The sequence below is a fragment of the Peromyscus eremicus genome, chromosome 4, assembly GCF_949786415.1.
Source record: "Peromyscus eremicus chromosome 4, PerEre_H2_v1, whole genome shotgun sequence".
Lineage (NCBI taxonomy): Eukaryota > Metazoa > Chordata > Mammalia > Rodentia > Cricetidae > Peromyscus > Peromyscus eremicus.
Genome location: NC_081419.1, coordinates 59,929,031 through 60,217,388, shown reverse-complemented (window position 1 = coordinate 60,217,388; position 288,358 = coordinate 59,929,031). Strand labels below are relative to the sequence as shown.

Genomic DNA, 288,358 nt, shown 5'->3' with positions numbered 1-288,358 from the left:
TCATTAAAGTCTCTCTTAAGATGTTAAAATTTTTCTCTCTTCATATTTTGACTCCATTTTACTTATAATGAGTTTGCTGAATACTCTGGTCACTCCCATCTGTCTTTAGGAGATCATTGTTCTTAATATCTCTATGAAGTCTTAAACTGATATTTCATGTTTTTAGTCATTTGTGTTTGTTGTTGTTATTGTTTTAATCTTAGTATTTTTGTCAAGTAGGTTCATGAGACATTTCAATTCATGTAGTTAAACTAGTTATTTTAATATACAATTCATGTATAAAAAACAGAGTATTCATGTTGGGAACACAGAAAGTGTGCACAATGTTAATACAAGAACAAAAGGGGAAAAGCATTTTAATGCACAAATCAGCAACCCCAAATAGGGTCAATTTTTAACAAGACATTATTTGCACATACCCCTAACTTTACACGTAGGTGGAGAAAATAGACAAAAAATATCAGTGTAGTGTTTACACTAATTTTTCTATGAATAATTAATATACATGCTATGGAGAAAAATGTCAGAGAAAATACAGGAATATTAGGGACAATGTGTCATGGAAAGTCTATCCTTTGGTAAGAGATAAACAGGTGGGAGCATGAGGAGTAAATGAACAAAATCATATTTCAGACAGAAGACAAAAATAGCTTCTATGGTAGGGGGCAGGGACAAGACTTGTACTACTTAAGGTAACTATTAGACATCCAAATGAAGATGTTAAACATTGAGTTGAAATATTTTGCAGCAAGTGTAAATTGGGAAGATATGTATATGCTTTTAAATCCAAGAAATTGCTTAGATCAACAGGAAATTGATCCTTGGAGGGGAAAGGATGAACGTCTTCAAGGAGTTCATAGCTCAAAGTTCTGAGAGATAAAGACAGCAGAGAAGATTAAAGAGCAGTTACAAAGAAGAAAAATAAAAATAAAGGTTGACTTTTTTTCCTGGAGGCAGAGAAAAGAAAATATTTTAGAGACTGAAAAAAAAAAGCGATCAACTTTATGAAATTCGAACAGTAAGCTCTACTAACTAGAATAATGAGAATTATGTGCTGTAATAAGCTGGGGGTTTGGATATCATCAATAAGGTCATTTTTTTAGCAGAATTGAGGCAATGGCTATTTAATATGGAATTAGTAGAAAATACAAAAGTAATTGAATGGTCTAAATGTAGATAATTCTTTTAAAGATTTTTTTTTAAGAGAAATGTAATGACAGTTCTAGAGGACAACAGGAGTGAGTGAGCAAGTTTTCTTTTGTTGCTAGTACAAAGGAAGTTGTCTTAGTTAGCATTTCTATTGCTGTGCTAAAACACCATGATCAAAAGCAATTTAGAGAGGGATTATTTTGCTTACATTTTCCAGGTCACAATCCATTGAGTAAAGAAAAGGAAAGAACTCAAGGCAGGAGTCAGGAGTCAGCAACTGAAGCTAGGCCATGCAGGAATCCTTCTTACTAGCTTGTTCCTATTGCTTGCTCTGCCTGCATTTTCATACCACTCAGCACCATCTGCATGAGCCACTACCCTGAATGAACTGTGGACTCCTGTATCGATAGCTAATCAAGAAAATGCTCTACAGACTCGCCTACAGGCCAATCTCAAGGAGGCATTTTTTTTTTTTTCAATTAAGATCCTTCACTTATGCAGGAAAACTGGTAGGCTAACTGTGGATTTTCACCTCTCCCTCCATTCCTCCACGTCCAACGCCTCAGTCTCATGCCCAGCTCTGCAACAGAACACCTTTAGCAGCCTCCCCTCCCCTCACCTCGAGTGGATCCCATAGATCTTCCCCTCCTAACATTACTCCCACAACTCATTGCTTTATTCTAGCCCCCAACTCCAGCATGTCCTCCTTGGGAACCCTCAGGCCACTTTGACTAGGGAAGTAGGTAGGCTAACTACAGACGTCCGTACCCCTCCAAATCAAGTCCCCTAGTCTTATCCCCAGTTCTAAAGCAGAACACCTGCTGCAGCATCTCTTCCCCTCCTGCACCCATCTCCAGGGGAATCATACAGATCTTCCCTCCAAAATTCCTTCCCCCACTCCTTGCTTTGCAACAGCCTCCAACTCCAGCAGGTACTCCCCGGGGAACCCATCTGCCATAGTGACCAGGGGAAAAAGTAGGCTAACTGCAGATCTTTATCTTTCTGTTCTTCCAAGTCCCTAGTCTCATCCCCAGTTATTTAGCCAATGTTCTGCTATGTCCTCACCTCACTCTCTGCTCCCATACACAGGGGTCTAACTATGCAGATCCTGGTGGAAAACCCCTTTTCCTTCCCTCTTGTAAAGTTCCACCACCCTTGTCCTTCGTCCGTTCCTACATCTAGAGTCCCAATGACCAGAAACACATTTTACCTGGAATCCGCATAGCTCACCCAAAATACTTTCCTACAGGTAACACACAGCCACAACACTATCCTAAAACCCAAAGAAGAAACCCATATCAAGGAAGAAAACACCATCCCAACAAAGACAGGACTAGATATCAGCACCTACAATTATAATCTTCCCAATCCCAGATGCTTTGATGCCAGCACAAAAACAAAGTAACAGGCAAGACACTCTCTCCAGTAGAGCCCAGAAACTACCACAGCAAGCACTGAATATTTCAACACAGCTGAAGTACAAGTGAAAGACCTTAAAACAGCCTTTATGAATATGATAGAGGTCCTTAAAGATGAAATGAATAAAACCCTTAAAGAAATTTATAATAACAAATAAATAGTGAAAGAAAATGGATAAAACCATTCCAGACTTGAAAGCTGAAGTGGAATCAATAAAGAAAACCCAAGCTGAAGAAAATGTGGAAATAAAAAATTTAGGAACTCAAGCAGGACCCAAAGAGGCAAGCTTCACCAACAGACTGCGAGAGATGGAAGAGAGAATCTCAGGCATTTAAGACATGATGTAAGAAATGGATACATCAAAGAGAATGTTAAGTCTAAAAATCATCCAGGAATAAAAATTATCTGGGAAATCTGGAACACTAGGAAAAGAACAAATCAAAAATAATAGGAATAGAGGAAAGAGAAGAAGCACAGTTCAAAGGTACAGAAAAAATTTCAACAAAATAATAGAAAATTTCCCTAATCTGAAGGAGATGACCATTAACATATAAGAAGCATATGAACCCCACATAGCCTAGACCAAAAAAAAATTTCTCTCAGCACATAATAATCAGAACAATACTTGTACAGACTGAGAAGAAATATTAAGAGCTACAAGGGGAAAAGACCAAATAACCTATAATGGTAGACCTATAAAAATTATACTTGATTCTTAGTAGACTAAAAAATCAGAATAGCATGGCCAGGTAGATGTGCTACAGACTCTAAAAGACCACAATTGCCAGCCCAGACCACAATACCCAGAAAAACTCTCAATTACCATAGGTGAAGAAAATAAATAAGACATTTCATAATAAAACCAAATTTAAGCAACATCTATATACAAATACAGCCAGACATAAGGTGCTAGAAGGTAAACTCCAGCCAAAAAAGGTTAATTACATTCCAGAAAACACAAAGAATAAAAAATTCCAGACAAGCAAAATCAAATGAATGGAAGCACACCCACCACCATTGCTACCAATACCAACAATAACAAAATAACATGAATCAACAATCTTTGGTTGTTGATATCTCTCAACATCAAAGGTCTCAATTCCCAATAAAAAGACAGACTAACAGAATGGAATGGAAAACTGGATCCATCCTGCTACATCCAAGAAACATACCTTAACATGAGGATAGACATTATCTTAGGATAAAGGGTTAGAAAAAGATAATCTAAGCAAATGGATGGCAGAAGCAATATGTTGTAGCCATTTTACTATCTAACAAAATAGACTACAAACCCAAAATTAACCAGAAAAGATAGGCAACAATTCTTCTCCATTTTCAAGGAAAATTCCATCAAGAAAACATTTCGACATAATCTATGCTCCAAACAAAAGAGCACTCAAGTTCGTAAAAAACCAAACCAAACCAAACCAAACCAAAACACCAAAAATACTACTGCAGCTTAAATCACACATTGACCCTTATACACTGATAGTGGGAGATCTCAATACCCCACTCTCACCAATAGACAGGTCATCCAGACAAACCCTAAACAGAGAAATGCTGGACCTAATTGAGGTTATAAACCAAATGGACCTAATAGATATCTATAGATGAGTCACCCAAACACAAAAGAATAAACCTTCTCAGCACCTAATGGAACTTTCTTCAAAACTAATCATACAATCAGACACAAAGCAAGTCTCAACAGATGCAAGAAAATAAAAATTACTTCCTGCATCCTATCAGACCACCACTGATTGAAGCTGGATATAAACGACAGCAGAAGCAACAGAAAGCTTACATGGAAAAACACACTCCACTGAATGAAAATTGGGTCAAGGCAGAAATGAAAAGAAATGACTGTCTATAATTAAATGAAAATGAATGCACAGCAGACCCACACTTATGGGACACAATGAAGGCTGTACTAAGAGGCAAGTTATGCACACTAAGTGCTTACATAAAAAATGGGAAAGATCTCATGCTAGCAACTTAACAGCACAACTGAAAGCTCTAGAACAAAAAGAAGAAATTACACCCAAGAAAGTAGACAGAAATAATCAAACTCAGGACTGAAATCAACAACAAAACAAAACAAAAACAATACAAAGAATTAATTAAAGAAAGAGTTTGTTCTTTATGAAAAATCAGTAAAATTGACAAACCCCTATCCAAATTAACTAAAAGGTGAAAGGAGAAATTAACAAAATTAGAAATTAAAAACAAAGTAGAGTATTACAAGAGACACTGAGGAAATTCAGAAAATCACAAGGGCATACTTAAATATCTATACTCCACAAAACTGGAAAATCTGAAAGAAATGTACAATTTTCTTGATACATACTATGTACCAAAGTTAAATCATGATCAGATAAGCAATTTAAACAGACCTCTAACCCCTAGGGAAATAGAAGTGGCCCTTAAAATTTCACTACAACAAAACAGCCCAGATTTTCAAAGAAGAGTTATCTCTAATACTCCTCAAATGATTCCACAAAATAGAAAAAGAAGGAACATTGGCCAATTCATTTTACAAGGCCAGTTATCCTGACCCAACCTACACAAAGACCTAATAAAGAAAGAAAATTACAGACCAATTCTCCATATGAACATAGATGCAAAAGTACTCAATAAAATATTTCAAACTGAATCTAAGAAGATTATCCAACTTGATCACTCTAGGCTTCATCCCAGAGATTCAGGGGTGGTTCTGATAAACCAGCCTGCCTCAATCTTGGGCTTGAAAGCCATCTTATAATAAAGACAAACTAGGTTTATACTTGTCTATGATTAAATCCGTTTCTCAAATATTGGGCTATGCTGCACCTATAACCTTACCTATAAATGGTTCTATACTGCCTGTTCCAAGATATGGCAACTACACCTTTGCTTTAGAAGGTTATTGTTATGATCAACTTGTTATGCTTATGCTCTGCTTCTGTGACTCCTGTTTAATTACCTGCCGAATCCCCAATTTGGAATACCCCTACTCCCGAGCTATAAAAACTTTATTTCTTCACATCCAATGCTGATCTCTTGAACCCCACCTTAGAGAAAGACAGCACATGTACAGAAATAAGGCTTGCTTTAATTAATTTGGCCAGGATTTGGGTAGGTGGTTTTTCTCCTCACATCTATGAGATTAACAGTTCAACGTACATCAATTAATAAATGTCGTAAGAAATGACTGCATGTTGACAGAAAAGAACTCTGAATACAGATTGACAATTATGGTAATTTTAACAGGGAAAGAGTGGCATGCATTGGAGCACTTTTGATCAGCAAATAAGGAAAAGTAGGATAGCGTGTGTGGAAAAAAAAACAGAGAATTGAGCATAAAAGCATCAGTAAGTGACCCCCATCAGAAAGAGCAGGGCAACTTCTATGAAAATGTTGTATGTCAGGTCCTTAGGGAATGATGCAGTCATTATTCTGTTAGACATAAGAATTCTAAATGTAACTGCACTGAATGTTCAAAGACAGTTTCAACATTTTAGGCTTTAGAAAGATGATGAGGACAAATGTATTCTTCCCAAGTGCTGCCATTATCAACAGCATCAAGAAAATCTGACCAAAATAAACATTGCAAATGGTTATACTTACTCACCATGACTGTGAGCTCTAAATCTATGGCTCAACAGTGGTAGATCAAAAATATTAAACACAGTAAAAGAGTGCTCATAGTAAGTTATGTACTAGATATATACTTTTTTTATTAGATGTATACTTCTTTTCATTTCACTTAAAACTAAAGATATTATAAGCAATGTAGAAAATTCAAGCATGAAAAAGGAGGATGTATTAGTTACATGCAAATAACACTTTCACTTATGGGAAGCATTGAAGACCTTCTGACGAGTTTATCCTGTGGTGTCTGTTAGCAGTCCTTCGTGCACACCGAAAAAATTTGCAGCAGTTGCCTAAGATTCTCTTAGAAATATTCCTAGACGTAATCCCGATTCTTGCTCTTCCATGGGGTTGGTTTTGTTTTGCTTTCCTCCAGTGTGTTGCAGCACATTACATTTTCTCTGTTGTATTTTGTTTGTTTGCTTATTTTGTTGTTGTTTTATTTTTCCCATATGTTTTAAACTGGTGTGGCTGGATGCTTATTATTTTATTTTTGGAACTTATTTTCTTAGCTTCCCTGGTCTGTGGGTTTGGTGTCTTTCATTGCCTTGGAAAATGTTGGGCCTTTAATAATTTCAAAGATTTCCTTATTTTTGTGTCTTTTATTACTTCCTATACTCCAAATATACATTTATAATACTTCTTGAATATGCATCTTTGTCCCATATTGTTTTGTATATTTTTCATATTTCCTTTGTAAAAATTCTTACTGACTTAATTTCTACTTAACTCACTTCTTTTTCATTCATTTCTAGTGATCAGGCCATCAAAGACATTTTTATGTCAATTATCATGTTGGTTGTTTCTCAGAGTTCATTTTTATTCATTCTTTGAGACTTATCTCTAGTGTTATCCATTCATAATATATAGTTTCTCTCTTCTATGGAAGGCTTTTCATATATATCTATTGATTGATCAAGTTCCTATTGATAGTTATGAACTTTATTTGGTTCTGTTATTGGCTTTTGAAATGTTAAACATTATGTATTAGATATTAACTAAAATAAATGAGGTCTTTCTGTGGTGAATTTTTAGACTTATTCTTGTGTGTGTGTGTGTGTGTGTGTGTGTGTGTGTGTGTGTGCGCGCTCGCTGGGGGAGTGTACTTGTGGAGGCCAGAAGAGGGTGCTGAATAACCTGAAATAGAAGTTTCAGCTGGTTATGAACAACCTGACTTAGGTGCTGGGAAGTGACCAAACTTAGGTCCTCCAAAAGGGCAGCAAATGCTCTTAACTGTTGAGCAGTGTCTCCGGTTCTGTAGTATGAGGTTCTATGTTTATGTGGGTAGGAGTAAGAAAACAGTCCATGTTTTCTTAATTACATATTTTAAAGACTTCAAATTTCTTTCTTGTTCTTTTTTTCTGTTTTTTAAATTATTTATTATTATTATTATTATTATTATTATTATTATTATTAATCTTCAGTTTCTAGAACTCAAACTAGATTTTGAGTCTTGCATCATTTTCTGCTATTCTCTCCTGTTACATTAGGCCTATTTTTTGTGTGCTAAGTGTATGTGTGCTGAGAGAGAATCTATAATTTCATGATAATACACATTTAAAGAAAACTATGAGTTCCTTGCGTATGACTTTCACAACTGTACTTAGCTAATTTTTTGTGTGTCTCTCCTTTGGTAAAACTGGAAGAGGAGAAGTCAGAGAAATGTTTTTAACACCATTTGAAATAAACTCTCTAATGCCCTCTGCCCCACCCCCTGGAGAGTCAGCCTTCTTATGTAGAACTTTCTAGTTCATCAGCTGTTTGTCTCTTCTTCCCTAAGGGCCATGTGGACATCTTTTGGCTCTTCACCATGAGACCAGTATGGTTCTTGAACATCAACCCCATGAAATTAGCCACTCACCCCTCTTCTGTAAGGTGGCAAAAGGCCTGCATTTATTTTCTCCAGTGTGTGGCTATCACTGCTGTCAACCAGAGTCAGATACTCATGCATTCTGACTCTAAACGTCACTGCCGGAAAATCTGAGGATGCAGTTTTGTTTGTAACATCAATTCTAAGAGGCATCCAGGAAGGGATGGTGGTTTTCAATTTGTTGAAGATTTTCTTGGTCTAAAAAATAGTGACTTCAAGTTTCCACACTTTATAGCTCAATGTTATCCAAGTTCTTTCTGGCATCTGCAAATCCAGGCTTTTATTCTCAGGAAATAATTGTAGATAGATATAAAGATCCATAAAGATGTAAGTAAAATTATTAATTGGAACATTATGTAAAATAATGATGAGTTGAAAAAATAATCCAAACACAAAGAAAGAGAATATAATATCTGATAAGTATCATATCACATAATTTGTCTGAAATATATAATTAAAAATTAAAGAAAACTTAAATGCTTACCATTAAACAGATTTAGGAAGTTTTTGAATTTTATGAATTTCCATTTTGTTGGTTTGTTCTTTTGAGACTGGTTTCTTGAATGTGGAACTCCTTCCCTCCCATGCCAAACCCCAGAAGACATGCTGGAGAAGTAGAAAGAATGTAAGAACTAGAGGGTAAGTGGAGTCCTGTGAAATTCTGTGTTCTAGACATGACATTGCTATATTGTACTCATGAACTCCTTTTGCAAAACCAGCTAATGTCATGAAAGACAATATCCTACTTAAATAAATGCACACATGATTTCTAGGCACCACCTATTACTGAGTAGTTATTGGCAGGTGGTAGCTGCTGGAAAATGAGAATCTTTCTTCTTAGAGGCTATGGCCATTGGTAGATTTCCCATGTCCCTGGCTGGGATTGCCATACACTCTCACAGGTATGGGCAACACTAATTGGATTTTGTGGGCTATCTTAGTTAGGGTTTCTATTGCTGTCAAGAGACACAATGACCATGGCAACTCTTATAAAGAAAGTATTTCATTGAGGCAGGCTTACAATTTTAGCAGTTTAGTCCATTATCAAAGTGGTGTGCAGGCAGACATGGTGCTGGAGAAGGAGCTGTGAGTTCTATATCTTGATCTATAGGCAGAAGAAGGAATCTGTGTGACACTGGCAGGACTTGAGCTTATGAGACCTCAAAGCCTGCTTCTGCAGTGACACATTTCCTCCAACAAGGCCATATCTGCTCCAACAAGGCCATATTTCCTATAATTCTACTTCTTGTGGATCAAATATTCAAACACATTAGTCTATGGGAGCCATTTCTATTCAAACCAGCAAATGGGTGCTCAGAAAAATAACAGAAGAAAGAAAGAATAAAAGACACGAAGTTAAGAGGGACTGTTGGTGGTGGATACAAGATGGAGAGGGAAAAGGGGGGCAGTATATGATCATAATTGATTGTATGAAAATTCTTAAGGCATATGAAATCTGATTTCTTTCTGTAATTAGTAAAACAAGATGATTAAAATTTGTAGTATGAAATATTAGGATGTTTGAAATAGTTCATTTAAGTTATATATTTGTATTTATTTATTTACTGATTGATTGATTTTTGTTTTTGAGACAGGGGTTCTCTGTGTATTCCTGACTGTCCTAGAATTTACTCTGTAAACCAGACTGGCCTCAAACACAGAGATCTCCAGCCTCTGCCTCCCAAGTGGTGGAATTAAATGTGTGTGCCACCATCACCTGGCATATCTATCATTCTTATTTCCAAAATCACATTTACATACTAATCTATAGCTTTCACTATTTTGTATTCTTACATATAAGCCACAAGGCAAATGATTTGTTTTAGAATGGAGAGGATTTAAAATAAGCATGCATATTTTTTAAAATAGTCTCAGATATTTATTCTTTGTAAAAAATATTCAAAATAATTTCTTCTAGCCACAAAACTCATATATAAGCATACACATATACACAAATCTGTCTATCATCTATCTATTATCATCTATCTATCTATCTATCTATCATTTATCTATTATTTATTGATATGTTTTTGTGGGTATACATACATATAGTCCACATTTATACAGCAATACATGCATATATATTATTTAATCTAGACACATAATTATATACATATGTCTATATACATGTCCATTGTAAAGCCTGGCCACAAAAGCATGACTTACTCTCTTGAGATTTTTGCACCCATGGAATCAGTATATACTCCCCTTTTATTTTATTTTTGTTGGTGGTTGTTTTTATTCAAGTTGGAATGATTGAAATAAAAAAGAAATAATGAATTGTGGACTAATTGCTGTGGAGCCTCCACAGCACTGGACTAGGCCCTCTGCATAGGCGAGACAGTTGTGTAGCTTGACCTCCTTAAGGGACCTATGGCAATGGGATTAAGATCCATGCCTGGTGCATGTGTGGGCTTTTTTGAGCCCAGTGACTATAGTGGGACACCTTACACAGCCTTGGTTCAGGAGAAGGGGCTTGGACCTGCCTCAACTGAATGTACCATGGTCTGCTGACTCCCCACGGGAGACCTTGCCTTGGAGGGGATGGGAATAACAGAGTGAGTTAAGGGGGAAGGCTGGAGGGCAGGAGGAGGGAGGAGAGGCGGATCTGTGTTTGGTATGTAAAATTAATAGAAAATTTCTTAATCATATAAAAAGAAATGAAAAAAAGTAAATAAATATTAAAATAGATTGTTTTTAAAATCATGCCAATTAATTAAAATTATCAATAAATTATTTCTGACCATACTTTACAGCATTTAATTTAATATATAATAAATTTATCATTTATGCCTCACTGGAATTTCATGGTTGTGACAAATACATGAATACTCTTGTTTGATGGGAATAGTTAATTGCCTTGGTTATGATTACTGAAGTTACCATCGTTTCTAGAGGTATAAATAGTAATATCATGCATTCTAAAATAGAGAGATTTATAAAAGAACCATTCTACCTAAATAGTGTATTTACATGTATATCCATAATATTATACATATATTTTCTGTATGCAGTTAAAATCAACATATTAGTAATGTACAGATAACAATTGATATGGAGTTGTAAACCAGCTTTGTGCTTCTATTTACTCAGCAATCAACTTTCTGCTCATTTATTAACTCATTCAGTCACTTAATAATTCATCTGAATGCCTGACAAGCAAGAAGAGCATATCAAGAATTATTAAGTTGCCCATTGTGGAGGACAGCAAACCCATTCTCATCTAATAAGGCATTAAGGCTTACTTAGTTCATGAGCGTCGTGGTAGTTATTATGGAAGAGATCATTGGTTAACTCTGAGAAGGTGGTAATTCCTTAATTGCTAAAACTACTTAAGAAAACAGTAAGTTATTTTCAGTAATGATTTTTTTGCATAGTAAATTTAAGATAGTGTACAGTAATGGTCAGTCTCTTATTAGTAGGGAAGGTTTACTTCCCCTGACATTTCTAACAAATTTATTACTGCACTGTTATTTAGCATGTTGCTATGAATTTGCAAAGTAGATTATGTATTTACAAATACATTACCTTAGAAATTCTCAAGTTGAAACCCTAAGACAATGAATAAGTGATTTCAACATCCCAGGAGTGTCTGAATCTTCAGGAGGATAGAACTGATAGACCCAGGGAGAAAATAGCCTGTCATTCCATCTCTTTCTTAATAAAGGAAACTCTAGTGTTTCAGACGAAAACCAATTATAATCTTCAGTTATAAGGTTGCGAAAGTTTTTCTCATAATGAACAGAAAATGTTTTGCTAGAACTTATAACCACTGGACTAATTCTGCCCTTTGGAGTTAGGAAAACAATCTAATCCCCTTCCACATGTTCTAATAAAAGTATTTATTAAAAAGTGGGAAATTTTTATTTTCCTTGCACTGTAAGCGAATAGAAAGAATTGCCCAAGGGAATTCCTTTCTGTTTGCCTGCATGCCAATAAAAACTGCTTTAAAAATTCTGTGCTGGAACATGGTCAGGGATCAACCATAACGAATACCAGTGCCATAAAAATGACAAGTACACAAGTACACAGAAACACTAAAGAAAGGGGAGAAGAACGTGTCTGGGGAATTTGAACTAAAAGGAATTCTGTCTACAGAAAAACAGGTTTGGGGGAATTCATATAAAATTCCTCTTACCTTCTTCAGCGGTAGAAACTCTGAGAAAGTTTATGAAGAAAGTTGACAAGGGGCAAATTAAAAAAAAATACTGAAACAAAACAGCATCTCAATATAGTTACAGAAGTTTTATAGTTAGATGGACACAACTTTGTGTGTAAGAGTTTGTGCATATCATATGAAAAATATTATAAAAGTACAAAAAGTAAGGCAGTAACATATGGTTCCGAAATAGGCATCATAATATTGATATCCTGTCGTGGCTGCTGCCTATTGTATTACCTTTAAAGAATTAAAAACTAGTAATACCATTTTTTTATCAAGGTATACTACCCACATCATATTTCACTTCTTTCAAAATAAACTTTCTTACCTGGGTGTGGAAGCAGAAGGTTTTAATCACAGTGCATGTGAAGCTGAGGTAGGAAGATTATCTTCAAGGCATACCTTGTCTACAACAAAAGAACAAAACCAATCTAAAGTAATAACTATTTTCAAGCATCCTTTTCCTTATATATGTAATTTATGCATTTAAGGACTATTTTTAAGTCATTAAATGATATTAAAATTGCAAATTGCAAGTTTTTCTTTCTTGACATTGTTTGTGTGGCATTTATATGGATATGGTAGCCATGGTGCAATAATTTTCAATACAATAGATAACTATGATAAAGTTTAATATATTTTATTCTTGGTATTATATTAAATTTATCTACCACATATTCAAACAACAAGCAAAGTTCAATAAATACAGGAAAATTTAAGTATTTAAATATCCTGTATTGTGTCTGACTACATGGAATAAAGCTGGATATCAACAGTAATAGAAATTACAGAAAGTATACAAATATATGATAAATAAGCATGAGTAAATCATAACTGGCTCCAAGATCAATCAAAAAGGAAGTTTAAAAAAATTCCTAAGATTGAATGAAAATAAAAACACAATGTGCTAAAATATTTGGGAGACATTCAAAAAGCCCTTAGAGAAAAGTTTATAATACTAAGTGACATCAAAATTCATAGAGATCTTAAACTAATAAAGTAATGAGGCATCTGAAGGCCTAGGCAAAACAAGATAAAACAACACTCCAAATAGTAAATAGATAATCCAAGTCAAGGGTGAAATCAATAAAATAGAAAGAATCAATGAAATGCAGATTTGGTACTTTGAAAAAAAATTGACATGTCAAATTAACCAAACAGACACTGAGAAAACTCAGAGAATCATAAAGACATAGCTTAAAAATCTATATCCCCCCAAAGTGGAAAGTCTAAAAGAAATGGATGAACTTCTTGATATGTATGGGCTATAAAAGCTAAATCAAGATGAAATAAACAATTTAAGTAGACCCATAACATCGAAGGAGAATGAAACCTAGACCTAGATGGATTAAACAACAGTCTGTTAGATCTTCAAAGAAGAACTAACATCAATATTCCTAAACTTATTTCATAAACTAGGAAAAGAAAGAAGACTTTTATATATTTTTGTTTTGTTTTGTTTTGTTTTGTTTTGTTTTGTTTTGTTTTGTTTTGTTTTTTTGAGACAGGGTTTCTCTGTGTAGCTTTGCGCCTTTCCTGGAACTCACTTGGTAGCCCAGGCTGGCCTCGAACTCACAGAGATCCACCTGGCTCTGCCTCCCGAGTGCTGGGATTAAAGGCGTGCGCCACCAATGCCTGGCGACTTTTATATTTTTGATAAAGCAAATATCACCCTGTTACCCAAATTAGTTTCAAAAAATAAAATTATAAATCATTATCTCTGATGAACAGGAATGCAAAAATTCACAAACAGATACTTGATAATTAAATTCAAAAATATATCAGAAAGACTATCCACAATGACCAAGTTGGCTTCATCTCCCATGCAGGTCGGTTTCAACACATGTAAGTCAATGTCAATAATCCTCCACACAAAAAGACTCAATGACAGAAATCATGTGATCATCTCATTAGATACAGAAAGACCTTTGACAAAAATCCAACGTCCCACTAAAGTAAAAGTTCTAGAGAATCTAGGAATACAAGAATCATATTTGACAAAAAATATATATCATACCCTCAGCCAACATCTTGCTAAATAGAGGAAACTTCAAAGGATTTCCATTAAAACCAGCAACAAGACAAGAATACCCACTCTCTCCTATCTTGTTCAATATAGTACTGGAAGTCTTAGCTAGAGCAATAATAAAAGTGAATGAGATAAATAGACACAAATAGGAAAGAAGGAAGCCAAAGTATCCTTATTTGCATATAATATAATTCTATGAATTAAAGACTTCACCAGAAATCATATAACTGTTAAACATATTCAATATGTAGCAGGATACAAAATTAGCACATTACAATCAGTATTGTTCCTATAGACAGATGGAAAACATGCAGAGAAAGAAGTTAGTAAAATAATTAAATGCATAAAAGACCCAAAACAATAACATATCATAGACCTCATCTAGCCAATGATGTGAAAAGTGAAAGACTTGTACAATGACAACTTTAAAACACTGAATAAGAAAATTGAAAATGGACTAGAAGATGGAAAGACCTTTCATGCTCACGAACTAGTAAGATTAATATTGTGAAAATGGGCATCCTACAAAAAGCATTTTACAGATTTGATACAATTCTCACAAAAATTCCAATGTATTTCTTCACAGAAATTGAAAGAAACCCTTGAACTCATTGGCACAGGAAATGATGTTTTGAACAGGAACACAACAGTGTAGTCATTAAGACAAACAGTTGATAAATGAGAGCTCATTAAACTCAAACTCTTTCTGTACAGCAAATGGCACTATCATTTGAGTGCAGAAGAAGACTTCAGAACAGAAAAAAATATTTAGCATCAATGCATTCAAAGATGGTTAGTATCTAGACTATCCAAAGAATCAATCACCAAAACATCAAGGAAACAAACATCCCAATTAAATATTGGGTTATGGAATTGAGCAGTGTTCTCAAAAGATGAAATAGAAATACAAGCAGCTAATTAATACTTTTTAAAATGTTCAACACTGCTCAGTATCAGAAAATGAAAATTAAAATTACCTTGGGATTTCATTTTGCCCCAATAAAAATAACAAAGACCTCAAAAATAAATGACAAAAAAAAATGCTGGTATAGAAATCAGGAATGCAGATCACTTCTCACTGCTGGTAGGAGCATAGACTGGTGAAGCTACTATCAAAATCACTGCGGAGGTTCTGCAAAAAGTGAGAACTAGGTCTATGACATGATCCAGCTATACCACTCTTGGGCATATATACAAAAGACTCCACACCCTAACACAAAACCAGCTCATTAATGTTCTTTACTGTGTTATTCAAAGTATCTAGGACACAGTCACTGGAAAAGATAATACTTTTGAAGTACTATTCTGTCAGTCAGCCCAGGATTATACTAATTCATAATAGACTTCGAAAATTTTTTTCTGAGCATGTATACCTTCAATTTCTTCCTTTACTAAATGTATTAATAAGCTCTACTTTCAAGATAGCTTGACTTCCTTCAGAATTTATGTGTTTTTGTAAAAAAATGTTTATTTAAGTGTCATCTCCATTGTGGTTTTATAAACAGAATTCAAAACACAGCCTTTTGTGAAGACAAAAAACAACAAATTATTATACATTAAACATTGCTTCCCTGGGATTGAAAAGATGGCTCAGCTCTTAAGAGTGCTTGCTTTTTCTGGCAACTGTACACAATATATGTAATATATACTTATATACAATAATACATAATGATATAGACACATAAATAAATAAGTAAATAAACAACCATTAAAAAAATCCCTGTATTCTTATATAGCATATGTAAGAAAGTATAAAGTATATTTCTTAACACAATCATTTGTCTTTTATGAACAAATTATACCTATGAAAAAAGATTTTTATAATGAGTTGTGAAAATATTTTATTAAATGTGTGTTGGTAAAAACATGAGATAAATTACAAAATTTTTACATTACACATTTTATTATGAAGGACTTTGTTCATCTCTTCATTGTTCTTGATTTGATAAATTCATTTAACTAGGCATGGATACTCAAGAGATAAACTCAGAATTTTCAACCAAAAGTTTCATTTTTAGATATCCATACGTTATGGTATAGCTGTTAATTTGGACAACCCACATGAATGTCTTCTGTTAGGCTGATAACACAGTCAATAAAATGGTTATACATTCTTGCTGTCTCCATGGTATTAGAACAGCGTATTTGAAACAAGTTTTAAGAATTTTCAGTGGTTGGAGATAGTTTAACATTTTTTTTTAACTTGGTTGGATCTACAAATAGTGTTCAAAAGTACACACTACAGTGTTGAAAAGGGATGCATGACATCAAGAATGATTTGGTATGAAAACTCCGAAATATGCTCCCAATCACTTACATTTCATTAAGAGACAAATATTAGTAACACATGAAGTTAAAATGAATCTTGATCCTTGGAAGGTGCCTGGATATACTACATTTACTATAATACTAAAAACAAGGGGAAACATGACATTAATTTTTAAGTGGAATGTGAGCTTCCTTATCCCACCCCACCAGGTCTCACATTGCCAGACTTGTAAATTTTACCTCTCTTGGGAACTCTTTAGAAGTGCAAGTTCTTGGATTCTCAAAGTAGATCTTTTCTGTAAGAAATCCTGGTGGTGAATTCAATGATCTGAGGAGATCTTCTCCTTGTACACATTAAAGCTTGGGTATCATTGCCCTGTGAAACCAAAGCTTAAATATAACAGCATTTTAAAGTGTAAATATAGATTTAATATATATTAAGAGAGACCACATGATCATTACTGATACAACAGAAAATGGAGTTTTATTTTATATATTGACACTATTCAGGAATATCTGATAATGTCTTAGAAACTACTTGTTTCAGTTCCAGTCCTAACAGTGAACACATGCTACTTAGACACTAAGAAACTTTGGATGAAAATGCCAATTTCCATATTTTAAAGTTACTATTTAATGTGTGTGTGTGTGTGTGTGTGTGTGTGTGTGTGTGTGTGTGTGTTTACATCTGTGCACTTGTGCACACACACCCCAGCACACATGGGAAGTTAGAGGACACATTGTCAGTGCTGGTTCTCTCCTTCCACATATTGGTCCTGACGACTGAACTGAGGTCTTCAGGAGGCTTGGTGGCGAGGATCTATACCTGCTGAGCCACCTGGATATCCCATAAAAATTTTTTTTAAGTCTTTCACATCTACAGCAAAATGAGAATGTGTTCTAAAGTAGAATGTTTTTGAACTTGTTCTTTGTGCACCAGTTCATTCTGGAATATCTATAGCTTAGACACCAAGATGAACTTCCAGCCTCCACCCTGCATGTGCTTGTCAATGGTAACAATCTTCACTGGACAAAGAAGCATAAATGGAGGGGGCATATTAACTGTACTCTTATTCTAAGGGTACTTCTAGTCATACCTGTCAGAAATTTTTAATTTCATTAGTGCCATTTTTACAATTCGTGTTCTTTTTTACAGACATTTATCCAGCAACACATCTAACAACACAACAGGAATTAGTTACAACCTAGCACTCTCTAGCTTTTCTTCAATAATGAAAGGGCCTCTGTTTTCAAATATTTGTATGACAAATGAGTTCTAAGAAGAAAAATGTAATCGTAAAAAATGACATAAAATTATGAAGACAGACATACCTTAGAACATTTTGGCAAATATCAAGAATTTCAAAATGCATAAGTCATTTGTTTTTCACAGGGTACATCAGTTAACATATAAGACATAGTGATGTTTTAGTTACTGAAAACAGTATAACCACATAGACTAAAGCAGATCACTCACTGTGTGTATTGAAAAGGGCAATGTAATAGTTTCCTTGCCTATACTTGGTGTGGAAGTCTTCTGGTTATTTCAGAATAATGTATCAAATGTGTTGCTTATTTAGTGAGAAATTGCTTGACATATGGAAACAGCTCCCAGGTGGAAATCATTTCAGACACCTGAAGAGAACTATACACTTTAACAGAAAATCTGTTAATTAAAAATGTGAGACATCCGGCAAAGATATTCTCTTCTAAATTACTTAGTTTCTAGGTTTGAATGACATCGAGCTGTCACTGTGATTAGATGCTCTGCTTTGCTTTGAGTTCCAATAGTTTTTGAGCACAATAAATTTGACAAGTATCCCATGAGTACCCCACAGCAGATGCTTCCTGTCCTGTCTCTATTTATTGTCCAGGGCACCGAAAAAAAAAGAAGAGAAAACAATTTTACACTTGTCCTGAAGACTCTGAGACATAGTGTTCTATGGAATTATTTTCAAATGCAGGACGTTGTTTTCACAAATAAAATGTTATAATAAAAGTCCATCCACAAGTGAAAATTTGCATGGGACTCTGGGGGCTCTGCGGTTGCTTTAAAATTTCTTGACAAATCTACAATCATAGTTTATGCTGTATTTTCTCCAACTCTGTTACTTGTCTTTTATTCTAAACATAATATTATGAAGAATACTAATCTACTGAGCAAATTAAATTGCTTCTAGAAATAAGTTTCATTTTTAACTCTGAAACAATCCATTATACAACCCATAGTTTACTAAGGTAAATGCAAAGAAATTGCCATATTTTACTCCAAATACTTTAATAATCTTGAACATGCTCCATTTTAATATTCTAACCTGCACTCATATTGCCTTGGTGTTACTTTAGCTGTCAGTAATGAGAGTATAATTAAAAAGGTGTCTTGAATTTTTCTATAATCTTCAATTTACACATAGTAATAAATTACATTTTAACCAAAGCAGAAGATTGAGGGTGAGAGTAATTTTCTGGAAAGTTAAATTAGACTACAAGTTTAAAGAAATAAAATGTCTTCATAATGCAAGGAACTCTTGAGTCACTTTAGGATGATTTTTGTAAAAGTGTACTTAAGACTTTGACATTAAACCCATATTATAGGTTAAAATTGCATATTAAAAGATCAAATATAATATCAGTTACATCCAAGTTTTGGGGAGAAATTTCTTATTAATGGAAAGAATAAATTTCTAGGAGTTTGACAGTTCATATTAACCATCTCTGCACTCCTTCACATTCTATTCTCATCTCCAATTTAATACTTCACATGCTAGAATACACAAGGAGATATGACAGCATGTAATAAACTGAAATGACCATGAAATATGCAAATATGATGTGCCTGTGAAACCAAAGCCTCGTTTAGCTTTTAGGTTTTTCTTCTTCATATTATCTATCTTATCACTTATTCATTGTTGCTTGAGAAGTATTTGGGAGAAATCAGGAAACTGCCTCTTTCTAAGGCCAGGCAGAATGCTTCGTTTCCATCAGAGAATTGTATTACAGCATTTTGATGTTTCAAATTGACCAGACTACTATCTCCAGTAATTTGATCAAACATGGATATAAATTTATATAATTCTCTTAAGTATATTTTCAAGTAAAATTCAAAAGGTTTTCTTGATGTTAAGGAAAGATTATCCTGGATGATCTGGCTGAATTTGTGTCAATATGTTGGAGGTTTTTACATGTACACCAGGGGTGTCCCTGAAAGTGAAACCCTTGTGCCTGGAGACAAGAGACTCACCTCTGTTTGCATGTTCTATTCAGTTATTTTTTTTTTTAACTCGTATCTACGCTATTGAGTTTAGACTTACCTGCTTCATCATTAAAACTTTTACCCTGTCTCAATATTGGTACAATGGAGACAAGTTTAATTATGGACTCAGAACACAGTGTATCACAAGGCTCTTAAGCAAATAACTCACAGGCTCTGTAGATAAGTACGCCATATGTGTATGTGTAGAATGTTTGAACCCTGAGCAATATAATTGAGAAAAGTACAAAAAGGTAGTTCCTGGCAATTGGGGAATGAGCTGATAGACATGAATTGATGTGTCAGGTAGACAGAGATGGAGACGCAGTAGAATTCTCAGTGTTTAGACATGATCATGGCACAAAGGGAATTGACGTAGTGTTTTTTTCCTGATGTCATAGTTGGTGGCAGTGATGTTTCCTATACTGTCAACTTCAGTAGGTTTAGAATCAATATGAAAATAATATTTTTAGGGGTTTCCAGCAAAGATTCACTGAGGAGAAAAGACACATGTTGAGTGTGGGCCTCAGCATCCTATGGGCCAGAGACCAGAATGAATAAAAAGGCTACATCAAAGAGAACACTGACATTCATCCTCCCTGCTTCTTGATTGCAAATACGTGAGTAGCTGCCTTCTGTTAGTGCCACCTTGCTTTCTCTACCACAGTAGACTATGTCCTTGAAGAGTAAGCTAAAATAAGACCCCATCCTTCCTAAATTTGCTTCTTTTTGTGCATTAAGCAAAGCAAAAAGAAGAATAGCTAATGCAATAACATTCTCTCAAAGAAGGTTTCATGTTGGAGAATTCATAGAAAATGCAGACAAGGTCTCTCTCTCTCTCTCTCTCTCTCTCTCTCTCTCTCTCTCTCTCTCTCTCTCTCTCTCTCTCTCTCTCTCTCTCTCTCTCTCTTTCCTGGTTGTTTTTTTCTGTGTTAAAAAAAAAAGGCAAGGACTATGCGGTGTCAAGCACAGAGGACACAGGTCTGCAGGATAAAACACCAGCTCCTCTGTGGAGTCCCCTCTTGTCATACCTCTCTCAGAAGAGACTGTTCCTTAAACAACAAGTATTTGGTCAGCTGCTATTCCGTACTACACACTATGTGAAGGATTGGCGATACAGCTATACACAAGATGATAAACAGCCTTGCTCTTCTTTTTTTTTTTTTTTTTTTTTGAAACAGGGTTTCTCTGTGTAGTTTTGGTGCCTTTCCTGGATCTCGCTCTGTAGACCAGGCTGACCTCGAACTCAAAGAGATCCACCTGCCTCTGCCTCCCGAGTTACCGGATTAAAGGCATGCGCCACCACCGCCTGGCCTCTTTTTATCCTAAGAACACCACTAATCTTTAGCATCTACTTCCTTGGCCAGCTTTTTAGGCACACCTCATCTCAAGGTCTGTTGCCATCTTACATTGCTTACTGCATTGGGCAATGCAGATGTTCTTCCCCGAGGCGTCTGAGGTTCAGAACTCTCCATCGCATCTATTGTCCACTGATGTGCCTCTACTTCAGGTACCACTCTCTCCTTACCAGTAATGTTTTACTTTTACAGAGAGAAAATATGGAATGTGAATGTGGTTTATTTCTTCTTTCATTATTCTCATAGCCATATTTTAGGCCGTTTTTTTTTTTTTTTGCTCCTCAGCTACAGGGTCTGAGCCTTTCACTATAGAACTTATGAATAGTCTTACAGTACTTAGTTATTTATTGGGTATGTGACTGTGCATGTGTTTGTGTGTGTGTGTGTGTGTGTGTGTGTGTGTGTGCGTGTGTGTGCCTATGCATGTGCCTGTGTAAAAATTAGAGGAAAACATTCAAGAATCATCTCTTCTTTTCCCAGGTGGGTCTTGGGGATGAAATTCAGGGTCCAGTTTTGAGGCAAATGTCTTTATACACTGCTGTATTGCCAGTCCAATGTCCCTTTATTACTTTCATACTAGGTCCTGACTTCACCACCAGGTTATCATTGTACAAACTTAAAACAATATAAAATATACAGCAATAAAAATGATAATGAGCTTCCATCAGACACTGGATGAGATTTCTATCATGACAGTTAGGGTGTTCGGCCATCCAATCACCAGAGCATGTCAGCTCAGGCACTCCCTCAACCATTGCCAGTAGTCTAGAGTGGAGGTATCTTTGTGGATTTTTGGGGACCTCTCTAGCACTCTGCTTCTACCTACTCCCCTGGGGTCTTCATTCATCATGGTATCTCCCTCTCCATTCTCCTACTCTGCTCCTGATCCAGCTGGGACTACCAGGCTGGGCTGACTCCCCAGGGGAGACCTTGCCTTGGAGGAGGTGGGAATGCGGGGTGGATTGGGGGGGAAGGACTAGGGGGTGGGAAGAGGGAGGACAGGGGAATCCGTGGCTGATATGTGAAATTGAGTTAATTATAAAATAAAAATACTGTTAAAAATGATAATGAGAAATATTCATTGAAAGTATTTTCTTATAATCTAGTTCTTAGAAAATGAATTACTAATGGATTGTGTTTATACAAATTTTATGAGAATTGGAGGACATTATTCTGGATAGATACTTCCCAAAATGCTAGGTAAGAATGATTTTTACTATACTGTTTTCAAAATTTGTAACTACAGCTGAAGATATTTTATGTTAAAGAGAGCCAAGACAAGATAAAATGACAGAGTTTAAATATAAACTACCCTGTTCAACAGAGAACAATCTTCCTGGAAGAAAAATAAACAAAAACAAAAAAACAAAGAGGGAAGTAAAATTACCACAAATTTAGATCCTAGAAGTTTGCTAATAAGTGAATATATATGATTTTACTGCAGCTGTAACTCTGTAACTGTTTTGTTTGATGAAATGATTTTGGGGGCTGCTTTTACATTTGTAGTACTTACTAACATGATTTTTTCCCATCACAAATTACCTCTTCCTTGAGAAAATTCATAAAGCGATTTGAATCAGTCAGCAGGCTTCTTAATCCTCTCAAGATGTCAAACAACAGATGCTTACTGAATGATGAGCATTTTGAAAAGTATTAGAGCACGAGATGGGAGGACTTAGATTATTCAATTCCACGCTATTACTTAATATAGCTTTGTGAAAACAATGGTCCCAGAGTGCTGAATCATCTGAGTCATATGCAGAAACAGCTGCATAAGTCCATTGGAGTGACATTTCTAAAATGAATTTTAAAAGTACAGAAATTTACTGACATAGATTTTAATCACCTTCCCACAAAACAGCATATGAAAGTGACAATGAATTAAAATTTATGCCTACAGGTAGAACAAAATATTAATAGCCTATCCCTAGTTTAAACGGAATATCATTAGTTAATATTCTAAATGAAATAGCACATTAGTTTTATACATATCAAAAATAACTTGTAGATACATATTGCTTATAGACTTATTTTATATTATATACACTTATTTTGGTGGGGGGGCAAGGGTGAAAAATGAAAGATCAGAGGAATAGGACAAGCCACAGCCAACCTTACCTTACCAACTCCACAGCCTCTAGAGAGAGCTACTTCCTGTATACCCACACCTATATGCCTTTCTATTCCTGCTCTCTTACCTCCTCTTTTTGCCCAGCTCTATCAATTCCTGTCTGTCTGTACAGACCTCCAGACCTCTATGGTTAACTAGTGCTGGGAATTAAAGGTGTGTGCCACCATGCCTGGCTCTTTTCCCAGTGTGGATCCCAGAGATCCGGATGAATTTCTGCCTTCTGAATGTTAGGTTTAAGGATGTGTGCTACTACTGTCTGACCTCTATGTTTAATATAATGACTAGTTTTTTCCTCTGATCCTCAGATAAGCTTTATTGGGGTGCACAAATAAAATATAAAATATCACTTATTTTTAGATATTTGGGAATTTAGCACATGTTTTGAAGATATCTACTCTCCCTTCCCAATTCTTCCCAGATCTGCCCCTACTTTCTTAACTGTTCAACTTTGTAATTTTAATTTTTCCCCATCATGGACAGTTTGTACTGCCCAGATATTCTTGAATGCGGGATTTTACACTTGAGCATGATTTAAAAAAACAAACAAACAACAACAACAACAACAACAAAACTGGCCTTCTTCCCAGCAGCTAATAATTCCAATAGATACTAGGCTAGATGGGAACAAACTGAAGGAAGGCAATAAGGAAGAAACAGAATAGGAGGGAATGGGTATGGACTTGATCAAAACACATTACAGCATGTATGAAACAACAAAAAAGAATTCCTCAGTAAAAAATACTAGAGTCTAGTTGATTATTTATAACATTTCATTAATATCTCCACATATAAGTGCTGTAAATTATAGAACTCTATCATTTTATTGTATTTTGGCAATTAATTTTTAAGACCAAGCCTGCTTAATCCTGAAGTACAAGTTCAACAAGTTCAAATAAGAACTACCTTGCATGCAATCAAATAAATGGAAGGAAGGAGTTCAGGGATTAATCAAGGCCCTTCATTCATCTGTTTCTACTCCTCATAATTCGCCCCTGCTGTCATTGATTCAAAGTGAAAACCAATGCAAGCCTTTCCCATCTGCTGTAGTCAGAATATGAAATATCCTACCACAGGCCCATGTGTTTGAAACTGGTACCTAGCTGATGGTTCTGTAAGAAAAGGTTATGGAACCCTTAGAATGTGGGACATTTCTGGAGGAAGTACTTCATTGTGGGCAGGTTTGGAAGTGATATAGCACGGTCCCACTTTTTCTTCTTTCCTTGCGTCCTATGTGTGGATGAAATGTGGTCAGCCTGCTTCCTGCTCTTGCTGCCATGCCTCTCCTGTGTGGCATCGTACCTTCCTTGCCATCATGAGCACTATCCCTTTGGAACTTCATGCCAAACTGAACGATGTCTCCTCGAAATCTCTTTTCGTTGTCATGTTTTGTCATTTTAAAAGAAAAGAAACTAATATGCCATCCTAAAGTAGGAGTAGTGAAGTAGTCTTATCCTCAATTAAAATGATTTAAGTATAAGGACTTAGCCATATTTGAAAAGTGAGTTCATGAATTTCTTATGAGGACAGTTGTTGCATGAATCTTAAAAGTTCTTATTAATAAAATCAAACCTGAGGCCAGTTATTGGGGTGAACACTGGAAGATCAGAGAGACAGAACAAACCACAGCTAACCTCACCTGGCCAACTTCTCAGCTGATCCTGTTTTCTCAGACTGGAAGCCTCTGAGACCAGAGTGAATCTCACCTGAACTGCTGCTAGAAGCCTGAAAGCTTAACCAGCCAAAATGCTTCTAGTTTCTGGTCTTCACGCCTTATATATCTTTCTGCTTTCTACCCTCACTCCCTGGGATTAAAGGTTCACTTTCTGGGATTAAAGGCGTGAGTCACCATGCTTGGCTGTATCCTTGAACAGATGGATTTCTGCCTCTGGAATGATAGGGTTAAAGGCGTGTGCTACCACTGCCTATCCAAAGTATCTAGTGGTTTTTTTGTTCTCTGAACCCAGATGTTTATTAGGGTACACAATATTTTGGGGAACACAATACAACCACAGACAGTACGCATAAATGTGGTGTTTTCTTATTGTTCAACCTTCAGTGTATGCACAACGGCAAGAGTTTGGCTCTGGCTTCTCTGTTCTATGAAGCCACTGGGATACACTTCTTAAAACAAGATGGAGAGAGCTGACATATCCATTCAGTATGTGTAGACACAGACAAAAAGAACTGTCTTCAAACCTAATTGCAGACCCCTAAAAGATGCCAATTCCAGAGCTATAAGAATTAAATTAGTCTCTTTCCAAACCACTCAGTCTTACAGATTTGTAATAGAAGTTAAATGAAATAAGAGTAGGGAAATAGGAATGCTATTAATGTGAATCTCCTGGAACAGATTTTGGAAATGTCAGGCTAGGCCTTTTATGAAGCACATACTAGAAGTCTGTGTTCCTATGAGCTGGCTGAAAAAGGTAGTTCTGGTGAAGACTTTGTAGAAAGCATAGAAACAGGCTCATTTTTCTTAGAGAATACCTAAGTACCTCTGGAGAGATTGCTGGTAGAATTATGGGCTATAAAGGAAATGGTGATGAGGTTTTAGGCAAAAATGAAGAAATCTACCAGGTTTTTATTTTAGACTTTGTTGGACCCACTGTCCAACAATTGAAAAAAAAAGTTGTTGGTAAGTTATTTTGTGATTTCCATTTTCTTACAGTATTTTTTAAAGTCTCGGGTTTAGTATGCTGTACATTACATTGAAATAGATGCCTCAAGACTTATTTTAAATGCCTAATATATAAAGTAGGCAATTGTACCTCTTTTATTTTAGGCTACTCAAACAAAGTAAACTACCTAATATGATATGGGGTAATCTGGATCCCTTAGAATTGTACCTCTTTTATTTTAGGCTACTCAAACAAAGTAAACTACCTAATATGATATGGGGTAATCTGGATCCCTTAGAAGGTACGGCATTGATGAGGTTTCCAAAGTCCTAGAAATATCTCATGAACCTTGAGTGATCCCATTATAAAGTATTCTTTTGTTCTTCTGTATTTATAGAGATTATGGAGTAATACAAAATAATCTTTAAATGGGGTTTGGGTAATTACAAAATACTATTCAAGCAGTCTGATATGTAATTGAACAGTATTTTAGATTTTAGATGATCTGAACTATCATTTCATGCCAGTTTTCATGAGAAAGTAGGTTTGAAAATAAAAGTAAGTATCAATAATAATAAACAAGATGAGTTTAAACCAAGAAGATTTGACTGTCCCTCTTAGGTAATGGAGCCAGATGGGTGAATAAAAACTAACCAGCAAAAGAATCCGTTAGTAATACATCAGTTTCTCTAAGAAGCATTGATTCCACTCATATTTTTTTAAAGAAATCATGGTGTGTGTGGGGGAGAGAGGAATGGGGAGGGAGTGAAGGAGAGAGAGAAAAAAAAAGTGAGTGTAGGAAACAACTGTACATGTGGATACTGTTCAGTGTGAAAAGAGTTCAGGAAAGGCTAATGTAAAAGGCTGAGCAAGGACTGAATTCAGTAACGGACATAATTATGAGAGAGGATATGATAATTGTTTTATAGTTCTAATTCTGTCATTGTTTTTGTTTTCTGTTAAATACATAAAATATATTTCATAACGAAAGTATAAAATTTAAGGTGAAGGTCCATAGCTTCCATTTCAAATGCATATTCCAAATGCATAGAATTTCGTTGAGTTGTATAGACTTGTTTTCTGCTTAATTTTGGTGAGTGATGACTTTATATATTTACAAGGTTTTTAATAATGAAATTTACAAAAATTTAAAATACATGCATTTCAGAGACATAAATAATTTCCATAATTTTATAGTGTTATCCTTAAGTGATGGAAATGTGGACAGGGTATAGATGAAAGATTGCTCAGCAGTCTTAACCTGCAAGAATGATCAATTCCAGTAAGATACCACCAGTGTCTATCATTATTATAGCTCTCACATTAAACCGCCAATAATAATATCTCTCTGTCAAATTAATATGAGATTTCAAGAAAAAGGACAACCAGGTAAAGCCAAAGATACTCATGAAACAAGCATCCGTCAACAGTTTTTCATATTTCCTTTCCCTAGATTCATCCTAACGAGATTCTCTGACCAAAATTGCTTGCTACAAAGTTAAAAAATGCAGATGAATTTTTGTTAAGAAGATGTCAAACAGTGTTTGATTAAATATGAAACCCAGTTGTGATGGGTGAATACAAGAAGCTGATATTCAACAATAGTACAAGATTGTAATATTACTTTCCTTAAATACAAATAACTTCTTGTTATATATTTGAAATATGTCTCCATACAGGACATGTCATTTTTAGCCATTAAATATTAAACATTTAAAAATGTTATATTCGTAATAGTATGCCCAACTTTATAACTTGAAATTCATGCTGTTCATCTATTCAATTGTTCTTGCCAGAGTTGGCATATAATCTGCTTTTCATTTTTTGAGTCACATTTGAATATCAAAAGCAACCTATTTTCTGCTCATTGTTAAAGAACAAAATACCAAGAGAAAAATTAAAAATTAGCTTCAAAATTTTAAGTTGATATCATTTGAAGAATAAGGGTCAAAGTCTTCTAGTATAATGATTTAAGAAAATCAATTTACAAGGACAGGAAAGTTAATAAAAAATTTGAAAGTATAATAATTTGAAAAGAATAAAAAGAAGCATAAATGTTTGAGACACTAGTAAATGAAAATAAGTACTATAGAAAGGAGAGGAAAAGGACCACATGGTCCCCTTAATTGGAACAATAACCAGTAACAAGTTTATAGAACATAACAGACTTCCATTAGATTTAGATTTTTAACAACATAAAAACAAAATTAATAGAATTCTTGTCTTATTGTGAGTGAAATTTTGTAATTATTTTATTACATTCATTTTAGTGAATTAAATGTGACTTATAGGCTGAAGTGACTTTTTTATACATGTATTGTGTACTATTCAGTAAGGACTAACATATTATCTAAAGCATGTTCATTTAATGCACAGTTGAAATTGTTTCTTATGGTGTGTAATACATAGTTATCCATAATTACCTACCCTACCACAGCAGAGGAGAACTGCACATCCTATCTAATTATACCTTATAATGAATTGATAATTGTCCCTATCTCTCTTTCCTTTCTACCTTCCTCAGCCTCAGCTCACCACCATTTCACTCTTAAATAATATCAGACAACAATCCACATTTGAATGACGTCATCCAATACTTATATTTCTGAGTTTCACTGTATATATTGATCTCTACTTTTATCCATGCTGTAGTACATAAGATTCATTTATTACCCTGCCCCGGACTTCCCATCTGGACAAGAGGTGAGTGCCTGGGCTCAGCCTAGAGCCCATCCCTGGGCACCAGCCACTCCGGGGAAGACCTGCCCAACTTGGCCCCAGGTTCTGGCCACTGGGCAGGATCCCTTCTACCCCCACCCCCACTGGGAAGTCTCCCCTTCTCCAAGACCCCCGGCAGATGCTGCAATCTCCATGCCCTGACCCCACGCCTATCATTGCCCAAAACCCCAGCCACTTCCTGAGACTTAGAGACCAGCCCCCAGCTCCCATCTTGCCCTAGACTTCCCTTCTGGACAAGAGGTGAGTACCTGGGCTCAACCTAGATCCCATCCCTGGGCACCAGCCACTCCAGGGAAGACCTGCCCAACTTGGCCCCAGGTTCTGGCCACTGGGCAGGATCCCTTCTACCCCCACCCCCACTGAGAAGGCTCCCCTTCTCCAAGACCCCCGGCAGATCCTGCAATCTCCACGCCCTGCCCCCATGCCCATCATTGCCCAAAACCCCAGCCACTTCCTGAGACTTAGAGACCGGCCCCCAGCTCTCATCCTGCCCCTGACTTCCTATCTAGACAAGAGCTCCCATCCTGCCCCGGACTTCCCAACTGGACAAGAGAGCTCCCATCTGGACAAGAGAGAGAGACTTCCTGAATCTGTCAGCTCTGAACCAAGTGTGCTGATAAGACCAAGAACGAACCACAAGGAGATGGGCAGACATCAAGGCAGAAGTACATACAACAAAATGAAGAGCAATACAGCATCACCAGAACCTAGCCCTCCTCCAACATCTAGACCTAAACATCAAAAATTGGAAGAAGCAGAAGAAAACAGTCTTATGAATAACATCATGAAGAAGGTAGAGGCTTATATAGAGGAAAAGACAAACAAAAAATGGGAAGAATGCTATAAAAAACTAGAGGAAAGGACAAATAAAGTAGAAGAAAAAAATAAAGCCCTGGAAGAAAACAATAAAGCCCTGAAAGAAAATCATGAAAAAGCAATGAAACAGATGAAAGAAAAAGTCCAAGACCTGAAAAGGAAAATAGAAAAAATGAAGAAGACACAAACAGAGGGAATGCTGGAAATAGAAAATCTGAGTAAATGAACGGGAACTTCAGATGCAAGTAAAACCAAAGAATGCAAGAGATAGAAGAGAGGATCTCTGGCGTTGAAGATACGTAGAAGAAATAGATTCATCAGTCAAAGAAAACACCAAAGCCAACAAAGTCATGACCCAAAATGTCCAAGAAATTTGGGACACCATGAAAAGACCAAACCTACGAATAATAAGGATAGAAGAAGGAGAAGAATACCAACTCAAAGGCACAGAAAATATATTCAACAAGATCATAGAAGAAAACTTTCCCAACTTAAAGAAGGAAATGCCTATGAAGATACAAGAAGCCTATAGAACACCAAACAGACTAGACCCCACAAAAAGTCCCCTCACCACATAATAATTAAACAACTAAATGTACAGAAAAAGAAAGAATATTAAGAACAGCAAAAGAAAAGGCCAAGTGACTTATAAAGGCAACCCCATCAGAATAACACCCGATTTCTCAATGGAGACTTTGAAAGTCAGAAGGACCTGGACAGATGTAATGCAGACACTAAGAGACCATGGATGCCAGCCTAGACTAATACACCCAGCAAAACTTTCAATCATCATAGACAGAGTGAACAAGACATTCCAAAACAAAGCCAGATTTAAACAATACTTATCCACAAACCCAGCCCTACAGAAATCACTAGAAGGAAAATTCCAACCTAAGAAAGTCAGATACACCCTCGAAAACACAGGCAATAGATAAAGCCATAGCAGTAAACCCCAAAGAAGAGAAGTACACACACACTACCACCAAAAAATAACAGGAATGAACCATCACTGGTCATTAATATCCCTTAATATCAATGGACTTAATTCACCTATAAAAAGACACAAGCTTACAGAATGGAAGCATACAAGAAACACACCTCAAATTCAAAGATAGACACTACCTAAGAATAAAAGGCTAGGAAAAGACTTTCCAATCAAATGGTCTTAAGAAACAAGGGGGTGTAGGCATCCTGATATCCAGCAAAATAGACTTCAAACTAAAAATCAATCAAAAGAGATCAAGAAGGGCATTACATACTCATCACAGGAAAGATCCACCAAGATGAAGTTTCAATTCTGAACATTTATGCCCCAAACACAAGGGCACCAACATATGTAAAAGAAACATTACTAAAGCTTAAACCACATATAAAACCCCACACATTAATAGTGGGAGATTTCAACACCCCACTTTCACCACTGGACAGATCTCCTAAATTGAAACTTAACAGAGAAATAAAGGACTTAATTGATGTCATGACTCAAATGGACTTAATCAATATCTACAGAACATTCCATCCTAACAAAAAAAATATACCTTCTTCTCAGCACCCCATGGAACCTTCTCTAAAATCGACCACATACTTGGCCACAAAGCAAGTCTCAACAGATACAAAACAATTGGAATAAACTCCTGTGTTCTATCAGACCACCACGGTTTAAAGTTAGATTTCAACAACAACAAAAACTACAGAAAACCTACAATCATGTGTCGCGTCTGCCTCGACCAGCAAGGAAGACACAACACCAGGCTCTTCTCCAAGCAGTTTATTCAGGTACCTTGAAACAATCTTCTGACCCCAGGGAGAGCCAACCCACAACTTAAATAGCCTCTGGGTAGCCTACCCCAGTCTGCCACATGGGTACCACGGATAGGTCCAGGTACATGGAAGCAAGCCAGATCCCAGCCTTAGCCAAATAAGGAGTTGTTTTTCAGAGTTGTTTTTCAGAGAGCACTCACCGTCGGGAGGGTGGAAGGCAGAAGCCAGCACCATCTAGGAGGCGCAGCTGCACGCAGCTCTCTACACTCATGGAAACTGAATAATGTTCAACTGAATCACCAATGGGTTAAGGAAGAAATAAAGAAAGAAATTAAAGACTTCCTAGAGATCAACGAAAATGAAGACACCACATACCCAAACTTATGGGACACTATGAAAGCAATGCTAAGAGGGAAATTCATAGCACTAAATGCCCACATAAAGAAGTTGGAGAAATCTTGCACTAGTGACTTAACAGCACACCTGAAAGCTCTAGAACAAGAAGAAGCAAAGTCTCCCAGGAAGAATAGACGCCAGGAAATTATCAAAGTGAGAGCTGAAATCACTAAAATAGGAACAAAGAGAACAATACAAAAAATTAATGAAACAAAGAGTTGGTTCTTTGAGAAAATCAACAGGATAGACAAGCCCTTATCCAAACTAACAAAAAGACAGAGAGAGAGCATCCAAATTAAAAAAATCAGAAATGAAAAGGGGAACATAACAACAGACATTGAGGAAATTCAGAGAATCATCACGTCATACTTCAAAAACCTCTACTCCACAAAACTGGAAAATTTAAAAGAAATGAATAATTTTCTGGATAGGTACCACATACCTAGGTTAAATCAAGACTAGATAAACTATTTAAATAGTCCAATAACCCCTAAGGAAATAGAAACAGTCATTAAAAGTCTCCCAAGCAAAAAAAAAGCCCAGGACCAGATGGTTTCAGTGCAGAATTCTACCAGATCTTTAAAGAAGAGTTAATACCAATACTCTCTAAATTGTTTCACACAATAGAAACAGAAGGAACATTACCAAACTCCTTCTATGAGGCTACAATTACCTTGATTCCTAAACCAAACAAGGATACAACAAAGAAAGAGAACACAGACCGATCTCCCTCATGAACATTGATGCAAAATAAAATACTCAATAAAATACTGGCAAACAGACTCCAAGTACGCATCAAAACAATTATCCACCATGATCAAGTAGGCTTCATCCCAGGGATGCAAGGGTGGTTCAACATACAAAAGTCCGTCAATGTAATACACCATATAAACAAACTCAAAGAAAAAAACCACATGATCATTTCACTAGATGAGAAAAGGCATTTGACAAAATCCAACACCCCTTCATGATAAAGGTCTTGGAGGGATCAGAAATACAGGGAACATACCTAAACATAATAAAGGCAGTTTGCAGCAAGCCAACAGCCAACATTAAATTAAATGGAGAGAAACTCAAAGCAATTCCACTAAAATCAGGAACGAGGCAAGGCTGTCCGCTCTCCCCATACTTATTCAATATAGTACTTGAAGTTCCAGCCAGAGCAATAAGACAACATAAGGAGATTAAGGGGATACAAATTCGAAAGGAAGAAGTCAAGCTTTCCCTATTTGCAGATGACATGATAGTATACTTGAATGATCCGAAAGATTCCACCAAGGAACTGATACAGCTTATAAACACCTTCAGCAACATAGCAGGATACAAGATCAACTCAAAAAAAATCAGTAGCCCTCCCTATATACAATTGACAAAGAGGCTGAGAAGGAAATCAGAGATACATCACCCTTTACAATAGCCACAAATGATATAAAATACCTTGGGGTACTAACCAAGCAAGTAAAGAACCTATATGACAAGAACTTTAAGTCCCTGAAAAAAGAAATTGAAGAAGATGTCAGAAAATGGAAAGATCTCCCATGCTCATGGATAGGCAGGACTAACATAGTAAAAATAGCAATCTTACCAAAAGCAATCTACAGATTCAATGCAATCCCCATCAAAATACCAACACAATTCTTCACAGACCTGGAAAGAATAATACTCAACTTCATATGGAAAAACAAAAAACCCAGGATAGCCAAAAGAATCCTGTACAATAACACAACCTCTGGAGCCATCAGGATCCTTGATTTCAAGCTCTACTATAGAGCTACAGTAAAAAAAATAGCTTGGTACTGGCATAAAAACTGACATGTGGACCAATGGCATCGAATTGAAGACCCTGACATTAATCCGCACACCTATGAACATATAATTTTTGACAAAGAAGCCAAAATGTACAATGGAAAAAAAAAAGCATCTTCAACAAATGGTGCTGGCATAACTGGATATCAATGTGTAGAAGGCTGCAAATAGATCCATATCTATCACCGTGCACAAAACTTAAGTCCAAATGGATCAAAGACCTCAACATAAATCTAGCTACTCTGAACCTGCTAGAAGAGAAAGTAGGAAGTAGTCTTGAATGCATTGGCATAGGAGATCACTTCCTAAGTAGAACACCAGTAGCACAGACACTGAGGGAAACAATCAATCAATGGGATCTCTTGAAACTGAGAAGCTTTTGTAGAGCAAAGGATACAGTCAACAAGGCAAAGCAACAGCCTACAGATTGGGAAAAGGTCTTCACCAACCCCACATCTGACAGAGAACTGATATCCAGAATATATAAGGAACTCAAGAAATTAGACATCAAAATGCCCAGCAGTCCAATTAAGAAATGGGCTATAGAACTAAACAGAGAATTCTCAACAGAGGAAACTCAAATGGCTGAAAGACATTTAAGGAATTGCTCAACATCCCTAATCATCAGGGAAATGCAAATCAAAACACCTCTGAGATATCACCTTATGCCTGTCAGAATGGCTAAGATCAAAAACACTGAAGACACCTTATGCTGTAGAGGATGTGGAGCTAGGGGAACTCTCCTCCACTGCTGGTGGGAATGCAAGCTTGTACAACCACTTTGGAAATCAATATGGCGTTTTCTTAGAAAATTGGGAATCAATCTCCCCCAAGATCCATATACCCAAGGAATGCTCAATCATACCACAAGGGCACTTGCTCAGCTATGTTCATATCAGCATTGTTTGTAATAGCCAGAACATGGAAACAACCTAGATGCCCTTCAACTGAAGAATGGATAATAAAATGTGGTACATATACACAATGGAATACTACTCAGCAGAGAAAAACAATGATATCATGAGGTTTGCAGGCAAATGGATGGATCTAGAAAAAATCATCCTGAGTGAGGTAACCCAGATCAGAAAGACAAACATGGTATGTACTCACTCATAGGAGGATACTAGATATGGAGCAAGGATGACTGGACTGCTACTCACATCACCAGGGAGGCTACCTGAAAAACAGGACCCCAAGAAAGACACGGGGATTGCCCAATGATGGAGAAATGGATGAGATTACATGAACAGCCTGGACATGAGTGGGGGAAATGAAGGGCGAGGGTCGATGGAAAGAGAGCTTGGGGGAGCGGGAGATCCCAGCTGGATCAAGAACAGAGAGGGAGAACAAGGAATAGAAGACCATGGTAAATGAAGACCACATGAGAATAGGAAGAAGCAAAGTGCTAGAAAGCCCCACAGAAATCCACAAAGATACCCCTACAATAGACTGCTGGCAATGGTCAAGAAACAGCCCGAACTGACCTACTCTGGTGATGGGATGGCCAAACACCCTAATTGTTATGCTAGAAACCCCATCCAATGACTGAGGGATCTGGATGCAGAGATCCATGGCTAGGCCTTGGGTGGAGCTCCTGGAGTCCAATTAGTGAGAAAGAGGAGGGTTTATATGAGCGAGAATTGTTGAAACCAAGGTTGGATAAAGCACAGGGACAAATAGCCAAATGAATGAAAACACATGAACTATGAACCAATGGCTGAGGTGCCCCCAACTGGACCAGGCCCTCTGAATAGGTGAGACAGTGGGACCGGGTCCTATGCTCAATGCATGAGTTGGCTGTTTGAAACCTGGGGCCTATGCAGGGACACTTGGCTCAGCCTAGGAGGAGGGGACTGGACCTGCCTGGACTGCGTCTGCCAGGTTGATCTCAATCCTTGGGGGAGTCTTTGCCCTGGAGGAGATGGAAATGGGGGCTGGGCTGGGGGGAAGGGAAGGGGGGAGGGAGGGGGAAGAACAAGGGAATCCGTGGCTGATATGTAGAATTAAATTATATTGGAAAATAAAATTAAATTAAATTAAAAAAAAGATAGAAGAACTAGATAACAAGAAGTCTGCCATGGCCATACAATTTGTAAGCAAAAAAAAAAAAAAAAAGATTCATTTATTACAACTGAATAGTTTTCTGATATACATTGGAACACATTTATACATATATGTGTGTTCCTACATATATATGTATAAATATATGTATATATATATTCCAACAACATATGTGTGTATGTTATTCCAAAATTTTTATCCCTTAATCAATTAATGGAGACAGGTTGTTTTTATTCTTTGGTATTTTGAATAGTGGTTTAATAAACAAGATAGTAAAATGGTCTCAGCAAAATGTTGATGTCATGTTTTCTGGATTCACACCACACTGTGGGGACATAGTTCATTTTTCAGTTCTGTTTTTAACATGAGTTCTGTCTGGTGTGGCCCATAATGTCTGTACCACTTGCTATTCCTCCAGGGTTGTCTGATCTCCAACTCCTCATCAGCATATGTCATCTCTTCCTTCTGAAAACCACTCTCAGCGGGTAAGATGATATCTTGTGGTGGTTTAATTTTTAATTCCAAACTCTTATAAATGTAGTTTTTGGGAAAAAATTTCCTAGAGTGTGCATAATTATGAAACTTCATCAGTTGTGTTCTTAGGATAGTTTACTATGCATTCTATGTCTATTATATGGGAAAAACATTACTATAAATTCTGGAAATCACTTCTATGGAAAATTTTAATACATACCTTGCTATTGTTAGGAGATGTTCAGTCCTACTAAGATGATTTTGTTATTGCTTTAACTCCATGATCCAATTTTTTTTTTTTCTTTTTTGGTTTTTCGAGACAGGGTTTCTCTTTGTAGCTTTGCGCTTTTCCTGGAACTCACTTGGTAGCCCAGGCTGGCCTCGAACTCACAGAAATCCACCTGGCTCTGCCTCCCAAGTGCTGGGATTAAAGGCGTGCGCCACCACCGCCCGGCTCCATGATCCAATTTTTAAATAGAACATATCATACAGCCAGTATGGATTTTACTCTTATATTCAGGCATGTGACTGTTTTTCCCATAATTTTGCTGTGTCATATGTGTTTCTGTGGCTGTTCATTTTAAACCAGTAAGTTCTATGATTCTACCATAGAAACCTGCTGTGCCAGTGTTGAAGTTTAATGGAAAGGGGTGATTCTTGTTGAAAATAAGAAAAATCAAGTGATTTTAATTGGTATTTAAAATATATATTGACAATTATGCCTTTTATTTAAAAAAATATTTTCAGGGACAAAAGGAAAGGCTTATGAGTAAGAGTGTTTGTTAATTGAGAAAAAGGACATGAGCTCAGACCCTAGCATGCGTTTAAATGCTGGGAATGGACATACGCATCTGTAACTCAGTAACTGCGAGGCATAGAGACAGGAAGATATCTGGGGCTTGTTGGCCATCAGCCCAGATCTAGGCTCAGTGAGATACCATATCTCCAGGGAATTAGGCAGAAAGAAAGGCAGGGCAAGATAGAGCTGGGCACTCAATATCCTCCTCCATCCTGTATATCTACACAGACACACACACCTGCATACATATACATGCATGTACCACATATGTATACATACATACAAATGTACTGACATACCCAAACATAAAGCATAAACAATATTTCATTTGTTTCTGCTTCTCATGGCAGCTCAGAATAAAATTTTTGAGATAGTAATGATGATACATTTGGGAAATGAGAACACTGTGTGTGTGTGTGTGTATTTGTGTGACTGTGTTTCATGTCTCTATATATGTAAGCACGTGTGCATGTAGATATGCTAATTTTGCTAAAAGATAGCAACATGTTTTTGTAATTGAAAAGAACAAGCAGATATATTGAAAATGTGGTTAATAATTACAGAGCCAATTTAAGGAAATTGCTATCATTATCATATTTCAAATCTTTTTTATAATGTAAAAAGGCACTATCACTCATTCTCTATTATAGGTAATATCTGTTTACATGCTTTTGTAAGCATTTTCTTATCTGTCATTTCATAATTTAATAATGGCTTCTAGCCTTATTTCCAATAAACTATGGATTTTATCCATATAATCAATTTTCAATGCTCATAGTTGGAATAAGAGTTCTATCTTTTCATTTGAAACTAAATATGGATGCCATGTAGGAGTTAAATTTCCCATCACTGTTCTTGTGAGCTTATATCTGTTAATACTTTAGTGTTTCATTAGTGTAACAGTAAAGAGTATTAGAGTAATCATGTTGCCATACATCAACACACAATCATGATTCTGAAATGGTTTTATGTGTAAGCAGATTTGACTACTGTGTGGTCAAGATCCTACAACAATACTATTCACACATCACGTTAAATATTTTTGTCATTCATTTCTTTATCAAAGAGATCTATCAAATTGCCCCATTTGTTAGACAAATTTGTTAGTCTGTGGTTTTTGTTTTGTTTTGTTTTGTTTTTTGAGACAGGGTCTCTTTGTGTACCCTTGGCTATCCTGGAACTAACTCTGTAGACTAGATTGGTCTCAAACTCAGAGATTTGCTTGCCTCTGCCTCCTGAGTGCTGGGATTAAAGGTGTGCACCACCATCTCCTGGCATATCTGTGTATCCTTAATAGAAATAAACCTCATACTCCATTGATTACATGCTAGCCATCACTTATTTTTTTACACATTTATATAAGGTTTTATTTAGGAAAGAGCAAATTATCTGTGACTTTCAGTGAGGAAAACTACTTTTCATTATTTTTGACTAACATTCTAAATACTACAAACTTAATTCTTCCATAGTTCTAATGAAACATTTTGAAGATCTTGTAAGGGAAAACACGTGTATAATGCTAAATTGAGGAATAAAAATAAATAAACATTGTTGAAATTAGATTTTGAACATGGGTCATGGGTCTTTGACTTTGGTTAAAATTTAGTGGATCTACTTATTATTAATTGTTGTGGAAATAAGTATATTGATAATTAAGAATATGACGCCTATTTCAGGACAAATGTGTTATAAGGAATGTCTGTGCCTTATGATTATACTATATACTTAAAATTATTCTAAAAAAATGGTTTTAGCCTGGCCTCTTTAATAGTACCAAGGCCATTGAGAAACTCTATCAGATTAGGGAAGACTAAAGATAAATTGTAACTAAATGGAGACTGTGACCCAAGGTCAGGGGTTCTCAACCTTCCTAAAGCTACAACCCTTTAATACAGTTCCTTGTGCTGTGGTGACCCACAACCATAATTTCGTTTTGTTGCTACTTCATAAATCTGATTTTGCTACTGTTATAAATTGTAATGTAAATATCTGGTATGCAGGATATTTGATATGCAACCTTTGTGAAAAGGTCATTTAACCTCCCTATGGGTCTTGACCCATAGGTTGAGAACCACTGTCCTAGATTGTATCCAAGAACTTTAATGGGCACTATATAGATGATGGATACGTTTCAAACAGGGAGGGAGTAGATTATATTATTCCATCATGTTAATGCCTCAATTCTGTTTATTGTTTCCTTGCATTCATGAAATACAAAAGAGGTATTTAAGCATAATACGGTATCTTGTGTATAAGATGCTTATTGTACAATAATGAAGAAACAATTAGTGGGGAGTGTTTGGAGGCTCTTTGCACTGTTATGGAGCTTCTTGTAAATGCTTAATTATTTCCAGATGAGTTTAAAGGAAATATTGAGATAATTATGCCTCTAGAGTGAAATAGCTCTGGATAGTGCTTTAAAACTTCAGTAAAGTTGAATCATCTCACTAGGTTACATTACTTCTGATGTATCATAATATTTGGGCTTATGCTATTTGAATTAAGAATATATGTTATATGACACTAATACAGTCTATTGACATATCTTTTTAGTTTTTCCTTGTGATTATAATATAACTATTTTCATTGTTTCTTTGTATAATCTAATTATATAATCTATTTAAGTCTTAGCTTTATCATCTCTAAACTGGGAAAAATATTGGCCACCCAACAATTTATTCTCAAAATTACATGAAATTATGCAAAGAAACACCAAAATATGGACCAATACACAAATAGCTCTTCATAAGTACTTTATAAGTACTTGTAAATATGTCTATATATAAACAAATATATATGCATTATATAACTTACCTTTTTAATATTTTCTATTTTGTGTGTTCATACACACTACAGAATCATTAAGTTTCAATGATGTTTAATGATGTTTGACAGCCTTCATTAATCAATATGTCTTTCATGTTTTTCTGGTTTTGTCATAAGTTTTTTAAATAGAAACTTGAGGCAATTTAAGATACAATTGATTTATATGTTAGTATGTGCAAAAAGAACAATGTCTAACTTCCATATTTTCATAAAGTCACAATCACATTCAGAAGAAATATATAGTAAACAGTCATGGTTATCCATGGCAAGCCAACTAATATTAGAATCGTATAAATGACTTTCATGTCAGGCAAATCTGAAGGAATTACATTGAAAAACTGATTTAGTGTTACTCTTGTAATATGTGTTAATAATGACTTACTACTAGTAAGAACAAAGTTTTCTAACTCTGTTTTCACTCTGCCTGTTATCATTTGAAAAACTTCAGTGTACCCCTACTGCATGTCAAAGGAGTTTCCCCGGGTTGGGGGCAGGGAACACTCCTCAGCAGGAAGTGATCTACACACAAAGGACTAAGATAGAAGTTAAAGAAAAGGATGTTGTGAGGCTGGAGAATTTAATGGAAGCTGAGGCTGGAATTCATGTAGAGGTGTGAGGTGAGGAAGAGGAATTGTTTGCCAATTTTGTTGAGATGCTAAAGCAAACAGAAAGCTGTCATTGTAAGTGCACACTTAAAAAACTTACCAGCTACTCATCAGAGTACAGCTAAGCACAGCTGGAAAGGAGCTTAACGGATGTTTCGTTGGAATGCCAGCAGCCATCTGATACAAATATGGCTGCAAAAGCAAATGTGTAAAGATAAAATAACTACAAGCTTTACTATGAGTGAGAGAGATTCCCATAAATTTTTGTGAAGAGCTTGCCCTCATTGCTAGCCAATGGGAACAACTGAAAACAATCACATGCCCTGCAGAACCCAGAACAGATAAGGCGGACCCCAGGCCAGAGTCCACAGCACCTATGGTCTCCAGTATCACTGCTCTGTCTTCTATTCACAAAGCTGAAAGTCAGTCCACATAACACTGGAGAAGTAGTGATGGGGAACATCTCTATTTGCAACATTAATCTAATCTTTATCAATTAAAAAAATTGGGAGTCAAATATCGGGGTAAGAACCTAAAAGATCAGAGAAGCAAGGAGTTGCCTCCCACTCTTTCCCTTCTCTCTGCCTGCCTTACTACGTCCTATCTCTTCTTTATCTACTGTCCTTCAAACCTCTATGGTTAATTTAGGTCAGCTAGTAGCTAGCTCTGCCCTCTGACTCCAAGCAAGCTTTGTTTGTCAGAACCCAGTCAAAATATTACTCTATTAAATAAGATATGAAAAGAAGGGTAGATTTGCCACTGAGAGACTTCTCAGCAGATGGTGCTCAACAATAAAAATAATATTATAATAACAATAATATGAATAAAATTTTCTAACATTGTATGTTCATAATACCAGTAAGGACTGAAGTCCATTTATTTTACTTAGCATATGAGTAATTTTAATTGAATTTATATGCAATGTTAATTCAATAGTTTTACCCTTTTAGAGGGATCATGTCCACTTCATAAAATTATCTGTAAAATAACTTCTATTTTTGTATCTATAGCCTTTAAGGAACATGGGAAGAACTTTTAGCATACAATTCAATAGAATCTTTTATAATAAAAAGAGGGGGCATAGAAGGAGACAGTAAGAGGGGAGATTGCTGGAATTTGGGAAGCATTAAGGGGGAGGAATGAGAACCTAGTGCAGTGGAAACTTCTTGGAATCTATGAGGGTGACTGTAGTGAGGACTCCAAGTAATGGAGGTTATGGAGTCTGAACCGGCCATCTTTTGTAGTCAGGCAAGTCATCTAGTGGTGGAACTGGTTATATTCCATTGAGTTGTTGACTTAGGACTTCCCATGAAGATCCCTAAATAACCCGTGCTGATACTAGGACAGAAAGTCTCTCTATATACCTACACACACACACACACACACACACACACGCATACACGCAATCAATGAAATGATTCCTAATGATATTCTGCTATACTCTTAGGTGCCTTGTCCAGCAGTCATCAGAGAGGCATTATGCAGAGAGAGAGTCTAAATTGGAAGTCTCTATTTGGTCCCTCTTCTCAGAGATTTGGGAAACTGGAAGAAGAGGGGAAGAAAAAACTGTAGAAGTCAAAGAGGCTGGAGGATACCAGGAAAATATGGCCCACCAAGTCAACTAAGCAAGGCTCACAGAGACTGAAATGACAAGAATGGGTCCTGCGTGGGTCTGTACCAGGTCCTCTGTGTGTATGTTATGGCTGTTTACTTGGTGGGGTTTGTTTGTTTGTTTTGTTTTTTCAAGACAGGGTTTCACTGCGTAGTTTTTTTTTGGTGCCTGTCCTGGAACTCGCTCTGTAGACCAGGCTGGCCTCAGTCACAGAGATCCACCTAGCTCTGCCTCCTGAGTGCTGGGATTAAAGGCCTGTACCACCACCACCTGGTCTAACTTGGTGTTATTTGCAAGACTCTTAATAGTGGGAGCAGTTCTATCTCTGCCTGCTTTTGAGATCTTTTCCTTCTATTAGATTGCCTTGTCAGGCCTTGATAGGAGGGTTTGTCTGTCTTACAGTATCATGTTTTGTTTTGTCTGGCTGTTGTTTCTTGGAGACATGCATTTTTCTGAAGAAGAAATAGATGGAGAGAGGATCTGGGGGAAAGGGGAGGTAAGGAAGAGCTAGGAGGAGTGGAGTGAGGGAGGGGAAACTCTGGTTGGGTTGTACTGTAGGTGAGAAAAATCTATTTTCTATTTTAAAAGGCGAAACGAGCCAGGTAGTGGTGGTACACACCTTGAATCCCAGCACTTGGGAGGCAGAAGCAGGACAATCTCTGTGAGTTGGAGGCCAGCCTGATCTACAAAGTGAGTTCTAGAACAGCTGTTACACAGAGAAATCCCGTTTCAAAAAACGAGAGAGAGAGAGAGAGAGAGAGAGAGAGAGAGAGAGAGAGAGAGAGAGAGAGAAATAAAAAAAATGATACATTTCATGAAGACTCTTTTCCAACCAGGGAGAACAAGATTATATTCTGGGATGAAATGAATTGAATCTATCCCAAAATTTATATACTGAACCCCTGATTTCCAGCATACATGGAATTGGAGACAAACTGTATTTATCAATGCTTAAAAAATTTACATGGAGCTAGAAAGGAGGGTGCTGATGAATAGAACTATCAACCTATGAAAAGAAACACCAGAAAGATTGTTCCTCTCTTTGTTGACCTTTTTACCCAACATTTTCTCAAGAAAAGACTAGGCACAGATGCAGAGGAAGGGCAGTTATCTCTCTGTCAGGAATAGAGAATCCTTCAGAAACTCAAAGTACTAATATTACGAAAATAATTGTTCTGTTGCTTAAGCATGCCCAGGATCTTGTTTTGTCACTGCATCCAAAATAGTCTAATTGAGTTCAATTGCCTTCTCTCCAGGTACTCATATAATTAGTGTGTGATTAACACTACATTCTCTGTAAAGCATTGGTGGCACAGAGGAAATATGGCATCTTCATTTCTTTCGAGACATTCATGATTACATATTAAAAAAGAAATAACACAGAATGGTGAAATTTGTATGTTCCACATTTGCATTCCTTGAATTCAAATCTGCACTGCAATTGATGATATGATTATGAAAATAACATGGCTCTCTTAGTTTTAGAACAAGGAAAATAAAGAACCAAGTCTAAATTAAAGGTGTTTCTCATTGTTAGTGATTGTGGTAGTGATCCATCACACTACTCCTGCTATAGTAAAGTAAATCATTAACAAATAATTTCACAAGTATTATGCTTTCATTGATATATACCACTTAAATCAAATTGGGATATTTCAGTAAAGCACTAACTGATGTAGCTTGACACACTATGCAAAGCCTCCCAATAGTCATCACGGATTTCAAGCAAGGTAATGTTCAGAATCAGCAAGGGAGATTGTAGAACAAATGAATATATCATTGACAAATCTAAAGTTAATTTAATTAAGGAAATAAGGGTCTCTGTCTGTATTTTTCATATATTAAAGACATTCATCTCTACTAATGTGTCAATAATTTAACCACCATTTTAAAAATTGAACAGGACATCAAATGCTGTCAGACTAGAGGTCATGTGGACTCAGTAGAGAGGACTACAAAGCAACTCCAGAGATAGCAGGGAACAATTGAGAGAACAGTCTGTGAGAAAATGGAAATCACCATCTTAAATATGACATTAACCCTCTAGTACTAAATCAGGTTGAGAAATGTGTCAGTTGGCACTTCACTTCTGTGCCAAGTTACGTGATAAAGCAACTCAACCATCCAAAGGTTTGTCTCATCATACTTTCAGAGAATTGAGTCCATGGTTGTTTCAATGATGCCAATGGTGGTGAGACAACACCATCACGGCAACAAGAGCAGATAGCAAAGGAAGCCACTCATTTAATGATGCCCAGAAGTAAGGAGTTAGAAAAGCAGGACACAGGCAAGATAAGTCCTTCACTAAAATTTTCCCCGACACCTAGTTCTTCCTATCAGCCTCTAATGGCCTCCTAACAACCCTCTCTGTATAAATTTATTTTAATGATTTTATCTAACCATTGATAGTTAGAGACCTCATGATCAAGCACATTTCAATAACATCGGCTTGGTCAAAATTTCAACATTTCAACTTGTAGATAAAATTACATGTTTAAAACATGGTATGCTACCTTTTATCCCAAGGAACTGATACTCACCTCATAATCTAAAGTATTCATCCCATCTTCCAGATTCCCCACTGTTTCATCATTGCTGAAAGCTTTTGTTTAAAGTTTTCTGAGAATCAAAGCAAACCGTTAATGATGAGTGTTTATAAAATAAAAAATCTAATGACATATTTTCAATATATAATTGGGACACAGTTTATCTTCTCAGGGCACAATCTTTCAGATAATTTACATACTTACAAATGTGAGAATGTGATGATTAATCTGTTTCATTGTTCTTATTCCTTGTATTACATATTATTTTTGGAGAACTTCATACATCAACACTGCATCTACATCTCTCATTTCTATGTTTTCTCCCCTCCATTTACTCTTGTGTGTCCCATTCCTTCCCCAATTCACATTCTTTTTGTTAGTTATTTTTGTTATACACACACACACACACACACACACACACACACACACACACACATTTAGTTGCATTTAAGGGTGTTAAAACTCTTCCGCGACCACACTTTCTTGGCCCAAACTTGAAATATCATATTCTTTTCTGGCTATAATAAAAGTCTTTAAAAAGCCTTTTGCTCGATCTTTTAAGCCCATTTCTCTACAAACCTAGTTAAAATATCCAGCAGTTATCACATTACAGCCACTATTCAAATTTCTAAGTCTTCATTCCTGTTTATTGCAGATAGCACAGATTTGTCCACATTTGTCCTGGGGTTTTGATTAAATGAATTAATATCAAAAGTGCCCATTATGAGAAACAGGCATTATGACATACTCCTATGATTCTAGCACTCTGGAACCAGAGGCTGGCAGATCTCTAGGAGTTTTAGGCCATCTTTATATACATAATAATTTCCAATTTAGCCAGTGCTACATATGCACAGTCTATCTCAAAACAACAACAAAATAACAGTAAATAATAAATAAGTAAAAATAAAACTTACAGCATTCTGAAGTTTCTCTAAACTTCTAATTATTCAAAATTTCTACAAAAAGAGATTTGTGGTTTCTGAAATACATTTTTGTTACTCTGTGTCTTAGAAAGTAAACCAAGATTAATATTTCATATCATGAATTTTTAGAAGATAATATAAATGTTTTTCCTCAAGTGATTTGTTTAATAAAGACATTCTGTTAGAAAGTTGGTCCATAAGAAATTGTCAAAGTGTCTAATATTTTTAGGGGGTTTATTATTACTCCAGATAAGAAAAAAATGAGAACTAATTAATTTTTTTCCATTTTTAAAGTTGTAATGAAAACTAGCATTGTTCAATTATACAAACATTGAAAATGCATAAATATTAATTCAATATAAGTAGATTGCTGACTAAAATTACAAAAATAAGAACATTTTCTTGTAGTATAGATTTAATGTTGCTTACATAATGTATAGTGTGTGTGTATGTATACATGGTGAGAGGGAGAGACAGTGAGAACATCTACAAAGATTAGATACACATACACCTTTAAGTAGATTAAAATCATGTCTAAAGATGTTTGACGATGATCATCCTGGCAAACACTAAGGGAATTAATGTATCTTCAAAGAAAATCACCTTATAATTTTTATAAGTTATTTTTCTTATTTTAGACTTCATGCTTGTATATAATAGTAATATATAATTCTCACTTGCTAAAAAAAATATAAGATCCCTTAGGATTTTAAGAACTTCCATATTTTTATTCAACTAGAGTAGTTAAGAATATTTTGACCTGTTTATGAGATTTATGGAAAATTTATTCATTCCTCATTTTTCCTAGTTTTTTTAAACAATAGTTGGACCAGAATTTACTAGAAACTAAGGGAATTATTAAACTGCTAGACAGAATTAATTTTGCTACTCTTCTTCTTCCTATTTATACAGGAATAACAATAAAATAAAAAAACAAATAATACAAAAATACAATAGCTAAAAATTCAGGAAAAAAAATCTATATTTATGGGCTAAGTTGTGTGGACCAGAATGCTAGTGTCATAAAATGTGCAGAGGTACCAGCAGTAAAGGAAAGTAGACAAACTCGTAAATAATTGTTGGAAGTTGTATGTTTTTAGAAGGGAAAAATAGATTAGATACATACTCTGGCTTTGGAAAGAGAAAAGAAAAATGATTTTTCTGCAATAGAAAAGAAACCAAACATGTTCTGAGTATAAGTTGGTAGGAAAAATAATAGTTTTTTTTTTCATTTTCTTTACCATTTATTCATTGGTAATTATTTACTGTCGCGATCTTTCTCTGTTCTGTCAGAAAGCTCCCAAAGAAATGACACAGAGACTTCTTATTAATTATAAAAGCTCAGCAGATACTTTAAGCTTGTTTCTAACTAGCTCTTATAACAGATTAACCCATTTCTTTTAATTTACTTTCTGCCTTGTGGCTTTATTATCTTTATTCTGTACTCCCTATGTGGCCTTTCTGCTACCTCTGTGTCTAGATGGCAACTCTTTGTGACTCTACCCTTCTGCTTCCCCGTGTTTTCTCTGCTCCAAAAATCCTGCCCCGCTATTGGCTATTTAACTCTTTATTAAACCAATCATAGTGAAATATAAATATCTTCACACAGTTTATAGGAATATTCCACAATATCCCCCCCTTTTTTTTATCTAAACAGAAAAGAAAGGTTTTAATTCTAACATAAAAGTTATAAACAATAAGAATAATTATCAGGTAAGAATTACATTTATGATGTCCAGTCCATTTGTATTTGTATTTGGCATATTTGGAGAAATAGTCTATTATTTATTCTATGTTGGAGAGTCTTAAGCTCTGTACCTAATTTACTTTTTAATCATAAGTGAGGAAGACTATAACTATCTAGTTTTCAACTCCATCAAAGTCTCCAGAAGGATATAATATTACCTGAGTAAAAAGGAAGTGCATTGTAAACCATTTCCAAAACTAAAGAAATGACAGAGACATCTGGCTGCCTGGAATCATCAGTTTCCTCTGATGGGGCATCCATCTTCAGCTACAGGCCTAGAATATCTGACAGACTTTTCTGTGAAGCAGGAATTTGAGAGGACTGTCCTGTCTTTTCTTGGCAAAGTTTGACAGTCACTCTTTTTTAAAGTCCTGTTTGCCCAATATGGAGAGCATACTGTCAACAGTCAGGGAAAAGCAGTTGCTTACCCAGTGGCTAACTTTTACCACAAAGAAAGTAAACTTCATATGGAAGTTCTTTGATTCCCATCATCTTCTCTGAAGTAGATTGATGCTGTCAGGAGCAGTTGTGTCTCATTGTCATCAAAAGCCATATGTTATTAAAATGCCATATTCTGTAGGTCTTTGAAATGTTTGAAGATCACTTATCTATCTAAAATGTGTCTCTGTATGACCTTGAAAACATACCTAACATGAATATAGATTTGATAGTTGTAGATGACTATTAACCTGTATTATTATCCTAAAAAGCTTTCAAATACTAAAAGTTTTCATAACCTTTTCAAATGAGCTACATAGGTACAATACTTTAAACAAGAATATATATGTATATATATATAAACATATATATATATATATAAATATACAATATGTTCTAAAATAACCCTTATATTTGTATCAATGTATAAAAATCTATACTAATTTAAAATATTTGTGACTAGTGCTTGTTTAAAGTAGACTCAACAATCCATCCTTTTATCTCATCATTTCTATGCTATATCCCACCCTTTTTCCTTTGAAAAGAGATTCTTGAATCTACCTCCTTTGTTTGGCTTTTTTCCTGACCATGAACAATAACAACTTGTAACCACCACACCCTACACTATGATAAACATCTGTAACCCATCAAATGACCAAAAGCCATCCACTCTACCTCTTAGGAATGTGGGCATTGCATTTTCTAGACTGCTTCAACTCTCTGTGGCCACTAGCATCTTTAGAGACCCTGGGAAAATTGGGATAATGGTCAAGTCCTGGGAGAGTTAGCTGTATTATTTGTTGTCTCATCTCTGTCTAATGGGAAAGTACATGTCTTATCTGAAATCCTGATTGGAGTAGTCTGCGAGGCTGGACCACCCCAGCAAACAGCCTTGAAGCTGTTCTGGATGCAGAACTCTGAGGAAACTGAAACAGAGGCACTCTGAGAGGCTGGATCACCTAGGCCACCATTTTCATTGGTGTCTGGTCCCCTTTCTCTGAAAAAATACATAAACTTTCAAATGTAACATACACATCTGCATTAACACAAGTATGGAATGTGTGGTGTGCACGTGTCAGTTAAAGATGATTTTTTTTTTTGTTTTGTGTTTGAGCAGGTAAAAGGCATCTTTCAACTTTGTAAGTTCATTTGGACTGTAAAATCAAACTGCAATGTTAATCTCTGTCAGTGCCATATGAAAGGATGGCATGTAATAAGTTATTAGGACTCGGTAGCCAACAGAATTTATCATGTCTCATCTCATCTAAGAGCTGTTCCCTTGTCAAGGGATCAGCTTACACATCACCTAACCTGTAGTCTTTTTTGGCTTTTTCCCCCACTTCTGTAGCCAAGATACTCAGGGGATCTCCAACAGTCAAATCTGATCTCTATTAATCTAGAAGGAATCCACAGTCTTTTGTTTGCTGTGGAAATAAAAGCATAACCTCTTTTCCAATGCAACATATTTTTTTTTACTTCCATTTTGAAGATAAGTGCTGTGGGATGGTCTTTCTGTGTACACTGTGAATATGTGTTGCTACTATTGGTTAATGAAGAAGCTGTTTTGGCCTATGGCAACACAGAATATAGCCAGGCAGGAAATCCAAGAGAGATACAGGGAGAAGAAAGGCAGAGTCAAAGGAGATGTTGAGTACTGCTGAGGGAGCAAGATGTAATGGAACACAGGTAAAGCCACGAGACACGTGGTGATACATAGATTAATAGAAATGGGTTAATTTAAGATAAAAGAGCTAGTTAGCAGTAAGTCTGAGCCATAGACTAAACAGTTTGTAATGAATAAAAGCCTCTGTGTGTTTACTTGGGACCTAGTGACTTTGGGACACAGGAAAACTGCTGGCTACATTTGGGGCCAATGTAGGGTATTGATCCACATAGACCTGAGAAAGCTTAAAGATTCTGAACACATAGAAACAAAGCCACACTGGGCTTCCTAGTCTCATGGTCTCATGCCAGCAGCAGTGTAGAGACATGTCTCCCAACAGCTACCTGCGAGATGGAGCTGGCTACCAGCTACCATGAGCTAAGGAGCATGTCAGATTTCTACAGTCTCTACCACAGACTGTGGTACAAAGAGGCTTCTCCCAGCCACTGATCGCAAGATTGAGAACACAGTTTTTGCTTAAAAACACAGCTATAGGCTACTTAATACTGCTTTCCAGAATTGGGGAGGTAAGCGTGACTCATTAATACCTGTGTCATATTGAAAAGCCAAGTGGGGCAGAGCCAGCAGTCAACATTGAGCTTCATCCTAGCCATGCAGCTTAACAGTTTAAAACTTTTCCAGGTCAGAAAAGGATTAAAGATACACAACAAAACAGATTCAGATGGAAAAATCCTCTAAATGGGTTATACTGTGTTTAAAAATATACTAGGCTTGGGAGAAAAAAGAAAAAGGATAGAGAAAGTCCTTAAAAAAGAAACAGGATTTAAAAAAAAAAGCCATGTAAAGATGGTAAATACACAGAGTCTGGATATTATGTATTATTGTGATGTCTTTGGAATTTTTGACTGCATAGAGACATTTAATTTTAGGGGCTGCTAAATTAAATCTATCTATCTATCTATCTATCTATCTATCTATCTATCTTAATGTGGGTCTAAGAATATGTTGCTTTGGAAAAGAGGTTCTGCTTTTGTTTCCACAGAAGGTGACAAGCTGTGGTGGATTCCTTCCAGGTTAATATGGTTCCATCAAGGAAGATTCCCCTGAGAAGTATCCAGATGATCAAACAACCAAAAAAGCTTCAAGGTACCTGGCTGAGACGATGCAGCCTCACAGACTACTCCAGTCAGGGCTTGACTATAATCCTAAATTTTCTCAGGATCCTCAAAGATTGCCAGTGCCTCTAATCAGCAGGAAGTAGTATAAAAAACACTATGCCCAAATTCCCAGAATATTGTTTATGAATATTTATTTTTATTTAAAGGGGGTTGATTATAAGTGCAATCTGTTTCTAAAGAAAAAAGGGAGCTATAATATAGAAATGATAGAAAGGATAGATTATTGAATCTTCTTTGATCCAAAAGACAATTGTTAATCTCGAAATACTTTACATTGATATGCATTTGGTTTATTGATTGTGGTGATATTTTATTTGTGCTTTAATAAATAAAGCTTGCTTGGAGATCAGAGGAAAAAGGTCAGCTATTATAAGTAATCAAATACGTTAGGCAGTAGTAGCACATGCCCTTAATCCTATCACTTGGCAGGCAGGATCTCTGTGTGTTCAAGGCCACACTGGAAACAGAACCAGATGTGGTGGCACATGCCTTAAATTCCAAAACTAGTTAACCATGGAGGTCTGGAGGTCTGTATAGACAGACAGGAAGTGATAGAGCTGAGTAGGAAGAGGAAGTAAAAAAGCTGAACAAAGAGAGCAAATCAGCTGGCAGAACAGCAAGGCATATAGACGTGGATAGACAGGAAGTAACTAGCATTTGGAACCTGGAGGTAAGATTGACTGGTGGCTTTTCCTATTTCCCTGATCTGTCTATGGCTTTCACCCCTCTATCTGGCTCCGTGGTTTATTTTTTATTTAATAAGACCATTTAGAAATTAAATTTGTCTACAATTGATACAAATTTAAGGTAAATTTTGTTATCTGTATATATATTTTGACTCTTGTTTAAGGTATTATGTTTATGCAACTCATTTAAAATTGTAAGGTATATTTAAGAAATACAGATTAATAATTAGTCTTTGATGGTAATCAAACTTATAGTCATGTTAGTTAAATTTTCTAGGTATACAAAGATATATTTTAGTTAGGTAGGTAATCTTCCAACACTTCGAAGACCTACAGAATATGGCATTTAAAATGTTTTAAGAATGTAGATTTTTCTGGACAATGAGACACATCTGCTCCTGGCAGCACCAATTACTTCAAAGAGGATGATGGGCATTGAAAAAACTCATTATGGAGTTTGCTTATAATGTGGAAAAGGCTAGCCATTTGATTAAGAAACTGCTCTTGCCTGGACTTCTTGACAGTATGTTGTATAAACTGGACATGTAGAACCTATAGGAAAATGACCACTGAACTTTCCCAAAACATGGTGGGACAATCCTTTAGGTTCCTGCTTCACAGAAGAAACTATCAGACATTCTGCAGGACACAGAAAAAAAGTGACTGATGAACTTTGCCAATAGGTAAAACAGTTGTTCAAATTTCCTGCTTCACTGAAAAGTACACCAGAGACTCTAGGCCTGTAGGCTAAAGACAGATGCCAAAATGTTACAGAAGAAATTTGGGTGACTGTCCAAGCAGACAGATGTCTCTGTCATTTCTAGAATTCTAGAAGTTGTTTGCAATGTACTTCCTGTTTACTCAGATAATATTATATCCTTCTGGGGTCTTTGATGGAGTTAAAGACTAGATAGTTATAGATTTCCTTAGTCATGATAAAAGATAAATTAGATATAAAACTTTAGGCTCACAAATATAGGATAGATGATATAATATTTTTTTTAATTTTGTCAAATACAAATAGACTCGATATTATAACTGTAATTCTTGATAACTGTTTTGTTATATGTAATTTTACTATGTAAAAGTTATAACCTTCCTCTTTGATTAGCCAGAAAAGTGGAAGTGCTGTGAGATGGTCTTTTTGTACACTGTGAATACATGTTGCTACACTTGGTTAATAAAGAAGCTGTTTTGGCCTATGGCAATGCAGGATATAGCAAGGTGGGAAATCTAAAAGAGATACGGGGAGAAGAAAGGCAGAGTCAAGGGAGATATTGGGTGCTGCTGGGGGAGCAAGATGTAATGGAAAACAGGTAAAGCCATGACACATGTGGCAATACATAGATTAATAGAAATGGGTTAATTTAAGATAAAAGAACTAGTTAGCAGTAAGCCTGTGTGATAGACCAAACAGTTTGTAATTAATAAAAGCCTCTGTGTGTTTACTTGGGACCGAGTAGCTAAGAGACACAGGAAAACTTCCAACTACATTCAAGGCATTTTAAAAATATATAGGTTGGTTTCATTTAGCCGTTAAATATGTTTAGCTAATCCATAATCCAATGTCTCTCAGCAGTTATCATTTGCTCATTAGCAATCAAAAAATTCAAAGACAACACAATAACATGCAGGATCCAGACTCTCTATTTATTTCCCATCTCCAAGTGTCTTATCATTTTTTTAAAAAGACTTTATTATTTTTCAACTATTTATTTATTTACCTATTATGACTGTCTATACACTTTGAATTTTTCTTAAGCCTACAAATATTGTAAACACCCTGTAACCTATGTAGAGGGTTTTTTTTTTTTTTTTTTTCCAATTTGGATGTGCTTTACTATGTATCTGTAAACTTTTCTGTTTTCATGAGCAAAATGTAAACTGTAGCTTAGCTTAGCTCATATCATGCTGGTGGCTCAAGTTGACTGCCTGCAGGCAGTAGCCAGAGATATAAATCTGTACCGCATCCCAAATGAGAGACTGAGGGACTATGAAGCCACTTTTCGCTCTGTTTTTGTGTGTTTGAAACCTTTTTTTTTTTTTTTAAGCTTTCTTGGGTCTTATATGGAAATATGTGCTCAGACATTAGTAGCCATTTGTAATGATTCTTTCTCTGTCCTGCCAGCCAGCTCCCAAGTAAATGACACACAGACTTCTTATTTGTTATGTCCAAGCTGCCGAATCCCTCAGAGGCCACCAAGGAGTCTGAATCCATATGCTAAAGCAAAGAGTCTTTATTCAAGCTCTAGCTTGGACCCTCCATCAGTCCAATGCAGTGGTACAGAGAGCCCCAAGCCCACTTAAGGTAGGGTTTTTATTATAGCAGAGGTTGGGGTGAGGAGATTTCCAAGTTTCAGGGCCCTTGATTAGCTGAAATTTGTCTAGGGACATGTTGGTGAAAGGGGATAGGTGTATCCTAAGCTAAGGGCATTTAGTGACCCTGTCTGCAATGGCTGGAACATTAGGTATTTCCTCCAGGATGCTGATTGGATCCTGGTGGTGTCAGTTTGTGTTTTTTTTTTTCCTGAAACCAGGTGGTATCTTACAGTAAAACTGAAATTTAGGCCTACTCTCTTAACTGGTCCCCCATGAGCCTGTCATGGCAGCAATATGAACAACCTACCTTGGGCCTCACATTATTAATTTTGAAAGCTCACCTGATAGTTTAAGCTTGTTTCTAACTAGCTCTTATAACTTAAATTAACTCATTTCTTTAATTTACTTTCTGCCTGTGGCTTTATTGCCTATATTTTTTACTGCCCATGTTGCTTTCCTGCTTCCTCCATGTCTGGCTGGAAACCCTTTGTGACTCTGCCCTTCTTTTTCCCAGAGTTCTCTCTGTCTCAAAAAATCCTTCCTAGCTCTTGGCTACTTAGCTTTTTATTAAACCAATCATAGTGAAATATCTTCACACAGTGTAAAGGAATATTCCACAACGATTTACTTTGCTTTTGAATCTCAAATTTTATATTTTTGTTAAGTCTTTCAGAATTTCACAAATATAATTCTATCATATTATCCAAATCTTCCAAGATTCTCCTCCTTACACTCCCAAATGCATGCTCTCTCTCTCTCTTTATCTCTGTCTCTCTACATATATACACATTCACACACACTAGTACGTACATAGTATATAGTATAGAACACACTATAGGACACATGTGACATTTAATTTATGTCACAGTCAAATAACTCAGTTAGAAATTTTAGTGAAAAATCTACTTACATTGTATTAATCTACATACTATTTAAGTGTTTGCATAATTAAACCCTGCTAAATTTTATTACAGCTTTAATCATCTGGGGCAGGTGTTTATGGGGTCTTTGCATTTCATTAAAGAATACATCAATGGTACACACAGATTACAAAGTAGCATGAATACTTTATTAAAAGCAAGTGGTTGTACTAAACAGCAAGAAATAGATGTCAGGAGTAACAGAGGGTTACATGAGTGAGCATACTCAAAGTGTATGATAGTTGTTTAAGGTTATTTATGGGGCTCAAGAAAAGTAGTTTGCTTGTTTAGTGGTATCCTTAAGTAGTTCTCTGTTTTATTACACAAGCCTTTGCTTATCACACTTGTCTCTTCCCATAATGCATCTGATTTTAGTGATACACATGCCTAAATGTACAAAAGAATAAAATAATAAACAATAGATTTTTGTGGAGGTTCACATAGAAGGTACGGTTTGCCATAAAATATATATACCAAAAACTTGTTTGGGACAGATTGTCACATCTTCTTAGGTTTCAGGATGTGTTCCAGAACATGTATGAGTAGGCTAAAATCCAGCAGTTTCAAGGGAGTAGTAATTGTTTGGAGCAGGTATACATGCAACCTGATGCAGGTGGGTGTCTCCAGTTATCAACAGATTACCTGGCTGCTAAAATTTTATTATAGTTGCTTGTCTCAATATTTTGACTTTTTAGGATATGCTTATTGAAAAGTTGAATTAATTAATGAGTGAATATTTTCAAGTACTATATCATCTTACTTCTTCATTTGTATCTGGAGAAAGACTATCATCTCTACCCTAAATATTCCAGGAAAATGATTAGCAGATTTTCTTAAAGCCATAAGAAAGTTAAGTTGAAACCATAATATCTAAGAAGAAATCTTCTTAGAGTCCAGTTCCAAGAAGAGATTGGATGCCTTGATTCTTTCTCTTGTATTGCAGCAGTAAAAGGTTAAAAAAAATGGAGAGCTAATATGAAAGGAAATAAAATAAATTGATCTAAAATATCAAAGAGCCAAAGCACAAATTAATTTCCCAGTGTAAAGCCCAAAGGAATGAAAAAAAATAAAAGAAATTTATAACCCTAGCAAGAAGTTCTCATCATGACCCAGCATACCTTAAAGCCAGTCTTCGAGCTATAGGAGTAATGTTTACCTGACTTGTTTTAATATGAAACTTTTTGTTCTTTTCTTATTGATCCCATTTAGGATGATAGTATTACATTTATGCCACTGTATCTTGTCTTAGGGTTTCTGCAGAAGAAGAGTACCTTGGCGAATCCATCTGGGCCAAGGAATGCTCCAGAAACTACACTGCAACAGTCTCACACAAGAGATTTATTGGGGTGGGGGTAGGTTGCCTCTTGAGTGGGGACAAGAGAGGCAGAGAGAGACAGAGACAGAGACAGATAGAGAAGCAGAGAGACAGAAATCAAGAGAGCAGACTGAAATGGCCCAGACTTTTTAAAATGGATTGCCAGTGCTGATGATGTGGCTGCTGGCACTGAGTTGCCGAAGGGAAGCTGGGGAACACTTGGTTCCTAATATTCCTCCATTTTGTTTATTATAAAAGGTGAGGAAATAGGAAGAAGTGGCTGGTAAGGCAAGAATGGGGATACTGTGCTCTCTAAACTGCTTCCTTCTGTCTGGGCCCTAGACATCCTTGGTGACCCAAGAAAGATGGGATCCTAGCCAAGTCCTAGAATAGCAGCTGTTTAACTCGCTGTCCAGGCTCTGCAGGACCATCTGGGGCTAGGCTGCTTTGAAGCTGTGTAGGATGCAGATTTTGAGGGAACACCTGGACCTGGCAGGTTGCTGGAACAGATTTATGTTATGAGTAGTAGGCAAAGTTAACGAATTTAGGGAGAATTTTTTTTCTTAGGTGTACATTTGAAACTTTTAGGCCCATCCCATGTTCCTGGTAGTTTGGGGAGAGAAGTCCCAAGATCAGGGGAGTTAGGGTGTTCTCCACCCTTGGGAATGAGCAGAATAGGCAAATGGAGAAATAGACAGTTGATTGACAGTACTTATCTGGAGTCCATTTGGCCCATGAATGGTAGATTTAAATTGATTCACTGAAGCTTATAAGAATTTTTTAGTTTACAAAAAGAGAAAAGTTTTAGGCATGTAAGCATTACCACTGATTTTAATCTGTACTGAAATCCACATTGTAGAAAAGGTAGTAGACTCATGCCTATGAGTTATAGTAGAAGCTTGGGAACAAAAAATGACTTGGGGTTGAAAGCATTAACACTCTTTCCTCTATCCAGAAGACTGGGTGTATAAAGATTAGACAGCTGTTTTTAGCACAATCAGAAGCACTTTCAAGTCTATACTTAGAAGACAAACAAAAGAAATTTAAAATCTTGAGTTTGTGACTATGACAATAGTAGTCAATGCTAACGGAGCTAGATTAATAGATTATCTGAACTCTGTTGATTAATATTAAAACTCTACTTAACAATATCTGAAACATTTTTCATTTTCGCATTTATCTTAAATCATTTCCTTATACCTTTATAAATTACATTCACACATTTTAAGACATTATATAGACCTTCATAACTTGCATTTACATATCTTAAAACATTTTCTTAGACCCTCACAACTTAAGTTTTCATATCCTCAGATCTTACATAAACTTTACATTTTTTTTCTAACCAATCATTTACCATGAGACAAAAGCAGTTGATTACAGAGAGCAATCTATGTAAAGCTAGACTGTAGCATGAATTCTAAAAGGTCTTATTAATAAAAACAAACCTGAAGCCAGGTACTGGGGTGAATGCTGGAAGATCAGAGAAGCAGAACAAGCCACAGCCACCTCACCTTGCCAATTCCTCAGCTGATCCTGTTTCCCCAGACTGGAAGTCTCTGAGTCCTCATCCAAATGGATCTCAGCTGAACTGCTGCTCAAAAGCTTAAAAGCTTAACCAGCTCTAGTTCCTGGTTTTCATGCCTTATATACCTTTCTGCTTTCTGCCATCCCAAGTGATAGGATTAAAGGCATGTGTGCCACCATTTTCTGGCCTCTATGTCTATCTAGTGGCTGTTCTGTTCTCTGACCCCAGATAAATTTATTAGGATGCACAATATATTGGGGAACATAATATATCACTGCACTAGACCTAGTAGTAGCTCTACAAAAGTAAGGCCTTAGGCCTGATTTTCACATATGAAGAGAAAAGAGAAGACATCTTGAAGGCTGCTGCTGTTAAACTGGCAAAGCTATGACTAATCTAGTTGTCAACATCACCAGAGATCTGAGAAGGATAAATTCTACCAGAGTAAGAAGGAATTACAGACCAAGTAGCTTCCAAACCTATTAAAAATGATAGAGACTTACTAGCTACCAGGACAATCACTCCAGGTTCTACTGTGGCACTTGGGAACAGAGGTCCTAGGGCAGCATCAGTCTTTGACTGCCAGGCCCAGAAGGTTCAACAGAGTTTCTTGTGGAGTGGGAACTTGTGGGGACTGGTCTACCTTGTCTAGGCAAAGCAGGGCAATCAACTCCCCAGTGTCCTGCTTGTCCACAGTTTGGACAGGACCCTGGCCAATCTAGGTGAAGGGAAATTTTTCACTCAGTGGCGAGCTTTGTCATATTTGAAGCAAGCTCCAGATGGAGTTCTCCTGTGCTCCATCATCATCTTTGGAGGAGATCTCAGGCATGCTGCCAGGACCTGGAACTTCTTTCTATCAGGGGAAGTCCCCAGCCCCCTTTTTAAATAAACATTTTAAATTACATATTCAGCATTTCTTTGAAGAATCTGAGGACCATCTATCCATTAATTATATCTAAACTAAACAAAACTTTGCTTGTTTATAGTTACTTATTTTAGGCTTAACTTTGAAGATATATATATGGGTTAAATAATCTTACTTCTGAATTACATCAGTACTTAGCATGCCTACAAGTATAATTCTGGGCACATTAAAGAATTTGATCATTTATGAGGTAACTGACCATTAACTTGCATATCTCAGTTATCTTTAGCAGTTTATAAAGGGTTAATAGTTTTTGTAAGACTAGGAGTTTACATTCCATCACTGTCAGGTTCAGCCTTAAAAAATAAACAATTTTTTAATTGAAGTTTTTCTAGTATCAAAATAAAACTTTTAATCATAGATACAGTCCGTAGAGAGACTAAGCCTGGCAACTTTATTGATTCTTTATAGTGTGTGCACCATTATAGAATATTTCAGGTTTTTTGTTTTGTTTTGGTATGGCTTAGTTTATCCAAATGGCTAAGGTTTAAAGTGAACAAAGACAAAGGATGTAGATATATAGACAGAAACAGAGAGACGAAGAAGGGTTGTGATGGCAGGGACTGTTTACATACCTCATTTGACTGGTGATGATGATATAGCTGTTGACATTGAGTAGCTGAAGGCTGGCTATGGGAGAACCCAGCTCCTAACATACTGGATATATGCAAATATTGGGTTTACAGCAAGGAGTTTGTCTTGATTCTCAACAGATTCTGAACTTCCATTTTTTAATAAGATTTTAATTGCTCAGAATTTTGGGGTTCCTGGAGATAGACAGAATGGATCTTGTTTTATGAGACAATAGCCATGAATCTTTAGATTCCAGGGAGGAACTGCTCTGTTTTGGTATGAAATGTCCTTCATAAGTTCAGGTTTTGAACACTTGGTCTCTAGCTATTGGTGATGAAAGTTCTGGAAATTTTAGGAGGTACACACTTGTGTGATATTTTGATTGTGTTCTGACAAAAATAAAGCTTGCTTGAAGTGAGAGGGTAGAGCTAGCCACTAACTGACCAAAATTAACCATAGAGGTTTGGAGGACTGTAGGAAGGTAAGAGATAGGAAGCAGTAAGGAAGGGCTGAGAGAGGATCTCTGCCTTTTTGGAGGAAGAGATGAAGGAGGTAGGAGGAAACTAGTGGCTGCTCCCCTGCTTCTCTGATCTTTCAGACTCTTGCTCTAACTTCTGACTCCTGATTTTTATTGATAAAGATTAATTAGTTAAGGCTTCAAGCATGAACTAGATAAACAATCTCAATGGAGATGTCCCACTTGAAGATGATACCTGACCTCAACCATATTCTGATGTTTTCTGCTTCCTGGACACAGGTGAGTGGCCTCCTCCACAAGATTCACTGCTGTAATACATGGCCTCATGGTGAGCCAAGAATCCAGAACTGAAATTTATTATAGGAGTAAGATACGTTCTCCTCACCTTTGAGTCATTTGGTTTCCATGCTTACATAAACAACAAAATTCTCATGGTTATATATATTCTCTTCTGTCTGCTATGACCCAGATTTCACTTCAAATCATAGAAAACAGGAAAATATAATTTATGATTAAAGCACAAGTATAATTATTCTTAATAATAAAAACCCAGAGTCAGATATTGGGGGTGAAAGCTGAAAGATCAGAGAAGCAGAGCAGCCAGTCACCAGAGACTTCTTACCTCTAGGAAATCTCAGACCAAATTGGGCCAGGGGGTGCGATCCTGTCTCTATGATTCCTCAGCTGAATGGGCCAGACTCTGTCTCCACCTGCCTTATATTCCTGTCTCCACCTCTTTAGTACTGGGATTAAAGGCATGAACCTCCCATGTACTGAGATCAAAGGCTTGAGCCTCCCAAGAGGTGGGATCAAAAGTGTGAGCCACCACCATCCAGCTCTGTTTCTCTTTTAGATTGGTCAATCTTGTGTAGCCCAGAGTGGCCTTGAACTCCTGATATTTCTGTTTCCTCCCCCCATGTGCTGGGATTAAAGGTATGTGCCACCATTGCCTGGCCTCTATGTTTAACTAGTGGCTAGCTCTGCCCTCTGATCTCCAGGCAAGCTTTATTTGTCAGAACACAAGTAAAATATCATACAACATGTAATGAACTTGAATAAAATGATATATATGTTCTTCAATTTATGTTACTAATTACTTTCTAAAATGATATGGAAATAAATGAGCAGAACATTCAAATTGTCTAAATGACCTTCTATAACCTCTTTAAGTTTGAGTTTGTTTTTCTTCTGAGGATTTTATCTATGAGTACTGTACTTATACTCCTTCCTCCTGAGAAGTCCATCATATTCTCCACATCTCTCCAAAGTTCATGAAATCTTCTTTAATTATTGAAAACACACAAGCATGCACAGGTACATGTGGTGAGTTCATTTAATGTTGCTTGTATGTGTAGATAAATTTCTAAACAGTCATATTAAATAAGAAACACAGAGCCAAATACAGGGGTGAAAGCCATAGAAATCAGAGTGATAGCCACCAACTAACCTTAGCTCACCACGGTGCTGTAGCTTCCCAAGAGGGCTTCTTCCTGTCTAACCTGCACCTTTATTGTCTTACAGTTCTACCTTCTCATTGGGTCTTAACCCAGCCACCTCATTTCCTCATCACTGCCTGTCTGTACAGACCTCTAGGTCTCTATGGTTGGTATTGGGATTAAAGATGTGTATTACCACTCTTGGCTGGGTCCTTGAACACACAGAGACTCTGCCTGCTGTGTGATTGGATTAAGGGTGTGTGCCACCACCACCTGACTTCTATTTATGGCTGGCTATGACCTCTGATCTCCAGACAAACTTTGTTTATTAACATACAAATAAAGTATCACCACATTTCAGCACAAATAAAATATCACCACATGTAAGTATACTTTTTAGGGTTGACCAGCGGGGTTGGTTAACCTATCACTGGTTCATCCTAGTAGAAGACTGATTTACTCCCCTCTCAGCCACCATTTCTCACCTCTAGTTCTTCAAGTAGGACTAAGGCTTTCTGAGATTTTACCCATTCGTATTGTGACCTCACCTGCTGTTGTCTTTATGCAGGTGTTGCATAAATGGCAATATTTTTGAGTTTTTATAGGTACAGCCCATCCCGCTGCCTTGGTGCATTTTTACTTCTCTGATTTCTAAGGATACTCCAGGTTATGCACTCACATCTAAAGATTCATAGCAATGGTCCACAAATGAGGAATCTGAGTCTCATTACTTCATTCATCATGATATTTTTCTAGTTCCATCCACTTCCAGCCTTTTTCATTATTATTTTTTCTTTACAGTTGCACAGGATTCTATTGTGTATGTGTCACATTTCCCTTATCCATTTATCAGAGGAGGAATATTGAGATTGTTTCCATTTCCTAGCTGTTGTGAATAGATCCACAAAATACGTGGCTGCGCAAGTATTTCTGTGGTTGGGTACTGAGCCCTTTAGATATATGTTAAGGATTGGTGTAGCTGGGTCATATGGCAGATCCACAGTTTGGCTTAAAAACTTCTGATACCTGTTGACTTCCAGCAAACTGAGGAATGCAAAAGTCCCAAGGACATTTCTGGCTTTTAGCTGTGATAAATACTAGTCACTTTCCAGGGTCTTCTTACCTTAAAGCTGCTTAGTTAATTTCTATCTCCTGTTTACATTAATGTCAGTTGATTTCAGTGGTTTGCAAACTTTCTTTTTCTTCACAATGTAACTTGTATGTTTGAGGTGACTGTTTGGCTATGTAGTACCTAGAGGGAATCATGACTTATTGGAGCATGTTTAAGTGTTGAGGGAACTTCGGAAGAGAAAAGTTTGAAAAATACCAAGTTGATGGACCGAATCTTAAGAACTCAAGGGTTAACATTTTTACTATGAAAATATGCTCTCAGATTAAAATGTCAAACTTGAAAGGGGGAGCATGATATTTTTTTCATTTTATCACAAGTAGCTAAACTTTCCTCCAGTGGCATATTTCCCTGCGTTCGTGAGCACTGCCTTATGTGACTGATAATCTATCTGCCTCCTTCTCCAGTAAGCAATCCCCTTTCCCTTGGGGCTGTCTGTCACATTAAAATGGTTTTGACAATGTAGCTAATTTTCTATGATTAAAAAATAGGAAACGTCAAGGAGCGAAGGGTTTACACATAACATAGGACTTCTTTATACCATGGATTGGATGTGTTAATCCAAGTGGATTAGCTCCTTTTGAAAAATATGCACATACATTACTATTTGAACCGATTTTAAAACATTTACCTATAAATTTGGGAGATTCATAGCTCCTCTAGAGCCCAGGGACCCTGATCAAACATGGCTGACAAATGTTTAATTATCTCCCGATTAAATACATTCAAATAGCCTCCCTGGGCCTCACAACAGCAATGATGAAAATATGCATGTATTCTTCTGAGGTCTCCACTGACACCCATCCCAGAGATCTGCCACATCAAACACTCCAGCCAGGTTAAGCTCATAATACCACAGGATAAGACAAGTGAGTGAGACAAGTGGCCTGGATGGAGTTTGTCAAACAGCAGTGTTACAGTTGGGGATTTAAATTTTAAATTTCAGATAAATAATAGTCTTAGACATACAAGAACCTTTGTACATGGGTTAGAGGAGCTTTGCTTTCTGGGGGAAGAAAAAGATTCCAGTAGGTATTTGCTATTTAAATCTTTTCAGGTAATTAGTCCCTATGGTGCCTTCTATTTCAGGTTCCAGCTGTGCATGCTAATGAGGTGTTACACAGTGTCAGGAATTCCCATCCTCCAGCATTAAGTGGTTACCCAGTAATGGGGCACTTGAGAAGTTGCACACATAAAAGGAGGTGAGGAACAGCTTAAACTCAATTATCACTGCTTTTATGCCCAAAAGAAGAAAGGAAAAATACAACTTAGATCTACAGCATTCATACTAAGTCCCTTTCTGATGAAGCATATTTCAAAAACAGGAGAAAAGTTGAGGGGTTAGCATTTCAACCATAGTTAGAGCATATCAATCCTTTAGATTTGTAGTGTGACTTTTAACAAATATTCATGTAAGAATCATCAAATGTTCATAAATCATAGCCTCTTATATCTTGTATTTACAATATTTCCATGAAAACCTCTAATTTGTCAATGTGTCTGTTATACTGAAACTTGATATTTGTTTTAGCAAATTCAACTTAGAAATGTTTTACAATTTTAGAAATTGATTGTAAATAATCTTAAATTTAATATTTCATTTATAACTTAATGATAATACTGTACATAATATATTTCAGAGAACATTCTCATCAAGATGTTAAAAACAAATACTTGACATAAGGTTCAATTTAAAGTTATAGAATGAAATGGGGAAATGGATCAGTTGGTAACGTTCTTGCTGCATAGTCCTAAGTGTGAATGTGGATCTCCAGCAACAAGAAAAAAAAAAAAGACATGCTACAGCCTGTGCCTATAACCCTAGTTCTTTCAAGGTGGAGACAGGAAGACCTCTATAGCTCTCTAGCCAGCCATTTCAGACAAATGAGTGACTCCTAGGTTCTGTGAGAGACCCTGTCTCAAAACATAAGATGTAGAGTGACTAAAGATAACTGACATCATTCTATGGTGCATACACCACGTACATGTGCATGTGTATGCAGACGTACACACACATACACCACACAGGCACAAAATAATAAAATGTGTAGTTACATCATCTAAAAAATCAAATAGTTATTAAATAAATCAATGAGTCAAAATATTAAAGGTTAAATTTTAAAATTGAAACTGCAGAAACTTGAATGTTTTGAATTCTTTTCTGTTTATTTGTCATCAATCAAGAATATATAAATGGCTGGTCAGTGGTGGTGAAGGCCTTTAATCACAGCACACTCAGGAGGCAGAGGAAGTCAGATCTCTATGAGTTCAAGGACAGCCTGGCATACAGAGTTAGTTCCAGGACTGCCAGGGCTACATGGAGAAACCCTGTCCGGAAAAACAAAAACAAACAAACAAACAAACAAACAAAAATGAAGCTCTAAATGATAAATTTAAGCTTAAATGGTAAGCACAATAGAAATACAAAGTTTAAGAAACTGCTAAAGAAAAAGAGGCTAGAGAGATTGCTTGGTGTTTTAGAAATTAAGTAAGGACTGGAGAGTAAGCTCAACTTTTAACCTATGCAACCTCTTGCAAAGGACACTGGCCAAGTTTCCAGCACCCATGTGGTGGCTCAAAACCGTCTGTAACTCAAATAACCTTTAGCATCTGATAGGGATTATGTTTGAAGAAATGACTCAGATAAATTAGTGTTTCCATAAGTTAGGAGAAAATGTATATTAACCGTGATTATTTTTTCTGTGTAATGAGCCTAATGAAAAATGTGATTCAAAATGAACACCAACTAAACCAGCTACATATCACATACTTAGGAACTCTTTTTCCATTTCTTATCAATATCATTATTATTATGAATACAGTTGTACTACTCATAGGACCACTAGCAAACATGTTGCAAGCAAAATATTAAATCCATATAATGGTATAATAAAATTTAATTAAAGCAAAATGATTATCATTCTATAATTATTTAAAAAACCAGAGAAAATTTTAATTTTGAAACATTAAATATCATTTTTCTCATTACTTCAGCTAATCAACATTATGGTGTTTGCTAATGAAATTTGAATTTCTGCAAAGTAAATTCCATAATATTTAGAATTATTTCAAAGGTAAGAAAATCAGCAGTTGAAATGAACTCAATAGTGAGACATAAATATTCACCTCTTTACAAAGGAAAATACTCAAATATTAGCTGCACATCATCCTCTAAAATTTACTTTGAAAAACTCTAGTTTATATTCCTATAAAGTAGATGATAAAATTCATTTCAGAAAGTCTGCCTGTACCTGAAAGAAAGAAATTAGCTAGGTGCTTGGGAACGAGGTTAGGAGAAAATCACAGTGACCATTTTGATTCAATTAATAAATTATTTATTTATTTACTTATTTATATATTTATTTTTGTCAAGGTCTTTTTTTAATTAAGTTTTAAAATTTTATTTTACATACCAATCACAATTTCCCCTCCTGCCCCTCTTCCCATTTCTCCTCTCCACCTCCCCCAACCCACCCCCATCCACTCCTTAGAAAGGATAAAGCCTCCCATGGGGAGTCAACAAGGCCTGGCATGTTCATTTGAGGCAGGACCAAGTCTTCCCCCGCCACCACCACCACATCAAGACTAGATACAGATGACTGGAATTTGTGGAAGCTCACAGACACTAGATCCCTAGACTGACAGCTGAGGAGCCTGCATGGGACCAAAATAAGACCTCTTTATGTAGGTGACAGTTTTGTAACCCGGTATGTTTGTGAGACCCCTGGCAGTGGGACGGGGATCTATCCCTGCTGCGTAAGCTGTCTTTTTGAAGCCCATTCCATATGGTGGGATGCCTTGTCACAGTCTTATGTAGCTCATGCTGAGCATGATTTTGAACTCTTGAGCCTCCTGACTCCACCCCTGTAAGACACGGGTTTTGTGTAAAGATGATTTCAAAGGTGATTCCTTCTTTCAGAACTTTCAGAAGTTACTTGACAGAAGAAAAGTGGATTGAGAGGAATAATTTCATCGTATCAATAAAGGTAAAGCTACTCAGTTTGTACACATCCTCTTACTTCTGGGGCTACTGCTAATTGAATTATAATTGAGAGGCCAAACACTTCTCACAATGACACACAAAATTGTAAATAAAATTTTTATTATTGGTAATTTAAGTGCTGGAAAGTAAGTTGCAGTGAGAAAACTATTCAGAGAAGACATTCTACACCACAAGCAACATAAGAGTAACTGTCAGTGAAACTGAGAAATATGTTCATTCAGATATATGCCATTAATACAAGTGGAAAACAACAATTAGGCTATGAAATCATCGTCACAGAACACGTCACTGAACACCTTATAGAAATGGAAAAAACGGCTTCCTAAGTTCAGAAGAATGACTTGGCTTTAGACAGCGAGCATAGAGACACTCCTCATTAGATTTTTCTAAGGGAATTGGCAAAGATAGCTGCCAATTTACCAATGCAAGGAAGGAGCCCATCTCTGAATTGCAGTCGGAGAGTGACCCAGTCTGGATTGCAATTTCATCTCTAAATTGATATCTTCACAATATTCAGCACAGAGCCATGTGACAAACAGCAGAAGAAATAATCCAATTAATAAAATCAGAAGAGTATTATGAAATGTAAAAGTAGGGTTTTCCCACAGAGGTGTTTCCATCTATTCTTTTTCACTTTATATTGCTCAGTATTTCAAGTCACAGAGATGTAAGTGCAGGTGTACATTACATTGATGACCTAAATATTGTGAATTTTAGTACAATGATTTGAATGTTCTCTACATCCTATTCTAGATTTCTTTCTATTATTATGATAAAGATCATGATCAAAAGCAATTTGGCTCACATGTCCTGACCACAGTTAGTCCATCTTTGAGAGAAATCAGAGCATGAATTCAAGGCAGGAACTTGTTGGCAAGAACGAAAGCAGAGACCAGGAAAAAAGTGCTGCTTAGTGTCTTGCTTCTACATCTTGCTCGACTTGCTTCTCTATACAGCCCAGGATTATCTGCCAGTGATGGCCCTGCCCACAATGGGCTGGGACCTCCCACATCCATCACCCATCAATAAAATGCCCCACAAACATGCCTACAGGCCAATCTGATGGAGGTATTTCCTCCACTGAGGCCCCCTCTTCCGAGATGATGCCTGCTTGTTGGATTGACAAATAAATAAATAAATAAATAAATAAATAAATAAATAAATAAATAAAAGAACAAAAACAAAAACAAAAACAAAAAAAATCAAACAAACAAAAACAACAACAACAAAACCCATAACCAGCACAAGAGAGATGTAGTATAGGCCTTATTATGAGGAATTAAGAGGAATAACCCCACAGATGATTAAATGCTTAAAAGTAGTTATGGATGATGAGTTCAATGGTTATCTTGAGAGTGAGTCTGATTCAAAAATCCAGTTTATCTCTGTGTCACCATATGATGATGCCACATAAAGGACCTCCACAGGTCAGGAGACACAGCCATGATGTCCCCAGACTTCCCTTGAGTATGTTAAATATCTACCACTTACGAACTACCCACTCTCAGATCATGAGCCACAGAATTGACTAAGCCATGTGGGATAACAAATATAATCATATGGGAGAGCTCATGATTAAGAGAGCCAGGGAGATACATCATCAGTTCAAGTAATGTTAACATTATTTAGAATTTTCTCCATTTCACGGAAGAAATGATTAACATCTTCAGACACCATCAGTGAAAACTAAAAACTTTAATGGCAATCACAATTACTAAACTGTAAATTCAAAAATGATAGAGTTACTCAGATTTCCTTTGTTTGAGCAAAGGTAAATAGTGTTGTGAATGAAAGTTCCCAAGTAGAACAGAGGGGAAAGTTAAGTAGGATTTAAGGAGGAAGTTGGTATTTTGGTTGGTTTTAAACAAAGTAGCATTTTCTTCTTTTGAGCAGTCTGAGATGGACTCACAGAAGAACATTTTACTTTCCAGGAGGAATCAGTTCATAGGAAGTGCTGATAATGAGTAGTGAATCTTAAAGCAAATAACTGATGAGATTTGTGTTCTAACTCTTATGAGTCATGTCATTCCTGACCCTCCAGAAAGAGGGGTATTTTAAATGTCAACAGGTCTCCAAGAAAGAATCAATTTGTCCTCTTTTGTAAATGTAACCTCAGTTCAGAAGCTCTTCTTGACTTTTTTGTGTGGATCTGCTTTGATATTGTAAATTAACAGGTGACAAATATCTCACCACTTACAATGTTTCTAGGAAGGAGAGCAGTGTCAATTTAATTACAATTTATTACATCAAATATTTAACATGGCATTTCTGAAGTCAGCTATATTTGAACAAAATGTAACAATCTCCGTATGCATGGATTTATTTATTTTTAAACGTTCTTTCTACTAAATCATCAAGACAAAGATGTTTTCTGTTTCCATTGTTAAAAGTTCCAAAAAAAATTAAAGAAGAAAAAGAAACACAAAACAACAACAACAAAAGTTCCAGAAGGGCAATGATTATAACTCATTATCATTCTGCCCCAATTTCTCTCCATGAACTTGACTTGCAGACATATTTTCATTAGTTTATTAGGCAATAACTGACAATCAATGAGACTATTTTTATGTATTTAGTTGTTATGAGAAATCCACCCATGTTCGTAACCATGATGGAATATTTAATCTCTGAAAATGCCAATTTTTTTTCCTCTTTTTCCAGCTAATTTAGACATCTGACTCCAGACCCTAGGAAATCATTAATCTACTTTCTACTACCAGTCATGAATTTATTTATTCGTCATCCACACAGAAGATGGTAAGAGTTATTGATTATATATTCCAAAGAAATTTTATCCCTACAGGAAGGAGTTAAGATATTCTTTCCTGATGTTAACTTAAGGGGTGGCTTTCAGAATTTCCTCCTAAAAGAAGCATTTTGACCATGATACAGGTTTGAAAAGCCATGGGTCTGAGGTATTTAGTATATCTAAGGTATTTGTGAGCCTCTTGGTGGACCCATGATGTTCACATTCTGATGTAGCGCATGTAGAAATAACATGTTTATCTAATATTTGAGTTAAATTCTCAATTAAACTCAGAATATAACTGGTTTTCTCTTCTATACCTTCTTTTTAAATTTCATTTACAATAGGTTCTTTATATTGTATTTTAAAAGACCACAATTATTTTCTGTCTTTTAGAATATCCAACAGATATTCCGTTATTAGATTGCCATATAGAACAATGATATGGTTTTCTAAAATCTATGAAAGAGGCATTTTTTAAATAAAAATAGAAATTTAGAGAGTAAAAAATTTAGAAAAATAATAAGAATCATTACAAATTTAGAAAACTTATCCAAAAATGTCATTACTTTTTCTATTAAGACTTGTTTTAAAAGTACCTTTTAAAACTTTTTCAACAAAATTCATTATCACAAGAAGCAAAAATTGTGATTGTGTTCTTATCTTCTTTCCCTTCCCGTCTCCTTTCACATCCTCTCCTTTCATCCTTTCCCTGTTCATCTCTCTTCTCTCCTCCCTCCCCTCTGCCTTCCTTCCCTTCTTGTCTCCACACCCCACTCCTTCCTCTCTGTTTTACTCCATCTTCCTTTTAATCAGATAGAGTAGACACACTCTTCACATGCCATTCAAAAGGGAAGAAAATGTGAAAATATAGCATTGAGAATCTAGAATTTTAGTTTATAGGTATGTACCATTTGCAAAGAGAACTGTACATGTTTAGATAATCTAAAGTTTTTATATAATGGTCTTTCTCAAATCAGTGAATCTTATTGCTAGGTACATTATATTTTCTCAGTACTTAACCATCCTTCGCTAGTTTCTCCACTGCCCTAATATTTTCTGTTAATCACATACCAGTCAAAAAAGTAATTTAAATAGTCATAGTTTGATTTGAAAATTATTAGTGGTAATAAGAGTATACCTTCAAAGTATCTATGGAAGTCTAATAAATAGTGAAGTAGTGCCATACAGCACTCAATGATGGGCCAGACAATGAAGGAAATTTATTCTGAGTTTGAACTTTAGACATCTCTGGAGAAGTACAGAAGAAAACTCATTCCTGACTTGATGGCTGGAAAGCTGCTACAGTTAAGACTTGAACCCAAGCACAAACCCTTTAAGCTAAAATCTAGGGTAATGGTGGCACAAATGTTGTGGGAGTAACCAACTGATGTCTTATGTGACTTAAGGCCTTCTCCATGAGATGGAACCCATACCTGACACTGCTTGTGTGACCAAGAATAAGAGACTAGATAGCTTAGAGACATAGGGCAAAACCAAACATCACTGGTCAAAAGAGTATCAATAAAATAATGCCTAATGGTAGTCTGCTACAGTAATAGATCAGTGCTTTATTCAGTCATCATCAGAGAGGCTTCCTTCTTCAGAAGACTGAACAGATGTAGAAACCCACAGCCAGACATTACGCAGAGAGAGAGAGAGAATCCTTGGAACACAGAACTTAAAATGGGATGTCTCCACCAAATCTGTCACCTCAGAACCCAGGGAACCCTGTGGGAGAAGAGGTGGATAGAATCAAAGTGGATGGAGGACACCATGAGAACAAGCCCTCTGAATCAACTGAGCAAGGCTCATTTGAACTCACGGAGATCAAGGCAGCAAGCACAGGGCCTACCTGAGTCTGCACCACACACACACACACACACACACACACACACACACACACACACACACTATATATATATATATATATATATATATATATATATATATATATATATATATATTATAGCTTTCAGCTTGGTATTTCTATGGGACTACTAAGCATGTGAACAATGGGTTTCCTACTCTTTTGCCTGCTCTTGGGGCTCTCTTCATTCTGTTGGGTTGCCTGCTTCAGCTTTGATGTAATATTTTTTGTTTTATCTTATTATGTTTTATTTTGTCATATTTGGTTGTTATATCTTAGAAGCCTGTTCTTTTCTAATGAGAGACAGAAAAGGAGAGAGTCTGTTGGGTAGAGTAGGTGGGGAAAGAACTGGGAGGAGTAAAGGGAGGGGAAACTGTAATCAGGATTGCTGTATGATAAATAATATATTTTTTCTCTTTTTTACTTTCAAGTATTTTTAATTAATTAATTATTTCCACCTGATCACAGTTTCCCCTCCCTCCCTATTCTCCTCCTAGTACTTCTTCATATCTACTCTTCCTCCTTTCTCTTCACGAAAGAACATGCTTCCCATGGTTATCAGCCAGCCATGTCATATTAAGTTGCAGTGAGACTAGGCGTCTTCTCTTCTATTAAGGCTGGATGTGGAAACCCCAGTAAGAGCAAAGGGTCTCAAAAGCAGATAACAGAGTCAGAGACAGGCCCTGCTCACACTGTTAGGAGTCCCACAAGAAGATCAAGTCACACAATTGTAACATATATGCAGAGGGCCTAGGTTAATCCCATGCAGGACCTCTGGTTGGTAATCCAGGCTCTGTGAATCACTATGAGCCCAGATTAGTTGATTCTGTGGCTTTTCTTGTGCTGTCCTTGTCCCCTTTGGCTCCCATAATTCTTCCCCACTTCCACAGGATTCTCCAAGGTCCACCTAATGTTTAGCTGTGGGTCTCTGCAACTGTTTCCATCAGTTGCTGCGTGAAGCCTGTCTGATGACAATTGGGCTAGGCAACAATCTATGAGTATAGAAGAATATCATTAGGAATCATTTTATTGACTTTTTCATTTTTTATTTTTGCAAGTCATATTTGGTTCTATCGTGGATCTCTGGGTTGTCTTTCCTCTGGGTCTTGGCCCTTTAGGCAGTGTCAAGGGTAGGCTTCCTCTCATGGTGTGGGCTGGACCAGTTGTTGCTTGGCCACTCCCATAATTTCTACACCACCTTTACCCTAGCATATCTTGTAGGTAGTGATATGTGGCTGGGTTTGGGTCCCAATCCCTTCAGTGAAAGTTTTGCCTCATTACCAGAGATGGTCAGTTCAAGAAAAGAAAAAGAAAATCACAGAAAAGAAGAAGACTTAATTTGCAGCTCTTGAGTAAATACATCATAGAACTCAAAGTATAGTAGGAACAATATATCTTGAAGGAATTTAGCTATCAGGATAAAACCAGGATTTCATGGTACAGATAAATCGATCTTGGCATTCATTTATGGAAATCAAGAGGGCAGAAAATTCTGGATTGATTTGACAAATGCTTCAAATCTTTCATTTTTTTTTCCCTTTTCACTTAGTTTCCAGACTTGGCTTCAGACAGATCAAGGTTAGAAGGTGAGTTCAAGGGAGAACTTCTGGAGTCCTCATGCTGCCTGGATACCATACTTCAGGTGTCAGGAGAAAGACTTTGTGATTCATTGGGCCAAGGCTGTAATTTCAGCAAGGGACTGATATCTTCAGCATGATAACTGAAAACAATGCAACAGCATGTTTTTTTTATATAATACTGGCAACAGTAAGAGAAGAACAGAAAGAATCAAAACAAAAAGTACACGAAGATGAGGAATTCGTGTCCTTTTCTTAAGACCTGTACTTATATTTTCCTGTACTGATAAATGCTATCAAGTTTTTTGCAAGGATGAAATATTTAAAGAATTGAGCTATCTTTCTTTAGTAAGGTATAATCAGGCAAGTTTTGGGGCACAAAGGCAACAATAATGTAATACTTGATCCTTTAAGGACAGTAAACATCAGGTCTCATCTAACTACCTCACTGAGATAGCAGAGATGAATTCATGTCTTTTGTTACTCATCCCTTAGCTAGCAAAGCCTGAGGTAGTCTTCTTTATGGGACCTCCAACCATATGACTAATAAAGACTTTTTGATTCAAGCTAAATTGTTTATTCCTTCTTCCGTATATCAACAAAAGAAGCCTGATTGCTACAAGCTGACATTTAATTTTATATATTTATATATTTATAAAACCATAAAAGCTTAGCTGTAAGATTTCTTTCAGGATTTTTATGTTATCACTTTTCAGAGATGTTCATTCTTTTCACAGCTATTTGTTATGGCTTCATGACTCACAATCAGATGAAACAAATAAAACATTTTTTTTTTTTTACAGACTTACTATTTAGGACTCTGAAAAATGGCAGTGGAGTAGTTGGGAATAGACTGTATTTAAGAAGAAATCTTAAATAAAAACAAAAAGAGAGGTGGCAAGGAGACTGAAGTATGCTATTCAGGTTTAGTTAGTGTGTTCAATACCTGTGACAATCAGACTAAAACTAGGAAACCGGTTTTCACTTTTGTTTGTTTGTTTTGATTTTTGGTTGTTTGTGTTTGGTTCACAGTTTCAAAGATTTCAGTCTGTTAGTGTGTAACACTGCACGTTGGACCTGTGATGAGCCAGTATATAATGGTGGGAGTGTGTGGTCAAATTCTTTATTTCATGACCAGGACAGGTGAGTAACAAAAGATTCATCAGAATCCCATAAGCCCCTTTTAGGGTGTGTCCATAATGGCCTGAAAATCCTTTACCTATGCAGAAAGTCCAACTGAAATAGCAACAAAAGTATCTCCAAAGCTTAAGAATGATGATGTCAATGTGGTAGGGTAAAGGGATGACACTCAAAAGTCAATTAAATTTCCATATACCAGAAATAAATAAGTAGGATTTGAAAGCAAATTGCACTGTCACAATAAAATGTCATAGAATGGATGTTTAGAAAACATACAACAAAGAGGATGGAAGTCTGAGATCAACATATTAGCAGATTTGATTTTTCTTAAAGCCTCTCTCCTTTTTAACAGAGGGTAATCTTGTGCTTTCGTAGGGCTTTGACTGTATGCAAAAAACCTCTCAGTGCCTTGTATTTTTTTTTTCTAAATGAAGACAGATTTTCCTGGACTATAGCCTCTTATAATACTAATGCACACACACATACACACTCACATACATTTATACTTAAAAATGTATGGTAACAATTGCAGATACAAATGCAAACTCAAGACATAAATCTCTTACTAAAAATATTAGGCATTTTTTCCCCAGAGAACCCCCTAAATACATTTTTCTCTATTGATAGCAACTTAGAATGTTGAGGAATGTATGCTAGATTGAAGAAGCCAACATTAATACTTTGTTATTAGATAAATCCATAGATCATATTAAAGGTTAGTTTTTCTCTTACTTATTTGATGGATATTGAGAATTATAAAATTCCATGTGTCCACCAATACAGTGTCTACGGAATAGTTTTACTCTCTTAAAACTAAGTGAAAATTTATCTTTTCATCCTGTTCCTAATAACTAGTGAAAACTGCTGATTTTCCTATCATCCACAGTTTTCCTTTCTTTTGAATGTCATATTCCTGAAACAGTGTGCTCTGTAGTTTTTTATGCTAGTTTCAAAATATACAAGTTTCGTGGTACATTTTATGCTTTGAATGTTCATATTTAAATGCTGAATGGCATTATATTATGGATACACACATTTAAATAACCCCTCTACACAGTCTACTACTTACATAGCATTTGTTCTTGAAAAACCCACTTAACCTGCTAACCTCAGTATATTTATTAGAAAATGTGATTCTAAATTTAAATGCCTCATTTATTATAAAGCTTACCACTCAAGGCAAGAATGATAAATATGCTAATATCTTACATGACTGCTGACCTTCAGATAACCTTTGCTCATGCAGTACAGCATGTCCATGTCCTCATTATAAAGACCTAGCTATTAATGAAAGTTTCTTTCAATTAAAATGTGTCCAAAAATTATTTATTCCATACCTCAAACTTATGTAGATATGTAATGGTTGCTGGTTAAAAATGGCTATTGAGTAAGCCTCTCGAAAGGGTTTTGTAATAATTCTCATCCATAATTTTGGCCTCATGTGACATATAGTCCTGTTTTTATACTTTGTTTCAAAACTAATTCAATAATGAATATGTGTCTGCCCTTTCCTTGACAGCTTCGTAGAGTCACTGCATCTATAATGGTCTTCATTTTAATCTCTCTTCTGCCTCTAGAGAAGTAATGGAGTTTCTGTTGACACACAGGTATACCTGATTTTCAATCATATTATTTTTTGCACTGTCTCAGTTGGAGGTGCCAGAGATTTATAGCAAAGTCGGAACACTATTATTAAATCTGTTACACTTTTCTAGGGGCATCATGAGACTGAAGGTGGAAGCAGTAAATGCTATATTTGTTTCTTATACACATTTCTTTTTCCAAATGATTATGACCAATGCTTATATTCTCATTCACAGTAGAGTTTTATGTCCAGACCAGCTGCCAAAGTAAGAAAATGCTTCAGGTGAAAGAAAACAAATTAGAATTTTTGAAAATATATATATTTATATTTCCATATATGGGAGTGCTACATGAAGGGTGGCCTCTCCTCATTTTCCACTGTGTGAAGATGCTTTCTTTGAATCTCTTTCTAAAGTACAATTATTCTTGGAAGCTTTTCAAGATAGGGAGAAGAAAAATTAAATAAAATACATTCGAATATAAAAATGCTGCAGAACATAACCTAGAAAAGAACCACAGGAAATAAAGCCAACAAAGCTTTATTTCTGATCTCCCAGAGTATGCTTAATCACTAGCTCATTGGGAATTTATTTCTAAAGTCTTGGTATACATCAACATTTTCCTTCAAATAATGTTCCTTGGGATTCTGTCATCAAGTTTTATTCATTTGTCTCTGTAGTCATCAGTTTATCTCAATGTATAAGGAATATGAGATCAGAATATTCTATTCTACATCATATTAAATAAATATACTAAACACATTGAAATTTATATTCAGTGTGAATTGTAAAGTATTTTTCATAGAAGGTTAAAATATTAGGACAATAAAAACTTTTTTCTACTTTTTTGCATTGTGCCTATTTTCAACATTGATGAAATAATGTTTTGAATCCCTGAATGTCCACTGCCATTTTTCATATCTTATAGTATTAGTCTTATCAAAATTTTTGTATGTAAAGATATTTTCTCAGTCAACTGTAACTTCAAATGAAAAATGGATGATATTAAAATAAAAATTCACAAATACTTCAAGTAAAATATTGTCTCATAAAATCACTTTAACTGAGTAACATCATTGAATAATATGAACCAATATCATAGGCTCTTAGGGCAGAGGGAACTAAACTTATTTGAACCTCTTAACTAGTTTGTAAGGGACTTTGGTGGCTCAGCAAATTAATATACTTAATTTTATATTTACTAATATTATCATATATGATTTTAGAATGCTTTATAGATAACAGCATTATTTGAATATTATTACTAAATTTAAATTTAAATTTAAGTTAATTTTAAAACTATTTCTTGTTATCCTTACAATCAATTTCTTTTATTGTTATCTCTTAATAGAAATTTTAATTTTTATGGACTTTCTCTTTTATTTATTTTATATTTATTTATATTTATTTATATTTATATATATTTAATTATAAAAATTTGCAAATAAATAAAAACATCATACACCAAAATTAAACACAGCCAAAGTCTACACAGCTTAATGATACCTACAATTAGAAATAGCATTTGAAATGTAAGCTGTGGGCAAATGATCCTGGCTAAATATTTATTCAGTTTTGTAAGATTAATTCTTATGGTGTTTCTCTTTAGGAAATTTATTTGCCTTTTTTTTTTTGATGACCCAAGAGAATATAGGTGATGTAAAATAAGAAGATATCTTTAGGTTTTCAAGTAATTAGAGATTTTAAAGTCTCTCTTATACTAGAAGGAATTTGAGGACATTATTCTGTTCCTGTTAAAGGAACAATGTTTTGTAATTCCAAACAAGCATCATAAAATAGTTGTTGAGTAGTGTGTGTGTGTGTGTGTGTGTGTGTGTGTGTGTGTGTGTGTATTTTACAAAATTGGTGTGCAAAGACAATATTAAATTTATTCCTTTTTTCCTTTTTCCTTACAGACTTCAAGTTCAGTGTTTCCTATAGAAGTAGAAGTGATAATGGTGAGGTGTCTTCCTATTGTCTAGCCAAAGTGAATGATTTACATTTGGCATTTATTACTTCCTTAAGCAGAGTAGAAATTACCATGTCTTAAAACAGGGAAACAATTTAAAGGCACCTTGGTAGAGCTGCCATGCACTTGAGTGAAAGCGAGCCAGGGTAAGGGTAGAAACATTATTTCTTCCAATAGCTGAATACATTCTTAAAGAAAAAGGCCCAGTGCCTGCTTTTAACAGTAGTATTCTCAATGATAGTATCTCAATTTATCTCATAATGGTCCAGCCTTTTAATAGGCAAGTCAGACAGATTTTCACTTTGCAATATACAATATATGGCAGTGTGGCATTGGAACAATGTGGTTTATTCCCTGCAATTTCTCTACTGTAACTATGAAGAGAGACCACAGGCTTCTGAGGAAAACAAGTGCATGCAGTGATGAGTGAGCGGGACAACAAGCAAAGAAGGCAGGAATTAATTCAGTTTGGCAAAGTGGCTCCCACAAACAACTTACATTAAACAATCCACTTTTTGCCATTAAGCTCTGAAATCACATAATGTAGATGAGATCAGTTTTAAATTTTCTTATAGAAATAGCATTGTGAATTATTTTCCTGCTGTGTTTCAATTTTATGCTTCTATATTCTTATTCAATTTTTAAACATCATCACTATCAATAGAGTCTAATTTAAATAAAAAATAAGAAGCAGTAATAAGCATAGCTAAGAATGCTAACACATTGAGATTATAACTGAAATGAGTATCAATTGCTACCTCCAACTGTAGATACATATATCCATAAGCAAATGCATTCCAGGATAGTCTACTCTATTCTGGCATACTAAAGCAAAATTATATGGACATTACATAATATAAAACTGGAAAAATATCCTGATTCTTAAATTAACAAATAAATATTAGTTTAACAACGAAAAAAAAAACAGCAATGAAAATAGCATTACCTATTGGCACAACAGTCTGGTAAACACATAAAAACACCCCTGGATAACAAAAGGTTTATTATTATAATTGATAAAATCTAAAATATATTTCAAATACTCTAGCATCCTTCACATTACCTAGGAAATGGTGTAGAGTGGGCAACTTACTGTTCTGGATATTTGAACTGCAGAAATTAAATATATATGCATATGTATATTTATGAGTATGTCTATGTGTGTGTAGTTCATGCTAATATTTCTAGTCTTTTCTGTTTTAGCTGTTCTCAGAATGAAAAGCCATTTAATAAAATCTATAATCTATTTTAGGCTTATCATTGTAATATGAAGATTGATTTCCTGCCAATTCACTTAAGTCAAAGTAATAGCCACTTGTAAAACCCTTGGAATAAAAGATAAGTTGAATAAAATAAGAAGATTAGTTGAATCTCAGAGCATTAATTTGAACCATACTTGTTTAAAAATATGTAGAGAATTTAATATGAAGAAAAATTAAGAGTACATGAATGCAGGATTTTCTTGAGAATTCACTCTCCTTATTCAAAGATGTAATAATCCTTGAAGATTCAGACCAAAAATATGAAGAGAATATATTTAAAAGGAGATGGCATAGGATGTGGGTCAATAGCATTCAGAAGTGATATAATTAGTTCAGATACAGAGGTAGAATTTCACAAGAACAAACAGGAGACTTAAGATATATAGCAAGTTTAGACACGGCAACAAGTGGTCGCTATTAGAATAACCAAATGGGCCAGGGAAGACTCTCAGAAAGAGACTACTCTGCAGAACATATGAAAGAGCTGGAGAGAGCAAGAGACGGATGTAAGATACAGCCTTGTTCTCTAGGAAAGTGTGGACTAAATAAGATACTTTAGAATTGTTTAGTCAGACGGTTTTCCAGGTAGAGGCTTACTTGCTGTGGGATGTTCTGTATGGCAAATGTGTTGCTGATTGGTCAATAAAACACTGATTGGCCGTTGGCTAGGCAGGAAGTATAGGCGGGACAAGGAGGAGAATAAAGCTGGGAAGTTGAAGGCTGAGTCAGAGAGACACTGCCAGCCGCCACGATGAGAAACAGCATGTGAAGACACCGGTAAGCCACAAGCCATGTGGCAAGGTATAGATTTATAGAGATGGATTAATTTGAGCTGTAGGAACAGTTAGCAAGAAGCCTGCCATGGCCATACAGTTTATAACCAATATAAGTCTCTGTGTTTACTTGGTTGGGTCTGAGCAGCTGTGGGACTGGCGGGTGAGAGAGATTTGTCCTGACTGTGGGCCAGGCGGGAAAACTCAAGCTACACTTACTCATTAAATTAAGTCACCAAAGTAAGAGAAAAAAGACTTTTGTTACATATGAGCATATGGATTTTTCTCCTAGTTCAGTATATCTTGGGTTTTTGGAGCATAATGGAAATTTATGTATGGATAACAACAACTTAATAATAATCAATATTGAAGAATAGAAAATTGTATTTCTAGAAGTCTATTAATATGAGGTTTGTCAGAAAAACACGTTATATACGAGCACTCCCTAGGAACTTATGTTTCCTGTTTATAATTTTGATATAATATTAAGAATAAAATGCAACCAATATACAATGATATGTCAAGTAGACTAAGATAAATATGGCAAACTAGATGTGGAAAGTAATATTAAACAAACTATGTGTTGATAGGTTGAAATACAGTGAGTAATTTTTTTACTATAAGTATATAGCATAGAATTCTGAAGAATGTGACAACAACAAAGGTATGGAGAAAATAATGAATTGTGTTAAGAAGCAGTTGATATAAAAAAAGTATTAACATGATACAGGTAAAACCAGGATGTTTAGAAAGGAAAAGACTGAATACATTTTTCAGGATGTGAGTGTTTATATGCAAATAATCATATGGAGATATAATTAATAAAAGTATTAGATTATTTAAAAGTTAGAGATTAAGAGTCAAAAAGATAACAGAAGACTTAGATGAACACTTATGTTTAGCCAGCAAGGCTTGATTAAGATTTGAAAGCTCATATTTCTAATGGTTGGAAAACTCATGAATACAGTAAAAAAAAATGATTCCTTTAGGTTAAGGGAAAGATAGGTCATTGCATGAATTCACTCAGTCCTTGCTGTAGAGAGATATATACAGTTCACAAGATTTGAAGATGGAGGGATAGATTCTAGTAATTTGCATAGATCACTATTACTGCTTTTAAAGCATGACTTTGGGGGCTCCACTCACAATATTACCATACCCTAAGTATATATCTAGTTATATTTGTGAACAAAGGTAATGAATTGTCTGGAAAGCTTCTTGGAGGGAACTTCCTTTTCAAGAACACTCAAGAGAGTGTGGTTTAGGTAAGCAAATCTGAGGAGAAGGAAAACATATAGAAAAGAATGTGAATGGAGAACAAAAGGCAATGAATGAAAGGCATAACTTCAATCTATTCAACTGATTAATAATGAAATAACTAACTTTGTATGCATGAATATAGTATTAGCATATGTACTGTCCTTATAAGCAGCACACATTTTTACAACAAGAATAACATTTCTACTTTATTCATTTCTCAGCAATGAAAGTTTTGTGGCTTGAGCATATACAGCTACAAAATCTAACAGAAAATTTCAAGGGCAGTAGATTAGATGACTGACAAACTCCTAGGAAGGTAGGAAGATAGATCTAGTGCTAGAGGAGATGCAAGGAGGTGAGCTATTGGGGAAGGACTAAAGCTTTAGATCGAAGGTTTGATTTTTTTTCACTTTTGGAGTGCTACTTTGATTTGATAGATAATTTCACTAGGACATACAATCTTTATGAAAACAATTTATTTTGAAAATTATGTTTTAACTACAGTTGATTTAAGAGAAGCTTGGAGTAAGGATATACAGCAGTGTAGATTTATACAGTGCGTTCTATATCGAATTAAGAGGTTTTTTTTTTTCATACAGGTCTTATTTCTCATCATTGGTTTTATGGTGTGTTCATTGTGTGTCTTATATTGCACTGCCACAGAGAAATTGTGTTCTAAATGATTGGGTAAACCAGTCACTATATGCAGCACAAGGAATTATTTGTAAAAATAATGTTGCACTTTAAGCTTCATGAAAAATAGAACTAGGAAGTTCTTTTTTGTGAGGAAGAAGTAACCTGCAGGGAAATTTCTCAACCAAAATTTCAATCTCCTTGAGTATTGGCTTGTTGCCCGGTTAGTCAGGTGAAAGCACACATAGAAACAAAAACATTAAAGCCTGGCTGTCATGTTAATACAAGCTAAAAGAAGATTGTAGATGTGTCAACTACAATAGTTGACCTTGAGCAAAGCTATAATAGGTGGACACTGGCATGTACTTCACCAGAGATATTTTGTTAACCTGACATATAAAGAGTTTTAAAGTTGGTATAGAAAATAATAAAATCTAAAATAAGTTTAAAATAAAGCCTAGAATGTTGAGATTGTGTTTTTAAAGTGTAGCATGAGAAGCTACACCTGAAGATGACCTATGGTGGAGATTGTGGAGAATGGAGACCTAATTGTAAACAGAATTGACTTATTGATCACCAAGACTAGGATGAGAAGCGAGCTCTATAAAATGTGTACTATTTCAGAAGACTTTAAGGAAAGGGAAACAAAAGAGCTCGGTGATTTTTTTTGATGTGAGCAAATCACCATGGTTTTTACTTTAGTAACATGTTTTAGTATGTTGTCATCCACAGAGCTTATAAATATAGGACCCAAAAGCAGGCTCCAGCAGTACTTACAAAGTAAGTTGATTGATTTGCATTTTGAGCTCAAAATTTTTGTCAGCCAAGTTGAGATGTCCTGTGGGTAATTAACTGTAAGTATTCCACCACCAATAAAGGAGTTTGGAGAAAATACTTGTTTGACATGGATAGTATAGGAAACCATGAGTGTTTCTTTCTTATGCATCCTATTAATCAGTGTGAAGACAGTTTTTATTTTGATCTCTCTGTGTGTGTGTGTGTGTGTGTGTGTGTGTGTGTGTGTGTGTGTGTGTGTTATGACTATGTATACTGTATGTATCTGTGGTGTTTCCACATGCATGTGGGTTTATATACCAGGCATACATAGGCAAAGGCAAGAGTGGTCTGCCTGGGGACCTGATCTGTCACTCTCTGCCTTATTCCCTGAGACACATGGACTGTCTCACTGAATGTGGAACACACAGTTTTGGCTAGACTTGCTAGCCAAGACCTGTTGATCCTTAAGTCTCTACCCCTCAGCAGCAGTAGGGCTACAGATGTAGAGGCCATCATGCTAGAATTCTCATCTGGACCATGGGGATCTAAACTCAGTTCTCACACTTGTGCATGATGGGCTTTTATCTATGACAGCATCTCCCTAGCCCTGTGAAACCTTTTGTTAGCTGAATATAATTGCATTTCACATTCATGCTTCACTCTGTATTCCAAGTCATTCATCATGATTGCCACACATACCATAGTGATATCTATAAGTAACAGACTGGAGATGGTGGGAAGAGCTGTTAAATCACTTAAATTTCCACAGTAGATGGGATTCACAATAGTGCATGTCTGGAAAGAATTAGGATTTCAGCTTTTGAATGTAACGTTTAGAAAAAACACGAGGATATATCCCATGCTGCTCTCAGAGCGTGGCTGGCCACCCCATGGACTTGAGCACTTCTCCATTACTGGGAAATTAAACTTGTGTAGTCTGATGGGCACACTGCTTGAAGACATTTTATTGATTTTTGTATGATTTTCTGCTCACTGTTGCTCTTCAACCAGTTGACCTGAGCCACTTGATTGTAGGCTGAGTGTTATCAGGATAGATGAACAAGTGTTTCCTTATAAATTCGTACTTCTAGCACATAGTGGATGAGAAGATAATGTAAATAATATCTCAGGACAATATTAAATATAGATATGAATTTGTAATCACGATGACTTTCATAGCACTTAACTGCAGCTCGTCTCTTATTCAAACATCTGAATCTATGACAACCTAACAATTTATCCGTCAAGTTCAATTTCCATTCGTCTTACATAAGAACATTCTTCCTCATACAATCTAGAAATTCATGCCATGTGACAGCAATGAACTATATGGTTATTGTAGTTTAAAAGTTAAGTAAGTCCAGCTAGCCACATGGTTTAACAACAATAATTTAAGTAGTTAAGAGAGCTGCATCATTTGGAAATAAAAGCAGAAATGATAACGTGGAAAAATGAGAGGATTCACACAATTGTGTAGGAAATTAGCAGCAGGGAGAAGAAGCACCAGGGATAAGGAATTGCAAGATACAAACAAGAGATACAAATGGACAAGCTGGATGAGAATTGTAGCGTGATGGAAAGAAAGATGCTTTGTAAAGTCAGACAGTCAGTTTGGGTTTGAGACAGAGTAAGCGACAATCTTATTCTGATAGATGAAAACCAATCTGGGGCAGCATTTCCCAGTAGATGACTTCATTTACCTTGTCTTCAAAGATACTTTCAAGTATTTTGCTTGGGGAAAAATCCTTTGTTCCAATTTAAGTTCCCATTTTGGGAATGTAATGTCTTAAAGTATTTGAAATAAAATTGCTTCCATCCTATTTCTACCTTCTTATTTGTCAATCATAAATTGGCACCTTTACTCCATCACAAGAATTTTTTTCAGGAGAACTTTAAGATCAATTATTATTATAGTAAATGATAACGAAAATAATTGTTCTACCTTTCTCCCTTGGCTCTTATTTAAAATAAGGCTCCATATGATTTTTATGGTATTACAGATGCCTTATGATACGCCTTTTAGGGCCATTCAGTTCACATAAATAATATTTTCTCAGAACAGGACCACATGAAAGTTGAAGTCTATTTTCTTCTCTGATATGACAAGACTCTCCTAACCTTTGCATCTGATGAAGTTAACCCATGCTGACTGGTGTGAAGACTTCTTTTAAGATGACATTCACTGGAACAGACACAACTTGGAAACTTGGTTGTGGAAATGTGCTCTTCCAAAGTTTTCCATTACATATTAGCATTCTTTATTACCCATCAACAGTTGGCTAAACTATAACAACAATCTAATTAGAAATAAAGCAGAATATGGAAGGGTAATCAGGAAATGTCTACAGTTATTTCTACTTGATTAGGAAAGATGTTACAAATGTGAGTACATAGAAAGAATTACTGAAGGAACAGCTGTTGATTTTGATTTTTTCCCACATCTGTATTCTCAAGAGTATGCCAAGACATATAGATAGTGCTTTTGCAGTTAATCTCAAGTTGTCATTTAATAGTGATGTATTAAAATTGAAATTATTTCTTAATTCATGTCAATATTTTCATATATATTTCCTATAGGACTTGTAAATGAACATTTAAGAATTTTAATATTAAAAATTTTATGAACACACACATTTGTTAGTTGACATTTCTGTTTTAGTATACCTAAGGGGGAATGACATACATTCCTCATGATTGTTAGACTATTGCACTTTCAAATTCTAAAATTGCTTAAATATAAATATCCATGGCTATTGTCTAAAACCATGGCTAAGGAATGCAGTAAATTCTCAATATGAGCTATACTATAAGAAATGGAGACTCAAAAAATATACCGTCTATTATATTTGCTGTGATTGATGACAAAATTTAAGTGTGGTAAAATCCTGAAGATATTTGGGTCTTGGTGATTCCATGATACCAAAGGGCAGAAGAAAATCATAAATAGAGCACAGTCTATTTCCAACACTACTAAATCAGTGAAGACCACCTAAACACCAAAGTTTGATTTACTTAAATAATTAACAAAAATTTATTGCAAGATATATATTTCACTGAATTTACAGATTCAAGGAACATGATACAAAACAAATAGGGTCATTAGCTTTGTCTAAACATTAAATAGGTGCAAATACACAAAGATTAGAAAAACAAGGAGCATACTTTACAACATAAATTACAGTACTATAAATATATTCTATGTACATTATGCATACTTTTAAGACATCATTTTAATATACAGCATATATTGTATTGATTCTCAAACTATCCAGTGCTTTTATAATATTATATATCAGAAACTTTAATAATTTATTAGCATCATTACACTTACAGTAAATGATCTGAAATCAGTAAGGCCAGCTTTGGCCAGTTTATTCTGTCAGTGAAGTAGCCAATTATGCACGTAGATAAACACCTACTCATATGTATATGTTCTTTTTCCTTTACGATAGCGACTAGAAGAGGGGCTGCAGAGGAATGACCGCTGGATGTGGTGAAAGCAATGAAGGAAAAAGTGCGTGGGGTAAAGGTGGAAAAGCCAAGTGGCTGGGGTGAAGAACTGATGTGGGAATGATTGGCAGCTGAGGAGAAGCCACCAAGGCTGGCTGACTGCCGGGACAAAGCCTAGGTCCTACAGTTCCTACCGAGATCTGAGGTATAGATGTTCTGGCGAGAGCTGGGACTTGGGGCAGAAACTGTTGGTGTGGCTGAAGCACTTTGAAGGTTCCTGCAGCTGCGGCTGCGGCTGCAGCTGCAGCAGCTGCAGCGTGATGCTGTAAAACAGTGTGATGGATAGTGGTAACAGAGGTAGAACAGAAGGGTCGCTGCAAAGGCAAAGGCTGCACAGGAGTGCTAGGAGGAGGCAGGGGAGCAGGAGGGAGGGTCAATTTGACCTTGCTGGCCAGCACGTTTGGCTGAATAATGTGCTGGTAGACCTCGCATGGTAGATGTTTTAACTTGTCATGGTTTTCTAGTGGAATCAATAATGCTTGCTCTGGTAAAGCTAATGGAGCCAGGATTTGCTCTGTTGTTACGAAGGCATGGCCGCTGACATGGGCTTCCTTGAACTGGAGTGGTGGTGGTTGCGAGCTGAGGATTCCGGGATTGTAACACAGCCACTCTGTTGACGCCTCAGACATCCTTCCCTGTGGAATGGTCTCGGCTAGCTCATAACGGCAAATGTATGATTTAGTCTGTGCATTTCTAAAGTTCCTTTCAGTATGAGGCACCTTGAAAGGAATTTGCTTTTCGTTACTGTTTATAGTCTGGCTTCTTTGATTTTGTTCTGGCAAGTTAGTGTCATTTGAGTCATTTGATGGGGCCCTTGCTACATGCACAGATGTAGAGGGATCATTGGAAGCCTGTGATAAGTCACATGGAGTAGTCTCCGTTACCAAATGCTCATCTTTGCCACTGGTTTCAGAAGGAAGTGGATTGTAAGGGTGTAATGTCACTTTGTTTTCGGTTTGCTCTGTTTGTTCTGAGTTCTTCTCGATAGTTATATTATCTTGTGGTTTTATTTCCTCCTTTGTGTCTTCCTTTGCTAAGCCATCTGGGTGACTCAGAGAAGAATTGTTCTTCATGGAATAATCTGAATTGTCTTTGATTTTCAAAGTTCTACCTCCAATGTGGAATCTGCTTCTTTTTCTCCTTCGTTTCTTCTTCGGCTGACAGGGAGTGACAGAAGCACTCAGTGGCTTCAAATAATCTTCTGCTAACTTATTCTGTTGATTTAAATTTTCATCTGATGAATAAGAACATGAATGTTGTCTGCGCTTCCGATGAGATCTTTCTGCTTCAGTCATGAGAGAATTGTAACCTCTTTTAATAGGCTGATTCTGACTGGGAACTTTCATATCACTTTGTGGAACTAAGCACCTGTCATCCCCTTGATAGCTTGATGATCTGGCTTTCCAACAGCAGTAAGTTCTGGAATATGTTAAGTTTTGTTTCCCAGGATGTATCATTGGTGGATTTGTTTGTCCATTTACAACTATTGTGTCTTCTCCTTCATGGTTTTGTGAACTGATAGCGTGGTTGTTGGATTCAGGGTCCAATGTTGTATTCATTTCTCCATTTTCACTTACATTTATAGATGCAGCTTTGGGTCTTCCATCCGGTAGCTGATGTAAGTCTGACCGTTGCTCTGGACTCCTTTGCTGCCTTTCAGGAACTGGTTCCTGTGGACGCTTCCCAGTCTCATCAGTGCACCGGCTCTCCATTTCTGCTTTGCAGTAACTTTCAGCTTCTTTGGTTGTCTGCCCAGGACGATGGTGACATAACTTTCTTCTTTTTTTCTTCCTTCTACTTTTATGAAACCAGTGCTCACGAGTCTCCTTCAACCTGAGTTTCTTGTATTTCCCATTTAGAGTATCTCGCTTAATTTGATTTCTAGCAAAATTGTATTTGTTTGTTTTTCTGTTCATACAGGAAATATCTTTATACCTCTGACCCACATTCTCATTTTGTTCTAAATCATAACTGTTGGACAGAGTGTGGACAGCCTGAAGAGCAGTAAATTTAGTGTGATCATTTGTATTACTGCTAATTTCATTATTTGTGACTCCTGCGATTAGTACATCATTGCAATCAGCATCTGGCCTCTTGCAAAAGTCCTCCTTCTGTTGAGAATTAAGGTCATTTAAGGTCGGCTTACCTTTATGTTGATTGTTGTTTAATTTAGTGGACTTGAAGTCAAAGCAGAGTGGATTACAGCTGTACGATATTGATGGCTCCGTGGCTGTATAAACTAGCATTTCTGATGGCCACTGGAGCACGGTAGATCCCAGTTTGTTAAGTACAGGTACAAATGGGTCACGTTGTCCTTTACATAAACCCGGTCTGTGCTGCAACCTGATGTTTTCCCCCGCTGTGTTTGAAGGTGCCAATGGCTCATGATCAATTTTATTTCCGATGTCCATTTTGGCCACATCATTAATCTTAGCATTTTCCTCTGTGGTAGTTTGTGCTGGTGTGCAGTCACTAGGCACAGTGGGATTCTTTTCTATGAAGTCAGGGCTGTTTTTACTCACAGGTATGTCTTCATTAACAATAGCATCTTCCATTGACATTTGATCTTCAAATGGTGCTGAATTTTGGCAAGTATCTGCATCAGAACATACAGGGAGTTGAAGCTGGCAAAAGGAAGCCAACAGTGTGTGTTTTTCATTAGAGATTTCTTTTGTCTCTTCGATTGGAGCAGTTGCTTTGTCAGTACACATGGCCTCCGGTGGATGAAGAGAGTTAGCTTTCTCTTCAGAACTGAGGAGCTCACATGGTGGCGATAATAGTTGAAGGTGACAAGTGCTGGGGACAAATCTGGTTTTCCTGCTGAATTCTTTCTCCACAGAGGACTCATCACTGTATTCAGAGAAGGCCGCAGCTGAAGACTCCAGCTTCACAGAGGCTTTCTTTGGAAATGCAAAGGAAAAGCCAATTCTATGTCTGTGCATGCCCTGAACTTGATCCCCAAGCTGGCAATTATTTGTGGTGCAGTTACTTGCACTTTCTGTTTCTGCAGAAGCGGTGGTGACATCTTTCCCTTTTTCTTCACTGTGAATCAGATCTTGCTGGTTATTAACTGAATCTACAATCTCTCTTTGGGAAACTTCATTGAGATTTTCTCTCACAGTAACAGTTGTTGACTTGAACATGGGGCCACTTCCAGGAGCACTGCAAAATGAGGGAAAGAGGTGTAAGTTAATAGGAGAATTTAGTAAAAATCATTCAATGACTTATTTCATATATATATATGTATAAAATTACATTTTTTGAAAATCTTTTTAAATTTTTATTGATAATTTTTTGTTTGATACTTTTATACAAGTAGATAATGTATTCCGATTACTTTCTCCATGCCAGGTGTTTTGATATCCTTCCTGTCCACATCAAAATCCTGTTTCTCACAGTATATAAAAGGCCCTCTCCCTAGACCCTGGCTTTTTGGTTCCTTTTCCTGCTCTAATTAGTTTAACCGAGATGATTTGTGTGGAATAGAAGTGTTCGTTTGGATCCTGGTAGGGACAGTGGAGAGCACACAGATGAAGACAATGGTTTTCCTGGTTCCTGAGTCTGTCAGTAGCAGACAGTTCACCAATGAGTATGGGCATCCTTAAAGTTTCTCCTCCATTCATGTCTATTGGTGCACCTATTTGTTTTCAAATTCAACATCTGTCATGAATTTATGAGAGCAATTTAAACGTGTGTTATAAACTTATTTCATGGGGTGCAGTTACCTTTACCAGTGTTTCAGTATCATTTTGTTGCTGGTCCAACAAAATGTTGGAGTAACCTGGAGTGGTTGTCTAGGAATGCTCTCTGCAGCTGCAAACGAGGTACAGGGCATTCTTTTGCTCTCAGATTATTGCTTCCCAATGAACTTTTTCTACCACAATGGCCTCTTCATGAAGAGTTATAAAATTATTTTTAAATTGCAATAATTTTCATCATTGATCCTATAAAACAGATACTAAAGAAACAGAAGAAAACAAACAAACAAACGGGACCTTAATAAAGATTTTAGAAAGATTGGGAATTTGGTTTAATGATTCACTTCAACCAAATTTCATCAAGTCTGCTTTTGCACCAACACTTTGCTGTCAGCTAAGGTAGCTAGAGAAGAACTATGGGTCCTTTGGAATTGCTAGGCTCAAAATGTAAAATTACTTTGAAGTTGTAAGTTATATTATAATATGTAGTCCTGTAGGATAGAATACTATTTCCCTAAAATATGAATTATATTCTATCTATATTTGGAAGTATATCATAAATACTGGTTTTGTTTTAAAAGAATGATTTGGCCTGTATATAAAATAGGAAATCCTTAAACTTTACCTTTCTACTACCAATTACCTTAAGAGAAATCCCATTTCAATCTAAGCATTTATTTATAAGGAATTTCAAATGGCCAAATAGTATAGCTGACTTTTTAAAATCATAGACACAATCTACATCTGCTCACCTGACTTGCTTCTAAATTACATTGCCATTTTTTTTATTCACAAACCTAATGGAGTTGTGTGTATGTTTGTGTGTGTGTGTGTGTGTGTGTGTGTGTGTGTGTGTGTACAATGAGAAATATTGTCTACTGAAAGTTATAATGAAGATAAGTAATATAGACATTGTTTATAAATTATAAATACAGCTTTATTAATATATCAGAATCTTTGTGGCAAATTCTACTTCTAGATCATTGTATTATATTATATAGTAAGTAGGTACCATGATATAGACTTGATTTGCATCAACTCTTCATCTGATGCCACAACAGCAAGCAGACATCACTACTATAGTTAAGCAACTATTTCTTCAAACAATTCCACACTGGATTTAAAAATAATCACTCATATTGTTTTAAATTTAGAATTCTTAAAAATGTTTTATTCATCAAAATATTCCATAACAATATTCCATAAGAAATTAATTTAGCAGGAAATATTTGTTATAGACAGTAACAAGAGAGACTTCATTTGTGGAGAGAAATAAGGGCACTTTAGCAGTGATCTTCTTTGAATAGCATTGCCCTGGCTGGGCTTGGGAGGTCTGAATTATGACTCCAATCCCATCGAACAGCTGCTCACTCTGAGAAGTGGGTCAAAGTTTAAGAGCTGTGAACTTCTAACAGTCCAGCTATAGTTTATTCACAGGGAAACTAATTTTGAGCTGCTTCTGAAGTGTGCAGTATCTTCCTGACCTCTCTTTTTCAAATTTAAAAGTAATTTCAAAGAAAGCTTCTCCAAATTATCATTTAAAAAATAAAATAAGATCTTCTCAAAAACTCTTTTTGCCAAGAGTCAGGAGATAGTGCTAGGCTCTCAGCCTCAGTCGAATGGTTTGAATTTCATGAAGAAATGAGACTGCTTTCAATTAAGATGGCTGAGATACAAGCCTCGACTGATGCAAAATTTGCTTTTATAAGCTGAGATTACAGTAATTTGCGAGTTTTAGTGAAATGTGCATTAAACAGGTGTTTGAATGAAATTCAAATTACTCTTTACTTCTGCAGAAGGCCATGCAAACATGTATGCCTTTTTCTGTGTACTGAAATAAATAGATTTGTGCCCTTTATTTCCAACTCCTGCAGCTATGTTTTAGGTGTATTTTAGGGAAAGTTAACATTTCATTATAGACTCACCACACAGTTTCCTTTCTTAGCTCAGCCAGCTTGTGAAGACGTTGGAGTGCCTTTTCCTGTTTTCTTTCATCCTTCCTGGATTTAGATGCTACATTTCGAGCAAATTCTCTCTGTTTCAGTTCTTTGAGCCTCTATTAAAACATATGGAAATAATTAATAGTATCTAAGTCTAGAGCAACTTTAAAGTTATGTCGTTGCAGGGATTTTCAATACATTGACTTTGTCAAAAGAAAACATCATCAATCAAAACCTGTTTCTAACAAAAATATTTTCTTCCACTTTGGCTGGTACAAATGCCCAATGATGTAATTATATTACAGTAAAAGTTGCATCTGAGCTTTAGGTATATTGAAATTACAGCCTTATTTCTCTTCTTATTGATTGGAATCTTCTATGTATCTTTGCTTAATTTAGATGATGCATTAGAGACTTTTTTTAGGCCCCTAAGCTTCAAACAAATTCAATACATTTATGGATTTTGCTTATAAAATTAAACTTCTCTTATTTGAATGTGCTTTGTACTAGGATTTAATGCCATAAAACCTAAGGCAAATGATTTCTATTGATGTGATATTTTAAATAGCCTCTCTCTCATATATCAGGCATTTTCCTCAAATCAAGATCTTAGAGAAAATTCTGTTTTTTTCAGAAATTATTATGTTGAGAATTTTTTTATCTGTAGTAAAGAAGATTATTTTCTAAGCTGATTGCCAGAAAAAATGCAAACACACTTGAAGAGAAACAATAAATATTCATATGTTTGAAGTGATTGAAGGAATATCAAAGGGGTTCATCCTCAGTTATTGTAACTGAAGATTCTTATGAAGATAATGTATAGTTATAAAAATGATTGAAATAGTATTTTTCTCAATAGTTTATGATGTGTTAAAATTGTAATGAGTCGTATTTTGAGAGTAGCATTACAGAACAAGGAATGATATGACTATATTTTTATGATGTTGCATAAAATTTTGATAAATCCTCTATGTGTATTCAGTGTAGCCTTGTATACAAAAGGCCTACTCAATAAATATTTATTAAGTTGTAGATAAATTACTTATATTATCTGAATTAATAATTATATATATATATTCATAACTTCCAAAAAATATTCACTCTATTAAATTGATATTTCTCACAGACTTAAATTTAATTCAATCTATACAGCATCATGTAACATCAGCAACTTGGGGGATACACACAGAATCAGCTTCAAGTGACTGCTGATATTTTTGTTGATGATTTTCACAGGTAGATGTACACATTTATATAATCCTCTCAATCCCTTATTTCTGTATTATGTTGTTCATTATTATTTAAGTAACAATAATTTTTTAGTTTTCTCATTAGCAATAATCTATTCCTTCAGAAGGAGTTCTTGTAGTATTAAATTTGTCTTTAGTTGGACTTGTTATACATTGTTAAACTGAACAACAACTCCGTCTCAGATTTGATATCATTGTTTCCATATGACTGACAAAAGTAACTATAAATTCAAAGATGCATTAATTCATTTCTGGTGTGAAATAAGAATAAAATAGGCTAATGACAATGTACTGCTCAATTTCAGAAATCAATAGTCTTGGTCATTTCTAGTTGTTAGAAGTAAAGTATATTCTTAAGGCTAAAAGAATAAAGAAGTAAGACAGTGGTTTTCAATATTTTAAATAAAATCTTTAGTTAAAAAGTTAATTTTTGCATACATAGCAAGCAATTATACTAAACATACATAACAAGTGTATCCATGCATAATTAATATTGTATACATCATGAAAGAGGGTTGAACTGGTAAGTTTAAATTCCATTAAAAAGATGAAATGCTTCCAATGACAGGGGGGTGAGTTATGACCAAGAAGAGGAAATTTTAAGTTATGCAAGATTAAAAGTTTGCTTAGATTCTTTCACTAACAACATTTTTTTAAAATTTGGAAATAAAACTTTAATGAATATTTTATTTATGCTTTATGCATGTGTCCATCACTGGGTAGTTATATGCACGTATAAATGCTGGAGTCAAATTAATCATGTCCTCCTTTGTTTAAGTGTTTATTACTTTCCAAACAGCTGCACAGAGGTTGGCAGCATTTTCCCCCTCTATGAAACCCATGTGCAAGTTTGTACTTTGTCCAGGGTTAAGTAGCATTTTTCTAAGTTTTTAAATTTGACAGTTTGTAATCCTATATTATAATGTTTAACAGGAAGGTTGAATCATTTTCATAACCATATGGCCCTTCAGTATTTCTCCCCTATTGCTCTTTAAATTTAATTATGGAAGTATCATCTTATTGATTCTTACCATAAATACCTATGTTCACGAAGTTTTCTTTTTTTACTTCTGGAAGCGAAGACTGAAGTTAAGCAGATTAGATAGGCTTGTCCAGAATCATTACAAATCAAAACACAATTGAAGAGAAATCAGAATTTCTTTGAACCTACATACCCTATGCTGTAACTCTCAAATTTCCTGGTATTGTTCAGGCTGTTCAAATTTCAGGTTTGACTGAGGGAGCTGGTGTGCATATGTTCATTTAAATTTCTCTAGGTATCCCTCTACTTTGCAAGTGTTATTCCAGACACATTTTAAATATCTGTGACAGTGGGAAATTGCCTTTTTCTTTTCATATTTTTATTGTGGTCAGGAGGGACAAATGTTGGAGTATATAAGAATGTTACTTATATCATACAGTAGGTACTGAAATGTGATTTGAAGTGGGTGAAAGAAAGGTCTCTAGGGATATGGACAGAGAAGGAACTATTTCAAATACAGTGATTAAGACAGGTACTTTTATTTTAAATCTTTGATTTCAGTGCGAATCCAACACCTTAAAACAGCTCACACTTGAAGTGGCCGTTCTTGGGCTGCTGGAGTGTTGTTAAGTCAGTGGGAGCAGTCGGCGGGGCTTCGCAGAGACACTCTTTCTTCTTGCGGCTGAGCAGGGATTTAACCATCACCATGTCGAGCAAAAGGGCAAAGACCAAGACCACCAAGAAGCGCCCTCAGCACGCAACATCCAATGTGTTCGCCATGTTTGACCAGTCCCAGATCCAAGAGTTCAAAGAGGCCTTCAACATGATCGACCAGAACCGGGATGGCTTCATCGACAAGGAAGACTTGCACAACATGCTTGCTTCAATGGGAAAAAATCCAACTGATGAATACCTGGATGCCATGATGAATGAGGCCCCGGGCCCCATCAGCTTCACCATGTTCCTCACCATGTTTGGAGAGAAGTTGAATGGCACAGACCCCGAAGATGTCATCAGAAATGCCTTCGCTTGCTTTGACGAGGAAGCAACGGGCACCATCCAGGAGGATTACCTGAGGGAACAGCTGACTACCATGGGCGATCGGTTCACAGATGAGGAAGTGGATGAGCTGTACAGGGAGGTCCCCATTGACAAAAAGGGGAATTTCAACTACATCGAGTTCACACGCATCCTCAAGTACAGAACAAAAGAAAAGGACCACTGAAGAGCTCCAAATTCCAGCCAAATGTTCCCTGTTGCCACTTGGGGTATTTCCGAGATGTTTCCTCCTAGAACTTGTTACATGCCCTAGCTTACTGCTTTTTCCTTTCTTGTTTTTTTTTTTTTTTTTTTTTTTTTTCTCCAGGAACGTCATTTTTTATTAGTGCTCAAGATACAGCATGTGTACAAATTCACTAATTGACATATTTTTATCAAACTTTAATCAAGCTTTCTCGTCAGCAGCTTCTTCTTAATCAGTCTCTTAGTTCATTCCATGGCAGAAAGTACACTATTGGTTCCTAGCATCCTCATTATTAGGGATTTAATTTAGGGCTTTATTTAAAATGTTACATTTTTGATGAAAAGAGGAACATCCTAACTCTTTGAGCCACATGTACCTTTATAATCAGACTGGAAATGGGACTTTCTGTCATTATCTGACTAGAAAGCAAGGTGCAGCCCATACAGAGTCAATATATTTTTTCAGAGAAAGTTATCCACTCCTTTTTTTCTGAATGATAATTAAACTTCCTGATAAAATAAAAAAAAAACAGCTCACACTTATTAACTGTTAGTATGCCTGCCATTTTTTTTTCAGTCAAATTGTTTTCATTTTGAAATATGACTTGGAAAATCTCTTTTAGAGTTCTACAAATTAGTTGATATAATGTATGTTCTTTTAAGTTATAGGACTAGAAAAACAAAACCTAGATTTTTTTTAGGGGAAAAAAGTAATTTTAAGCAGCTAGTACCTTCTAGAACCCTTCCAGAAATTGCCTTATAAGATGACAACTTCTTCAGTATCAACAGTGATAATTCTTCTCAATTCTTCTCAATTTAACTAAGATAACATCTGCTTTATGAATTTTATCAGTGAGAAATAAGTCAAAGATTGTCAATAAAGAGTATATTGGATGTTCTCAGCCTGAACATTGCTCCCCTACAGAGATTAACTGAGATATGACTAATTAAGAATTAGATATGACTAATTAAGAATCAACTCATAGTATTTTCACCATGAGAATGTTTGTTACAATGGCATCAGAACAAAGATTTGTAGGAGGTGAGGACAAAACTATAGCTTTATTTCATAGGCAAATGAATAAGAAACCCCTTGAAGCAGATAGAACAGCCAGAATCAATCACGACCAACTATAGGCCATGGTCATTTGATCACAAGTCTGACTTGTTCACAACCTGTTGGTAACACTGACGCTCCTGGGCTTTTAGTTAATGGAGAAATGGAAAGAGTGCCAATTTTTAGAAGACAAAATGTGGCATGGTGCATGTGATGCAGTTACAGTTTCTAAGTAGATCAATGATGCATCCTGAGACATTCCAGATGTTTGCTGATGGTTGTGAAACTTTCCAGTGGATAAAATATCACACAATGGAGCAGAAGCCATGAATATATGAAACCCTGGGTGGATGCATATTGTCTGACATGACCGTGTCAAGGGCTCAAGCCTCAGACCCATAAAGAAATTGCAAGGCCTTCTTCCTCCATCCCACTGCATGAGCCAAGTCCATATTCAGAGGCAAACGGCAAAATCTTCCCTTCTGGTCTGTGTCCTGGTGTTGATAGTGGTTGTAGAGATGTCTATCATAGCTTTTTTCCATGGATGTTCTCAGCCTGAACATTGCTCCCCTACAGAGATTGATTTTTACCAAGATTAACTAAATCTGCCTCCTCGATTCAGTTGTTCACCATAGACCCTGCATCTTTGTTTATATGTAGTAACTCCCTTTCTTGTTCATCTGTATAGAATAACCCCATGACCCTATTCTATTCACTCTATATAAGAAATACTCTGAGCTTATGTGGTACTGTGGTTTCTCCAGCAGAGAGGCAAATCCATCCATTCCCAGATTTTCCATCCTTGTGTCTTTGTGTGTGTTTGTGATTTACTCATTCCTTCAAAATTTCCAGTCAGGTCCAAGTCCCTCAGGCCATACAAAGGATGGGACAATGGCAAATCATTTTGTTTCTTTTTCTTAGGAAAAGAAAAACCCACTATAAAATTATATACTAATTCATGAACTGAAGCCAAAGGATCTACCAAGCTTGCTCCCCCCTCATCTATCTACCATCTATCTAATCTATCATCTCTCTCTACTGTCTACACACACACACACACACACACACACACACACACACACACACACACACACTTTGTTTTATGTGTGGTGTGGACATTGTTTCTCTCTAGAGAATGCAAATGAGTACAGATTTTCACATGAAATGAACATTCTAATTTGATATCCCCAAGGCCCAGCATAAAAATACACACGCTTCTGTTCCATTAGTAGAATTCTAATTTAATCCCCACTAACTGGATTGTTAGCAAAAGTATCTGAATTGTATGACCCTATTTTCTTTCCTTCCTTCCTGTCTTTCTTTCTTTCTTTCCTTTTTAATCTTTAAAGAAGAATATTTCATTTCCTGTACTTTAACATTGATCCTCTGTCACTGCCAGTGTTAAATTGTGATTTCAACAGGGCAGCCAGCAACATTCTCAGTTGTTAAGTTTGGCAAAGATCTAGAAGCTAAAATAAGAACATAAGGAATTAAAAAATTTCAGCTCCAAATTCCATAATTTAACAACAGTGAATGTCTTGAATTAATTATTTAATTAGAAAATAAAAAGCTAAATTTGAATATGATTTGTAGTTGAGAAAATGTATTTCTACTTTCTGGATATATCCTTTAGTAGTTCTTTTCATATCTATTTCTTCTCAAATGATATTTAAAGTTTTCTCCAGCATTTATCTTCTATGACATGATTCCAGTGACATCTTTTAGGATAGAACTAGTCAGTACGAAATAAAATATCTATTTAGCATTAGTGCAAACAGCTTCAAGTGTTTCCCCTTCTATAGGTAAATCCATTACTTGTTTCCTTCAATATATCTGCAAATAGTTTCATATTTCACTGTTATTGTATTATCCACTGTTACTCTTTCCAAAAGTGTGAACCTTGCTTTGAATTTAGGAGAGTTGTTTCCATCAAAAATGGTTTCAATGGCTTCTTAAAATCTAAGTATGCTTTTTTACCTTACAGAGAAGTAAGAGCCTCAAAGAGAAGTAATAGCATCAAAGAATCAGCATCTCCATTTCCTAAATCAATTTAGCATTCTTGAAATAGACTGTGCAGTGCAGAGTGATCTATTAGAATGTTAGCAAATACATTTTTTTCAGAGATGGTATTCTAGTGGATGTTATCAGACTTCAAGGTGTAATTTCCTTCTAGTCATTATTTAATCAATGGCATTATGCTGAGTGATACCGTGGACGTCTTTTTATTTTTTTTTTCAAATTTCGTTTCCCATTACTATCATGAATGTGTATCACTTGGACTTTTCTCCTGGCAGCTTTAAAAGCATCTAATCTCTTAATGGCATATCAGATCTGAACAATATCTTTCCCCAAGGCCTCTCATTCTTTAGACTCTATTAACTCAAGGTTCTCTTTGTGGATAAAAAGCTCATTTTAATTCTAATATAAAAGTCTTGGCAATCAGTGTGTGTTCTGTCTAAAACTGATTTCCAACTATTGAGTTCATTTTCTTAAGTGCTGGATCAGAAGTGTCTCCTGCATTGTAAGTGCTTATGAATGCTTATCAAATTGAATTGGCACAGGATGGCTGTGATTAACTTCCTCTTACAATAGGAGGCTTTGAAAATTTGCTAACAAAAATCTGGATAAGATCTTTAGTAGTAGAATGAGAGCAATAGAAACTTGATTGTAAGAGACATGGACATGATTATTTTCAAAAGACACAAGCCACTTGAGTGATCAGAAAATGAAGGATGATTGATTTATGGCTCAACTTTATAAATGCATATTATGCATCTATTACCAACAATGTTAAGAATTAAAATACGTTTTATATTCTTGGATTGTAATTCCATTTTTTAAGAGTATACTAATATTGCACAGCATAACAAAGTAGGTATATGTATTAAAATGGTGTGAAAATATACCCTATGTATTTATCATCATAAGGTAAATAGTAGTTTTACTTTAATTATTTACTTTACTTAATTATCAATTAAACAACATTTGATTATTTATTTTCTTACTAGCATTTTTAGTTGACTAAGAAGAGAACCTGAAATTTAAACTTAATTTCAAATACTGAGATGTACTTTATAACAAAAGTTATTCTTTATTGTATGTTCATCCTACATAACTATAGTAACTACATCATCCCAGATGTTATGAGACCTTTGAACACTCAATAGAAATCAATATATCCAATAATACTGATTAAATCAACTTGAATTTCTATAGATATTATTTTTAAAAGGCAGTTACACAATACCAGTTGGTCTGCTCTGAATTCAATTATGTACCACCAACACTAAACAGACACAGCGGGACTTTTCTGAGAACTAACATTCCAATTGTGTTGGCCAGCTCCATGGGCAAGAGAACACGACTCAGGAAAGCCCATTCACCTTAGGAGACGCTGAGGAGATGGGAGGAATGACCGTCTCCTGAAGGAAACTTGTTTTCCCTCCCAGAAATTCTACTCTACATAGTCGCTCATGTTGCTGTAACCATGCAGCTTCGATAAACTTGTCTGCTTTTCTGAGTTACTCAGAAACACATCATTTATCTTTTTTCTTTGTTTTACTGAATCTCATTTTCTTTCCTTCAGATACCTGTCAAAGCCTGAATATGACTTCCCAGACACTCTAGGATTTCTCAGTATTCATCTATAAAGTTATTCCACCTTAATTCTACCATAAGACTACTTACAAAAGACATTATTTTCTTTCTTTCTCTTCTCTATCTCCTCCTCCTGGGGGATGCCTAGATTTATAGCTTGCCTGCCCTGAACATTTTCTTTTAAACTTTAAATAATTGTCATCAAGCTTCCTTCTGAGTCAATCTTAAATTCTTTCATTAAAAAGTCTAAACTCGCCAAGATAGCACCCCAGTTTCACTGGCAACTTGTAGCAATCAAAGTGTGAGTCCTCCAATTTTCTATGAGTCTATATTAAGCTTTATAAATACATATAATTCTATGCCTTTTATTGTTCTTAAAATATTAATGAATGGTTGTCAAACTGATTTATAACTTTGATTGTGATAAATGACTTACAAACTAAGGATTAACAAATGGCTCTTCCTCTCTGGAGGAACTAAACTCATGTAACTTTAGAAGTTTTGTTTCTAAGATATTTGGTAACCCATTGAGACATCTTGCCTGCCCAGGAGCTATCTACTATTAATAGTATCTCCTAGTCCAAATTATGAAAACTATATACATTTGTATTCTAGCATAAATGAATTCCTAGAATGATGAAGAATAATTTTACAATTGTTTATATGTGTGTACTCACATAATATATCTAATATTCATATACATTTACAAATCCATCTTTTTGTCTGTTGTGACACTGATTGTCTTCCATGTGACATTAATTGTTTTCAGTATGTAAATATATATAATTTGTTGAGGTATATTTAAGGTATTGGCTGGTGTCCATCTAGTGGGGAAACATAGGTGCATTTAAAAATAACTAAATGAAACATTACTAACTAAGCTTTAGTAAACATAGCGTAGACTCTTACTGTACTCATCAAAAAATTGATGCAATTTAGAAGATTCCAAAGACCTAGTCATTGTCATAGTGTGAAAAGTAAAAGACAATATACTGATTTAATTAGCTGTAAAACATCAAAAAAATATAGAGTGAAAATATACTACTTGCTAAGTTGTAGACATAAAAATAAATCTTATTCCCTTATTTTCTACATAAATTGTCATGTCATTGACCTGAATTGGCTTCACCAAAGAAATATAAGAAATAACATACAAACTCATAATAGAATGATTTACTAATGGTACTTTTTGGATAATTGCTAAACATTTTTTAATTTCCTATCTATTTTCCTTACTCTGGTCTATAATGTTCTTAGTTGCTGCTAAAGATACGTATATGTCTTTTACATGATAAGATCCCCACACTATTCTTAGAAAGTACCAAGGTTTCTGTTATTTGTTTTTGTTTTTCATGATAGGGTTTCTCTGTGTAGCTTTGGAGTCTGTCCTGGAACTCACCCTGTAGACCAGGCTGGCCTCTAACTCACAGAGATCTGCCTGTCTCTGCCTCCAAAGTGCTGGGATTAAAGGCGTGCACCACCACTGCCTGGCAGTACCAAGGTTTCTAATCACAGCACAATTGAGGTTTGAAGCCAAACTTGACATGTCCTGTTATATATTTTTCTATCACTGATATAGGAGTCAATAGCCCATTTTAGGTGACTCAAATCCTGCTTCATATTAGTTATCATAAATTTAATTAACATCTCTGAGTCTAGTTTTGCTGTCCATCCTGATCACTGATCCAGCAAATCTATCTGCATCTCTTCTTAACTCATGGCCACCACAAGCTTCAAATTTTCTTCCTCCTGAATCATGCAAGAGGGTAAAGAGAAACTTCTAGACAAAATTGATGGAATATTTAAATAAAAATCCTAGATTGTTCTAATAACAAAAGTGGTTGCTTAAATACAATGTGTTGGTAATTTAATTTGTCATTGACTGAGTTTCAAATTATCATAGGGAGAAGTAGCCCTAAATAATTTTTTTCAGGGCCCCCAATTTTTCCATGGTCTTCCAATACCTCTCTTCTGCTTTAGTTTTTTCTTTTCTTTTTTTGGCCTGGAGAAGAGATATCAAACAATGTTGCCGGTCTATTTTCAATGCTTCTCTCTTCATTCTCATTGGACGACTTTTAAAAACTTGTTTTGGATCCAGAGGAATGCTTTTTGATTTGCCTGTATCTTCTTGATCATAGAAAGAGGCATGCATCATTACACATAGTGAAAGCGGTAACCTCACTTACAGACCTCAACTTTCTTTAGAACACTAGGCAACTGGAAAACTTCAAAACAGAGAAATAATATATGGGCCTAGACAAGACCCTGGAAAAATATGTTTTGAGTGTGTGTGTGTATGTATGTATGTGTGTGCTATTAATTTCTCAGTTAAAATTCTCTTTGTTCATTTGTTTATTTCTCAAGAAAGGGTTTCTCTGTGTAGCAAAGTCTGTCTTGGAACACACTTTGTAGACCAGGCTGGCCTCTAACTCAGAGATCAGTCTGCCTCAGCCTTCTGAGTGCTGGGACTAAAGACATGTGCCACCACCAACCAGCTTTCTCAGGTGATTTTAAAATTAAACTACAATTAACTTTTCTTTATTGTAAACCATGTTTACTACTTAGAGAAAATATAGATACAGATATTTCTATATTTCATTTCTATAAATGTCAGAAGTATTATTAACCATTGTCTGAGATAATCTCTTTTTAAATAGTAGGAAAATCATATGTGGGAGGAATCAACAACTAGAATTATGATATTCAATAATTTATTGATACAAAAGGCACATATTATGAGAATATTACACTTAAAATTTTATTTTATTCAGAATCAATTTTCTTCTGAATAATTTGGATTTTATTAATGATGGTTCCTAGAAAGTTTTTCAATTTTTTCAGATCAAGAGACATAAATAACTTTAAGTAGGAAAAGCAAATAATAAACATAAACTACTTCCCAAAGTATATATTTAATCAGAAACATGTTTATTAACTTATGATTATTAGCAAGGTATAATAAAAATAAAATGGAAAAGTAAGACATGAAATTCCAAGATATTATCAACAAAGTTAGTGAAATACTATGAATAAGAACCACTGAAATGACTCAGAGAGAAAAAGACTTGCCATACAAGCCTAATGACATGATCTTGATTTGCAGAATCCACACTAAAAAACACAGATGCATTGGTACACATCTGTAATCCCAGCATTCCAATGCTATAAGAGACAGAGGCAGAAGAATCATCTGTGGGAATTTTGAAATCCAGATCACCGCTTTACTTTGTGGAAAGTATTGTCTCTGTGTGCCTGCTATACAAATATATTCCCTTGCCCCAATAAAAGCCTTTCTTCAACTGCTGGGAAAGAACCTCCAATCATCTGGATGCTATGGGCCAGTTATCTGGAGTATGAAATATGCCAGAAACAATAAAAGGTAAAGAAAATAACTGACTTTCTAATAGTTGTCCTTTGTACCCTAAAAATACACTGTGGCATAAAAACACTAGCGCTCGCATATACATTTTACACATACACACACACAGAGAGAGAGAGAGAGAGAGAGAGAGAGAGAGACAGAGAGAGAGACAGAGAGAGAGACAGAGAGAGAGACAGAGAGAGAGTAAGAGTGAGAGAATAATTTAAATTATTTTATACTATAAGAGAAATACGTTACTATGTATTAATACATCCAAAATAATGGAACATTATTGTTGGGTTTCAGTGCTTAATTGACATTCATAAAACCAAACCAGTATAAATAAGTATATTATTCTCTTGTAATCTTTTCTTAAAATGTGTTCTAATTGATACTTAGAAAATACAAGCCTTTCTTCTGATCATGTTTTTCCTTTTCCTCTACACTGACTGATTGAATCCATCCTCCATTATAAGAGCATGATAAATGTGGCAAAAGGGAACAGGCTCTCTCAATTTCTTCTCTATTGCTGTGACAAAACACCATGACCAAATCAACTTATAAAGTAAACCAGTCCGTTTGGGTCTTCTGGTTCCAGAGGACCAGTCCATGAGCATCACAGTGGAGAGCAAGGAGCAGGCAGGCACATGTAGTGCAGAAGCAGTAGCTGAGAGCTTACCTCTGACACACAAGCAAGAGGTAAAAAGATAGAACCAACTGCGACAGCTTGGGCTTTTGAAACATCAAAACTCACTCCAAAACCACACTTTATAATTGCTACCAAACAGTACCAAGAACCCAGGGCCAATCATTCAACTATATGACCCTATAGAGGCAATTATTTAAACTACCATGCAGCTTAGAAGCAATTGTGGCCAAGTTCATACAGATGGTCTCGATTAAAATACTAAAAATGAAACATTTGTCTAAAATCGGATCCTAGCTTAAGACAAAATGTACAGTTTAGTTGTCTGTGACTCATGAGTGGTCTTAAATAAGAAATATCGAAACTTGGAGCTAAAGAGATGGCTTGGAGGTCAAGAGCACTCATTGCTCTTGCTGAAAACCCTGGTTCACATCCTAGCACCCACATGGCAGATAACAACTTTCTATGACTCCACAAGAGTTCATATCCAGGGGATCTGACATCTTCTGGCCTTTATAGGAACCAGACACACATTCAGGCCAAATACTGATATAAAAGTAAAAAGAAATAAATCCTAAAAAAAGGGATGTCAAAACTGTACAGTTTTTCCATGATATGTAATATAAAATAAATAATAAATATATATTTATATTCTGTTGGGTTGCCATTTTTGAGGGGCTCAAGGGCTCTGGAAAAGCAAATTACATGTTTTCCCCTTGTTGTAAATGAAAAATCTGTGACATAACTTCTCAAATTATAATAAATCAAAGAAATTTTTCTTTTAAGCAGAGACCATCACAACCAATCAAAATGCAGAGTTATGTAGCCTAGTTCCAATGCATATATCTATTTAAAATAGATAATACAGCTCCCCACATGGAGCTCAGGGAACACTGTAGAAGAGGGAATAGGAAGGCAGAAGCTCCAGAGGATCAGGGAGATTACCATGAGACTGTGTCTCAGGATCCTCGGAAGCTCTACCTGTTAGTCTCAGCAACATGATTGACCAAACATGAGCTGAAAAATATGACATCAACGAACATGCCAACCTGTCAGGAGAAAAGCCCATAAAGCCTAAAGTCTACACCAAAAACTACAGGCAACTCGGGGAAACCGGGAGTGAGAGAGACGGTCTTCCCCAGATAAGAACATACCGATTGATTGTCCAATGCCAAGCAGTCACCTCTGAAATCATATATACAAGTGACATATGGATTAGATAGGTTTTACTTAGCAATATATATGTATATGTATAGAGAGGTATGTGGAGGCAAGAAAAGGGAGAAAAGTTGTAGGTAAATTATAACATCAAAAGTAATAATTTTACTTATAATATTATAAGTAAATATAATTTCTAATTATAATAATAATTAGAAATAAGTATACTAAATATAATAATATAATATTTAAACAACTAAAAGAGCAATATTAGGCAGTGTTACATAGTACGCACAAGGAAAATATGGGAAATGGTTTTATCATACAAATGTTGTTTCCAGTTCATCATTAATTTCATATGCTTATACGCAGATATCAGGAAGTAATTTCTTTCTCAAGTGTCACTGAACAGCGGTTTAAATTATTAAGAATTGCTCAAATTTGTGAATAAAGCTCTTTCATTTTCATAGCCATAGAATTCTCTGAAGAAGTAATACATTCCAATAACCTGGTCTGACCTCGACTTCCTCTGGGGAAGAAGAAGCCAGCAAGCTCTAAGACGCTGAGTCTTGACTAGCTGAGGTGAAGGTCACTTCACTGCCTTTCGGGAGGTATTTCAGCCACACTGTAACCACTAAGGCAAAAATCAAGATGTTTGAGGGGCTGTAGCACTAAAGCAATCATTCTCTGTCCTGTCTCTCCACTGCATCAGTGACAGACTTCTGACAGGGAAAATAACTCTGAATTGCCAATAGGCAGCCAGGTGAGTGGACAGACTCAGTGTGACTTGACTTGAACAGCAGATGAATAGGTCAAATTGCTTAGAGGAAAATCTTTTCTTTTAACCTGATGCTGAGTCTTTGATCTTTTCTTTTTTTTTTTTTTAATCTCAGATACTAAAATTTAGAAGGACAATACACCACTGAAAACTTATTTTATTCAGGCTTTATATGAAAGTCACTTAAAATGTGAAGTAAAGTATACTTATATATTGGCAATCATTAATTATGTGCTATACTTGATAACTTTGAATTCCTGAAATTTATATCTAGATAAATCAATGAACTCTGCTCTCCTGTCCTATATGCATGTAGATAGTGTAATAGAACTCTAGGAGGACCAAGATGAGAAGACCCATCTGTACCAGCAGTTGGTAACAATCACAGAGAGGTGCACATATGACTAAGCTTTTCAAATGCATTTGTTGCATATACATGTATTTGCTGTATTTTTCTTATGGGTACATATAATGCATACCAAAATTGTATGATTTTTTTCAAGATTTGATATTACTTGATACATTTTTGAGTCAATATATAACCAGCAAGAATGATAAAGATTACCAGGATATTGCCATTAAACTTTCATCTTCTTTAAAAAATGTTGTTTCTTTTTAATCAACACATAATCATGTTACTTGTGATGAGGGCATACAATAATTAAACCAGGATTATGGGTACACAGTGAGAGAGACAGACAATTCGAATATATTCCAATTCTTAAAAGAGCTCTTTGGTTTCTTATATCAAGCTATTTCTCATGTTTTAAAAATAATTGCTATTAGCCTGGTATAGCGGCACATGCCTTTAATCACAGCACTCAGGAGGCAGAGGAAGGTGGATTTCTAGAGTTCAAGGTCAACTAGCTATACATATTGAGTTCTAGGACAGCCTATGTAGAGAGGCAATGTCTCAAAATTAAAACAAAACAAAACAAAAAATCAACAAAAAAATAATAGCTATTGTAGAAATGTATCTCAAAATAATGGTTTGTAATTAATCTGTCACTTTCCTGCCCAAAGCTGACTTTTATCTATGTTGATAGAATCCTGTGTGTCTTAGTGCTGCTATTTGCCAGATGAGATTCTGTAACTGTTAGTAAGGAATTCCCCTACCACTCCTCCCACAACCTCAGGCAGCAGAGAGGAGAGGAAGACTCCATCCATGGAAATACAGGTTCTAGGAACAGCATAGGGCTCTGCACTGGGTTGGGTTATCTGTGAGGAGTCCACAATAGTAAGAGCCCCAAACAGGCAGGAAGCCAGGACACAAGTCCCCTCTAAAGTCATCAGACAGAGACGTGTATGCATTGAACTTACTCAAGTTGGATCTCTGCCAGTTTTGCATAGGTCTGGAGTATGACAATCCCCAAACACTGTGAAGGTCTTTGTGTCACACAGGTATAACTAGGTTCTAATAAGCCTTATTGAAAGAAGTACTGTCTTCACAAACTGTCCCTTGGTCTTAGGTAACATAGCTAACTGCAGACCTTTGGTTACAGTTGAAACTTAACGACTAGTTCTTCCACCAGACAATGAATTAACCCTGGTGAGGGGGATTTAGCCTGTATCCCTCCAGCTACAGCATGACAGTATATCTCTGATGTGTGGATCCCTGTGATGTGAAACTCAACAACAGAATAATCTAGCATAAGTCTTACTGATCAAAGAACATTCTCCACAAAATGCATCCCATATTTGGGCAGTGCATGTGGAGCAAGATTGCATTTATTAGGAAAAGAAGGTACTAAGCACAGGACATTGTCTTGTCACTCCATGCCATTTGCTGAAATCTGATACTAGGTAGATCTTACTGACTGCTATCTTCCTATCACAGCCAAAGGAGGGAGCCTCAAGGACAGTTTTTGGGCCAGGTGCAGAAAATCATCCTCATTCCATTAGAATTTTTACAGTGGTCATGTACCCTGACTCTTACCACAATTATGCTTCCTATATCATTATGGGCCTTTGATTGACCTGGTGTTGCAATAGAATCCAGAAACCCTAGGCCCAGGAAGTGATAAGATTGTGTGGCTTTAGTGGCTGCAGGTATGACACAGCAGTCTGGGACAGGTCTTCCCACAGTCTATCTTCCCCTTTCTATCAGGAAACAATTCCTGTACTGATGACCCCAGGCCAGTAACTGAGTGATGAACATAGTTCAAACATACCACAGGAAGTAGGCTGTGGGAACAGACTCTCCTTACTAGATACTCATGATATTCATAGGGAATAACACTCAGTTGTGTATTGGGTACCTTTTTGACCTTACATTGCCTTCCAGAATGAACTAGCAACAACTGAGCAATAGCAAGGTTATAGAGAACGTGGACTTAAGGAACCCTTCTGTAGCAAAATAAGGATGTGATTCAAGCTAAAAGATAATATACAGGTTGTTGAGAATTTTGGGAGGGACAAGCACAAAGCAAACTAGATTGTAAAGAGTGGAATTAACACCAAATATTTCACTGTTCAGATGACTTCACATCCTACCCAGAAGAAAGAACTTTCAAGAAATAATGATCACATTAAAAGGGGAAGATGCTGTAGCAGCAGGAAAACAGACAGCAACCTGTATGAAATAATTTTTAAACACTGAAACAGTGGGTTTTAAGAAATTCAATGAAATGGAAAAATACATAGAGATAATTAGAATTTTAATAGAGAAACTTGAAGTAATGGATATAATTGCTGTGGGATGTCATCTGTATGCTGTGAATATGTGTTACTCTGATTGATTGATAAATAAAATGCTGATTTGCCAGTAGCCAGGCAGGAAGTATATGTGGGGTAAGCAGACAAGAAGAATTCTGGGAAGAGGAAGGGCTGAGTCACTGATACAAATTTAAAGTTAATTTTGCTATACTGTATGTATATTTCTACTCTTATTTAAAGTATTTTGTTTGTGCAACTCATTTGAAATTGTAGTGTATAGTTGAGAAATACCATTAATAATTAGTCATCTATGATATTCAAACTTACAGTCGTGCTAGTTAAGTTTTCTAGGTATACATAGATTTAATTCCGTTAGGTAGGTAATCTTCAAACACTTCAAAGACCTACAGAACATGGCATTTAAAATGTTTTAAAAACTTAGACTATCCTGGACAATGAGACACATCTGCTCCTGGCAGCACCCATTTACTTCAAAGAGAAAGATGGGAATCGAAGACACTCCATATGTAGTTTATCTTCTTCTTGGCAAAAATAGCCATTTGGGCAAGAAACTGTTCTTGCCTGGACTGCTTGACAAAATGTTGTATCAACTTGACATGCAGGACCATGTAGGTAACCACTGAACTTTGCAAGGAGAGATAGTCTTTCAGATTCTTGCTTCGAAGAAGAGACTGCCAGATATTCTACAGGGCACAGAGAGAAGTGACTGAGAGACTCTAGTCCTATGGTCTGAAGACTGCCCCAATGTTACAGAGGAACTTTGAATGACTGTCCAGGAAGGCAGCTGTCTCTGTCATTTCCAGAATTTTGAAAGTTGCTTACAATACATTTCCTGTTTACTTAGATAATATTATATCCTTTTGAGGTCTTTGATGTAATTGAAGACTACATAGTTATAGTTATAATTTTCCTCAGTTATGATAAAAGATAAATTAGATATGAAACTTGAGACTCACAAATACAGGATATATAGAATATTTTCTTTAATTTTGCCAAATACAAATGAACTCGATATTGTAACTGTAATTCTTGCTTGATAACTGTTTTTGTTGTATATAATTTTACTATGCTAACATTAAAAAACTTTTTTTGGATTAGATAGAAAAGGGGAAGTGCTGTGGGGTGTCTTTCTATATGCTGTGAATATGTGTTGCTCTGATTGGTTGATAAAATGCTGATTGGCCAGTAGCCAGGCAAGAAGTATAGATGGAGTATGTAGATGAGAAGATTCTGTGAAAAGGAAGGGCTGAGTCAGAGTCACAAGCCAGACACAGAGGAAGCAAGATGACAAGGCAGAACTGAGAAATGGTACCAAGCCACATGGCTAAACATAAATAAGAATTATGAGTAATTTAAGTGTAAGAGCTAGTCAGTAATAAACCCGAGCTAATGGCCAAACAGTTATAATTAGTATAAGCTTCTGAGTGATTATTTATAAGCAGGCTATGGGACTGCAGGGACTTGGTGGGACCTGGAGAAACTTTCAGACTACACATAATTTTAAAATTTACACAAATTTATCAACTGAAAAATATACTAAATGAAATAAAAACTATAATTGAATGAATAATAGCAAGATAGATTGATCAGAAGTGCTCATCCTTAGGCTATCTGAAAGCATACAAGGAGAGAGAACAACAAGGAATGAATAAAGATTATGACAACTTTGGGATGAGATGAAGACTATCTGCATTATCTGGATTTAAGAATGAACTAGGAATGCCACAGGGACGGAAAGCTCATTCAAACAGATTAGAGAACCTTCTCAAATAGCTGTTTTCAAGTTCTCTACACTTTAACCATCCAATAGCCCATTACATTAATTGTGTGTGTGTGTGTGTGTGTGTGTGTGTGTGTGTGTGTGTGTCTTTGATTTGTGCTTTTGGCAAATCAGGTTTCTTAGTTCTTGAATGGACATAACTGTGGATGAAGATCTATATTTTCAATATTAGGTCTGGATATTGACAGAATGTAGACGTTTAATTTTTTTTTAAGCATTCCAACTCAAGTTCTTAGTAGAAAAAATAAAATCTATAAATCATCCACCTCCAATCTGTGCCTCTCTTGATGCCACTTAAAGCATCTATGGTAGTGATATCTTTTCTGAGAGATGATAGTCAGTTTGTTTCTTCAAACTGTCATTGGTGCACCCTTGTCCTACAGCAAGGTAATATAATGACAGTATAGATTTCAGTCTTTCCATCTACTGCATCATTATCTCAGGTTTTGCCCTTCAAGAGAAGGATTAATTCTCATGCTGAACTAATGAGCTATAACTCATAGTTATAACTATGCTGTTTAATGGCATTTGATGACACATCTGTCTCTAAAGCTTAACAGTATTGACTATGGTCAAGTGGGAACCTCTGGGTCTTCAAACAACAAGCCAGATATGTGTCCATAAATCAAGCTTAGCAAGAGAGGTTTTTGTTCTCTAAGCTCGAATTAGGACAGGTGTTTTGCTTCATCAGGCCTTTACCTCTCCCAGCCACCCAGCAGGTTGCATAGGTTTGTCCCTATGCTCACAGGCAGATCTTTGCCAGAGGCAATCATCTCTTAGGGCTACACTCCCTCATCTCACCAGAGTCAGGTGAAACAAAGCTTTTTTCAGAAAGATTTCTTTTTGCAGCTGTGGACACTGTGTAGCCCCCACCAAACAACCCAGGACTTTCAGAAAAGCAGGCAACTGCCAGATTTAGGTTTGCTTGTTCATAGCAGTTCCTGGCTCCTGCACCTTCCTGTCTCAGCTCTGTGCTCCAGGAAGTTGTTCACTACTGCAGGAACCCTAGTATCCCCAGAATGTACTCAAACTTGGGGGTACTGGCTAGTTGCTTCTTAGTTGTTGGTTAGAAGCCAGAATACACTGCTAACAGAGAGGATTTGCATTGCTTCAGGGGATCTTTGTGTTCGGGTAATTAGGAGCACCCTTTCATTCCAACAAGTGCTCACTCAGAAATAAAACCCTTGATGCCTCAGCTCAGCTGCAGCTAAAAGGCTTGGCTTTTTTGCTTTTCCCACATAAACAGTTTCCTGCCCTATTGGGCTCTTTGTGGTTCTTTACCAGAACCCTCCTCAGCATTTCCTTGGGGAATTCTGACCTCCACCTTTTACCAGCTTGAAGAGACAGAGCTTAGAGAGGTTTTGGGAACTCAAGAACTGCCTCCCTCATTGCAGGGAGTATTTTTAAAGCTTAAAGAGATTTTGCTATTCTAAGAGGTTTGTTGTTTTCACTTAGAGCAAATCACAGGTGATTTTCCATACTAATATCATCAGGTGATTCTTATTTTTGTCCTTCTGAGAAAGTTCTGAAAGGCTTTTTAGAGAGAGATTTTACCAAATATTTAAGAAAAGCTTTTAGTTTAAGATAAATATTTTTTTCCCAAGAGAGAGAAAGACCAACTTTCCCCAAAACCTCTGAACTTTAAACATTTTGGCTTCTTACACCTGCATTTTTGCCTCAGGGAGAACCACTTTCTCCTGTCCCTTGGACTTAGTATTTTAGCTGTCCCTAGGCCAAAAAGCTTCCATAGGAATCTTTTTTCTGCCCAATAAACTCAAAGAAGATATTTTTTTCTACCCATAATGCTCAAGGAAGACAGATTTTCTTCTCAGTTTACATTCATAGCCCCCCAAAGTTAGAAAATTGAAGAATTTTTCTGTCTAGTTGCCTAACTTGTCTTAAATAATTTTTCTACACAATCTTACACTTCTAAGTTTTTCCTACACTATATTACTATGCTATACCTTATACTTATTTTTTTGCAGACAGAAATTGAGGAAGAGATAGAAGATAGAAATCTTGATAGAGGAGATTTTGGAGCTGCAGCATTGGACATCGTTCCAGTCCGTTTTTCTTTTCTCTTGGGGATAAAACCCCCTGCCCTATTTAATATTACATTTCAACAGTGGACATACCCTTTTTCCACTGGTAGGATTCACTCCCACTTTCATCAAAAACTCTGTATAAATCTAAATAAATGAGAGAGAGAGAGAGAGAGAGAGAGAGAGAGACACAGAGATGGAGAGAGACAGAGAGAAAGAGAGAGAAACTAGTACACTAAGTTCACAGAGCACAGGGAATTGGAAACTTCCTTAGGCTTACCTAAGTGAATTTGAATCTGGACCATTTAGCATTTACTGTCAAAATAGAGAAAGATAGCAAGTAGTCTTAATGCATACACATCCATGGATTTAGAATAACTAGTCAAAAGAGACATACAACATATTTTAAAATGTTAGGTCTCTAGGAATAATCAAAGGAGTGTCAGGATCTACTAGACACCAGGGGGAAGAAATAAGACAGGGACAGCTCCTTAAGCTAAGCATGTATCAATTAGTCATGTATGTAACTGAAGGTTGATTTTCCTCCTACAACAGCTTCTCTGACCACAATTTAGTCAATAGGAAAGATTGGAACATTGGCAGTAAAATACAATGCATATAATTGTCTTATAAGCATTTAATGAGATAATTCCCCACTAGTCTTTCCTATTTGTACTGGATAATTCATCCTATTTTTACCCAATATTAATGTAAAGTTAGTGTAAATTGATCTGTTAAAACACAGTCCTTATGTTTATACCAAAATTAATTTAGAATATAATAGTGTTTGTGGGTGATGTTTAACAAAATATTTACAAATTGATGCTAACCCTGACATTCTGTCATTAGATAAACAACAAATAAAATTTTCATGGTAAATAATAGGCACATTAAAAAATAAAATCAATGTTAGCTTCACTTCTTAGTCATTACTTTAAAATTATCTTTACATACCTTAGTAAACCATGAATCTTGGATTTATAATTGATATTAGTATGAAAATACCAGTAAAATAAACTATGTCTATACACATCATGCAGATACTTATCAATAACCTTGGGCCATTTTTTTCCCATGATTTTCAAGGTAGTTTGTATCTAGAATGCTTCTGTATAGAGCATAGTTTTGAGTCCTACAATGATTTTGTCAGTTGTAGATGGTGTATGGGACGATAGGTCACTTAATAATATACCACCTACTGATTTCATAGATATCTTTCCTTGTGTAAGTACACTCTAAGGAAATTTATATCATATAAAAATTGACCAAGGAGGATGCATTTCCCAGCACATGTAACTCATTGTTAAAGAATGCAAGCCTGTGCATGTAAAAATTTACTGATGTACAATGACTGTAGTGTGGAACAAAAAATTTAAAATGCTATGTATTTGAGGACATTTAGCAGATCATTGGCTGTAGAATATTGCTTTTAAAACAAATGTGGACCATAAAAGTCATTCGTCAGTGAAATTTTTTTTTTTACAATATTAGACATTTGTTTTAAAGATTTCTTTTGGTCTTTTAAACCAGGTTTATCATCACAGAATTACATTTGAAAATTCTAAATTAGGAGAAAATAAAATAATTTTTATGGATTTTTTTAGTCATTTTACATAACAATCACAGATCATCCTCTCCTCCCTCCTCTCACCTCTCCCACCTTCCCCCCCCCCACCCCTCATTCCCTCCTCCAACAAGGCAAGGTCTCCCTTGTTGAATGTACTGGTACATTCAGCAGAGGCAGGTCCAAACTCCTCCTCCTGCATCAAGGCTGAGCAAGGTGTCCCACCATAGGTAATGAGCTCCAAAAAGCTCACTCATGCACTAGGGATGGATCCTGATCAAGGACAAACATGGTATGTACTCACTCATAAGTAGATACTAGATGTAAAGCAAAGGATAAAACTTTAATATAGTCTTAACAAGTCAGTCTACTCTCAAAGCTTAAAGATGCTCATTTTTTGACTTTTCTTTCTTACCTGCTTGTGAGCATGGTCATATGAATTAATGTGATTGTCAAATTCCTGATGCTTATAATACTGCTTGTCACAGAGTTCACAGTAAAAATTTGCCTTCAGATCCTCCAGAGCTTTGGCAATAGTGTTCTCCTTCTCAGCATAGTCCTGAAACATAAAATTTCAAGGATTCACACAATTAGCTCTCTCTTGTGTTTACACTCCTTGATAGTTGTAAACTTTAGTACAGTAATTAGAGCTAGAAACAGGACAAAGGACAAATAAAGAAATATTGGCAAACCAAATTTGAAAAAAAAACATACAAGTTAAGTAAAATATTCACAGATGAAGCCAATATAAATGAAAAAAAAAAACCCAGCAGAAATACAAACAAGAAAGTAAGTAGTATAGAAAGAAGCATTAACTGAGCATGCTCTACTCTGTGCCAACATTAGAAGTGAGATTCCAACAGCAGCTGTGACTTTGCTCTAGATTTCTGATTCTTAGCTAATGGAAAATCCTCTTTAGTAAATAGCTGAAATGTGTGTAGAAGAGTTCTGGATTGCTACATATATATGCAACCGAGGTGTTTTCTTTCTTTCATATATATTTACATACATCTATTGTTTGTCTAAATTGCATTAATTTGATCATTGTAATTTTTATTGAAATTAAATAAACAAATCTTTGAGTGATAAGATACTTTTTTGTATATTGTCTAAGTTCTTCACCTAAAAATGAAAAAGAGAGAAAGACAGAAAGGAAGGAAAAAAAAGAAAGAAAGAAATGGTAAGAAAGAAAAAAAGAAAAAAAGAAAGAAGGAAGGAAGGAAGGAAGGAAGGAAGGGAGAAAACTCAGTAGCACATCATATCCATGATGCTTACCATGAATAAAGATTGATTTACAACTCTACTTTCCAGAGAATGAAGAAGTTAGGTGTAGAAGCATATTTATTTATTATTTATTATTCTTTATTCTATGTGTCTTTTACATCATTTATCTTGATCATATCTATTTCTTAATTCCTTCCCATCCACCCTCCACTCCTGCAGCCTTCCCCAAATATAACAAATTCAAGAGAAAAAAGGGAAAAAAATAAAAAGGGAAAAATTAAAAATCTCTTTATGGAAGCTTCAGTGTTACACAGTGATTCACGCCACAAAGCCCTTTCTCCATTTATTTTTACTTGCAAGTGTTCATTGCAAAGAGTCATTGGTCTGGTTTGAGGCCTCTGGTTTCTACTACACTATCGGTGCTGGGCCCTCACTAGGACTCTTCTTGGATAACCTGTTGTCTTGTGTTGTAGAAATCCTGCAGCTTTGGGTCTCCGGGTCAGGTCCCTTTGCCTGCTCTAGCAGATCATAGATGGGGTGGATGTTGGGGTGGGGTAAGTCATAACCCTGGATCTGGGCTTGAGCAGCTGTAGAGCTGATCCTCCAGATGAGAGATGGGGGTAGGGAGGTGGGTGAGACTCTTCGCTGACCATGCTGCCACAAGACAGATGGTAACGCAAACAGCTCTCCCATGTTGACAATTTTGGGGCTGGCTCACCTGTACCTGCACTAAGAGGGTTGGTTATATTTTGCTACACTGGCCAGGTGCAGGGCCTGCTCTCCAGAGTGTTGCAGCTGGTGGAGGTCAGGGATGGCTCTCCCATCAATGCCTGAGGCAGATGAGAAGCTGGTGCTATGGTCATAAAAGAGGAAGGTCTGTGAGCTTCTGATTAAGAACCATGAACTACTATGGCTCTTGGCTATAGCTTTGAGACCCTAAATATTGTTGTTTTTGCCAGACACAAGTCCATTTTACATGTTGATACTGGCTGATTTTATTCATTTTAATTTAACCTTTTTAGAATTACATACAAGGGTACTACATTTATATAATTTCCACCACTTCTCACCACTCCAATTTCTCCATGCCAACTAACTCCCTTTCAATTGATGATCTCTTCTTTAATTGTTATTCTTACACACACACACACACACACACACACACACACACAAACACACACACACACAGTCTATTGAATCTACTTAGTACTGTTCAAGAAAACTTCAAAACTTCAGTATACATCACAGCTTGCAAAATTTTTCTGTCTTACAAACTTACTTATATATTTCTTTAAAGTTGAACATAACATATTGTTGAACATATTCATTTCTCATGTGCCACTAAAGCGTATTCCTAGACACTGAGTTTTGGAGTTAAAGGGGTGATTGTAGGCATAACTAAAACTCCAGCACTGCTTGGGTAGATGTAGATCGATGCTTGAAGATTTTTTCAGTGAAACTAACCTAATATATTATTAGCTTCAGGTTCTGTGAGAGATCTTGACACCCTACACCCCCACCCCCCCACCCCCCTGCCCCCCCCACCCCCCCACCCACCCCCACCCACCCCCGCCAAAAAGAGAAAATGCTGGAGAGATGACTCAGCAGTTAAGATCACTGATTGCAGAGAACCTGAGTTCAGTCCTCAGCATCCACACAGTGGCTCAAAAATTTCTATAATTACAATTCCAGAGGATCCAGCTCCTCTCTGGCTTTTGTTTGCACCAGGCATGGACATAAATGCAGGCAAAACACCCACACAAGTAAAACTAAAAGTCCAAAAATGTTCAGGTGGGTATATTAAGGTAGAGATTTATCAAGGAAAAAAAATCTGATCTCTACTTTGGGCCTTTATATGTGTACATACCAAACACATACACAGTGACACACACACACAACACATATACACATAAATATGTATATATGCACATGCATGTATATATGTCATATTCAAGAAGTAGTTTAACAATAATTTAATGATTAATACTTTTCTTATATTATTGTTTATTGTAATGAGTAAATTTATGCACACCATATATAATAAAGTTTACATGATTTGTGGGACATGTCTTGTAGTAACTAACCATTTGTCAAGATGTGTGAATGAATAGTCAACTCTCTTAATCAATTTATTGTCAGGATCTATGAATGAATAGTCCACTCTCTTAATCAATTTATGAAAGATTACTCATTGTTAGATAAATTTATTTTTTATTTACTTCATAGGAAAAGGTAAAAATATCTAACATGGAAAATTTTGTATATGATTTCATGAATTTAAATGATTAATTATCATGTCTCAACTGGTTTGTCACCTATTCCCTATTTTTCTATTTTGTCACTTCTAAAGTTTAAGAAGTTTAAAAGATTGAAAGCAAATTACACTGATCTAGACTTCTTGAGGAATGTGTATTGAATAATGAAAATAATGTTATGTAAAGCATGCAATTTAAATGAAACAGAAGGTGATAGCATGACTTCATAGTTTAAATATTTGTATCTGAGGTAGCTGGGCAGTCAGTACGTAGGATATGGTGTAAGGGAACCAGTTTTACTAGTTGTTGAATTAGTTATCAAATGTTCCTCAGCAGAAATTTGTCGGTAAAATCTCTACATTAATTTATATAACTCCATTCACAGTGAAGTTTGCTTACATAATCTTGGTGTTGCTTTCCTGATAAAGGTTTTATCTTTATAACAATAATACTCCAGTAGAGAATAAAAACTGTTTCTTTCGTTTTCCATCTCTAGCTGTTAGAAAATTTAGTGGAACAGATTAATATTCTTAGGGAAATTGTATCCTTCAAACATATTAACATTAACTTTGACTTGAAAAAAATATTTTAATTTTAAATTGTAATAATTGGTAACATTCATTCATTACTTTTATGGCCTCAGGGACTTATTTAGAATTTGAATGCTTTAATTCATTTGATCCTTATTTAAAATGTTGGAAATGTACATTATAAATGTTTTCTTAATTTACAACCAAGAATACCAAAGCTTAGAAAATTTGACTAGCCAGCTTAAGACAAAGAATATACTTTAGTTAATCAACGTTCAAGCTCAAGTTATATGGTCTATGGTATCAAATTATCTTCATTTTTAAATAAAATGAAAGGAGGGAGGAAAATAAGATGTCCTTCAGTGTTTACCACTCATATACAATTACTTCCCCAAAGTTAACACAGTCTCTGCCTCTCCTATATCACCTCAGACTATTCTTATAGAACTCTAGTAAAGTTAAACATGGCAATGTCTTCTCCTTGTTCTTTTTGAAAGTCACAAACAAGATTATGTCTGATGTTTTTAATCCATCCATTCTCTTATCGTTCCCCTTTCTACTCTCTCTTTTTATCTTTATTCTCCTTCAACAGATTAAAGGACAGTTAGCTTAGTGGAATATAAGGCTGTATGATGAGGCAAGGCAACACACAATTTTGGACCAGATTATTTTCAACTTGATACGAACTGAAGTAAGGAATCAAGTCATATTTATGTATCAATGACTGAAGAAAAAGAGGCCATGAATTTTAAAGAGAGCAATGTTTACATAGGAATGTTTGGAAAGAGAAATGGGATGGGGAAAAGATAGAATGATATTATCCTCTAAATATATTTTAAAATGTAAAAGAAGCATGAGCAAAATAGAGTGATTTGTTATCATGTATTTGGCATAGGTATGCGTAACACATACATTATTATTGACCCAGCATTTTTAAAATACTTTTGTATGTAAAGAATATCAGTCGTGATTTTCTGGCTTGCTCCATGGCTCCTCTAATCTTCCTTTTGAATGATATTGAAATAAGCATTGACTCACATTATGAAGAATGTGAACATGTATTCAGCACAATTTCCCACAGCAGAGGGTAAGGAATGTAATTGAATAATGGGAAAAGGAAACAATTACTCCTGTATGCTAAAACAAAAACAACTCCACCTTTGCCTGGCATAGTCATTCTATATTAAACATGAACACAAAATTTAAAATGTCTACTGGGTGTGATGGCAGAAAGTGAAGATTAAACCCGCAAAAGTCTTACAGATTCAAACCCATCAAGTTTTATATTCGAATAAAATAGTGAAGGTTGAATCTTTCCTTTTAAGAAGGCAATATGAAGGTCATGAGATACAATCATAAAGTTAAAAATTTTTCAGTTCTGAGGATTTATTTCAAAGGTAGAGCACCTGTCTAGCATGCATAAGCCTTAAGTTTGATACTCAGCAATTGAGAAAAAGAATTTTTTAGTTTGCAGCACATTAACAGTTGGGTGGCACAGCATATTTTATAGATCAGTAAATTAGAACAGAGTAGTTAGTGGTCTTTGCATGGCCCCAAGGATAATCTGTTCATCATGTATATAAAGAAAATAGCATAAAGACTCACTTTAAGGACAGAACATTTCTTTTCTAAAATTATGCTTCTCAGGGAAGCTTCATCACAACATATAGTACCAGTTAATATTCACATTCTTTAAAGTAAGATTGTTATAACTGGGCATTTTCAACTAACATTGCTATGTGAATGTGAGCAACCCGAGAGCAGAGCAGAGGGGATTTTTGTTTTCCTTTTCTATTACTGCTGCGTCCTACACATTTTAATAGAGCATGCTTTAGCTGTTAAGAGTCTAGTACAAACTGAGTTAGTAATAAAGATATAACATTAGCAACTTTTTTAACTGGAAGCATTTGCAAAAGGAAAGTGATGTTGTTTCAGAATGCCCCCACAGAAATACCAACGTGGGCAAATGTCCATACTTGAAAATACTTACTTGAAGCTTATCAAATTTTAGATAAAAGATTATGAAATGTGGACATGACTCATGTTCAATACTGTTCAACACTATCCATAAACAACATAATTAAAATTCAGAATTATCAAGGTTTACATCACCCAACGAAACTATTGCCTATGAACTGGGCCACCTTATTTTCAGTTTGATTATTGCAGACTCGGGCCTTCCTGGAAAATTGTCTCCAAATGTATCCTAGTCCAAGCTAAATCCACAGACTTAAGAATTCAAGGTCTCCTTATTGCCAGGCAGGATCCAGAACTTATACACTTTGATTTGAAGGTAGTACCAAACCAGTCTGTATGAAATCACACAACAGGAACACTGCAGAACCAAGATGGAGTCTGCAGTTATATTCACCATACTGGAACCTGAAGACCAAAACAAATGGTCAGGTCCCAGAAATACAAGATTCACTCCTACTCAGTGTTATGTCAGGCCAAAGTGGCCCTACATTTCAGGTCTTCTCCTTTCTTCAAACATCATTCTTACAGAGGTCACGGTCCTGCCAACTTCCAGACTTAACATTCAGCTGTGTTCTCTAGTCCAGTTTCTGTAGCTTCATTCATTATAGACAGAATGTAGGTTTATCCCAGTAAGCTAGGCATGTTCCATGTGACTTGTATTCCACTTATACATGAATATATCCATACACCCAGCTAGATGTTGTTCTAGGCTTTGGGTCATGTCCAGAAACCTAAAACTTAAACTTATATCCATAGTTTTTGAGTCAAGACATAACCTAGAAAGCACATGGGGGCTCAGGTCTTAGGTATTATGTCTATCCTAGAGGTGTGTCTGCCTTTAGGAATCAGGTTCATGGCCAGCCATGATTATCTTTAGTATGACTAATAGATAATGGTGACTTGTGGTCCCTAGATAGTTTTTAAGATGAGGGCTGCTATGTGGAAATTCCAAGTAATGATCCAAGATGTAACTTGTAACCTCATTCCTGAAACCCTGCATAGGGGTGAGTGGCTAAAGACAAAACCCATTACCAGTGATGGATGTAGCTAATAATGGCTTCATAAATAAGTCTCCACAAAACTCTTTACTTTGTGAAGTTAAAAGCACTTCTGTATGGAAGGACACATTTGGACATTTAGGAATAGTGGGGATAGCATGCCTACAAGGATTGCAAAATTCCTCAGCATTTCCTCTGACTCTGCCTGTGATCTCTCTCATATGACTGTTCTGGAATTGCATCTTTATAGTAAACTAGGAAAAGTGATAAACTATTTTCTTGATTTCTTCAAACCATTCTAGGAAACTATCAAACCGGTGGAGAAGGTCTTGGGAAATCGTGAATTTAAACTTATTATTAGAAATAGAGATGACTTCAAATGAGCATGGCTTTTCAGATTTAACTGACTCACATAACTATTTTCACAATTAAATGAAATTTTATGACACATGGTATCCAAAGAGTTGGAAGTTATTTTTTGTGAGAAAAATGTCATAGATTTTATGTAGGAAGTGTTGTAGCTCTGTTTTATGTTTTATCTGGTTCAAATAGTTTCCTTATATTGCAAAGGAACAGCCATTTATAGATAAAAGAGTACCACTATTGTCATCCATAAATGCCATGGTGATCTCAAAGTCCAGATTCTATCATCTAAAAGAGAAAACCACAAGACACTTTGAGGACTGTAGAAGGGGCAAGTAAAGGCTGAGTCAAAATGTCAAAATTTTTTTATCAAAAGTCACAAATGCGCTGAACAGAATATATCAAGTAAGTTAGTTAGTTTTTAAACAATGACAAAAAGTTTAATTTTAAAGACAGCACAACAACAATCTGATCTTTGCCTTTCTTACAGATAAATGCAGAGACTGATCGATGAAACAGTTTCATATTGAGTATCATGTCTTTAAGCAAATTTCTGTGGAGATTATGACTAAATAGTAAGAAGTAAACATCTATGTTCATTTGCTCAGGTTTCCAAGAAAGAAAGTAGTTTTCCAAGAGTTCTTTGCAGAAATTATGCATGCAAGTATCATGAAGGGATTTGTTTCTTTTCCTTTTTTTATATTTTATTATTTTATATGTATGCATGCTTTGCATACCTGTTACTTGTGAAAGTCAGAAGAGGGAGGCATCAGACCCTCTGAGACTGAAGTTATAGATGGTTAGGAAGTGCCACATGAGTGTTAGGAATCAAATTCATGTCTTCTGCAAGAGCAACAAGTGCTCCCAACCACCGAACCCTCTCTCCTGGCCATCATGAATTTTACCTTAGCTAATGACAACTTCTACTTTCTTATGACTACTCATCTAATTTCAACTGCTGGACGAAGAGCACAGTTTCTGTCTTCATAATTTCTCACATGAAAGGTCTATGGACTTCCCAGAATCTTCTTTTAAAATACAGCCTTATATATCCCACATGGATATATTCATCAATAAGATGTCTGTTTTACACATCCTTCACAGTGCCATTTAAATCGTCTGCTTTAAACTTAGAATTATTACAACTCAGGTAAGGACCAGAAGACATTTGACATTCTTTTTTTGTGTTTGGAATACTTTAGGAATTCACTGATATTAATGTTTATCTCCAGTCTCCCTATTGGTAAGGATAGATGTATCTCGGCATTCAAGGTAAATAGGAAAAAAATACCATATTTTCCAAAGCTTAATGCTCTCTGTGTTGTATTATATTTCTAGCTCATATATACATAAAATCATACATAGATTTCAAAAAGGAAAAAAATTCTATATAAATACATCTCAAAGAGCCCAACTATAGCATATGAGTGATAGTAATTGAGGGTAATTGTTTCACTTTAGAAATCTCTTAAATTTACAAGCACTAGTCATTTTCTCTGAGAGTCAGAGGAAAGGCATGTAATGATCTAATGCCTATTTGTGACTTTCTCAGCTGTAGCGGCAGTCTAGGATAAGATACTATCATTTCTCAGTAAATTGTTTCACTTGTGATCTTGGCTTCAGTTACTCTGGAAATAGAAGCTGAGACAATGAGCTTAAGTGGCTTTATTTAGCCATGTGAGTTTAACTAGTTTAGTCCGGATCTCAAGAAATACTGAACTACCATGGAAAGAGCAAAATGCTGACAATAACTCTGGCTTTGGTTCTGACTTATGGAGGGTTTGAGTGTCATTATCTAGCCACAACACACATTCCCCCCCCACCCCCGCGCGCGCCCCCAGAATTACCAGAGATCAGAGATCACAGGGTAGAATGTAACTTTTTTTCTTTTTCTTTATTCTTCTCTCATACAATACAACCAGACCACAGCCTTCTGTCCCTCCCTCCTTCCAGTCTCCTCCTACATGTCCCTTCTCCCCGAGACCCACTTCTCCTCCATTTACCTTCACAAAAGAGCAGGACTCCCAGAGATATCAACTGAGCATGGCTTAACGAGTTACAATAAGACCAGGCACAAACTCTCTTATATTTTTGGTTGTGAGCCTAGCCTTTAACGGCTGAGCCATCTCTCCAGCCCACAAACTCTCATATCAAGGCTGGACTAGGCAACCCAGTAGGAGGAAAAAGGTCCCACAAGCAGGTGAAGAGTCAGAGACATCTCCACAATGTTAGGAAAACTCACCAAAACCATAAACTAAACCACCACAGCATGTATGCCCAGGGCCTGGGGCAGACCCATGCATGTTCCTTGATTGCTATTTCAGTCCCCGTGAGCCCACATAAAAGAGTCAGAGATATCTCCACAATGTTAGGAGAACCCACAAAAACCCTAAACTAAACAACCACAGCATTTATGCGGAGGGCCAGGGGCAGACCCATGCATGTTCTTTGGTTGCTACTTCAATCTCTGTGAGCCCATATGAGGCCTGCTTAGCTGATTCTGTGTGCTGTGTTCTCCGGGTGTCCTTGACCTCTCTGTCTCCTACAATGATTACTTTCCCTCTTCTTTGGGGTTCCCCAAGCTCCACCTAAGTTTGGCTGTGGGTCTCTGCCTCTGCTCCCATCAGCTACTTGAAGAATACTGTCAGATGACAATTGGGCTAGGTACTGATTTATGAGTCTATCACTTTAAATTCTGGGAAGAGAAACATATTTAGAGAGGTGGAGAAACTGATATGACCCCTAGAGTCAAGTTGGGAATTCCCAATGTTAACTTTTCCAAAACAACAAACAAACAAACCAAATCTGATGGTGGTATATTATTATGAGAGACAGAAACTCTTAATATTTACGTATTTCTTGATATCACAACTTTCCTTCCATTACTCCTCCTATGTTCTCATAAAGAATCCATCGGTAGGAAGTTTATATACATGGGAGGTGGAGGGAAGATCACCTTCTTTACCGTAATTAATTTCCTTCCTGTGATGAAGGTCTTCTCTTAAGGTAAACAAAATTTTTCTATGCCCAATCCAAACACCTTTTGCAAACCAGGAAAAGAAAGCTTCTCAAATCTATGCCTTGCATCTTTCCGACCTCACCCATGTAGAGAGGGCAATATCCACAAAGGGCTAATAGCTTAAAATAGATTGAGAAATTCACAGTTAAAGTTTTGGCAAGGTATCTGGGAAAGAAATAAATAAAGATAGCATGCAGCAGGAAAAAGACTGAATCAACTATTTAATAGATAACTATGAGGCACATATATAGGAAAATAGCTATATTTAATATTAATTAAAATATAGAATGCTTCTATTTCTTCCAAAATTGTCTTCCAACAATTGAACTCCCATGTGTTATGTTAGTCAATTTTAGCTGCAGGTGTTGCATAATTCCAAAGAAGAAAATATGGAGGAGTAAAAAAATTCAAAAGAATGTCAAACCAAAGAGACTATGAGCATCTAAATCTACTTCAAAAAATTCCAATTCAGCTTAGTATATAGTGGGGTGGCCAGAAACTGATATTAATGGACCATTCACCTCAGTTGCTAATCCTTGATACCTGTCAACTAAACATATTAGAAATAATGAGTCCAAGGAGTAAATCTCATCTCATAATAAGACACAAATACTATAAACATGTTAGTATTATCATGGAGGAAATTTTAAATAGCTATACAGCAATTTCAAAGAGAAGAGGTAGGCACCTCGTAAGAATAGGTAAAACATGTTAATAAGGAGAAAGGAAAGCAAGAAAGGTTGAAAAGAAAATTGAATGAAATAAAAATGCCTATAGTAGACATGTAGTCACTAAGATTATAATAAATACCTATAAATATATATACAAGTATACTCTTTTCAAACTGAAACATAATTAGGAAAAGAAGGTGCAAAATAAGCCGATGAGTATACTGAAAACTGTGGATAGTACAAAAAAGAGAACACAGAGAAAATGGAGCAGAAAAATATGTGAAATAATAATGGGTGATAATTTTCCTGGATCAATAACTTTAAACAAAACTACGGATTCAAGAAGCTCAGACAAAAACCAAAATTATAAATAAGAACACAATAAAAGCAAGTGTGTAGGCAGGTCATATTCAAGCACCAGAAAAAAAAAAAGATTAAAATTTGCATGCAAGTTTTAGAAAAGAAAAAATAACTCTCATTAGAAATCATGCCAATAAAAAAGAGTGAAGCAGAATATTCAAAGTACTGAAAGGAACATCCTCAATGTGGCAGTCACCGGTGACAGCCAGCAGTTTCTTAAATCTCCAAGAATATGAATGAAAACATCAGATCTCTAGCCTCAGAATGCAGTGAGATGCATGGCCTGCAAGCAAGGGCCACATTAAACAGCAGAGAGTGAGAGGTCAGGTGAAGCCCAGAAATACTGAATGTTAGATTTACAAAGGGAACAGTTAACTCAATTTAGAGTGGCGAAGAAAGTGAAAGGGAAAGAAAAACATTTCCCTCATTCTCCTCTGTCGGGGCACAAAGACAGAAAGAAATTATTTAGAATTCAAACAAACCAACATTCTAGATAATATACTAAAGGGCTGGATTTGGGAAGATGATGGAAATGTACTGGAAGATCTAAGAGACAGAAGGATATGAGATTGTGACTGAAAAAGATGCAGGGGAGGCCAGTTTTAGGTGATGAAGGGACAAGTTATTTATTGAAGATGATGAGTGATTAGTGATGAGATGATGAGTGATGATGATCCAGCAGAGTGGGTTAACCAAGTCCTCTAAGCATCTTCTTTAAAAAGAGAAAATATTCCAGTCGAAAAGAACTGCAAGGAATTTGGGGGGTGATGTGGAAACCTAGTGCACTAGAAACTCCCTGGAATCTACAAGAGTGACCTCATCGAAGAGTGCTAGTAATAGGGGATATGAATCCTGAACAGGCCATCTTCTATAGCCAGGCAAGGCTTGCAGTAGTGGGGCTGGGACATCAACCAAGCCACAAAATCTTTGATCTACTCTGTGTTCTTCCTGCAAGATGTCCTGGGGTAAAGGTGAGCAGAATTTGTGGGAGTGGCAAACTAATGACTGGTCCAACTTGAGGCCCATGCCATGAGAGGGGTCCCATGCCTGTCTAGATGGCTAAGAACCAGAGGCTGGACAGCCGAGAGACCCAAGATAGAACCAAACATGACTTGAAATAAACGAACACATAATAAAATAATTCCTAATGATATTCTTCTATACTTATAGATAGGTGCTTAGCCCAATTGTCATCAGAGAGGCTTCATCCAGCAACTAATAGGAGCAGATGCAGAGACCCAGGGCCAAATACTATGTGGAGCCAGAGGAACCCTGCAGAAGAAGAGGAAGGATTGTAGGAACCAGAGGGGTCAAGGACGGACACCAGTAGAACACAGGCCACAGAGTTAACTAAGCAGGGCTCATAGGGACTCACAGAGACTGAAGCAATAATCATGGACCCCGTATGAGTCTGAGCTAGGTTCTCTGCCTATTTGTTATGGTTGCATAGCTTGGTGTTCTTGGGGAACTCCTGAGATTGGAAATGGGGGTTACCTCTGACTCTTTTGCCTGCTCTTAGGACCATTTTCTTCCTACTGTGTTGCTGTATACCGCCTAGATATGATTTGTGTCTAGTCTTGCTGTAATTTATTAAGCTACATTCAGTTGATATCCTTGGGAGACCTGCTATTTTTTTTTTTTTTTTTTTTTTTTGGTCTGGGGAAGAGAAATGGAGGAGGAGTAGATCTGGGGAAGAGAGGAGGTGGGGGGTATTTGGAGGAGTGAAGGGAGGGGAATCTGTGGTCAGGATGTGTTGCATGAGAGAAGAATTAAAAAAAGAAAAGTATAAAACAGTAGTGACTATGATCTGGGGACCACCCTGACCAATTTTTGAAGTTGATCTTTTTTGTAATGAAAATGAATTTTTCTAGAGCTTATATATGGTTCTTGTGTTTAACATACAATTTTTTAATTTAATTGTAATGTTTTCCTTTAAGCTAGCAATCATGCTTTTCAAAAATATTAAAAGTATAATACATATTAAACATGGTATCAGATAGACTAAATGTAAAAATTATCACTTTTAATATGTAAAAGTAAAATTGGTAATGCAATTAATACATTTTTCAAAATAAATGTACCACAAAGCATGTTATACCTATTCAAAGAAGACATTTTCATTTTTAAGAAACAGTGAAGCAGTCTCACTCCAATAATCTGGAATGCCAATGGCTCCATTGAGTGAGTACTACTTGAAGGTCAAAATGATATTCTCAACACTTTGGTATTTGTTGCAAAATATGTACATTAACTAATAGTGCTTTTGGGGGAAAGGAAATTCAGAGAACAGCATAATGAAACAAATGTATACTAGAAAATTATGGTTACATTAGAAATTAGAAAATGTGGTTGTATGAAAATATAAGATAAATGTGAGTGTGTGTGTGTGAGATAGAGAGACAGAGAGAGTGCACAGGAGAGATGGAGACAGAGAAAGAGAGAGATTGGGTAAGTGCCCAACGACTGAGCTACATCTCTGAGCCCCAAAGTACCTAATATAAACATCAAATATGGACAAATAGTAAAGTTAGGACTGAAAAAAATGAAACAATAAATTTCATTAAGGCTAATTTTACTATGTCACAGAATCATAAATTTCCTCCTTGGTTGCATTTCATGACTACAAAGGAAAATTGCTTGAAAAAAAGAAGGTAAAAAGCCCTCAAACCATTTAACTTTATTCATTCTCTGAAATATTTTCTCAAAACATAAGTCTAACGCTGTAGGTGTCCATCACTGAGTCCCTCAAAAGCCTTACACAGATTATCCATGCAGTCATAGCTTACATAATAAGAAGAACAATATATGGAGGCCTGCTGTCCTTCCCATTAGTACCAGCAGGCCCTGTCCCTGTGGCTAATTCTACTTTGTCTTGAATTCCAGATGGAATGATAGTCTGTGTATCCAATACACTGTTAGCACAGCAGGAGAACACCATTTGAAAATAATCATATGTTTCAGATATCCATAAAAAAGGAAGTTTTTTTTTAAGAAAGTACACTTTTGACTTGTTAAATCAAACTTCCAACTAAAGTTTGAGTGGACAAAACAAAGAAATTGAGGATATTAGCTTTCACCGAGTGTTGTAAATGTACACCTCATTCAGACTCTACCCAATAATAGGGAACCTGGGAGGGATACAGTTAGCTCCATCTGTGAATGATGAAAACAGGATGAGAATGAGAGTGATTACTTACTAAATGGTAGAGTCTGGCATTAGCTGGCACATGCTGAGCTACCCACTAAACCCCTTTCTATGTCTGAGGTACATATCTGGTAATATGAGATTAACATGCTTTAGGCCACTAAGTAGACATGCAACACCCTATCAAGGAGCAGAGACTGATGTACGTTTAAAAAGGAAGTAAAAATAGAAGAAGCTTATTTTGTTAAGGTGTTAAACTTAATTAAAATTAAAATATGTTATTACAAAACATTTAATTATGGGATAATTTACATGTACCATAGTGGTCAGCCAGTGTATTTAAAAGAATGGCATCATGAGTGCTACATTTATATTAATGAGATGATTCAAATGGTGTACTGAATATACAGTAAGACTAATAAATAAAACAACAATGTAGTTTCCTAGCTATTAAAAGTTGTTGAAAATGTATTCATGGATATTAGGCAACATAAAGTATAGTGACTAGAAAATGGAAATGTGTAAAAAAAGAGAAGACATTTATACACTTTTGCTATAATTAAAATCTAATTATGTAATAAGAAACCGTAGTTCTAAGATATTGCACTGTAATTCTGTTCGGAAGTAGTCCTTTCTCAGCAGAGACAGGCTCCATTGATAGCTCGGCTGTGATGAGGACACAGTACCCCCCACCACCATGCTTTGCCATGCAATTACTACAAAACCCAAGCATAAGACAAATCCAGAAATGGATTTCTTTTCCTAATGCTGAAGTAATTCACATTTCTATGGATTATGTAAGGAATACATATAAGGCATTTGTAGATGGAGAAAATATCTTGGGACCCCACACCTGAATCAAGAACTGTAGGCAACTAAGGGATTGAGAGAGAGAGAAAGAGAGAGAGAGAGAGAGAGAGAGAGAGAGAGAGAGAGAGAGAGAGAGAAAGAGAGAAAGAGAGAGAGAGAGAGAGAGAAAATTAGTCATCCCCAGGGATGAATACTTTTATTGATTATTCATGTCAAGTAATCAACCCTGAAATTAGATACATAAAAGCAAATTTTAACAGACTCAAATTTTAACAGACTCAGTCAGATTTTTCTGTCTATGTGTTTAAACATAACAAAGAAAAAGAGGCCATGGATTTGAGAATGAACAAGATGTGAGTCATGGAAGGGGTTAGAGGGAGGCACTGGGCAGGGGTAACTATGTAATTACCTGTTAATTTAAAAATATTTTAAAAACTTATTTATTTATTTACCTTTCTTTTCATTTTGCATACCAACCACAGTTCCCCTTCCTATTCCTCTTCCTGCTCTCCCCATCCACCTCCTCCAAAAGGGTAAGGCCTCCTATGAGGAGTCAACAAACCTGGCACATTCAGTTGAGGCAGAACCAAACCCCTCCCCGCTGCATCAAGGCTGTGCTGTGGGATGTTCTGTATGGCAAATGTGTTGCTAATTAGTCAATAAATAAAACACTGATTGGCCATTGGCTAGGCAGGAAGTGTAGGTGGAACAAGGAGGAGAATAAAGCTGGGAAGTGGAAGGCTGGGTCAGAGAGACACTGCCAGCCGCCACAATGACAAACAGCTTGTGAAGATGCCGGTAAGCCACGAGCCATGTGGCAAGGTATGGATTTATAGAAATGGATTAATTTAAGCTGTAAGAACAGTTAGCAAGAAGCCTGCCATGGCCATACAGTTTGTAACCAATATAAGTCACTATGTTTACTTGGTCGGGTCTGATCGGCTGTGGGACTGGCAGGTGACAGAGATTTGTCCTGACTGTGGGCCAGTCAGGAAAACTCTAGCTACAAATGGCATCCAACGTGGTGGCAAGAGTTTCCACCTAAAAACTGAGAAAAAGATTCTAAAACGGAGCTAAAAACAGTTCCTAATTGTCTCTCTCAAATGAGCGGCAGCTGCTGGTTTGAGCTACTTGTGGGTTCCTAGCGTGCGCGCTCGACCTGCCGTTTGGCAGGAATGAGGCCTCTGCAAGTGGCACATTAAGCTGCATGGTGGATTTAGCCTTTGCTGGTACAAAGCAAAGAGGTTTCTGGGCTACATGCTGCTTGGCTGAAAGCATAGACCCATGATGGCTCCCAGAGCTGGTGGTAGACCGCCACCATGGTGCCACCACCATGTTGGGAAGCTGAGGTGGGCGGAACCAGCAGCCACAGCTGCTGCAGTTTAAAGCAATAGATTCACAATAAGACAGATTCAGATGTAATAGTTTACAATGTGTATAAAAGATACATAGGCTTGAAAGAGACAAAAAAGGTGATATATACAGTTATAGAAACAAATACATAGTTTTAAAAAATAAAGTCTCTAAAGAGACAATAAAATTAATATAAAAAATAAGCCACGTGAAGATGAATATTACACAGAGAATCTGGATTGTGTTGTCTTTGGGATTTTTAACTGCAGAAAAACATTTGATTGTAAAAGCTGTTGAGTTATGCCAAAATGTATATTTTAAAGGTACCTTGACTTCAAAATTTGGATATAAGGATATGTTGCTTTGGAAAGGAGACTCTGCTTTTGTTCCCACAGAAAGCCAAAGGCTATGGATTTGTTCCAGATTAAGATACATCAGATTTGACCAGCCAAGACCCCCTGAAAGGTCTCCGATGACACCATGGCCCAGATGATCCAACATCCAGAATTGTTTGAAGGCAACTGGCTCAGACAATACAGCCTCATGGACTATTCCATAATCCTAAAATTTTTTTTGTGTCCCCATAAGATACAGCGCCCCCCTCCAGCAGGAAGTAGTAAGAGAAGCTACGCCCAAATTCCCAAATTATATGTAATTTTACTTTGTTAAGGTTAAAACCTTCCTTTTTGAAAAAAAAAAGGGGGAAGTGCTGTGGGATGTTCTGTATGGCAAATGTGTTGCTAATTAGTCAATAAATAAAACACTGATTGGCCATTGGCTAGGCAGGAAGTGTAGGCGGAACAAGGAGGAGAATAAAGCTGGGAAGTGGAAGGCTGAGTCAGAGAGACACTGCCAGCCGCCATGATGACAAACAGCTTGTGAAGATGCCGGTAAGCCACGAGCCATGTGGCAAGGTATAGATTTATAGAAATGGATTAATTTAAGCTGTAAGAACAGTTAGCAAGAAGCCTGCCATGGCCATACAGTTTGTAACCAATATAAGTCACTATGTTTACTTGGTCGGGTCTGAGCGGCTGTGGGACTGGCGGGTGACAGAGATTTGTCCTGACTGTGGGCCAGTCAGGAAAACTCTAGCTACAAGGCTGAGCAAGGCATCCCACCACAGAGAAAATTTTAAAACATTTTTTTGAAAGAACACATATAAGGACAAAGCAACAACCACAACAATGAAGAAAATTTAAATGGAAACAACCCAGAGTATAAGGCAGCATCCACTGAGATGATTAGAAGGACACATGTTGGTCACATGATAATTGCTTTTCTTAATGTTGATAATATTAATTATCAGTGTCATAATTTTAGTTTTAACCAACAATCAAACTTTTGAGATATGTATGCATTGAATAAGTCATCCTTTAAAAGACAAAACTCTAAACTTAAACACCAAAACTTTTATTCATAAATATTGCTCTAGAAATAATGTGCTATGGACATTTACATATATATGCATATACTTTAAGTGAATGAAAATTACTACATGTAGATATGCTAATAAGTAAATATGTATCATCATTCATATAGCTGCAGACTATTTCATTGCATTAAAGTAAAATGCCACTATTAAAAGACAAAACTGTTTGAGTTTATATTACAGAAAACTTAAACAAAAATTGAGAGTTTTGTGTAAAGTTGCACATTCTCAGATTCACAAATATTATTTTAAATTAAACTGTATTCCTCACATCAAATATTAGCTCACAACTGAAAAGTCTATTTCGTTTTCAATAGCATAACTCAGTGCTGACTCACACTGTTTCACAGAACGGAAGACCCAAAAATAGACTGACCTGTCTTTCAACAAAGATCATAGCTCAGAATAACTTTAGCTGGACTGAAGGAGAAAAAGTGTCTAGAATTAAACATGTACCTAAAAAATGGATAGCTGCAGCTAATGCTCTATGTCAAGAATTTATAACACTGAATAATACTTTTATTTATCTAACATGTTTAATACAAGTAAGTAACTTTATTAAAATCTTTTATACTATGAGAGTTGGAGAATTTTGAGGTATTTTTCCAGTCTCAAATAATTTGTATTTGTCATTTCTCAATTAATATTTAAATGAGCCAACCTACTAGAGGGTAACCATAAGCTATTTCTTCAGATAAAATTAAGAAGTTGAAGGAACTCATATCCAAGTCTGTCTGCCAAGTTCATAATCTATCCTGGGAAGATTCTTAATATTATGATTGACCTATGAATAGAGCCAGTTTTTATGACTGCTATGAAACAGTAAGAGTCCAGTTTGTATATTTTCTGGTGCTTCTCTAGAAGAATTAGTTGAAATCAAATTTTATATTTAGTTAATAATGCATTTCAAGCTGTTTGAAATTGGCATTCTGAATAAGGAACATCATTAATAGCCCATATAGCAAATTCTGAGTATCTCGGAGGTTAACCAACATCACATAATAATTAGTTTATTTAACAAAATAAACATCTCAACTCATAGATCTCAAGATGGAAGTAAAGACCAAATGAGACTACACCCCCAATCTGATGGCTAAATTTAGAGAGACAAGTAAGCTGAACATGATGGTATGTGCCTGTCATGATAGCATTCCAGAAGTGGAGGCAAAAAATGTCCAATCCAAGGCTGTCCTGTGTTTATATAATATAACCCAGTGTCCAAAACAATAAAAAAAATTCAAAAAACAAGAAAAAATCCCAACAACATCACAAAGCAGGTAATAGCATTTGTTGGAAAGGATGTAGAAAATAGGAATATGTATATTTTGATAATAACTTAAATTGGCACAATCTGCAAGGCCACAATGAGAAACATCTTGGCAACTCATTCTTTACATTGTTTAACACGAAGTTCCTGGATGTTCCAGCAACCTCACACTCATATTTTCATCCCAAACTTGTATGCAAATATCAGGAAGATGAGAATCAGTCTATCTCAAGATCCATATATACCACACTTGAGCTTATGCCCAGAGGACACTTCATCCTACCACAAAGTCACTTGTTCAATGATGTTCATTGCAGCTCAATTCATAATAGATAGAATTTGGAAACCACCTAGATGTACTTCAATAGAAGAACAGTTTTCAAAAATGGTACATTTACATAATGAAGTATTATGTAGCCCTTAAAAATTGAAATCTTTACATTCACAGGTAAATAGATGGAACTAGTTAAAGTCATCCTAAGTGAGGTAACCCAGATCCACAAAGACAAGTATGGTATATATTTGTTTATATGTGGATATTAGCTCTTAAGTCAATCATAAGGAAGCTATAATCCTTGGAATCCCAGAGGTTAGGTATAGAATAATGTACTAAGGAGGACAGATTATCTCCCTAGGAAAGGGAAATAGAATAAGTAGTTATGGAATGGGTGGATCAAATGTGAGGATAAAGTAGTGGAGAGAGAAGGAAGGAGGGAAGGAATATGAGGAGAGACGCGAAATTAAGGGCTATTTGAGGGGCAATATGGAAATCTAATACAGTAGAAGCTTTCTAAAATATATACATACGAGGGTGATCCAAATAAAATCAAATAATGGGGGAGACAAAGTCCTAACTGGCCATCTCTTGTCACAAAATGAAGCTCCAGTAATGAGACTGGGTTACATCTGAATTAGTGATTAGACAAAAGGATCCATGGGAATCTCCAAACAGCACAGACTGTTGACAAGCCTATAGGTTGTTCTCTACAAACTGACACCCAGGCACCTTTGCTGAAGACAACACCTACACAACTTATTAAATGCGGAGAAGTCAAGCTGGTGCCCACATAGAGCCTTTAACTGTATGTACTAGCAGCTTTGGTAAAGCAAGGTTCTCTTCATACTAACAAAGCAAACGGTAAACCCCAAGCCGGCCACAGCCCCTTTGATATACAATGGTGTCCTGCTTGCACGATATGCTAGGTTAATAGCAGCACAAGTGAGAGAAACCAATCAATATCTGATTTGACTTAAGGCTCACTCCATGAGACAGAATCCTTATCTGACACTTTGGTGACCAACAAACTGAGACTAGATAGACCAGGGACCCAGGATAAAACAAAATACTACTGTTCTAAAAAAACAAAACAACAAAAATGCAACATTAAAATCACTCCTAATGATGTTCTGCTATGCTCATAGAACAGTGCCTTGCTCTACCATCATCAGAGAAGCTTATGTCTGCAGCAGACAGAAACAGATACAAAGACCACAGTCAGACATTATGGAGAGTGAGAAAGTTTGGAACACTCAGACCTAAATGAGATGTCTTCATCAAATTTCTCCCTTCAGGACTCAGAGAGCTCTGCAGAAGAGGAGGCAGAAGGAATGCACGAGCCAGAGAAGACAGAGGACATCAAGAAAACAGGTCTTCTAAATCAACATGGCCAAAGCTCGTACGAGCTCAGAAAGACCGAGGCAGAATGCACAGGGCCTACAGGAATCTTTCCAGGCCCTTTGTATGCATATTTTGCCTTTCTGGTTAGAATTCTTAGGGGACTCCCAGGTGTGGGAATAAACGGGTCTATTCCACTGTTTTCATTCTATTGATTTGTTTTGTTTTTATCTTATTTTATTATTATTACCCACTAGAAGTCTGTTGGTTTTCTAAAGTGGGACAGGGAGTGGATCTAAATGTGAGGGAAGATATGGAGGAACTTGAAGGAGTAGAGGAAGGGGAACCATAATCAGCAGATATTATGTGAGAAAAAATGAATTTTCAAAGACAAGAGATAGACAGAGAGGGAAGGAGGGAGAGACAGAGGGATTGGGGAGGGAGGGAGGGAGGGAGAGAAAATAGTGGTTGTCCTAACAGGGAAAGAAAAATAGCACAAAGTGTCTGAATGGGCAAACAAAAAGTGGTACAGCCACATGGAATAAAGGGAATATTTTCAGTCAAAAAAAGGGGTCCTTACACATGCTAAAATTCAACAGAGTGCCTTAAAATATGATAAATGAGATAAACCATGATTACTATGTACAATTCTGTTTATTTGAAAATAGCAATACATAAACATATAGAGAAAGAAATTGAGTTGGTATTTCCTAGGGCTGGATAGGTGATGGGAGGAATAATTGGTAATGGATTTGCTATTTATTTATTTTCAGGAGATAAATGAAAAATTCTAAGTGTATGTACAAAGCTGTGTGACTCCACCTAAAACTGTTAAACTACAAGTGTGTGAATTCTCATTGTCAATGGATCTGTTAAAATGGAAAGGAGATTCAGTGCTATGCTGGTATAAACTATTGTGCAAGTAAAACTGAGGGGACTGGAAAGATGGCTCGGTTGTGAAGGGAATTTCCTATTCTTCCAGATGATCTTGGTTCAATTTCCAGCACCTACATAGTGATTCACAACTATCTCTAACTCTATTTCCATTGTATCTGATGTCCCTTTCTGGCCTCAGCAGGCACCGTTCACTCACATGATATACATCCATACATGCAGATAAAATACACATAAGCAAATAGTTTTCAAATTAAAACAGCTATTTTAGATAATGTGGGCTATTTTAATGAAATGCTTCAGCTGGGTAAGAGTTCAACAACAACAACAACAAAATTGTGATGTAGAAGTTGGAAAGTCCTAGATGAAGGTGTCAATAGGTTGAGAAGGCCCCGTCTGTGTTCATAGATGGACCTTTCTTTCTCTGTCACCAAGTGATAGAAAGGACTAGACAGGTAGGACAGGAATTTCATTAGTTTTCCTGCATATCTCTCTCACAGTTTACTTCTCTCCTGACCTACAGACACCAGAGCCCCCCGCCCCACCAACCCTCACCATGGGCCTGGGAGAGCTGACTCCCTCCCTCACCTGAGGGAACTGGTTCCAGCACCCATGACTGACCAACTTAGCTGCCACCCAGACCCACGTTCAGGGCTAAAGGTTGGAACACCCCAACATACACCCCACCTATGGCCTGCTGGAGGGATGGTTCCACAGGATTTCCATGACTGGGGCTAGGACAAGATAATGGAGAAGAGTGTCAGTTATGTTCCAGTTTTATGATGTACCAAAGCCAGAGGCCTTGAACCTGACCAACAGCACATTACACAATGAACATTTGCAAGTAGCGCTGTTTGGACAAAAGGGTATACTGCATGATACAGTAGAGCTTGCAATGTCATAAGACAAATGAATAGGCAATGAAGAGGCAGGAAAGAGGGAGGGCAAAATGTTTTTCCTTTTTTTTATAAGTTATAATTTATTTTTATCTTACTTTTATTTTTTTTTAGGTTTCTTTGGTGGAGGGGACACTATAAGAATGAGGAGAGGATACAGAGGGACTAGGAGATGAGTGGAGTTGGGGTGTATGATGTGAAATTCCCAAAGAATCAATAAAAAGACAAAAAGAAAAAGAAAATAAGCATTTTAGTAACAGAGACATGCATGTTCCAACAGTAGCTAACTACTGTCTTGGTTTGTGCTTTGCTCTTGTTTTTATCAAACTGATATTTATAAACCTGACCTGTTTGCAGATAAATTTTTATGAGAAAAAAATGTGGAAGGGTTCAGATTGAAACTTCTATTTCTGGGAATAAGTTTATCATATTACTGTAGACAGTCTTCCAGTTTAACAGAAATGCCAGACGCAATTTCAAATCTTTTCCCCTAAAACCCTGCAAGGGCAGTAAGAAATGCAGACAAAAATGAAAGTGAAACCAAGGAAAAATTAAAATACAAATGCTGCTTTGCCCAGGACATGTCTCTTGGATCTCACAAATATGGACTTCCTGACTCTGCAGCAAGATGTGCAGACAGAAATCACAGCTGTGAGAGTCTGACGGGGACTCTCCCTCCGTAAATTAACTTGAAAGCAACAAACAAAAACCAGGAGAACTTTACCACCTGCTAAGAGTAAGCAAGTCCTGACACCAACTCAAGGGCAGTAGAAAGAAGAGATGCTGCAGATCAGAAAGGGTTAATACTGAAACTATCCTTATAGACCCTAAGTTGTCAGAACAGCTTACAAAGGCAGCAATGATTCTTTAGAGCTGGGAATATCACATCAGTCCTCATGTAAATTCTACAGATGGTTTTCCAAAGAACCAAGGCAACTCAAATCAATAACAAAATAATGCAAACATTCCATTGAACTTGAAGCTGTTAGCAACTGGATGAAAATTGAGTATGCCTGTGTGAAGTCTTTGTGAAAGAAAGAAAGCATAAGGAGAGGCACCAAGATCACTACAAAGGATAGACACAATATTCAGAATTCCCTGAAAGAGTGGAGAAAAATAGCATTGTGAAAAAAAAAAAAAAAAAAAAAAAAAAAGAAAACAAAAAACTTCCCTGTTCAGAGATTTGTGTTCCTATGTCAACCTCCAGGGCACCTTGGATAAACGGTTGATTGTAGGACTAAAGATATAAAATCAAAGATGTGTTTAAAATTCCATGATGTGATAGCAAGCAAGAAAATATTTACAAAAATGTAGCACGGGTCAGAAATAAATAGAAGCCTGTTTGATGGCTCTCCCACTGGTCAAACTGTAGACACATTTAGCATTAAATGAACAATCAAACTTGAAATATAACATTAGATAAAAATAGCTGTCTATGGATATGTTTTAATATAAACATATAAGTAAATATGGTATATGAAAATAATATTTTGTAATATAGTATGATGAAAATTTAAATGAATAGAGAATTCTAGAAGTGAAAAAATACCATTGTAAATATCACATTCACAGTTGATTCAGACAAAAATTATTAATTCAAACTTACAATTATGAGTAAAATTTAATAGAAAACATGATTTCAAGTGATTTCAAAGTGTCTGTCTGAGCAATTAAGACAAGTTCATTCCCAGGACCAAAGACAGGTTTTTGACAACTTCCCTAATTCATGCTACAACAAGCTCCAAGGGTCTAACCTTCTTCTGAACCAGAATGCACATTCACATACCCACACAAAGACACATTGACATCACATAATTAAAATCTTTAAGCAAACAAATTTTCCCTCATGAATGCCTTTCTCTTGTCAGCATTCATTCTTCTAACACAGGTATTGAGACATTTAAAGGCTTACACATGACCATAACGTAGTCCCTATTTACATTGTTGATGATATACATTTTAGAGTGCACATAGGTGCCTGGCAGACAACACTTACTAAGGTGATCAAAGTCAGCATACAGCTAATGGGAAAACTGGGTTCTTGTGCCTTTAGATAAAAATAAAAAAAGCACTCTAGGCTGCCATGCCATGCTTATGAAAGTTTCCAAATAAGCTCAGAATGAAGTATTTCTAGTGAAAGAAAATGATCATAAACTAACAAATTATAAACCAGAAAACTGTAAATAAACGTGATATCGTTATTTAGAGCTGTAGGCAAACTCTCATGGTCACTGATCAATTGTAGCTACATAGATTTTAGTCCACTATTAAAATAATAATAATATTTATATATAATTCGCTCAGAGGTTATAGTAGCTACCTTTCAATGATTCCATCATCTCATGTAGCTAGTTCAGCAATAAGTTATGTTGTTTTAAAACTTCTCTTCTATCAGTACTAATCTATAGTTCTTGATTACATAAAGAACCGTATCAATAAGTCACAAGTGTTAGGAATAGCAAAGAAATGGGAATAAAAATAATACATAAATCACAGCAAAGAATCCATGTGATGTAGTACAAAGGAACAGAAGAATAATACCTACAGAAAGAAAAAAATTAGATAAAGCTCATGCTATAAAATATGGAGGATGAAGCTCTTAGAAACTGTTGGGAGTTCATATCCTGAGGTAGCAACAAAAGAAAGCTAGTCTCAGAAGGCTTGGCTAAAATAACTATTCATAGCCTTAGAATTCAGGAATTCTACTGCTGGGATAATATTGCAGATAAATTCTTTCATAAGTCTTACAAAATTTGGTGTTGTTTGTGACAGCATGAAATAAGAGGCATCTAAGTGTGTGTGTCCTGGGGAAAAGGATAACAAATAAGAATGGAGTCTATCAGCATTCTGCAGCAGAAGAAGGCATCAGATAGACACAGAGAATCACAGAAGGCTATAAAACAAAAGGAACTCTATACTATACCACTTGTACAAATTTAAATGTTCAATATCTGAAAATATCACATTCTACAACCCTATTACATATTTAAAAAATTATTAAACATTTTAAATATTAAAAATTATAAGTAGCCACAATCATCAATAATATAAAAATGCAAGTGTGATATTTTGCATAAATAAATGATAAAATAGCAAAAATTTGGAGTATGATGATTAATTTATTTATTGATATATACCTCTCAAAAAGGATAATATCTGGGAGTAACAACTACAAAAGAGGAGTATTTGAAATTAATGAATCTACATTTTTTGTCTTCATTAAGTGCTTTTATGTGAGTAATTTTGTGTTTTATTTATATTAAAACAACAGAAGTTTTGCTTTTTGATTTCTTATCTTTTTATGATTCATGTATTCATCTAAAACAAGCATTTCAAAAAGTACTTCTGGGGGAAATGTTAGCATTTCAGTGAACTATTTTCTAAATTTAGTTTTCTTACTGGCCTTTTGTTCTGTGAAAACTTAAAAATAAGAATTGAATCTTAAAGAATCCAGTTAAGTCCACATCCTTTAAGCAAAGCAAAGTCCTGCTGTGTTTATAATTGCCCAAAGGAAGCTCTTTGGATGACAAGGCCACCCATTAGCCAAAGAACCAAGGAATGACAGACCTTCAATAGTTTCTCTTAAGCAGAAGAAGTGGACACTTTACTATAATGTGAATAAAAGAGAAGAACAATTTGCACCATGAACTGGAAAGTGCCAGCCCAACTTTGATGAATTAATAGAGCATTGTAGTGAGAAGCACTACACCAAAGTCACCTAGAAAGTACTAATCCTTGATGGGCTTGGTGTCCTTGAATCTGCTTATGTTTCTCTCATTGGAACGACTGAAAGAACAAAACGGAGTCTCTGTCCAGCCAAGTATGCTTTATTCTCGAAGAGTATTAGAACTTGCCACTTCTACAAAAGGCTTCAATTTGTGTCTGTGGCATTATCTGACAATAAACTGTTCTCCAAGTTGTACTTTTCCCATATCTCTTATATGTGTACCTTTCTTAATTTGTTTAGTTTCTAGTGAGGCTAGCTTCACATATCAAAAATGCCCTTTCCTTCAGATGCAATTATGAGAATAATTGGAGACATTAAAACAGTGTTTCAAACCAGGAAATCACCTGTCATAGTGCTGATTTTGATGTTTTAGGCCTAGGCCTGGGCTCCTACATGGTTCAGACAGTCTTGAGCAACAAAGATGTCCTGAAATGTAGTATGATTAGAAAACTGAATCTAACCAGGGTTGTGTGTACGTGTACAGATATATGGTGCAAACTATCAGAGAGCAGAACTAACAATTAGCTCCATTCAGAAACAGTAATTATATGACCAGATTGTATTCATTCTAAAAATAAATACACACATATAAACATAATATAAACAAATATATCTCATTTAAAGGGAAGTGAAACAAATTACATTAATTTTCAAAATGGAAATGAGGTAGGCTTTTAGCACTATCACTATAAAATTGAGTATAAATTAGTTATCCATGATCTGCACATGCGCCCAGGTAATAAAAAAAAAAACCATTTATATTGTCACTTTAAATTAATACTCCTGTTTTTCTTTTTCTTTCTTTAAAACCATATATATATATATATATATATATATATATATATATGTTTTTATTCTGAAGGTAGCTTTCAGAAACTTATGAAATATAGTAAAGCTTGCTGGTACTATATTTTGGAGATTAGGAGGCAACTGGTTACTGTGTCTTATTGCAGCACACTGGTTATATTTTAGTTTCTTTTCCCCTGGCTTACTTCTCCAAATTGAAGCTATAGTTAAACAGATCTTATATTTTATGGTGTTGCACTGGTTTTGCAGATATATCTGGTAAAAAATTACAGCCATTTTCCCACCCAAGCTGCGTTCCATCATCTAGTAAAGTGTTTTATTCTCAGAGAAATCCTCTCAGAGTTTTAGAGAACCAATTTAGCTCTTTAGGAGTGGATGGAAGGTGACTCGCCATGAAATATTGATATTAAAGTGTGGGTTGAAGTGCTCTCAATTGTGTGCCAACAGTTTTCTTTTGAAATTCTGTCCAGTACTCTTGAACTTCAAGAAGGACTCATCCTTTGACAGCTCCTTAATGCAGAGTCAGATCTTATCACCTCACAATGAAAGAAATTTGCCTCAAATGATTAAACGTTTAGGTAAACACCTGTGCAATGACCTCCACATTTAATCCCGGTCACAAAGCTGAGCCAGCACTATATCAAAGAAATACCCAGATTTTATAGATAAGGAAATCTCTCTGCTTTGAAGCCTAAGATTGTTAGTTAACCAAGCAGCTAACATATTTATCTCCAGTTATATAATTAATTTGTATTTTAAAACTTGTTTTAGCAGAGACTCTTCACAATGAGTACCTTAAAAAGACTGCAAAGCATCTACTAAATAAGCAAACTTACTATCACAATTATAAGCAAATAGATTTGAAAATAGATATTTAATATTAAGATTATGCACTATATAAATAAAATTAAGCTGGTGTTGCATTAGATTATCAAAAATAGTTGCAAACTGAAAACAAACCATGTCAAGAGTTATCACTGGAAATGGTAAATATCCCTAGACTAACTCTAGTCTTATAAATTCAGATTTTTGCATCTCTCCATGCAAATTCCACCTTCACAAATTCTTGGCAATAGCCACAGCTCCAGTTTCTTTTGTTTTAATTAATCTTCTATGTGTGTGTGTGTGCATATATACATATGTACATATATGTGTAAACATATATTTATACACATACACATATATAATATGATATATATGAATATATAAACAATAAATATATGCGTATATTGCTCACAGTGTTGACACTGACCTTTCTTAACTGAAACTTTAATTACTCAGTGTTCTGCTAAACTTTTATAATTACACAAATATTTAAAATAAATGCCAAAATCTTTAATTATATATAAACAACATCTGCAGTTCCTTCTCTGAGTTCTACTCCTAAAGCTGCCATGTTTTGTTCCAGAGTTCCAAACAAGTCAGCATCTTCAATCATTGTGAGCATCCACAGTGTCAATGGAGTAAGTGAAGGCAGAGGAAAGAGGCTACCAACTAAAGAATGAAGGAAAAATAACAAAAAATAAAAATAAAACAACAAAAAATAACCATAAGCAAAAAGAATGGAGAGTCAAAACTTTAAAATAAAATTTAGTAGGAAATAGCAATAAATTGAGGAATTTTTGGAATTTGAGTAGTGTTTCATTGGCATATTTGATGAATGTATAAGGGGTCATTAATTAATTTTAAAGATAAAATGTTAAGAAATCATTACAACTATTTTCAAATGATACTGGACATTCAGTGACCGAGAGTGCAAATGCCTTGTAAGGAGATATTTCCAAGCATAATTTGAAACAGAAAATTGTCCACTACCTTAGAAGTGAAGTTCTCTAACAAAGCACCAAGTGACATTACTGTCCCCCAAAGGAAAATTATTTTCCAGATACATGGATCAAGCTAGAGTGGGAGCCAGTGCCTCGTATTAAAGGCAGCTCGGTGTTAAAAAAGACACCAAACAGTCACTGAGGGAATCAGCCATCGTGAGTGCCTTGTGGCTTGCTGTATCCATCTTGGAACAATTGCCACTAAGTTGTGGCGTAAAATTATGTTTCATCTTTGTCTCTCCAGGTCTTTTGCTGATCCAGGCACCTAGAATCAACAATGAGTGAAAATGGGATGGTAAACCATGCTGTGATCCTGGCTCTGCCCACATTCCATTTGTTGTCTAAAGACAGTTTATTTTATATAAAGACATATATTTTAAAATGACATTTTAGACAGTGAAGGCATTTGGTGTTTATATTAATCAGAACATGGAAAACTGACAAGAGACCATAAACCAACATGCCATAGTGACACAAATACAAAATAACAAACTGAAACCAGAAGTCTGTGACCTTTTCTCATGTATTCATGTCCAATTTCCTCATCTGGGAGACCATGTCTCAGTGATCCATTCATTGGAATGTACTGAGTACATTACATTTTATAAAGAACTTAAGTATTATTATATTTTAAAAAGTGTATACACTGATGAGAGCACAAATATGCTAAAATACAAGTTTTACAGTGTTTAGGTTGGATAATCCCTTCTTCTAGACTTATTTTAATGATCTGAAATGATTATGTGCTTCAGAGTTCCAAGGTACAGCTCAAAGTTGGGTCTACTTACTGTCTCTTCTTGAGGACAACAACATGCTGTAGACAGGGGCTACAGGGCTTTGAAAATGTCAAGGTCTTGATAGACCAGATTTTTTCCTTGTAGGTAAAATTCTACCTAAACAAAGGCCATGCTCAAAAGCATATTTATGAACCCAAAGGATGTGCAAGAGCAGCTATGCAGGTGAAAGGAACCTCATTTGCATATGTCAAATTAAGTCTTCATGTTCCTAAAAGGTGCCAGAAATTTAAGTGGGTTTTAAATAGGTCAGAAAAATCTACTCAGCTTTCTACATCTTTCTTAGCTACAGACAAGTGATTCTGTCACAGGCAGTGCTCGAGGAAAGGCCAGAAATGGCTGCTCTGTGCTGAATAAATTCTCCTCAGTGACCTTTCTGTGACAACTTTCTCATTTCCCATAATGTGAAGACAATTAGTGTTAAATTACGTGTTTGTGGAGCAAAGCAGCACACTTTGAAGCAGAGGTTTCACTGGAAAGAGTGTTGAGGAATGTGTAAACACAACTCCTGACAAGTAATATAATTGTAGAGCGTCCTGCACTTTCACCTATCTAAGGAGAAAATGGATATCTAAATCCCATCACCAATGTGATGAGTGAAGCACAGCAATCTGAGTTAGAATACTTTCTGGACCCACACTTAAATTCCTAAACTGGTAATCTTTTCAGCAACATAGTGACTTGTACTTCTAAATACTGCATTTCAGCCGCTCTTCTAGTCACCATTCATTCAATTAACAGTCATTTCTTGATATGAATAAGATTATCCCAAACATTGAAATTAGAGAAACTTTAGGTCTACTTGTAGCTTTGAATGATTAGTAAAGTAAGTGTGTTGGTTTGAATGAGAATGACCTCCCATAGATTCACACATTTGAATGTTTAGTCACAAGGTAGAGGCACTATTTTAAAAGGATCAGGTGTGGATCTGTTGGAAGAAGTGTCTCACTTCATGGGCTTTGAGCATTCAAAAGCCCATGCCAGACCGACTGTCTTTCTTTTCCTATTGCCTCTGAATCCAGATGGAGAACTCTCTAATACCATACCTGTTTGCAAGTGGCCATGCTCCCTGCCATGATTATAATGGATTAAAATCTTTGAAACTTTAAGCAAGCCCCAATTAAATGCTTTCTTTTATGAGCATGTGGTCATGATATCCCTTCACAGCAAGAGAACCCCGATTAACACCCAATTTTCTACCCTAGTGAGAACAGAGTTGACTCTATACATACACTTTCAGGAACTTTCTATGCACTCTGTATTGTTTTATTTCTAGGAAATGAGTAGTGAACAACACAACAACAAATGTGTTTCTTATTTAGCTTGACTAATAATTACCAGCTACAAAGCATGCTTAATTTAATGTATACATTAAGTCTTTCACTGATGTAGAGGTCAAGGATTTAATGAATATACTGAAGGTTTGTTAGGAGAAAGGCCAGAGAAGAGCTCAGTGATGGGGCCAAACTGGAAACAAAGGTAAATAAAATTTCAGTGATGAGGAGAAGGAAGTCCCTGTTAAACATCAAGCATTCATCCTATGCAATCATTGAGGATTTTAGAGGTAGCCTTCAGAAGTGATAGAGATGTCCCAACTAAATCTTACTTAAAAACAACAACAACAACCCCCACCCCCAAACTGGTAGAAGTTTGAATGAAATCATGAATGGATGAATGGATAGTGAAGTGAAACTACATATTCCCACTCTCTTACTAAATTAAACTCTAACACAATGGAAGAAATCTTAAAACATCTTTGATTGGAGCATTAATTTTTTTCTGCTGTGTATTTTTTATAATCTAAACAGATAAACAATTAGACAGAATTCAGTGTTGGCATAATCACTCACAAGTCACTCAGATTCTTAAATAATCCTACTTAAACATCCTGTTTTTCATTCAGGTTCTCCAAAATTTTCAATATTCAGCTCAAATACTTTGATCTCATCATTCAGAAATGAGTATCACATAGTTCTTACCTTAATTATCTTTATATTAAAATACTTATTAATTTTTCAAATTAATCAACCATATATATGTGTATATATATGTATTATGTATACACAGACACACACATATACATAGTACCCATCTCATACCCTGTATTTGAAAACATAATACTAAAGTTTGTGACTTGATAGTGTTCTGGTTAAAATGGAAATTGTGAAATAGCAAAATTCAACAATTATGGTCCTTCTGAGATTATTACAGTTATTGCTAACTTTCACATATGTAGATGTTCCATGTAGCTATTTACCTCACAGTAAAAGATAATTAAATATTTATTTTGGCAATTAATATCCTATATTATTGAGGAGATAGAATTGGTTTACTTAAGTATGTGTGCCTCATTTTAGACAAGTCATTGGTTATTGGGTTTATTTTTCACTTTTGTACTTATTAATCCTGCAAATAACAAACAGATATATAAATGCTGTGTATAGTTTTCTGAGTAAGAGAAACTGTATTTCTTCACAACAGTAGCTCCAAATACAGTCACTTGTATATATGTTTTCAGAACTGACCATTAGGCATTGGACATCAATTGCTGTGCTCTTCTCTGTGGAAGATCACCTCTCCTGTTCCCAGCATTCCTCAGTAGCCTATAGTTCTTTGTGTTAGGGTTGAAACCTCATAGGCTTTTCCCCATCCACTTTGGCTTGTCCATTAGTGTCATCCTTGTTTGGCTCACATTTGGTGAGACTCTTTGTGTAACTTCTGTTGTTAGTAGGAAACACTATCTCACAGCAAACTCTTTGGTCCTCTGACCCTTCTCATCATCTTTCCTGCAAAGTTCCCTGTGCCTTAGGTGTGGGAGTGTTTTGTCAATGTTTCCATTGGGACTGGGCTGGATCCACTACTTTGCATTGTCATTGGTTGTGGTTTTCTGTAGTGGTCTCCATCTGTTGCAAAGAAATGTATCGTGGATGAGGGGTGAAGACTACATTTGTGTGTATAAGGACAAATGTTTATAGTTTATTGTTAGGTATTATGCTAGTTTAGTAAATAAATGGTTACAGATTCTCCTATAACAAGTGGATTTTGCTAGTTCTAAGTAGTTAGCTAGGTTTTCAGCACCAGACGTTGTTACCATCTTGTTCAGTGGGTGTTAAGTCCAATTAGAAAGCTGTTGGTACTTTATTAAAGCACTTGTCGTGCTCTGTGTGACTTAAATCATAGAGTATTGAGGTGGTACAAGATCTAGTGCTTTTTCTGAAGAAGGACAACAGTATTTTTATCTCTTTTAAGGGAATAATAGCCATTCACAGTGTTAGTTCTATATTCAAACAATCTGTCATACTTGGAAGCATGTTTAATTTTTTTTTGATAAGAGTCTTCTCTAATACAATTACATCCCCACGAGTTTCCCCTCCTTCCATTCATCCTAGATCCACCACATCTTCTCTCTCCCCCAGATCCATTTCCCCTCTGTTTCCTCTCCAGAAAAGAGCAGGCCTCCAAGAGATGACAGCCAAACAGGACCAAACAAGATACAATAAGAAAAGGTGAAAGTTCTCATATTGAGGCTGGACAAGGTAAGGCCAATAGAAGGAAAAGAGTCTCAAGAGCAGGTATAATAATCAGAGCTACACTTGCTTCCACTGTTAGGAATCTCACAAAAACACCAAGCCAATGTTCTAATGCTATTTTGTTAAATCTTTATTGTTAAGTGGAGGCTCAAATTCTATCCAGAATTGACTCTTAATATCAGCAACTCACGAATAACTATGTATCAATTATGATCTGTGAATCCCTAAACAGAAAGGAAAAGAAGCTGTTACATGTTAGTATTTAGAAAAACATATTAAACCTCATAATAGCATAGAATGATCAGTTCAAATAAAAAGGAGCATAAATAATTATTATCTAGAATTAGTTACCCAATACTTTGAATTAACTGGCTTGTTTTAACTGTGAACAATTTAGAAAGTTGATTCCTCTGAAGCTACAGATATACAAAGGAAGGAAGAACACGCTGTTGGTATACATGAGAGCTGGACAACTGTCTTTTCCTTGTAAGTATTTTTATCTCTCAAACCTGATGGGTGGTCTTGGCTGCATCCAACCATTTAATTGTTAATGTAAGTAGCCACTTATATTTTGTGATACCCCCAGAGAGAAACATCTGAAAGTGTGTACACAGACTTTGTACTGCAAATCTGTGACACTTCAGTGCCCATCACTGAGAAATCACCCCTAGTTATCTTATTATTAGTTGGTTCTTGAAGTCTCCAAACATAACATTACATGGAAAAATGAACTATGAGCAAGTGCAAGTAATACTTGGCATTTAATAAAAATTTCAGAGATATTTGGCATAGAAACATGTAGATGTGTTTCATTGTAATTGATCGATTTTATGGCAATAAGAACATTTCCAGTTTTAGAAAGAAATAATGATAATGATCAACTATGACTTTCATATTGATTGTTAAATATAGAAGCTGCAGGCAATGTGCTTTTTTGTGTGTTTTAGTGAGTATGTGATCGTGTAGAAAATTATATACCTTAGTTGAGGAAACAGCATAAACATATAATTTATCTTTGAGTAACTAATAACTAATATTAAGCAATTTTTATGGCCAGATATGAAAATCAACTATAGCAGGGACTAGAAAAATCTTCCCAAAGATTTTAAAAAATTGAATTGGCAGACAATGTATTATTTTACTTCTCAAATGAGAACTACTAATAATTTTTAAAAGGTGAGCATGTAAATACATAGACTAATGGGGATGGCTGTGTTTCAATAAATCTTTATTTATAAAATTATTTGGCAGGTTAGATATGGTCTTGTGATAATTTTTACATGCTTGATCTACAGTGAAAAGAATTAAATATTTGTTAAAGTTAAAATATGCTCTAAATCCTAAATTCATTGAGAATTAATGGCTTTAATTCATTTTGATCTTTTGACTCATTGGGCATGTAATTGGAGAGTTATAGTAAGGCAGAATGTTTATATTTCATGAGATATTAGAGTTTTAGTGTTTATATCATACGTTTTCTCTTATAAAATACAATATGAGACACTCTTAAAGAGTCAATATAATAGTCACATAATCATATGGACACATTACTAATTACTATAGGGCGTTAAACACATATTATAAACTAATAATAATGTATTGACTATATTCCTATGACTCACATAGCATATATATTAAGTTCAAGCATGCTTTTTAAGAGTACTATTGGATTATCTACAAGTGACTTATTGGCATGGCCAAAACTACCAAATGAGTATGGCCTTGATGATTAAAGAATATTTCAACTGTGTTTTCTGAGTTATTAGATGAATAGTAAGATTCCTGCTCAAAAATTTTTGTTATATTGTTTGTTTCATTTTTCTCAGAGAAAGAAAACTGTCTATGATAATGTCATGTGCTAAGACATGCTTATGTAAATATAAATTAGAGGTATAAAATTTATAATATAATCTCTTTAACATTAAAAGACATTATTGCATTGTACTTGGTAAACATTTTATGACAAACAGATGGGAATTTTAAACTTACTCTTAACCAGTCCTTACTGTGTAGGTTTCCCATTTCTATCTGTCTACTATAAAATTTTTAAATATAAATTACTAGGTGCCTTCTTGGTCATAACATTGTAGTTGTGCAAAAAAATAAGAGTATTTGGAAATGTAATTAAATGTAACCTATTAGAATGATTTAGAAAATAAAAGTAATATAGTTTAAAATGAAAAATATAAAATTTTACAAGTACATGCTCTAAATCTGAATGTTGAAATCAATTTTGCATCATGTTATTAATAAATGGAATTCACAGTTCTGCCTGACAGTGCATTTCTTTAAAACAAAGGTAAATATCAGAGTAAATATGATCAAACCATGTCATATTCATGTGTAAGATATCACAGTGAATCACATTATTTCTTACAAATAGCATACAAGAGAATAAATTATGAGAATTTTACTTTTGAAAAGAATAAATAAGTAATTTCAGACAGCACTTGAATGAATAAATTGTGTCTTTACTAGAAAAACTAATTGTTTAGCATCATTTCTGCTACAAACTGTGCAATAAATATTCTAATCTCCAAGGTAACTAAAATAAAAAAAAATCAAATAATATTATTTGAACAATAATTTTAGTTCTCAAAGAACAAATGGAAAACTATTTGCATGATTATAAAATATAATATAAATATATATAAATATAAAATGTATTATATGATATATAGTAGATATAAAATGAAAAGAATTGATGGTATAATTTATATATTTAATATATATTAATGCATATTGATTTTTCATAATATTAGACTCCTCCAAACATATTAGGTTTTACCATTGTCTTGGATACACCCCAAAACTTGATGGTGACACCATATTACTGAAAATACCACATACTTGAGTAACAAGATATGGAGAAACCATGCTGGTAGCACTATGGAAGCCTCATCCTGGTTAGCATTCGTAGTGCTGGAAAGCGCTATGCATGCTACTAAGGAGGAGGGACGTAATCAGTCATCTTATCTACCTGTTACCATTGGTGTGATAGTAGCATAAATTTATGGTAGTTCTCAACTGTTAATCTAATAAGAATTAGATCTGGTTTTACAAGATCAGACCCTTATCTGGAACCCTTATCTGGACCTGAAGCCCATGTCTGACAAGGTCACAGTTTTTCAGGGACAAACTACTGCTATCATTCAGTTAAATAGATACAGTAATGAACTGCCCCTTATGTTGTTATCTTCACGCCCATAGATTAATGAATCTCTCAACCATCATCAGAGAAAATTCTTGTTTATATGGCAATTAATACAGAAACACCCAAATTGATACCATGCAGAGATTAAGAGTCAGAATTAATGGACAATGTCAATGTAACAATATTTTCCAGGAATAACAGGGCTGTTGCACACACGAACCAATAGCAGCTGTGATTATATGCACAAGATCTGCACAAGAGCCAAACAGCCAAACTCCAAGCATGAACTGGAAAGTGACTTATGAAGTCCTGTCTGAAGAGCTACCGGCAGTTGATGGCTGTTGGGGAAGGGAAAGTAAGTTTTCTTCAGTGATGCAGCTCCTGAGAGAAGTAGATGGTTACACTCATGCACATACAGGCATCACTAAGTAGACACAGTGGGTTTTCAAAAAGACAGCACGATATTGAGTAGGAAATGATGTGTGTGGGGAAATGGAGAAGATGGAATGGGGGAGGATTTGATCAAAGTACTTTATATGAATGCATGAAATTCTCAAACAATAAATTATATATATATATAATTCTATATACAAATAAGTGATCATTTCATATTGAGAGTATCATGTCAGTAAGTATCTACATTGGATAAAGTTAATATATTACCTTACCTTTACTATATGTGCAAATTTGAGAATCCACTTCAATACTTGGATTCCAGATCTAATACTAAGCTCATGTCATTTTTCTATTCTTTCTCATTAAGTACTATTGATCTTTATATAGATATTCAAGGCCAAAGGAGTAGCTAGAAAATTGAGTTGTTTAATAAGTGCTTTTCCAAAGCTACATTGTTATATTGAAAACTTAATTATGAACAACACAGGTTATACTCCACAGTGACAATTCTGATCATCATCCCATCATTCAAACAGATGGAAACAAATAAAAACTGTGAAACTTATTCTCTTTAATTTCAAAAAGTAGCATTATTATGAACTGTCAAGTTGGGCTTCTTGTAACTTTCTTATAATGCTCTTTTTTCTCTCTCTTGGCTTTTTGTCAAGCTTTATTTGATAAGACAGGTGTTTTTCCCCATAACTTTTTGGAAAAAAGAAATCTAAGTTCAATGAAAGAATCTCCATTTATCAATTCTTCATGCTGAGAATTGTGTTGTTCATTGCATTTTGCTCTTTAAAAAAGGTCCTTTGTGCAAATCTTTCAAACATATAGCTTCATCTACCCTTTCTCCCCTCCTTCCTTTCACTCAAAATAAAATGGTGAGCAATTAAACCAGGTTTCTATATTTGGTGCATCTAAACCTCACAAGTTGATAGCATAATGGTTTTAATAACTACCTTAAATGTAACATGGTTGACAAGTTGACACCTGAGTTTTGTGTCCCACAATTTTATTTTCTAGCACTATATTGTTACACTACAAGAACAGAAATGTGATTAGAGCAGATGTTACATGTTTTCTCTATTTACGAGTTAGATCTTATATGTGTATTTAATATAGCCATGTAAAATTGTTCAATGTAAAATGAATGCTAAGTTGAAAACATCATAGATAATATTTGTGATAAGATTATTCATATGTCAATGTCCTCTTTATTAAGAATAAAATTTATCAAATAATTTTTTCATAACATTTATTAATTCAGCAACATTTCATGAAAAGAAATAACAAAACTGGTGTTATATTAAAATAAAATAGGGTAAATTTAATGTGGATTTTAAATTAAATGTCTTCCTTCAGAAAATTACTGTCAACAATATTACTAGAACTTAGGTATTGTATAATGGGTTAGGAGACAGTACAGTCTTATAATTTTGTAAAAGCAATTGGCTTAAGTATATAATTGTGCAGATGGAATATGGCATTTGATACTACTCCTAATAATCTTAGTTTTACTATTACACCTAATAACTTTATGCTGCTTGGAAAAAAATCTTGCTCATCATTCCCAATCTCAATGGTTCCTTAGTGGGGACTTTCAAACCAATAAAAGATGTTCTCACGCATAATTTCCTGTTTATGGAGATTTCAGTTTCTGGTCCAGAGCCAAATTTTCCTGGGCAGTAGGTTCCTTCACAGCCACTTATTTTTTGTCCAAGTGTCTGACCTAGCATTCATGTGACTATCAGATAAACTTTTGAAATATAGCACCTTAGAAGAACATTAGTTTCTACCAATCCATATTATAATAATAATATCATTAAAGAGCATAGGAAACCTATAACAGAGATTTCTCTGTTTTGCTGAGATCCACCTACCTTACAATCTCACCAATAAATTTAAAAAATGTCTTACTTAATACTTTCTTTTGTTGTATAACTATAAAATTTCAGGAAACCTTCTCCATATTGGTTCATGGAATTTAAGACAATCTGAATGCACATTCTCTGGCTAGACAATGATCACCCATATTTAAGTACAGGATAAACTATCTCTTAATAGCTCTGAGGGGAATATTTTAGGTTGATAGCCCTCATCCCAAAATCATTCTGAGACCAAGTTCAGGTTGTGGTACAGAGAGAGTTTAAGCATAAAAATCATCATTTCAAATATGTATATGCACAAGAGGTTCCACACCATTGTGTGATGGTATTCTTTTGAAGAGATCTGTCTACCCGGAGCTCTGAATATGACCTTGTTTAGTCAAACAAAGTGCATGATAATCATAGTAGACTGGTTAGCTCCTAAACATTAATAGAGTAGCACATGTTCTTATTACAGAAACAGAGTAAAAGAGACACCTGCAGAATAGAAAGCCACATGAGACCAGACATCCCTAAACCATGTGAACACTTGGAACTATCAGAAGATAAAGGAGGCAGGGAAATGCACTCTTCTGGAGTCTTCAGGATGAATGGGTTTGAAAACGCATTGGTTTTGGACTTCTCTAATTAGGAACTGTGAGGAGTTAAAGTGTTACTGTCTCAAAAGGGTGTGCTTGATGTACTCACTTTATAACTCAAGGAACATGTAGACTTTCTGATGCTCAGAGTAGGTAAAGATTGCTTTCATGTGAAGTTGTTGTATGCTAGCACTCACATTTCAGTAAAGTTGATCAATTATAATTATATTTTCATGGTAATATCATGAGAACAAATGTTGTGTGTAGCTGGAGAATTTCTCTCCAGCTCCCGCCACCAAGTCCCGCCAGTCCCAGAGCCCACTTATAAAATAAACACACAGACTCTTACATTATTTAAACTGCTTGGCCATTAGCTCAGGCCTGTTATTGTCTAGCTCTTACTCTTATATTTAACCCATTTCTATTAATCTTTACTTTGCCACATGGCTCATGGCTTACTGGTACCTTACATCTTCCTTGTCCTGATGGCGGCTCGCAGTGTCTCTCCCTCCGCCTTCCACTTCCCAGAATTCTTTTCCTTGTCCCGCCTATACTTCCTGCCTAGCCAATGGCCAATCAGTGATTTATTTACTGACCAATCAGCAACACACTTGACATACAGACCATCCCACAGCACTTCCCCTTTTCTTTTCTTAAAAAGGAAGGTTTTAACTTTAACATAGTAAAATTACATATAACAAAACAATTATCAAGCAAGAATTACAGTTACAATATTAAAGAAGAGATCCTATCTATCTTCTATTTGTAAGTTTAAGGTTTTATATCTAACTTATCTTTTATTATAACTAAGGAAAATTGTAAGTATCTAGTCTTTAACCACATCAAAGACCTCAGAAGGATATACTACTACCTGAGAAATGGAGAAGGATATAAGCAACTTTTAGGAGTCTTGTAGGGTAGACAGAGACAGCTGGCAGCCTGGACAGTCATTCAAAGTTCTCTTGTAAAGTTGGGGCATCTGTCTTCAGCCCACAGGCCTAGAGTCTCTTATTCACTTTTTTCTGTGTCCTGTAGAATGTCTGGCAGTTTTCTCTGCAAAGCAGGAACCTGAAGGACCATTTTGTCAAGCAAAGTTCAGTGGTCACCTTTGTATGCGTCCTGCATGTCCAGTTGATCAGGCAGTCCAGGCAAGAACAGTTTCTTGCCCAAATGGCTATTTTTGTCAAGGTGAAGATAAACTCCGTATGGAGTGTCTTCGATGCCCATCCTCCTCTCTGAAGTAAATCGGTGCTGTCAGGAGCAGACACGTCTCACTGTCCAAAAAGTCTAAACTTTTAAAACATTTTAAATGCCATATTCTGTAGGTCTTTGAAGTGTTTGAAGACTACCTATCTATCTGAAATATATCTATGTATACCTAGAAGACTTAACTAACATGGCTACAAATATTATCATAGATGACTAACTATTAATCTATTTTTTAATTATCCATTACAATTTTAAATGAGTTACATAAACATAATACCTCAAACAAGAATAGAAATATATATACAGTATAACAAAATTAAGTTTAAATTTGTATCAATAAACTAAAATCTATAGCAATGTAAAACATTTTAAACAAGTTGTTACTCTTTAAAAGTAGGTTCATTAATCTACCCTTTCATCCTATCATATCTAAACTATCCCCCTTTTTGTTTTAGAAAGAGGTTGTATTTATAATCAACCTGATTTAAATAAAAATATTGTTTTTTCTCTGTCCCACACCAGAGGGCTCTTCTGATTTGGGACACAAGAATCTCTTGACCATTTTTTTTTTTTGAGCAATATGTCTGGGTTTAGAGGGGGAGTGAGCCAATTCCATCTCTAAAGCCAGCTTGGTATATTTGGGAATTTGGGCGTAGCTTCTCTTACTACTTCCTGCTGGAGGGGGGCGCTGTATCTTCTGGAGACAGAAAGAAAATTTTAGGATCATGGAGTAGTCCGTGAGGCTGTATATCTGAGCCAGTTGACTTGAAACCATTCTGGATGTTGAATCATCTGGGCCATGGTGTCATTGGAGACCTTTCAGGGGGTCTTGGCTGGTCAAACCTGATGTATCTTAATCTGGAACAAATCCATAGTCTCTGGCTTTCTGTGGAAACAAGAGCAGAGACTCTTTTCCAAAGCAACATATCCTTATATCCAAATTTTGAAGTCAAGGTACCTTTAAAATATACATTTTGGCATAACTCAACAGCTTTTACAATCAAATGTTTTTCTGCAGTTACGAATATCAAAGAGAACATAATCCAGATTCTCTGTGTGGTAGTCATCTTTACGTGGCTTATTTTTTTATATTAGCTTGAGCCTATTCCTTTTAAACTGCAGCCTTCTAAGCCTGAAACGGCGCAGTGGCTGCTGGCTCCGCCCACTTCAGCTTCCCAACATGGCAGTGGTCCGCTTTCCGCCAGCTCTGGGAGCCGTAACTCTCAGAAATAGTGGATCTACACTTTTACCAAAGTAGCGTGTAGCCCAGAAACCTCTTTTTTTTGTTTTGTACTAGCAAAGGCTAAATTCACCACACAGTTTAATGTGCTACTTGCAGAGGCCTCATTCCCACGATACTGCAGGTCGAGAGCGCACGCTAGGAACCCGCCAGTAGCTCAAACCGGCAGCTGCCGCTTATTTGAGAGAGACAATTAGGAAGCTGTTTTTAGGTCCGTTTTAGAATCTTTTTTCTAAGTTTTTAGGTGGAAACTCTTGCCACCACGTTGGACGCCATTTGTAGCTGGAGAATTTCTCTCCAGCTCCCGCCACCAAGTCCCGCCAGTCCCAGAGCCCACTTATAAAATAAACACACAGACTCTTACATTATTTAAACTGCTTGGCCATTAGCTCAGGCCTGTTATTGTCTAGCTCTTACTCTTATATTTAGCCCATTTCTATTAATCTTTACTTTGCCACATGGCTCATGGCTTACTGGTACCTTACATCTTCCTTGTCCTGATGGCGGCTTGCAGTGTCTCTCCCTCCGCCTTCCACTTCCCAGAATTCTTTTCCTTGTCCCGCCTATACTTCCTGCCTAGCCAATGGCCAATCAGTGATTTATTTACTGACCAATCAGCAACACACTTGACATACAGACCATCCCACAGCAGTTGTGAATGAAAAAAGTGATAATAACAGTTAGAAAATGATTGTCATTCAGGGTACTCCAGGTTATTTAACTATGTGATTGGATTCATTAGTACTTCATTATATTAATTGCTCTGAAGAACACTTAAAATAATCAGAGTACTCAGACTCAGAATTCTCTTTTCATTTTTAAAAATAAATTACTATTAATTTATTCAAATTCATGTTTCAAATATTTATATTATTTGACTGGTCAATAATTACATTTGTTGATCTAAATAAATAACTAGTTGAATAGAAGGTAAGGAAAATAAATGGTCACTTAACCTTACTTGAGAGTCTTTCTTTAGTCATTGAAGTAGAAATCTAATTTATCTACTTGTTGTGGATGTCCTTCTGTATGCTATGAATATGTGTTGCTCTGATTGGTTGATAAATAAAATGCTGATTGGCCAGTAGCCAGGCAGGAAGTATAGGTGGGGCAAGCAGAGAGGAGAATTCTGGGAAGCAGAAGGCTGAGTGAGGAGACGCTAGCCATCCATCCAGGGGGCAGCATGTAATGGCACACAAGTACAGCCACGGAATATGTGGCAGCATTTAGATTAACAGAAATGGGCTGAGTTTAAGTGTAAAAGTGAGTGAGTGGTAGGCCTGAGCTAATGGCTGAGCAGTTTTAATTAATATAAGCCTCTGTGTGTTTAATTGGGTCCAAGCAACTGCAGGACTGGCGGTTAAGAGAGATTTGTCCTGACCACGGGCCAGGTAGGACACAGAAAAACTTTCGGCTACAGCTACTGAGTAAATGTATTGTCCCAAAGTTACGTTGACTCAGATACAAATAAAAATGTTCATGTTCAAATACATTTTTCGTGTGTGTGTGTAAAACACAAATATGAAAGCAATGGTAGTAAAATCAGTCAGGGTGATGAGAATAGTCAATATGTAACAAAACCTTTCTCTCTAGTGGCTTGATTTTTGTAAAAATAAAATTTTTGAAAGGGCCTACATTAATGTCTAAATTCAAGTTTTTCCACTATGGATAAAGGTCTGTAATTATCCCTTTTCTGAAGTTATGTATGTATTATTGCTCCCACAATGTAAAAAACGGATGGATCATATTGAAAACAGATATTTGCTACATATGGTTAGCTAAGAAACTGAAAACAAACTTAGCTTTTTTTTTCATAGAAAATTGGGTGACAATATTTGCCTTAAGAGAGAAAAAATTATAGTAAAACACAATATGTTCCCAAAGAAAGAGAAAATTGGGGGTAACTTTGGACCTTTCTTCTAGTCTACAGCGTTCTCCTCCCAATTTCAAGCTCAGGGTAGTGATGGACTGCTTCACCTGTGAGCATGGGTACATCTCAAGGCCATCCTAGCATAGCTTCAGCCACCAAAAGTAAAGGCTAGTCCCTAGACTTCCCTCTCAAAATAGATAAAGAAACAACTCTGGAACCAGTACTGTGAATCTGAACAGACATGGGTGCTCTGTTTCAGAATCAGATCTCCAACTCTCTCCTAGAGAGACATGGATAAAAGGAACACAGAGTCTTCTTTGACAATAGCTGTAAGTGACGGACAGGGCTGCAAACGTCCTTACAGTTTCAGCTGTTCCGTTGCCTCCTCTCTGTAGTCCCTGATCATTAAATGCACTGCTGAACTTTTATGGCCTTTCCAGAGGACATTAGAGGGACTCTGGATTGTGGCAGAAACTAAGGAAGACATCATTTCTCTAAAACAAAATGACAACAAACTAACCAATCAAACAAACATTGTATGTGGTCCCAATTCAGTCAGCAAAAGTGGCTCCCAAGTCACACACCTTGCCCCAGAGTTGCCTTGATTACCGTTAAGTTAAATCTCTGACTTTTCCATTTTTATTCACTTTTATTTGACTCAATTTTCCCCAATCTGTGATTAAACATTGTTCTGAAAAGTTACAGGTACAATAAAAGCAATAAATAGTATTCTATGTTTCTCTCTCCTTTAGTTGACAGAAACAAGCACCCAAAAAAAATCAGGACAAGTGACCCCCATCAATGTGACACACAAGCACATTCTCCCCTTTCTTTTTATCACCAAGATCTCAAATCAATATCTGTATCACAATATGTAACCTAGATAACTTTAAGTGGTCTATATTCTTAAAATGCCCAAATATTTAAAAAGGCTCTTTAAATTATTCTAAGTCAATTTAAATGCTCAACATTTCTCTGAAGTATTCAAGGTCTCATAACTGTGGGTTCCTGTAAAAACAAAAACAAGTTAATTTTCCTATTACAAGAGTAAAGTGTTACGGCACAGTTGCATTCAAATCAAAGCAAAACCCAAGCTGAGCAGCGTAAATCTCAGTTTAAGACTTCTGGTATTTATGATGTCTGGGATCCTAAGGGCTAAAGCAGCCCTACCATTCCGGCCCTCTATCCATCTCACACATAGGGTATCTCACAGCTCCGGCGAGCTCTATGCCATAGCTGTTGCTGTCCTTCCTTGTCATCCCATGATATGGTGTTTCCATAAACACTGAAGTCTCTACTGCAATTGTCATGAACCTTCATCAACAGCATCTCTTTAGCTCTCCTCAGGGACTCTGACCCTGCCTTGTGATGCTAAGCCTCAAATTTACTCCATGATCCCTTTAACACTGAGGCTTCCTTTGCAACTGAGGCTGTACCTTCAGCAATGGCCTCTCCTAGTCTCTCACATTATGAAACATTAGCTGTTCTCCCTGACCCCTTCATTATTTCAGAATGAATACCTCCCAGAACACTTTTATGCATTACTAAAGTTTGGCTGCTTGCTCATGGTACAAGCTTGGATGCCTATGAACCAACCAAGCTTCTGAGTGCTAACCCTGAAGAAATACTTCCCACCTCAGTAATGGTGGCTTCTTCATAATCCCAGCTGATCAGAACCATATACTCTTAATATAAAATATCATGCAAATAGCAGTGGAGGAGTCTTCATTCTAAAACTTCAGGAGCCAGGCCTCCATTATCTGCATTGCTTTCAACACTCTTATCTTCCATGTTCCCATGGTACAACCCACTGAGCTCTGAGCATTCAACACCTTTTCTATCACTAAGTTCATTCCTCCCTAAAACATATGGTCAAGTCTGTCACAACAATACTCCAGTCCTGGTACCAATTTCTGTGTTAGTTTCAGTGTCTATTGTTGGGATTAATACCATGACCCAAAGCAACTTGGAACAACAATTTTATTTCAGCTTAAAGTTCTCAGATCATAGTCCAACACTGAGGGAAGTCAGGGTAGAAATTCAAAGCAGAAACCTGGAAGCAGGAGTAAAGCAGAAACTATAGATGGATGTCAGTAACTGGCTTGCCCCTTCCGACTTGCTCATTTTGCTTTTCTTTTACACCCTAGGAACACTATCACAATTGTAGCTCCACTCACATTGGACTGAAGCCTCCCACATCGATCATTAATGAAGACAGTATCCCCCAGATATGCCTACAGGCCAATCAATCTTCTGAAGACATTTTCTCAAATAAGTTTACTTCTCAAATGACTCTATCTAGTGTTATGTTGACAAAAAATTGACATGTGGTTCATTTAAACACAATAATTCATGTAGGAAGGAAAAATGAAGAGATACAATGCCTAAAGGAATATGTATAGGATAAACCACACAAATAAACACATTTTCTGAAATCATTGAACAAATAAGAACTAATGAGATATTTGAATATAGGTGAAACTTTAGATTAAGAAGGGAAAAATTAAAATATTGGCCTTATTTTTATTCTTAATAGTTGTACCAGTCTTGTTCATCTGTTTTGTTGTTGTTGTTACTATTTTTTAAGGAGTTAGTCATCTTTGAATATGTGGAAAAATTAATTTAGTAATTATTCTGAGACTTGGAATAGGAGGCCTGGTGTGGGATATAGAGATAATGAAAGACCTCAAAATGATACACTGTGAGCATCTTGGATACTTGATGGTAGCAGAGAAGAAAAGAACAGAATGAGCTAAAGGAAAGTCAGCAGCCTTGTAAACAATTTAAGACCCAGAAATCATCCACAGGCACATTCTTTATATAAACTGAGCTACTGAAGGACAATATTCTTTCCTGATAAATTACCATCCATAAGTAACTAAGATTTCTTAGGTGGTACTTCAATGGGTTCTGTTGGTTATTATGTGAATGGTGAAGGAAGAATGTAATTATTACAGTTTGGGTCATAGAAAAACTATTAGGTGTCTTTCTGCAACAAGAATTATTCATGGAATGAATCAAAATTACAAAGTGAACAACAACAGAGAATCAATCCTTTCTGCTAATGAGCTGGAATCATCATTAGGTCAAGGAACTTCTTTGTTCTTCTCTACATCCATTTCAGCAAAAGAGCTCTGGATACTGCTGACCACAACTGAGATATATCTTCACATATTACAATACAATCTCAATATGAAATGGACATGTGCCAAGGATTAGTTTCTCCTAATGGACCACTAATGTAAGTAGTTGAATGCTGAAGCAAGTTGGATCTCTCCTGCTATGTATTCAGCGTAATTTCATAATGTTCAACATTAGCAAAATCTCAAAGCCTTGGGCTTACCAGTTTTAAATTCAAAAATTTTCAAGTTAACATGCAAGTTCACTAAAATTGGACATTCAATAAATATATGATAACAATTGAAATAATTAAAATTTCCTAGCTTATTTTCAAGTAACTTCTGTTCTTTTATTACATGGAAAAGCATTTCATCGAAATTTGCCTTATTTCAAAAGTTGAATAATTATTCCGATGAAAGGATGACTATCCATTCCTAACATTCTGAAGTCATGGATTTTCTATTGAGATTTTGAAACAGAGCTTTATTTGTTTGTTTTGTTTTTTTTGCGAGACAGGGTTTCTCTGTGTAACAGCCCTGGTTGTCTTGAAACTCACTTTGTAGAGTAGGCTGGCCTTGAACTCAGATATCTGCTTGCCTCTGCCTCCTGAGTGCTGGAATTAAAGGTATGTATCACCACACTTTTTAGTTTGTATAGAAGAGCCAAAAAAATCAAAGTCTCAAGTTCCATATAGTCACTCAATGCAGACATGAGAATTATTTTTGAGATTATAATTTAAATTCAGTATTTCTTCCTTCTATTTCCTTCCCACAAACTCTTGTCCCTTTCCTTCAAATTTATGGCCTTTTTTCTTGTTATTGTATGCATATGTATAGATGTGTATACATGACATGAGCTTTTTTAGTAGAAGAAAATCAAGAACGAAGCTTCAAATTGTACCCCATATCTATTGTCCCTGGTCAAGTCCCAGCTCTAAGATGTCATTCTAGATTTGCTCTTGCCATTCTGATGTTTGTTGTACTGCCAGATTTCATATTTATTTCTCAAAAAAACCTTCCTATAATCTTTTCAATCCATACAGCACGTTTTTATAAAGCTATGTCTAGTGCAAAATATCATGTTTATTACTGTAAGTTTCCTCCTTCATGTATATATTTATTTGCTTATTTGTGAACTGTTTTCTTTTCAGGGGAGAAGTGAGCTCCCTGAGATTATCAACACTATCTATCTTATCCCTCCAGTTCATTTTCAGTGACATCTAGAAAAGTGCACAATGCAGAGGTGATTAATCAGTATTTGCTGCAAAATGAATGATCTTAGTCCTGTCACTTTTGTAAACACCATCAATAACTGTGATGAAGTGTAATAATATTTCCAGTAAACTCTTCCAGAAACTTGAGTCTTAGAACTTTTGCTGTTTGTGACTAAACCACAAAACACAAATGACCAGCCAAGCAGTGAGTTTACCCTCATATGTGACAATCTCTTCTTCTCCTCGATGTTCCATCTTAATATTAGTATAGATACTTACTGTGATTTTATTTCACAATATAGATTTTTTACTAAGCATTTTAAGTATCAGAAATTCAAGATTTTGTTGGAAGTTAATATAAAGAATATAGTAGAGATGTCTAAAAATAAATAAAATAAAATATTAAAACTCTTTTTCATAATTTCCAAGAAGAAAAGTGCTTGTTCAAGCATCACGAAAATTTTCAGGAGTTCATAATAATTGAACATTCAAGTTGAATGCCATTTTTACTCTAAATCAGATGTATAGGATCCAGAAATATCAGCTTCCTTTCTGTAACTTTATAGTCAGCAGAATATCCATATAGACTATATCATGCGCTCCTTCTCCAAGCTGTAGCTTTCCTTCAGAATTATTCTCCCTGTCCTTGTATATATTTCCATAATTGAACACACTACATTCTTAATTGTTTTTAGGATTTCTTATCGTGACTTTCCAAACTACATAAATAACTTGTCTCCCTTCAGATAATCAAAATCATGTAAAATTCCTATAGATTTAGACTTTTCATTAAACTGTGCACACCCAGGTATTTCAAGAACTCTTACATATATGAAATTCACAAAACTAAAAGATAATTTTAAAAGAATATTAAGGAAACCATGCATTTTAAATTTTACCATAATTGCCTATGGGCATGATTATTTATAGTGAATAGATCAGGAAAACAAAATAAAGTACAAATTCTAATAAATACCTATGAATGTATCTTCACAAACTATAAGTCAACCATGTAAGATAAATCCAGAGATACTAACTTTGCATTCTGTTAATTTATTTTTCATAGAAAATATGAATAGGTAAAAGCTGGCTTTATAAAGAAACAAACAAACAAAAAGAACAATCACTCTCTTCCTTCCTGATGTGAGGTAAGTGTATTTTCAATCACATAATGTGTTTCAGGACATTATGATATCAGAGACATCCCAAACACAGGCAGCTCCAGGCTTTCACTTCTGCTCTGGATTTTCTTTCTGTATTTTCATGGTTACAAATTATCTCCTTCACTACCTCTATGGCAAATAAGGCAAATCATGCTCTTTAGATCAGAGACCTTTATGCAGCATCAGTGTTCTCAATCACAGCTGAAAAGTACAAAATCCTCCAAGTGCTTCTCAGAGATGAAAAATCACTGCCATGCAACAGTTCTAACCTCCACAAACCACAGAGATGGACCTTGAAAGGGGTTTCAGACTGGAAACAATGAGTTGCACCACAAATGGAGAAAAAACACTGAAGTCAAAGATCTTGAGAAGGAAGAAAAGGTCCTTGTTCACTGCCTCATGCCAAACCATTAAAACAAACAAAAGTTCAAGAGATTTCTTTTAGAAATTTTTTCTATGATCATTTTTTTCTATGATCATAGGTATTCTATGAATACCCTATTCCTGAGAACTTAGACAGAAAGGAACAATTTTTAGGTGTATGAATTCATGAAACACAGTGTATTCTAAAGTGTATATTTCATGCATACCATTCTCTTTCCCTATTTGATGCTAAATGGTTAGATCTATCATTAGTTCCTTGGTTTTCTGTTTTCATTTCTGTTTGTTTCTTATTCTTTCTCTCAGTGACATCAGTAGCTCACTGAGTATTCTTCGTGCCTTGTACTTTAGCCCCACTGTGAATGATACATGACACCTTAATTTCTAATACATTGGAAACTGTTCTGTCTATATTATTTGAGATCATAGAACCAAAGATGTTTTGACTGATTACTGGACCCCAACAATACTATTTTAAGAATCATTTTTATTATTCTTTGCTGTGGATATTGCTATATGTAAATAAACTCTGATTGGCCAATAGCCAGACAGGAAGTATAGGCGGGACTAACAGAGAAGAGAATTGAGAGAACAGGAAGGGAAGGGAGAGACTGCCTGGAGCCGCCGCCAGGACAAGGAAGATGTAAGGTACCAGTAAACCATGAGCCATGTGGCAAAGTAAAGATTAATAAAAATGGGCTAAATATAAGAGTAAGAGCTAGACAATGACAGGCCTGAGCTAATGGCCAAGCAGTTTAAATAATATAAGAGTTTGTGTGTTTATTTTATAAATGGGCTCTGGGACTGGCGGGACTTGGTGGCGGGAGCTGGAGAGAAATTCTCCAGCTACAATTCTTTGTTGCATAGCAGCTTCTCCGATTAAAATCTTCATTTTTGGAGGGAAACGTCTTAAGAAATAGGATTTAAAATATACGTGAAACAGCAGGATATTTTAAGACAGAGTATTTGCAGGAAGGTAAAGAACAGAATGTTCTAAGTAGAGGGGTAAATTCAATTCTTCAGGAAGTTTCTTACTACAAGAAGCAAACAACTCAAAATAGCTTCAGGAATTTTCTGAAACTGACTAGATTCACTGGGCCTCTTTGGCCATTAAGCCTGGTTTCATGAAATGAGTTCTAAAAGATTATGAATGATGTCCTACTTGACAACTCTGATGAGGAAGCTATGTTAGTATCAATGCAAAGATATGCCTTCATAGAGAACTGTGTCCTGTAGTGATATTGTGTTCCACAAAATATTGTGCACACTAATAAACTTATCTGGGGTCAGAGACAGAACAGCCACAATATTAAACATAGAAGTTAGGCAGTGGTAGCACACGCCTTTAATCCTAGCATTCCAGAGGCAGAAATCCATCTGTTCAAGGATACAGTCAAGCATGATGACTCACGCCTTTAATCCCAGAAAGTGAGGCTTTAATCCCAGGGAGTGATGGTAGAAAGCAGAAAGGTATATAAGGCGTGAGGACCAGAAACTAGAAGCATTTGGCTGGTTAAGCTTTTAGCTGGTTAAGCTTCAGGCTTTCTAGCAGCAGTTCAGCTGAGAGCCATTGGGATGAGGACATAGAAGCTTCCACTCTGAGGAAACAAGACTAGCTGAGAAGTTGGCCAGGTGAGGTTAGCTGTGGCTTGTTCTGTCTCTCTGACCTTCCAGTGTTCACCCCAATATGTGGCTCAGGTTTGATCTTATTAATAAGAACTTTTAAGACTCATGCTACAGTGTCCTTCTAATCTACTATTTCATCCTCGGGGTAGCATCTGCTCTTTTGGGTTTGCTGGCTTCTTTTGCTCTTCTCTCCCACCAGGATGCCCTGCCTTCGGATGGAATGACACTAGGTTGGATGTTATCTCTGCCCCAGGAAGAAAGGATATTTTCTACTTTGTTATATATTGTCTTAGATAGCATACCTTCAATATACAATATATCACCTATATAATAACATTAAAAGAAAAGTAATAAAATAAAATATAAGCAAAAAGACTCAATGAGTCCCTCTCTCTCTCAAAAGACTTTTAACTTCTACTAGCCTGTATTTTGTCACACTGGGACATCTGTTATACTCTGCTACATTTTCAGTTAATTCATTTGAGTTCCAGAAATAGAGCATATTTTTTTTAACCTGGGCTACCATATTTCCTTTTTGAGAAATCATGCATAAATGTGTTCCTAGACACTGCTGGTGTGAGGCAAATCTAAGATCCTGTAGAACAGGGTGCACAGGTTCTCACAGCCTGGTGCCAGAACTCACATTCTGCAATGCTGACTCATATTTTGAACCAAAGTGTTCTTTCTTCAAAGGAACAGACAAGGGCCTTCTGAAGAGAAGTCATTTAGAAATATGTGGGTGGAACATAGAAATTGGAAGGAGCACCCTCTGTGAAACAGGAAGTGGATGGAAGACAACACCTCTAAGCTGAAAACAAACATAGAGGTGCTTTAAATATTCTGAACAAAAGAGTGATCTCAGTCAGAAATTGAAAGGTGCTACATCCAGCAAATGACAAGTTATTTTTCACTTATTAATTGTGGTGATAATTTTCTGATTATGTTTTTGTGTACATAATTAAAAGGAGGTAATAAAGATACTGCAATACACAAAAAATTAAGATATGTAGAGTTGGGAGATGAGAATAAATATCCAAATATGTTATAAGAAAAAAATAATAAAAATATAAAAAAATAAAATTAGGATGTATGCAATTTATTATCATCTTTTTGGAATAATTTTCATTTATGCATGTATCTAGTGTTTGTATATGTATATGCATGTTTGTGTATTGGGGTAAACATGTATCTCGAGGAAAAGAACCATCTTTGGTGTCATTTCAGAAATGATGTACATCCCCTTTGAGCAGGATTTGTCACTGGCCGGAAGCTCAACAACCAGGCTTGATTGCCTGACCAGTGAGCCCTGTGGTTCTCCCTGCAGCCAACTCCTCAGCCCTGGAATTATAATCAAACCACATGACTCTCATCTTTATATAAATTCTAGAGATAGGACTCAGGTTCTTAGATTCACAAAGGAAGCAGTTTACCAGCTGAGATAGTATTTTATTTTTGACACCATTGAAATTGCTGAATATGTGTTTACATAAAGTCTAAAAATTATAGTTCTTTAACTTAATAAAATATCCCAGTGTCCATGACTAAGATTTACCACTAAATGCATCTTCCTGTTTTTCATGACAGGAACCTTGAATCATAGTGTTGAGATCAGCTGAATGAACATTATTTGATATCTCCAAGATATAGAGTTTCTCAGTTCTCACCATGGATCTACCTAATCATAAATCTGGCTGGATCATCCAGTTATCCAGGCATTAACTGACTCTCTATATCACACGTGTACAATCTTGCATTTAGAATAAATATTATTTGAAACTAAATTTCATATTTCCTTTATATAATCCCCAATTTCTGGACTACATATCTTTGACAATGTGTTTTCAAAGTAACATGTAATACATTAAGAGTTTCATAATAATTGCTTTTGTTGAAGTATGGCATTTCCCTCAGACTCTTCAAGTAAACTATATATTTTTTATTGGTTCTCAAAATTGGACTCTGGCAAAACTTTTATCTGGTTTGTCATTGATGTCCCCTCTAGGGGTAGGAGACATTTGTTTGTGTCTCCTTGGAAAAATCTAACACAATATTTGTAATTGGAATGTCCTTATGATAACATTCATTACTTTTGTTCTACACTATATTAGGCTTGAAATTTACATCACTGAATTAAGTAGAAAATAATTTTTAAGATGTTTTCTTGATAGAACACAAGACAGAACATGAGACAAAGATCTGGAAAGGATATTTTCAAAGTCAACATATGTGCAAACACTAACAACTATTTGATTGACTTATAACCATATTAAGTTAATATTGAGTTGATATATCTTCATTTGTATTTCCCATTTTTATTTTCTTTAGGATGTAAATTTTGTACAAGAATAATTCTATTTAGATTTTTTAAAACATCTTAGGGTATTTTCATTCATAAAATTTATATTATGTTTAGTTTGAATTCTCCTTTTAGAATCTTTTTGGGGGATTTTTCAATATTTTAATTTTTGTGAAATATTTCCATATAAAATAATTTTAAATAATCATGCCTTCAAAGTGATATTGTCCTATAATCATTTCCTTTCCCTCTGCTCATCTCACTTCCTCTCCACTTCCCTTTCAATCCAAGTTCATCCCCTGTTTGTCTCTCGTTAGGAAATAGACAGGCTTCTAAGTGATAATAATGAAATAAAATATAATAAGACAAAACAAAAAAAACAGATCAGAATAGGATAAAGCAAAGAGCAGGAAAAGAATGCGAGAAAAGGCACAAGAAACATATATAGACTCAGAGACCCATTTGCTTGCACACTCAGAATGCTCATAGAAATATAAAAACTGAAAGTCATAATGTATACTCAAAGGACCTGTAGGGTAACTATAGGGTAAGGGGAGGGGCAAATAAATAAAATAAAAATAAGAGTAAAAATAAAAAAAAGAAAATATAAAAAAAGAAAGAAAAGAAAAATCCCTGGCACAACATTTTGAGAAAATTAACCTCCAAAAGTGCTTTTAAGTTCATTTTCTGTTGGCCATCTGCTGCCGAGCATTCAGTCCACCCTTAAGAGTAGTATGTTATCTTGGTGGTAGGACACCATTGTATATTCATGAGTTTGTGTCTGGGTTGTTATTTATGTTTCTCCTTTGTTAGCATGTCAAGGATTTTCCAGTAACAAGACTAGCTGGTAGAGGTGACAGTTCTGTATAGGCACCAGCTTGACTTTTTGGTGTTCACTGAGTTGAGTAAGTGTTGTCTTCAGTGTTATGGTCGTGCTTGCTGGCTTTTTGTGCAGAATAACCTATATACTTGGCAACAGTACATTGGGATTCCAATGGTATGCCTTAAGTCAAAATACAGGTAGGTGTAACCCATTTCCAGTATGGGAAGCTTTAATAGACGCTCTGTCTTCCTTCATTATTTGTCTATTTCATTAGATAGCCTTCATTTACGTGTATATTTTAGGAAACTTAGATTTTGAAACTTTAGAAAGTGTTAGGTTGGCATACTACCCCTCTAATTACTCTTGATTTAAGCTGTGCCTTGGCACAGTCCCTCCCCTGTCACCCATTTCCCTATCCCTCTTGGCTTGATACTCTCATTCTGGTCCCCCATACCCTACTCCATCCATCCATAACTTTTTTTTTTATTTCTACTTACTAGGGAGAACTATGCATCCTTCCAAGTCCCTTACTTACCTAAACCCTGTGGCTCTACAGATTGTAGATTGCTTTTCATTAACTTAAAAACTAATATCCATATATAAAGGAGTACATATCATATTTGTCTTTCTGCATCTGGTTATCTCATTCAGGATGACTTTTTACTAGTTCCATCCATTTATCTGTGAATTTTTGATTTCATTTTTTTAATGGCTGAGCCATTTTTCACTGTGTAAATATAGCACATTTTCTTTATCCATTTTTCAGCTGAGGGACATCTACATTGTTTCTAATTTTTAGATATGATGAAGAGAGAAGCAATGAACATGTTTGCTCACGTGTCTCTGTGGTAGGAGGAAGTGTCCTTTGGGTATATTCCCAAGAGTGGTATAGAAGAATCTTGAGGTAGATTGATTCTGAACTTCCTGAGGAACTGCTATACCGATTCCCATCATTGCTTTGTAAATTTGCAGTCCTGGTAGCAATGAGTATATTCTCCCTTTACTTCACATCCTTGCCAGCACAAGCTGTCATATTTTAATGATGTTACCCATTCTGGTGGTGTACAATGAAATCTCAGATTAGTTTTGATTTGCGTTTCCTGGGTGACTAAGGATGCTGAACACTTCTTTAAGTGTTTTTTAGCCATTTAAGTTTCCTCTTTTGAGAATTCTCTGTTTAGAACTGTATCTCATTTTTAATTTTATTGTTTCCTTGATGTCCAGTATTTGAATTCTTTATATATTTTTGAATATTAGCCCTCTATCCAATGTATTGTTGGAAAAAAATCTTTTTCCATTCTGTAGGCTACCACTTTTTCTGAATGACATCCTTTGCCTTCTTAGTTTCATGAGATCACTTTTATTAATTGTTGGTCATAGTGCCTGTGCTAATGGTGTTCTGTTCAGAAAGGCCTTTTCCCATGCCAGTGAGATCTAGGCTGTTCCCCAATTTCTCTGCTATCAGTTTCAGTTTTTCTGGTATTATGTCAAAGTTTTTAATCAATTTGGAGTTGAGCATTGTGGAGTGATAAGTACAGATCTAATTGGAGTCTTCCATGTGTTGCTATAGAGTTTGACCAGTACCACTTGTTGAAAATATTGTGTTATTTTTGGTTTCTTTAACAAAAAGCACATATCTGCAGGTGTATGGACTTATGTTTGAGTCTTCAGTTTGATTCCATTGATCAATTTATCTGTTTTTGTGCCAATATTGTGCTGTTTTCATTACTATTGCTCTGTAACATTATTTGATGTTGGGAACAATGATTCCTAAAGCAGTTATTCTATTATTCAGGATTTTAAAAAAACTATCCCATATTTTGTGTGTGTGTGTTTCCATATAAAGCTGAAAACTGTTCTTTCATTGAATCTTTAGATTGCTTTTGGTAGGGTGGTCATTTTTTAATTTTTACTATGTTAATTCTTGTAGCTAGAGTTTTCCTGCCTGGCCCACAGTCAGGACAAATCTTTCTCACCCGCCAGTCCACAGCTGCTCAGACCCAACCAAGTAAACACAGAGACTTATATTGCTTATAAACTGTATAGCCATGGCAGGCTTCTTGCTAACTGTTCTTATATCTTAAATTAATCCATTTCTATAAATCTATACCTTGCCACGTGGCTCGTGGCTTACCGGCATCATCACATACTGCTAGTCATGGCGGCGGCTGGCAGTGTCTCTGACTCAGCCTTCCACTTCCCAGCTTTATTTTCCTCCTTGTCCCGCCTATACTTCCTCCTGCCTGACTACTGGCCAATCAGTGTTTTATTTACCAACCAATCAGAGCAACACATTTGCCATACAGAACATCCCACAGCAAATCCTACTGACCTATGAGCATGGGAAATACATCCACCTTTGATACCTTCCTCAGTTTCTTTTTTTATTGAATGTCTTACAGTTTGTATCCTACACAATATTCAATTTTCACTTGACTGGTTAGAGTTACCTCCAAGGTACCTTTTCCCCCTCAGTCCATTTGTCATTTGTATATAGGGGAGGGCTAATGATTTTTGAAAGTTATTATTTTTTAATCCTGTTACTTTGCTAGTGGTGTTTGTCAGCTGTGTTTTCCAGTAGAATGTTTAGGATCATTTAAGTATATTATCATATCATCTGCAAGTAAAGATAATTGGACTTCTTTCTTGCCAATTTGTATTTGCTTGCTCTCCTTCAGTTGTTTCCATGATTTCTTTCTCATCTCTTTGTCATTTGTACATATGAAGACTATTTTTTTTCTTTTTTAGTTAACCTTGTATCCAGCTCCTTTGCTGAAGGTGTTTATCAACTGTAGGAGTTCCCTGGTAGAATTTTTGGGATCATTTATGTATACTATCATATCGTCTGCAAATAAAGACACTTTAAAGACAAAAAAGGTATTTGCTCACTTATAAGTGGATATTATCTGTTACTTAAAGCATAATAATGCTATAATCCACAGACCCTGAAAAGCTAAGTAACAGAGAAACTCAAGCAGGTACACATGTATCTCCCTTGGAAGGGGAAGTAGAATAGATTTTGCAAGGGGACTAGAGGGCAGGTTGGGATGGAAACAGGAGGTGGGGGTTGGGAGAGAGGATGGAGAGAGATAGATAGTCCTGAGAGAGACAACTGAATAACTGAATTCAGGAACATTCTGGGGAGATGTGGAAACCTATTGCAATGGAAACTTTCTGGGATCTACAACATATCACTATACTACCCTAGAAAGACTCCTAGTAATGGGAGATATGGAGCCTAAGCCAGCTGTCTACTGTAACCAGGCAAGGCTTCCAGTGGTAGAACTGGGACGCCAGCTACAAAACCTAAGTTCTACAATTTGTCCTGCTTACAAGATGTGCTGTGGCAATGGTGGAGCAGAACTTGTATAAGTGGCCAATCAATGACTGGTCTAACTTGAGGCCCATGCCACAAGAGGGAGCCCATGATTGACACTGCCAGGATAGCCCAGTAACCTTGTATAGCATGAGACACCACTGCAAGAAAGAGAGAGAGAGAGAGAAAGAGAGAGAGAGAGAGAGAGAGAGAGAGAGAGAGAGAGAGAGAGAGAGAGAAAAGAAAAAGAAAAAATAAATGATTCCCAATGATATTCTGCTATGCTCATAGACCAGAGCCTAACCTATCGTCAGACAGGCTTGAACGAGCAACTGATGGGAGCAAATGCAGAGACCCCAAACATTAGGCAGAACTAGGGAAACCCCACAGAAGAGGAGGAGGAAAGATTGTAGGAGCCAGAGAGGTCTGGGACAACACAAGAACACGACTCAACAGAATCACCTAAGCAGGGCTCATAGTGGCTCACAGAGACTGAACCGACAATCAGGGAGCCTGTATTGGTCTGACCTAGGTCCTTTGCATATGTGTTATGGTTGTGTAGCTTGGTGTTCTTGTGGGACTTCTAACAGTGAGAGTCAGAGTGTTTCTGATTCTTTTGCCTGCTCTTGGGACCCTTTTCCTTCTACTGGGTTGCTTAGTCCAGCCCTGATATGAGAGTTTACATCTAGTCTTACTGTGTTTTGTTTTGCTGTGTTCGGTTAATATCCCTGTGAGGCCTGCTCTTTTCTGAAGGGAAACAGAGGAGTGGATCTGGGGGAGAAAAAATGTGGGGAGAAGGATTTGGAAGAGCAGAGGGAGGAGAAATTATGGTCAGGATAAAATATATGATACAAGAATAAAAAGGATATAAGAAAGAAACAGTGGGTTCTTAAGATTTTTACATTTCTTGGACTAAAATGGGCTTAACTTAGGAAAATACAATGTCATCTCTAATGATTTTACTGGATCAACAAAACTGATCATTTAGACACATTGTCCCCTCTCTAGTTTGAGACCACACATACTGATTTTTTGGTAAATCCCATAGTATGACTTTCTAATTATATCTATAAAAAGTTACATTACAGAGTATTCAGAATTAGAATTTCCATAGATTTGTGGGTTAAAATTGAATGCTCATAAGAAAATTAAAAATCTGTAAGAACATATATTGTAACCATGAGAGTTGAGATAAATGGTAAGATTTGAGAAATAGCAAAGCAGAAGACATGACTTGAGATACAAAACACCCCTAACATTTAAAGTGGTTTTGACATACGTTATGGTGCTACACGTGAAAAGTGGTATGTCACAGATGTAACACTTCCTAAGGGCTAAATGGTGAAGCATAACCTTTTCTGTTCTGAAGGACCCAAAATGTTTGGACTCCCTCTGTAGAAATTTAAAAGACATGCATGGAACTCAGTCCTTAGAAATTCAGGCTCCTGATTTCCATCTTGTTTTCTCCTGTGAGTACATGTTTTGAGTTTATTTTATTCTTGGTTAAAAATCATTTCAATTTCAAAATTGGATAAGATAAATTGAAAAGTCATGATAGATGGATAGCAAATATAGACAAACAATTGTTACTGTATTAGGCTACTTCTTTTCTCTGGGTATTTGATATGTTTAAAAACAACCATTCCCCATATTTTTATTTATTACTTAAAATAAACATACTACAGGCAGTTGACTGACTTCATTAACCATATTATTATGAGATCATTGGCTAATGTTAAGTTATAGGAGCTATTCTAGATCCAAGTAAAAGAGATCATTCTTTCATCAAGATAATCTCTCTTTTTGGATTAATTAATTTGGTTTTATAGAAAGAAGGAAGGGTTGCACATTGGCATTCAGGGTAGCCTACAACTTATTATGGAATACAGACTAGTTCTGAGCCTGTGGCAGTTTTCTTATTTCACTACCTCAGGTTTCTAGGATACTGGGGTTATAGATATAACCACCAAGACAACCTTAAGGAAACATTTGTAAAACTATAATTCAAGTTAAATGTGAAGGAAACCCTTAGTATTGTACATTGCTGAAAGACAAGCATTTTTCATGTTAAGTTGGGGTGTTAGATATTATCACCTACAAGTTTCTGACTTTTGAGTAAGGCCTTCCAAATTTTCAGAAACGTTTTGAAACTGCAAGCATGACCAAGGGATCACAGCAGCTGCTGCCTTGCTGTCTGATCTGAGAGGGATGGCAGGCACCACTGGGCTGTTTCATGCTGTTCAATCTTAACCCATTCCTTCTTGTGCTTTGAGCCCATTCTTTATTGCAATTTTCTTAGTGACTGCCTATGATCCATTATCCATACTGATTTTAAACAACATTAGCTGTATTGCTTATAAATACGAATCCTGATTTCTGCATGAAATTTTAGGTCAGTTTATCTTTAAATTCCTATTCAATTTTTTGTCTCTCAAAAAAAACCTTTTTCTTTTCTGCTTAGCAACCTTTCAAATATTTGACATAACTACTCAGTCTCTGTGTAGTCCTTTCATCTTAGCATTCTCAGCCCCTCACATATCCCTAACAGAGAATGTTCTCTGAGGCGTTCATTCTCTTCTCACAGGACGTTGATAGATAGTCTCATAAAAAAGACACTTGGGAAACCTCAGTTCATCTCCTAGACTTATGTTGTTTGTTTTTAATTTATTCAATTCTGTGACCAGGAATCCTATTTCTTCTTTATGGAAAACTTAAAATACCTATGCCTTTCTTTACAAGTTTTCATTTCTTAGTGCACCAGATCACACTAGCACCTCCTACTCTTAAATGCTTCTTAATTTCACAATTCAATTAGTCATAGTATATGATCTCCCCCCCCCTCAAATTTGTATCTGATATTGTTTGGTGGGAAGAGCTTGTCACTTTCCCATGTTACTCAGCCTATGTGGTTTACCAGATGAATGCTGACAAATCTTTGAGCTGAACGTTTTCCATGCAGCGTGAGAGCCACTGCCCAGTGATTGGCTATTACATTTGTTTCTATGCCAAAGGGCGAGTTATCAAGCAGATGTAAGCAATCCTCATCGTCGGGGTCTTTTGCAAAAGGAAACACTCTGTCTCAGACAGAGCCCACAAACCCACCTACCTTGCATGCCTTTCTTTGAGAGAATCACCCAGGGACTTTCTACTAGGAACACTTTTTTTTTCAGTTGCATCTTAACCTTTCTCTTTTTTAGTTATCCCTATTTGTCTATATTAGTATCTTAGCTAGAACACTTAGAGCTTTAAATGTGTGGATTCTTCATTCTGAGGTTCCTATTAGATTCTCAAAACAATTCATAAAGAGAAGCTTTGTTAGCGAACCTGAAATACCAGTCTCATCTTTTAAATACAGAGGGACATCTGTAGGTAGACAAAAGAAGTAAGTGATGGAGTAATATACCTTGTTCTGAAAATTAGACTCTTCAGACTTTTTTTTTTTTTTGATTTTTCAAGACAGGGTTTGGTTTCTCTGTGTAGCTTTGTGCCTTTTCTGGAACTCACTTGGTAGCCCAGGCTGGCCTTGAACTCAGAGATCCACCTGGCTCTGCCTCCCAAGTGCTGGGATTAAAGGCGTGCACCACCACCGCCCAGCACTTCAGACTTCTTAACAATGCTATAGTTAGGATGCAAACAACTACGTTAGTTAGAATGAATGTTATGCTTAAGATGTGGTTGAGAACAGTAATGTAGGTTAATAAAAGGGCTTGAACTGAGTATAGGTGATCAACAAAAAACATTGAGTCAATGAAGCTGTTAATGGACAACAATGCCATTTCAACAGTGCTACATAAAGCAGAAAGATCTGCTCTAAGACAGGCTGTGGGTTGGCTTTAATGGCATGAGAAGAATGGTGAAGAGCACAGTGTGGTAAAACAGAAGTGAACTCCAATGAATATAAAAGAAAACCATCCTTCTTTCTTCATCCAGTATCTAAGTTATACATCAGGGGTTTGAGGGAGAACTGCATTTGTCCTGGTTGGAAGGTTGAAGCTACAGTTTCTTGAGGAAGCAGCTATGAGAAGCTTACTCTCATTCTTTCAGAATCCAAAGTTCGTTTGGAACCTAAGGGAACCAAGAGCAAGCAATCCTATTGGACTTAATCAACACCTAAAAACGTCACCTCAGTTCTCCCTAACAAATTTACTATCAATACTAATATACTTTTTATATAATTTCCATTGAGCAATTTAGAAAGTCATTAGTATATGTAACACAAATCTTAAAAAAGTCTTATAATAAAAAACCCAGAGACAGATATTGGGGTGAAAGCTGAAATTTCAGAACAACCAGCCACTAGCATACCTCTACAAAATTCTTAGCCTCAAGAGAGAGAGAGAGTTCCTGTTTCCTCACACCTTATATATCTTTTTATGTCCTGCCATATTACTTCCTGGGAATAAAGGCATGTGTCACCACTGCCTGGTTCTGTTTCTCTCATGTTGCCCAGTGTGGCCTTGAACTCACAGAGACCCAGATGGATCTCTGCCTCCCAAGTGATAAGATTAAAGGAGTGTGCTACCACGGCCTGACCTCTATGTCTAATTTAATGGCTGGCTCTGTTCTCTGATCCCCAGGCAAGCTTTATTGATGTAAACAATATACCACCAGAAATACACATACTGTGGATATGTATTCTTTTATTGTGGTGCTTAGTAATATATTATCCAAATTTAATTGTCTGTCTATGTGATATCTGGAGCACTGAAAACTTGTATTTATTTTGTTTAGTTTTGTTTTATATTTCATGTTTGCCCTTAAAAGTTCTTGCATCATAAGTAGCATATAAAAGAGCCAATACATAATTGCAAGATTGATTTTCCAATAATTTTTAAAAAGTATGCACCAGACCAGACTGCTTTTTCTATAAAATCATATTTTCATTATTGCCCTGAAAGCTTGGAATGGTATTTGAATCACCTTCTCAACCTGTCCCTATGCTGAACAATAGTTCTTAAACCTTCATGCTTCTGGTTTTAGCAATATCTGACTGAACACAATTTGATTTACAAATGTATCCTGAAATTCAAAGAAACAGATAACAAAGCAGGGGAAAGGCAATTTTTTTCCTAAAGCATTACTAAATTTTTAAAGATGCAAACTTAATGCACCGAAGTCTCTCAACTGTGCTCACTTGTATGCATAATGGCTTCAGACCACTTTTATGTTTGTCAAAGATTTCTATAGAAATCAAAAGCTGGCTTTATCTTTCGACTTTCAACATACCTCAAGAAAAATGTGCTGATGCCGCAAATCTAATAGAAAACATTATTGGGCTTTCTAAAGCCTACGAATTCGAGCGATATTAACACAAACTGAAATATGGTTTGAGTAATATGACAAAGAAAAAAGTCAATTCTATACAATTTGTCTTTTCAATAGTAGTTAAAAACTAATCACATGCCTGGTGCTGGCATTAAGTTAACCTACTAATAGATAAGGACATTGGGGTTTGGGTAAAAAAGAAAAGATCTTATACATTTGGTATGTTCTGGGGCTTTGAAATCAGGAAAGCAAAATGGCATAATTTGGAAATAAAAAAAATAAAACCAACTGAACACAAAAGACGTACATACTGTTCTTAGCTTCTTGTTTTAGGAATCCTTTAGCTCATTCATCTCTTTTTCATATGCATAGTCAACTACAATCAACCCTGACTGGGTCTCTGTTGAAATAGGAAAGTAGGCAAGATTCTCTGATGCTTTTCTATCATGTAATATTAGAGGACTTTTAGGCTATATATAGTCAGTCCAAAATGTGGTACCTGAAAATCCCCACATTATGCCCAATTAACCTTTGTATTAAACATCTATTATTTCATATATGCACAGCTATTAATTTTCCAATAAAACAATATACACTTTTTCTTTTTAAAGAATTTTATGTAATTTATCAGAACATTTTATGCTACTTTATTGGTAGATTAAATGGTATATTATTTTATTTCCTATGAAACAACTTTAAGAACAACTAAAATTGAAGTATTTAACTAAATCTTTATTTTTTATTTTTTATTTTTTTGGAGGTTCTAGATATCTTCCCAAGCTAGTCTGAAACTCACTATGTATTTCTTCCTGATCTCTGACTTGTAATTCTTCTGTGCAAGCCTCTCAAGTGTGTGGCTGCATGTGTGCACCACCACACTCAGAATAACAGTAACTTAATATGTATCTCCATGCAAGCATATAAAACTCTGTGAAGCATATGACAATAATAAAAAATATTTTTTGTCACAATACCTGGTAAACTCAAAATAATATCTCCTAATATTTCAAAATACAATTGTTTTGTATACAATTCTAAGAAATAATAAATCCTTAAGGTCATGACACTTGAAATAGAAAGTGATAATAATTTTTAAACAGGATAAAAGCTTTAAAGTTCATGAGGTCACACTTGCTAATAGTTGATCTTAGTGCTTGCACATTTAGGATTCTCTAAGGTACCATCATTCTAGTAACTAGGCAACTATGGAATGGAAAAAAAATCATTTACAAGTTATACATCTGACAGAGGGTAAACATATAGAATATACAAATAATTAAAAAAACTAAATGCCAAAAAAACAAATAGCACAATTAAACAGGGGCAAGGAACTAAACAGTGATTTCCCAAAAGATGAAATAGAAAAATACTAATTTTTTTACATTTCAACATGCTTAGCTATTAGATAAATGAAAATTAAGCTACTTTGAGATTTCATCTTGTCTCTGTCAGAATGGATAAAATAAAAAATAAAAATGCTAGTGTAGATATGGAGAAATGGAAACAATTACTCTCTTTTGATGTAGCAAATGCTGTAGCCATCATGGAAATTAGTGTGAAAGCTCTTTACAAGATAGCAAGAGATGATGTATCATATGATCAGGCTCTATAACTCTTGGACATATTCCCAAAAGATTATATATCCTACTATAGAGATACCTGCTCACATCCAATTTCATCACTGTTCTATACACAATACCGGGATGAATAAGCAGCTTAGATGTTCCTCAACTTAATTGCTGGTTAAAAAACCTGAGGTATATGTACAAATGGAATATTATTAAGCTGTTAAGAAAAGTAAAATTACAAAATGTACATGCAAATGCCTGGAGATGGAAACAACCATTTGGAGGGAGGAAACTCAGACCCGAAAGACACATAAATGTTGCATGTTTTCTCTCACTGGTTTCTGTTAGTTTTGAAGCATTAGATATGTGTATTTCATTTGGAATATCAATATAGTTCAGGAAATTAGTAAGTAACCAGAGCAGTGGGGTGCTTAGGAGAGGCGGGAGAGAACAAAGTGTTTTCTAAAGGGCTAAGGGGGGAATAATTGAGCAAGAATGATTAAATTGTGATGAGGGAGGGTAAGAAAGGGTAAAAATGGGAGTAAGAGGAGGAATAAATGATACTAAAGGACCTTTCAAAATTCCTACTCAAAATTACTACTATAGAACATTTCTAAAAGTATACACATACATGTACACACACACACACACACACACACACACACACACAGGACACACAGATGAATTAACATGTTTATAACAGGGTGACAGAGACCCTGCTAGACACTATGGGCTAATAAATTAAGACTACAAACATCAAGAATGTGTTGCTTTTTTTTTTGGCTAATAAATTCCCAGACACCAAACATTACAGCCTATTTCTAATTCAATTGATTATCTTCTAGAACTATATGATTAGACCATATTAGTGAAGACTCAAGTACTCAAGACTCAAGTACTTGAGTCATAGATTATGCAGAAATCTAGCTGTTACTCAATTAGAAATTCAAACTCAACTAGAAATTCATCTCCATTGGCTTGCTTTCATGGAGCCGGAAGATGATATGTATGCTATCAGAAGAGAAATTAATTATCAACCTTGAACGACATAAATCCTGCTAGTTACAATAATGACCAGCTTAGCAAGACATGCCCACTGGTGCAAAAGTGGCACAAATATCATGGGGGTAACCAACTACTTTCTGAATGTATTTAAGGCTTGCTCCACAAGATGAAATCTACAATTCACATCATTATCAGACCAAGAAAGAACATATGACTAGACATTCTATAGCCACAAGGGAGAGCCCACATATTTTATTCTGCTAAATGGACATAGTTTTAACCAATTCCCATTATACTTCTAAGTGAAGACACCTCTCAACTCTCATCAGAGAAGTTTTTCTGCAGTAGATGGTTCTTAATACAGAATCCCACACCTGGGCAAGGTGCATAGAATAAGAGGTTATAGATTGCTCAGTCCTAAATGAGACATCTATATCACACTCTCTCCTCCCTTGGCTCTGGATTAATTGCAGGAAAAGGTTGCAAAAAGTGTCAGAGACAAAAGTAGATGACTACAAGCCAATTGTCTTCTGAACAAATTAAGGTAGCTGCCATTTAAACTCATAGAAGTTATGATAGCACACACAAGCCCTGTGTAATTCCAAGTCAAACCTGAAAATGCAGAGGGTAGATGATATTAGATCTTCTCAGATTATCCTTGAGTAAAGCAATATAATATAATATAATAAAATAATAAAATATAATGTATAGCATAATATATAATATCTAATATAACATAATATATAATGTAACTGAAATGAACTGAAACTTTTTAGATTAGGTCATCATATATGTTCTTTTGATTCATGATTCTTTCCTGTCAAGGAAAAAGCTGATTAATAAAAATATAGGAATAAAATATTCATTTTAATTATCCTCATATCACTTTCATTTATAGCATAAAATCCTAACAACTGTATTTTGATTAGCTCATAAATCATTTGATCGTATTTATGGTGATAAGCTGATTGTCATCCTCAAGATAATTTATTTTACTAGTACATGCTTTTCTATTTTCTCCCCTGTCTCCGACATGATGCTAAGACATAAAGACACAGTAGTACAGCTAAGACATGTTTCTTGATCATAAGAAGTTGTAACCCAAGCAGTCATTGTTGTTTCTGACTCTGAATCATATCTGTGCTATGTAAATTAAATATTCTAAATGTGTGATATTTGCTACTGCCTAGAGGAGAGAAGAAAATTAAATATGCATGAGTTTATATTTTGTTTGTACTTTTGGTTGAAGGACTTTTTCACATGAATAGGACTTTAGGTTTTGTTCTTGATATTTCACACAAATAGCTAAACTATGAGTCCTGAGGCATAGTGATAATTATTTTCTTAAAGAATCATGCCCACAGAACATTAACATAATAGGAATATTAACACAAGTAAATAGCTGTTCCTAAAAATGTTGTAAATCTTCTAATAATTCTTTAATTTTGAATTCATTAGTTAGTACAGCAAAACTCACAGTTATGATCGATGAGTTATATCAGGTGATAGTCTCAGCTATGTGGTTCACGTCAGGACTATTAATTTTTTTAATATAGTCCTGATTCTTAGATTCATTGGTCTTCATTTAATAGCAATGTGATATGAACAGATACTATTTTTCAATGAATTTTGAGCATCATATATACTACTGCTGTTCTGTATTATGCTGATGTAAAATTTACAGAATAATAAGCATTTTTCTGTCACAGACACTGTAATAAGTAATAAGAAATTTGATTAAAAACTTAATGTAAAACAGAAAAATATTTTATTTTTTCATCAGAGATTTGCCTATAACCCACAACATTTAAATACCAAAGACAATAATGCAATTCAGATTTTTCTCATTATATTGCCTGATATATTAACACTTCTAATTATATTATACCACATGGTTTTTTGGCCATGGGTTATGGAAGGCAAACATACTTAAAATAATAAATTCAATTTATTATAAAATATGCATACTTATGTAAACTTTTTGAAAGTAGAGACAAAGTTGTCAATGATATGTCAGCTTGATTCGTTAGTGACTTCATTCAATTTTATACACAATTGTTAATTAATAATTGGATTGTTAATTCTTTTTGAAGAAACCACATTTATATAATTTATTATATTAATATATAGGTTACTCTAACAAATATCCTGAACAATATATTTTATCAACAAAATAAAATTATTTCTAACAGTCATAGGAACCAAGAAACAAGATTTGTATCCAGTGATGACTTTTCACTGTATTTTTGTACAAAAGAAAGTTCAAGGGTATCACTGAGGTATCTTTTGTAAGGATACCAATTTTATTCTACTCTCTAACCTCGTCATCTTTCAAAGGTTCCATCTCCTACCACCATCAGCTTACAACTTAAGATTGAAATATAAGGACATGTCAAATGGCATTCACATAGACTACAGTGCATTCTATTTTCATGTATTTTATTTGTAAACACTTACATAAAACAATTTTAATGGTTTGACCTCTTTGTAAAAGTTAATTACTTATAATGGGCTATGGCCATAGACTAGAAGGGGTAGGGCTGACACAAGGAATTATTCTAGTAACATTAAACAAATACATTTTACATTTTCTTTTTTTCGAAACAGGGTTTCTTTGTATAGTTTTGGTGCCTACTGTCCTGAAACTCACTCTGTAGACCAGGCTGGCCTTGAACTCACAGAGATCTACCTGGCTTTACCTCCCGAGTCCTGGGATTAAAGGCATGTGCCACTACCGTCTGGCTTACATTTTAAATTTTATTTGTGGTAATATATTAATATATCTTTCTATTGCTTGTATGTAGATTTCAATATTGTGATGACCATGCATTAATTAGAGGATTCTCTATGTATTCAATTAGCTTCTTATGCTTGTAATTCTCTTTATTTTAAACTTTTATAAGGTATGTTCCATCGGAATGAGTGACTCATAATTTTCCTCAAGATATTGTTATCTATTTTTTAGCATTTACTGATTTATTCTACCCAATTTATAAAAAAACCCTCAATGTTATATTTGATTTTTTCCACAAGGCTGTTTTGGTCAGCTCATTTTCCTCTTAGAGTATAGGTTGTCTTAGTCAAGGCATCCAACAATGAACTTACCAAGGCAATACAGTGATATGTATGTCTTTAATAATTTAATGGAGCTGTTAACTTTCCATACTATAAGAAATAAGCAAAGGGTCATAGGACATTCACCTGGAATATCATCCATACTCACACAAGCCTTCCCTCAGCTGCAAGTCATATTTGGAGATGTTAGAGTATATCTGGGAAAGAAGGTGAGATTTCATGAGCAAGATTCTATGGGGTCCACACATTTGATATGGTAGCACTTTATGTTAATGTAAATATTTTAGAGTGACCCAAAATAAGAGCAATAAACTAACTGGATTACCAATTACATTTGTTGGAAATCTTACATTGGTCTGTTTTCATGCTCTATTTGGACTGAACAGATGCTCTCCCAGGAAAAGATTACTTACTATTTAGTAAATATAAACTAAATAAAGGCAAACATACAATACACCATTATTAATTATTTTGAAATTTTACAGGCTCTAATCCCTCTCAACTTCATATTCAATATTGTATACATACAATTTAAAAGTAGTGGAAGATATTATTTTTAAAATTTATTCTTTAAGACTCTATTAACTATAGTATAATGAATTGGATTCTCATCATACAATTTCATTTTCGATTTTAAAGTTTGCTTTTGTTATATCTCAACACTCTTCAAATCTGATCTATTTTAGGTACTACTGCACTTCAAGGAAAATTAGAATGAGTACATATGTATGACTATAACTGGCAATAGGAAAATGCTTGGAATAGAAAGAATCTAAGTTACAATTTTTATCCAAACATCAATAATAATTTTTAAGAAACCATAGTCCAATGTGTTGGTACACTCACTAATGTGTAGCAATGTTGCAAGGACACCTTTCATGTTAGAAACCAACACAGCAAATTGAAATCCAAAGATATATTTATACAGTTGCTGTAACCTGCTGTTTCAATCATTCATTGGTTTGAAAGAACAATTAATAATTTAAGAGATTTGGGATTTGAACAATTAGATAAATAATGGTACAACTTAGAAAGTTGTGGGGAAATTGGGAGTGAACAATGTAGTGTTTCAGAAAGCAGAACAAAAAGCATGTATTTTGCACTTCTAGATTTTGTTAAGACCATTTGATGGTCAATGAAATGTTAAAAAAATAAAAATAGCCACTAGAATGACAAAAATTTCTCAACTCTATATAATAATAGCTCCAAACAAACTTGTTCTTGATGGCATTCATGAAAGAAAACAGGGTCAATATTCAACACCAAACAGTAACATTAATGACTCTGAACCTGGCATGTTATTTTTTATTTGGTTATAATATGAATCACTTTTATTTGAGCTGTGATCCTACTACACATTCATGTCTTAGAGGATGGAGCCTATTTGCAGTTTTAGCCACCAGAATCCTAGTATCAGTACGTAATTGATGCATTTTTTGACAAGAAAGCTAGTAAACATGTGCACAAAATGTTGAATTTCATGTGATTTTTAAAATGTAAACTTAAATAATAAAGAAGCATCTGCAGCTTCACGTTATTTTTATCAAAGTCCCATATTATACACAAAATATCTTCTTTCTTATCACATGATAGGCTGTCAGAAGCAAATTCATTCTTTTTTTTCTTTCTACCCTATACTTTGCTCCTTTCAAATACCTACAAAACACATTCAAAGGCAGCTGTCAGATACCTTCATCTGAATACAGAAATGAAATTGAATACAAGAAAGAGAAGATATTACCTTAGAATTTTAGCTATAAAACTTTTTTCAAAATTATGGTAATTGAAACACTTGTACAGGTTGAACAATACAGACTAAGAAATAGAGTAGCTTTTATCTCTTTACACTTATTATCAAGATGATTGAAATGAATGTGCAAAACTGCTTGTCTGTACAGTTCGGAGCCATATCTGAAACTTAACAATTAAAAAGAATGATTATTTCTTTCAAAATGATATGTAAATTAGCACTTAGCATTTATGCCAACAAGGTTGTTTTTAAAATAATATATGTGTAACACATTGGTATAAATCAATAGCTAAAATTCAATTTAGATTAAAGACTGAAGATTATACTGAATATGTTAATCACAATCCTAATATGTTTATTATAAGTAAGTTCAAAATGAAAGCCACATTGCTTTCCTGTAATTGAAGAATGTCACTAGGTATTCAAATGGTCAATAAACTTCTAATTAGTAGTACATTCAAATAAAAGCTATAAATGCATGGTTAACATTTTGCTTCTAGAAATGACCACTTTATGCCAATACTTATGAAAAACTATGCAATATTGACTACTGAACAAAATGCAAAGAAGCAATTACTATGTCTGTTTTTGCCTATGCTGTTGAATTTTCACAATGATATACTGATATTTATATTTTAATTTTCAATATTGTACTTTTTTTTAGCCAAATAGAAATCTTGCCTCTGCCATCATTTCCTGAGAGTTATCAGCATTTTAACGTCTGCCTGATAAAATGAGTCATTGTTTGGCTAGACAATGTGCTGGGTGCTCTAATAATATGATTTACTCAGTACACTTTGAGCCTCATGAAATCATCTCTTCTTCTACAGGGGTTAGAAAACAATGGTACTCATCACAATGATCAATCAATCCTGAGGAGATGGCTCAGTGGGTAAAGTAATTGATGCATAAGTATAAAGGATCTGGGCTTGAATTCCAGCGTGCACATAAAAAGCTGAAGTTTATAGTACACAATGGAGCCACACTGCTGGATCACCTGAGATAAGTGGATTCTAAAGCCAGCCAGACTACTTTTATTGAGATATTTCCCACTGAGAGATGCTGTCTCAAAAAACCAAGGGAGAAAGTTACCAGAGGAAGACAACCAAGGTTTAACCTTATCCTCCACTCCCACAACCAACATTACACATTTGGAACTCTTTCTCTTTCTCTCCTTCCTGTCCTCCATCCCTCTCACACACACATTCATTCAACCATGATTTTAGGATACAACTCCAGCAGACTGGACACCAAAACCCAGAGGAGCTATCCTCTTTACCAGCATCCCATCAGTACTGTGCATTGTCGAAAAAGTTAAAACTTTGGCTGCACTAAACGTGAATAATGAGAAACTTCATGGAATGTGTAGCTTGGACTACACCCCATCTGCTATTTCTCTTGCTGGTTTTTTTGTGCATCGTTTCATAACATGAACTGTGACAGTGAACACAGCAGACTTAGATTCCTTTACCTAGTCCTTCTTGTCTATTATTGACACTGAGGGTAGATTTGAGCTGGATATTGAATTTTGAGTCTAAAGTTATAATATTGGGAAATCTAAGCTGGAAATTTTTATCAGAAATGAGAGTGGTATTGAAGAAGTTTCTCTAACTTTAAAAATATTAAAATTCCCTTTGTGTAAGCTTTATAATCTTAAATTTTATGAATTAAATCCATTGATAATTTTTTGTTAAGATATATTTATAAATTACAAAAATAATTATTATATTTATTTTATATATGAAGCCACAGAAATAACTAAATAATTACCTTTAAGCTTCAAAGCACAGTCTCAAAGAAAAATTAATACTTAGCTATCTCTGTATTATACTCTGTCATTCTTTCTGTAAACCCTTTACTCATAATTATCTTGACTGATTTTGTGTGCAATTAAAATTATTAGAAATGATCAAGTAAAATAGAATATAATTACTGAATTTTTAACTCATGAACTAAATTTTAAAATATTTAATGATACTATTGTTTATTCTTGTTCTAATAAACAAATGAAAATCTGACTCAATTCTGTTTCTGAAAAATTATTTTTCAAAAGAAAAACTTCCTGCTGTTTTACTTAATCACAGAAAAAATTAAAGAAAATAGTTTTTAGATTATTCTTGGGGAACAAAACAAAAATATAATTTTTGAAAAATCTCAGTTTAAAACATGTATTTCAGTCATCAGAAAATGAGAGCACAGCTTTTGGACAAGTTCTCATTAAGCAGATTATACAAACACTATCAAAGTGTACCTCCCCAAACCCCTTGCTGAAGGCAGTCTGCCAAATCAGCTTTGTTTTTCTAGAAAATACTTGTATTTATCATATTTGAAATCTCTAACAGAACGCACATGAGCATTGCCATGGAATGAAATCTTATTCACCCACTGCAAATGTGCAAATCCCTTCTGACTTGAATTGAATGGGTCTTAGGGACCACACTCAGAGAGAACTTTTCAATATCCGCTGAAGACAGGTGTTAAATTAGCATCAGGATCTATTGCCCCAAATCATAAACAACAATTGGCTACAATACAATAGAAATACAAGTGAAATATCTAAGAAAATAATATCTTATGCTATTTAGACTAATTAGTGCCTTTACATGATTATCTAAAATAAATCTTTTGAAATCTGGCAATGCATGCTAGAGAATTGGACATAGAAAAATGTTGTCAGATTTTATTTATTTTCTGTTATTGTTGGCATAGAGGCAAGAATTGAGTCATACAATCAAAAGCAAAAATCTAAAACACACATGATGTGAAAAGCAAAGTAGGTAAGTGTGTTGGGACTTATAGAAGTTGTGCACAAGGGGAGCTATTGCACGCATGTGTTTTCTATGCTTACATGGAAATAGGCATTGTTATTTTGTGTAATAATCACACAACAGATGGGAAGAATTAATAACAAATATTCTTATTCATGCATTTCAAATAAGCATATAACTACAGAACAGAGCAGTCTGTTGTTTATATTTGAGTCTGTAAATAACTATATACATATTTCATATAGTAAATATCAAATGCAATGTTACTAAATGTACACAGATCTTCATAGTTTTTTTTAATATTCCCAAATAATTATATTAATTAAAATAAGACCAAAAGCACTGGGATTATTCAACATAAGAAGAGATTCATTGGATTATTATTCTCATTTTTAATATTGCAATCAAATTTTAGAATCATGTTAGAAGTGTCAACATTTTATTAATTTGCTAAGCATTATTATTGTTTCTACAAACCAAAAATAACAAATAGAATTTTGGTAATGCAAGTATTCATTGAATTTTAATTAATATTTATTTTCTTTGTTATTTCTCTTGGTAATTAATCTTTTCATGCTATTAATGTAAAATAAACATACACTTATAATGGGCTTAACTTTTTCTTCTGTACACAATACTCTACTGAAAAGAGTTAATTCTCCAAGAGGTGGTGGTGCATGCCTCTAATCCCAGCACTCATGGAGGCAGAGGCAGGTGAATTTCTGTGAGTTCAAGGGCAGCCTGGTCTACAGAGTGAGTTCCAGGACAACCAGAGTTACACAGAAAAGCCCACGAAAGAAAAAAATAATAATTACTTCAATATTTCTGCATACACAGATCCAGGAATTGTGGGTTTTTTATTTTTATTTTTATTTTTATTTTTTTATTTTTTATTTTATTTTATTTTATTTTGTTTTTGTTTTTTCGAGACAGGGTTTCTCTGTGTAGCTTTGCGCCTCTTCTGGAACTCACTTGGTAGCCCAGGCTGGCCTCGAACTCACATAGATCCGCCTGGCTCTGCCTCCCGAGTGCTGGGATTAAAGGCGTGTGCCACCACCGCCCGGCAATTGTGGGTTTTTTAATGTTTACCTGTACAAACTATTTTATAATTGCTTTGGTGTTTTAGAATAAATAATAGTTGTCATTTTGATAATAGTTTGGGATCTCTTTCAAGAGTAAGATTATTATGCATCAGTTTGACATACTCAGATAAAAGTGAAATTGAAAAGAAAAAAGAAAAGAAAAAGTTAAACAAGAAGATGAACTTAATGGGTTAAAAGCCCCTGAACAGGAGTACTGGGTGAAGAAAGGAAGAATGTTCTAACTCACAACAATATCTCTCATATTTATAGTTTCTTTTTGTGTATATACTATATACTAATTTCTATTTTCATATATTGAGATTATAATATAATTACATTTCTTGCTTTTGTTCTTAATATTTTTTGTGGGAGGAATTATAATATTATTACATCATTTCCTCCTCCCTTTCCTCCCTCCAAACCTTCCCACAATCCTCTCTTTGCTCTCTTTCAGTTTCATGGACTGTTTTCCTTAATTGTTGTTACAAGCATGTATGCAAATATATGTACATATATTCCTAAATATAAAAATACAACTTGCTCAGTTTCTATAATGTTACTCCTATACATATATTTAGAGCTGATTATTTAAAGTACCACTTCTTTACTCTTAGGATGAGCTCTTCCACCGGAATAAATCAATGCTTGTTTCATGTCGATGAAACATGAAAGTTTAGTCCCTGAATTTCCTAATAGCTACTAAAACTGATTTTGAATTTGAAAGCCATAGGAAGATCAGTTCAAATAACACATACTAAGCATTGTTTTCTAAGCAATTCTTTCTATCAGTTTCTAATAACTGACTTCCTTTTAGATTTATTTTGCCAATATTATATATTAACTATATTTCATTAATTTTCTATCCATTCTTCATACTTACAATTGAAAATGATATTTTATTTTCTTTGAAAATTTGAATTTACATTTATTCAAAAATAATTAGTTTCAAACCAAATATTGATTTAAGACAAATAGTCTGTTGAGCCTGGACATACAGAGCATCGTCCTTCCAAAAGTCCATGTCATGGGAATGAATATTTATTATTCCTTAATTTTTATGAATGCTGGTAACCAATACAATTTCAAGAAACTTTAATAATAACCATAGTGTATATTTACTTTGTCTAGTTTAAAGAGTCATTAATGCTCATCACATAAAGTATAATTAAAATAACAGGTATAAAGTTCTACAGAAACAGCTGTTGTTATAGTTCATTATATTATAAACTAAAAAATGTCATTACAGAATATTCATGTGACAAATTTAGTAATAGTTATGGTGTATAAAATCAAGCATTATGGATAAGGGGAATTTTCCAAATTTGAAGTACACAATACCAAAGCCTACCAAATCCTAAGCTTAATAAATAACTGTATAAATTATTTATATTAAGACTAAGACAAAAATAGTATTTTCATTAATGCTACCTATGGTGGTTTGAATGAGAAAATGGTCCCCAGAGGCTCATCTCTTTGAATGCTAGTCACCAGAGAGTCTCACACTCTGTGCTTGCTGCCCTTGGATCAGGATGTAAAGTTCTCAGCTACTGCTCCAGTTCCATGCTCATCTGCTTCCCCCCATGGTCATTATAGACTAACCCTCTAGTACTATAAGCAAGCTCCACCTAATTGCTCTCTTTTTAAATAGTTGCTTTAGTCATGTTGTCTCTTCATAGCAATAGAAAATAGAACAGTAACAAGGACACCATCCATTAGAATAGCAATATGAGCCCTGTACAGAGTGGGGATACTGCAATTTATAATATAATCTAACTAGAAAATTATTTGATTGTTACTAAGCTCTAAACATGAATAAATTTTGAGGCCATCCTGTATCAAAAAGTTTTAATTATTCTTTTTTAAATGTTATTGATTGATTTTTATTGTGTCTATAGCTTTTTCTGAACCTACAAATAAAATAACAGAAATAATAATTTTCAAGAACAATGAATGAAAAAAAAAACCAATGGTCTGGAAGTAGATCTATGGTAAATGGTTCCCTAGCATGGAGAGACCCTTGGCTTCGTGCCTCAGCAAAAACTTGAGATTTTAGCTGGTGCTAAAACTTAGGAGGAGGATTAAGTGTTTAAGGCAATCTCTGCAGCTCATAGAATGGCAGATCCTGTTTAAAACCCAGTGTTGTGCTCATCTCGATTAGACATGCATGTAGAGCATCAGATGGAATGGTTCTGAGAGCCACGAGTGTGGCACTGACAGTACTGGTCCAGTCACAGTGAATATATTTAGAACTGGGAAGGAATTAAAGGATCTGACCAGAGGCCAATCACTGTAAAAACAGACTACAAGACAACAATTCTTAGCTATCTTTTTTCTACTTAAAAAAAAAAAATACTACACTACATAGCACTTGGAACAAGCCAAGGCTTGGTATGGCTGTGATTACTGAAACAGTAGAACGCATCAACATCAGACTGCTGGAAAACCAGGGCTGTACATCATGCAGTATTACAATAGTGAAAATATAAAGAATAGTGAAAGTCAAAGAATAAACAACCTGATAAAACTACCTGGATAGATAGGTAAGCATAACTGAAAATAGATTAGAAAGGCTTACATGAATACCTAATTCTTTGTAGTGCACATGCATGACAACACAGGATCACTAAAAAGCCTCAAAGAAGTTCAGGAAACAATGACCTCAACCATAGTTCAAACCAGGGTATGAGACAGAGACAAGGCAGATGGTAGGAGGAGAACACTCTCAAACTCTCAAAACACCTGTTTTAAAGAAGCACAAGTACCTTAGGCAAAACAAACAAAAACACATATATATTCTGGTGGAAAACTTAAGAAGGTACACACAAACTACCTTAAAAAGCAAATCAAATGTTTGCACCAAAAAATACAGTCAGGACACCAACAACAGGATTGATCAAATGAGAAAGAATTCGGGAAACAAATTCAGTATTTTAAAAACACACAGGAGAAGAGAAAAAGAAGAAAGACCAAAGAGGTATAGAGCAGCTTATGTGAAGTTCAAGATAGTACTGAAACAGCAAATACTCAGTTTATGAGTTTCAACAGGAAACTTGAGCAATTCAAAGGATAGGAAGTATATTCAAAGCAATAACAGAAACTTTCCAAGCACCCAGGTACATAAGGTCTAAAGGTAGCAAAGTTAATTTAACTGAGTTAGGAGAAAATGAACCAATAATACATAGGGTCACACAAAGTTGAATGATAGCCGGCCTCTGAATGGGAGTTTCTTAGACCAGCAGAGAGTTATTGAGATTTTCACTACACCAAAGGACAAAGACAAACAAGCAAAACCACCATCTTCTAGTGTATTGTACCTGACAAATTATCACTTACAAAGGAAGATACTGATAATTACCCAGAAAAAGTACATACTATACACCAAATCTGAATAAGATAAGGACACATACAGCAAGACAAACTGCAAAAATTTCAGCAAAATACTAGGAAGCTAATCCAATATATATTAATGATCATTCTCCATGATTAAGTATTATATATCACAGAGATACAAGGATGGCTTCATAAACACAAATGAGAGACAAATCATGTCACTGAACTGAAAGGCACAGAACAGAATTAGTCCTTCAATTAATGTAGAAGGTGAACTTAATGAAATCCAAAATTCTTACCTGATAAAAACAGAACAAATTAGGCAAATAAGGAAATTACCTCAGCATAATGAAGGACATCTCTTGTGAGCCAACAAATAGCCTTTATTGATCAGGGGAAAGCTAAACGATTAGACTAGCACATTCACCACTTTCATTATACTTTTAGACTTCCCTCCTGGAACAATTTAGAAAAGAAAAATGGAAAGGGCACTAAAATTTAAAGAGAAAAACAAAATGAAATCAAATTATCCCTGTTTGTCAATGATTGAAATTTTTACCTAGAAAATCCATAAAATTCTAACCCATACATCTTAGTTAGGATTTCTATTGCTGTGAAGAGACATCATGATCATGGCAACTCCTATAAAAGAAAACACTTAATTGGCTGGCTTACAGTTAAGATGTTTAGTCCATTATCATCGTGGTGGATGGCATGCAGGTAGACATGGTGCTGGAGAAGGAGCCAAGAGTTCTACATCTTGATCAACAGACAACAGGAAGTGAACTGTATATCACACTGAGTGTAACTTGAGCACTTAAGACTTCAAAGCTCACCCCCACAGTGACACATTTTTTTCCAACAAGGCCACACCAACTCCAGTAAAGCTACATCTCCTAATAGTGCCACTCCCTTTGGGGGCCATTTTCTTTTAAACCACCACACTGGACTGTTATAGCAAATGATTCAAAGTCAACATAAGAACACAGTGACGTAGCCAGGCATTGGTGGCACACAGCTTTAATCCCAGCACTTGGAAGGCAGAGGCAGGCAGATCTCTGTGAGTTCAAGGCCAGCCTGGTCTACAGAGTGAATTCCAGGACAGACTCCAAAGCTACAGAGAAACCCTGTCTCAAAAAAGAAAGAAAAAAAAAGAGCACAGTGACCTAATTATAAGCCAATATGAATACTCTAAAATAGAGATCAGAAAAGCAATAGCATTACTAATAATTACACCAACTTCAAATTTAGTCAAAATAGGTAAAACATTCTTACAATGGAAACATATAAAATTTAAAATAAGAAGTTGATGAAGAAACACAAAATAGAAGGATATTCGGTTTATGGTATTCAAAGGGATTAATATTTTTATAATGTCCTATAAAATCTGTGTCAAAATATCAATGACATTCTTCCAGAACTAGAAAAGGAAAAATCAAAGTAAACTCTCAAGTTTATATAATGTGTCCAAATTATTAAATAGTAAAACCAAATAAAAAAGTCTTAATGAAATAAAATCAAAGCATGAGGCATTAAGGTGACAGACTTCAAAACCCCTGCAAAGCTGCAACACTGAAAAAGCCATGGTATCAGTAGAAAAAAAAACTGCAAAGATCACAATAAGGAACAAAAGACTCAGAAAATAATACCATATAACCATAACCAAATGAGTTTATATAATGTACTCTCACTTAAATTAAGTGCCAAAGAGAGAGTATTTTGCATTACATACCTTAGATACAGAAACATAAAATGGCAAATAGAAAATCACATTATGATAATGTAATATCAGCATCCAATGTCTGATCACACAGGGCAATTTACTTGTGTTTGCTTTTGAATAGCTAAAGGTGCTAAATGGTTTTCCACAGACTTGGCCAGAATATACAATGTTTGATGTTGGCATGACACATTTTTCAAGATATCATGACAATATAAGTGCTATATAAATTCACAGAATTGCGTACCAAGTCAGTAACAATTTTTTTCACAGTATATGCTCACTACTTGACTGTCTCCTTTATATCAGTTAAATGAGTCCAGTTTCCTTTCCCAAGGAGGTGCTTAGTGATGTGTGTACCAACATGACTTTTAGATTACTTGGAATTAGTAAATAGCTTATACAAAATATCAATAAGTATTTTTAAATGCAATTGCAGCTTCCATCTCAAAGGGGCATATAATTCAGTGGTACAAAGAAAGGACTGAAGGAAATGATGGAACAAGAAGGGTCAATAGGGCAGTATAGGGGGGACAAAGGAGAGAAGGGAATACAGAGGGAGAGAGATAACAGCAAAGACCATTTGAAAAAGTTATATAGAAACACATTACTGTAAAATCTTACAATATTTACATTCACATATATGAAAATACTCAAAATGGAGTAAATCCAAATTAAGTAATAAAACCGCTCTAGACACCACAAGGCAGAAAATAAAACATTCTGTGTCAGGAGTGGGTATTCTCTTTTTAAGTCATTGTCCAATAAGTTTCCATAAGCTCTTAAACATTAAAGGTTACTAACAGTATTGTTGATTACCCTCCATGACTTGATAGCAAGAATCTTTTTAAGATACCACATATTTGAGTTACAGAACATGGTGATATCAAGCTGATAATGACCTAGAATCTTCATCTCTAGTACTAGCTTTCATAGTGCTGGAAGGTTCTATGCAAGCTAGCAGAGGAGAAAAGTAATTACCTACCTTTCCCAGCTTTGAACTCTTAGAGCTACCATAAATTAATGAATCTCTCAATCCTCACCAGAGAAGTTTCTGTTCGCAGTATGGTAATGAACACAGACACCCACCGTAGGCCAAGGTGCAGAGAATCAGAAGCTGTGGGTTGCTCACCCTCAAAAAAAACTTCTAAATTGTAGCCCACCATCTCCTAAATCTCAGTGATTATTGTAGAAGAGATGATGGTAAGAGAACCAGAGGCAATGGATGACTACAAGAAAAAGGTGTTTTAGATACAGTAGAACATGTGTACACATCACCTAATAGGGGTTGTGAAAGCATGCACATGACCTGTGCATGGTCAAGCCAGACTAAATTCCCAGAAAGCAGTGGAGATGTGAGCACAAAGTCCCATCCAGGTCCCATCAGAGTTACTGGTAATTTTAGCTGGTGGGATCGGACACTCACTCTTCCTTAGGAGGTAAAGAGGATCAGGCAGGAGTTGGGAAAAGAAAACCATGATCAAAACATACTGTATTATAATTTTCTTAAACCAAGCAAAAAGAGTAGCCGCAGATATATTTACCATAATCCACTGGTAGACCACAATCGTTTTAAAATGAGAAAGAGGTGGAGACACAAATTTGGCAGGTGGGGAAGGGAGAGTCAGTCTGAGAGGACTTACGGAAGGGAGGTGAATAGGATCAAAACACATTGGACAAAATTATCAAAGAACTAATAAAACAATGCAGAAAAAGTTGATTTCATCATTAATAAACATGAATATGCTTGTCAGGAAATCATGGGGTAGTCCATCATAACCTGGTCTGTCAACTCCATAAAGAAATATTTTATTTAAAAATACACTTAAGTGACAATATCAAAATATATGAATAGAATGTGAAATGGCTAAATCGAAGTAATTAAAGTTGTCTTAGCTCATAGAGTTACCATATTTTGTAGGTAGAACATTTACAATCTACTGTCTTAAAAATACCCTTGTGTCTAATTCAATGTTACTGGGTCTGTCACCATGTTGTAACAGATCTCCAGAACACATTCATGTCTAACTAAAATTTTGCACCTGTTCACATATCAACTCCTTCTCTCACCCAATTTTTCCAGTCAGTGCCTCCACTTTCACTTCTTTGGTAGTAAATGACAGTGTTCTCTCCTCTTTACAGCTCGATAATATGGCACAGAGAATAAAGAAAATATGGTACATAAAATGTTTTACTTTTAACAGGAAGCTTTGTTGGTTTTAACAAACACACATTTGATTGGAGGATTCTTCACAGGCTTTACCAAATTTGTTCGTTTTCTAGTTTGTTTACTGTGACTGTCATAAAAGTGCCACATTCTCTTATGGCATGTGGCTGTCCATCAATGATGGCTACCGATGTTCTCCTTAAAATATTCTCAATTCACAGATTATGTTTTCAAATCACAGACTGACTTTTCCTGTCTAAATTGTTTCATGAGTTTAAATTGAAAATTGTCCATAAGACCTATAAATCTAATTTGAAGTGCTAAATATAAAGTATTGATGATAAATCAGACATGAAGATGATCGCACAACAATACAATTCAAAATTGTATTGAATTATATATAACAATCTTTAGCAAAGTTTAATAAGTGGAATTTCCATTAAAGATTCACTACCAAATTTGAATATTTTGTTCTGAGGATACTGAATTCATGGTATAGAAAAACATCTCAAACTATACTAAAATATTTACATATGATCTTATCATAGCACATACAGAATTTAACTATAGAAATAGTTAAATAGAAATAGAAATTAAATATTAAAAATGAAATAGAAAATTAGAAGTGGTACATTAAAATACATATAGAAAATAAATGTAACATCATTTTATATAAGAACACATTGGGTAAATTAAAATGAGTTAGTGAAAAAAATGTTAAGGCATGATAGAAATTCAAGGGAAGACCTGCTTAGGACTCAATTTTATCTTGAAGGAAGAGGCAAACAATATTAAGTGACTGGTATGTCTAGAAATTTATTAACATGTTTGACTTTAATTGCTTTGATAAATTTTACTACTAAGACAATTCTGTCCTGTTGATTGTACTATTGGTTTATTGAATAATATATTCCACTGAAAATATGTCTTCTACATCATACAAAGTTCTGCTCAGAAAGTTAATGTGGTATTTTATGATGCTCCAAATGTGTGAGGTAGTGAAACTCTATTCAGATAAACAGAAATGCCAGGGCATCTTTAATAAGACCCTCAGTGAAATGCTAACATATGTTCTGAGGAAAATTTCCTTTAAGAAAATGCAAAATAAATGTTATGCTTTTTGTGTTATTTTGGGTAGAGACATGATTTGCTTTGGTTATATTACCAAGGAAACTGTTTTCCAGTTCCACATAATTCCTCAGAATTCACAATGCTAGAACACTCAGCTTGTAAGATTGACTATTATCATATACTGACACATTTTACACAAATAATAATTGTTATTTTGAAATGTGCTATACAGCTACCTTTAAAACTAAATGGAATCTAGAGTTCATGGTCATATAATTCAAAACAGTTACCTTCCTAACATTGCATAATTATTCCAGGGAATAATTATGTGTACCTTTATGATAGCACATTTTAGAACTATGTTTAACTTATTTCATTTTGGATAGATTCAATCAAAAATATTACATAAGTTTATCCACAATGCAGAATATCCATTTATGATGCATGCCTTTTTGACTATGCCTTTCCATTGTTATATATCAATAAATTTTAAAGAAATATAAACATGTTGAATCATTTATGACATGAAGTTACTTTAAAAATCATAATATATGGGGAATTCACAAATCATAACAGGCAGAAATTATTTTATTAATTTCATGTGCACATAATTACCAGATTTTAATACATTAGGCATGTGTAAATCTCAAGAGAATGTACAAAAATTAACATCTTGTGTTGTTAAAAACTCAGTTCTGAAAGAAAAATTCAGTCTTGGAATGTCACCTACTGTATGATTGATCTCATTTATGTAAACACTTTTGAAGTAACTAATTTCAGAAATTGAAAGCCATTTGTAGTTACAAGAGATAAGGGGTGGAGTGATAATGAATAACATTAGGAACATTTATTTTTTTGTCAAAGGTCCACATTCTAGCTCATTATGGTCTTTGTCCAACGTACCCATATTTAAAATGACTTGAAACTCCACACTATTTCTTCACCACTTTTTCACAGACTGTACCAGAATGGTTAAGGGAAATATGATCAATGGGAGTTGATTTAACTTACACGCGACATCTACATGATCTTCTGTTCCTACCTATTTACAGAGAAATCTACATATTTCCAGAGAAATAACTTAAAATAAGTGATTGAAAATGTTATTCAGTTTTGTTTAGTTTTGTTTTTATTCTTGAATTCAGGACTTGAGACCAGGACCCATGCACAAGTAATCTTCCTAAATCTGTATATGTATATATAAACAGCAATAAATGGACTCAGTGAGTATATAAAATAAAGACATGAAGTAGGGAGGGCACAACAGTGGGAGGAAATAGGGCAGGGAATACAGGGTAGATTTGTTGAAAACATTATATGAATACATAAAATCATCAAACAAAAAGAGAAGTGAGATATTTAAAATTTAAAACACTGTTCAGTAATCATTACTGTCAGAGATTGAACATCTTTAATCAGACAAAATAATAGTCATATTATATTTATATTTGTATAATAAATTATTAGTTTACTTAAGGATGAATTTACTGTATATTACATAGGACAAAGATACAATCAAAATGCCAAACTTTCTTATTAAAAAATTCTAGCAGTCAGTCATTTTATGTTACTCCTATTTTTTCCTTAGCTGTTGAAAAATATAATGGACATATTCTAGTGCAGAGCTTATTAAATTTTGGTACATGTATAAATATTGAAATTTTTGAGGAAGAAGAAAATGAAAAGGAAACAGAATAAGCAAAAAAAAAATTTAAAGGATAACTTAAAACGTACATCTGTTGATTTTCCCTGGTTCTCAATTTTAAGGACCTTCATTAATTTTTAATGCCATTCAGCAAATTGTACTGTTTTTTAAGTGATTATGTAAGCTAAAAAATTTCAGTACTTCTAACCAAGATTTTAAAACTGCATCATCTATCGATCTAAAAACCTACCTATCTGTTCACAACTCTCATCTACCTTCTATCTAGCTACCATAAACAAGTGTCTGAATGAAATTAAAACATGTATTTTATTCATTAAAGAAGCCTTCATCTCTAGATCATTGCAGGTCATTCTAGTGGCCACGATATTTTTGGAACCACTGCAGGAACTAACACTAATCATTAAATTTTCCCTATGAATTATACAGTAACGCTACTTTACTGCATGGAAAGCAATCGTTGGTTTTACAGTGATTAAAATGTGCATTTTGCTGAGCAATTTGTGGACTGAAAGCAGTAAGCAAGACAAATTTCAAGTAAACAGATTGCTTAAATATATTCATTAAAGATTTATGTTCTTATGATTTCAAACTGAAATGTTAATATATAATTGTTGAAAGGCACATCTATGAGATAATGAGACTGATATTCATGAAATATGATTAGTGTCAATAGTGATAGTCATATTATGTTCCAAAGAAACATCTACGACTTATGCAAATTATGATGAAATTTGAATCCAAATATACCTGCTTTAATTTATTTTTTGCAACTTTAAAAATGTATATATTCTGCAAAACAGTTTAAGCTAATATTGAACAAATTGTATTTTCCATTTGGAGAAAATTTTCTTGTGCCAAGAACAGTATAATTGATGCAAACGTTGTTTAACATGTGATCTACTCAGTACTTTAAAACCTCTGTCACACAGCCCTTTTCTCCCCAAATGTATCGGTTCTGTAAACAGAACAGACTATGTCTTAGTAAACAAAGAAGAAACACTACATAATGTCCCTGAAGGGTCTGTGCCCAGTCTCATTGTATCTTGTAAGGCCTTGGAGGAGAGAGAAGATGGGCAGAGGGAGCAGAAAGGGTGGAGGGAGGGGAGAACTGCTATCGGGATGTAATGTAAGAGAGAAGAAAACAGTTTAAAAATAAATAAAAGTAGAAGTGTTTACTAAAAACAACAAAACAGATTCCACATTACCTCTTAGGCTTTTGAACAATTTTAACACTGAATGTGGCTATTCAAGGAATGTCCTATGCTAGAAAAATAGTACTCTTTTTTCCTACCCTCTGGAATCTTTACTATGCTAGATGATGTATTCTCAATATCGTGTACCTAAATTGAATAATTACTTGATTATCTTATTCAAAGTAATATTGTTTTAAATGTCACACATTGTAAATGAAGCTTAAACACTCCTGTTGAGTAAACACTACTAAAATTTTGAAGCTAGTGCATGATCTCTACCCATATCAGAATTTCAAACTCTGATGAAATATTTTTTGGAGGTATAGACTTAGTTTTGTCAAATATAACTTCAGTGTTAATTGGTAAATTATTTGGAAAATATTAAGTTAATCTAGTTGTAGTGGTTCACACCTGTGATTCTTGTGCATGGGGGTACTAGAGGATCAGGAATTCAAGGTCAATCTTTATTTCACAGAGAGTTTAAAGCCATTCTGGACAACATTATACCCTGGCTCAAATAAACAAAAATGCCAAAAGGTAATTACATATAAGTAACATCAAAGTTGCAGATACACAAACTAAAAGTTATCATTTTCAGTTTTGTAGCTATGTTAATGGCATTAAATTGACCTTCAGAACTTCTATTTTTCAGGTAATATGTCAATATTGATTTTACATTATAATATGTAATGATCATTAGGATGTGAGTAAATAATTCTTTTGAAGATAGAGGCAGGAAATGGTTTTCAGAATTAAATGGAAATGGAACACAGAAACCTGAAACATTGAAACTATGAAGAGAAAATATAGTAGTATACCCAAAGCTAAGTATGGGAATGTACTTTTGAGTAAGACTTAATTTTCCCAGGAATTAAGGCTCACAATTAACAAATGAAACTAAACAATGTCTGTATCTCAAGAGGAAGAATAAATCCATAAGGAAAAATCCTATGGAGTGAAACATCTTTGCAAGTTATACACCTGAGAGAAGATTAATATCCACTATATATAAAGAACTCCAAACACAAAAGTCAAAAATACAATCAATTCAATTAAAACACTTGCTGTGGATTTATCATAGAGTTTGAACCCCCCAAAGAAAGAAAAAGAAAGAGAGAAAATGCTAGAAAATACCTCCAAAAGAGTACAACAACCTAACCAATTAGAGAAATGAAAATTAAACCAACTTTGAGATTTGTCTTATACCATTAAAAATGGTTACTATCAATAAAACAACTGGCAATAAATGCTGGCAAAGGTGTGGTGAAAGGGGACTCCTCATTCAGTGTTGATATGACTGCAACAGGGTGTAGTCATTGTTTTCATCAATGTGGAGAGTTTTCAAATATCAAAGAATAGCTCTATCATGTGATCAATTGACATATACCCAAAGGCCCCCACAGCTACTTGCTCAGCCATGTTCACCATCTCTCTGTAATAACAGCTAGGCAGAGGAAATTTCTCCAGCCAATGAGTTTACAATAAAATTGTGGTAAATATACACAATAATATTATTAAGCTGTAAAAAAAAAATGAGATCATAAAATTTACAGGTAAATGGATGCAATCATAAAATATTATACTGAGTGCGGTAACCCAAGCTCAGAGAGACAAATATCATGTTCTTTCTTATTTGTGGATTCTATAACCTGGAGCAAACAAAAATGTCAGGAAGGTAAAAGAAAAAAGTGGGGGATGGGGAAGGAGTTCTAGAGAAGAAAGTAACAGGCCAAAGTGCTATAAAGGCAGAAACAGAAAACCAGGAGGAAGTCTTAACTGGGCAGTGGAAAGGGAGGGGGGATAAATTATGCTAAGTAGTTTGAAAAGAACATAAGGAATCCTATCGTTATATAGTTACTTTAAATTATACATAATATATGCAAGTGTATGTCAATTTATTTCACTGATATATGGTGCCCCTCTGGGAAAATACATACACCATCTAACAAGCATCCTAGGGCCAGGCCTGGAAACTTCCTTTCAAGTGGTTAGTCAGGGTACTCCAAGAGACAATGGGCAATTGTTAATGCTCTTGGCTGCCTTCCATAAATTAATGCTAAGTCACTATTGTTAAAGACACCATGTGTTCTACACAGGAATTGGATCAACTGAGCTAGACCTGACCTCTGTAGGATGTGTGACCTGAACTGTATCATATCTTAAAAGGTGCAATAGTGGTACTCACATCTTGGAAGTAGTCAATAGCTATCATATTGGACCTAGGCTTGCTCAACAGGAAGTACTGTAAAGCCAGCCCAATATCAGCTACTGAAGAGGCTGTGGACCGTAAAGGAGAACCTCTGCGTGCTATTTTCCTAAACCACTCTAATATCTAACTGCTTTCTAAACACCCGTCCTCATACCCACTGGTAAGTGAAGCTCGCACAGCTCATCAAAGAAGGCTCTTTATGCAACAGATGGAAATTTTACAGAAATGTAGAACTTGTCAAAACAGAGAATCAATGGCTATAGGTGCAAGAACCAACTGATGCATTTACAGTACAACACCTAAGCTTCAGAGAACATCATGGAAGAGAGGTAGAAAGACTGGTAAGAGCCAGAGGACCAGCCAATTGTGAGAAAGCATCTTGTATAAATGACAAGAAAACGTTATGAGAAAGTGATATTCCTAACCCATGTAAATATCTCCACAATATGCTTATCAGAATAAGACCTGGAAATGACAGCCGAAGTTGACATGGCAAAGTGGATGGAGGAAATCTCACAAGGCCCCACCACCTAGACAACAAGCTATAGGCAATTAATGAGTGATGAGAGAGGGAGAATCAGTCTTCTTCAGGGTCAAGCAACATTGATAAGCCAAGCAATCTGAAGTGATAGGAACAATACCAATGCAGTATAGCAGTTTGTACTTATAAATTAATTATATAACTGTGTGTATGTGCATATATATATATATGTACTTTATATATGTAACAATAATAAGAATAGACAATCATGGATTTTAATGGGTGTGAAGAGATGATATGAGAGGGGATTAAGTGAGGTAAATACAGTACTCATACATGAAATTCTCAAAAAAATTAAATTCATAAAGAAATTGTAGACTACTGTATGATTGGGATCCTTTTATCATTTTCAAATAATTTAAATGGAAATGTATTTGTTATTGGTTGAAATCAAATTGATTTTATTCACAGTTTTCTCTTTGGACATGATGAATGTTACCTTGTTGGAACATAAGAGGTGTGGTAACAGGACTTCCACATAGGTTCTCCCACAGTGCCCCATCTTGAGGACAGAATAGGAAATATATACCAGCAGAGATGCTCTTCCACTTATGACAGGATGACATCCAAATAAATATATTGTGCATGTTGAAAAAATCATATTTCTCTAGTGATTTAATCACCTAACCTAGGAAAGTCTGTAGCTTGACTGCACTGTGTACCAAGGCATACTTTGTGTTTCCCTTGTGATGTGTATGTGAGTGGGAGCTGTGGCTAGGCCTTGAAGAATTGCATCATGTGTTCTATAACTAACCAGAAAAAGATAAAAGATTGGAATTAAAAGTGTGCCTTTTATTGAATGCTAAATGATTTCTTATTAAAAAAGTGTAAGTCAAACATTTATGATTCAGTAACCATTTATATAAAAGCTATTAGAATATATAGTAATCAACCATTTAATAAATATTTAAAATGTTCATTTTCCTGTCTTCAGCCAAACTAATTATATGTAGCCACACATATGAGCATGTGCAAGAGTTAAACTATATATTTTGTTAAACTCAACTTGGTGAGCATTTGTTTTGCTTAGTAACTAAATATGAGTAATGAAAAAATATTATTTCAATCATTGTAGCAATTTTTCAATCAACTGTATGAACATTTGTCTTGAAATAAAATATGAGTAACTAAATAGTTACTCATGATTCCATTTTCAAACCATGTAAATATCCAATAACTTAGTATTAAAAATCATATGATATCTTTACCACACAAGACATGTCTTTATTCCATTCGGTTTGTTTTTTATTAAATCCTGCAATCTAGAAATGAATATTAACAGAAGGGTTAGCATTATTGGTGTCCTTACCTATTTCAGAGTTTTGATCTTAACTGTCTCTTTTGTCAGCTGTATTTTTAAATGACTTTAATGTCTCATAAATCATAAATTCTTATGCAGATATTATATTAGTCATTTACATAGAATAATTATGATAAGATATACATGGATAAAAATTCTTGTTAATGTATTAGCTATACCAAAATATCAATAACATTTGAGATGTCATTGTGGACATGTAAAAGTATTCTCCTGAGCAACTTCATAGGAGACCATTAATATTAATAATTGTATATGTTGGTAAGGTGTAGTTGTACTCTTAAGATTTAGCTATTATAGAGTCTTACTTCATATATCAGTGGTTATGCTCTTTTCCATTAAAAATAAAATTATATACTGTTTATGATTCTTTCCTAGTTTAGTGATTTAAATTCAACACAGCTCACCATGTGAAAGCTGCACATCTGATCAGAATCATAGATTTTGATGGGCTTCTTCACAAAATTGCTACTCCTTTATGCATTAGTCCTGTTGACATGAAATTATATGTGAGCATCTGCTGGAACGTGTTTGTTCATTAAGCATGCATTTTTTTCAATGTCTGTTAAATGCCAGCAGCTATGTGAAGCAGATTCAGTGAAGAGTCAACACTATAATCTTTTTCTGATCCATTCAAATCCAATCTATATCCAATGTTTCTTTTAAAAAGACTAAAAATAAATTTACTGAAACATCTATAACATAATACACTGCAGATACGTTTCAGGGAACTACGGTTACCTTGTGAAAAGGTCCCTAATTCATCCTTCTGGGTTTTGCAATGCTAGAGATCAAACTCAGGACCTTATGCATTCGAAGCAAGCACTTTGTCCTGTGCTATATCATTGTGCTCACTCCCCTCAGTTATTTTCTCATATGCAGAACAAAGATATGTGAAACTCCAAGTCTAATTTGGTATATATCTATGAGAACACTTTATTTATAGATAGAAGTAAACATGGGCACTTGTCAATTGCCGTTTCCATGTCTCCAAGAGCCTATTATACACATTTCAGGTATGTTCACTCTACAGATCATTTCACAGGGTGTCTTGTTTTCCCTTTCTCTGTCAGACAGCCAAGTCAGCTTGGCTCCCCCCACTCCTCAAATCACCATCGCTTCGCTGGTTTTCTACTACAAACTTTGTCAATGTACGAATCCCTGTCTCTTTCTTCTTGGAATGGAGTCTCCTTTTATTTGGTGTGATTTTCCTCACTCGTTCATGTGAAGTCAGCTTATAATCTATCATCTCATAAGATGATATGATAAACTCATAAACTCTTATGATGAGCTTCAATTTTCTTATTAAAAATCTCCTCTTCAGCATTATTGATTGTTCTATTTTTTATATTGTCTTCTTTGTGTATGTGTACCTTGATATTTCTTATTTTTTCACCTATAATAATTTCAGTCTTATTGACTTATTTTACTAGTTTTTTTTCTGGAATAAAGCTTGGTTGTTTATTGTATTGTTCTCTTTATTGTAGATATCTATCTGTGTAAACTCTAATACTGGTTTTACAACATTCCATACAGTTTAGTAGTCCGTGCTTTCATTTTCATTTGGCTTAGTGTGAGAATACAGCAGAAACTAAAGTTTGTCTATGTGTGTTCATTTTACTAAATAAGCTTTCCTTTTTGTTGTTGTTGCTGGTTTTTTTTTTTTTTTTGGTTTTGTTTTGTTTTTTGTTTTTTTGTTTTTTTCCGAGACAGAGTTTCTCTGTGTAGTTTTGGTGCCAGTCCTGGATCTCACTCTGTAGACCAGGCTGGCCTTGAACTCACAGAGATCCACCTGGCTCTGCCTCCTGAGTGCTGGGATTAAAGGTGTGTACGACCACCACCCAACTAAGCTTTCCTTTTTTTACATCATCTTTCTTATTGCATTATGCTTTCCTACTGTGTTCTTTTGTATATAGCTCATCATATTTCTTCACAACTGTTAATTTTGTCTATTTTTCATATAATTCATACTCTTTTTGATGTTATTTGTAGTCTTTTGTTTCTCCTGATTTGTATTGTTGTCTGTGCATTTAAGACACAGCAGCCTCTCCTGGTCTTTACAGATTGGCTTTAAAGGACAAAGAATAATGCCAGTCAATCCAATAGTTACTTTAGAAACCTCACAGCCTTATTAACAGAAATGTATTCTTTTGAATTGTCCAAAATTCCTAATTAGCAAAGGTTATATTATAACCCTCTCTCTAGCTCTATCTTCACCCACAGGATGTGTGCGTGCGTGTGCGTGCGTGCGTGTGTGTGTGTGTGTGTGTGTGGGTGTGTGTGTGTGCGTGTGCGCGTGTGCGTGTGCGTGTGCGTGTGTGTGTGTGTGTGTGGGTGTGGGTGTATGTGTGTATCTAGGAGTTAATTAAAATCTTATCCCTTTGTTCAGTTGACTAATAAACTGTGGGACAGCCTGTGAAAGGAGTTCCATGTTCTGTGCCTGCAATAATTGTTGGTGGGCTACGAGCTGTACTGCAAATGAGAATGTCCTCTTACTTCTGTATAATCCTAGCCATTGCTTCCATGCTTTGGGGTTCTATTCTGATCAATTTGGATGAGGAATATGAGAACCCAGGCCCATTGGGTGGAGCACAGAAATACTAGCATGTATACATGTTTTACTATTGTATCTCACTTCAGATGGTGTTTCTCAAACATTAATGAATTTTGAGACACTCTTAAGATATGAGACCTAAAAATTAGTCAGCTATTTTTTCTACATCTACTTATGGTAATCCCTTTTGGTCCTATTCTACATAATCTGTTGCCCATTTTACAGTTTAGCAGTACATGAGGCTTTAGAATACACAGGTGAATGCTCAACCAATTGTTTAGCTGGTGCAACTTGAACATTGGCTCTTTTTTTTCTTACTTTGTCATTCTCTACATAAAAAGAAAACTTACTCAGCCCAAGAGGACTTCAGGGCATTAGATCACACAGTCTCCCTTAGCAGGAACTAGCTTAATACAGGATCCCCCTATTACCAGCCCCAACACTGCATTATCCCCTTATTCTGTTGCTTTAGCATCATCTGCTAAAAAAATAATAGAATCAAAGTGCTGCCCAACTTCTGCTTTCTTAGGAAAGTAGGCTCTGATATGTTTATACTCTTCATTCTTTCTTCAAAAAATTCTTATTAAAAAAATTCAATTTCCTTAACTCCTAAGTTCAAAGGACTTCAAAACTATGGTCTCTGTATTTTGAATTGAATTCCCCACTACTCCTTAACATTAATCTAAACCATCACTTTGAACGGGTTTCCGAGACACTCTGTGCTGATCGACTTCTAAATGTTCTTTCTTTCTGTCTGCTTCTCTTTGTATTTTCATTTTAAAAAATGCACTAATACTTTAGGGACTCGTTTGCTCTCTGTTCAAAACAAGTTTCCGTAAAATTCAATTTACAAGTGTTCTTGCTTTCTCTTCTGAGTTTCTTCTCCAGTAAGTTTCACAGACTCACTGTCAGCCATGACCTTATTTTACCAAGTGCCATGTCAAAACCATAAAGTCCCTTTAAGTTTCAATTTAAGGATTCATATTTCATGACTTTCTTCTTTTTTACACGTGGGGTTAATATATATTTGTGTGATTTTGTTTAAATCCAGACATGATTTTTTTTTTTTTTTTTTTTTGAGACAGAGCTTCTCTGTATAACAGTCTTGGCTGTCTCGGAAATCACTTTGGAGACCAGGCTGGCCTCGAATTCACTGAGTTAGGCCTGCCTCTGCCTCCCAAGTGCTGGGATTAAAGGCATTCAATACCACTGCTCGGCCAGACATGAAATTTTTTAATGTCATCATTTTGATCATCTCATTTAGCGAGATTAAACAAATTCATGTTCAGGTAACACTATTACAGATTTAATATTTTATAATAAATACATCATCTTAAATTTGGCATTTCCTCCCAAAAATGAATTTTATCTTCTTTTGTTCTTCAATATCAAGTTCACCCCAACTACCCCGAGGTGGCAGCTTGATGAATCAAAATAAGAAAATGCACATAACTTTCGCCACCAGTGTAAGCTTCCATAATTACATTCCTTCAGCTTTAACGGAATGACCAAAGTTTCTAGATGTTTTTAATATTTAAGACAAGGGTTCAATGTGTAGTTTAGGTACTTGTATTTTACTTTGTAGCCCACTCTGGCCTCATACTTGTGATCCTATTACCTTAGACTCCCAAAAACTGACATCATATCATGCAACTTGAACCAGCAACACTTCATTGTGCGGAAGGATTCTGAAGACTGTGAGTTGTTTAGTGAACTGGAGCACTGTTCAAACTCTTTTCAGTGTTTCAACTGATACACAGAGCAGTACTTCATGGAATGCCAAACATGCTTAATGCTTTAATAGGAATGTGTGATTGTAGAACCCCACTCTTCAGGATCTCGGCCCCTTCTTGTCCATGAAAGTGGACACTGTAACACTTAAATGGAACATTTAAAGGAGTTTGAAAAGTATCAGCCTTCACTTTAAGAGTGGACCTTTGTGGCAGAGTGGCATGGTGCATTTTCTTCCCTGAATGAAAGGACAGTGATGTATGGATGCTTGTAACTTCTGCTTTTGTTGTACTTGGACTCTGGACTCTGGACTTGGATTCCAGTCAGTCTCTGGGTTCTCACTAGTGTCAGGGCTTTTCCATGCTCTGTTTTGTGCTATCTCCTGATTCAAAAGGGCTATCTCTAAAATGTCATGCGGCCTTCTCCAACATCAGCAACACACAAACTAAAGGCCAACAACTTCAGCATTTCGTAATAATCCTTTGATGATCAGTAACTTCCCACCTCTCCCAAAGTTAGCTCTCACTTGTCTCCACCATATGCCTTATTAAAGCACCACTAAAATATGACTTAGGAGCTACAACTCCAAGCGTTTCCCGCCCTGTCAAGTGGATTTAACAGTTCCTTCTACTCTTAATTCCATCAGGTCACAAACCTGATGAACATACTACAATGTATCATTACCAGTCTGCATCTTCAAATAGGACAGTAATTAATTAAAAGGAAAAGCTGCACCTTATTTATATAATAGTTGCCTTACATATAAGGTATTTAATTTATTAATAATTATTTAATTTGTCTCATATAAATTATAACATTTCCTGAGTGGGAATTTTTTATGTAACATGTTTTTAATTTTGTTGAATTTATGGTAACCATACTCAGACCCATAATCATAACAGGAATAACTGATGCAAAACTACATGTTATATTTAACAATTTTGTTTAAAAGAAACATTGTTTTAAATTATGAAAAGCTTAATGTGACCCATTTCTAATCCTTTTCCCAAGCTACTAATTCAAATTAAGGAGCCTTTATTCAACTCTATAGATTTGATGAGCTTTTGAACAATGTTAAAGGAAAATAATGAGTCAGAAATAGTATTACAACATTGAAATATAGTAGCTTTTTCATATTCAGGTATTTCTAATGTCACATTATTTAATTTCACATTTAATGTCACATTATTTAAATCCAGTACAAGTTTCAATTCTGGAGATTTAACTGAAATTATAAAAATTAAATGTATACACACTTTAGAAAACATGTTTTATGAAGTACTTTCATACATTATAGCATTATGTATAAACTCATATTTTATGGTGGTTTCAATTTTTAAACACTTTTTCATTGTCTCTGTAAATCAAAATTTGACAAAGCCTTCTGAGGAAGGTTGCCATGAATCAATTCAGCAGCTACTGGCAACAGTTAAAGCATCTTTTAAGTTGTGTGGATTTCAAATTCATATCAGCAGCATAGAAAGTCAGATTCTTCATCAAGGTAAGCACTGGCTTTATTTTTATTCTATAGCTATCTTATAAAGAGTTTGTTTCCCTGTAGTTCTTAGTACAGAAATGTCAAGACATTTGCCAAAGGGCCTATGATTACTCCAGATTAATGGAATGTTTATTCAGAAGAACCTCTTTTGACACCAAGGTGCTTTTTAAATGAATAATTAGCAAGCATCTCTCATTACACACATAGAAGGTCTTAATACTAATGCTAGCAACAGAAATGCTGGGATCATAGAACTTTTGTAAGGTAGAATGACCATACAATATCACCCATATAACTCGAATTGCAGCAATTTGTTCATGGTTAGTAATTCTACTCTAATAATATTTTCCCAGGGAGACTGTTCTATGTATTTATGGAATTTTATTTGCTGCTATATTTTTATGATTTGAAGTAAGAAGAAAAATGGACCACATTGTTAAGGAAAGCAAACAATTAATGTCCATTTGATCATTCTAGAAATCCAGTGGCATGAACTTTTTTCTACTTTTTAATTCCTTTAGATAAAATGTTTCTATTATATGCTATGCTGAGGCAAAGAAGCTAATTTCTTGTTAGTAAAATCAGATGATAATTTTCCCTCTTTACAATTGTAGACAACAAAATAAAATGAGTAAAACATAATTTGAAGAAAAAAAGCACAAGATTTCACTGCCTTTCTATATTGTCTAGCTAATAAACTTATAGTTAGTCACTGAAATTATATCCACGAGGAGTGCCTCATTTTCTTGGTTCTATTCTATTTAAGTGTTATTGTCATGGGACATGATAATCTGACCACTGCACCTTGGATATTTTAAAAAGTTCAAGCAGTAATTGTCCTTAAAGCATATATCATTATAAAATGATAAGACAGGAAAATAACATTCTCTTCATCACTTCTGTCTGACCAGTGACCCATGGGCCTTTTCAAGTTGTTTACCTGAGTCACTTTGTGTTTAGAAGCTTCTTTTGTGTTTTACAGCTTCTTTGCTTGGACTTCATATATCAGTTTAAATAAGTACAAGTTGTGCTATAAAAGTGAAAATAACATTACTAATTATATACTAAAAAGTTTCATATGGCTGTACCCATAGCTTCCTGAATAACAGCAGTAAATAATGAGCACACAAAGTTCTTTCTTTTCTTAATGAATACAGTTCTTCATATGAAAATAATAGTTCTTTCCTGCAGTGATGTTAGGTTCAAAGAAACATGGTATTTAGTGATAAATCTGGTCAGTATAGTTGCTTGTGGGGATTATCAATCCCACTCAATATCATCAGCACGGCTTTGGGCATTTATTATGCTTTCTATGACTTTGGTTTTCTCATCTATAAAACTATGATGATTACTATAGTAATTCCCCAATACCACACAGTCAGGATTCAGTATATGATGTCTATCATTATTCATAAAGTTTTAATTATATCTTAGTATTTGTCATTAGTCCGTGGAGTAGAATCTTCTTGAATAATGAGTATGACATCAACTTCATTTTTCTGACTACATTTTTTGTTATTTTATCATCCCACTTGGTGTAATACAGTGTTCCATGTTGGAATAATTATTGTAAATGCCAGAGTAGGCTCAGTGCTACTTTCCACATTGACAGTGAAGCTATGCATTTTGGCAGGAGCTTGGGTTATCTTCTATGCCAAATGTCCGGATGCCATTTGGTTACCTGGATTCAACATTTAATTTTCACTCTAATCAATACACAATTAAGCATAATGATGTCTGAATATTTAACTCATTGACTACATTCAGAATACCAACAATTCAAATCTATTCTGATATATTAAAGCTGATTTTAACAAAGGTTTGAATGGTAAGAGAAGGTAAAAATACCTAGAATGGTATTTAGAAGCCCCATTCAGATTGAAATTAGTTCCTTTTTGTCTGGTCTTTTTATCATTAACAATTGCCAATTATAAATGTGACCATATGTTACTCAGATTGTGTACTATACACCAACTCACCGTTATCTATTCCAGCTGTCTCCTTAGTCACATAATGCCAATTTTATCCAGGCATCCATTCTAGTGTACCATACATCTGACTATGTGCTTTATGCTAATGTTAGCCAATACACAGTCACACAAGTTAATGTGGCTCTACCAGCTCAAGCTTATTAGTCTCCCTTACTACTGATTGATACAATAATATACATGAGAGAAAATACTACATAACAAAGCATTTGAATTGCTTTTACAGAAATATGATTGTCTTGCTTGAGAAAATCATGAGAAAATGCTTTTGTACCTGATAAAATTATTTTATCTGTATGCATACCCAAACTTCTATCTCTACCCCAAAATATAGTTAAATCAACACCAAAAATGAAAAGTGAACATAATCTGACTCATGAATTATACACTGACTTCCTTTAACTATAAAGTTAAACAACAATAAAAAGGAAAATATAAGTGGTATCTGTACATGCCCTATAGCTTATCTAATAAACTTCCCTGTCTATTGAGACAATATAAAAGAGGCTTCCTTATAGTTTGCTGTGTAAAACTCCCTACATCATACACAAAGTATGTGAGTAAGAGTTTTTCTAGGTCTTCATTAACAAAACACATTAAGGTACCAAGGTTGATGAAGGAAATAACACTTTGGCGGACAAGAACATTTCATTTTAGGCTGCTGAGAGATTTTATAAATTAAGAGATAGTATTGCAGAGATGAGATACAAAGTCATAGAATTATAGGCATATTGGAAAGCAATGGAATCACTGACAGACCCTGGAGTCTGACCAAAGCGTCTCCTTAGAAACAAACATTCTAGGAAAATTAACATTTTCAGAGAAGTTTGGTTGCCAACATAAAGAAGAAATTCATTTTATACGTAGGTATTTTATGTTACTATAGCAATGAACACAGCTTAAAGCCTGAGTGTATAGTACCTTACGTAGGGCCTGGGTAGCTCTTATTTTCAATTACTTTCTGGGAATATCCCAAACTACATAACTGACTTTATAAGCAGTGGTGACACTTTAACTTCCTGTATCCCCATGATCTACAAACTTACCTTATTAATTATAATCTTGTAAACTGCCTCCTCAAAACCCACTGTGTGATCTCATCTATGTTTCTTACTAATTCTTTGAAGATAATAGCTTCAAAATCTTATGTATAATTTGTAAAGAAAATGAACTGCGAATCTTAGTCTATTTACTACCCAGGTGTCTCCTATTTCCTGATCACCTCTCTTATCTCTTAACCTCCCTGCTTAAAATCTATATTTAAATATCTTTTATCCCTATTATTTCTCCAAGCTCCCTACAATCTATTTTTAATACTTGAATTCAAGGATCCTCTTTCTGCCCAACTGGAGACCTCTACTAAAAACTGTTCCGGTTCTTCCGGTGACAGCATCATGTTTTCTCTGCCTTGCCACCTCTGACACTGGTCCATTATTCTAGTTTTGTGGGATACATTGTCAAGGTTGACCTTTTTCCTTCACTGTATAAAGGGATTGAAGAAGATTATTAATAGTTCATAATGGTTGAATAGATGGTTCTCTCCCTACACTCAACTACAGTGTACACACCACTGACACAGTGTGGCATTAGTAAGCAAACTTCTTATATAAGACCCATGTCCTAAACTCAGCTTTGAATAAAGTAGCTCATGAATTGACTTGGAAAAAGTCTATTCCCTTTCACTTGACACAGAAGAGTTTCATAATGAGTCAGAATTTTTGTCTTATTTATTTAAAAACAGTGAAAACATCTTATTTTCATTAAAAAAATACCATTTAAAAGTTTAAAATACATGGCTAAGTTGTGAGTAGAAGACAGAGAGTAACTCAGTGAATCTCACCATCAAACTCCAGTGTCTCATGGCAAAATCTATGCATCATTGAGCATCACTTAAAAATCACTGACCCAGATGAGAGCAAATCTCTCTTCAATCTTTCCACCTGTAAAATGTAGAAATCAAATGGCAACCAACTTTTAAAATATTATAATATAGTATAAAGCACATTTCTATAATTTTGGAATACATAAGTTTTTTCATGTGATGATTCCTCACATTATCTAGTTTCAGAAAATCAACTTAACACTCAGTTTGATAACTGTGATGTCTCTGAAATGCTAAATATTGATGAGTGATGTCTTCTGTGACCTAGTATTAACCTATTCACAAGCAGTCTTGGGTGGATGATTTAAAGTACTGTTTTCTTGCTCTTTCTCAGTACTTAGGTGTATATGTTAGTGGTTATAAAACAATATGAAATTAGCACTATACTCTGAAGTTACCAGAATCTAGTGTAAGTGGTGTTGTCACTTCATCAAATAAGACATCAAACTTTGTGATTCCTTTGCATTTTTTAATGGAATCACATAGATGTTACAATCCAGAAACAAAGACAGGGCATGTAGTGAGTGACTCAGCTGCTTTTATTTTTCAAGCTTCCTGTTAAAGAAAATGGTGTTCTTGAACTTAATTATTCCTTTTGCAAATCTAATAGATTTTCTTGATTAGTTAATGACCTCTTAATTCACTATGAAGTGCAATTAATTATATATCTTGCAGTAGAGAAAATAGTTTAATTGTTTGGACTCTTGATAGAATTCATTTAAAATGCAGTCTCCCATTCATATATGCAACGATTATCATACTATTTATTTTTTGTTGTAAAATGTGGTATTTTATGAAATTTGTAATATATTGATCAAAGGAATTATTATTTTTAAACATTGAATAATAATTTAAAATGTAAAAGTATCACAGATTATATCTAGGTTTTAAGGTTCTAGATGATCATTTATTATTACATTGTTTAAATTTTTAAAATTCCTTTTTAACAAATATTTATTTATAAACAAGATGAACAAATGGTTCAATCAGCATATTTAATTTCTATATGCCATTTGATCATAATTATGCAAAATTGTGAAAAAATATGTAAAAATGTTTAAAAAGAAAATGAAACGAACAATAATTTTAGAGTGATTATTAAAGTGTGATTACTTTCTCATTTTTCTGAATATTTAGAATTTTGTTAAAAAGAGTTCTTGGTTCATATTGGGGACAATGTAAATTTTAACCCAGTGCCTGTGATGTCAAACTCAACCACTAAACTATAACCCTATTCTATTTATTTATTTACATAATTTATTTATTTAGTCTTTTACCTTAAGAAATGTTCTTACTAATTGTCCAGTTTGGCTTCAGACTTGCTATTTACCCAAGGCTAGGCTCAAAAATCTAAGTTTTCTGACCATGTTATTTACATAATTAGAAATAAAGGACTACCTACATCTCCTGTTTCATCCTTACTGATTAATTTAAATGATACAAAACATTATTTCTATGAGAATGACATTGTGTTCACTGAAATAATCATTTTGCAACCATTCACATGTGGGTAAGATGGTGCTTTCAGAATCTCTGGCACTTTATAGCAATCTTGTGAACCCCAGGAACACAATAGAGAAGCTCATCTCAGATGCATTTCAACTTCCCAAATATATGCTGGGATTGATCGCATTTACTTCTAAAATATTCTTACATCTCTATTTTAAACCACTTGATAAATTGTAAATTTTGGTTCTTCATACAGCTGTTGCTCTCTTGGTCAGAGCATCTGAAATTATGTACAAGAGACCCCTACAGGATGGGATCCATGGGAAAGTGAAGAAGGCTCACAAGAATCAAAACACACAAGGTTTATCTGTGATAATCTTGATATGGTAGGGAATCGTTTTTGGTCTATCTTTTCTATCTGTATATAGGTTGACTAGAAATAGGTTTCTTAGGAAGTCAAAGAAGAAACACTGATACAGATATGGTACTGTGAGCTGTTTTTTTTTCACATTTGGAACCCTTGTTTTCTTAACAGTTATCAATTCATCATCCTCATTTGATTTAGTCATCTCAAAATTTCTTTAGTTAGAAAAAGTTCAGAACTTAAAAACATATCATTAGTCATTAATTCAATTTTCCCCTTACCAGGAAAGTGACACTTGGCATGAGAAACCTACAGTAAAGGCAACTATTTCTTTGAAATTGCTGTCATAGTAATAAAACTTCCACATTAGGAGTTACATAACTGGGCTAGAGCCAATGAGAGGGCAGAGCAGCAAGGCAATAATGGCGCGGGCAGACAGGAAGTAGCTCTCTTTGGAAGCCACGGCATGGTGAGTTAAGGTTAGCTGCTGGCTATTCCTAATTCCCTGATCGCTAAGACTTTCACCTCTATATTTGGCTCCGTGATTTTTATTTAATAAGACCCCTTAGAAATTCGACTACATTAGTATGCTTTTCTATTCTGGTTTGTTTTTTAATTAAGAATTTCAACCAGGCGATGGTGGAGTATAACTTTTATTCCAGCGCTTGAGAGGGAGACATAGGCAGGTAGATGTCTGAGTTCAAGAACAGCTGCAGATTGAGTGCTAGGATAACCAGGGTTACACAGAAAAACCCTGTCTTGAAAATATATTTTTTAAAAAAATCTCATAGCACACAAAATATGTTTTGTTCAATTCTTCCCTTTCTACTTTTTGCCCTATCACTCCCCCACTCCCCCTCCCAGATTCATGCTCTGTTTTCTTTTTAAAACCAACTCAATTATGATACTTACTGAGCCCAATTGTTTATATGCCGAAGTTAGAGGTCCATGAACATAAAGAGGTATCAAAATAATTTATCAATGGAGAAACTTTAGTTACACATTCATCTTAAAATGAAAGCCAAATTGAAGAGAATACATGTGTTGATATGCATGCAAACTGTTATTTAAGTACATTTAACTTAAATATATGTCACAGTTCGAAGTATAAACTCAGTGAAAGTCAACATCTAGCAAGTAAGCCTGACTTGTTCTTCTAGAAATAGACAAGTAACAGACACCAACGGTAAGGCATCCTGCATGTATATTTTTTTCCAAAATTGGGCTTCAGAAAAAGCACCAGCTGATTAAAAAACCAGCAAATATATTAAACTATGAAGTAAGAACATCTTGACAATGCAATTTTATATTTTTCATTAATAATAAAGGGACTTAAAAATCCCTGCACTTTTTAAAGCATATTTGGCAGATTATAGGATAACTTACTATATATCATGGTGAAATGTGATTGCACTTCCTCTGTAACCTTATATGATAATAATTAATGCATAGACTTCTCCATATCCTGTTAAGAGTTTATAGTCCCATAATAAGACAATATCTATAATAGTTTCATTGATTGATATTTGATAGATATAAAAGATAGACGTTTCACAGGGGCTAATCAATCAGTAAATTAGTCATTTCTTCTTTGTAATATGGTAGCTGTATATGCTTGCCATTATATGTCTGATGTATGTCTCTTTCTACATTGTATGTCTCTTTCTACAATAGTAGAGAATCTTCTCACTTGGTTTTTGGTGGCCAAATGCCATTCAATAACACTAATTATTGGAATGATATTGGTAAATCTTTAATGTGAATTTAATTGGTTAAAAATAGAGGAGATTGTTAAATGGACCCCTCAATAAATAATTAAAGACACTTATGGGGAAATCAATAAAACAGACAGTTTTTTGGTCCAAGTCTCCTTTAGCTTTCTTTGAAGCTGTGAAAACTCAAGCTTTACTTTGAGACATTTGAAGGACAGAGGTTCCTGCACATAAATCACAGGGGCTGCTACAAAACCAGCATCAAGTGTCAGAAGCTATAAACCTCTAGCCTTGCTGACAAGTAATGATGCTTATTATTTTTAAATGTGCTTCTTGGAATTATTTGTACTGGATAATTTCTCATCTCTGTGCTTACAGGGAAGGCCAAGTAGACAGTTGTAGGAGGCTGGCAGTAAATCTACATCTGTGAATAAACTCCCCTGGGATTTCAAGAAAGACTGTAATGAATTCTACACATGGTACTAGTCTTCTGGGCAGATATATTCACACTATAATGGAAGACAGGGTTTCCCAACAAAAGTTAAGTGCTTAATAGGTGGGTAAAGTGATGCCGCTATGAAATGCTATGACCTAAGTTTAAAGAGATACACAAATCCATACACAGACACACAGACACAGACACACACACACACACACACACACAGACACACACACACACACACATTACAGCTTATAAAGTTATGTATTGGCAATAAACCTTAATCTGCTTTTGGCTCTTAAAAATATTTTATGCTTTTTTGTTACATCAACATACTTAGCCGAGTATAAAGCTTTAAATAAGGTATAGTTCAAGGTCCCTCAATAGGAGGTACTTCTTGTATGTAGCTTTAGAAACTAAATTGCTGTACAAGCAGGTTACCTAATGACTACATATCATGGCTTCTATGTTGGAAACTGTGGAATATTTGTCTGTGTCCTCTTGTGTACTAGTTCCTCCAGGCTTAACTTCTGAGAGCATATAGATTAGCAGGCAAAATACAACCATTAAGGTGATATGCAAGGGAAAATTAGCCAAACTAGTAGAAACACATGAACTACGAACCAATAGCTGAGGAGTCCCCAACTGGATCAGGCCCTCTGGATAAGTGAGACAGTTGATTAGCTTGAACTGTTTGGGAGGCACCCGGGTAGTGGAACAGGGACCTGTCTTAGTGCATGAGCTGGCTGTTTGGAACCTGGGGCCTATGCAGGGACACTTTGCTCAGCCTGGGAGGAGGGGACTGGACCTGCCTGGGCTGAATCTACCAGGTTGAGCTGAATCCCTAGGGGAGTCCTTGCCTTGAAGGAGATGGGAATAGGGGGTGGGCTGGGGGGAGGGCGGGGAGGCAGGAAGAGGGAGGACAGGGGAATCCCTGGCTGATATGTAAAATTAAATAAAAAAATAGAAAAGAAAATACATAAACATAATACAAAATGAAATACCTAACTCATCCTAAAATACACATTTTTCCTAGCTATATTGAGATAAAATTAATACTATTCAAATTGTATGCTCAGATAAACAAATATGCTTTTTGTATTATGTTTATAGCAAATTCATGGCAGAAGAATTTGTTTGCACTATCATTACCTATTTGCACAGATACATTGCTTTGTAGTTTCATGTACTTAAAGGTATTTTTATGTTTATATTCATTTTAGGTCAATTTATATCATTGAGATGACAGTACTTAAATGTAAACATAATCAAATTTTGTGTCTTAAATTTCAACAGTTAGAAATATATATATAATATTTTATATTTTATAGTAATTGCCCAGAACAAAAAAAAATAAACCCTGTAAGTAACTTGCATTTTATGACTAGGTGTTTTATTTAAGTTTATTATTAACAAAGAAATGATTTGTAAAAAAGGAGATACACTGAGATTTTGAGTTTTGTACTAAGAAAAGGCTGAAAAATCAGAATGAATGTCTGTTATATTGTCCTTTTACGTGTATCTGTGGATTTCAACATGGGCTCTAATGTCACCTTGCTAAAATTGCACTCAGAAAATTCATCACTGTCCCATCCATATGAAAGGGCTTGCATCATACCAGAGAGATGACTCAGTAGATATAAGTGCTTGCCAGCAAGCCTGAAGACTTAACAAAACCTCACAAAACTCACACAGTGGAAACAAAAGAACTTCTGCAAGTTGTTCTCTGCTGTCCACATGAATGTCATGCTACACATATGTTCCCTATGCCTCTCCTATATACAATAACCAAATAAATTTAATATTAAAAATGTCTTGCACAAATACTCCATATAGGTAGAATATATCTTATTAAATGTATCTTTAACAAATCATTCTCAACAAATATAATTTATTTTGAAGATGCTATTGGTCTCACTAAATAAACCAACTTAAATTACTTTGTGACTTTTTATGCTATAAAAATAGAAGCCATTGAAGAAATTCAAAACTGCCAAGTATAACTGATCAATCATGGAGTGCCAAGCTCCGAATACTGCATTTACAAAACCATCCCTACACCCAAGACTGAGGGGACATTGTAGAAGAAAGGGCCAAGACATTTTTTTTTTTTCGAGACAGGGTTTCTCTGTGTAGCTTTGCGCCTTTTCCTGGAATTCACTTGGTAGCCCAGGCTGGCCTTGAACTCACAGAGATCTGCCTGGCTCTGCCTCCCAAATGCTGGGATTAAAGGCGTGCGCCACCACCGCCCGGCTGGGCCAAGGCATTTTAAGAGCCAGAATACCAGGACTTCTGCTGTAAGAGTTTGTCCTCTAAGTATGACAGAGAAGCTGTTCCCATGGAATCTAAACATTGTAACTGCCAAGACAAACCCTGAATAATGACAATACCAGTTGACATAACATATATGGAGAGATTCTCACAAGATCCTGCTCCTAGCTGAAGAACTTGCTACAGGCAATTATGATTGCTGGGAGAAGAATCAGTCATTCCAGGAGATGAGCCCCCTAATTGATTATCCAATATGAAGTGATCAGCCATGAAAATACACACATAGAGGCAATGCTATAGGATGCAGCAGGTTGTATATGTGTGTGTTGTAACATATACATACATTATACAATTATAGAAAAAGACCATGAATTTGAGATGGATCCAGAGAATAGGAGCACAGGAAAAGTTGGAAGGGGCGAGAAACGTAAATATGGTACTTCTGTATGAAATTCTCAAAAGAATAAAAATTTAAAATGCACCTCATGTTTTCCATAATACATGTAGCCACTTTCTGATATGCTTTAACAATATGATTACAGAAATAATTAGTACATGATGGTTATGAGTGATGCTTTTCCAAACGAGTCAGTGTAAAATTAGATGTATATTCCAGAGGCTGCTTTTCGCTTTTAGAGCAGATGCAGAATTTTGGTGGTAACACCACTGACTAATGTGTTCTAGCTGACTAGTAAATGAGGAGGGATGACTTCAGTTATATCACAATAGTGACATTCATTAAGTGTGTAATTATTTAGTGATTCACTTTCTAGGGAAGCACTAAGTGTTTCTGTGGCATAATTTAGCAAATATTTCATATACTAATTTGCAATGTCATATGGAATTACCATCTTAGAATTTCTTCTCTGGGTTAAAACGGTTTACTGAAATAGTAGTGTAAATTTTATGTATTAAATCAACAGGTTATTAATATGTGTACTTACTAAAGGAGAGTTTATCAAGTGGATCAAGATGTCCAGGTCTGTAATCTCAAGTATGTGATGATGATGATGATAAATCAAGACCAAGCTAGACATAATTATGTTCTATTCTCCAAATAGAAAATGAAAAGAAGGCCGACAATATAGCTCAGTGTAGAGCTTGCTTAGGATATATGAGACCTGATACAGCAACAGCTCCCTGCCATGCCGTGTGGCTGGCAGGGGCAGGACTCCACTAAGAATGAATGAGTATGATATGGCAATATAGGAGAGAGAGAGAGAGAGGTAGAATGAGTTATATGCATGGGAGAGAGGCAGATTTGAAGAGGCAAGGGAGGTGAGTAACTGGCTGACACAAATGACCTTACTGCCACCCAGGGTCAGATGTCTAGGTCTGGGCTGCTGCCAAGACCATGACTTGGTCAGTGACTCTGATGAAGGCAGAAAGGACAGGGCTGTACAGAGTTGGCCCTACCGCTCACTGGCTGAAGGATTCAGGAGACAGGGCCCTGCACCTCATCTCAGCAGTACGACAGAGCTGACCCTGTTCACGGAGGCACAGGATAGCTGGTCTTGAAGGTGTGAGAGTCGGGGAGCAAGTTGCACCCTTCTCATCTGTCATGTGGTAGTGTGGGTGAGGGAAAGATGCCCTCCTCCCTTCACCTCTAAACACCTGTAACAGGTGGTGGACATGACCCTACCTCTCACCAGCATGGGAGAATAGACACTCCATCTCACCTGAACAGCAGAGTAGTGTTCACGCTGTAGACAGAGGCATGGATGAGGCAGCCCTGACAGCACAAGAGGGGAATTTCTGTACTACCTCCCTGTCTGTGGTAGGTGGTGGGGATGAAAGGAAGATGCTTCCCCCTTCCTCGCCTCTACTGCGTCCACCTGGCAAGGGAGCTGACCCTTTTGCCATGGGCAACACTCAAGAAATCAGGGCCTGCACCTCCTCTGGGCATCACAGGGGAGCGACCATGTTGACAAGGGCAGAGGTGAGCCATTCCAGAGAACATGTGCATGGGAGACCTAGCCCCACCCTTCATTTGCTAGAGAAGCACTATTAAGAATTATTTTAAAGCAAATATATTGTGGAAAGTCTAAAGTATAGAATTGGGAGAAATATTTAAAATACTGAAATATTGAAGAATGCTTTTTCACCTTGAGGATTGTATAGTTTTACAAGAGTATATGAAAAAATGAAAGGGATTTAATAACTGTAAATCATCTTCAGTACGTTTTAGTTTATTCTTCAAAATACAATAAATAATGTATGCTAGGTATTAAAACACATTGTTCTACTTTGGATCGAGTGAATATTTTTCCATTGGAACATTAACTTTGACTGAAATCCTTCCTAGCATTCTCAGAAAAGAAAATGATGACGACACATGATTTATTCCTGTTATACCCAGTATATTCCATATACATACTTATTATTTATGCTTTAACCTAGAATAATGTATTCATTATATATTCGTAAAATTGTCTTTACATTTGGTATGTTTGTCTGTCTGTATATGGTAATTATATATATAATTATACATAACTTATATGATATATAATAATATATAATATATTACCATTTATACCATTTTGCACATATATTTCAGTGGCATAAATTTAGTGTTCTAAGCCCATCACAGCTATGTATCTCCCAAACTTTTCCATTATTCCAAAAATCAGCTCTAACCATTAAATAGTATTTTACCTTTTCTTCCTTCTCACAGCCCTCAGCAATCCCTAATTCTGAATTTTATTATTTATCTTATAAAGAAGGCAGAGGACCATACAGGCAGATAACATGCAAACTGAGCAGCCAAAATGTATGGTGTATTTATGTGTGTAGGTATTATGTATACGTACATATACATACACATATATAAGTAACAACAGTTAATTAAAAAAAAGAGGAAATGAATCTGAAAAAGAGCTAGGGAAGGTAATATAGTAGGGTATGCTAGAAGGAAAGGGATGTGAAAGTGATGCCATCATATTACAATCTAAAAATGTAAAAGAAATAATTTTTCAAAAGTAGGCATGAAATTTAGTCTGTATAAATTCTGTTAAATCATAGTTAATATTATATTTCCTCAAAGATGCTACACAATGAGACTTTTCAACATTCTCCAATACTCCCTTATTAACCTTACTTGACTCAATAACTCTTTGAAAATACTACTAAATGATGAATAAATTAAAAAAAACAAATTTGTCTTGGCTATTTAAAATTTCTGGCAAAATGTGTAGTAACATTCTTTTGTGTGAAAATATAAAACCTTCCCTGGAAGATTCCAGACTACATGTATCCAGTAGCTTTTTGGTTCTATGCAGTAAATAAAGAAACCAATAAAGTCAGATGTTACCTCAATAAGCCAATAACTATATACTTTAATTTTGCAATTTGAAAATGTTCAATGGTATACAAATTGGTTGGTTATTCATAAATTAATCTCTTCTTGCACATATACTCACTCTTTGCAGTATTTTATTATTAATTTATCCCCACTGCCAGCAAACACATTTACCCAAGCATTTTTATATTAAATACTAATGTCTGTGCTCATTTTTACTATCTGCGTAGACTAAATGGATCCTTGTCAAGTACACAAGTTATCCATTAGTTTGGGGCTAAGATGGCTGCAGAGCTACAGCTTCAAAGAAAGCCACTTGCCTATCAGTAATGATCAGTGCAGAGCCATCTGCTTGCTTATAGTTACATCTGGCCAGACTTATGTTTTAAGGGAACAGCTAACTGAATAAGGAAGAGAAGATCAAGCTAATAGACATTCCTGGCAGTCAATAAAAGGTTACCAAGGAAAAAATACTCACACACGCCACAAAGGAAGTCATGAGCACAGGATGTTATCGCGAGCAAGCTACAATGAGGAAGGAGGCCTACTGAAATATGGAAGATGTTCAGTTGAAGACCTGATGAAAATCTCGAGAGTACTGCAGATAAAATAAATTTAAAATTTCCATATTTCATAGAAAAATTATATTTCTCTAATCTTTATTAAATATCACTATTGAAATATTTATGCTTGTTCTCCTAAAATTCCACATGATGATTCTGTGTAGTTTTGGTGCCTGTCCTAGATCTCACTCTGTAGACCAGGTTGACTTTGAACTCACAGATCTGCCTGTTTCTGCCTCCCAAGTGCTAGGATTAAAGGCACCACCACCGCCTGGCTGAATTCCACAATCTTATATCTTCTTTTTTCACCTTCTAACTGCCTCTACTTGGGTACACTTTCCCATTTACCAGTTTAATAAATCACCTATTCAATGAAGATGAGGCAATGAAAAAAAGATGTGGAGCAATATTCTGAAAAGTCCATTTGAGGGTTGTCACGTGGGAATAAAGTAAATTGTTTCATTATGAAATTGACATTATGGTGGCTATATTTTGATTTTCAACATGAAGTGTACACAGGCGGAAAAAATGCTCAACATCTAAGTGTTTCATTAATGAATAACACTGGCTGAAAGTTAAATAGGACAATAGTACTTGGTGTGGAATATGTGAAACATATGAAAAACTGTGAAGTAGGAAAACCTATTTTGAAATCATCTAGTTTTGTGAAAATATGCATATATAGTAACACAATAATTACAAGACACAATGATGCCAAAATGCCACAAAATTATTTTAAAAATAAAAAATAAGATACATACTGCAAATCAAATATTAAAAAGAATATGTTGTTTTAATTACATTAATATAATCAATGCAGAGAAAAGCTCATGAAAAATGCTTCTGTAACAACTAACTCTCTAAAGTTCACAAATTAATTTGCATGTAGGACATACTTACATGATGAATAATTCATGCTCAACTTCCACTACCATAACACCATTGCTTCCTTATAGTTCCCTCTTTTTGTGAATGGGTGTACAGTGACAGTCTGGAATTAATTCTACCACTTGATTTAATTCTCAAACAAAAACAAAATAAACAAGAACTACAAGCTTCTAGTCCCACATAGGTCCGCAGATGCTTGTGCATTTCTCCAAATTAACATCTATCCATAACACAAGGTTTACTCAATGATAATGAAGCATTAGCATGCATTTAATCACAATCCTAATTACAGTTAAAACCTGTTCAACAAGTGTGACAATCCATTTGGAACTAGAACCCCAGCCAACTACAAAAGGCTAGTGAAGTTGTGGATCTTGGAATAGTACCTACAATCATCCCTTAACAAAGCCAGCATAATCCCTAACTACATTCTAAACATTTGTTCTTATACTCATAAATGTATTCCTCACCTCTCATCAAGGAAAGAAAGATCTCTTTGCAACAGACAGAAACCACTACACAGATCAGTAACCACTAAAAGCAGTGGAGCCAGTTTCCAAAAGGGTATATCTACAAAACAACTCCTGCTCCAAAGGGTCATGGGTCATTGTGGAAGAGATGGTGGAAATATTGTAAGAGCCAGAGGACCAGGGAGATTGCTGTGAGATTGTGTCTCCTAGAACACCAGATGGTACATCCACAAAGTCTCAGCAACATGACTGCCTAAACATGAGCTGAATGAAGACAATAACAATAGGCAAGCCGAGGTAAGAGGAGAAAGAACAGAGGGACTCAACCATCCTCAGCACAAAGAACATTAAGGAATGTTAAGAGTCCAAGGAATAGCCTTTCCCAGGGGAGAACACACCAACTGGTAATCTGATACTAAATGGTCATCCCTGAAAACATACATGCATGTAGTATTATACACTGTAAGGTTATATTTTGGTATCTTTGCTTATCCAGTTTAATCAATGTATTTATTTTTGTATACTTGGTTTAGTAAATAAAGAATTTCATCCAATGAACAGAAAAACAATAGTAGTTGTGGAGGCTAAATGTATTTGCTGAAAACAAGGAACTGGGTTCCTTTGTTTACTAATCATGTATCTGTTGGACTATATTAAACATCTATTTACCTCAATTTCTTCTACTATAAGATAAAGATTGAAAAAGGACCCATTTAATAGAATTACTGTATGAAATTCAGAGACTAACTCTAAGTGAAAATTACCCTAATAATATATTACTTACAAAAGTTCAAACATTATATTTTGCTTAATGTTTTCTATTTATTCTTTGCCGAGTTTCATACATAAATACGTACACACAATGTTTCTTGGCCATATTCACCTCCTTATTCTGCTCTCTAGCTAATCACTAGTTCCCACCAACATCTCTCTTCTAACTTCATGCTACTTATGGAAATATAACCCACTGAATCCAATTAATGCTTTCAGCTTCTAATAGCTCTTCAGCTAGTGGCATGACCTTGACGGTCCTACCCACTCCATGCTAGGACATTCAGCAGGGTTGGTCTTAGTGAGGTCTTGTTCAGGATTCAAGTAGCCATAGTTACTATAAGTTCATTGGTACAATAGTCAGATTGTAACAACTGGACATTTGAAAGCATTCCTCCCTATCCTTCAGTTCTTAGAATTTTTCTGTTCCATCTTACAAGACATCCCCAAGCCTTGGCATCAGTTTGGTATAGCATACTCCAAATCATAATACATTATTAAAAAATTTCAAGCTTATAATCCATGGCAGTACATTACTTGATGTTTGGAAATGGGAAAGTTAAATACAAAAGCTTCTTTGTGTTCTCACATAAAGAATCTGGTCCAACATGAAAAAATGCATAACACCACAGTGTTACCATGTGTTCTTATGTGTTTTGTGTTGTTTGTTAAGTGGCATAAACTGGCAAAGTAAGATGAATGTTGTTTTGACATAGTACATTTGCTTCTTAAAATACTTTTTTTATTTTTTAATGTTTTTATTTTATTTAAGTAACATTTTTTACATTTATTTTACATACTGACTACAGTTTCCCCTCCCTCCTCTCTTCCCATCTCCTCCCCCTCTCTTCCCCCCCCACTACCTCTCCCCTCCCCATGCTGCTCATCTACCCCCTTCCCCACCCACTCCTCCTCCTTTCTCCTTTCAGAAAGGGGCAGGCCTCCTATGGGCTTGAACAAAGCAAGACATAGCAAGTTGGGGCAGGACTGAGATTCTACCCCTGCATCAAAGCTGGTCCAGGTAATGCAACCTGGGAAACAGGTTCCCAGGAGCCAGCTAAGTGCCAGGAACAGGACCTGATCTCACTGCCTGGAGCCTTACAAAGAGACCAAACTACTCAACTGTCACATGCAGAGGGCATAGGTTCGTCCATGCAGGCACCCTAAGCGTTGGTCCAGAATCTGTGAGTTCCCAGGAGCTCAGGTCAACCCCATCATGACCTTGACCCCCCCTGGCTCATACAATCCCTCCTCCCTTTCCTCAGCAGGACTCCTGGAGCTCAGCCCCTGCTTGGCTGTGGATCTCTGCATCTGCTTCCATCATTTACTGGATAAAGGCTCTCTGATGACAATTAGGGTAGTCACCAATCTGATTACAGGAGAAAGCCAGTTCAGGCACCCTCTCCACTATTGCTAGGGGGCTTAGCTGGGGTCATCCTTGGCACCAGGTTTCTCCCTAATCCCTAAATGCCCCAACATAAAGATGTTTCTTTTGTTACTCTCTTTCTCTGCCTCGCCCCTAGCCCACCTCCAGTGCCCAGCTCAATCAGTTCTCTCAAGTGCCCATCCTCCCATCCTTCCTCCCCCCAGTTTACCCGTTTCTTTTTTATGTCCTTTTCCCAGTGAAATCCATGCACCCCTCTTTGGGCCCTCCTTGTTATCTAGCCTCTCTGGGACTGTGGATTGTACATTGGTTATCTTGTACTTTACTCCTATCATCCACTTATGAGAGAGTACATACCATGATTGTCTTTCTGGGTCTGGGTTGCCTCACTCAGAATGACCCCCGATGCCCCTCAACCAAAGAATGGATAAGAAAAAATGTGGTACATTTATGCAGGTGAGTATTACTCAGCTGTTAAAAAAAAAAACAATGACCTCGTGAAATTTGTAGGCAAATGGATGGAACTAGAATAAAATAAACTTCAATGCAAGCTTTTAAACTATTTTCTTTAAAGTCTCTTTGGAGGTAGTGGGAGAAATCCACTTTTACCTAATACAATGATTTATTTCTCTCTATATGTGGAGTCACTGGCATAGTTTTCTTTTTTCCCATTCTTGATGGCAACCTGTTTTAAAGGTGATCAAATTTAAAGTTGTGAAAGAAGCAGTAATGAGGAAAGAGATACACAAAGTGATGCTTAAATGAATTGTCAGTTCACCAGTGCTATTCACATGCTGTAGAAAATGAGCTGTGTTTTCTATCTAGTTTGCCATACTGCAGTCCGTCAGGAAATAGGAGACTGCCATGTCTTAAGGCTCTGAGAAACTGTTGTTCACACAAATAATATTTATTCTGTAAGACAGTCATCACAGGTAAATGTGACTTAAATAGATAAAAGCAAAGGTTCTTTAGCAGTTGACAAATCACAGTATAGGAGTTGTACTGACTTGTGATGGAGCTTCTGAAACTGGAGGCAACACCACGTAGATCCTATGAAGATTCTCAACAGTTCAAACCAGGTTAGCTGTGGGTGATTGCAAAGCACTCAGATTAATCTATCAGATTCACTTCAGCATAAACCCAAATGGCCTCCTTTCCCCTTTTATTTCCCTTTTTCTGTTGAGAAATGGACAAACACAGGGATTAACACAGCCTCCGTTTTCCTCCTTCCTTTCCTCTCTCTCTTCTTCCTTCCTTTCCTCCCTCTTCCCTCCTTTCTTGTATCCTTTTTTCCTCTCTTAGCTATTTTTCCCCCATGCTTTTAAATATAGACATTTACTCCATTGCCCATGCTGATGTAATTCACGGTGGATCCAGGGTTGGCAACAAGTTCCTGGCAGTGCTCCTGCCTCAGGTTCTTGACTGCTTGCTGTGTTTGTAGATTTGGGAGAGTAGGATATTTTAAAGCTTAAACTTTTCAAATTCGAAATACTGTTGCTCAGCTTCCTATCTGCTAGATTTAGTGGTGTGCAGCACTCTACCCAACTTTTACACTTTTTATTCTCCCTCATTTTTTTCTTTTAAAAAAATCATTTTATTTTAGTTTTTTTTTATTGTTTAGTTTTTTTTTTTCAGTGATGAGATTTGTAAAAATGAAGACATTTCCCATTTGATAAGTTATTACAGATGGCTTTAGAATTCTTCTTCTTCTTCTTCTTCTTCTTCTTCTTATTATTATTATTATTATTATTATTTTGGTTTTTCAAGACAGGGTTTATCTGTGTAGTTTGGTGCCTGTCCTGGATCTCACTCTGTAGACCAGGCTGGCCTAGAACTCACAGAGATCCTCCTGGCTCTGTCTCCCGAGTGCTGGGATTAAAGCCATGTGTCACCACTGCCTGGCTTGACTTTAGAATTATTAAAGAAAATAACCATTCATCATCATTCTTATAATACTAATATGTAACCGAAGTTCAAGATGTAAATACAATAAAATTTTTAAAAATTTATTTTTATTTTTTATTATAATACAGGAACAATTCCTTCCTCCTTTCCTTTCCACTCTTTATACTTTCCAATATAACTATCTTTGCTCTCTTTCAAATTCATAGCCTCTTCTATCATCAATTATTTTTACATATATATATATATATATATATATATATATACATATATATAATCTTTTCTTTATTTAGATACACATACTGTGTGAACTAGTACATTTCACAATGTAACAAAATGATCTATCTGAATGGCGATTAATTTTAGGGTCCCTTTGTGTCTGGGTACAGACTACAGGTGTGATGAGTAGCTTTTCAATGATCAGCTATTAGGAAGCAAATGAATAGGATAATCAGAGCAATGGCATACAGGGTGCTAATCAGCAAGCCATCTACTTGTAGGAACTCTTAATTTTCTCTGGACTGATTTTATTCATGGCTGGTATGACTTCATTCCCTAGACCACTTTTCTGACCTTCTGTCATGCAAGGCAAGTTAAGAAAGAAGGGATTCTGAAAGTGTACCACATTCACCTGCACTTGACTGCTCTTCTCAGCTCACTTCAGGAGTCAAGTCAAGGTGCTGTCTGCCCTGTGGAAAATTATTAAAAGTTTCCTTCCCACTAATAACATCATGGATAATTTAAAGATTTCCCCCTCTCTTAACACAGATGTCCTCACTGGTGTGCAACTCAAGGTGGAACTAGAACCGAGAGGTTAGGAAAAAGCACATGCAAAGCAGTAGAGATAAAGAAGAATGCATACAAGATGCTATGGCAAGAGGAAAGAAAACCAACAACTAAATGCCTTGAACTGGCAAAATGTATAAATCTGGAAGAACAAAAACGTGATGCCATCAGATAGAAATGTAATATTTACCTGCCATGAAATAACAATTACACTGATCACAGAATTCATAAAATGCAAACATGGACAGAAATTGGGCAAAAATTTATAAGATGTGGTGCTGAGCTAAATGTTAAGCTACAGTTTTGATCCTGCTCAAATATCATTAAAAATAAGTATAAAGTAAGTGGAATTTCATAAGAACAAATGGTAGGATAATCAGAAGGCTACAGAACATCCTGAAATAATTACAAAACCATTACTTCCTAAGAAAATAAAAAGCATTGGAAATTGATGCATCTAGATTGCAGGCTTATTTGTCAGAGACATGTAATTGACTACAAAATAAGAAGTACATAAATTGACATGCTAGTAATCTGAAATATGATTAATAAAAAGTAATAAAAATTCTGTGTTTATATGTCTAAGCCTGTTTGAGTTTGTAACTCTGATACCTTCTGTGTCACTTGGTAGTGTGGTGGAAGTTACTTCTCTAATATCCAGTAAAATGGTTTGTCTTATATGAGACAAGGTAATATAAACTTTCAGAAATTTTTCAGAAAAGAAATAACTGGGTCACAGTAACTTTTAAAACTTTCCAAAATTTTCCACCTTTTGAAGAACAATTTATCATAGGTGGAAACTGCTTAGAAAAATTATCCTCCTCACCTAATTGTGCTTTTTTGTGCTTGCTTTTTGTTTATTAAGAATAACAACTATTTACATTTTCAAATTTCCTGGCATGTGAATTCATATCTGGTAACCAAATTATTAAGGGAGGACACAAATATGTATTGAAATAGTAAATATAATGTAAAATGTTTAGTCATAAGAAGTTGAAAATCTCCGGGCGGTGGTGGCACATGCCTTTAATCCCAGCACTCGGGAGGCAGAGGCAGGCAGACCTCTGTGAGTTCTATGAGCCTACAGAGTGAGTTCCAGGAAAGGCGCAAAGCTACACAGCGAAAACCTGTCTCGGAAAAAAAAAAAAAAAAAAAAAAACAAACAAACAAAAAAAAAGAAGTTGAAAATCCCTTGTTCACACATTTATGAATCTATGCATTTATCTTTGACCATGCATTTGTATATTTGAAGTTAATCATGGAGATATACAGAAGAGTAGTAGAGATAAAATTAAGAAGTATTAGAATTATGCTCACTTCTTGCTTTTTGTGAATAATATTTAAATTATGTATATAATTAGAACAATTTTATCACCAGAATAATCCTAAAGTATAGAAGAAAACTAAAGGTTAATATTTACAACACAATATGGCTAATCAGAAGTTGAGTGTAATTTGAGATTTTTTTGTGTGGTTTTAATGGACCCACCACAAGCTCATACACAAGAAATCATTACACATATGTAAGAACTGCACTAATATGAATTACTCTGTTTCTTAATAGTTAAAATACCCAACAGCCCATGTGACTCCATTTCATAAAAAAAAATACCTCTGTATTTTTACATGAATATAGTAACTATCTTTAAGTTACTCTGCCATGATTGAATAATCTGTATGGAGATATATAAATACACAAACACACACACAACACACACATGTGTGTGTGTGTATATATGTGATAATTTTAACATATATATATGAATAATTTTGTTCCATAATCACATTGACTACACGATGAAAGTAGATAAACATAGTTATAATTTTATTTTCATTAACTAAAGAAAAAAAGTAGGTAAATGCTAGAGACTAGGCTGTGGTTTTATTATTCACGATGGTTTTGACTCAACTGAGTCTTCATTCCAGTATGAACTGAGATTATTTTTTAGCTTCTATGAAGAGTTGGGATGGCATTTTGATGGTATGATTGTATTGAATCTGAAATTTTATTTTGTTTGCCTGGATAGGATATTTTATTACTAATAAACTACTCAGTCCATGGGAAGGTGTGGTAAATAAACATAATGGAACTTTATTCTGCTGTAAGGAAAAAATAAATTACATTATTTACAGATAAACTGGTGAAGCTGGAAATAATCTTGAGTGAGGTAAGCAATACCTCTGAAAACAAACAATATGTGTTCTCTCTCATCTATGGTTGCTAATTGTGATTATTTAAATAAACATGCTTACATTGGAGTGTCCATTTAAGTTAGAAAACTCATAAGAGAACATACACAGTAGAAGATCAATTCAAGAAATATATAACTCAGGTAATATGAATAAGAAAGTAGAATAATAGAATGGGAAGAGTTAAATATCTAGGGTATGGGTAGCTAGGATAGAGGAAGGAGTATGGAGAGAATAACCAACAGCTTTATGAGGAAATGAATCCTGGTACTATAAACTTGGTCAAAACCAGCATAAGAGGAAGTGTATATAACTTGGGGGTAACCACCAGCTCTCTGATTGGACCTAAGACCCATTTAAGAAGAGGAAACCATGCCTGGTACTGGAAATCTAGCTAACCATTCAGTTCTGGTAAAGTCATCATTACTGGAGAAGAATCTACAACCACTAATTTACTAATCAAGCAAAATCTCCAAGTAAATGTATCAGTATCTGTCCATACACCCATAGAAAGTTTAGTCTTCACCACTCCTCAAGAAGCTATTCATTGAAACAAACAGACTTCTGCAGCTGGAAGTTTTCTTGTGTCCTGCCCAGTCCCTGCAGTCATGTGGTCCACTTATAAAATAATCACTCCGAAGCTTATATTAATTATAACTGCTTGGCCATTAGCTCAGGTTTGTTACTGACTAGCTCTAACAATGAAATTAACCCATAGTTCTTATTTATGTTTAGCCATGTGGCTTGGTACCTTTTCTCAGTTCTGCCTTGTCATCTTGCTTCCTCTGTGTCTGGCTGATGACTCCTGACACAGCCTTCCTCTTACCAGAATTCTCCTTGTCTGCTTATCCCACCTATAATATTTCCTGCCTGGCTACTGGCCATTCAGAATTTCCTTTATCAATCAATCAATCAGAGAAACATACATTCATAGCATACAGAACAACATTCCACAGCAGACCCCAATAGAAATAAACCCACAACCTATCAAAATGCAGGATTGTTGAACCTAGTTCTGGTGAGCTCTACAAAACACTGCTGTAAGCAGAAAGAATTTAAGAACTATAGGTTCATGGAGTTTGCTCTGAAACTGTATCTTTTAGCAATATCAGAAGCTACAAACATAAAGTCTCACCATCATGACTGCCCAAATCATATTTGAACAAGGAGGACATGAAGGAACACTCCAAAACGGATGAGGAAAAACCTATGAGGCCTTAATTCTACACAAAGAACTATAGGCAGCTGAGGACAATTGGAGTGGAGGAAGTGGTTTTTCCCAGAAAAGAGCATACCCATTTGTTGTCCAGTACCAAAAGGTCAGCACTGAAAATGCACATAGAAATAACATCATGTGGACAGAGCAGGTTATATTAGAAACATACACATCTACATATATGCATGATTAAGAATTAGTGAGAATAAGGTCATACATTTGAAGATGAGCAAGGGGTTAGAGGTATATAGGAGAGTTTGGAGGGAAGAAAGGAAAAAGAGATGTTATAACTATATTATAACTTTAAAATAAAAAGAAATAAAACCTCTGCTTTTTCTTTATAACACAAAAGAAAGCAAAGCAAACCCTGACCATTTAATAAAGATTACCTGTGTCAAAATTCACACAGATGAGAAAATATGAGACTCTTAGAGACAAGATAGACAATAATTAAAATGCCTTATAATGACATCCAGAATTTAACTATTCAATTTTTAAAATTAATATTTCCTCCTTTTCTATTGATGGATTCAAATTTAAAATCAGAGAGCTGATTGTAAAACAGTAATTAGAACATATGTTTACTCCTTTCCTTGTGCTCTATTACCTTGTCAAATATTTTGAGAACTAAGGCATCCTCAAGGTGCTGGTGCAACAGACCACCTGCTCTGTAGAACATAGACAGATAAAACACAAGAGATGGAAAAAGACTTTTCTGCACAAAAGGAGAAACTAACATAAAGAAAAAAGTCTCAATTTATAAAGACTAATGTTTTGAGGGAAGAAATCAAATGCAACACTATGAATATTGTGTCTTCACTTAAACATTTAAGCAGAGTTGACTATTGTTAGAGTCAAACTTACCAATTCCAGCAGATGTTGACACTTCTGTTTCTACATTAACCCAGCACCTTTGTTCATCTTATCACTAGAAGGTGTTAGGTGGGTATCTCAGATAACTCACAGTTCTTCAGATCCCAGCCTCCTTAAACACATAACAATAGCTCAAGGAATTCTTCCCAATTTGTTGGTATCAATTCTGTAAACTCAATGTTAATTTTTACTTTGCAATTAGAATTGTGACATTACTTCAATCCTACTATGGTTATTTCTTGAAGTGCCAAAGGAACTACCCAAACATAGTTAAATTGTGTATATGCTGTGCCTGCATACTTAATTTCTCATTATATTTTTGCAATTCAAAATGGCATACCTACTATATGGGCTAAATTATCTAATGGCAAAAAAGTAAATGAAAATAATCCAATAAAGTTCAGTTGTTTAGCTAAGTAATAATATTGTATTAATTATATAGAACAATGCCTAATATATGATTCAAAACCAAAGAAAATTGCTTTCATTTTTTGTTACTTAGATGATGTGTGAGAATATCGAAAGTGGCTTTATGTTATGGATATAAGATATATACATTTAAATACACAGAAAATTGTGAATATGAATGTTTAAATTTTATTTTAAAAAATCTACTGAAAACATTTGGATATTGTCTGTCTTCAAACAAATGACTTCATTTATTATTTTCATGATGTCATAATGATGAAGACAAAAATAACAGATAGAAGTGCATTGAACAAAGGTAGAAGGAACAGCATTTGGAAAACATCGTGTCAGCATGAAATTAAAGAAACATGAGATTTTATTTTGATGATCTTTCATTATAACATATTTGGAACAAAGTAACTATAAAATTCCATTGTGCACACACATTCTCTGGCTGGAGAGATGGCTCAGTGGTTAAGAGCATGTACTCTTCTTGCAGAAGACTTAAGTTCAGTTCCTAGAACCCACACTGGGTAGCTTGCAGCCATCTGTAACTCCAAGTCCAAGAGGCTCCAATGGCATAGGCCTTCAAGACACTGCATTAAGGAGCATGTACACGTGTAACTAAAATAATAAAAGTAAGTTTTTAAAAGATATTTTGTCTCAAACTCCAGTAACTTAAAGTACTAAAAAGTTTCACATCTTTTTAACTATGCCAGAGTCCTGTTTCACTGCTTGCCATACACTCTGGATACTACACTCCTCTAACAAATTACTGTTGGTATATTTTCAACTACTATCTCATGAAAACTTTATTTTTTAATAAAGCATAAATGAGTATACCCGAACATGAATATGTAAAAACAATTCACATTATCCCCTATGCAAAACAAAATCTCATGTATAGTGTCTATATTATAAACTGATTTCATTGTCCTTTTTACATTCTTAGAAAAACGCTAGAGACAAGTGTTTGCATCATTTTAGTATTCATACTGTGTGTATCTTTAATAACATCTTTGATGTAAAACAGAAAATTATTACAAAAGTATCAACAGTGTTGAAGAAATATATATTTGAAACATTCTCTAAATCAGTAATATAGCCACTATGTATAAAACACTAAACCTGACAGGAAAGACCAAAGAAAAAGAAACATATGGTTAATGTGATAAGTGTGCCTTGGGGCTTCCTCTCTTTACATTCCTAAATTGTTGATAGCACAGATACTCAAAGTAGAATAAACATTTTATTTGAAGGTGTACCATGCAAAAATATATGAATTATCTTAGTACAAGCAAACAGAGATAAAACATATTAATATAGAAACTTATGTGATTTTTTTCTGTCAGTTTTAAATGTAAGTATACATAATTATCTTCTTTAAATATGTAGATGCCAGTCACAGGATGTTAGAGGTGGACTTGACACTAAATTCTTTTGGATGATCTAAAAGTGTGCATGTGTTGGCTTCTCACAGTTAAATTCCACTCAGATGATGATTTTGAATCCAAATGTGTGAGGACAGAAAAAATGATGTGACTTTTAGTCTTTGAAGCCAAAGCTCAATGCTACACACTCCCGATAGACTTTTTCAGACAATTTATCTTGCTGACTGCTGCCCCAGTGTGGTGCAATATTAAACATCAGAGACTTGAATAATAAAAAAGGAAATACATATCAGTCTAACACCTTTCCCTGATATCATCCTTTTCAGTAGCTTATAAAAAGCAAGCTAAGAAGTCGTTGAAAGGCTCTTTGAACAGCCCAGTTTCCGTTTTTCCACATGCCTAAAAGACTTTCATGTAATGCTAAAATTTGTCTTGCCTTCCCTTACATAACATGTTTACTACCAGAGCTCAAATATCGGAGATTAGCATGAGTTTTAATGAAGTTATAGCTAAAAAAAAGAGAGAGAACTTGAAGCTGTCATACACTTGCACATTTTATTATTTAACAAATAACCAGGATGATTTTTGTGCCTTTTATACTATATTTTGCAATTAGTTCATCTTATGAAACAACTGTTTATTTAAACAATTCTTCAAGCAAAACATTCAATGTTGCTTTTTCATTGATATATTATTATAGTGCATATCAGGTATTAAATTATTCCATTTAAATTGAATTTTACCATGCAACTATCATATGTGTGGCATGTTTTGTTGTTTGTGGTCTTTATGACCTTCACAGAATTTTACCTTCCTGTTAATGATCAAAACCTTATCACTTAAGAATAATATCAGGCATATCAATTTCATTATTTGCTTTTAAAAAAATGTCAAAAATTTCCAAATTCTATACTCACCAATTGAAAAAAATGAATCAATATTATATACTTGAAGAGTATTTTAAGGTAGATGAGAACTTTATTATAAAATAGTGGGCTTGAATGGGTTCAGTGGTTGAGTTCTTGCAGAGAACTCAAGTTTGATTCCTAGCACTCATGACAAGAGGCTGCCAATTGCCTGGAACTCCAGCTCCATGGGGATCCAAGTCTGCCGGGTTCATCAAATACCAATTTCATGTGCATATACCCACACGCAGATAAACTCAGACATATAGTTTTCAAAAAGAACCTCTCTAGTAATGTAAGTAGTTTTGCCTGACATACTTTTCATTCATCTTGTTGCTATACCCCTGTTCCATACAATGGACTTTTTTTGTAATCTTGTGTGTGCATTAGTGTATATGGGTGTGTACTAACTACAACTCAATTGTGGATGCCAGAGAACAGTCCCAGATATGAATCCCCATATTCCTCCTTGTTTGTGACAGGATCTTGTTTGTTGCTGCATCTGCCAGCCTAGCTGGCATATGAGTGTCCTGGGTTTTATCTGTCTCCACTTGCCATCTTCCTGTACAAATACTGGGATTACAGATGTGTGAACCTTCATTTAGACTCACAGAGCTTCCATTGACTTGAATTCTGGTCCCCACATTTGTATAGCAAATTCTTTATCCATTGAGCCCTAGCCTTCAAAGGATGCTTTTAAATTCTGTGAACTCATATGGTCAACTGTTGAAATGCTTTTTTTCCCTTTCATTTGTTTTCTTATTTATTGCTTCTTAAAAATATCTGTGTTTGTACGTAAGTGAAGTTACACATAGACACAGAGAATTTTATCTATAGATATTAACTGTACAATCAAAATTATGGAACACCCTGCTTTCTAAACAACAGTAGCTTCTCACTTTGTAGTATCTAGATTAGAAGAATAGCAATAAATTGGCATGGATAATTATATTTTCTTTTCCTTAAACTTTATTTGTAGCCAAAAGTGACCTTAGGCTATAGATAATCTTGCCTTAGACTCTGTGGTATAAAGATCACATGTGTGCAATGTCATGTCTGTTCATAATGAGTCTCTCAATTCTACATTCTTTACTATGGGAATAGACAATATATTTATCAATATAGTTTTATTATTTGTAATGTGGAATAAAACAAATTCATTTTGCCAGAATTGTTTATCATAAATGTAATGTAATGCTGAAATAATTCAGTGAATAATATCTTCTATATTGGGTATGTTTCCTATTTATTCTTAAGTATAAGTTCATCAGGAAAAAACTTCACACACTTCATTACATCTTCATGATAGAAAAGGTACAAGAAAATGATTTGTTCTCACTCACTAAGAAGTCTCAGGTTCCAGATGTTTACATGACTTGATCAAGACAGTTTTACTAATAAATGAGAAAACAGAAGTAGACTTGTATCCTGTATGTTACACAATATCATCCCTTAAATTATGACTTGCTATCTTTTATCATATAAAGAAAACAAATTTAAATATTAAAAGCAATTTTTCAATACTTAAAAGAAAATAAATGTCAGGGCATTACCTTACTTTTTCTTTTTTAAATCTTCAATGCCATCTCAACATACATTATATTTTATAATATAGGTTTTAGCATCTACAATCTTTCTTTGAAGGTTAGCATTCTAGGAATATGTAGTGTTTATTATTGAAGTTGTAAATATATTTATTTATATTAATTTCATTTTCTGAGACAGTGTCTAACTGGCCTGGTATCTGTATGCAGCCTCTATGTAGGTCTAAAACTCATGGATAGCTTTCTGCCTATGCCTCCTGGGTGCACAGATTAAAGGAGGGTACCACAATGACTGGAAGAATTCATATTAAATTCACATTAGTGCATGTTGTCTGAAAAAAAGGTGCAACCCACCACCACACCGAAAAATCTGACTACCATCATGGTGACATTTCTGGATTTTACCATCCAATGAGTTTTAATTGGTTAGAACATGGAAATGTAATGGGAATTGAGACTATAGAATCAAGTGTGTGTGTGTGTGTGTGTGTGTGTGTGTCATTTTGTGTGTCTATGTGTCTGCATCTATGCCCAATTGTCTGTGTGTTCCTTACACTCCTTTTATCCTGTACACACAGAAGCTTCCGTAATTGTTCAGCCTAAATTGTTGTTATAAGTTAGGGAAAGGTAGTAGGAGGAATTAATTAAGAATAGTGCCAAAGTTACTTGTGAATCTTGGCTTGGTAAGCAACTAGCTGCCATATGCCTGCAATAAAGATGGATGTGGACAAAAAGGCATAGAAATTAAGGGAATGTCCTATCTTATGTCTATATATTTTTTTTTTATAATCTAAGGGAATGTGTCATCTTCTATGTTTCTTTTGTTTATTATAATCTAAGGCTGTATTTTAAAGTTGTGTAATTTATTTCAAGAGGACATTGAGCTAAAAAATAAATAAAGTAAAAAGAGATGTTTGAAAGCAAATACACAGCACCTTCTTTTTGTTACAGAGTGGTAATACATCCAAACTAGCATGTCTAGGATTCAATAAGCAGGATAATATCTGCTGATATGAAAGCACAAAGAACAGGAGATTTGAGTGTTGGGTTGAGACGTCTGAGGGCACCTGGGAGAGGTGAAGAATTAACAAAAGGAAACAATACTCATTCCTGTGTAAGAAATGAAGTTAAGAAACTAAAAAACTTAATGACTACAACTTCATAAAGAAAAACACTAAAAACATTGCCTCACATATCTAAATATAAGGTCACATAAACAGATAGTGTGGCCTACAGACATCCAATTTGTAGGTTTTTTAAAATAGTTTTTCAATCGAAGACAGTCTTAGCCAGGTCTATTGAAAAGACAAATATTAAGAGTTTAGTGATAACATATGAGATTATAAAATGTATCAAATAATTGAGATTCTCCCTGAAATGTCCCAGCAGAGCTATAAGACTGGATATTTATTTTACACTAAAAGGTAAGTATTTTGTTTCTAATCCTAGGTAATCTATGAAAGTAGGAAGCCTATTGTAAACAGATTATCTCATCTATGATGAAGAAAGTAATTATTATTTAACGTGGATGCTTCAAGTAAATTGAAAAAAACAGTGAAAATAGTGTGTGTGTAAGCTAAGACACATACCAGAAACTTTCACAGTAGTTAAATCCTTAGTGCTTAAGAAATAGTTGCTGACTTTGAAGTGGAAGTTGCTATTAAGTTCAGTAGTTTGTAAGTCTATGTATGTCATACTATAAAAGCAATGTGCTCTCTTTTTCAAATAAGCATTTTGTATAATTTGACTATGGTAAATTGTATTCATTTTAAGCATACATATCTGTGAGTTTTGACAAACATGTACAGCTTTTCATCACCATTTCAATAAAGATACAATACAATTCTGTCACAATTAGTAATATCTTATTTCTCATTTTAGATTATTCTAACTATGGTCCCAATCAATCACAGATTGGCTTCCTGTCACTAGGGATTATACTTTTATGAAACCTTTGATTCTTAGCATGACAACTTGAGATTTATATCTATTTCAGATATCAGTTATTTAATAATCTTTATTACTAAATAGTATATGAGACAAAAATCTCAAAATTAAGGATTTTACTGTATTCCAGAGTCAGGAGGAAGTAAGGCAGATTTCATTTGAAATTTGATGTAAATAATGGGTTTTTCATTCATATCCTTTCTCACGATAACGAACAGCATATCTATATCTAGTATTTCCAATGTATTTTCATAGATAAACATTGGAGCATTCGGTTTCTATATTGAGATGGTCACATGCCTTAATCTAGTAAGATATGCTAAATGACTATGGTGTGTTAAATCAACCCTCTGTTCATAGACAAATACAATCACTATTGATTCATTAGTATTATCTTTTCATTTGTTAATGTATTAAATTAGTATATTTTATTAACCATGTTAGTAACAATGGGATACTGGTCTGTAATTTGCATGAGGTGCTTTGACAAAATCTTAGCATTAAGTTAGCACTGGCTTCATAAAATAAGTAAAGAATGTCCAGCATTGATTTTCTGAAAGTAATCATAGAGTGATTGTCTGTTGTTCTCTGTTAAATGATACAGATCTTTTGTTTTGTTTTGTTTTGCTTTGGTTTTTACTTTTTTTTTTTGTGAGACTGATTTTTTTTTAATTTTTCTGTGTATCTCTGGCTGTCCTGGAACTCACTCTGTAGAGCAGGCCGGCCTTGAACTCAAAGATATCCATCTGCCTCTGCCTCCCAAGTGCTGGGATGAAAGGTGTGTGCCACCACTGCCTGGCAAAATGATGCAGATTTGACCAATGAAGACATCAGATAAATGACTCCTTAAATTTTAAAACAAAAGGAAATTCTGAACTAAAAAAGTTACTCACAAGTATATTTATAGAAATTATGAATGAAGTAATGGTTGCTATTTCTTCTTTTTAGTTAAAAAAAAAGATGATGCTTATTTTCCAGAATCTGGTTATTGCATTTGTATTTTGACACATATTTGAGTTCAAATCTACAAAATTAACCATGCTAAACTTATGTTATACTCAGATGTCATGATCTAAAACTTTCTATCCTTGAGATAAAATGTCTGGCAACTTCAATGTTCAAAATGTAGGTGAATAAAAAATTCCTTGTTTTCACCACTTGTTTTATTTTAAATATCTCATATTTTTTTATATATTTTTATATCCTTTAAAAGCCTGTGTGCTTTCTAATGGGAGACAGAAAGAGATTAGATCTGGATGTGAGGGCAGGTCAGGAGGAACTCAGAGGAATAAAGGAAGGGCAAACTATAATCAGAATATATGAGAAAGAAGTTCTATTTGCAAATTCTAGTATCTAAAATGTCAACATTAATGGACTAAGAAAATTGAAGAATTAAAGCTTACATAAAGAAAAGCAACAGCATCCAGGAATTGTGACTCATATCTGTATTACCAGCTCTAGATGGGGTTGAGGATATCTGTAATATCTATCTAGTGAACTCTTGGCTAGCCTCCTTACAGTGTGGAACCTGTCTCAAAACTAATGCTTACCACTCAGGAACTTAAAAAGAAGGATTAAGTTCAATGTAGCATGGGACATGAGTGTACAGTATTTGCTCAAAATAAAAATGGAACAATAGTCAAGTTTTACAAAGCGTATTTTGGTAACACTAAAGAAGGTCATCTCTTGAATCTTCAAAGTTTAGAGAAGGCTTTTTAGGGAAGGTAAGACCTGTGGTGAGTTACAGAAGATACTTAACAAAGAGATAAAAATAAAACTCATGTGGTTGCCTTTCAGGGATAGCATTTAGCAAACACATGCACAAAGAAAAAGAACCCAAACAAGCACACAACGAACTGCACGTTGATACATTTGGTGCCCACAGCTGACTACAGACAGTGTTAGAAAGGCTCTCAATAAAACCTACTATTAGGAAGCTATGTTACATTAAAAAAAAATTGACTCCATTTCCTCAGCCTTGAAGGGTTTTTGTCCTCTCCCATGACTGAAGCAACTGTGACAGTGCCCTTACCATGTATGTCCTTTGCTCAATTATGCACTTAAAATATTAGCATTTGAAAATGTTATAAGACACAGAATTTTAAGTTTTACTAGCTTTGATATTCTGAAAAACATCTCTGCAATTATGTTAATATATCAGTTTTCTTGATAAGAAGGACTACACTTATCTGTGGTTATAAGGACAAATATTTAAATGTAGTTAGGGATTTTACTGTTTTATTAAAGTGATGGTTGTAGCTTTTCTCCCAAGATCTAGGACTTCAGTAGCCCTAAGAAGCTGGCTGTGTTCCAGTACCAGGAATAATTTCCCTCTGTCAGCAGGTGTTGAATCCAGTTTCAGAGCTTTGGTTACCACAAAGGCATGTGTGCACAAAGACATACTAAGGGTTACTATGCCATGCTGGCCATTGCTGTGGTTCATAGGCCTCATAGCTGGTCAGGACAGTTTTTTATGTCCCTCCTTAGAAAACATAACTGGTAACATTTTGTACCATGAAAATTAGTCCATAGGGAGGAGGCTTTCAAATCAATTTCAGCTCAGGGGCCTCCTGGCCCTCTAAGTGGTGCATGATGTCTTCCGTAATAGGGACTTACCTTCTGTTTCACAGGGAAAAGAAAAATACAGGCAATAGCAATAGCCTGTAATATGTTTGAAGTCTCTTGTACAACAGTGACTAACAATTCAAAATAGGTTACACATTTTTGGTATTGGAGTTTTTACTAGCTCATCTTTGTTCGAAGGGAAAACATTGTCATCCCAGATGAGAAAATTTCATTTAAACTATATATACATATATGGACTTGCACCTATGATAAAATTTGAGGTAGATATTTAAAAATATAAGTCCTTATTAGTTGTTAAGACATCCTTACTATTCTTTTACCATTTTCTATTTCTAACTTCTCTTTGCAACAGACAAAGACCACTACAAACCCCACAAATGCAGAGTAGTAGATTCCAGTCCCAGTGGATACAACCACCACACAACTCCTGGACCTAACGCTGAGGGAATATTGTGAGAAAGGTGGAAGAAAGAATGTAGGATCCAGAGGTCCAAGGAGATTTCTGTTAGATTGTGTCTCCTAGAAATGCCGGAAGTTACTTCCATAAACTCATCAAATAACTGCCTAAACATGAGCTGAACAAGGACAACAATAGATATGCCGAATGGTGGTAGGGCAGCCCATGAGGCCTCAGTCATATAAGGAACTGCAGGCAACTAAGTAAAACTGAGAGAGGGAAGAAAAGAGTCTTTCTAAGGGTAGAGCACACCCATTGGTTATCCAATACCAAATGTTCAGCACAGGTGAACACGTACATACAAGCAACAATACAGAGACTGAACAGGTTAGCTGTATAGATATAGATATATAGATGATACAGATATGGATATGATATATATATATATCACAACAATTGATGAGAAAAGGTCATGGATTTGAAAGAGAGGAAGGAGGGGTATATAGGGAGGTTTGGAGGGAAGAAAGGGAAGGAGTAACGATGTAAATACAAAAGGAATAATTTTAAAAGGTCATATATAAAGCAAAAATGGACTAAAATATTAAAAATGGACTAAAATATTAAAAATGGATGTAAGAGATAAACAATTTTCAAATTTTTAAATAACTCATAAGTTTATAGAAATTGATTTTGTTCCCATAGCAACAGGGGCATGTGAAGACTTTTCCAATTGAATTGTAGGTTGAGTGATTTTTAGAATGGCTTTTAGGGTGGCAAGAAGTAAAGGACACCATTTAGTACTATCTTCTTTTATAAAAATTTCCATTGTTTATATATAACTATAGCATGCTAGAAGCATATTCACAAGTTTTACTCTTTGGAGACCATAGAGAAATATTTGTCAATGAAGATTTACCTCTTCAACCACTTCATTGTCTAGTGATCTTGACCACTCAAGTGCACACGTTCAATCACAGTACTTGAAATCTGTATAGGGGAGGTGGTTAGTTATCCTTCCTAAGGTATCCTAAAAGCCTGTTTTATATTACAGGAGGTTTTCTATGAGAATCTTGAAAGTTTCCCTTTGGCTTATCAACCAACTTTAAAATGTAAAAACATGGTTATGTGGAGAAATGTGTTATTAGTAAATATATCTATTATAAAGGACCCTCCCTTCCTTGATGCAGAAATAGAAGAAATGATCATTTTTTTCTGATCATTTAAGCTACACATAAGATTCATACTTTGAGAAGACCCATGACCAAACATTTCCAGTAATCATTTCATGGTATAATTGGGAGTATGTGATTAAGTCTTGTTATGTGTCAACCTTAGAATTAAGAAATTTCAACTTTTTCTATTTCTTTTCCTTACCTCTTTACTTCCGCACACATGTAGTCACCCACCCTCCCCATTTACCATTATATAAAAACAATGTGCTAAGGTGCAGCAAGCTCCAATCAATTAGACAAGGACATTTCATCAATGACTATCCCTCTCGTCTGTCCTGAGTGAAGTTCAAGAAGTTATGTAATTTCTCCAAACCTCAGCATCTTCCCAGGCAATCTATCAACTGATGCATATCAGTGTGCCCTTTCCTTTCTTCTCTTAGAACTGGATGGTCTCACTTTGTGCTTATAAAGACTTTAAAAGCACTTTAGGCATGCTAAGAGGCCATAGTTTGAGACAGTAAAGCTGAAATGAAGAGTCTTTAATTGGTTAAGTAATCATGTACTCGTTAGTTTCCTTTCTTAGAAAACTCATGTTCTGCTCCTTCTCGCTCTTCCTCTCCCTCTCCGATGGGTCACATAACAATTTGCATCGACCATGCAGCGCAGTCGCTTTCCCCAAGAATAAAGCCTGATAACCACCCTCTGGCTCCAAGGCCTGCTTCTCATGACGTTTCCATAGAGACCGTGTGGTTCTTGTTCGCCTGGGCCCCGTCTTCCTCCCCTCTCCCATTTATAAGCATAAATACACCGTTAGCCACTGCCCCTCCCATCTTTTGGTTACATTTGTGTAAAAAATGTAAAACAAAAAAATTTTATGAACTAAAAAAAAAAAGAAATTTCAAAGAAGAGTAATACAAGAGGGATGTGAGGTTTTGGCCTATGGTGGTTTGACCTTTGGATGATAAGTTCTACTCATGAGCTCAAAATAGAAATATATGTCAGTTCATAGCATTAATTTTCCCCAAAAAATAATGTGAAAATAGAGGCAGAATGTTGGAAATGGTGGATTGATATCTAACACTCTGTAGTAATACATGATAGAAATCCAATGATGATTATATATCTCAATTATTTATTTACATATTTTATAAGTTATTTCTTTGACTTGAATCTAAACTGTCTCTTACAGGCCAATGTCTTGAATGTTCAGTCCCCAGTTTGTCGTGCTATTGTGGCGCTTCTACCCTTTGGGAAGTAGGGAGTGTTACTGGCTGAATCAGGTAAAGAAGAGTGGTCTTAAAATTATACCCATTTTGGTTTCCAGTTTGTTTCCTCTGCTTCTGAGTCTATTATAATATGAGAGACCACTACCTCACATTCCTGATGCCACATATCATGCCATTACCTCTTTGCCTTGGTGAAAATATCCTCTGTATCATGATCCAAAGAAAATCTTTTCTCCTTTCAGTTGCTTCTGTCAACAACAAGTATATTGCCACAACAATGTGGAAAGTAATTAACATAATTAAACACTATGCTTCTTCAGAATAGGAGCCTCAACTTGGCATCATTAAAAAATGTGTCTATGACTGCTGGACCATGAGAAGAACTTTGATATGTATTTGATGCATATATAGATTCTACTTGTCATTAAATGAAGATGACTTCTGAAGCTTCAAGTTTACTCTTTAGCCTGTTTCATATTCATGTCAATGGAATTGTGTCTGTGGTTCCAGTAGCTGAAATAAATTAGTAAATGGTAAAGTCATAGGGTTAAAATCTCTATAATCTCAATCACTATATTATTGGGTAAAAGGAATCAGAGACTATTTGATAACTGTAAGGAAGGTGCTAGTCACCACACAGCAACAGAGGCTATGGCAAATTCTGGGTGACAAGGGATGAGGCCTTCACACTTGCAAATTCACTGGGAGCCATCTTGGCCATTGTTGCTGTTGGCACAGGCAAACACCATTCCCCAGTTTACTGGAGCCCAGAATAATATGACATATTAATATACAAGAATAGGGGATGCTAAATTTTTTTTTGGAGAATCAGACTGCTAATTTTCTTTCATTCATGCTTTACAATTTTGCTGCCAGGATATTGTGAACAAGAGACACAAGTGTTAAAACTTGCAGAAGGTTATGTTAAAAGAGTTCTAACTAAATAATTTAATTATTGTTAAACATGTTAATTCTGAAATGCATTCAAAAAGCTACCTTTTAAAAATAGAAAAAAAGAATATGCTATGCCCAAAGAGTATTTTGTAATATTTTAGTCCTGAGCAGAAAGGCACACAACATAACTTCATTCTGTGTTACTACATGTTTCCAATTTCTTTCTTGAAGGGAATTACTTGCATATTGGGAACATGTCCATACCTCATTTCAGATGATGACACTACATTATTCCATTTTTATATTTAGAATACTATCAGAAAATGTTAAATATATATTAAACAGAAATATATCTTTGCAGAAAATATGGAAAAATCTTGAATATAAACATTCAGACTTACTAGATATATTTTCCTAAGTCTGTCTCTAGAGAGTATCAAGGTGTCAATGTAAACATTATGCATTTTTAGTATAATACTGAGTTTTCTTCTGCCTAAAATACATTTGAAAGTTGGAAAAATACTTCACAAAATAAGTCACAGCTCATCTGCTCATTTACTACATAATTATCACAAGCTCTAAAAGCACCACCTACAGAAAAATTACTCCTATTTCTAAAGCTAAATTTTAATTTTGAACCCCATACATTGCAATGGAGAATAAAATGAGATGTATCTGAACATGCTGCTGGTTGGAAACTGATATTGTTTCAGAAACAGTTAAAATCATGGTTACAGCATTATGAAGTAATTTAAAACATTCTACATATTCTTTAAATATGCCAATGGATTCAAATAATAAGTTTATGTCATAGAGAAAGCATTCTGATGTTAAGCATCACAATTTATATTTGAAAACTAATACCCAGAAAATAAAGTAGATAAACCAGATGATTGCTAAGAGATTAAAAAGTCACTCTATGACAACAGTGAAATCATAATAATCATTATGACCTATTAAAATTACGTACATGACAGTGGTTCCTTAATATTGTAATTTATATATATCTATTACCCAACGCATGTAGCTATTGTAGCATCATTGGAGGAATTACTCATTTTGTAGTGATGACGGCATGAAAAAAAAATCCACTGTACTCTGAGTTATGTAGAAGTACATCATATGTAATTTCACATGGCATATAATAAAGGAATGATAACAAATTACTACTCTATTACTACTTTATGTATTTACTAGTTTTTTTAAACTTCTATCATTGCAATAGAGCATACTCCTTTTATTTAAATATGTAACTTTATTTAAGCAGCATGCTGTTACAACTCAAACAATCCCACATTTCTTGTGATTGCCATGTCTCTTGCTTCCATCAAGATGCCAGGTTAAACATTAAAAACTCATTTGCATCATTTGTATGGGTTCACTCTATGATGTTTCACAATTGAAAAGCCACTTAACAAATATTCCTCAGAATTTATCCCATTTCATTTTAATATATTAATGCATTTGTTTATATCCAGATAATGTATAACATCAAAGACAAATTCTGAAATAAACTATAATGTATGTGCATTAATTATTCATGTAGATTTACTCAATATCATCATGATTTCAAGCATGAAATGAGATGAAAACAGATAAGGATTTAGAGGAATAATGAGATTAGGTTTAGTGAAAAGCTACTTGGGTTCAGTTTCTTTATGACTAGGGAACACACAAGCATACAATAATGTTACACTCACATAAACACATATAGACACACACACATGCTATAGCACAGACTATATATTCTTCTCTAGCACAAAGTTTAATTAGTCAATAAACAAAGAAAATATTTAGTCATAGTTATATCCAAAGATGTGGCAATCTTTCATATTTTATTTATTTATTTATTTATTTATTTATTTTGGTTTTTTCGAGACAGGGTTTCTCTGTGTAGCTTTTGCGCCTCTCCTGGAACTCATTTGGTAGCCAAGGCTGGCCTCGAACTCACAGAGATCAACCTGCCTCTGACTCCTGAGTGCTGGGATTAAAGGCATGTGCCACCACCACCCAGCCTCTTTCATATTTTATATGCAAAAGAATTTATTCTTTAATGAAACTATAAAAAAAGAACAAATAATTTCCAGAAAGAGGAAGGGTAAAAACATATGAGGTTAGACAAACCATGAGAGATGATACCTGGAATTAGCACATTAGGAATCATATTTAGAAGCTGACTTGTATTTGCTATTTAGTACCACAAAAATGAAATATTTCAGAACACAGATTTGGCTTTCTTGACCCATTCTCAAATCAATCATTCTTTGAAATATCCCATTTCATTTAGGAGGATGTAGTGTTAGAAGTCCAAATCTGGTTAGTAGGAGTGTCTCTGTTTCTAGTCACTTTCCACTGTCAGCACAGACCTACAAAGGCCAACTGAGGCTCTCCATGGCTCAGAGCTTCAACTGCCATGACAATAACTCTCTGGCCACTGAAAACTCTTTCTAAACTCCTAGTGTCTTCTTCTAAGCAAAAGATTATTGCATACAAATGCCTCAAATAGTTGTAATTTTGATGTATCCCATGCCAGTTGCACATATGAACACAAATAATTTAAGCAGGAAAAGATGACAAAATTAAATTGTCAAATTCATGATTTTAGACAGTTTGAATAGACTCTTCCATGATGAAATTTACTGATTCCCTTTAGGTTTCTAAACAGGATTAGGATATTAAAAAATATTAAACTACAACCCTGGGAACCATTAGGTTTAATGCAGTGGGGTTTAAGAAAGGAAGTGGCTCTTTTTTTTTTCTTGTCTTAACAGGCATAGTAACTGAAAATAGTCATTTTGCTTAGGTGAAGAAGAGACTTATATCTATAATCTTAACAAAATTGAGATTGAAGGATTGAAAATTCAAGGTCAGTTTGAACTATATAGCAAGCCCTAGACTTAAAACAAAATCAAACAAAACTGACAAACATAAAAAAATCCCTAAAACCAAAATAAATAATAATCTATGTTAATATTTCCTTAACATATTAGCACCTATTTCAAGTGTTTGCACTAAGTTGAGGATATTACATGAGCCATTTTCTAATTCTATGCTTTTACTCAAGGCAGTTCAATAGAGACAATGGATTATATAAAACTGAACTTGGTTTTAATATTTTAGCAGTCAAGAATGAGATATTAAATCAATCAATCCCTAAAGTTAATATTTAAATAGCTCAAATTTACCAAAACATAAAGGATAAGGTTGCAGAAAGCTTTATTTGCTTTCTTTAATAACACATCCCTTACATATGTAAGAGATTAATTTTACTGTATTATTCTGTACTGAGTCTGTAGTATGATTACAGTGCCTCCAGCAGCAGTAATTAGTTTGCTGTACTGCTTAGAAGCTTCCAAATAGAAGCAAAGAGACAGGTTTATAGTATTATGGCAGCTCCTTATACTTGAAGTGGAGCATCTGGTTTGACTTAATTCCTAAACTTCTTTAGGACATCCTTTCTAGGTGTTGAAAAACAATGTGTAGTTTTTTCAGATAAAAAAACTGCTTTGCACTGTAAAGTAACTATTTTGTTAGATGTACATAAATAATTTCCATAACAGGCACATAGATTTACAGAAGTGAGTGAATTATACAGCAGTGATGGTCTTTGAAAGAAATTTTCTATAGTAATATATATCTGCTAACTATAACACTACAATTATCTCTACAGAAGAAGAAAATGATAGGAAATTTAACCACTCTCCTACACCAGCATCAGGAAAATCTCTGAGTTTTGTGCAGGCATAGCTTTTTGTAAAGAAAAATAATATTTTTTTTTTACAAAAAAAGAACTTACTAATTCAGATTTTAAATATATATTGATTTTTTTCACTACTTCAGATTGGGCATGGCACTATCATTGGCACGAATTTGTTTTTCAGAATTCCATTGGCTACAGCTGTTACCTATATTCAAGATCACTGTCTTCCAAATTTACTTTTTTTTATCCAAATTAATATATATGCTTTTCTCATTGTCCAATTTACAAAAGTCTGTAACTAGAAAAAAAGGAAGAGGTTTGGTATCTGGTACCTAGTTGGGAATTCAGTAACTTTAATGCTTTGGCTGCAAACTATTTTTAAGACAAAAGCCCAAATGAAACATTTAAGAGCTCTGAGATATTTGCAATGTAGAGTAGTTGGCAGCATGCAGTAGTTGACATTCACTTCTCCGGTGGAATTCTGAATAAGTAGTGAGTGTGTTATTCTGCCTACAATATAAAAGCACAGTTAAGAGATATAACAGGGTATAGATGGTGTGAAATCGATGTACTTTAAAACTCCATGTTGGAAATAGTGTTCCGCTTCCTGTTGCTGAAGTCAGAAAACTTGTGGCTCATGTCATTGACATCATGCCCTAGATGACTGTCCATAAGAAACGCAGTCTCCAGAAGTTCTGGGAAGCACAGCTCTGGCTGAATAGAAAAAGATGAAACTGGTTTTGGATATCCACCAAATCGTGTGTTAAATCTACCAAGCTTTATCTTCTTACAAAATTCAGCCAACATCCATCTTTGTGCTGCCAGTGGAATCCACACTTGGTGCCACGCTGAGTCTTCTACACATGACTAGGAGATCACAAGACTGACCAGACAAAGGTACTGCATTTTGATTTCTTATTTCCTTCTCTATCTTAGAAAATTGGGAAATTCTAATGCTTAAGATACAAATTTAAAGTAGCTTAGTTATTACTCTGTATATATATATACAGAGTAAATATATATATATATATATATATATATTTATATATATATATTTCCCTGGCAGTCTCATATCAAACTCTAAAGGAAAAAATGACAAATTTAACGGACTCTGCCAATGTGGTCATTAAAGCAGAGTGAAAGGTAATCAGCAGGTTGTAGCTGAGCCTGGACTCTGATTGAAATATAAAACACTACAGCATTTGTACTTCAGTGGAAATAGCTGACCAAGCCCTGCTACAGACTGAGTTAAAGGTATGGAGATTTATAAACACTGGTAGCTATATACTTATTTGTTTACAAAAAGAGTGTATCATTATTATTTATTTTTTTAAATAACTTTATTTATTTTTATTTTATGTGCATTGCTTTTTTGCCTGCATGTATGTCTGTGTGAGGATGTTGGACTCTGTAATTACAAACAGTTGTGAGCTGCCATGTAGGCACTGGGAATCAAACCTGGGTCCTCTAGAAGAGCAGTCAGTGCTCTTAACCACTGACCCATCTCTCCAGAACTTATTTATTTCTAATAACTAATTCTGAAAGTTCCCTTTTCCCAAAACCAGGTCAGCAATTAGTTTTGTTCAAGTCTAATATTCTATTATTGTTTAATATTGTTATTTTTAACAGAAAGGTTGAGAATTTTTATTTTTCATGTTTCTTCTTTTTCATTGAAAAATACTTTTATACAATATATCCTAATCATGGTTTTTCACTCCCACAACTCCTCCCTGATTTCCCAACCTCCCCATGCCACCAAAATTCTGAAACACACAAAAAAAACCAAACAAAAACAAATGAACTCAAAATTGGAAACTATAACACAAACATAACAATATGTGACAAAAGTCTATAAAAATAGAATTGAGTTCATTTTGTGTTGGTTATCTAGTGTTGGGGATAGGGCTTACCCATCATGTGGTTAATATATCCAGAGGGACTCACAACTCACACAGATAACAGTGATACATGAATTGGAAAGGAGAAATCTGTAGACTAGACTGAATAACAATTAAACAATGAACACTTTTTCTATAATTTTCTTTAACTAGAAACATTGCATAAATCTCTGATATTAACTCTATTCCATGTGTAGATTATAAACTGCAAGTATCCATTTTATTTAATCTAAGTCAGTATTATCCTGATTGCTCATGATCAAGTAGAATTAAAAGACAGCCCAAAGCATAACACCAGGGATAGTATAAATCCTAATTACACATGCAAAATCAACTTAGGTAAAGATGTCAATATTTTAGTATTGCTAATTACAATAATATATAATAATGAATATGAAACAAGCATAACATTTTACATAGCATAACTTATATTGAGGAAATTAATGCAGCGGTAGTAGGTAAAGCCAATCTCCTGTGTTAGGATTTGGAGAAGATTATTTGGAGAACAAGAATTTGTTTTCCTTTTCACTTCATATTTCTGCTGGATGACAAAAAAAGTGTAAATTGAGATTACTAACCCATATTTGTTTTAAAGATTCTTTTCCCTACACAGAGAGAGACAAGAATATATATATATATTTTGGTTTTTCCAGGCAGGGTTTCTCTGTGTAGTTTTGCGCCTTTCCTGGAACTCGCTTTGGAGACCAAGCTGGCCTCGAACTCACAGAGATCTGCCTGGCTTTGCCTCCCGAGTGCTGGGATTAAAGGCGTGCACCACCACCGCCCGGAGAGACAAGAATATTTTATATTTGTTTTTCTCAAGTCCTAATCAATTAAACAATAAAATATCTTAATTTTACTCTTTTCTTAAGCTAGCAAATATCAGTTACGCATAGTGTGTTCAAACTGAATTTCCAATATCTGCTTGTAATATTTAAAGAGTTTATTTGTGTTCAGTTCCAATGTTAAACTATTTTATTTTAATATAATAATATCAGTGTGGTCCTCATCTCCAGGAATTGAGACCCACAGCACTCTCCCTGGAAGTAGACTTTCAAAATGAGGAATAGCTCGCTATGTCCAAAGTTTGTTATATGTGTCAAATGAATAGAATTTCTTTCAACTTTACATTTGTGTGCCATGCCACTTAAAAGTGTAACTGACAGAAATATTTCATAAACTCTTTGTTGCAAACTTGAAACAACAAAACATATAAAGTTTATGATTATATATATACATATATATATATATACACACACACAGTCTTTATACGTGTAAATAAAATATCAGAAAACATTATTTGCCATCATTTGTTATAAAAGAACATAAAAAAGAATTAGCCTAGGGTTACTATCTCCTATTAAATGGACCTAAGGAAGACTAGAAATGTGTTGATTCTAAGAATTAACATATAATGAACATGGACAGGCTAGAGCCTCTCCTCAGACATCAGCCTTCAAATGTCCTAATGGAGTGAGAATAAATTACCTTTAGAATCTTATCTAGGTCTAAAGCACTATAAATACAGGAAAGTAGAATAATCCCATAGGAATGCAACATAACAGAACTCATTAGGAACTTAGACATTACCTTAGTTTCAGAGGAACTGTTGGTGCTAAGGACCTGGGAACTAAGTACCACTGACTTTAGTAATAACTGAGTGCTGAGAAAAAAGAATAAATGGGATTTTGCAAAAAAGCACTGTTGTAAACCAGGTATTGGCTAAACTTTTAATCTATAGTTTTTAGATGAATTATATGGATTATGTCATTTTCTTAAACTTTGTTTCAGCTTGTATATCTTTTATGGCTAATTCATACTGATAGGAAATACCAGAACATTGTGTGAATTCAGTCATGCAGAAGAGCCAAACACACTGCAAGCCTTCTTCAATACTTTGCTTTGTAGTTACAAGTACATGAATGCTCACTACAGTTGCTTTAAACATAACCCCCAAATTCGAGAATATTCAATGCACTTGTTATCAAAATATATACTAAACATCAATTACCATGTCAAACTTATTGTTTCAATACTATGTTTTGTCTAAAATAAACAATAAGCTCTCAATACAACACGAAAATAATTGAAATGGTACTTTAAATATTTGTTGTATACTTTAACTATTTTCAATTATTTGCTTGTCTTACAACCCTTTGTATCCTGAAATCATTTCATTTACTGTTTTGTCTAGTTCTTTATCAAGCTGTATCATATAACTGAAAATCCCAGCAAACTCTTCATAGACTCTCAGTTTATAAAATTTGATTTTAACAAATTTGCCTGAAAATGAGATTGTTTGTTTTATATCATCTTTTTATGGAGCTGTTTCTTGGCCCATGCACTGTTCCCTGAGCATTAGGTTTTCCTGTATCTCGTAGGAATACAGGAAAGAAATTGGCAAATTCAGGTGCGTTACATATAAAATAATCTTTGACTAGGGACACATTAAGGAAGCACTAAGAGCAATCCTTATGCATGGGGCAATGAACAAGTAGATGATGTCCATAGATTTGGACATGTATAACACCTTCCATAAACGGGGAAAACTTAAATATTCAGTACATATTAATGCCAAAAATTGAGACAAGAAAAGTTGAAAGAAGGAATTACAGCTAAAAATGACCTCCAGTAACACATACTAAGAAAAATGACCTTATTGGGTCTATATATTTTGGGGATCCGATCGATACTCTGAATGTCTTCTATTCTTCAGTCTTTCATTAGACACTCTTTTAAAAGCCCACAAAAATGTTTCACTCAGGAATAGTTTCATTTAATATGTGTTTAAAGAAAAAGTCCAAATATTCACCTATAAATGAATTTTTCTATTTGATATTTAATACATTAAGAGGAGTATTTTACTTTTATTTGTTTAAGTCACATGTAGCCTTTTTATTAGGTTCTTAAGTAGATCGTACTTCCTTCCTATTTGTGCCTTTTGGTGATGTCTGACTCCTCCCGCCTTTCAGCCATCAATCATTTCTCTTTGATTTACCTCCTATGTATCCTTTTCTTACTGTCTAAAACATTTCTACATTGAGTAGAAACTTACCATCTTTCTATAATACTAGATTTGTATATAAGGTATAATGTCATAATGTTCTTCTCTTTGGGGGCTCATAGCAACAGCAATTGATTTGGTCTTGTAATCATTGCTGTATATGGCTGCTTCGCCCAGATCTAAGTTCTGCAGGAAAGGAAAGGGGTCTTTTATTTGTCTTGTTTTATTGCAAGACACTGTGAAAGACAAACCTGAGAAGTTCCATATCTAATAATTATTAAAAGAATTGCTTATTCTTCTGCTCACTAATTATCTTTAAACTCTCTTGGAAAGCTGAAGGTCACTTAGCTGTATGAGTTCAATGAATTAAGAATCCCAAGACAGGTAGATATGGAGACATGGGTGCTTAAACTGAAATATTAACAAGGGGAGCTTCCTAGAGCAAATATATTTCTACTCTCTCTTAGCCATGTATGCAATTTAATGCAAAGTTAGTAATTAAGTCATAATCTGAAATGAGAATTCCGTAAAACATTTATGTAAAAATCATATTTCCCTTTTCTTTGCACATTTATGGTGTCTATGCAAAAGAATGCTGTTTAGGCTAATATACTTAAAAACATGCAGCAAAGGTCAAGTTCATACTGGGTGAGTGTAGTCACACCAAAATGCAATTCAATTGAAGTTAAAATGTCTATCAACACAATTTACTAAAGAAAAATGGATCACAGGTGTGAAAGTTTTCAATGAAAATGTGCTCACAGAAAAATAATTCAGATAGCAATGAAGCTCTAGAAGAAAAATAATTAAAGCCATATAATAAATTTAAATATATAAACTAAGCTTCATTCTAGGTGGCAATAAGTCAATGCATTTTTTATTTCTGAAAAAGGCACAGATATGAACTTTTCATATATCAGATAATTTCAGTTGTATTATGTTTTACTCTCTCTACTAATGAGAACAGTCAAGATAGATCAGCTTAATGATCGAGTTGACAATGAAATGGTAAACAGGGTATAATTAATGAATTTCCTATTTAGCCTTCTCAGATATTGGCACCATTCCAGACTATCTCGCTAACACCAATCAACATCTTAAAGTATACAATGTTTTGGAATCAAACTGCACATTTATCAGTGTGGTCAAGAGAAAACTAGATATTGGAGATATTTATCTATGCTTAAAATGCACAGAGTTGTTGCATGTAGATGGCAAATTATTTTTCCTGATAATACACGTACATTTTATAAACATGATTTCTCTATGGTGCTCACATCTAAACTGACCATTTTGAAGGAAATGTAACGTTTTTGTGTTAGACCTGGATTTTGTAAAATAATTTCTAATGTGCACTGATTACTAATTATGTGGTTGGATCCTTGTTAAAGATACAGCATCGTAATAATTTGATGAGGAAGCTATGGGCTCTGATTTCATTCTCACTTGTGAAGACCAGTAACTTCCAGATTGATATAATAAAAAATATTAAGAGAATATGATGATGAAACTATTTCCTCTGGTTGAGCACATATCCTGCATGTTACAAAGTATTCCTTTGCTATATTACTCACATGGCAGTAGCTACTTTGATAAAGATTATATAGCTATATGGCCAAGAAAAGAATTATTTTCCAAGTTCATTGTATTAAAATGAATTGTCGATTTTATTTTCTATCAAATGATACCCCAAGCTAAGTTAAAACATTTCATTAAAGACTTTCTCTCAGTACCTTCTATGCAGATTTAATAGCTCTTTCAAGAGAATCATAATATGTTTAAATCTACAAATGAAAAGTTTAACTTTATCAACAATAGTATAAAGAAAAACAAAAACTAGTGGTGCTGTACTCAAACTAAAACTTAAATTAAACAACTGGGGGTCAGAGTTTACAAAAAAAAAAAAAAACCCACTGCCCTCCATGTATTGTAGATGCTCACCCTCAAAGCTAGGTGCTCTATTGATATTTAGCTGCCTAACATTTAAATAATAAAATATTCATTTAAGTATTTTATACGAATTAATTTCCAGGGAGAACTTAAGTGTTAAAACACTAATATTGTTACTGAAAATAAATTGACAGAAACATAACCCTACTTGATAAAACGATAATAGTGTTGGCATAACCGGATGTCAATATGTAAAAGATTACAAATAGATCCATATCTGTCACCATGCACAAAACTCAAATCCAAGTGGGTCAAAGACCTCAACATAAATCCAGTTACACTAAACTTAACAGAAGAAAAAGTAGGAAGTACTCTTGAACGCATTGGCACCAGAAACCGCTTCCTAAATATAACATCAACAGCACAGACACTGAGCACAACAATTAATAAATGGGACATCTTAAAACTGAGAAGCTTTTGCATGGCAAAAGACATGGTCAATAAGACAAAAAGACAGCCTACAGAATGGGAAAAGATCTTCAACAACCCCACATCTGACAGAGGATTGATCACCATAGTATATAAAGAACACAAGAAACTAGACATCAAAATACTGAACAATCCAATTAAAAAATGGGCTAAAGAGCTAAACAGAGAATTCACAAAACAAGAATCACAAATGGCTGAAAGACATTTAAAGAAATGCTCAACATCCTTAATCATCAGAGAGATGCAAATCAAAACAACTCTGAGATACCACCTTACACCTGTCAGAATGGCGATGATCAAAAACACTAATGACAGTCAATGTTGGAGATGATGTGGAGCAAAGGGAACACTCCTCCACTGTTGGTGGGAATGCAAACTTGTACAACCACTGTGGAAATCAGTATGGCGGTTTCTCAGAAAATTAGGACTCGAACTACCTCAAGACCTAGCCATACCACTCTTGGGCATATACCCAAGGAATGCTGATTCATACCACAAAGATACATGATCATCTATGTTCATAGCAGCACTATTTGTAATAGCGAGAACCTGGAAAACAAACTAGATGCCTGTCAACTGAAGAATGGATTAAGAAAATGTGGTACATATAAACAATGGAGTACTACTCAGCAGAGAAAAACAATGACAGCATGAAATTTGCAGGCAAATGGATGGAACTAGAAAAAATCATCCTGAGTGAGGTAACCCAAACCCAGAAGGACAAACATGGTATGTACTCACTCATAAGTGGATTCTAGATATAAAGTAAAGAACAATCAGACTACACCTCACAGAACCATGGAGGCTATAAATATAACATGGGGGACCCTAGGATGACTATGGCTTATAATAAGTTTTGGTTTTACTCAATTACTGAGCAAACCTCAGTGAAACATTTCACTACTAAGATAAGAATTTATACTATATCAAGCTGATAATAGAAAAATTAATTAATTAATTAAAAAATTAAAAAAATTAAAAATAAAAGAAAAATTTAAACTATTAAAAAAAAACAAACAAACATATTTTGCTAAAGTAAAAAGAGGGAACTAGGAACACATCATTCCTAAAAAAAAAATTTAAAAAAACAATAATAGAAATATAGGAAAGCAATGCATTTCACTAAACCATATATTTTAAAGATTATGGAAACTCATTTGTGTCAAACTTGTGTCTTTTATATAGTAACTAACTCATCTCACCATTTATTCACATATGTTCCATTACCAGTTGTAAATAATTATGTGCATTATACTTCCTATTGTATGTGGGGAGGTTCTTTTGTGACTGCAGACACATGTGGATCTATGGAGGTCAGAGGACAACTTCAGGTGACCGTGCTTGCCTTTTGTTTTGTTTTGTTTGTCTTGATGTCCTACGGATGTCAAGAATGCTTTCCTGCAAGCGTTTATAGATTCGCATTCTTTCCCTTTTATTACAGGACAATGAAATTACAAGTATGTTACCACATCCAGATTTATGTGGGTTCTGAGGATTCTAACTCTGGTTTTTATGTGCTTTTAAGCCATCTCATCAACCTTATTCATAGTTAATGAAATGAAATAATGAGAATGACTTCCAGTTGCTTTGATATATAACATTCAATGTTAATTTATGTAAAAATGGATACAAAATATTGCAATTCAAAATATTCTTTAATGTTCCTATTTAGATAAAGTTTCCCAATTTGATCTTTATGATTTTGTGAGGAGAAAAGAGAAGGATAATGCAGTATGTTGTTTTCTATGACCTGATGGATAGATTTCCTAGAACTTAATGTGCATTGTGAGCTATACACTTATCAAATATTTGATTCCTTTAACTGTTTATCACAGGGAAAAACACACTTATTGTTATTTTTGTCCTCCTACTTCCAACCTGATTCATGATGATACTGTTTGTGAACTCCTGAATTAAAGCAGGGTTGTTTTAATAACCTCTTGAGTTCCATTTAGGTGTAACGAAACCATCCTACTTGTTTTGAAGATTAAAAGTAGTGAGAGGGCATTTACATCTCAGACAGAACAAGCCCTGGCTGCTACAAGTAGTAAAATCCAAACACTCAAAACACAGATGGTGTCTGCTTGCTGCTACCCATCCTCTCTCACTGAAGAAATATATTTTCAAATTTTATCCTGTAATACAGTGTTATTTATTAACTTAATCAGCTGTTTCCTGATTTTAAATGTCAAAGCTATACAAAGTCTATTTTTGAATTGAAAAATGTCATGTAAGCAGAATGAATGGTTAAATGAAGTGTACAAGCTAAACAGAAAAGTGGATAAGGCCCCTCTGAGATGCAGGGTAGCTACTCAATACTGTACATCCTGTGATGCTCCAGATGGAATACTGCTTTTTAGATACAACCTGGAACCTATAATATGAATAATTCAAACTTTATGAAAATGTGTATCTTCTCCAGATTGTAAGTGATCTGAACTGGCACATAAACCCAAATAAGATCTTACACTGTATAATTGTTGCTGGTGCTTTGAGCAAAACATGATACACAGCTTATTCCACTCCTTATACACAAGAAGACATGGGTGTATATCTGGGCAATACTGGACTTCACATACTTAAAATTACATTTCTATGCAATGCATTGTATTTGTAGTTTAGGCTGTAGGTTTCTTATATTAATTGTTGATATTTTATTGTAGCAAAACAGATTAAATTTGCCACTTTCACTCCCCATTCATTGATGTTCATATGGTTTTGAAATCATTCTTATTGTATTTTACACAAAATTACCATAAAGAATATCTGAATAAAAAGATATATAATGTACCTTTGATCAATTGGTAATTGAAAACTGATCAATAGGATTATTTTCATTGCCCTTGTGAGAAATGAAATAAATGTGTACGTTTTTGATATTGTGTTTAATGTGTCACTTATAAAAGTGTTACATTATTTCAGGACCATTATTTTTACCCTAATAAATATATTTTAGGACTCCTATGCCATTCCTGGTAATTCTCAACCCATTTGGTTGTTCCACTTAACACACTTATTTCTTGATGTTAGTTTTCTTTTAAAGTCAGATAATTTACTTATTTTGGCTGAAATGGAAATGCAACCTGTGACTGAGTCATATATATATCACTATCCTGAGAGAGATTCATTCATAATATTAATAGAGCTATTACAGCATAGTGCGCCTGAGATTTCTGTGTGTATACATGTGTGTGCAAACAAGTGTGTTTTTAAATATGCTTGGTATTTATGTTGTGCAGTTCTTTAAAAGTATCTTTTAAGTGTAGTAGAATTTCAGGTATCTTAAACTCTAGCATTTATGTTACAGTATATAATTGTTTTGATATTTATTGTGCATAGCTCATAAATACTGGGCAAATCCCCTGGAATTGGAGTTATAGTCAGTTGTGAGCTGCCATGTGGGTGCTGAGAGTTGAATCTGAGTCCTCTGGAAAAGCAACCAGTTTTCTTATTGCTGAGCCAGAAACCAAAAACAATGTGAAAACTAGATACACAATTCTAAAGTGCTATATTTCATCAATAAAATATAGAGTATATAGAATATAGACAAATAAAACATTGACTATTTGGTGAGGGAAGAATAGATATCACAGTAATAAAATAAGCTGTTCTTCAGGCTTGATAAATTATGATCATTAATTCACAACAATTGTGATTTTTTGCACTGATTTCACACAAGGCCAGCCATCTCAAAAATGAGGAAAGTGGAAAGACATATTGAGAGATTCTGAGAGAGAGGGAATCACTGTTTTTAGTTGTGTTCCTAATGCTGAGTAGGCTCCGAAGGGAAGCTCCAAACACTTTATGTACATAAGAGATTTGGGAGGAGGAAGGGGGTCTCTGACAGTTGTGGTAGGCAGGTTTGTAACATAACCCTGAGCATTATGTATGTGTGTGAAATTATTTAAAAACAAATCTAATGAAAGATAAAAATTTCAAAAGAAAAAATAAATACTTGGCGTATAGTTTTGATAAGCGTTCATTTTGCTGAGTACATGCAAAAGATCAATGAAATAAATGTACCTTAGAACAACTACTTAAAAAGTAAATGTGAAACTATTGCATAATATTGTTTAAATTTTACACAAATTTAGTAGACTGTCAACAAAATACTTGAGAAGACTTCAATAATTCTGGATATTTTCTAGATCTTCTTGACTATTCTAAGTGTGATTTTTCTTCAAACACATACACATTTCAAATATAGCATCAAATGAGCATTTGTTACTTTACGTAAAGTTTAATTTTTCTAAATTCATTGCTATCATGTGTGCCTGTGTGTAAATGAGTGTGTGTTTGTGTGCGTGTGTGTGTGCACGTGCACACGCACGTGGACACATTTACACAGATGACACATATATAAAAATCAGAGGTAAACTTTCATAAATGGATCCATATTTAGAGATTTATTCATTTTCTTTCGTGTGTGTGTGAGTGTTTTATTGTATGTATGTATGTGCAAGTCCTGTTTACCTAGTGCCTATGTAGGTTAAAAGAGGGCTTAGGATCCCCTGGAATGGAGTTACATACAGATGGTTGAATGCTACCCTATGTGTGTTCTGGGAACTAAATCAGGTCCTCCAGAACAGCAACCAGTGTTCTTAGATGGCAAACCATCTCTCCAGCCTGGGTTATCTTCTTTTATTCTGGGTTCTGTACTGAACTCAGGTCATCTGGCTTGCCTGGTAAACTCATTTACCTGCTGAATCATCTTGCCAGCCTTCGTGTTGAGATTTTTAATAGACAGTGGAAAATTTAATCTTAATTTCATATCTAAATGGTTCATCACATAATATCACACATTAATTTTATTTGACTTTTAATCTGAGGACGAAACTTTGAATTCTATTATGACAAATTTAAATGAAAAGACAGCCAGCACTATTCAGCTATTTTACTCCCCTCCTCATCTCAGTCTAAAAACAATGAATTTTTCACAATAAAGAAACTGTATTTCACATACCCCAAACTTCTGTTCCCAGCAAATAGCAAGTATTGGCTTCACATCAGCTCAGCTGCAATTCTGTAGTCTAGATGTGGAGTACCACTATTGATAAGACAGGACATTGTTCAGGGCCCTGCATTCTGGTTGCAGCATTGCAGATTTGTCCCATGGGCACCTCTTCTTCGAATGTCATTATTCATTTTACTTCATAGGAAATAACCAAGAGCCTTTTCACTTGTGGAAGTTTTTCTTTATTTTCTCTCCTAGCCATAGGCTCTTCCCTCACTTGGTTTGCTTTTAGACTTTACTGAAATTAACGTCTTAGGTTATAATTTAAAGTATTTTTGCTCTATGATGACCTTGACTTACATAAAAGCTAAGGAATTAAGGGCATGTGCTACCTGACTTCTTGTTTACTTAAAATGGCTGGCCTTTTCTCCCTGATCTCCAGGCAAGCTTTATTTATTAACATATAAATAAAATATCACCACATTTCCCCTTTTTTGTCTAATAAAAATTTTTAAAAAATATTTAAAGTTATAACTAATATTAAAAACTATATACAATAAGTACAATAACTATATACAATATATACAAGCAATAAATACATCAACCATGTCTAGTCCATTTGCATTGACAAATTCAGAGAAAATATTCCATTATCTACCCTATTTTGGTGAGTCCAAAATGTACCTAATTCACTTTCTATACTATCTTGTATTACCAACAGAAAACTATCTTAGCCTTCTGAAATTTCAAAGCTAGTACAAGTGGACATCGAGAATTTCCAACTCTTCAATTATCCATTTATCTCTCTGTAATTTGTTAATCTTTGACATTTGTAAATACAATTTACTGGAAAATAAAATGCAGAAAAATGCAAACCTCCACTGTGAAATACAAAGCAACACTGTTCTTGTTGCGGATTTTCTACTAGTGAAGACAGTAGGATACTAGTGCCCAGTGTGTTTTTCTCCTTTTAAACGTAACATAGGTCATCTGTGTTTATGCTAAATGAAATCAATGAAGCAATTGCTGTCTTTCCCCATGATCCCACCAAAAAACTAGAGCTTGTCTGCAGGATGTGCATGGCATCTCTTATTTCACCTGCTCTTTTTGTTTCCCCTTTAAATTCTCTCACCCTGTGTATCCACTTACATGAAGGGCTGACTGACCTTGGTCATGACTTACAACAGGCGTTTGAGGAGAAAGATGTAAGATCATCTATCCTGATGACTAAGCAACCATCAGAGAAGAGGAAAACATCCCATCACCTGATCGCTGTGGTTAATTCATTTTAAATTAAACACAGGAATTTTATTTTAACTTAAAACGTTTTTATACGGTTCACTTTAACCATTCTCTCCTCTCCCGAAACTCCTTCAAGATAATCCTAACTTCCCTATGCAACCCCTGAGTATTGTCTCTGTTTCCCTAAAAAAAAAAAAAATGATTTTGTTTTAAATAAAAACACTAAAATAAAAAAAGAGAGTAAAACAAAAAATGCCTAAAGAAAACAAAGAGTTCACAAAAATACGGAGTCTGTTCTGTGTTGGACTCCTGGGTGTATGACCTGCTCTGAAGTGTGGCCGAGACACCCACCCAGTGACACTACATTGGAAAAACTGATCTTTGCTCAGAAGGGATTGGTTGTAAACAGCCTTTTGGTTAGGTGTGGGACTTGGGGTTCCTCCTCCCATTCTTCTCGCTGGGATTTTGTCTGGTTTACTCTTCTGCAGGTCTTGCACTTACTGTCAGAGACTCTGCGTTCACATGTGTTCTGGCCCTGTTGTGTCTGGAAAGTGATGTTTCCCTGGAGTCACCCACCCCCTCTGCCTCTTACAATCAATTAAATCCTTTAGGAAAAGAGCCCATGAATTTGAATTGGGAGTAGGAACATGGGAGACTTTGAGGGAAGAAAAGAAACAGGGAATTGTTGTAATTATATTATAATCTAAAAACGTTTAAAAATTATTGAAGTATTTTTAAAGGAAAAAATAAAATACAAGTCTCTAACTATATTTATAGTTTTATTTTGATAAAATTAGTTGGAATAAATTCATGTGGATAGAAAAACACTAGAAAACCTCTTTACAAGTCATGGGAAGGGATGCTCAAAGGCCCCTCCTGATGAATCTCTCCATATTCCCGGTGCTGCTCTCCTACCTGCTACTCACATTCCTTCTTCTTTTTTCCTAAAGCACAGCCAGCAATTAAGAGAAAGAAATTTAGAAGCACCAGTATTCACCAAAAATATATCAACTGGCTTCAGGTCTTCTATGTTCTCATGTTCTCTCTGAAAATATTCTTCTGAGAAAGATAGACCGATAACCTGTACATTATGAACTGCCTGGATATGAAATGCATCCTTCTACCAACACGCAGTGCACAGCCCAAGATTAGGAAATGGCCAGCTGCTGTTATCTCATTCCTCGAAGTGGAAAACTCAATAATATATTCCAGAAACTGATGTTGCACTTGCAGCTATGAACACTGTGCAAGTAATTCTTTATCTGCTTTAGTGTGCGAACATTTCTTACTCTTAATAGTTAGTAAATAGAAGATTGGAAATGCTGGGAATAAAAAAAAATGCTGAAAGAAAAATTGCAGAGTGGGTTACAAGTGCTGGGAAAATACTTTAAGCTACAACTTTTACTAAAGTCACATCATCTTTTACTAAACAATGTATTTTTTTCTTGGTACAATATATAATGCACATGAAACATATTATTTGGTTTTTCACTTCATCTTATTTAGCTTCTGTGCAATTAATTGTACTAAGAAGTAAAAGAAACATGAAAATGTGTTTGAGGAACACTTTTTGATGAGCTAACAAATGTGTAAGACTTCCAATTTTAATTAAGTCTGTAGACTGGAATACTCAAAACAAAAGAAAATTGGAAAGATGATTCACTTTATAAAGCATTTATCCTTTAACCATGGGGACCTAAGTTCAGATACCCCACATTGCTGTATGCCAGGCACAGAGATGTTCTCTGTGATCTGAGGGAGGCAGAGGCAAGGAAATCCCTGGGGTTCTGGCCAGCAAATCCTTTAAATCTGTAAGCTCCAGGTTTAGCAAGAAATTTTGTCTCAAAATTAAGAAGAAGGTGTTGGAGAGGTAGGTGGCTCAATGGTTAAGAACACTGGCTGCTCTTCCAGAAGACAGGTTCAATTTTTAGTACCCACACAGTAGGTCTCACCTGTCTGTCACTCCATGTACAGGGAGGGGTTGTAACAGTCTGCTCTGGCCTTTGCAGGCAGCAGGCATGTAGGTGGTGCACAGACATGCATGCAGGCAAACACCTATAAACATTGTATAATAAAAATATAAGTTTGAGAGCACTAAACATCATGATGGCAACTTCCCAGATCCATATGCATGTGCTCACATGTGCATTTTTGTGCAAAATAAACACATAAAAACATATACACAGAGACATAAAAGTTAATCAAATTTAAATTCAAAATAAAAAAAATGAAAGAATCATTTGGAAACAAAAATCACATTTCATAATGATACTTGATGTATGTATAAGTTCCCTGATTCTACAGCTCTGTGGTTCTAGATAACCATGAGTCATAAGATGTGAGAATATATTTTATATATTTCTTCTGCGCTAAAAGGTAAAAGATATGATGGTGCTGGGATGTAGTTCAGGGGTAGAATGCTTGCTGAGTAACCTCAAAGCCCTGAGTTTAGATCTCAGCTTCAAACAAACAGACAAACAAAACAGACACACTTGTAACAGGTAGGATGAACATGGCAATACAGTTGTCATCGCTAAAGAATTCTAAAGTATTGTTATGCACTTGCTGTGGTATACATAGGATAACTGTAATTAAAGAGAGTGAAAGTGACATAATCCAGAGTATCTAAGTTTTTGTCCTTATATAACAATTTTTATAACGACATTTTAAATAGGTCTATGACATTATACGTTGGTTGTTAGCATGTGATCTGGCACAAGGTAAGTGTACAACATACAAAGAAAATAATGGGATTGTTCCTGGGACTTGAAAATAAGTTATAAAAGTTTTTTTTTTTTAGGGAAGAGTAAGCCAAAAGGTTCAAAATTTATAAAATTGCGTCAAGTAGTGGAACTCGTCACAGGACTTTTAAGGTAGAATTGATCCCAGTGGAACTGCAACTGCAATATAAGCAAAATCCATAACAGTGAACAAAGATGGCTCCGTTTTTGCAAACAATGTGAGTACCAATGGGAAATTTCGAATCTTAAAGGATAACAGGAATATGAAAGTGTTCTAGTTACAAGAATATAATTGCTATATATTTGCTTTGCTTAATTTTGTTTATAAATTCATGTTTTCTGTGACTAACCTTTTGGTATGATTTTCATAAAAAATACCTAGAATTATAATTTATAAATCTCTTTACTTCCATATAATTGTATCTTTTAATGGCACGCACCACCACCGCCAGGCATATTTGTTTCTTTTAAATGACATGGTGATTTTTCTGTTTTTTTTTTTTTCTCTGAATATTTCTGTGGATATTAAACTCAATTACTACACATTGAAATGTATGAAATGTTATCTAATATGTAATATCTAATTTCTATACAAACTATAATACTCAAAAGTGTTTGAAAGGAAATTGACAAAGTTAATTGAATTTTCCAGGAGAGGCTGTACTTACAACTATTTCTTTTTTCTTCTTTGAAGGTGAAGTCTTGCATTTCTGTCCTGTCTGTGAACATTAGACGATCACATTTAAAATTGTGTCCTTTATTCTAACTAAACATTTTTCTGGTTTTCTTCTTTTTGAAGTAACAAAAAAACCTTCTTTCTGCTGCCTCCGTCCAGCATGCATTGTGATGCTGTCAAGTGAAATGATGGGCAGAGCAGGACTTCATTTCTCATGCTAAATAAGAATGCCTGACTTCCAAACTACTTCTGTAAAGAGTCCATTGAAACCAAGCCAGATGAATATTATCCCAAGAAAGCAGAAGTCACCTGGTGGCTCTTAGAAAATTAGAATCCTATACTATACCCCCAAGTATGAAAACTCATTCAGTTGTGAGGTACAGCACACATTTTTTAAATACCCAGGTGATAATGATGACCATCTAGGTTTGATCAGGGCATAAGAAATGCATAGAACAAACTACGTGTCTACTTCCAGGCTATCTATGCCTCTCTTCTTTCTGGTCAAGATTCTGTATAATTTTCTTGGGCTTTCTTAACCCTATACTACTCTAAATGATTTGGTTTCTCACGTTTTATGTGAAAGATGCATATCCATGTGTTTTGGGAAGTCAGAAGAACAAGTACTTCTTCAGATAACATTTTTATTTTTTGTAAACCTGTCAACTGCCAGCATAATCCCAAACTACATTCTTATTTTCTAATACACAGAGTATATAAGTATAGTACTCACCCCTTATCAAGAAAACTTCTCTTTGCAACAGACAGAGACCACTACAAAAAAAACCAACTAATCAAAAGGCAAAGTCCTGGAGCATAGTTTCAAAGGGTACATATATTTTCAACACAATTCCTGAACCTAGACCTCAGTGATCTTTGTGGAAGAGGGAGCAGCAATGTTTTAAGAGCCAGAAATACGGGGAGTTTGTCTTCTAGTAATGTTGGAAGCTATACTCATAAACATGACTGCCTAACCATGAGCTGAATAAGGACAATAGACATGCTAACATGAGTAAGGGAAAGTCCCAAAGTCCTCAAATCTACCCCAAAACCTACAGGTAACCAACACATGTAGAGAACCTTAGAAAGTCTTCCCCAGGGAAGAGCACACCAATTGGTTATCCAATATCAAATGGTCAGTCATGAAAACATGAAAACATACACACAAATAGCATTATACAGACTGAGCAGGTTGTATTTATATATTTAGGGACATATATGTACACATACACATGCATATATATATATATATATATATATATATATATATATATATATATAATGAAGAAAAGGTCATGAATTTGAAAGAGTGTGTGGAGCATGGAGGGGTATATGGGTTTGAATGGAGGAAAGAGGAGTAAATTATGTAATTACATCATAATCTCAAAAACAAAAGAAATATTTAAAACTAATAGTCATGGTCTACTGATTATTAAAGTAGATACTTGTCTTTTTTTCTTTTAAAACAATCCTATTACTCAACTTTCCCGTTCATCAAAGGACATTTAAGTAGTGATTACATACAATTTATTAAATATGCCTAAAAACACTATTCTACTGAAGAGCATAAACCATTTGCATTTATTGTTTGTTCTAGAGAAGGAATCAGAAACCATAACAAAAAATGGATTTAGAGTTAGATCACACAGATAAAATTCATACCAGAATCTCCATGTTTCTAGAGCCTTACTCACTTTACTATAGAAAAACAGCGAGAGATAGGAATCAAACAAATATATGAAACACTGTGAAAATTCTACATAAAACCCAGAAAGTGTTGGGAAGTGTTAATTTGAGTGTTTATTCTAACTTCAGCTAGATTTTTTTCAGTTAAAAAGACAAAAGTTCATCAGATAAAACATAAAACAAATATATTGAAAATTATTAGAAAACTGGCAGATTCAAGCATCACCTTATTGAATCAGGCTTATTAAGAAACCAAAATATATTTTGCTTGGCCAAAATTATACCACTGGTTAGTTCAAATCAGCACAGCTTTTGTTGGTGAGAAGACACTTTTTGTGGCCTCCTTTTCTTCTCTGCCTTTCTGAGATTTCCTCAGAGTATCTTTAAGTGATTGCACCATCTTGTTCTGTCTTTGAATATACTGTCTATGTCATTTGGCTTAATTCTATTTGCCAGAAAGAGGGGGCTGGCGTAATATATTCAATAATGTATTATCTACTGCAGATCTTGAGGTTGCCAACAAAGTAACCAAACATGTTCAAGACATGTTTTTATGTGGCATCTTTGCTGAAACCCAAAAGAATGCAGAATTCTGACCAGTGTAGAGAATGGGTTCCTGTCAGTGCAGATGTTTCTGTAACTAGCAGGTAACTGTGTAAGTTATCATTCAAATGACAATAATTGTGAGGCTTAAGAACAGCATCATTAACAAACATGTGGGACCACAGCAAAAACTAGGGTACCCTAGGGGAGTAGCGGCAGTGCTGGGTAATCCTGACATTCCATCATTCTGTTATTTAAGCTGATACAGGTCTCATAGTACATCCTATTCCTCTTAAATATGTTTTTCTTTTCTCCTCTCTCAATCCCTCTGACCATCTGTTTATCTCTTCCTTATTCACTCAACACCCATCCTTCTAATTTCTAGGACCATGACTACTCAGCAGCTTTGCCTTCTGGAAGTATATTGTGACTTGATGGAAAGTAAGTTCTTCCTTTTTTTTTTTTTTTCTTTTTAGAGATGAACAGTGGCTTGGCCAAGGTTTCTAGAATTCTATGGATTTCTTGAGGAAAAGTTATTAATTTAAAAATTGATAAAGAAATAGTACCTTCCACCATAATGAGGTAGATGTAATTGGAAAGCAAGAATGGGAAGAAGGAGTTGGCATCTAGAAGGGAGGAGGGGAATAAAAGAAGAGGATGAAAATGACTTTTCTCAGAGTGTACATGTCTCTGTTTGTCTTTCCTGGAGCCTGTGAATACACACTGTACATATACTATTTAGGACATTGAGACAAAAGAAGATGATCTCTAAAATTATCAGTAGTTTCTAAAGCATATGTGAATTATTGATATAGTATTTTAATTAGAGTGATTATATATCACAAGTAAACAACACTTTCATATTTTCTTATGTCATTAAATTATGGTAGGCATTGTAGCAAAGATGATCAGTTTGCTTTGATGTGTCATTATTATTTACTTCACTTTTTTTTTTTTTTTGTTTTTGTTTTTCGAGACAGGGTTTCTCTGTGTAGCTTTGCGCCTTTCCTGGAACTCACTTGGTAGCCCAGGCTGGCCTCAAACTCACAGAGATCCGCCTGCCTCTGCCTCCTGAGTGCTGGGATTAAAGGCGTGCGCCACCACCGCCAGGCTTACTTCACTTTCATACAAGGTAATATGAAAATGAATTGTCTTCAGCACTGCTTACCGGTTCAGTGCAGTGTGCATTTCTGAGATGCCATTACTATCAGCCTACCTGCTAACTAGTCTCCTGAGTGTTTTAATGACAATGGGCATAGTATCTATTTCTCTAAGTGATGATCTATAAAATGTGACTTTTATATTGAATCAATAATTGCACAGTGATTAGCAGTAGATATATACCAATGTGATTGCACATAAGCATCCCCTTTCTTCCAAGAAAGGTTAACTCCTCCTGTTATGGGGATACTTGATAAATGCTAACCAAACCTGATCATTCGCTCACAAATGTTTTCCTATTTTTCCTTTACTACTTTTGATGAACAAAGAATAAATATGTAAAACATGTATAGTAATTAATGGAACTGATCATGATCTATAGACAATACACAGTAATAAAAATGGAAAAGACATCTTCTGACTCTGTAGGTTGTCATAAAAATATAGGGAGAGTGTAGGACAAAAGAAAGGAGTTTCATAATTTCACATATTTTTTCATATTTTAGCTGCTTTTCTTTCAACAAATGACATTTATCATAATACTCTTTAATCTTGACTAGTTGTGCAGTCCATGCAAGTATCAATAGAATTTAATTATAATAATAAAGAAATTGAAATAAAATTGCAATTTAATAACATAAAGCTACTACATTGAAAATAATGAGAAGTACCTACAAACATCAGTTCAAAGGGCAAACTGATATTTTTCAAAGCCAAGAATGATAGGCTGTTGAGGGATTTTTGACACACACTCCATGTCATCATAATTTTATTACACGTAATACATGTGACTAAGAATCATCACAAATTAATATGGAGTGAAGCACCAGAATAAAATATGAAATAAACACATTGCACCTTTATCACCTTTTTAGAATGAAATTTTAGGATGATTTTTAAATAATAAAACTGTGATAATTGTATTTGACAAATTTATTAATTTGGGAATATTTACTGAGTTTATAATATGAAGAGGAAATGTTATGTCGCCCCCTAGTGTAAATATTAATTTTGCAGCATCAGGAACACAGTGACAGAAGACATTGAAGACTTTCCACCACGAATATAGAAACCACTGTAGACAGCAAAAGAAATCCCAAACTTTCCTACAAACTAGCTTCCTGTGATTCCATGAACTTTATAAGTTAAAAAAAATCACTAGTATCTGAAGGCTTTCTTGCAGTTTTTAATCTCCAAAATGATTAGGCAAAAATCTATGTTAAAGGAGATGTTATGTGCATTTTTGGCATACACAGATGTAAGGAGTGCCATGAATAACAGAGTGCAACTTAGAATGTGTATGCCAACCAGAAATGTGTATATTGATATCCTAACACCCATTTGATGGTGTGGGGAAGTGGTGCTATGGGAAATGATTAGGTAATGAAAGCCCCAGCTTTGAGATATAATGAGTACAAGGATAATCCATATAAAGGATACCTGAGAAATTCTTGTTGCAATGGAAAAGTCCTCAATAGATAACATACCAGTTTGCAACTTGACTGCCACATGGTTGTCCTAGTCATTAGAATTATGAAAAATATTTTTTCTTTTATATTAGTGCCACTCAATAAATGGCATCTTCAGCTAGCAAAATATCACACTAACTGGAAAAAATGAAATCTTGATATAGTTAAATGCAAAATGTCCAAATTGTTGAATACAATGAATGAGATTCTAATGAAGAAAGTGGGTACAATAGCATAATATGCCATCTATCGCTAGTACCATTTATGAAGAGCTTATTTGTCAACCTAGTGCAAAATTTTAAATGTCCTTTAAATAATTTTATACAAAAACTAATTATCTGGATAGATATTACTATGTTTTGGAAAGGACAATGCAGGACTGGTGATATGGCCCAGCAGGCAAAAGTGCATGCCATCAGGTCTGATGACCTGAGTTCGAGACTCAGGACTCAAATTGTAGAAGGTAAGAACTGACTCAAAATTTGTCTTCTAACATCTATAAATACTTCATCTCTCTCTCTCTTTTTCTTTCTCTCTCTCTCTCTCTCTCTCTCTCACACACACACACACACACACACACGCACATGCACACACACACACACACACACATAAAGCATTAAAAAACAGTATCATTGGTGGTGAGGCAGTAAACAAAATAAACTTGACAACCTAGAGGCTCAAATGGTCATGATAGACTTTAATTCTGGAGTGAAATTCACTGTCTTCTCTACTATTGACACACCTTAGCCAAACAATAACTGCCTTTAACAACAAGATGATTTGCTAAACATGAAGGTGACTCATAGACCGGCTAGTAGCACTTCCTGAATTATGTCAGCTGAGACATTTCATTAAACAATGGGAAGCTTCATGCCTAATCCCCCACCCCACCCCGCCTTGGATTGATAAGAGAAAACCCCCACACAAAAATTGCTCAAGGCAGACTTATCATCTTTAGAACACTTTCTAAAATTTTATTGTTCAAAACTTCCCAATTTTCGTAAACCATGTAAATTACATGGTCAAACACAAAATACCAAAATATTTTCTAAAGGTTCTCAATTGTGGAATGTCATGTTTTTAGATTTCTTCACTGAGAATCACAAATACCACAATATGGATGGATTTTATTAACTGAATGTTGTCTCCCAAATGCATTTGCTAAAGTCCTATTAATGTGATGGCATTAGAAGTTTTGTCTTTTTAGAGGTAATGGTTACAAGCCCGAATGACTAGGGTGCGTGGTTAGGTAACCTTGTATTCCTCTCTAATTTCTACTATTTGTGAGCCTACAAATAAAGAAGGAAGAATCCCTTGCCACACATGATGACACTCAGCACTTTTGTCTGAAAATTCTCCTCAGCCTCCAGACCTGCAGATAACAAATACTTGATATTTAGGTTACTCAACCTATAATCAATCACAAATGCAGCTTAAATTGACATGGATAATGAGTGAATGTGTCATGGGTAATAATTTGGTTCCCAAGCAGCTGAGTTTGGGAGGGCAATCTTTGTAGTAGCAATAGAGCTGATTTGTTTTTAGAATATTCCAGCAGGGTCCAGAAGAGTTCTGAGGCTCCATGACGTTATTCAAGAGTGCGTTTCACAAGAAGAGGTGGGCACCAAGACTCTGGTGGCTTTGGACAGGACCCCTATTTGTCACTGTCCACCATCCCACCACCTCTGTTGTGTACTGTGGAATTATCAAAACAAAGCTTGGCCCAACCTAGATGTTCAATGATAATCATCACTACATGAAATTACAGGATACAAAGCAGGGAAAGGGAAAATGGGGAGGGGGACCCTCATAGGCAAGGGGGTTGGAGGTCAATGCTGAAGCAGAAAAATAAAAAGATGGACAAATAAAACCAAAGCTATTTAATAGTGCCTCAAGGAATTATGTTATTTTACATTATTTAAGTTATCTACAATAAATATAAGTATATACACATACATATGTATAGCTTAGAGGAAGCCATGCCACGTGGGCTGACAACGCTCCACAATGGACATCTAGAAAAAACTACAGTAGCAGGCATGAGAAACCTCTGATCAAGTTGTTGGTTAGGTTAGACCCACTGACTTTAAAACAATATAGGCTATTGTTGTGTGCTTTGGTTGCCTCTCTGAGACTGAAAGTAAGCCCCTCTTGCTAAAGACTCCTCACACTTAAAACACAGAACTAAAACAATTAGAACTAGATATAACATAAAAGCTTCCTTCCTGTGGTCTAGCTTCCATAGTACTTGAAAGGACTATGTTAACTGCCAAGGTAGAGAAGAAGTCATTTTACCTATCCAACTGTGATGCCTATGAACCACGACAATGACTTCTATGGCAGAGTATACATAAAGGTAAAATAGTGGCACTCATATCCTGGTGGCAATCAATAGCTGTTTAATTAGATGTAAGAACCCTTAGCAGAAGTAAAGTCATGGTCATGCCTGGTATTGAAAACATAAACAACTAACTGGGTCTAGTGAAATTGTAGATCTTAGAAGAAAACCTAGTACAGTATTGCCACTTTACTAGACCAACATAATTGCTAACTACATTCTGAAACTTATTCTATACTCACAGTAAGTGGAGTTCTCATTCCCTATGGAAGAAACCTCTCTCTCTCTCTTTTGCAAAAGGAGACCATTACAGAAAACTACAACTGGACAAAATACATCACTACATTAGATCATGGGGACCCACCTCCAGGGGATACATCTAAAACACAACTCCTGCACCCAAGGGGTTCCTCAGATAACACTGAAGAAAAGGGGAAGAAAGATTATTAAGAGCCAAAGGAACAGGAAGTCTACTGTAAGACTATGTCCCCTAGAAATGACTGCCATAAGCAAGACCCGAACAAGGACAACATCATCAGAAAAGCAAATGCAAGAGTAAATTTGAGGGTTACCACCTCTAGATAGGCTCCCTGATTGGTTATCCAATACTGAATTATCAGACTTTATATCATATGTACACAAACAACAATGACAGACTCAACAGGTTGTATTTATATATTTGTGTGTGTATGAATACATACATAACAATAATAATTAAGAAAAGAGGCTATCAATTTAAGGGGGAATTGGGAGGCATGGGAATATTTGGAGAGAAGAAATGAATGGAGAAAGTGATATAATTATATTGTAATTAAAAATTTATTTTCAAAAGATGAAAGAAAGAAACACAGGAAAAAAATCAGAATTCCCCAATTCTCTCTCATTTTCTAGTCTTCATCCTGTATCTAGGCCATGGTTTTGAGTATAATCTCCTACGTTTTCACAGGACTTAAAACTGTTGGCCTGTATTCTTTTAAAGTCATATATGTCTATCATCAATAAGTCTCAAAAGTTTCACATTTCCCACTCAACTGGCACTTTGATTTTTATTTCAACCAATGTCTGTATGGAAAACATCAGTGTCCTGGCTCTGTCCTGAACGTTTCACCTCCTAAAGTCATCTACAAATGCAACAGTGTGGGGCACATATTTTCACCACCCCACCATGGTACTTTCCACGTATCACTAGTGTAGGAGCCCATTTTCAGGTTCCTATTGGCTTTACCCAGCAGGTCTGCATAAAGAGGATGATTGGACCACGGGCCTGAGTGCAGGTGTCTGAGATGGTCTGCACTGGCTGTACTGGGAGGAGGTCTTTTGCTCTACCCCTTGACATTTCTATAAATACCCTAGGACAGAGACTGTCAGGGTCCATTAGAATAGGTTGCAGGGCTTCTCGAGTCTATCCTGTATTTTCTGTTTATCTCCACACTCTAAATCCTTCTATCTAATGTTTCCTGCTATTCTCACTCAAGAAAACTCTGGGGAACTGTGGGGTTGGTGGGTAGCCTCCTCACACCCTAGCATCTCTCATTCCTAAAAGAGCTTACCTTGAAATCACATTTCTCTAATGTCCCCTGATCCTTTTCTGCATGCCTGGACCCTGATCACCTTGTCTACTGTCTCTTCTCTCTGTGATCATCCATTCTTTGTCTTATCAGAAACTCAAAACTGACATTCCTAAAATTGCTACCTAGAAGCTGGTCTGGGTCTAGAAGTCAGGCTAACATCACAGGATTCATTCTATGAACATATTATATTTTAAGATGATCAGGACCACTTCTCATATCTCATCACAGATAAAAACAAAAATCACTCTTTTTATTACCCAGTAACCCCATCCACAAGCCATCATCAACTTCAGCTTCCTCATAATCGGTTTTATTTGCCTTCTACATAAAAAAAATACTGAGATAACCATAAATGGCCTTTAATCACAGGAAAAATCTAGGGACTTCTTCATGAGCATTCTCAGGTCTCCCAGTGCATAACAACTTGTTAAAAAAAATATGACCCACCAACATGCTTGCACTAGAGTTGTGCTCCTGGAAACATTTGGCTGCTAAGTATGACCATGAGTCTGTATGTTTTTGTGAAGAATTTTTTAGAAAATGGAAATCCTTTATTTTAAACAATTCTATTTGAAACATGTTAAAAAAGACTTATGCTACCAAAATGTTGTACACTTTTAAAACTAATTATATATTTTTTTCTTTCATTTAGAGTTAGCCTTAATATTTTACTACAAGAAGTATCTGTGTCATTACTGGTTTGGGATTACAACAGAGAACAAGGATTATATTTTACATTATTATTACAGGGTATGTTATAGTATTAAGAAATGAGGTGAGCGTATGCATATATATCACTATTTAAAGTAATTACCATAAACAGGAAGAGTAACAATAAGCTCTATATTAAACATCTATAGTTAACACCCACTCACTTATTTTCTCTTGTATCCACCTAGCATCTTTGTTTTCACCATTTAGTTGCCTCATTGGAAAAAAAAGATGTTATGAGCTGCAGTTTTGTGTATCATAATGGTTCAGATAATTTAATTAACAGAAATGGTATATTGCTTTGAGTATGGGAAAGTTCCTATGTTAATATACACACAAGATTTATAAGGTTCTGTAGTTGCAGTGAGTGATGAGTTGAAAATGTGGAAGTAATTGGTGGACTGGGCATAGGCAGGAACTAATGCAGCAATCATTACGTAGAATTTCTTCTTTTATAAGAAACCTTGGTGTTTGGTCTGAAAGACCATCAACAAACTGTGTGAGGCCAGCTCTATAGGGTAAATCAATATCTTTTAAACTGTGAGTTAATAGATTAGACGTTAACTACATTTACAAAATTCATTACTGTAATATAATTAGCATTTGGTTGATAAGTGGCTACTGTACATTGAATTCCACATAGCTCATTTTCTAAGACTGCTAGTAATTGAAGCTCAGCTCTACTACCATCAACATTTGCTTTGTGAAGGGTACTTACATTGAGGGAAGTATGTAGCTTTCTTCCAATGATGCCAAGCCATTGTTAAAGAGTTCAGAACAGTATATCCAATAATGGACAACATTTACTTTAATAACTAAGATTGAGTTTAAATTATTTATTACTCCCACTTTATCTTACATTGTGCTAGAAAGTATAAAACAATACATTTATAAAAATTAATGAAACCTTGCCAGTTACAAACACCACAAGAAATGCATTATACAGTGTAATCTTTTCTTGGATGCAAGGCTCCCTTAGAACGGAAAGAAATAGATCAAATGATTTCAAGATAGGATTTTCAGAAAGAAAACCTAGCAAAATTATACTTTAATTATATTCCTTGAGGTTGGCAACATAAAATGTGATAGACAGAAACATATAATCCCTTCCTAAATTTAAGTTACAGTATACTACAGATTATAATTGTTATATTCTCTGAAGTGATTTATCAAACTCCAAGAGCACAGCATTCCACTTCAATAACACCAGCTTTCTTCCAAAGGTCATTAAAATAAACTACCACAATGTTGTAACACAATTGGGATTAATTTAAAATGCATTTTCTACTATCCATAAAACTATTAATAAATAGGCTTCAACCTATATAAACCAAGTATGTCAGGTATATAATTATGTTTAAGAATAACTTACAGACTAAAATTTCATCAGAAATTTCAACTTTTTGAAGACTAGAAACAGTATGAAAATATCCCAAGTACTATGAGTCTAGATGAAAATATTCTATTTTTATTTTATTTTACTTTATTTTTGAAGTTGAAATTAAGTCCAAGTTTTCATGAATGGTAAATGTGTTGTGTACCACTAAGCTACATTCTCAAATAAAATTTGTGGTTTTAAATACAGAATGTATCTACCTCTATTTCTCACATGCTTCTTATTATGACAGAGTTTCAACATATTTGATATAGATAGCACTGTCAACTAATTCAAAAAATATATAACAAATTAATTCAGGAGACATTATGAATGTTCTACAAGTGATATTAAGACCATTAGCTTCCTAAGAATTGGTCCAATGAAGGATGCACACAGAAAAGTTAATTTTTTTTATCTCCATGGGAAATTTTGATTTTTGGAGTAAGTATGGTCATAGTTACATGTTGTCATTATTTGAGAAGGTAATATTAAAAAGTAGAAGCTCTACCCAGCAACAAAAGCAGTGTAATAGGCCTGGTATGGTGGTGTATGACTTTAATCCCAGCAGCTGAGAGGAAAGAGCAGGCAGATTACTAAGGTCGAGGCCAGACTGCTCTACAGAGCAAGTTACTGGACAATGAAGACTACACAAAGAAATTCTGTCTCAGAAGAAAGAAACAAACAAAAAGCAATGTAGAAGTGTTAAACTGGAAAACATGATATTTTCAATCAATACTGAAACCCAAATATTTTAAAATACTGCACACTAAGAAAAATAATCTACAATTTGAAAATGTCCCCAAATAAAACCCAATAAAATTTCGGGACTAGGTCCTCCTGTATTTTTTAATAAAAAACGCCATTACCACAGTAACACAGAAAACATTGGCTTACATCTGAGGTTCTAAGTAATTAATGATCAAAAGTATGGCAACATTTTTTTTTACAATGATGTATGCATTTTTAAGTCATAATAATAAACTTTCAATTATTAGTGATTTTTCTCATTTGAAAAATAATTTTAAAGATGTTCATGCTATAAAGTTTTATTAAAATAACACCAAGGAGTAAATGACACATTTAGTTCAGAAAAGTAAGACCCAACATAATCATTAATATTGAATGCATGAATTGAAAAGATGATTGGAAGAAAATATAATCACTGAATATAGGAGCATGTTCATAAGTGTGATAAGTCTGGACATATTACTCTATCACCTGATTCTAACCTCATTCTAGGTCTCCTGGGGATAGATATCTACCACTGCTATTTGTTCAAAGTCACCAACTCATAAATCAGTCTCTTTAGGCTTATAGCTTTAGAGTGTACCCAAAACTAGTTTCAGTGAGTCAAAGAAACTTCTAAATCGTATTTTCTAGGGGACACGGGAAGGTAAGGGAATTGCATGAAAAATAAATTATATTTAAATGACAAGACAAAAGACCAGATGGCATAGCTCAAGGTCAATCTAAATTTTGTCACTTCTACTATACACACAAAACACCCCAAAATGATTTTTTTGTGTTTTGAAACTAATACATGGGAAAATACTCTGAGTGACAAGAAACTTGCAAACATGTCAAACTATTGGAAGACATTTTAAAGCAGAAGCAAAAGGAGCAGGAGTGTGGAACGGAGACCACATTTGCCACATGACCCACAGCGCTATTGATACTTCTAGAAGTGCAGTGCAGCTGAAGCTTCTCAATGAAGCTGAATAAATTCAATAGCAACTGAGGACCCATCAATAAGTTAAGTTCTTATTGAATCTGGGACTTCTTATATTGAAAACGTTGATCGTCCTACAGAACTAAGACCTTGATGGAAAGTTAGGGATGTTTGCCCACTTGAGGATAAGAAGTAAAATACACCTAAATTCATTTTTTTTAAAAGAATATAGCACTATTTATCTGTAATTGGAGACAAGAAGAAAAGTAAAAAGATTTCAACTAAACATGACACAATACTATCTCTTACTCATATTATCACACCAGTTCTTATAAGTTTCATGATTTATAATATGCCATAAAATATCCACTGTAACAATGACTTAATGTGTGATCTCCCACCATCACTGGTTTATTTTTGGTTCTTTAATTCAATGATAATAAAACATTAAGTGAGACATAAAAATCCTAAGCAACTAACAGACAGACTGTAACAGCAAACTAACACTGGCACCTAAGATTACTAAGTCAAAACCCATACCTTGCAATGAAATTCCACATAAATAGATATTACATATTTAGTTATACATTAAAGCATTTAAAATGTAATAGTAGGTGAAATAATTTCTGTGGATTAATCACAAAAATTCTATTAACAAAGGATTTTTGTTCAAAAAGTAGCTGCTCATGTAAACTAAAGTTTAAAATTGACTACACAGATTATAAAGTTTGTTCAAGAACATTAAGTTCTCTGCCTTATCCACAGTAATCTGTGTTCCTAATAAAAGATTATTTTCTTGTTCCATGAAATTAGGATATGTCAAGATATGATGATGCAATTTATAACAGATACAATAACAAGTAAATCATTTTACTACTCTTTGTTTTTAAGACAAGATAAAAATGGAGGGGTTTTATGTTTATTAAAATTGCTAAGTTGGAAAAGTTCATGAATAAGTTCAAGACTGCCAAATGATGGAATTACAGTGGGTTACAAATATATATGTATGTAAATACATGGACAACCACAACATCTCACTAAGGTCTTAGTTCTACAGGACAGCTGTCATTTTCCATAGAGGAAGCCCCAGATTTAGTAAGAAAATAAGCTAATTTATTGATTGGTCTTCTCTCCATGCTTGTTATTTAATTCATTCATATAAATGTGTTCTTGCATTTAGGACAGAAGCAATTTACCAATGACATTGAAATCTGAATAAACTGGACATGCTGCAAGTAACTCTCATTTGTGATAGTATTCTATATTAAAAGTTCCACAGATTATTAGTCTTTAGAATTATTGTAAGATTATGCAATTGCTTTCATTTAATCTGAAATTTGAAGAAATTGAAAAAAAAAACACTCATTATCCAGCTAGTAATTGAAAATAACTCAGTTTCTTGGGGAAAATCAAAATTGTTTTTCTCTGAATGACTTTAAGTTTTATCTCATTGGGAAAAAAATATAAGCAGACACTTACATGGACATCATTCAAATTAATTTATCTTAGAGGCAAAATGCAATACAAGGAATTCAAATATAAAAGACTTTAAAATATTTTTGATTATTATCATATGAATGTAGGTTTTAAAATATTGTATATATTTAACACATACAACTTATCAACTTAAAAACTGAAAAATTAAAACAACCTGATATGCATAAAATTTAACTTCAAATTTTTCATCACATGGTATATATCCATTTTAAGTTAATATTTATGCCTTGTATTAAAGTTGGTTCTCTTTATACTTCAGGTCAAATTATCTATTTTTATCTGACAAGTATAGCATATAGTATGGTTCAAAGAATTCTTGGTGCTTTCAAGAATGTATCATTATATAAGTTTTAACTAGTCTATTAATTAACATAATTCCATCATTGATTTATCTAGACTCTCCTATTATACTTAAGGACAAGCATATGTCTCATTTTCCCCCTGACAAAACTCTTCAAAAGCATTGAGAACACATATACAGAAATAAACACACATACAGCTATAAAGAAATAGCTTTAAATAGAGTTGAATACTAATGTGCACAAACACTGCATTTAAGCCAACATGAAGCTCACACACAACAAATACAGACAGGGAAGCTTATAAAAGTCTGGAGGGACTGTCATGATCACCCCTCCAAGGTTCACCCCTACATTACAGTTATGAGAAATGTTATGAACTTGATTTCAGAGTGCCTCTCCTTGTTTGTTGCTCTTGACACGTACATGTATTTTGATTTATTCATCTCATTTAGGTGGCTGCTTTTAATGTGCCCATCTTAATTATGAGGTTATAGAGACAAAACTCACACTTAACCTGCCCTTTGTCAACATGAGTGATGAAGAGCTCATTAACTTCAAATACACAGCAAACAAGTTATCACAAGCTAATCTTGTCTCTGGAAAGCCCAAGGAGGCTGAAGAGGCACGATGAACAGCATTGCAACAAGTTCAGGTTTGTCAATTGACTGACCATTTTTCTGTGAACTTTTGAGGGTTTTAGCATCTACAAGTTGGAAATACCCACCCCCTTTTTTTGGCTTGTCCTTAAATTTAACTTGGTTTAATGAATAAAGCCAAATGTGTTGAAGCAATGGGTTTTCTCTTTAAAATTTTAGCCAAACTATCTGAGTAGAGCGCAGACAATTTCAATAATTTTCCAGAGTTTGCCTACCCTACAAAACTCAACTAAAGAAGTCTGCAGCATATGCTCTGCTGTGCAACAAAACAGCAAATAAACACATCCCGAATGACAAAGATACAAAACTAAGCCTGGTTTTGTGTGTAAATCACCTAAAAGCTGGTAATCGATATATTTAAGGAAATCAAATGCATCCTGCGGTTGTCTGAATTCACTGAAAACTTCATTTGAGAACTTTTCATCCTTGAAAAGCACATCTTAGGTAATTTTTTAAAATGTGGACCCACTTTTAAACATGTAAAAAGAATGTTATTTAGAAAACCATATTTGCTTTGGAGCTAAGTGTGTCCTTGAACTACTCTATCTTTTCAGATAAATGAGCACTGGAGTAGAGTGAAGTCGGCCAGTGGGCACAGACTTCAGAAAGTCATTTGCTGTTACCATCTGACTGGCTGAACTCTGCAGTACACATACTAAAGGGACCCCACGCTACTGCTTTCATCCTTCGGAGAAGTGTAGACTTCTCAAGACTCGCTTTCTCATGAGAGTTGGTTCTGTAGGGAAGGAGGCTTTGTGGCTGACAGAATTTGTGTGGAATGTAGGAGCTATTCCCTGCACTGTCTCTTGCTCAGCACATCTTCCACCAATCAAGAGTGCTTTTCCTACTGGATGCTGAAGGACAAGCTGTGCTATCCAGTGAGAATAGCTGTGTGGGTTTTGTTTTCTAACATGCTTCCTACTGGCTGTAATTGTGACACAGTAATCACCTTCCAGCCTTATCCCTAAACTCTACAGTGACAAGTTGACAGCGTGAACTGATGGGATCATTCTGTTTAGCTTAGTACAGACAACTTCTCAGAAGAGAAGTTTTCTGTCTGTTAGTCCTTCAGTCAAGAGCCAAGAGTCAAGAGCCAAGAAAGGAACTCTTTCTGAGACCCTCACTCAATCCAGCCACTTGCCCTAAGCCACCAGCCACATGGTTCTCTGTTCCACCAGAAACACCCACACCATCGTTCACCTTCAGCTGCCTGAAATGAAAGGTGCCACGGGATCACTTGGGGTTAGAGTTCCTTTCTATTTTTAGGAGGTCCTATTGAAATAAAGAGAGACTGATAAATCTTCAGCACTGTGGAGTGTGGTGGATAGAAAGCTTCATGAAGTGTCGGGGAAAAACCTCAATCAGAGCTTTCCTAAGACTCCTTCCTTTTCCTACACCAGATTCTCATCCCACGCCCATCAGATAAATAAACGAAATAAAAGAATGCTTTGCAAATCAAACAAAATCGCGAAAGCTCTCAAACCCATCAGTCAACTCATTTCTCCCGATATTCCCCATTAGATGAAAGATAGCTAAGAGACAGAGACACAGAAAGAGAGACAGACACACACAGAGAGAGATTACCAGAGTTTTGTTCCCGTTCTTGCTGAGAGGGCCCCGGAAAACTCCCTTGATGTTGCGAAAGTGTCCGTTGCTGAGATGCGTGGAGCTGATGACAATGTAGTAACACTCCATGGGGCAGCCGCCGCCTCTCCTCCGCAGCCGCCGCTTCCACGCACCCGCTCCCGCTCCCGCAGCCGCAGCCCGGGCCGGGAGGGTGGGCTGGGGATCGCGGCAGGGCGAGCGGCGGGGAGTGCGCTGGCGGCGGGCACGCGGGTTCCCTATGCCCGGCTGCGGTGCGCGCCCCGCCGCCTCCGCATGCCGGCCAAGCTCGCCCAGGCTCCGGCGGCGCAGTGTTCGCCTGGAGATCGGAGCGGGGACGTAGAGCCCCGCGGGAGGATGCGGCCGAGAAGGGGGCCGGGCCGGGCCGGGCGGGACCGGGCGGGAGCGGTCAGAGCCCGCGCTGTAGGGCGCAGCCGGGCATCGGGAGCCGCCCGCGCGCCAGGAGCAGCGGCCACAGCATCCCCCGCGCCGGGCGCCCGCACTTGCAGTCGCTGCCGCTGGCAGGCATGAGTGTTATTATAGTGCGCGGCGTTGCCGGTCCATCGCACTGAGCCAATGGCAGGGAGCCACTGGGCTGATACTGAGAGCTGTCAGAGGAGTACATCTGTCACCCGCCGCCTCCCCCTCGCCTCCCCCGCCGCCGGGACCCACGGCCGCGCCAGCCTGGCCACGAGTGGGAGCGCGTCGCGACCGCCAGGGGCCGGGAGGCGACGGCCGGTTACAAGTGCGAGACTCCAGCGAGGTGCGGGCGGAGGTGGGGCGGGGGGGGGTGTGGGGGGGAAGCAACGCGACCGTGGCTTCTGCTCTGCGGGTTGGGATGCGGGCGGGGGCGCGGGGGAAATAAATAAATTAATAATTTAGTGCCCAAGCCGTCCGCTTCCAATTGCAGCGAATCGGGGCAGGTGCCAGGTGCCGCTGGGTTTGGCTTATGGGAGTCTGCGCTTTGATGCCTCTATGGTATGGAGGGTGAATGCCCCGCACCCCCACGCCCCCAGTTACACATATCACAAGTGCTATGTGCTTGGGGGAGGGGAGTTGAGGCGATGCGAGTGGAAGTGCAGAGAAGGGAGACGCAGGGACTCCTGATGGATGTGTTCCCGTTCCTGGCGCTCTCCCCTCATCCACCTCCCCTGGGAGCCTCAGTTCTTCCTAAATTGCCAAAGCTGAGAGAAAAAGGATGCTTTGCGGCAAGAGAAGCTGCTGCCAGGAGCTCCCAAGCAAGAGAGGTGCTGAACAAAAGCAGAAGCCTTCGCCCTAGAAGCGACCTAAAAGGCAAACCTCCTGCACACAAACTACTGCGCTTGTCACGGAAAGTAGGGAATGGGGTCTGCTGCCTTCACTGGAGACCGATTGGGGCTGGATTTTAAAGAGTCAAGGCAGCCATCAGCAAGGGCTGCTTCTCCCCCCAACCCCTCCTAGGTGATCCTCTCTCTGTGTAAGTTTAGCTCCTCTGAGGCGGTGGAGTGAGAGCACCACATCAGGTACACACACACCATAGATCTGCTACTACCGTAGGACTCATTAGTCGGCACTTAAAGAGATCGATACCAGGCATGGGAGGCTGGGAGATGGTGCCTTCAATGGATTTACTGAAGGCTTTATTTTCCTTTTGCCTTGAAAGGCTTAATTGGTTAAAGCAGATTCCAGACATTCTGATGCCCCTATGTCAGAGTAAACTGCAGTCTGATACAAGCTGTGTTTATCTTGTGTATCAGTGGGTCAACACTGCAATAAGGTCCGGTTTGTGTGTCCTATATGTAGAATTTTATGTAACAATGACCCCCGTAAGCCATAATATGGTACTTAAATGAATCTGACAGTTTGATTTCACTTTTTCAGAGAAGATAAAATGGGGGAGTCTTGGTAAGAGAGGTGGTAGTCATGTCAGTAAATTATAAATTATAGAGATAATGGGGGAGGGGTGGATTTATCTAAAAAGAAAATTTCCACGTATCATGCTTCAATTAGAAAATACTTGATTCGGATTGATTAAAGCTCATTATGAAGTGTCTGTTATTTAGAGACTAAATTTCTATGATATCCACTTGGGGGAGTCTGAAAATCTTGGAAGAAAGAGAAGTGGAAACTCAGAAAACTTCTGTGCTCTTTGGAGGAGGTCACCCAGAAATATACAGAATGCAGAATGAACACAATGGTATTAGAAAAAATATTCATTTTTTTAAAAAAAAATTAAACAAATCTCCTGCTTGTCTCACGATAGAATTGTTTTTATTCACCAATTGAGACTGTAGATATTGTATATGGACTTCGCTTAGGAAGGACTACAGAGTCATAATTATGCATTTGAAGTTTTAAAAAATGTTAATAGAGTAAATTATTCAGTTCCACAGGGCAGAGCAACGATGTTCCTAAGGAAAATGAAGACACAGCATGTAAGATTGGGTCATATGCATTTATGTTTTTGTGAGTGCATAACTCAAAAGAATGCAAGCTAGGTTCATATGCACATATTGTTACTGTCAGATATTTGTAACAGTCTAGTTTAGAAAATGAGAAATAGCCGGGCGGTGGTGGCGCACGCCTTTAGTCCCAGCACTTGGGAGGCAGAGGCAGGCGGATCTCTGTGAGTTCGAGGCCAGCCTGGTCTCCTAAGCGAGTTCCAGGAAAGGCGCAAAACTACACAGAGAAACCCTGTCTCGAAAAACAAACAAACAAACAAACAAACAAAAAAAGAAAATGAGAAATAGTTACCTGAGTTGTTCCATGAAACAGATCGCAGACAGCATCTGCATCAAATGCCATACTGTGCTTCTAGGAGACATATGTACATGTACATTATATATTCACACTTGTATGCATATGTGTATAGCATGCTAACACAGGTGAATGTACACACATGTACATATCATGCACACTCATATAAATGTGTAATCATATATAATACATACTTAGGTTGTCAATGTTTTTCAGTTTGTTTGTTCACAAAAATTCAGATAATGCTGAGTGACTGAAACTCAAAGTTAATCAACTTTGTGCATCATTTGATTGAATGTTAGGAAGTTATCTAGTCAGCAAAAGCATCTAAATATTTCCATGACAAGAAATGGAGCTTTTACATGCATTCTCAATGTATGCCTACACATAGACATGCACACTTTAGTGAAAAACCTCAACAAACCTTGGCAGGAGTCATTTTCCTGTCAGAATATTTTACTTTTCCAATTACATCCTTGATATAAAAGAGTGAGGCATTGGTCACATGGAATCTTGTTTTTAAATTAAAAATAACAGCATAGATTTACTACCAATTCATGTAGGATGCTAGCAGTTATAAAGAAATGTCAAATGTGTGCATGGAATAAATCCATATTGTTTCTTTATACATAAAAAAACCCTTCTCAAAATCAACAAGTAACTCAATCTGATCACCAAGTTTCTATACCTATAATTTGAACAAATTTAATGGTCACAGTCATAATAGTTATTAAAAATGAAACTAGTGACCCTTCTTAATAATCACTGTTGCTATCAGGCTCTTCACCATTACAACAATCTTAATATGCAGAAGAAAGACACATTATTGTGGAAAACATGACTTCTGACATTAACTTGCAAATAGGTATAATGGGGGTTTTATTTATTTATTTTTTATCAAATACTTAATGTAGAAAAAAATGTTTTTTGTCATCTGGAGAACAGGCACTGATTTTGCAACAATGACTTCAAATAATGTTATTTATTTCTATCACTTAAAAATTAATTGTAAAATAAAAAATATTTAATAAAAAAAGTATCTAAAAGAATTAGTCTGATATCCTAAGACGTTGGACAACTCTTTTGACATGTGCTGTTTAGAGAGCTATGCAACATTCTTTTTTTTTTTTTTTTTTTTTTTTTTTAGTTTTTCAAGCAGGGTCCACATTCATTTTAAAATACAAAGTTTACCCTATAACACTTGAGATATGACTTAAGTATATAATTACCTATTATAAACATGCAGAATCAATGTATCTTAATCGCACATTGTTTAAAATATTTTGTGAAGTAATTATACACCCCTTATGCTCAATTGCCAGCTCTAGCTGAAAAGGAGTAATTAATATTTTAAATATAAAATTTCCATTAGTCTAAAATATGTAATTTACTTGTGTACCATTTTAGTTCAATTTCCCCCTTCTGAAACTGCATTTCAAAACAAAAACCAGAAACAAACAAACAAAAACCAAAAAGACTCTGTACTTTGCACCTTTGCACTTGTACTCATATACCCTCCTCCTTGCTGGCATCTTGGTTTGCTTAACTCAGATCCAAGTATCAGGCTGCTGCTCTGCATTAAACATTGCTCTTCATGTGCACCTGACTCACATAGAGCTTCAAGAAAATGCTGTTACTTTAGTATATAAAACCAAGATCCCAGGAAAAGAGAAGACAAATGGTCCATCCTTACCTGATTCCTTACCTGGATTCACCCATTAAAGTTGATCTCAAGTGAGTTAATCCAGTCTGCCTATTGTTAGTTGATGCTGCATGCTACAACCTCCACATTCTGTCATAGAAATCACTACATATCTTTAGTCTGTCTAGATAAATTTATGGAACTCAACTAAATGGCCCGCAAAGTAAATTGACGTCTGAATCCAAGTCACTCAACTTTATCAGAATTCTAAACTGGGTTTTTACTTTTTATGCTAGTTATCCTTGAAAAATCAAACAAAGAAAAAGCATAATGTCAGGAGTATCAGTGATCGATTCTTAGAATATTTTGGATGAAATGTTTAACCATCTAATTAGACAATGTATAACTTAGTGTTTCCTAAGTTTGGATTCTTGGTTTACATTTATGTTTGGAATTATACTGATGTCAAATATTATTCATCTCATTATTTTGAGCCAATGAGGAAGAATCTCAGAATTCAACAAATACATAGTTTATTTATTCTAAGATAAGGCTAAATTATATTGTGGCATGCTAATAAGAAGGTGCTATGTACTTAAATTGGAGATATGTCATGATAATGTCACCTCAGAGCACACTTAGGAACCATAAACTTCAAACACTTTGAGGCCAGTATTGCCAAACAGTCATAAACATATTCATGTTTGAGATTGGGCTGGATTTCAGAAAGGCAACATCATCTGTTGTATTAAATTAAGATTGTAATTGGGATATTTTGCCTGTTGTATTTTCATTTGCCTTCTTTTTGTTTTGTGTTTACATATGTTCTATAAGCATATGGGCTTGTATAATTAGTTTGATGTTAGCACATTTAAGTAAAATTATGTCTTGAATAAATTTCTACGTGAAGAAATCTTTTTAAAGATTATACTAAATATTCAAATATGAGAAACACTGGTATACAGGAGTTAAGAAGTATATTACATATCAGATAACCAGTACTGACCTTATCTGTAGGCTATAATAGTATTGTATGAATCACTGATTGATTATAATTTGCAAAGTTATTGTCAAATTATTATTCCTTTAATTGGCTCAATACTCACATTTCTAATTTCAAATTTCAATTTTAGGTGCTGAAGCACAAAACTTAAGTTTTGTAAATTCAGCATCATGCAAGTTTAGCATGTGACTTTAAAAATCTTCACTGTGAATAAAAACACACCACTAATTCACTCTACCAGGTCACTGATAATGTACAGTATATAAATTAGAGATGTTATAAAGTCAATTGTATATCAGAACCAATGAGGTTTAGAACCAATGTTTCAGTAGACTGTTACTATGAACATCTTGTGCAAACTATTTAAATGCATTGCCAATAAAAGCAGTACCTTGAGATGATTTATGATTCAAAGTCTCCTAACTTCTATTATATAACCTTTAAAATAATGTAAATGTATAAGATATTATCTTATGTATTTTCAAACATTAATTTCTCTGATTCTCAGATAACAAATTTACTCAAAGCTTATATTGACCAGGTCTGACATAATTAAATCCCATCTTGTTTAACTTATTGAAAGTGTGAGTTATGGATATTTGTGCATTGTGGAAATGGGAAAAGTAATGCAAGTGTAAAATTACTTTTCTTTGGTTCAACCTTAAGATGTAAATTAATTATTTATACTATAAAGTACTTCTTACACATTTCTAGGAGGAATGATATCTGGTTGTTGTCTATAACACATTTAAAAGATATTGATAATTTCAAAGTATTTTCCCCCTTTCCTTGCTAATTCTTCTAAGTACCCTGGGATAAGTGCCAGAATATGCTAATTTACAAGCCAAAGCTATATTTCCAACATATTGCCAAAGAAATTAATGGAATTGGATGCTACATAACAATTTCACCAAAAGGAATAACATTAAGATATATTATTTTATGTTAAGAAAGGAGCAGTTTTTACATTTCTGTTTTAGAGCATTTTGAAAGCAATATAGCAGTATGTGTCAAAATTAAAATTGCGTATAAATTTTGACTCAGCTATCTCATTACTGGAGCTTGCTACATAGAAGACAAGTATTTGTGCAGCGATATTTACAAAGAGGCTTTATGCAACATTGTTTAGTAGTTTGTAGTTATAGGAATCTGGCTATCAAAAGAAAATAGTTATATAACATGTTATATAAG

The 288,358-nt window shown here is 35.3% G+C and overlaps 2 protein-coding genes across 2 annotated transcripts; one reads left to right on the top strand and one right to left on the bottom strand.

Annotated features, from left to right (window-relative positions):
* Nucleotides 1–84,592: 84,592 nt before the first annotated feature.
* Nucleotides 84,593–281,879, bottom strand: Znf804a (zinc finger protein 804A). The gene is made up of 4 exons (XM_059259201.1): nucleotides 281,769–281,879; nucleotides 112,834–112,977; nucleotides 90,271–90,401; nucleotides 84,593–87,809 (listed from the first exon to the last, which is right to left on the bottom strand). The coding sequence occupies exons 1-4, from the start codon at nucleotides 281,877–281,879 to the stop codon at nucleotides 84,593–84,595; spliced, it is 3,603 nt and encodes a 1,200-aa protein (XP_059115184.1).
* LOC131908149 (myosin regulatory light polypeptide 9-like) lies at nucleotides 93,118–93,789 on the top strand. Its single transcript, XM_059259202.1, has one exon. It carries the CDS (start codon nucleotides 93,224–93,226, stop codon nucleotides 93,740–93,742), a length of 519 nt encoding a protein of 172 aa, XP_059115185.1. The 5' UTR covers nucleotides 93,118–93,223; the 3' UTR covers nucleotides 93,743–93,789.
* Nucleotides 281,880–288,358: the final 6,479 nt, after the last annotated feature.

Excerpts from the sequence above, each read along its gene's own strand:
- LOC131908149 (XM_059259202.1), top strand. The coding sequence starts at position 93,224 with ATGTCGAGCAAAAGGGCAAAGACCAAGACCACCAAGAAGCGCCCTCAG.
- Znf804a (XM_059259201.1), bottom strand. The coding sequence starts at position 281,879 with ATGGAGTGTTACTACATTGTCATCAGCTCCACGCATCTCAGCAACGGA. Across the intron at positions 112,978-281,768 it reads AGAACGGGAACAAAACTCTG|GACTATGCTGAGAAGGAGAA; the intron begins GTAATCTCTCTC and ends TTTATGTTTCAG. Across the intron at positions 87,810-90,270 it reads CTAAGAAAGGAAACTGTGTG|TGCTCCTGGAAGTGGCCCCA; the intron begins GTGAGTCTATAA and ends CTCATTTTGCAG.